Source organism: Harpia harpyja, chromosome 1, assembly GCF_026419915.1.
Source record: "Harpia harpyja isolate bHarHar1 chromosome 1, bHarHar1 primary haplotype, whole genome shotgun sequence".
Taxonomy (NCBI): Eukaryota; Metazoa; Chordata; class Aves; order Accipitriformes; family Accipitridae; genus Harpia; species Harpia harpyja.
This window is the reverse complement of record NC_068940.1, coordinates 75,919,144-76,198,874: the sequence shown is the minus strand read 5'-3', so window position 1 is coordinate 76,198,874 and position 279,731 is coordinate 75,919,144. Positions and strand designations below refer to the sequence as shown.

Here is a 279,731-nt window from a genome sequence, read left to right as displayed (position 1 = left end):
ACTTGATAGAAGAGACCAGTACCCACCTCACTGCAACCTCCTTTCAGGTAGTTGTAGAGAGCGATAAGGTCTCCCCTCAGCCTCCTTTTCTCCAGGTTAAACAACCCCAGTTACCTCAGTTCCCTCCTCATGAGACTTGTGCTCCAGGCCCTTCACCAGCTTTGTTGCCCTTCTCTGGACATGCTCCAATGCCTCAATGTCTTTCCTGTAGTGAGGGGCCCAAAACTGAACACAACTCAAGGTGCAGCCTCAATAGTGCCGAGTACAGGGGGACAATCACTTCCCTAGTCCTGCTGGCCACACTATTTCTGATACAGGCCAGGATGCCATTGGCCTTCTTGGCCACCTGGGCACACTGCTGGCTCATATTCAGCCGGCTGTCAGCCAGCACACCCAGGTCTTTTTCTGGCGGGTGGCTTTCCAGCCACTCTTCCCCAAGCCTGTAGTGTTGCATGGGCTTATTGTGACCCAAGTGCAGGACCCAGCACTTGGCCTTGTTGAACCTCATACAATCAGCCTTGGCCCGTAGATCCAGCCTGTCCAGATCCCTCTGTAGAGCCTTCTTCCCCTACTCCAACAGACTGTTGTGCCTAGTACCTTCTCTCTTACCCAGCCATGTTTCCCCACTTCGTTTCTTTCATGCATATTAATTTCTTCTGTGAAGGATAAAAAGGCAAGAGAGATCACGGAAAGAGGATCACATGCCAAAATTAGTTCTATTCTTGTTCTGAAGCCTGTTTTCCTTATTATGCTAGGTGGACGAGGCTTGATCTGTCCAGAAGAAATTATGTTTCATAATAACTTTGATGGATGCAGACTTCAGTGTCATCAAATATGTTGTATATTTATGGTGAGATTTGATGATCCAGCCAAACAGCACTTTGAAGCTGCTTTTGGCTGCACTGGAATGTCAGATGCTTCAGAAGTTTTCATGCTTTCCACAGTCCCTATGGAGCCAAAAGATTCTTGTCTTGTGTTGATAGCACCTGTTAGTTCTTCAAGAAGCCCTTCAGTATAAGTTATTGGAGTCTTTGTTAGACTGAGCTTGTTACTGATATTTCTCCTTTTATTTTCTGTTTTCTTAGACAATGATGCGGAAGGAAGAGCATTTTTAACATCATTGTCAATTTATGCTGTGTCTTAGCATGAGTTAAGAAAATTAGGATTTTTTTTTTTACATCTTTTTAATATTCATTTGATAGTAACATGCAATAAAACACAGTGGCATTTTGTGAATACATAATTTGCTTCAGTTCCATTCCATTTTGCATTTCTTATTGAATCAATCTAATAATTTGGTTACTGTGCATATACGTCCATGTTCATATATAAACATTTGAAGTAGGGTAGAAAGTAAATTCACACATATTGGGAGAACAATTTTACATGGTTTTTAGTTGGATAAAGAGGGACAGAGGCAACATTTTTGCCTCAAAGCAAATAAAGAGCCAGCTAATCCATCATTTCTATGCAGGGGTATAACATCTGAAACTACAGTAGTAGTTTGCAATTATGCAGTAAATATGCCAATCATATGTTTGAAAAGAAAAGTGGGGGGTTTTCTTTTTTCTTGAAGAAGATATGTACAAATGGTATCAAATTACAGAAGTGAAATTCACCTGAAAATTTATGAGAAAAAAAAAAAATCTCTTTCTATAACTGAAACTCATAATAGTGTTTCCAGGTAACATTAAGTTATTGGAGTGGTAGAAATCATACTGAAAGGTTTCTGTGAAAAATGAGTAAAAGAGTAAAATTTCTTAATTTAAAGTTGCAATAGAGTCTTCTGTAGATGACTGAGAAATTGTCTGTCCCTTTTTCAAAGTAATTTCTAAGCTCTTGAAGCATTTTGTTTTTAATGCAGGCAATATAAGATGAATTTACCTTTTGACTAGCAGCAAGGTTCGCTATTGTGTGTTTTAAAGGCAAATGCATGCAGTCAAGGAACATTTTGCAAATTAAAGTGAATTGTAAAAGCAAAATTACAAAAAAATACAATACTTCCTACTGTGGAAGTGCAAGATCTGTAAAAGACAATATAAAGCTAAAAATATTTAAAATCTGAGAGCCATTCTTGCAGCTAACAAAGTATGTGCAGCATTCTGAGCAGTGAGGCAGGCTTTTAGCCAGAACCTTGTGTTTGCAGGATTGTATTTCACTAATTTTATCCAGATATATAAGTTATTACTTCAGTGGTGGCAAGCCATAAAATGAACACCCAGAGCTGTAAGTAAGCAAGTGGAATATCAGTTCTCTTTAGAGAGCTTTTCTGTTCAAGTAGGATAGCAGACTTGGCTTTCTTTAAGTCACCAATAACTGTCTCTAATTGCTGAAGTCACTGTTTACAGAGACAGATACAGGTTCTTTGCGTATTTAAAGAGATTAGAAAGTCCCCAAAAAGACAGTATTTCAGGTTTTATCTTGGATGTCTGTTGCTATTTATAGCAGTTTACACGAGATCTCAAAGTCTTAGGCTTCATCATAATTTCTACATCTATGAAAAAAAAAAAAGAGAAAGCATAGTCTGGGTAGGCATTTTGTTTCCAGATATTTTATTTCAGTTCTGATTGATCACTAGAGAAAGTAATCGTGTGATAGGGGTTTTTTATGCTCTTCACAATCTTTTACTTGTTGCCTGCAACTGAGACCTAATCGACCCTCCACACGGTTCTTTTGGACTGACTTACATCTTCGCTGTTTCAGTCTTTGTTGCACAGCAGCTGCCGCAGAGTATTTGCTCCGTGGTGACAGTGGTTCCCAAATAAATATCATGTCATAGGGAACATACAGCTTGAGGCAGTATAATAGATAGTGGAATGTTGAAAAAGGCAAAACTATTTTCCCTCCAAATTGTAATTAACACCTTCAGGGAAATCTTATCTTATTTCATATTAGCATATTTTTGTGTTTGTATTTTTACAAATATGATTGCAAAGGGTTATTTCTTGCTCTGAGATTCTTTGATGAAAGATGCTATAGATGTGTGGAATACTTACATAAAGTATTGTGCTATTGATTTGCTCCTATTGCTGTGTGGAACAGAGATCAAAACAACATGCATTCAGCAAAGGAGTTATGCACATGCATAACTTAAATTATGTAAATAGTTGACTATCAAATATCAAAGAGTGCTTACAGGCCTAATATACAGTGTGCATAGAATCACCTATGGAACAGATCCCTAAGGGGAATTCTAAATGCTATTGCCTTCATACGCAGTTCTGCAAAATACTTCTGATGTATGGTTTTGATTTTTGACAAAATGGTGTAAGGAGACACAAATTTTAGTTAATGAGGTGGAAATGTTACATGATTTTTAGTTTGTTAATAGTTGAAGTGTAAATAGAGAGTATGAATGCTACAAATGTAACGGAAATGTGGTCTCTGAACACAGGGGAGTGTTTCCACGCTTGCACATCATTGTAGGCAAGTGTTGAAAAACATATGTTGAGTTTCACCTGTTGCATCAATGTGTTTTATGTCACACCTTTGGTATTGTTTTACATGGTTCTGGTAGATAAATTTTTTCTAGAGTCTGTGAATACTTGATACACAGAGGAATCATCTTGCTTATGTTCTGTGCAAGTGCTAGAGAAAAAATGGACAGAGATTTCATTTGATGTTTGACACACATTTTAAAGCTTCACCCTAAAATGTTATATTCAGCCTAGAGTGTTCATCCGTTCTCTACTCGATAATCCTTTAGGCTATTTCTCTGGGGTATGGAAGGCTAGTTAGCTCAAGAGCTAAGGAGTATTTTGTGTACACAAAGTAAAAGAATTTAAAGATAAGAGAATTACTCCATAGTATCTAATCCAATAATTCATGAGAGTGAGCCCTGACTGCAGGAGTTTTTGTGAAATTCAGAAATGTTAAAGACTTGAAGAAAGTCTTCTGCTACTTTGGGGAGTGCTTTGGCAAGTAGGTGATGAGGTGGAGGCCTCGTAATTTTTCATTAGAAATGATTGATTAGTCTTAAACACTTGGCTCCGACAGGGTCTTCGTAGATTCTAGATAGGTTGGTCAGAAGTTAAGTAATGCCACGGTTGGGTAGGGCTATCTGCTCAGCTTTAACATCACCATTTATTGTGCTGGTTTATAGGAATTGTGTTTTAGGGTGTTCAACTATCAGAGTACATTGTATGGTGACCCTAACAAAGGTTAAGACATGCAAGTTGAGGGATGGAAATCCCAGAGGCTGTTTTCCACTGTCATTGTGACTTAACAGCAGGCACCAGCCATTAGAATAGTGCCCTATCATCTCAGTAAAAAAAGAAATGTTTAATTTATTCTTTTTTGACAGGCGTCCAGTTATTGACTGGAAAAACAGTTACCTCTGAGGAAAGGCTAATTTCCTTTTCCCGATGCTAGTTTCCTTTTCCCAAAATGATTCAAAGCAGAGATAGTCTATGAACTGGTTAAATATGTGGTATTAAGCCACAGATGCCAGTGATACAGAATGATGTAGTGAAACATTAGAGAATACTTAAAAGCTGAAGTTAGATTTGCAATAGAGTTGGGATTTTCACTGCTCTAAATCTTTGTTTGTTTTAATTTTGGTGTGTGCATGTTATCATGTCATGTTTTATTGCTTTACCATGTTCTGTGTTATCTCCATGGAATGTTTATGAAGCAATGTGAAACAGTTCACCAAATTTGAAATGATGGAGAGAATCAAACACAAGCAATGAAAATTTGCAGGCTTGGTATGAATAGGAGTACAAGTTTTACTATTTATTACTACACTGAAAGTATTGCTTCTGCATCTCTTGTCATGTTAATAATGGTCCTTACTCTTAGAATGCCAGGAATGTTATTCATTAGTCCCATGTCTGGAGAACCTAGATGAGCTCAGTCTGGCAGAGTTCATATAGGAGGGATTCCATCCATGTAAGTTTTTACTTAACAAACAAAGACTGGTCCTAGCTATACCAGCAGGGACTGAAACTGGAGCAGGTAAGACAAGATATTATCCAACACAAAAAATTGGACTTTGCCTTCATTGTGGATTTGTATGGTACACATTAGACAAAACAATCATGTGGAGCTAGTTCATTTTTTCTCCTCTTCTTTTGAATTTTTATTGTTACATTCTAACGTTTTTCGCAGTTTGTAAAGGAAGTGCCTTAAAATGCAGCCTGACTTGTGGAAACGTTTGTGAATCTTTTTTTCTCTTTCTACACAGTTGCTTTATAGTGAGCAAAACCTGCAGGATGACAGTCCCTAAAAAGAGTAGTCCTGTCCTAATCCTTTGCCTCATTCTTTGCTGGTTTGTCCAGTTCTAGTATGAAAATGTCAGATTAGAAAGGGTCAGTCCTTTGATCCTGTTCAGTTTTTAGAAAGATTAAGGTTACAGATTTTTCCCAACTGCAGCAATGTGGCTACCTGTCATCCAGCAGTTATAGAGGCTCAGCCTGCTTAACATATACCACTGAGCAACCATCAAAGGTTAACCATTTTCCAACATACTAATCTAGCTGGATGCAAACCAACTACTTAATGAAAAATGTTCTGTATCCTGTTACTGTTTTTCTGAGTAATGCAGTCCAACTCTTCTTACTTTAAAAATTCTTCCTGACACTTACCTGTGCCAGTACACTTGTGTTTCCACATACATTGTTTTCTTCAGTACTGAACACTTCAGAAAATGGATTAAGTAATGCTTCCTTTTTTTCTTTTTTTTTTTTTTTTTTGTGTGTGTGTGTGTGTGTGTTGGAACAGAATTATGGGACAAGTAACCTGACTACTAGAAAGAAAAGAGTTTGGTCATTGAGACACCGTGGGAAAGAGGATTTAGATTTTGCCAGAGCCAGAAGTTTCAAAGTGGAGGGCAGAAGCAGGCAGAGTTGCAAGGAGCTGCAGTATTTGAGTAGATAAAGACTACCACAAAGTACTGCATTCTTAAGTTAAGATTCAGACAGTGGCTTGAATGGTCTGCCTAATGAGGGCTTTTATGGAAGAAGTATGCAAAAAGGTATTTAATTAAGCAAATAAAAATGGAAATCCATCTTAATATTTACTTTATTTGTGGCAAAGGATGTTGCAAACATTTTCTTCTGGCAGAATTGTCAAGATTCAGAACTGATTACAAAAAGTTCAAAAGAAAATACTGGGACAATAGTTGCAGAGAACCTAAAAGAGGTTTTATGGATAACTCACTACCTGTATTCTTAATGGTCTTGTTCACAAAATCAGATTACTGTAATTTTATAAGGGTAACACTGAGAGGGAATCTACTGATAGATTTTATGTAGGTTGTAAGCAAGATTTTGAGCCAAATTCTTCAACAAGGAAGTCCAGGTATGTGGTAGACCGATAGCTTTCTAGGAAACTTGTATGTGAACCTTTTCAGCTTAGGCAGTATTTTTTCTCCTCAGAAAGAGGAGGCTGTGGTTGCCCACCAGAAGATATGACCAATGCAGTGAAATGTGAGTTTCTGTGAAGATGTCAGATTCCAAAGTCTCCCTGACTTGCCCTGGTTCAGTATGGAATGTGTGGATGGTACAGGCGCACAGCGCTGTGCATTCTTCCCTTTGCATGGGAAGAGAGGACACAGTCAGAAATGGTTATCTACCATGTGAATTTAGACTTGGCAGTCTATTAAATCCCAAGGGTAGCATGTGCATTGGCTAATGTTTGGCTTGGCAATCTGCAGGTAGAGCAAGTCTTTTGGAAGTCTCATGAAAAGTTGCAATGATCAGAAGAAAATGAAGGACATGCAGCACATGCTGTCCTCCACATGTCATTTTGTTCCCTTTTTTTTTAATCCATTTTCTCTTCTTTCTCCTCTTCTAGACACACCCAGATTCAGACATTTCAATATCTGAAAACAAAAGATGCAGTGCAGCAATACAACCTGTTCCCTGCTGCTATAAGCTGTTCTGGCTACTGTCCTAAAAATTGCAATAAAGACGTACAAAAGCAAAAGTTTCAGCAGGCTTTTTCAGTGGGAAAAAAGTGCAAGTGATCCTTGCTAAAACCAAAATTTTTGCAGCTTTACATTTTAGAAACACTCAGACCTCTGTTCTCCATCCCAGCTTAATGGCCATAGGGAATCTAAAAGAGCTTTCTTCAACCCATCCCAAAAATAAATGAATAAATAAATAAGTAAATAAATAAAATAATAATCTAACAAGCAACAGATGTTTAAACTTGCTTCAGCTGCAATTAAAACAAAGTCTTTGTGCTACAGAGTCTGTTTTAAAGCTCTGCATAGTCCCTCTGTTTCTCAGTGGCTGTTCTTGTGGTAGGGCTAGACAAGTACTTTTCTCCTTAGGCCCTCTCCCTCATCTCTCCACTGTTTCATATAAAAGAACTTTAATGAATGTGCCTGGCTAGCTCTTCTTTAGCCCACCAAAGCATCGGACTTCAGACTGGTTTATGCTTTTACTAAGTTTCTTTGCAATTTCCTCACTAAGTCACTTCTCACTGGGGCTAACAAAACAAATCAAATGTGGAACTCCTAGACCAAGTCAGAGCATGACTTTTCCTCTCAGTAGTCAAAATTAAAAAATGATGCATCCAGTCATTCTAAAAAGAGATTTAAAATATTTCTGTATCAAAAAGCAAGTGTGCCATAGTAAGTACAGTTCAGAACAGCTAAAGGTTTAAACAATGAGACAATAATATACTATTGTACAACTACTAAAAAGGGGCAGGGGACAAGAAATAGACAAAGTGTTCAACAAAACATTTTTAGGTGATTTAATATTTTGTACTTAAGTAGATGTAACAAATGTCACTTTTTGACAGCAGTGGTTTGGGGGGTTTAGTAAACAGAACTATATTATTGTTGCAGTGTATTCTGATTTAGGCCTCTTTTCCAGGGAGCTGAATTTTTTATTTTCCTTTACATTCATGAAGTACCATATTCCACAAACAGCCCTATTAAAGTGAGTGGTCCTGATTTTCATTTATATTAAGACGTCCTCTGTATTTCTTTGTGGTTGTATAGAGGTGTTAAGAAGGCCTGAACTCCAGCTAGGTAATATAACACTACCTCATTTGCTATAATAGGTTGTCAAACCAAAGTTAAGAAAAAACAAACTCCCAAAATGGAGTTACAGTTCAGTGTTTGTAGAGATTTTTCTCAGCAATTAGTAGAGACTAGTTAGTTTCATGGCATTTAGTTTGATGAGCATTAATTAAGAATGAAGAGTATTTTCTTGTCATGGAAGTACTGAGGAAGGTAGATGTTTGAATATTGACTCGGTGGTAGGCAATATCACTTGTAAATCACATTTTTCTAGTGTGTCACTCCATATAACTCATACAATAAGTGAGCTGAAAGGCTGGATGTCTTTCAGAAAGATGCATGGGCAGGCTTTTTGTTGTGGGGGCGACGTTCAGGCAAAATTAACAAATCCAGTGACAGAATGTCTGCTTAAGTCATAAATCTCTAGAGAATTTTCAGTTTTAGCCTGGAGCGATGTTTATATGTATGTCACTGAACTTAAAATCAAAGCCCCTTGCCTGGCCTACGGGAAAGGAAATGCATCATGAGAATAGGATACCTTCTAACACTAAGGATTCCTTATAATTTTCCACTGAACACCTCCAGGTTAATACTGTAGCAACAAGAGTCTCACAGTGGAATGTACTGAACAGTCCTTTCTTGATTAATGCTGTACTTCGTCAGGAAGGATATAAAGGTCAAGGTTGGGAGGACTACAGTGATTTACTAGCAGGAATCTGTTAGGTATTTTGAAGGGTGTTATTCAAATGTCTGCTTTATTTCCAAACAAATGACTGAACTTGGATTGGGTGGTTTTGACTCCAAGGCTGCTGGAAAGGAGAGAGCAACAGATTTGTTACTGTTACTAAAAAACTGAATAAATAAGCTTCTCAAGGGCTTTTCTACTCCAGACTGAAGTGTCAGGCCCTTCTGACTTCTGCAGTTGATTATGTCTTAATGACACATACTATCTACCACTGCCTCTACGAAGTGTGCCTCTGAGTGCTACGTGCTATCAAAACAATCAGCATCCGGCTAAGTTTGTTTCTAGTGATGTCTAAGGAAAATTGATTTCCATTCATTATAAAACAGTTTACCCCTTAGCTGGGGGCAGTTTTCATCAACTCAAAAGTAATGAAATAATGATGGCAGATTAACAGATTATTTCTAATTTATTCACTTTTAGTTTTATAATGAAGCAAGTCTGAGAATTTATAAAATTATTAGGTTCTTTTTAAGATGTTTGAAACACATTTTAAGAAGCCCCTGGACTTAGTGATCTGCCCATATGGTAGGATATTATTGAGAAAGTCAACTTCTGTATATTCTTAGTGTAATAAATCTGGACTATTTAGTGGCCTAATTTGCATAAACTTACCTGATCTCTACATTGTACTTTTTCAAAACATTTACATGCTTCTTGTGTCTATTTGGCTTAATATTTCAGGTGAAAATGAAGAAAATTCTAGCAAGTTTGTCTTTCCTTTTTAACTCTGAAACAAACATAAGAAGATGTATCATATTTAAAATTATTTCAGTTTAAGCAGTACTATTTTTTTCATTGAATCTTTGAGAAACTTTGGCATGATTCTCCACTGTAGGTACAAGAGAAATGGCCCATATCCCACCCACTGCAACTTTACATGTTGGAAACTCTCCATATAGAAAAAACTAGTTGGATGTACTTGTATAATGCCTTTTGTCTGGATCCTTGGATAGACCCCTGTGAGTTCACATGTAACGGGATGATACAGAAGGCAGATTGTATAAGCTAGATTGAAGCATTCAGAGCTAGGAGATGAGTCACAAAGAGTAATGTTATTCCTTAAGAAAATGCAAGATTATTTCTAACACTGCTTTCCTGCAGATCTCCCCCACAAAAGGCCAAAGTCATGGCCAAAGAAGAGACCATAGCTAACGTGGGTGGCACTTCAAAGTTAAGTCACTGCTGATGGACAAAGCTCCTACTGGCTTCCCTCATGTTCCCTCAAATAAGCCAGACTTAGAGATGGGCTCCATGGTCTTTCTACAGCATATCCAGCAAAATATCATTAAGTCATCTTAATGGAAGTGTGTCAAATTATTCCCCTTCAGGTAGTTCTGCATGAAAAGACAAACTAGGAGTTATTATCTCTATTGCTAAATGCAAACGCCTTTTAAATGTGCATATTGTTCCTACAGTCCAGCTTCACTGACTGTAGAAGAGTCATGAGCAAGATGTGTGGTTTTTTTCACAATCTTATTCCTGGTAGTCAAACACAGAACAGGCAGGGCAACTTTACTGATGTGTGGTGACTATTGGCTTTGAAAATATTTTTGGTTAAATGTTGGTCCATTATCTAATCTTTTGTGCTTTCTCATCTTGAGGAAGTAGCTGGAGAACAGTCTAAAAAGGGATAGGTATTTGGCATTTGGGAATAATCTTTCCCTCATAAAATGGATTGAATGAGATTATAATGTCTGTTAAAATAAAAAACTACGATATCTGTAGGTCCACTGTACTGATGATATGTCTAGGAGCAACATCATGACACCTCTCTCCCTAACTCCTTTATACATCATCTATCCTCTTAGGCTTAAAAGAAGCACCTTTGAGATCAGAGAACTTACGTATAAATGGTCTCTCATCTCATTGTTCTGATATTTTCACGATCACAGAACTAAACTTGAAACAACTATGTCATTAATGCAATGTTTTTTAACTGCCACCATGTAGAACGTTTAAAATTGGGGGGGGGGGGCGTATATATCTTTCTTATATATAGCAGATTTTAAAGAGAATTCTTGAAAGTAGCTTTGAGGAAAAATCATTAAATTTTGTCGATAAAATTTAGGATTCAGTAAGTCAAGAAGTAGCAATGATTTTCAAACAGTTCTACGTTAATGACCAAGGAAGATCTCTGCCAAGAGCTTCATGATGAATCTTTTGGAATTAAAATGCAAAATAGAATGAGATGAAGAGAAGGTCAAAGAGAGCTTGTGTGAGACCTTATCAGGCAAGACTTTTCATTACTCTCTTCTTGTGTAATCTTTTCTTTGGGTGCAAATGGGTTGTAAAAGTTAATGATTTAAGAACAGCAGAATCCCATGATGAAATCTTGCCCATAGTATTTCAGTATAGTTTGAAAGATTAAGAGCAGGTGATTCATGGACTATGTGTTGAAAGATAGATTCCTTACTATATATTTCCTGATACATTCTATAAGAATTTGTGGATGATGTGCAGGGCTCTATTGGCACTATGGGAAAGATGAAACTGCATGTTATTTTTACCATTAGTCTTTGACTTGATCATCACTAATGAAAAGGAAAAAAAAATGGTGGTGTCTTACTAGCTTGTAAAACTTCCCAAATATACACTTCTTTTGCAATGTACAACTTGAGAATTGTTAAATAAGAACCTGGCTTGAACCATTAATAAGCACCATCTGTTAAACGGCCATATAAGATTTTTACATCCAAAAAGACTCCAGAGAAAGATTGTTTTAATGTTAAATATAATGGGTAGATTTTTTTCACCAAATAACGTTCTCCCACTTTTTAAGATTAAATGTTGTAACTGATTAAAATGTGTGCATTTTCATACATAGAGCCAGACAATACAGTTTTTTAGCAGTGTTTATTTTTGTAAAAAAAAAAAAAAAAAAAAAAGAAACCAATGAATTTGAAAGGAAGTCATCATATCTGTCTTTTGATTGCACACTTTTAAACAAAAATAATACAGAGTGGAGAGTGAAAAAAACCAATTTTTATGTTGCTACTTCAAAATAACACCTAAGTCTATGAATGTTCAAAATGAAAATATATATACCTAGAATGCTAAAATGTCTATTTTACATTATCTACAAAATGTATGTTCTAATCCAGCCACAAATCATAGGGAAATACTTTGATATATGAGGAAAGCTATAAACATAAGAACATTTTGGAGGGAAATAACACACATAAAAGCTCATTAAATAATTACAACAACAAATAAATAGTTTGTTCAGCTTTACTTTTTGATTGCTGCCATGCATATTTTAATTTTTGGTATACTGAGATAAGAGAAAGGTCAGCATGCAAGGCATTTTTTTTAGAATGAATCTGAAAGCAGATACTAGGTGTTGTATTTTTAAGCTGTTGTCAGAAGTTCATAAAACATGATATAGAAGGCAATAGACTTGATAACTGTTCTCATGAAAACACACAACAAAGCATCTTTTTACAAAATAGACTTCAGTGAATATTTATGGCAAATTTTCTTTGCCTCCATGGCTGGAGAAAATGTAAAAGTTTATAGTGTAGGTTTGGAAAGTTTGTGTTATTCCCCATCTTGAGCATTTGGAAAATCACCCAAAAGGTCCACATGCTGAGAATGCCCCTTTTGATTTTGGTCAAAGCAATAAGCATGTAGTGTCAGCTGAGAACATAGCAATGGCAGACTTGTCTTTAAGCAGTCAGAATGGTAAAGCAAATGATTACAGGCGAGTTCAGTTTTGGCATGAGGAGAGGGAGATGAGAGAGGAGAGAATGTCTGACTTCTAACTTGTACTATGTTTGCTGGATTTACTGGCTCTTTTCCTCTCTTTGTGGTGCTGGATGGGTTTTGCTTGAGAGGTTCCCTCAAAGTTGTGGCTGGACTCATTGTGCTGTCTGGTGTATCGCTTGCACTTGCAGGCTGTGACCACAGTTATTTTGTAGGTTCTTATACTTCCATCCTGGCACTGAAGCTGGATCCTCTGGGTGCGAGTTTTGTCATTGACACATCTCCACTCTTGCGAGCTCCGCCTGCTCCAGTACTTGGTTCCATAACCTCCTCCAATCCAGTTGGGGAGCAGTGGCAAAGGGAGGCATTCACCAGCACACACCAGCTCCTTCAGTGGATTGATGCTGGTGCACTGGCCGTCTGAAATGTACTTGGTGGATCTCAGTTCCCGACAGCCAACTTGAACACGATCTGCAGAATGCACAGAATAATAAACACTGAGATTCAGAATGAAGAGATTTCCTTAACCAGTCATTTTTGCATTAACAAGCTATGTTTTGCAGAAGTTAAAGTAGGCTGTAATCTTTACAGAACATCTCTTTACTGTTGTGTCCCCCAACACAAGGGCCTCAAGCGCTGATGGTACCTCTGGGTATTACCACAGCATAAAGAAATCATAATGATATGCACTTCAGCAGTTGTGGTAGAAGAGGCAATTTTATTCTCTATCCTTCTTCTCAAGGACATACCTTTTAGAAGAGAAAAAATGCCCCAAGGGAAGAAATGTTTCCTGCTTGTTCTCAGTCTAGGGAATCTGCTCTGTGATGTTTACAACAATTATGTGGGATCATTAGCAAGGGGGAAAATAGTGCTTTGGAAACTGTTTATACGCTTTTAAATGGATTTCAAATAGTGCGTTTCTTCTCATTCCACAGTTACAGTGCACTGAGTCTCCCATGAGCGCTGCTGCTCTGAACACAGATACTGCAGAAGCGATAACAGCTGGAATTACCAGGGAACGGTGTTCTGCATATAAAGTTTGAATGATTAGCAGTAACGATTTCAGAGTGGTCGTTTTGCCCTCAGGATAACACCATCTTTGTATCTGTAGTAGTCTTTATATTATGTGTAACATAGAGGATCCTGCAAATTCTCTCAGGCAACTGACATAGAATCAACATGCAGAGCTTCTCATATAGGCATGTTTGTACCCGTCTGTATGTGCAGCTCTGCACCCTGCAATAAACACAACTGTTTATTTCAGTAATTACACTTTGAAATAAACGCCCACAGTGCGCTTAATTTTAATAAGCAATCTTCACTGGCTGTGCTCTCCCTCTTTCTGAAGGACAATTACGGCACAGATTCTACACACAATGCAATTAACTAACGCCTTTAAAATAGAAGTAATTACTAGAAACATTTTAGAGTGAATCATAAAAGGCTTTGAAGGTACATCTACATATCACTGCTACAGGCTGCTTCTGTTCCTACTTGGATTTTTGGAAGCAAGTCCTGAACAGAGGCACTGGGTTAAGATTACTTCACCCTGTCCCCTGTGTCTAGGACGGGCAGTCAGAGGGACTGTAAATCTGCAGGCTGATCCGAGGGACTGTTTACAGGGCTGTTTTCCTGCCTGCCTTGCAGAACAGCTTCAAGCTTGCCTTCCTGCAGCTGCACTCAGGAATGTACCTGGAAGCAGCTGGTCACAGATTTGTCTCTCCTTCTGTTTTTATGTCTTTCCTGGCTCGTCTTTCCTCCAGTGACAGCTCATTGACAATGAATACCTACCGGGCTGCTCCAGTAATCTCATAATGATGAGATGTTTCCTGTGCACTTAAACCCCTTAGCGTTCATAGAAGCTGACACACCTGGCTTAGCTGAAAGGTATCGGTGTCACTTTTTGCCTTCACTTTCCAGGGATGAGGCTATTTTTATCGAATTGTTGTGGGTGGGTTGGGGGTGCGTTTCGCTATTTGGATTTCTTTCATTTTAAGGAGGCGGGCAGGGGAGGGAACAGATAAAGTCAGCAGAAGGTTTCCAGATCCCCATGTATCTGACATATATACATAAAACTCAGCAGGAAAAGACTAGCTATAAAAAGGCAAGTTAGAGCAGAGATCGTAGGTAAATTATGAGCTGATTTGTTTACTTTTGCTGGAGGTGTTAAGCAGGTAAGTGCTACAGCAGGAAGTAAAACTAAACGGCGGGAACAAAATTCAGCGTTTTTTATTGCATTTGAAAAGTAGCCCAGACACCTCCCCTGCCCGCAGTGGGAGAGTGAGTTCGGAAAGCGAGGGCTTTGGAAATGCCTCTCACTCCCGTTCCTTTATCTTGCTTCCCTGCTGGATAACCCATAAAACCCGGCGTTCCTGGGTGAACCTCCCTCAGGAAGTAACCTGCCCGAGAGAGCCGGTCCTACAGGACTCGCACGGGGGAGGGAGGCTTGCCTGGGGGCCGCCCGGCGAGGCCGATCGCAGCCGGGAACCAGCAGCATCTTCCCTTGCCCCGGCTTCCCCGAGGCGCCGGTTCCCTGTAGCGCCGGACGCGGGGCGGCGGCGGGGGGGCAAAGCGCGCCGCAGCGGGGCGCCGCGGCTGCGGCCGGGGGGGCTCCGCTCCCGGGGCCGGGCCGGGCCGGGAGGGGCTGCCGCCGGGGCGCCCCTCCCGGCGGAGGGCCGAGGGCTGCGGGACGCGGTGGGAGCGCCGCCGGTAGGATACTCACTGTTACGGTCGGATGCAGTGCTGGTGTAGTGCCTGCCTCCGTTCCTGGCTTGGTTCATCGTGCTATTGCTGCTTGGGCTCGCTGCGGCAGGTTTAACGACGTGTGAATAAAGTATCTCTGTGGCATCGTTCTTGAAAGCCAAGTAGCTTTTCATGAAGATGCAAGCTAGGAGAAAGCCATAGAAGTGAATGGCAGGGAGAAGCATGGTCGGTTCAGCCTCTGTCTGACAGAGCTGGATGAAATCTTTTTCTTCTGCTTCTTCTGGGTAACTCTGAAATTGCTCTTGAAGGTTTCCTTTATATATTCAGAGAGGCTTGGCATTCATTCAGGTGTAAAGTTGTGGATAGCTTCAGAATGAAAACCCACAAAAGGGGTGGGATCCCTACATGAGCCTGCGAAGACCTTTTACCAATAGGAGGGAAGACTGCAGTAAAGGAGGAGTTAGATGCACTAATTCCAGGATTCCTATTTGGGGCTTTTGAGGGTATCAGAAAACTCTTAGGCACCACACAGCAGATGTAGAGGCTGCCGGCTCTCCCCTGCCATTCCGTATGGCCCTGCATGCCTGGCATTTTTGTGTGATGTGACTAACAGTGTCAGTATGAGTCTCTCTTGCTCCTGTTAGGCAAAGTTACGTCCCCTCTTCTCGAATGTGACTTTCAGAAAACTTGCCAGCTCTGTAAGGATGCAAAAGTTTATAGAACTTACAGAAGACTGCTAGTTACACAAATACTGTCTGCAATACACCAAGATCACTTACAAAAAAAATACTGTGAATAATTTAAAGCTGCCTCTAGATGCTTTAAATTATGCAGCTTTGATCAACAAGGAGCACTGCTAGAGAAACTACTTGTTTTAGGGGAATATTCTCTCCCTGGTGTGCAGAGTTACAAGTATGTATTTCTGTATCACCACACATAAAAAGTATCTCCTCTAGGCTCCTTAGTACAAACATCCATATTCATAGCCTCTCACTATGCTCATTCACCAAACTAGTCTTTTTTAGTTTTGTACATTGCCTAGAGCATTCTTCTATTTTCAATGTATTATTTCATGTGATAAAGAAAACAAAGAGGAAAGAGTAATCCTTATTTTTTCATACTATTTTACTATGTCACACACTTAATTGATTTTACATAAAATTACATTGCCCAAATCCAAATGCTAGTGTAAATTGAGATGCTTTCGGTAGGGCAATGCTTGGCTGTATCATGGTGAATGCTCTATAGATTTTCATTATAAATAAAACAACAGTGATCAACACTGAAATCTATAGTGTTCTAATTAAAAGGAAACCTTTTTCTTGGGAAAAAGCACAACCATGCAGGAGGCCATATTATGTAAAGGTTAGACTCTAATCTCACTTACACTCCTTGTAACTGAGTTGAAATCTATAGTCATCCTGGATTTTATTTGCTGTAACAACGGAAGCAGAAGTGGAACACAGGTCAGTTACCTCTACTGTCAGGGTCAAAATCTCAGTCATTCAGAGAAGACAACTTTGTTTCATCCTAGTCACAAGCAGTCATTTGTCTGTATCAGCAACACTTTCCTCTTGCATCACTAAGAAAGTTACCCTGGATTTCAGCAGCAGTAAGGACAGATCCACAGTAAGTGCCAAATTGATAGCCTTTGCTTAAAAGACACAGGAAAAACAGGAGTGTTGCAAGGTGACGTGAGTTTTACTGGCAGAGCTGTGCGTGGGGAAGTTGAGTTGATTGCCTGCATCTATTATGACTAGCCCAACCCAGTTCTGGAATAACAAGAATGTTGCAAGGCAGAGTGAGATCTTACAGCAATGTATGGAGGAGTGGGATCACTGCTAACCCCAGACAAGCTCCAAGTTCCACTCTCATAGAACATCTTTAACCACAAAAGCAAAGATGTTCATTTTACCTTCCTTTTAAAAATAAGTAGAAAGTTTCCTTAAGCAAATTATCACAGATGATATGTACATTACAGATCATTAATATTTGAGCATTATTTTTCTTCAACAGCAGCTAACCAAAGGTCTACTTTGTTGATGTTCAAGTCCTACTTCATTTTTTCTCATATTCACAGATCATACAGATCTTCACACATCTCACCTTCCCTGCAGGATAGTCTCTGTGGTGAACTGAGCCAATATAATTAAAAGCATGGAACCCATTTTCCAGTTATCCACAGTACCTGTGGATACCAGTCAGGGGACCTCTTCCCAGTAGAAAGATTTTCCCACATTAGACAAGACTTGTGAAAGTCAGAAGTTTTCTTTGAAATAAGGCATATAATCTTCTCACAGGAAAAGTGAGTGGGACCTTGGAGTAGCTATAGGACTGGGTCTGCAAGGAGCTTGCTAAGCCTCAACCTCTTCAGCTTTCAATGAAAGCTAAAAGTCATCCTTTCAAATTTGGACTATTTGAAACCATTACGTTTGTCACATACTTCTTTTGGTCTTCTCACTTAGAGAAGGAAGACCTCAAGACAAGCCTCTTACAGCCTTTGTAAAGGAAAAGTTTGCCCCTGAATTTGCCACAGGAAAGATAATTTGGATTACCTCATTTTTCTGTGCACTAGACACAGAGTAGACATTATTTTAATTTCATTTGTATTGTGCGCTTGTTACAAATACTGTACAACCATTTCATGATTTCAGTTCCTTGGTCAGTACTGTCAGCCTCCATGCTTTGAAAGGTAAGCAGGCTTTTGAGGAGTTTGTCAGTTAATTTGATTTATACTTTCGTTTGTCAAACCTAGAGCATGCGGACTTTTACCTTTTCTGAGTCTTTCTGAGAGAGATTAGAAGTCGCGTGAGGGGAAGGGTTGCTGGTCAGTCAAATTTGGTTATTCTTCCTGAGCGAACTTCATAATCAAAAAGTGTTTCTTGATGCTTAGCTCAAAACGGGTTCCTAGACTTAAAATATTTTTTGCTATCATTAGTTAGATGATTGTGATAAGTTCTCAAAGATGAAGGCTATAAGTTACTTGCGTAGCCTCCAAAATAGACTTATACAACATACAGTCTGTCCTTATTCTAGTCAGATTCGATGGTTTGTGTAGAACATTGCTCTGTGCTTAATCTGTAATATTGGCCATAAGGAATATATTACACAAGGTCTTTGAAGTCTGTACTGGCTTCCTTTTTGCCTCTGGGCATAACTTGGGATGTTCTGATTGATCTATAAAACCCTATATGCTTTGAGTCCTAGGCAATAAATTCTCTCTCCTTTATCTTCCATTATGATGCTTAAGATCAGCCAGGGCATATTGACTATACCTGAGTGTCTGGAGAGGTTGAATGCTCAGCATGAAAGGCCCAGGAGACTGGATTTCACTGCTCCTACGGATCCACGAGAACTCCTTTCTGTTGCTTGGCATGGTGTAAAGGCCATTGTTTAGTCAGATCCTTGAAAGATGACTGTGAGGAAGGTTCAGGGAAGAAACCCGTTAACCAGATTAATTTAAATGTTTGTACATTTACCCGGGTATAAAAAGTGCTACATTTAACTACACACTTTTTTCAGCTTAACTGCTTCTTGTATCTTAACAGCCTTGCTTCTGAATGAACCTAAACATAGTGGTAAAGCCATCCATCACTCTTCAGAGAGAATGGTATCCAGAGTTATCCACACCTTAAATCTTTCTTTCTTCATTTTCTGTGATGGAAAAACTACATTTCTCTCCATAGACACAGAATAATACAAGGCATATGTTCTGTAAAGATCCCAAAAGAGAACTGCCTTCTTCATGGTCATTTATAAGTCTGTCAGGATCCCATCCTCCATGTTTCTTAGACACTATAATGATGTCCAAAGGGCAAAGTTTTGTGTGGAGTGCACACACCTGTCTAGCAGCACAAAACAGCCACAGGGAATAGAAGAGTATGCACTGACAAGTACAAATGACTGCCAGAGAGCCTTGTCTTTGCAAACCACATGATCACTGAACATGCACAAAATAAGAAGGAATTCCCAATTTTTCATAAAACTTGGCCTGCCCAGTTTTAAAAATGACAGGGAAAGGCCAGAATTAGAATGAAGGCTGCATGGAAAGAAAGGTTCAAAATTCATTTTTATATTTTTATTGTTAGTCCCAAAGAGAAGACCATTAGAGCATTGCACTTCTGACTTGTTTCCAAAGGCAGATACTTTAAGTACAGGCTCAGATAAATGACTGCAAAAAAAGAAACTGACATTTATTACTTTGCACCTTAAAACAGAAATGACTGTCAGGCTATTTTCTGTTAAGCAATAAGCATATTAGTAATGTACTTCAAAGCTGCATGAAATGTGATTTGGAGCATGATAAGAGAACTTGTCTGAAAGTGAGGTAAAATGGTAATAAATGCAACTGTTGAGAACTTGTAAGCTGTTGTGCAACAAGTTAGCATAGTTTTAAAGCTCATACAGATAACATGTTAGAGAACCAAGATACTGTCCCCACCCCCCGCAAATTCTCAAACCAGATTTTTTGAATACTGAGGTTTTTCTGTACTAAGTGGTACTTTTTAATTTTCTCAGTAAATTACATTTGAGAGATTCAATGGAAAACATAACATATATTCTCATTAATAAGAATGACTAATTAGTTCTGATTTATGTCTTCTTCATCTCCCTAAGATTTCTTATTACAATTTTATTTTTTTCTACTTGCTCTTATACATAATGTAGACAGAATAATTTAGGTCAGGCTGTGGCTTCAAAGGAGGCAATTTATCACTTTTATCAAAAAAGATGTTAAATAGACTGAAAAGGGGGAAATATTTACATTTATTTTGAAATTCTAGGAACATTTACAGTAGAGTGAAGAACTGGCTGCACTAATTATAATTGCCACATCTTCTTGAACATTTGCAGTAAGATTTTAAGACCAGATGGAAGACAATGTGGCTTATTATCATCCAAAACTCATTTTATGATTTCTGCGTATATTGAAGAAGAAAGAAAACCAAAACGGGGTTTTACAAATGAAAAAATATGAGAATAACAGCATGTTTATTTGGGGTAACATTTTTGGAAGTTCTTAGGTGACACTGAAATCTAATACTTCTATTTGAAAGAGATTTAGGGCAATAAAGCAGGATTTTTTAATATACATAGACACTGAAGTCAACTGGACTTCGGTATCTACATACTTTCTAAAACGTTGCCCTAAGGAGTGAAAGTCCTATTGATTTTCAGTGAGCCAGTTGCTTAAATGCTTTTGAAAATTTTACCCTCAGGTTAAAATTCTGAAACTCCTACTCAATGTTAAGCAGGCAAAGTCCCATCAACATGCCCCAGTTGCAAATAAAATGGAAACTGAGTAAAGGTTTTGAAGTCTGACTTGTTTCTTTACATGTAATTAACTGAACTCTTAATATATCACTATGTTTCAGTAAACTGCTTTGTGTTTCTAATTATGTGGTCTGAAATGATTACAGTGTATTTAAAAAATGCACACTCTACAACAAACCAGCTAAGAAAATCTGGCATAGTGTCAGGATTTCCTAGGCAAACACTTGCCAAACCTGTTGTTAGATCCAAAGTTGTAATTTAAAAACAAGCCTACAAGGTATCTGGAAGAAGATCCCTCTTTCCTTCCTTCTACCCCGTCTCCCACTCCCTTACAAGGAAATCGTTTTACCTTATCAAAACAAAACAGTTACTGACATTTGTCTTCTGGTAAGAAACCTATCCCTGCTACGTTCAGGTTTTAGATTTGGCTAGTGCATATTCTTGTCAAGGAAAAAAAGTTACCTTCACCAAGAATGTTAGTGTCCAAATTCTTCAATCAGATAAACATGCACAACTCCCTACTGAAATTAAGGAAGTACCTGAGGGCAAAACCTGGCCCCAAATTAGAATTTTAATAATTGTAATACTGTGTAATCTTTTCCCTGCCAAGAGACAGAAATGGCCCATCCTGCACAACAAATTCACAGACTTACCACACACTTGGTATCAGGGTTTCACTTATAACCTGTGAATCAGAATATAATTGAACAAAGTGTATACAGCTTATTTTATTAAAATTAATCGGTCCAATATTATGGTGCATTTGTAAAGTACTGAAAATCTCTTGTTTGCACATGGATATGCTATAATCCAGCAAATGTTTCCACATTATCACCCCAAACAGAGTTTTAAACACTGGGAACCTTAATTAAAATGGAGATCTGTCTCTTTCTCAAAGGATCTATAAGAATATCTTCATGGGTTGCTTTTTACTCAGCTACTGATATTTCCTTCCTACCTGAAGTTAGTTTCAGTTGCCTAGTTCTCTTTTAAGTCCCAAACCATTTCATGCAATCAATGAATGAGTCAGGCTGAATGAAATTAAGACACAGAACCAAGTATCATCTGCCTACGCAGACGCTACAGCCCATTCCAGACTTCCTTTCCAGCAATTGTAATTACCTTGAATTCACATGTAAAAGAAAATGTAACAGAAGGAGCTGATAGATCCCTGCCAATTGAAGATCTCCTCACTGGAATGCTCTAGGATCTCTTTTAAGACAAAAAAATTACTAAACTAAAGCTTAGTAAAACTGACTACAGTACAGCCTTAACTAATAAAGTGGCAAAATGCACACCAAGAGTCAAGTTTCCAAAATCCTAGGGCTAAGGGCTTAACAGTTTTTTAGGCATTTTTACAGTGAGAACATTTTGTTGTTGCTGCTGACTCATGTACACAAATATAATCTATAGAAACACATGCACGCTCAGTTTGGCTAAGAATGTGAAAAATGCTATTGCCATAAAACTGAGAGGTGGGAATAAATATTTTGTACATTCCACCCATTCTCCAGGTTGTATATAAAATTTAGTATCAAAACACTTCAAGGAAGAACAAAGAATGGAAATTCTTTGCCGCAGTAGGTGTCAAGATTTCAAAATCTTTTCTTCGAGTCAGAAAAAATTCCTCACATTCTGAGACTCCTTAAAGAAGAAATTTCAGGGAAAAAAGAAAATCTAACCAGATGTTACATTTTGATTTTTTTCTTTGATTAATCTTGACTTTTAATAATGGAGCTTCAACAGCAGCAGCATAATCCGTGCCTTAAGCATGACATTAGGTTTTAAAGGATTATTTATCTTACCTTATCTTATCTTATCTTATCTAAGCTTGGAAGTCTCTCAGTATACCTTTATGGTAATAAACAAATATTAGCTGTACTTGCTTAATCACAGAGTTTTAAGCAAAACCATCCTCTAGCCTGAAGTGCAGTGGGATTTCAATCTTCAGCTAATGTTCTGTATTTCTATATGATCACAACAGATTAGCATTTAGAATTAAAATGTAGTTAAAGTAATATGGTTACAAAACAACTTAACAATGGGGCCGCTGTTAGCAGAGAAAATCAGCAATGATGAATTTAAAATGACTACTTCTCCAAAGATTAAACTTTGTCCATACTGTTCGTAACTGGCTGTAACAGTAGTTCTTGTCACTATTGCACCTGACATCAGTGTCCAGAAACTGAACAGGCTCCATAATGAACGTGTGTTACCCCATATTCAAAACCTTGTCACTATTTACGTCTGTAATCTTCAGGCAACGAAGACATTCTTTTTCCAATGCAAAACACGGTTGTTGTGAGACACGTTTATTTTGGGACTTCAGTCTTAAGTCTATTTGGAATTACAAACTGGTTTAGATGACATATAAACAATATTCAAGAAAGGAAATTTCAGAACATTCTGTTTGTTCACTTGGCCTTTCTGCAATTCTTCAAAGCTTTTCACAGGCTTGCTTTTCTAAAGTGTATCCTAACATGGAAACATTATACAAACAAAGCTTTCATAACTGTCAACATCTGAATTTGTTTTTCAGGAGGAATATTTCCAATAAATTTTCACTCTGAGGAAAAACAGAATAGTGTCCTCCCTTCTGGTATTTTTCATCTAAAATGTAGCTCTCATCTCACACATTCATGCCTGCCTGATTAGAACAACATAACAATTTTTACTGTAAATGGAAAATCCTGCAGGTGAAAATCCCTGGTGTGGTTCTTCCCTGATGGTAACCAGACTGGCCTCCTGTAAGTCCAGGAGATACATGTTTCCTTTTTAAGGTTGGATGTAGCAAGACACCATTGTATAACCAGCCAGTAAGAGATGGTGTTTTGCATAATTTTAGTTTTTCTCTTGACTTGCTACCTTTGCTACTTCTTAGGAGGGTAGCATCATGAAATCTTGCCTTCCAGCTTCCCTTCAGAGTTTTACATCACAGATGCTCGTTTCCATCCACCTGTTGTGTAGCCAAACGGAATTAGCATCCCATACTGACTCCCTCCTCTACTTTTTCCATTGCAAACTCTGGAAAGCTGTTGGAGTGTAAGAGGTGTGATAATGACTGCCTGGCATTTCCATGTCTGTCCACCTGGTTCCTCTGTGCAGGAAGCAGCTTTAGCAACCAACAGAGGAGACAGAGGATTGGGAGGGTATCTACAGAGATTTTTTTGCACGGTGGAAGCTTCAAGAGAAAAAAAAAATTTGAGATATACTTATTAAGGCTGCATACTTGCAGAAAGAGCCAGTACATCAGGCAGGTCCAAGAGGCAATCTGGGGACAAATTTTATAAAACAGGTATTCTGAGGAGATTCTGTTAACTGGTAGGTGGCAATGCATTTTGCACCCATTTATGCCAAAGGTGAGTGGAAAAGAATCTTGAAAGAAAAAGAAAGTTGTTTCTACGACAGATGAAAGTATCTGTTGCTGTAGAGCTCCTTACAATAGTAAAGAAGCATATCTGTGAGGGTTTTTTTCCTTTAAAGAAATTACTTAAAGGAAAATTACTTAAAAATTACTTCTTCTCTACGTACAAGAAGTTATGCATAATTTCTGTTTTATAGCTGTAGAGAAAGTCAGTAAATGCTGTTATATCACAAATGCCTACATGAACTTTTAGGTTGTCCCCACTCTAGCCTATATCCAGTTTTACATCTGCTGCTTACTTGAACTGTACCACATTTACCTACGTAGCATGTTATAAATTGTGCATAGAATAGATATTTTGTGCTCCTTCTGAAAAATAATATGGAGAACATAAAAGAAGGCTATCTTACTCAGAATAAAATATTTCATTCTGGCCAACCCAATACATAATTCTTGTCAACACTCAGTATCATTATAAGGTCTGTTAAAAAAGCACTAAAACTGAACTACTGGAACTAATTTACTCAGTAAGACTTTAATGACTTTCTCTGTTCTTAAGTGAAGTGCGGAAAGTGGTTATTTTATTACTATTCATTTAGTCAACAAGTATAAACAAAAATGAATGGATATGATGGTTACTAAGGACAGAGGTATATATGGCCATGAAATACTTCATTTTATTTTACCTTCTAGAAAACCCTTACTGTCAAGAAAAAATTGTTTACGATAGATCATTTGTTTTATAAACTGTCAGAAGGAAGAACTATGCATGCTTTTGCTGCAGCATTAACTTTATTTAAGGGTTCAATTCAAACCTTGTTGAAGTCAATAGAAATCCTTCAATTGTCTTAAAGGAAGTTGGGTTTAGAGCCTCCATGCAGTAAACAATCACCAGGAGACTAGCTGGCAGTGTTCCGATAATCTGTGTTCAGTGTGCACATTAAAATAATTTAAAACATCTGTCCAGTAGGTGGCATATGAGATGTCATAGTCAGAAATGTAACTAAAGCAATGGCATGTCATCGTCAACACAGGAAAATGATATTTCACCAGTTAGGTCTGAAAGGCCAATATGAACTATAACTGTCTATATGCAGCAACTAATGTGGTCTTTTTATTAGCTTTTTTTTAATTAGCATTATTAGATTCACATTTCCATGTTAAAAGGAACTCATCGTATTTATGAATAGCATGGTTATAAAGTATTTGATTTATCCAGCTTGTTAAAAATAGTTTACATTTTTCAGTTTTTCCATTACTTAATGTATATTACTAATGTCAGCACACTTCCGCTTATAATGTGATGGCAGTCTTGCCCAAGTCCTCGTTCCAAACCTCTGAGAGAGGACTTTTTCTCATTCTTCCTGACAGGAGTTTAGTCTGCTTAGAGGTCATTAGTGAATGCATCATTTCCCTCCTACATGCATTGCTTCCTATGGACATTCAGCACTGAGACTCCAATTTCAACCTCATGCCACATGCAGTAATGCCACTGTAAGAAATCTGGGATTGTCCTTGGAAGGGAGTCTTGGGAATCCTCCGTTCCCATTTGAGTCCTCTATGTATCACTAACTGTTCTTTATTTTGATGCAATAGGTAATGTAGCAGTGACTTAATACCACATCACCACATAGGACTAAACACCACTTTGTGAAACTACAATACCTGAAAGAACTTCAAAATATCTTAATTATCCCACACACAAAGATTAAAGGAAGGAAGACAGTCCCAGGAATACAGAAACTGCTTAATGTAATCATACTTCAGGATTACTCTTGGTTATTAAGGTCCTTTTTGGCTAGGGATGTTGCAGAGTATTGAAGTCGCTCATTGTTTGCCTTATTACCTTCAGCAAAACATCTGAGGAGCAGGAACACTGAGTTTGCTCTCCAAATCTAGCCTTCAGCTTTGTGGCGCACATAATCTTGGCATGGTAAAAGTTCAGGCTGTATCCCGAACCCTAATTGGTTTGGGCTCCAGCATCAAAAGTTGGCAGTGTACTTGAAAATACCTCATTAATCTAATCTTGTGATTTTGGGGCCATTACAATGTTTTTTATGTCTAGGATTTGCATCTATACTGTCGAGCATGTGTGGATCTCCGAATATTCTCAAGACCTGACTCTCCCACAATTCACACCACAAACCCTTAAACTAATACCAAGACGTTATTCTAGCATGAGTGCCAGGAGGTGGAAAAACTCTCACTATACTCAGAAACACCAATTATACTCAGTGGCTTGTGTGGGCCAAGCTTTTGTTCAGGCAGTCTGCCTGGCCTGCACCCAGGCAAAATCAATCATAGTAATGGTTCATCAGTTAGTACTGGGAGGTGGTTTTTCTTTATAACAGTGTAGATTATTTAAAACCAAGCTGTGAGTGGGCTATGTACAAAAGTATAGATGGAAAATTTGTGGGACAAGTGGCTTAGTGTGCGCATGTGTGCAGTCAAACCCACTTTTCAGTTTGTAGTCTAGACGTGGCCTTATGGCTTGGATTTGGAAATACTGAACCTCACAGAGATGAAAGTAGGGTTTAATACCCTAAGGCAGATGGATTGGAATGTGGAGAAAACCTAATAATGCAGGTTACTTTAAAGTCTGCAGTATGACTGTGGTCAATCCCGCTCTTTTAAATTGGGAGGGGGGAATTTAAACTCATCAAAATTTGGCAGGTACAATTCAAGATAAATAGTTTGAATCTCTAGTGACTGTGGTTTGGAAACAAAATTAAGCTTCTAATAAATTTCTGTAAGTTTTCTTTCCGAATGTTCTGCTAAATACAACTTCTCTCTTGGAGGCAGCTGTAATAATACAATATTTTACATTTATAAAGTGCTTTTTATCCTGAAAATTCCCAACAGACTTTGCAAACTGCATTTGTTCAAAATCACCTAAATGTGACTAAACTGCATGGGGAGCAACAACCAGACATGGAGGCACAATACATACCTTGGACCACTGAAGTTTTGGCCAAAAACACTAGACTAAAATTCTATCGCTATTGAAAGGATAATAATTTTTTTTATCTACATGAAATGACCAGGACCCTGGATTTTTCAAAATACTCAGTTGATTGTAAACTTTACCAGCCCACTAAGTACCTGGGAAGGTAGAAACAGTGAAATGATTTGGTTGGGACTGGAATAGTAATAGCCGGGGTGTCTTAAAACTAATGCTTAGAGTGTTAGGCTTTCCTTGCCAGATGTATCTGGATATTAGTTCCAGCTCCCTATGTTTTGCATGCAGATGAGACAGTTTTGGGGTACAAAGCCTTAATGAGGCTGCAGACAAGCAAAAGCACTTTCCTACAAGAGGGTGATGAACTGAATGTTACTAGTAATCATTTGCCGGACTAGTATGCTCTGTTAAAAATAGAAAATACTAAACATAGCAGTAATTTAGAAAGAAAAGAAGTACTGCGTGCAAACAACTAATGCAAGTAATAGTATTAGGTGAATGTATATGTTAAGATCATGAGCTTTTTCATTACAATGGAAATAAAATGGAGGATATAGTGAGTGCTCATTTTGTTAGCTTACAAAACTGTCATATAGCATTGTATTTTGGCATCAAGCATGTTGAAAGATCCAAAAATGCTCGATACAAGTTAGAACTCAAATGTCTACTTCTTTAGAAGAAAGAACTCTCACGGAGTTCAGCTGAAATTGTGCATAAGTGAGGCAGGATCTAGCTTGCTGAAGAGTAGCTGCACCATTCACTGAAATGCTGTTAGTTAAGACTGGAAGAGTAATGGACTTAGTATGTGGCATTAGAAATATTAAATCAAATTGAAACTACATTTTTGTACATTGAGACAGAAGTCTCAACAAAATAAAAAAGTATTTCACCAGAAGAAACAGATTACACTGATTCTTGGTTTATGTACTCCATGCTATCTCACTCCTGCCAAAGGGCCAGTCCTTATCCAAGCATTTTAAGTAAATTATCAATAGAACACTTATGGACAAAGCACAACTCATATGGTACAGATAATAAACATGTATATAAAACATTTTTAAATGTACATTTTCTTTTTCCCTTTCTAATTGTAAACTATAATCTACATACTTTCCCTTTTTTGGTATGAGTTTTTGGAAGAATTCCTTAAAATTGGACCATTTTAATTTTAAAATAAAGTAATGATAACAATTGATGTTGTTTCTTGGGACCTATTGTTCATTAAAATTGTTTTTTTCTTTTCCACACAAGGTCTACTGGCCAAGTTGTGTGTTGTTCTGTACCACAGTCTGTAAAGTCTTTTATACAGTATTTCTTTGTTTCAAGGACAACTGTTTAGAAAAACAGAAGGAATATATTTATTTTTAAGTGTATGGAATGCAATTTTTTCTTGTTTCTGAGATTGTATTTGCAGAAGAAACATAAAAAAAGGAAAACTGATTTTGGCTGAAGTCTTTAAAAGAGCCAAAGAAAATCAGCTGTCCACTTCAGTTGGTTCATGAGGATGGTTTAGTTTCTATCAATCAGCTTTACATTTGTCTCAAAGAGACAGCCACTAATGCAAGGTGCTATTTTTCATTAGAGCCCAAGAATCTGAGAATATGAAAGCCACAAAAAATTATGCAAATTACTCATTCTAAAGGCTACAGATATGGCAAAATATTTGACACACACATGAAAAGTATTTAAATGTTATTTGTTACTCTTTTTTAAATGGAAGACTAAACAGAGCATGGATCCAGTTTTACTGCATTTCCCAAAGCTTTTTTAATATTGGAAAGCCAGGGGAGATGATTGCTAGATGATTATATACGATACATCCAGGTACTTTTGTACTGAACTTCATAACCTGCATTTGACTAAAGAATGTGTTTCAGAAAGGCACTGAAATGTGAGGGAAGACTACAGCAGATGCAGAATCCATCTCCTCTGGTAATTTGGACATTCACCTTTGCTATTAACAATGTATGCCTTATCTGTAGCCTGAAGGTTTGGGCTTTCATTTTGTGGCTGCAAAAAGATTTGTCATCTATAATACTACCCAGTACTTTCCCTTGTAAAGGTACAGGCACACTAGGTTTCAGTAATCTCTAAGTTGTCTTTTATTTCTCTCTCATTTATCACTGTTCAGTCTGTCAGACAGCTACCAAGCTACTCAGCTGAACACAAAGGAGTTGTTTTTGTCTCTAAGAATATGGTATGAGGCCTACTATACACAGAGTACAAAACATCAAGGCATTCATGACAAAAATCTCATTTAAGAACAGTGCTGTCAAATTCTCAGCAGTATCAAAGTGAAGAATACCTTAATAAGAACAGTTATAGGTGTCCCCACCTTTTACAAGCTTTGTTTCATCATGCAAATAGATAGCTGGAAAATTAATTAGTTGAGGCAGACCCCCCTTGCCCCTGTTTTTTTGACATATAAAGATCATATGACAAGAACTGTGCCTGTTTCGGGCTGATGATTTTTCATCGGATGCTGGCCATTAGTACCTCTGCACAGTCCAATTATGCATTCTCCCTAGAAACCTTACAGTAGAAATTCCAGAATCATTGGACTGATTTCATTGAAATGTACTGGTTTATGAATAAGTAATACAGACATTGTCTTTGATTCTAAAGCTAGACACAAATCAAGACATTGGTGCTTTCATGGACATGAAACTCATGTGTTCCCAGAACTTGTGGGATGAAGGTTGGTGTCATTTGCTGTGAACTGGGGGCAAGGTTACGTGTTCAGGCAAGTACTGTGGTTTCAGACCAGAATTTCCATCCCCTAGAGGTATATTTCTTCTGTATTTCATCAGGGCAAACTCCTGAATCTGCAGAAGGCCTTAGCAATTATACTGATGCCCCACATACCAGCAGAGTGCTACAGTCCAGGTGCATACCAAGGAATAAAGGCAGTGAATGCTGACATTGTAAACCACTTAAGGGTACATATAGTTGTTCCTCACATTTCATAAGTGCTGTAGAAGTCACTGAGAAGTAAAAAAAAATAACTTTTACTAATAAACAAGGATTAAATACAAAGATTGGAAACTAATTAGAAAATTGGAGACAGAATATAGTGAATAAAATGATGGAGCATACTATTAAATAGGGTTCCAAATAGCTGCACATCATTACTGATCACTTTTATATCAAATTATGAGCTCTACCTCAACCATTTCATAGAAATCTCTGACTTAAAGCCAAAAGAAGCCTGAGTTCTTGGGTTTTTTTGCTGTTTGTGTAACTGTTACTTATTTGTCATTCCGGGCCAGTTCTCCACATAGAAGGTCACTCCTCATGAATCACGCTGCTTGAAAAGTGGCTAAAAGATGGATGAGGCCAAGGCACAGAACTGTGCTGAGGGAATGTCTGCTGGGAGAAGGACTGATACGCACAGGGCAGGAGCAGAGGGAGGCCATGGAGCAGTGGAGCCACCTCCTGAACCGTGGTAGCTCCAGAACCTTCCTCCTCATCCAAAGCAGATGCTGGAAAGGACACCAGGAAAAGAAACATTGATACTCTTCAAAGTTAACTGAATCAGTCACAACTGTGAGTGTCAGATCTACATGGTATGGGGTCAACCTTTCTTTACCCATGATTATGTATCTACTTGTCCAACAGAGGAATTGCCTGTTGGCAACAATTCTCATACTGCAGAGGAAAGAGGAAACAGCAGGGGAGAATATCTTGGTGAGAGCAGAGGCAAAGGTGAGGGGAAAAGTTCGCAAACCTATGTAAGTTATATTAAAATGTTAAGCACTGTAGTTCTTACTGACTCAGCAGATATGGTTGGGCACTTGGTACAACTGAGAATCAGACCATTGATTTAAGAACCAGCTTTAGACTGCTAATTTTGAAAAAGTATTGGAAGTGTTGGCTTAAATATCAAGAATTGATGAAGCATTCTGTACAGATAGTAATAGAGCCTATTGCCATGAGCTGTTTCAGTTTAGTTAACAGATACATAATGAATGACACACTACAGGGACCATAGATTCTATTTTTATTTTCCATTTGTTTTTTCCTGTCTTACTGTTCTGCTAGTAGAGAATTTAAACTGATATTGTATACTTTTGTAAATACAGAACCAGATTCCACTCAAATACACACCTGTAGCCCTATTCAGTAAGAAAACTTAAATTCTCCTCTTCTGGCTTTCTGTGAGATTTTTTTTAGTCTGTCATGTTTCCTTTCCCTATTGTTACTACAGACTCCATGGGGTACCATAAGTGAAGATTCACCAGAATTCTCCATTGTAAGATCTTCCTTTTGTGCTGGCTTTTGTCTTGGCAGGAGATAAACCATCTCTTTCACTTTGTCTGGGACACAGATGGGTATGGGCAACATTCTTCCGCTACTAAGTAATTAATCAAAAGGATCTATTTTTCCAAAGTGGTGTCCCTTTTTCAAAATTTTGTCATTGAGTAGACTGTTGAATATTTTCTATTTATACAAGCCCAACCTTTTCCTAAACCAGCTTGAAATGGTTCGTTTAGTGTCAATATTCTCTAAACCATGCAGTTTTTGTACACTTTTAATAAAATATGGACACTTGAGAGCTTCATGCCTTTGTGGCTCCTTAAAAGCCAAAAATGGGCAAAATGTAATGCAGCAATAAAGAGCACGGTTTACCATTATTTTTTCCAGATACAGCATTTTCATAAAATTTGAATTTGTCCTTGAGCATTCAAATATTGAAAAATATTTGTGAGTTTCAAAAATCCAGTGTTGGTATCTGTGAAATAGATGTAGAACCATTCCTCGTTCTTTCAGGCAGCTCCTAAAGGATATGTTGGGGGGCACCATCTGGTGGATAAATGTAGTTAAAGCAAATATTTATATTTGCAAACAAGTTCTTTTTTTTGTTCCATGAAGTTCATATTTGCTCAGATATCTTACAGTTTCCCCAGCCTTATCTATTCTCATACTAAAGGAAGGTTAGAAGTACTATTCTGATGAAAATCCTTCACAAGCATGGCCTCTAAGTAACCCAGACCGTGAAAGACCTTTGTGCTTGAAGTACTGAAATGTAACTAAGTTTGAACGTTGATGATACCCATGGCTGTATTTCACCATTAGCATTTTAGTATGTGCTTCTGTACTATTTATCACGCTTTTATTCACATCATGAAGCAATCTCAAAGCATAGGAACTAGGTTGCTTTTGGATGAGATCAAGCTAGAAGATATTCCACACTAGAAGGTGTTCCAGAAGCACACACCTAATGCCACACTCCAGTCACAGGACCAAGCTAGAAGTACCCCTAAGTAAACCTTCCTGAAATGTGCAGTGTGGATGTTAAGCTCTCGGCACTAACTCTTTCATGTCACAAATCCTTTCCCACTAGCCTGCCCTGCTTACTAATGTAGACATCATTCATATGGCTCACCTGACCCTACCTGCAGAGTAGAGACTACCTAGATGGGCTGGGTGAATCTGACTGGAAACTTCAGTCCATCCAGCAAAGTGAAGTTCAAAATGGAAACACAGATGGGGCAGGCTCCTGTATGCTTGAAGATTTGTCACATGGATCTAAGGTATGTAATGTAGTAGCTAAGTAAAAAGCCCTGGATCTAAACTTTTCTCCTTAGTCAAACAGAGTCCAGAACAATTACTTTTCAGAACATGCTTTTTTTTCCCTTCCCCTTGGTGTGATAGGATGAATGTTTTGTGAGATTTCCTTAAAAGCAGGGTATTCTACCAAATTTCTTAGCATTTTGAAGGCAGCATTACTGATATGTATGTTATACATTTGCTTGAAAAATGCATTTTGTCTGCTACTTTCATATTTCTCACAAAGCATGCAAATAGAGAGATAGGGTGTCTTTTTTTTAAATTAAAAAAAAATGGTGACAGAGAATCACATCTGTGTGTAATTATAGCTAATGTGCTGAAAATTTACAGATCTTTTGTGAGCTCATCCTCCACAAAACCTCACACAATCATCCCCTTTTTATGCCAACAAAATGAGTTTTATAGCCTGGACTTTTCTACATCATAAATGCAAAAATAAAGCAATATGTTCAGAAATATTATTGGCACCACTATATTTCTAATGAGCTATAATACATTGCTGTGTGCTGGTTTCCAGGTTAAGCCTGGCTGTAAATTTGTAAGCACATACAACCATGTAGTACTTTCACCTTATATGATACAATATAGAATCTTAAAATATAGAAGCTGTATATTTAAAACAAAGTAATGACAAATTCTTACAATTCAGAAAGCAGCAGTATTCCTGTAAAAAGAGGACATAATTTACTGAAATTGTTTTTACTAGGCACACCCAATTTTGACTTTTATGAGGCCGAGATAAGTAACACTGATTTCTTAAGTTGTTTTAACAACAAACTAAACTATTCAAACTTTACATTCACTTTTAGGATTAGTAATGCCTATCAGATTGATGCTTGCATTTAAATAGAGCTCTTAATTTTCTTTTAAGAATGTCAGAAAGGCTTTACTGGGTCAGAGCAATGGTCTGTCCAGCCCAGTTTTCTGTCTGCAGCAGTGGCAATCGGAGCGGCTATTCACAGAGAATAACAAGCCCAGCTGTTTTCAGAGGTCCATTCCTCTTTCACTTCCCATGATACACCATTGTTGTGTTAGGCATGCCAGAGGTACTTCCCTACCCTATGACAATACTGTCCACTGATTTTTCTAATCCCTTTTTGAACCTGTTGACACAGTTTGCCTCTACAATCTCATGTGATAGCGAGTGCCAGAAGTCCACTACCTTGTGTTTAAAGAAATGCTTTATCTGTTTCAAGCTGATGTTCCATTGTTTTTATTAAGTTCTCATATTACAGGATAGAGTGAACAGAAGTTCTGCCTTCACCTTATCCGCTATTTTCATTACTTTGTTACCCTTCATCACGTTTCTTCCCAGCCTTCTCCTTTCACTGCTGAAGACTCCCAACCTTTTTAGTCTCTCCTCATAAGGTAGCTGCTCAACCCCTTAATTATTTAAGCTGCCCTTAGAGCTACATGTTGTTACACAGAATGCCAAGATATTTTTAAATTTTTTTGAGAGCTTCTCAGCAAATTCTGGGATCCAGTTGCCATACTGGTGAAAAGAAAACTGAAGGTTTCCGTATTATCAATCTGATAGTTGCTTTTCTAGTAAGACAGGTTACTTTTCCTCATTGCTTATTCCTAAGGGTTCAAAAAAATTAATTCTGAGGCATACAGTCTGATTTTCATCCTCACTGATTTCAACCTACTATTTTATATGTAATGCTATTCATTAACTTCAAATTTAAAATTTTGAGGAGTACCTTATTTTTGCTATATATATTAATATATTTAGCTGTGCTTCAGTAATACTTACACTTTCCTCTAATGTGCTATTTGGTTATTCCTTTAATGCGCTTATCTATCTACAGGTCTTTTAATTATGTTAGGCTCTTTTGGAATGTCTTTAAAGTTTTCCTCAAACACTGTGAATCATATATATTCATTGCCTTCTCTGACATTCAATATTTCTCCTGCTCTAGCAACTTAGACTGAACACTGGTTTTGAAAACTTTCCTTTTTGCTTTCATTTGAGGGGTGTTTTTTCTACCTCATATGTTACAGGTTTAATTTTATATTAGTAACAAGTATTATGTACAAGTACAGAAGTTTATGGCCACAGGTAGCTATCTTCTCTCAGGAGAAAAATACAAGCATTGTGCTGACTGTTACTGATTTATAGAACACAAAGGCCTCATTCATTCTCATTTCAAGGTCATCGCTATGTGATCTTCTTTGAACAACCTGCAGATAAACATCAAGAAGTCCTCATGAATAACAATGACTAAACTGTCAAGACAGTAATAGTATGACTGAAGAGAGCATCCTCTAAACGTGACATATACTAAGGAATGTGGAGAAAACTTCCATGCCTTACAGTTGTGATAAAATGGGATGTGCCATTTTTAATGTAATGGTGAACTGGATTACTGATTGGAATCAAGTCTTAAACGAATGGCTTATTTAGCCAAGAAGAGAGGGATTTTGACATTTTTAATAAAGCAGAGTGGTGTGCAGGAAGCTCAGAGAATATAATATCTTTCTCTGGCTCCTTTGTTCCTCTGTGGGAGGCCACTGTATAGCATTCAAGGAAATTCCTTGATGCTGCTGAGTTTCATATGAGCAGATTGACAGGATGTACAGTTTGTCACAATTGTGTATTTCTGATCAGGATTACAAATAGCAGGGGTGGCAAAGATCCAAACTGACCTATACTGGTGGAATAACTCAAGTAATTATTCAGGGAACCGTACTGCAAACACATTTAGTCCTTTACTTTCATGTGGAGTTCAAAGTGCTGCAAAAATCTCATGGTATGCCACACAATTGTGAGTTCCATGCTGCACACATTGATTAATAACATGGTGAGGTACCACATGAGACTGAGACAAGAAGATACATACGACAAGGTTCTAAAGTGTGATAAACTAGGTTTATTTAATTCCAAGATAAATTTCATAGAAGTAGGACACATATGTGAAAATTGGACGGTAAAGATTCCCATGCCCAGTATGACTAGGAATGTCATGTATACTAATTAAGCAAACAGAAACAAGAAAATAGTTTGTATGTATTTTTGAGGTGCATACAATTCACAATAGAACAGGTTTCCCATCTCAGTGCCAGATAAGCCTAGCCAAAAAGGATAATTGATTGGTTTTATGCACCATTGCACAGTGTCTAAAGGCATTCATAATCTATGGTTGATTGCATTTTGAATATTGCCAAAAGGAATACAATCCCCTCACTGTTGAACAAGATCATAATATTTATATCAACAATTGAGAACTTTGAATAATAATAGTCCCATCACGTCTTTTCTATAAAATTAAGACTCTTTTATGTCCAAAATCAAAAACAGATTGCACAGTCCAAATAGTTAGGATTTTGTCAGCATTTTTTAATTAAAATTGCTTATTTGTATAAGCTGTGTCTTTGTCATATAAATATGAAAATACATTCTCACAGTATGGACTTGGATTCAATTCAACTTCCAGTTTTTCTTGTATGTTCTTATAGTAAGCTATCTGCCCTCTCAAAATGAGATGTAAAGGAAGTTCTTAGTTTGTGAGGCTGAGAGAATAAAACAATGTTCCCATTTAAAAATTCTTTGTCTCAAAAGTTGGTATTAAATATGGAGACATCTTGCAAGAAGAGTGACCAGATTCACTGTGACAAAGCACAGGCTGAGGGCGAGTATGTTTTCTCTCTCTGAAAAACATCCCTCTTTTCAGCCAAAATTTGGAATAAAAAGTTATTTCAAAATTTCTGATGGAACATGGAAACAATCACTATATTCCGTGGGTGACCTAGTCAAGCAAGAATGTAGGTTCACTTTTAACATACCAGTTTTCAGGCACTTCAGAAAATTCTTCTCAGACTAAAACTTCACTGCATGCATTTAAGTATTTTGAAAGTTAAAAACTATTTTATTAAAATATCTTTAAATCCACTTTCTTTTTTTTTTTTTTCTTTCTAATTGCAGGGAGCCCTGCTATTTGGGCATAGATTTGAGAGTCAGTAGATCTTAATTTTATTTCCATCGCTGCCATTCTGAGCTTTTAGAATTCTGTGCTTTTAGAGTTCTCCATGAGTAAAACATGGATAAAAATAATTTCCTTGGTATAAAGCTTCAGGATTTATTGATCAAAGTATCTTTTCACACAGACCAATGAGATTAATTTTGGCTGCTGGGCTTACAAAAAAGATGTAAGTTAGAACAATTTTAAGACCTAAAATGACTCATCTTTCTTTAAGGGAAGAGTTTAACAAGCTTTCACCTGCATGGATGGCAAACAGGCTATCCCAGGCCAAGGCAAAGTCAGCACCAGCCACACTCATCTTTTTTTAAGGGAAGTTTTTGTTGTCAACAAAACTTAAGCAAAAAAAAAAAGTAAGTGGAATAGCCTCACCATTGCAGTGTATCCAGTGGACCAGCAGCTACATTTTGCTCATGGAAGGCTTAGATTGAAATTCCTGCTGCAAATCTGGCAGAGGAGTGATTTGGGGCCCTCTATACTCATTGAATTTGGGGCACAGAAGAACTTCTCAGAAGAAAGTGCACACAGAAGGATTGATGCAACTGGCATGTTGTGCTGGATAGTCTCTGGGACAAGGGGAGTCCCTTTGAGCACAGTGCCCCTGCCCAAAAATTACCTGTGAATGTTCTCTTCATGCTTTACAGGCAGAGGAAAAGGGCACAGGGCTGCTTTGGGCACCTAACTCCCACAGAAACTCCAAATTGCATTTTCTGTTGGCTAGCTTAGTTTACAATCTGCCCTGGAAACTGATTTCAATTAATTCCCTTCTAGACACCTAATTTTTTCCAGGGCATTGAGCATGGCAAGTTCACTCAAAATTCTGAATTTCTGTAAGCGAGAAGGTTTCCAGGAGTCAGGCACAGCAATACTGTTTTATAACTCATATGTCTCCCTTCTAAATCTAGATAAAGGTCTTCTGCTTGTGAGTGTTAGATAAAAAGGAGATAATCTTTCCTGTGTCAGGAATGCCACTGAAGCGAGGCACTGCTTTCCCCTAATTTTCACACAGTTATATTTCATAACCAGATTGTTAAGACAAGGGCACTTATTTCTGTTTTTTTCATCTTACCTTTATGTCTCTATGATTCCACAACTTAAACTTTTTCTTTCATCTTGTCTACTGTTCCTCCACTACCCTTGTGACACAAAATGGCATGGGCTATACAACCTAAGTATACTGGATCGCTGATGTAAATGCATCTGCTGAGAGTCAGAGTATAATGAGAAGCTGCACAATTAAGAACTTTAAAGACCAACAGTGAGGTTCTGAAGGCAATCAGAGCATTGAGGATAGAGGTATTGCACTGTGCTGTTGTTGGGGGCTGCAAAGGCACTTGGCCATGCTGGCTGTTCTGCAAGGGCCATGAGGTCTGACTGCCTTGCTGAGGGGACTGAGGATGCTTTGAGGCTATGGAGCACCATTTTGGAATTTTACTGTGTGATGTCTCAGGTACCAGTTCCAAATACTCATTTGTATAATTTTTGAAGTTCTGTGAGAATTCTGCAGAACTGCTTTCTACCTTTGTTGAACCTATTTCTAAAACATTAATTGGGACTTCTTTGGTTCTTTTAGGCAGTATGGGAGAAGATCAGAGAAAATTGTTCAGGATGTGCTGTTTAATTTTAGCACACACATTGTATGCCAAAGTTGCTTAGGTATGTGGTTAGAACAGTAATAGAAAGGGGGGGAAAAAACAACAAAAAAAAAACAAAAACAGAAAGCCAGTTGCAATGAATGGCAGTTTAGCTCATTCGTATTTGTGGTGGGGGTTTTTTGCTGGTGCTTATTTGGGGAAAAAGAGTATTTAACTATAATCCCATCTACCCTGGAGTTAAATATTCAGCACTGCTTACTAGTGACTAGCATTAGCATTAAAAAAAAGTAAGATTTACTGGCAGTTATTGTTCTAATGTTCTAATAGTACGTGTTTTAGACTGTTCTGGGAGTTAAGATGGTACTGTATAAAAAGCTTGCAGATATACATCCAACTCCAGTAAATTCCCAACAATGCACTGGCAGACACAGGAAATCTTGTAGAAAACTATCCCAGTGCAGACTAGGGAATATTTCATTCCTGGACCTACAGAATTCACCTCAAAATACTGTGTTTCACCTCAAAATACTGTGTTTCACCTCAAATACTGTGTTCAGTTTTGGCCACCTCACTACAAGAAAGATATTGAGGTGCTGGAGTGTGTCCAAAGAAGGGCAACAAAGCGTGCACCATGCAGCCGCTCGCTCACTCCTCCCCCCACCCTCGGTGGAGTGGGGAGGAGAATTGAAAACCAGTAAAACTCGTGGGTTGAGATAAGAACAGTTTAACAGGTAAAGCAAAAGCCACGCGTGCAAGCAAAGCAAAATAAAGAATTCATTCACCACTTCCCATCTGCAGGCAGGTGTTTGGCCATCTCCAGGAAAGCAGGGCTCCATCATGTGTAATGGTTACTTGGGAAGACAAAACGCCATCACTCTGAAGGTCCCCCCAGTTTATACACTGAGCATGATGCCATATGGTCTGGGATATCCCTTTGGTCAGTTGGGGTCAGCTGTCCCGGCTGTGTCCCCTCCCAACTTCTTGTGCCCCCCCAGCCTCCTCGCCGGTGGGGTGGGGTGAGGAGCAGAAAAGGCCTTGGCTCTGTGTAAGCACTGCTCAGCAATAACAAAAACATCCCTGTGTTATCAACACTGTTTTCAGCACAAATCCAAAACATAGCCCTGTACTAGCTACTACCAAGAAAATGAACTTTATTCCAGCCAAAATCAGGACAGTTACTTTCTGAAAATCTGAAAAATTAAAGTACATTAAATTGTGTAAATATAGTAACAGACAGTTTGGCATGAATTTCATGGAATATATGTTCTTTGCTTAGATTTAAAAAATTGGGGAAATCGAGGATTAAGGTTATCCTTCTAGATACACTAATTTCTTCTTGATTATGTGGACTAGTTTAACTGGGGTGTTTTTTATATATCTTACACAGTTAAACTGAATCAATACTAAATACTACAGTATTCCACCTTGAATTTAATCTCTGATTTTTTTTTGTAACCAGGGAAAAGAATTTTGAGATAGAATAATTTGAAGGCAAATAAACCCCAGCTGTATTCTGAACTGTCTGACAAAATGGTGATGGTCCTGGAAAACAGAATTACAATAAGCAAGATCAAACTTATGTCACTACTGAAAGACAGTAAGGAAACAAAGAAATAACTAGAAGGCATCCACTCCATTTTGCAAAAGTATTTAAAAATTCTTAACTATGTCCTTGTTGAACAGAATATTTTAAACATTTATGTGAAATGCTTTGTTTCAAAGTGGTATTTTTTAAATCCAAAAGTTCAGCTCTTACAATTCTCCTTGCCATTCTGAAGTTACTTAAGTTTGCTGGATCACTAGAACTTCCTAAAAATGTTTGGCTTTAACAAAACAGTATATTTGAGTAATATTTTTTAGGTGAAAATCTTATCACCTTGAATGAGCTAAAATAACAAAAGCCAATGCTATGTATATATGTGTGTGTGTGTGTGACTATAAGTTTTTTATCACATCAGACATACACCTTTTAATGGAAAGTTATTCCTACTCATCAATAAGCAGAGACACAAAACAGGGAGCTTCCTTATATCAACAACCTTTAACTAACAGCAGATCTTCTGTTTCCTCAAGGCAAGCAATCAGGTAGCTCTGACACCTGCAACTACTGGAAACATTTGTCTAAGAAGGAATCAAACTAGTGGGAGCCTGGGGAAATATAAATACAGTAAATGGATTGAAAATACTTCAGCTGGTGCTTAGAGATTGTACAATTATGAAGTACTACTCTTTGGTAATAAAAAAACCTCTAGAACTCACCAGAAGTTAGCTTACTGTGGTGTTGGAGCAATTATCAAATATATTTAGAAGGGGAGAAAACTGTATTATGAATTAAGGCACTGTTTATACACAAAACTATATGAAGGTAGAACAGCTCTCTAAGATGACAATTCCTTTTAAGGTCTGCTGGTATACTTTACAGAACACATCTATCACTTTTTTAAAAATACAGATATTTCTGTAGAAGTGGAAGTGGGCTCTACCCATATATGATTTTATAACTGTACACATCTTTTTAAAAAGAAATCACAAACTCAGCCTGACAGGCGTAAAAGCCAAATTCTCAAAGGTACCAGTGTACCTAGAAGTCCAAGTAGGTAGTTGTCTAAAAGCTCTTTATAATTCATGTAGTTTGAGTAATTCCTTTGTGTTTGACCATTCCAAAGAGTCCATATTGGAGTCAAATTATGCTCTGCTACAATGACTGTTACTTGTTTGAGTTCCCTACCACTTTTATGAACATACTCTCAAGTATTTTTCTCCCTGGTACAGTTTTGTGAACTTGAACACATATCTTTATTAGTCATGGGCCTAAATAATGCCAATACATATCAATATACATACCATGCCTCTACATATCATTGCAAGATAATACTATGAAAAATGAGAACATGAGCATAAGAAAACTTTAATCTAAATTTATTAAACTGTTCCTACGTGACAGTGAAATCATCATGCCTACCACCTGTAGAAAAACCTCTAAAGTCAATCACAACTACATAGTTTGTGAGAATCTTGCAGTTCATGAAGGTGCTCTTCAAGCGCCTTCTCCAGCCCTTCATCATTCAATGTTACCTGCTCCCTTTTTCTCAAACATGAAGGCAAGAAAGAATGAACAGAATCAGAAACAGTTGTGAAATGTAATTATGCTATTTTCTTTCTGCTGCTAATTGGCAATAACATAACAAATTTATGAATGTGATTAAATGAACATAAGAGGAAAATAGTGGACTTGATCTAAAAGGTCTGTTGCCTGCCTATTTTCTGTGCAGGACAGTACTGTAATGGTGGGTTTTGCCATGTACATAGATTCAAAAGACAACTGAGGATTAATCCATTAATTGCCTTTGATACACTGCTACAGTGTGCAGATGTCATTTGATCCTAACTCTTTTACTAGCTTTAGCTACTTTTCAGTACTGAGGTTAGGTACAGTACTGAGTATATGGTAATAAGTGGAGAATAAGAATAGTAGTAGTAACGTAGCATGTAATTAATTCATTCACACAGCTTAGATCAGTAGAGCTTTGACAGACTAAAGAGAAGTTACAGGATCCCAAAATATCAAATCAGTGAGACAGATGAGTCAGGGTTTTCTCAGGGCAAAAGGCATGAAGAAACTATTTCAGTGCCAGGTAGCCAATAAACATAATTTATCCCATATTTAGATTAAGATGCATAATCGGTATTATATAAATTAAGACTTTCTGTAGGATTAAGATAATAATTTTAAGAGTTCTGGTATTGTCATCTCACTCCTTTTCCTTTAAATCAATGTACATGCAAGTTCTTACATGTATAAACTCAAACTCTTGTTCAGACTTTAGTTTTATTTCGTATTTGCATATAATCATTTGTATGTATTTCATATTACAGTATGAATTCACCACAGAACATGTATTTGCCATGTTATATCTTCATGGCATTAATTGAACAATTAAGTTATTACACTTTTTGTTGTTGTTGTTGTTGTTGTTGTTACTGGGAATGCCTGTGCTCTCTGAACACATTTCCTGAACCCTCATGGTTCCACAGACAGTGTTTAGGGGCCAGCAATGGATACAGACATTCCAATACCCAAGGCAATTCATTTAGAATTGCTTCTGTGCATCTCTGCCATGTAAACATAGCCTCACTGCCAACATATTAAGAAGACAGAATACCAGAAGTTTACATCTAAAAATTACTTTGGCAGCCATCACAATTAAAAAATTGAAAACAAAAAGTTAAGGGCTTTTTCCAATATCTGCACATTATGAAACCAGCCCAGTGACAAAGAATTCTCTGAATTAATAGGCACGCTGGCATCAGACATCAGTAAGAACAGTATTGACTTTTACATGTAGAGAGCTCAGCAGACATATTATCCTTTTAGAAACAGTTATTACTTACAGGCTAAGGTGGTCAATTTTGTTAGGAAGCAGTATTAAAAGTTTTAAACATGCATAATATGTTTTTATGAAAAATACCAACACCGTTGGTAACTTGATTACAAGTACTGAATACAAAAGTTTTACTTACATGATTAACAGCGACACTTTTATAATAACTTCCCTATTAAAATATCTCCCCATGAAGCCTCAGGCATTCCGAGCTCGCACATTATAGAGGACCAAAAAATTCCAGTTATCATGTTCTGGAAAGCATATGTGATCATAGCAATGGAGATTATTTTTTTTTATATATGTTAGGATAGATACAAACCATTGTGGAAGTGCACACACAACATTTTGAAACATTAGGATGTAAATTTCTGAGACTGGAGTAGTAGGATCATTTGACATAATGTTGTTTACATACCCAGAAAAGAGCTGCAGCAGACAAGAATTTCTTTTCTGACTGTCAATCAGACTTGGAAGCTGAACTGGAGGAACAGTCCAGCATGCAGAATGGGCTGAGAACAAAGTTAAGAGTTGGTTATGTTGAAATGAATAATACATCCAAATTGTGCTGATAGAAAAGTAAGACTGAGCATTTATGTAGCTGTTGGAACTCTTTTCCATCAAGCCTGTCGCATTTGTGGTGGTGGTGGCCTTTATTCTCCAGGGTAGTATTCAGATCTCAAGTCAGGCTGAAGCTGGATGTGAATGAACTTGTTCATCCATATGATGTAGTCTGCTGGGCCAATATTGCCATAGGCTGCATGTGGACTGTTTTGCCTTCTTCCCTTACACTTACCATTCTGTAACATACATTAATTTATATTACACATAATACTAGAAAAAGAAAGAATTCAAATCTCTCATTTCCCAGGCAATAGTCTAACCATTCTAGTTAATCATTAGCTTTAAATTGAAAATAGTCTGAACTGTTTAAATATAGGGTCAAGCTTGCATTATTTATTGGAAAAAAAAACATTCTCCCAAAATTCTGCTCCTGAACTTGTTAGAGTCACTGTGATGTCGTCAGTGCCATCAGCAAGATTAATAGTATAAGTGAGAGAAGTAATTCAAATGCCTGAATGCTTCAGACAGCGTGGAGTATTTGAAACATCTGTACGGGGCTTGCAGCTACTGGACCTACAGGAGACCTGCACTCTTCTGGAGCAATAGCTGGAATGCAGGTGGGATATCCTACTGATCTTTCCTCAGGCTTCTGGGTTTCACCTGATAAACACTGATAAAATATTTCCGGTAAGAAGAAGATAAAAGGAAATATGCATTTATCTACATATTTTGCATTTACTTCACACCTTTCCAAGTGAAATTTATTTACAACCTCAAAAGCAAGTTAATTGTACTAGTTTCTATGTAGCATTAGTGTAACACAGGCAATTTTAAATTTGTCCTAGATAATTCTCTTATTTTTTGATGGATGTTCTGTAAGTATGCAGAACTGTACAGTCATGAGAGATGGAAAGTAATTCTGTAGTAGGATCTGCTTTCTTTGGGGGGTTGGACTGGATGACCTCCAGCAGTCCCCTCCAACATAAATTAGTCGATTTTATAAAATAAAGATGCAGGTTTTAAAAATAGCTTCTGTGAAAAAGCCATGGAGCACAGTACCTATGATGATAAGTATTTAATTATAGAGGATAGTAAAGAACTGTGCAAGCACCATACTCTATTGGTGACTATTGTATCCATTTCTTAAAAAAAGTGGTGAGTGCAATCTTACTATTTTATTTTTCATTATTAAATATTTTTCTTTTTATACTAAATAAATACACTGTAAAAATGCAGGCCTTGTCAGGGAGATGCATTGAAACACACTCAACATTAAATTGGAGTCAGTAAGACTACAAAGGTGAGACTAATATGCAAGTAGTTTCAATTATCTGTATGAAAATGAAAATAGATTTTACCTAAAATATTTGGGACACTGCATGAAACAAAAATCTTACTAGTATAATATATAGAGAAACTGAGACCTTCAAAACCGTAATTTTTAGAAATTATACAGGACTTGAAAAACAGAAATCAAATATAAACCCTGAAAAATAAAGAACAGTTTTAATATCATAGGCAAAGAACAACTGAATTTTGAAGATTATAAACTTTGGTGATTAAAAATATCACATATTAGACATTGGTTTTAGCATGTTGCATCTTTCACACCTATTGAACAATAGGTTAATTTACAAAGAGCTATTGTGCTATAGATTTTTCAGTAAAGCCCTACTGAAATCATTGGGAAGTCAAAAAACCCAAAATAAAACATGGTAAAACTGATTTAGCCCATCACCTAATTATTGTCCAAGTGTCACTTACTGTGATAAAACTCTTCCCACCATATTTTCCCCAGAAAGGATGGAGAAAGTGGGAGACTGGCTAGAGAGCATCCAAGCCCATATACAGGGGCCCAGCAATGTGGACAGACACAGGTTACGTTTTAAACCAGGTTTAATCTGAACTTTATTATCCAGAGCAAATACATGTTTCTATAATGTGGTCTCTAAAGTGATACAATGACAATCCCCTCTACCCATGGTGTGCAGTTGAAGCACAGACATACTCAAATGCACTAGGAGGCCTCTGAAGTACCTTAGAGAATAAAAGGTGTTACTTTGTGCGTCAGATGTACTCCCTTAGGCATCTGCAGTCCTGGTGGTTTACAAAGTGAATAATCCTGTTCGGTCCTACCACCTTTTTCAGTAAAAACAGGAGATGTGTGCTTTCCCCTATTTTTATGTTCATTGTCTTGTTGCAACTGCATATCCATGTATAAGAAAATTAAGTATTTTTAGCACAGAAGTATAATGAGAACTTTCTGGAAAAACATGTATAGCAAGTAAGTCATTATTCTGAGTATCCCAAAGGACAAGTGATCATTTATTCATTTATGCACAGCAGTCCAGGAATAGGATTAAATAGGTGATAGGTTACGTGTTTTGGAAAAGGACAAGACCTAGTCAGTATAAAATATGGTGATGGTTCAGTCTGAATTAAAAAATATTCATTTTCTGCCCAAGTTCCTTTAAACTTAGTGGGGATTTTAATTGTCAACTTGCAGAAGCAGAAAGATTAACTTTACTGAATTTTAAACAGTCTCTATTTAGGCATCCAGACTAAGTCTATAGCTACCAGTTATTAATAAAACACCTCAAAAAACCAAAACATATCGAAACAAACCTCAGCCCATGTATGTCACACCTCTGTGTTGGAATGCAACAAAATATCTTCTAGAGGTTCCCTCTCTCTCCACACTTTAGATTACTGAATTTGTTTGTCATACCATGTTAATTGGACTAATTGATAATTTTATTATTAAAGCTGACTTTTTCTTTAATAACCATCTCGCCTTTCAAAATTCTGAAGTGATAGCTTTATCTTGTTGGTTGAAAACACAGAAGTCGAATGTAAAATGAAAAAAATATGGATTTCTGCACCAGTTTCTTATTCTCCGGTACATTTCCTCTTTTTATGTTTTTTAATACCCTAGAGATATTTTTAGAAGCTAAAATAAGTGATTAAAGACATTTCTGTTGTCAGTTTTATACTTTTAAGATGCCTAGACTTTCTACTTGAGGTTTCTATTTGTTTAAAGCTATCTAGCTGAAATGGAAGCCACCCACACAATTTTTCTGTGAAAATTAGATATTTGCAATATAATACTTGCACTGTAGTTCCATTCCTCCATCATACATACTACATCTAGTTTCAGTGGTCTGAACAAGCAAAGGCATGTACATAATTAATTCCATGAGGGACAGCTTATTCATATATTTGCGTACACACACAACTCTTGCTCTTTGTATATCAGTTGCACATAATTTAAAATGACTCTTTCTGCTAACTTGAGTACTCTGTGTAAATTAAATTCTAAATAAAGCTCCAAGTTTTCAGACATATTTTTTTTGTAGCTTGATCAAACATTTTCTGTTGTCCTACATACACATAAGAGTGCACACACACACACTGGAAATGTTTTTTTCTGTGTTTCAGCTTGTGCTATGCAGTAAAACGGTTATAAAAATAACATGGCAACAGTTGCTTCCACATGTGGATGTCATAAACATTTTGTGTTACTTCACAACCAAACCCAACCAAATGCACTGTCACAGCAGCGGCCCCATTCCAGGAGTGGGCATGGAAGACGTTTTCTCAGGCACCAAGGTGATCTGCAAGTCGCAAATGAGCAATACATACGGTGTAGATTAGTTGTAAATTAAAGTCACAAGTGTTTTCTTTGTAAGTGACATATATACATACATGCATATAGGATTTGTACTTTTAAAAAAAAAACCAAAACTAACAAAACCCCAAATCCACACAGGATTTTTTTTTTTTTTGTAAAAGGCAGCACACTTTTTCAGGATTGTGAGGGAATACGACCCAGAAGAATTCCCCGAGGTAAAGCAGGTCTCCCTCCATTTCCCTCAGCCGTTGCCGTACCGGCATCTCCCGCAGGGACAACCCGCCTCCGACCCCCGGGCCCCCGCTCTCCGGGGAGGGGCCCCTCGCTCGCCACCCACCTTCTTCCCCCGACACGAAGCCCCGTCTGTCTTAACGCCCAGGGTCGGGCGGCCCAGCCCCCATTTCGGTGTTAAAATGGTACCACCGTTTCTAAGGGAGCGCCGAGACAGCGCTGTCTCCGCCACGCCAGGCTACCCTCTGTCACCCCCGCGGGGCGACCCCCTCCCCCGCCTGCCTGCCCCTAGCGGCTCGCGCTCCTTCCCCCCGGCCGCCTAGGAACGGGACTCTAAAATGGCGGCGGCCGCCACCGCCGGCGGGCAGGTGAGCGGAGCGGCGGCCTCTCCCCACACCCCGCCCCGGCGCGCCGCCAGGGCCCGCGCTGCTCTCCCGCCTCCCGCCCGGCGCCCGCCGCCGCTCTGAAAGGCGGCCGCCCCTGGCGCGGCCCCTCGCACCCCGCCCGCCCCCGCAGCGCCCCCGGCCCGCCCCACAGGCGGGCGGCGGCGGCCTCGCCCCCTCGCTCTGCCGGGCGCGAAGGAGAGGGGAAAGCTCGCTACCGCATACCGAAGGAAGGCGTGCTCAGGTCCTCCCGCGGCGGCGGAAGGAGCTAACCTCCCCCGCTCGCCCTGGCAGCGCGGGCCGGCCCCGGCATCCCCCCTCCCCGCGTCCACCCTGGGGCGGCAGCGGGCGGCTCGGCTCCTCCGAGAGAGCCGGCCCCAAGCCCTGCGTGACAGCCTGCCCTGCCTGGGAGGGATTTGGCCGGGAGAAGCCGCGCACCTGAGCTCTGGCGGAGCAGCTGCGGGCCCTGCCGGGGCCGCGGGGTGCTGTGGTGGAGAGCCGGGACTGACTGGGAAGGGGGCTCCTGGCGTGGGGAGAGCGTGAGATCCCAAATAATGGAGTTTGAGGAATGCAAATCTCGGGGCACGGTCTCCTTGACTGTATCTGGCGTAGTATCGGGGATTTCTGTTCTCCGAAGTAGGTGTGCGTTCCCCATTGGTAACGCCCGGCAGCCGTGCGCCTTCTGCCGTCCCAGGCACAGGCGTCAATGCGCTTGGGGTTGTCGCACAGCTGCTTTTCTCCGGATAGCACGTCTTGTTCCATCTGCAGATTTTGCCTGTGTAGAAAGAAAAATACGGCCATTTGTCCCAGATTTTTCCCCTACTTGGCAGCTGCAATCAGGCTGCCGGCCATATCGAGTTCCTGGGCAAATGGCCACTGTCCCAACATCAGCTGTGTGGAGTAAGCGGCTAGTGCGCACTGCAAGTCCCCGAGCTCCGTGCTTCCTCTGTTCAGACAAGTCTGGCACATTTGCAAGTGCGCTTACAGTTATTTTACGTATGTTCAATACACCCAGAACGCGCTGGAGTGATTGTGCAGCCAATAACAGGCCGCTCTAGGCATGCCTGTTGGTTCTTCCAAGCCATTTTGTAGTTGCAAAGTGGCATCAATTTTGTGTTTCAAACAACGGTGATCTTTGTGATGTTGGGCTTAATAACTCATGTGGTAAAACCTTTTTTTTTCTGATATTTTACTTTTTATCAACCACTAGTAACTGAGATCCATAATCCTTATGTTACTAGGATTCATCGATTTTACAAATTATAGCACATCAGTAATATACTCTGAAAATCAAAATTGTGCCTACATTTTTCAACATTAAATGTACAAGCAGAGTTTTCTGGCTGCACTGTTTTGTCACGTGCATGAAGTAAAGTTGCGTAAAATAAAGTTGCAGCTGTATTGCAAGGTAAGCAGTTTTCTTGTTGATCGCTTGTACTGGGTTGGCTGACCTGAGAGAGAAGCCCATTCTCCAGTCAACATACTTTTTCACTTCATGTCTATGAGCTATGACTCTCCACTAGAAAAGAATATTAGTGTGACATAATTGTTGGAGTATTTTTATCAATGTAAAATAGAGACTGCTAATTTAATATCTCTTTGTCTCTCTTAGACTATGTTATAGTTTGCGAGGTGCTGTGATGCATATATTAATTTTGGTGTGCGTATTAATTTAGACACTGAATATGTATATGTTGTAATGAATCTGTAATTATGCAGTATATTATGCTGACAAATGTACTGTATACTGTCAGGCAGTAGAAAAACAGCTGAAGATCTGTGGCTTTAAGAGGAATGTGGATGTCTTAGTATTGTATCTGGCTGGACAGTAAGTAAAATATGTTTCGTGGTTTGGCTTTTACTAAAAGTAGAGCACACAGTAAATGGTAAACTTTCATAGTGCTTTCTCTATCAGATATTCTCTGAGCATCATTTATATGTGAAATATCAGCAAATCATATTTATACCTAGTCCATACATGGTGTGAAGGAAGAAATGGTGAAGATACACCAACACACACAGCAGAGCTATACTCACAGTGAAGTAGTTAGCTGCCTCAGCCCTAGATACACAATCCTTCTCCAGCAACCCAGAATTGCTTGAGGGTCTGTAAGTTCCCAGTGTTGTGCATGAACTTCTACCACAGGGAGCAGAGGAGTGAGGCTTAATGGGCTGATCTCTACCTGTTCTAACTGGCTTGTAAAGCTGGGTGGAAAGAGTATCAAGAAGGCAAATGAAAAAACACAGGACCTGCCCAGTCTAAGAACTGCCAAATTTCTGACCTCCCTGAAGAAATCTGTTATTGCAACAGTAAAACTCCTTGGTAGCACCTTTGAAATTACCTGCATCTCTACTATTAAGAATTGAAGGGAGGGCAGGGCAACATGAAGTGAGTACAAGAACAGTTGTTTGGGGCTGGCAGTACTGATCAGAGAACTGATCTCCTCTGAGAGCTTTATGAAACAGCTTAAGATGTAGGGCAGATGAGGAGAATAAACCATGCTAAGTGAAGGAAGGCAAAGCTTTCATGAACCTGTGGGTGATCTAGGTTGATAGAGGTGTATGTTGTAGGATGAACATGCTGAGAGGCTACCATAGAACGATGGATACGTGACAGGGCATACTTCAAAGTTTTTGGAAAGCATACTTTGAATTTCTGGCCAGGGCATAATTCCAAGTGTTGCATACCTGTCTGCAGCCTCACAACTGCATCTACTCTTTGTATGGCTGATACCATATATAAAGAACTAATGTAGTTTAATAATTCAGGGTCAAGGTTTTCAAGGTCTCTAGGTCCTATGAATGCAAAAAAAAAAAAAAAGTGTTAAGGCATTTCAGTGTTGTCTAGCTAGTTTTAGTGGAAATCAAGTGGTCTTGAAAATTTAAATGTACCCACTAGTATCTTTAAATTCCTTAGCACATCTCTTGATTTACATCAAGAAAGTATTTGACGCTTTGTGAAAAGAAAATGTAAAACATATAGTTACTGTCAAAATTATTAAAATATGTATTTTAGAAAGAAGAAAACATACATAAAATCTAAGGGAGAAGTGTAAATAATGAGAAAATTATAAGATGCACATGTATATTTTCTAAACAATACAAGAAAATTATTATAATGTGTATGTGTAAAAGAATTAAAACTGTGTATACAGTCTTAATAGGCACATTTTCTGATTTTAAATACTTAAATGTGTGCTCTCACTGGCTTTGAAATATTTTTTGGTATGGAATAAAAAGAAATGTTCAGATGGCAGATATAGAAGTGATCTGTCTTCCCATGAAACCATTTTGAGAAAGATGATGCAAGCTGGCTTCTCTGATGATTGGAGAGAAGTGAATTCCTTTTATTCTATACCAATTTATATAAACCTTGAACCTCAGCCAATCTCAGTATCAGATCATGCCTCCTTAACTGTTGGTCTGACATAATTTTCTGCTGGCTGATATAAGAAAATGAAAAAATAATAATTAAAGTCAATCAAATAAGAGGGAACCGAGTTTATATTTTTAAACCATTACTATTAAAGGGACATGAAAAAATGTACTTTTGGACACTGAAAGCTGTCATCCTGATTAACTTAGCAGTAGGTAAGAAAAGAGCGCTGCAGGCCAAAAAGGATCAGTTTGTAAGAGACATGCAAAGTCTGGAAGGCATATAGAAAGGGACAGGCTCTTTTAAAATGTTAGGGGAATTAAGCTCTACCCGGGGCAAATTAAATGCCTTAATACTACAAAAAAACAAAACAGATCAAGGCTTGGAGATAGTCAAGATGAGGCTGTTTCTAGAGAGGGAGTAAAGCCAATTAAAATGTAAACCTGTAAACTAGGTATAGAACAGCAGTGACAAAGAATATGAGGGTAATTTTGGCTTTGCTACCTGAAAAATAGTTCAGGGGTGTACAGGTAGGACTATACAGAAGAATTAGATAGTAGCTCTGTAAGAGCTCTGTATGTCCTCTCAACACACATCTGCTTGTGTTTACTACTTGCAGTAATGTATTTTCTTGTTACTTGTGACAATAGACACATAAATACGTATCTTCAGAGTTTGTTTTTATGGCATATTTGAGGAAGCCAAATAAACAGTTTAACAAAGTAGCAGCATGGGATAATCTGATTTTCAGAAATACAGGAGAATAAAAGTACAGCACCTCAACTTTGTAGGGTTTGCTCTTGACAGATTTTTTTTTCAAATGCAAGATCAGAAAAGGCGTCCACTCCCCCTTTGTCTGTATCTGGAGAGTTTGTTGAAAAAAACCAAACGAACCATGGGAAATTAGAGACTAAAATTCATAGTTGGAAAACAAGCAGATCATTTTAGACTGATGCTGTGAGGTTAATTTTTATCAATCCCGTTAGTTCTTTCTGAAACACGGTCCCTAGTCTTGCAACATGTTAAAATCCACAAGGAAAGTTTTATGTCAATTAAAATTTGTCATCTAAAGGTCATCTATAATTGTTCTAATGTAAATCAAGAACATTTATTTAAAGCAATGAAAAATAAGGAGGAGCAATTAGTGAAGATTACTTGGCAGCTCACTAATATTCCCTAGTTACTAGATAATTTGTTATTTATAGTACACTAGCAAGCTCAAAGTGCTAGATACACAATTAAGCAAAAAACCCTACCAGCACATAGGAGATAGTTCCAGCCTCAGTGGATGTGCAGTTTGATTTAAAAAAGACTGTTAATGAATATGAGTAAATACTAAGTTTATATGAGGACACAAGAGAAGAGGGGTGAAAAAAGGGCAAAAGATTTCACAATATGCACTAATACGAAAAATAGTAGGAAATGTACATTCATGTGCTTGGTGTCTGTCTTCTGTTGGCTTCTCTGGCACTGTAGCTGAACAATCCACACTGCACCTTCAAAGCAATTTTCCTTTTAGGTTTGTGTCCCCAGGGTGCCAAACTACTCCCCCTGTGTTTTGAGTAGGATTTCTACAAACTGCAAAGTACATGGGACTCATAGTCCTTGGGAAAATAAATGCTGTTATGGAAAAAAAAATTAATGTATCAGTTTGTTCCCATTTCTTTGCCACCTGCTGCTTTATTATGTTTTCAGGTGTGTAAAATGCTTACACTGTCTCTGCCATCTTGTTCTTTATGTCTTTCTCTGCTATGGTTTCTACAGAAGTGTGGCTTTTTAGTGCTTGTGTAAAATTATATATAAAAAATTGAATTGTTTATAAAGTGATTAAGCTCCATTAATGCTAAGAAATTTGTTACTCTTTTTTTTTTCTTCCACCAGAGGACTAAGAAGTGTCCCAAGTCTTTCACGGTTTCATAGGTTAAGGTATTTGTGGATTAACAACAATAAGGTAATAAGGTATTCCTTTAAAGAGCAGAACAATGCATCTGGACTCTCTGACTATTATTTCATAATTTCTCTAACATAAAGTATTATATAATTGTCAAGCAAATAAATTCTTTTTAATTTCCAGGCAGATTTAACTGATTTAAATATGACAGATTTGAAGAAACAGTATTTTTTTTACATTACAGAGTATGAACTGATATATTTTCCTTTAGATTCACATCACATTTATAAATTTTGTGTGTTTAAGAAGCTGAGGTTTTGTGATGCTACCTTAGCAATAAAAAGAAAGATTGAGTGTATTTAGAACTGAGTTACTGGCAAAATTGCCTGATAGCGTACTGATACCTGAGGTCTGGGATAGCAGTTTCCAGTGTAGCTCATAGCAAGTATACCCTGCCCACCAGAGTGGGCAGCTCTTGGAACAGACCAAGGGGTGATAATGGCTGTAAGGTATTCTTAGAACAACTTCTGGGCTTCCTAGTTTTTCAGGAAAGGAGTGGACTGCAGGAAATGCGTAGCTCTTTTTTTATGCCCTTGCAGACATGCATAGTTTATTTCCTGGCAGGCTGGTGGTTGAGGTGAGATTCCTTTTTGCCCTCATGAATATGAGTGACACATAACTCTTTCAAATGTGCTTTTCCCTGTGCACAGGGAGTAGCACTGCAATGCTAGGGTTGATGGGGTATCTTCTGCCATTATGCAGGCCATTGTGTCACCTACACTTGTTTGATGTAAGAGAGATTTCCAGGAGAGTGATTAGAGTATGGCATTGGGCCACATTAATTTCTCTTGTTTCCAATGCATTGTGTGGTCCTAAATCAATTACACGAACCACATGCCTTACTTCCTCCATCTGTGCAAATCTAGATTATAGTATTTATTATATCCTATAGGGGTTTTAAGACAATGCTCTGTCAAAATCTCCGGACACTACAGTTTCCAGCCAAATCTAAGCACATTGTATCTTACACAAAATCATCTACTTGACAGCAGAATTACCTGATGTAGAAATCTCCAAATACATAGCCAACCACTATTAAATGTTTGAATTGAATCCAAACCTTCACCATTAGCCACTGGTAATTAAAAAGCAAGAAAAGTGATAAAACCCACAAATTTCTAACCTGCTTTTAAATATCTTGCTGTACAGTAGTTTACCTGACTTTCACAATGGGCTCAAATTCTTAAAACACCAGAATTGTTTGCTCAGGTAAATAAGTAGCTCTGTGAGCAGCAGAAAAAATAAATTTACATTCCATGTCACTTAGGAGTGTATGTGTATCTGCTGCCCCAGGCTAACATCAATTATATAACATCTTATGTTGACTTCACTAAAAGACCTGTGGTTATCCAACTATTTTCAAAAAAAGCAAAAATATGGATACATTGAAAGGTTGAACTAAAATCACAGGTATAATAAGGCTTTCTCTTGTATTTCTAAAGGACACTAAAGAATAAGAAGAAATGGCGTGATGACTAAGCAGAACTGATCTTGCTGACCATAAAAGATAAATAAATCTGATTTTTGCACAGATCTCACTTTCCTACCTAAGCAGTGACAAAGAGCATTCTTCTGTTGTTCTATATAATTTGTATGGAAATGTCATTTTCTGTATAACTTGTGTGGAGAAGCCACTCAGTGGCTTTTCTTAGGAGAAGTCCCAGCTAAATGCTCTAATATGGGGAGCATATTTTTCTGAACTCAGAAGATCTGAGATTTTTTTTTCTGTTCTTAAAAATGCATCACAATAATTTTATCACCAAAAAAAGTAAATTTCAGATGATCCTAAAAAACCCAATCTCATCAAGGAAGGAGGAACACCACTATATACAATAGGTATGTGTGGGCTTTACACTATACAAGATACAGTAATCACTGTGAAGGGTAGGATTTTTTTATTTGTAGAATACTGCTGTTTTCACTGAACCAGGTTTTTCTGAGGTGAAGCAAGACTCAGAGAATGGCATTAATTTGAACTTTGAAGTATCTTTTCTCAGAGGATTTCAGAGAACTTTAGCAATGGAAAAACCTGTCTTACTCTCCTCCTTCCAACTTTCAGATACTGTTAATACACAGAGCAAGCACATTTATTTTAAAATCAGTGGCACAATTCAAGGACTGAAATCATTTCCCCACTAACAAATGGCTTTGCATCACAGAAATCAAAGTAGTGTCAGGAATAAAATTCTGTTTGCTGTTCTTGCATGTGAACTGTAGAATAAATACTTAGGCACCTTTAGTACTCCCAGTTCTCAACTGTTATAATGGTCAGCTTGGTATCCCATTGCATATACTTTACCTTGCGCTGAAGTCAAGACAATATTAGAACTGAGCTTCTCCAAGCAAGGGGATGAGATTTCATAGGGACTGAAGATAACTATTGGGAATATACCACTACATACATTTTTGTTTTTTTAAATTGTAATTGATTCTGTATATCTGAGTAAATGTCATTTTTGGAAGTTTAGGACAAATATGTGCTCTTTGGACCTGCTGATGAAGAAGTAATTTTAAAACTAGATGCGGGGCTTATTCCAAGGATATATTTCAGGAGTATTCTTAAATCAACATAGAATTATTACATCCTACAAGGGTGTTCTCACAATAAAAAATATTTCAAATGTGAATAGAAGTAAAAGAAAATGTGAAGAGAAGTAATTCAATAAAATCTGTTTCCAAATATATATATTAAATTTGTAGTTCAAAAAATTAGGTAAGGCTGTATTTGATGTGTAATTAGTATTTCTAATGAAAGTTCAGCTATCAAGAGAATCCTTAAACCAAGAGTCTTAAACAGAAATATAAGAAACTACCTATATTTAAACAGTTTTCAAGAGGCCATGTTTATACTTCTCCAAAATTAAATTTAGGCTGACATATAACAGTTTTCCTAACTCTAATTTCAGATCCAAGATTTAACTTTCTTGATCAAAAACTATTGCTTGACTGAACTCTATCTCAACAATAATGAACTGACAGATATATCAGGTACCAGTCTTCCCTTTTTATACTGTTGAGCAGAGGCCTATACTTGCTTTTCTGTGTATTGGCATTCAAATTTACAAAAGTGGACAACAGCAAGCAACATGGTTAAAAGCTCCTATGTGTGCATAACAATACATGTTAATTATTAGAGATTTAATTGTTCCAGCATACTAGAGTGGCAATAAGGTGATATGTTTATCCTGGTCTAAGGGATGAAATGTCATTCACTTTAATGTCAGGCAATTGTAAAATATTTTTGAACTTACATGACCATATTTTGTATTGAAAATGAACATGCAAAGCTCTTTTTACGTGATGATTTGTAGTCCTCTTGCTGGCCAGGTACTCTGTAAGCAGACAGAAATACCTTTTGAGAGCCATTTATGTTTATATGATGAAAAACTGATAGCAATGCTGACAGACGTAACATGAAAATAAAAAGGTAATAAATTAATGTTATCCTGCTTGTAAGGTAGTCACTAAGGTTCTGCAGTTTCTTCATGAAATAGTTACATTTATAATCAGAAGTATTTTGCAAAGTTACTGCAAAACTGTTTTATTGTAAAATTGCATCTGTCTTACACTTCTATTTCAGTTTTGCTTGCTCTTGTAGATTAAAGTGGCTGTACAAACTAGTGAATTTGTGAATGAAGAGGCCAAAGCATAATAAATTTGTGTATATTTTAGGCATTTTAAATGTTAATATTTTACTTTTCTCTATCCCTATAAAATGTGGGGATGAGAAATGATCTTGATTAGTTTCTGTGAGATTTTGAGAAAAATGAATGTTTGAAAGAAAGAAAATGAGCACAAGAGACAATACAGAAGATAACAAAATATGGGGAAACAGAAGGGCAAGTATCATTGGTAGAGAAATGTGGATGAGAAATATTGTATAGAATTTGGAAAATGAAATGTCTAAGCCTGATGTCGTGTGAGGATGGGAACACATAGTCTGGGTCAGCCACAACAATATTTTCTAATAACATTTTCATACATTAATAGTTATTTGAAATTGAACTATTTTCTGAGGAATTCACTATTTATTGTTTGTGAGGCAAAGGTAATATTAGGTCAGGGTAAAAGGAAGTGAAGATGAATTAATCAAAGATTACTGGGGTATAGGAGGAAGGAAGGGAGGAAGAAGGGAGGATGCAGTTGATGATTTGTTGAGGCAAGGACAATGGGGACAAATGGAAGGAACTGGAATGAAAAAAGTTAGGCATATGTTCAAAGGAGTGACTAGAAAGATGAAAGTGATACTGAAATCTCAGATAATTTTTTTTTTACTAATTTCATGCAAGGCGATACCAAAAGGCAGGCATAGATGGATAACTAGAGTATCAAATTCAGTGTGCAGCATAACAAAATAATTATTTAATAAAGGCAGCCAGGTATGGTGAGAATAATTAATTCTTTTTCATTTTATTTCAGGTGCTCTGAAACACCTATGTGCATTACAGATTCTGTTGCTTCACAACAACCAGTTAAAAAAACTTGGCAAAACAGTGAAGGAATTGAAAGGAATTATAAGCTTGCAGACCCTAAGTAATACCTTTTTTTTATTTTGCAGAACAGTGAGCAGTAGTTCTTCAGTGTTTCTTATCAGGATGTTTCTTGTCTGTTTCCACATCATTTGCCAATAGCTTTTGAAGCTAATTGTCAATTTCAACCAAATTTGACAGAAGAAAGAGATCTCTAAGACATGAAAATTCCACAGAGAGTACCTCAACTAAGAAAAAACTGCCAAATGAGTTCAGAAGTTAACTCTTTTTGGCTGCTGGCTAGCTAGTCTCCTGGATGAGTAGCTTGGAGGCAGTCAAAGCAGTTTACTGCTGCCTTTTTGTAAGGGAACATGGGAGTACAATGACATCATAGAGATGAAGGGAGCGGAGAAATGGGTGTTCTGCTGTTGAGAGTGTGAGTGATAAGTTATAGAACCCAAATTCCTGCCTTGTGAATTCTGTTGCTCATAGAACTTCCTTTCTGCATCTTTTTGGCAGACTGAATTTCTGGAGTCTAAGAATAAATATACTTTAGATATTAAGTGTAGAGTAGTTTTTGATATACTGGCTGGAAATGAAAGTAGCATAGGCTCTGAAATTTCAAATTAAGTTATACAAGACAGTGTTGGCACCACTAAGTTACAATGTAGGAAGTAGCCTCCAGGGAAGGTAGGATTATATGCTATTAACCTATTGAAAGTAAAAAAGCAAGCAGTCTTTTTCCTTGGTTCCTAAAGGAATGTCATCATAGGTCCTGCCAAACGCTCAGTACTTTGAGAAAACAGGAAACAAGTTTTGCGTCTTAGTGACACAGTTAATGGAGGTGAATATCATCAAACCATACCTCCTTATGCATTCAGAAAACTGAATGTCTGATTGCGGGAAAAGAAAATATGGCTTGAAAAGTACACTTTTAATTGAACTTGACACTGTGCCAGAATTAAAAACCAAATCAAGTGTTTAGGAAGACAACATCCCAGCCAAATTATTGTAATTTTTTTCATTATATGCAAGATTGAAAAAATAGTCCATTTAAGAAAGCAGTTGTTTGAAGTGATTAGGCAAAGTCTGGATAGACATCCTATATATGAATGGTCCAATCACCTGAATTTAGTGTTACAGCCCTACAAATTAATAAGGAGCTTCAACACACGCAGGGATTTTGTTGTACTTGTTGCAACAGTCTGTGGGAAATAAAGAGCAGATACTTAAAGCGCTGCCGAGTTATTATGAATGGCTGTCACAATGACATAGTGAAAATTGGGCACATATTGGACTGGCCACCACCGTAGAAGAGCAAGTGTTTAAGAGAAGTATCAAACAATGTATAGAATATACCAACCTACCCTGATAAAAAAATTGTTCTTTAGTTCAAAGATATGAAAGTAAACGCTAATCAGTGGAAGAAACTTAATAACCTTAATAACCTTACCTTTACAGTTATTCCTTTTCGACCTTTGCAGTCATGAAAAAATTGTCAATGTGTTTGTTTCAAAGAGATTTCATAATAATGAGTTCTCAAATTAACAGGACTTTATTGGTTTAACAAAATGCGCAGCTTCTGAAGATTTACTGTATGGGTTGCTCACGAGTGCAGCCTTTTGAGAGATATGGAGGGTTTCTTTATGGGCTCACCTTGTGCTCACATCTCCCTTTTGGAATCCAAAATTTTTGTTATGTACTCTGTAAATGGCCTCAACTGATTTATTATCTGCAGCTGATAACGTCTTGCTGCTAGACCTCAGAAAACTCTTTTTGTTCTTCACTATGTTTCTACTGCAGTAGTTCCTTTCTGCCCCATGTGGGATAGACACACTGTTTTCCTACATTCCAAATAGAGAAAACAGACAAAACTGTGGAGGAAGAAAGCATTATCCCTAATTTGTAGAAATTGCATGACCTTGACAAGAAAGTAGATAGCAGAGCCAAGAATTGATCCTAGATGTTTTGTAAAATAAGACCATCTTGATCCATACAATGGTTGGATTTATTGTAAGAATGAGCAGTAGAAAAATTCATATACTCTAAAACAAACCTACACATCAGTGTTGATGAGGAGGGATGTGCTCCAAGTAGCATCCAGATTCAGAAATACTTAGTATCAACCCGGGTTTGTGCCTTGGAAAAATCTCTCTTGAATCTTCATTCCATTCCACTACTAAACATACCTGCTTTTAGAGATCTTTCTGAAACATTTTTTCTCTCTGGAACGCTATCACATATTTGCTTGACTCAAGAACAGACTTACCAGATATATACCTAATATTCTTTCTGATGAGCACTTTCTAGAAAAAATAGCTATATACTACTTTGGTAAAATGGAACTTTCTTTTGCTGCCACCTTGTGGGTCTGTTAGCTACTTCGAAGTACAGTGATTTTTTAAAATTTGTTAAAGAATTAAAATATTTTAAGTTCTCCTCTGTATACATGAACAAGTGTTTTCTGTGTAAGAGATACCAAATGCCCATTCTAGCCTTACTGCACCCTCAAAATAACTGCTAAATTGCATCAAGCAGTGAGCCCTTTGGCTGTCATACTTATCCTGAAGAACATGAAATGGCATCTTGTAGTTTACAAATCTGTGTGGAATATTTCCAGACTTTTTTCTTCTTCTAGTATCTCTTACTTGCTTCTGTAATACCATCTTTCCCTCCCTAACTGCTAAAATTACATATAACAGGCTTTTTACTCGAGTGAATATTAGCCACAGCCTTTCTTCAAAAAGAGAAAAACAGACCAGTGTAGACCTTGGTAGAAGTTGTCAAAATTATTAAGATTTTTTTTTTTCTCTACTCTGATCTCAAGGTAGCAGCCTCCTGATTATTTTTACTGTCTCTGAAGAACAGCATTTGTATAAGGATAAAAATAGCATTATTATGTTTTTCATTTAGAAAAAAACCCCCACCCAATAACACTTGTTTGTTTGTTTGTTAGCTGATTTGGGAATGAGCCAGTTTCTATTTTAATCAACCTTAGATATCACTCTCATGAAACAAACTGCTCTGGCTAGGCAAATGTTCCACATCTGGCAAAGCAGCAGCACAGGACTGATACCTGTCTGTGTTGCAAAGGTTTGGTTATTCAGGTAATGTGAACCTGAACGCAAGTATTTTAGTCAAGTTGCTAATGGGCTTTTGGACCTTAGTTCTCAGGAACTTAGGCCCTTTTAAACATTTCACTCTAAGTTTCTTGAGTTTTCAAACTCATCAGAAGACTGGGTATTTACATTTTATATTGTGTCTATGGGATAAAATCTTTATATCAGCTATGATAAAGCCTTAGGTGTCCTGAAGCTCATCTGATTTTAATAACTCTCTCCCCCTACAAATTTTGTGTCTTACCTTTAAGCTGTCACACCTAAAAGACTACTGTTTTTTAAAGTAGGTTTCACCTAACAATACATAAAAATATCAATGGCAAACACTTAGTGGTTTTGTCTGTATATCATAAAAAATAGAAAAAAATCTTCAAAGGTTTGGAGTGCATGATGGAACCTTTACTCAGTTCTTGCCTGTGGTATTTTGCATACCCTGCAGTAAGCCAATTCTTGCAGTCCGTGTTTAGTTGAGTAATTTTGCATGTGTAAGGAGACTATGCTTTGTTTACCCAGCAGAAGAACAATTTGAATTTGATAATATTTTGTACAAAATCTTTGGCTGCTATTGATCTTTAATTTTCCTGCCTTGCTAAGTTAGTTGTTTTTCTTTTGCTGGGTTTGGTTTTTTGTGATGTTGTTTGTTTTTTCTGTATACATTTTGCAGACCTATTCCATAACCCTCTGGCACAAGACCCAGACTACCGGCTTTATGTGATATACTTCCTTCCTTCAGTACAGCTCCTTGACAGGAAGTGTAAGGATTTTGTTCCTCTTCTCAGAAAGCATTGACAGTTGCTTTTGATTTTAATCAGTTTGGAAAAATAGTTGAATTAATCTTGCCTGTTCTTTTATATGCATTTGTTGATATAGCAAAAGATCTAATGAACAGATACCTGTTTTTTGCAAGATTTGTCAAGCAAATAGAGTTTGCATGGCATAAACAGTTAACTTTTTGCCAAATGCTTTTGATTTCTTTTTCTTTTTAAATTGTGTATGTTTATCTTGTATCTTGGTCTATATATTTTTGGGTAAAAGACAGATAAAAGCCTGTGCTTAGAAACATATGCCTACATTTGTACATTCAAACTGGTATATTCACATGGGTGAGCGTGTTTACTTAGATATGGATAATATCCTCAGCTATATACATGTTTCTGTACAGTTTAAATATGTATATGCATATACCTCTTGATGAGGTACATGCTGACCAAGCTTTCAAATATAAATCTTCATAAATCCTCAAGACAGCTTCCACAGCTTGTCTACTGTAAATTCTACAGAAAAAAAAAAAAATTGTCTTAAGATTAGCCAGATAATAAATCAGTCAATCCATAAACATGCCACAGTGGACTCAGAAAATCAACTTTGGTGATTTTTGTCTCTAGTGTTTGGAGAGCTATGTGATTAGCAGGAGGACTGAAAATTACTGGAGAGCACTGAGAAAGGCATTGATTCCTACCCCAGCTCTACCTTACAAGAAAGTAGTAAGGAAGAAACAATGTCACCTTGAAAACCTGGTCCCAGTCTCTAGGAGAATCAGGATGCAGGACTTGAGCAAGGCAGCCACAGGACATCTGCAGGGGCTGGCAGACTGTGTAGCTCTGTCATGAAGGAAGGCTGGTGGTTGGGCCACAGCATGTGTCAGGGGTTGGTGAGGAGCTGCTGGATCCGACCACATGGCCATTTGCTTACACATTCATTTTGCACTGGTACCTCCAGTCTCTTGAATATTTCGTCTTGTGTTACACCTGTGCTTAGCACATCTGTCAGACTGTTTTATTAATGATCATTTTTGACTAAGAAGCAATGACTGAAGCTTAATGTGCTGGAAAATACATGTTGCACTTACAGCTTTAGAAACACTTCCGTAAAAGTTCCTGGACTTAATCTCCTAAATACAGTTATACTGTAATCAGTCCTGGATTAAGACTTTAGGCCCTAATTTGTATCAAGCTGTACCCTGGACTTTCTCTTTAGTGAACTGTTTCTCTAACATTACAAAGCTTCTTCACCATCTGTGGAACATTACCACAGCATAGTCCTGGCTGTCTCCTTTACACAAGACATGTGCTCACACTTCTGTTACCTCCAGGCATGGCTACTGCAGTTCCTTCCTAATTGTTCCTCTAGACACCATGACTTAAAAACTTCCTGAATTCAAAATGCTTCTGCCAGTGTTATTTGTGCTAAACCTTTAGCTCACTTCTGTTCCATAGCTGAAGTACTAGATTAGCATGCAGTTCGTATAATTGAAGTTAACATCCCCTATTTGACTTAACAGTCTCAAACTCTTTGTTTAAAACTTATTTTTTAATTAAAGTGCAAAACAGGAAAATTTGAAGCTTTTCTTTTGATTTGAGAGCACCCCTACAGTTTTCTCTGTAATTGAGCAATGGGAATTGAACTGGCCTTGAACCAGGACTTGGTTTTGCTATTCATAAAAGGAACTTGCCAATCTTTACTGACTTCTGCAGTAGATCTCACTTAAATGGCATGAAAAGTCTTGCTTTCTAGTTTCTTGGTTTAAAACTTCTGATCCTACTGCACTCAAGAGAAAAAAACCTTTATTTTATTGGACAGGGCTTCACCTAAAGCCTTTGGAAGTATCACTCCATGTTCCCATTTTTAATTGTTGTGAAATTATGCAGATTTACACCGCTGTTGTTACAAAACTCTGCACAAAAAAAGTGAATCACCTTCTGCATGCGGATAGATAATACCAGCATTTTCAGTTGATAGAAAAATTAAAATGTTTATATCCCTTTTAACAGCAGTCACACAAAGAGAAAGGGAGTCAGCGCTTCATCTTTATAACCGTGAAAGGTCTTGTGCCGTGCAGTCAATAGCTTTTGGAAGGAGAGTAAATACACCCCTGGGAGCTACAGTGGGATCTAGCAGGTGCAGTCAACCAGCCAGAAGACTGATGATGCCCTCAGGTATTTATAATAATGTACGGAAAAGCGTACATTTTTAGGTGATTTGAATTAAAGAAGTTCTTTTCATTCACCTGATAAAAAGTTACCGATTTTAGTAATAAAGTATAAATGCATCAGGAACTCAACCAAATTGCTTCATGAAGTGAGTAGTAGTAGCAGCAGCAGGCAACAAATTAATACTTCTACTAGGAGTATTGTGGCAAATAAGTTCTAGTTACTCCCTGTAGTTACAGAATTCTCTTTAAAGATAGCTGAACAAACAAAATTTCATTTTTTTTCAGTATGTGTCTTGTGAGTGTTTAGTTTTACTTTTATTTAATTAAAAACATCTCAGTACAGTTCTAGCCTCAGACAGTGATCAGCATCATAGAGTTTTGATGCCCTCTAGTGCTTTTACAAAATAATCTCTTGAAGAAAGTTTTCTTCCAAATGCTGTTTTACATTTTATGTTATGTTGCCTAGTTTTGTAAGCAGATTCCTTTTTATGCTTTCCAAGCTGAGAATATTTTTATGATGTCTTATAATAGCATATAAATAATTTTTAGAGTTCTTAAAACTTTCAGATCTGGAAGACAGCATGAGTCTGGCACAAGAAAGCAGGTGAATACCACCTGGAACCTTGTGACTTGTACCGTATGACAATCCAGAACAAGCCTTGAAATCCCACACAATCTCATCTGCTTTTTTGATGTTTTAAAGATAAGAAAAACAATATTGTGCATAGATGACTGAAATGGTAGCATGTTAAACAGTAGTGTAGATGAAGTTTGGAACAGTAATAAAATACCTGCAATTTTTTTTTAATATATATATCACAACAGTAAACCTGAGAGCAGTGTATTTAACAATAATTTTGAAAAGGCTGGGAAAAAAAGGATAGTTAATCATATTTAATGATTTATTTGTTTTGCTGATAATTATCAAGGTAGGCATATAATTGTCTTTATCACTACCATGCAATCATTCACATATATAGACAGTGGCATCATTTTTCTGTGAAAGAAAAAAAAAACCTGCATGGAAATGTATGTCTACAGGAAATAAAATATAAGAAATACAAGAACTACATAAACTTAAGAAAAACCCCCAACAGGTACTTGTTTTCACAGTAATTTAATAAAAGATGATCTTGAACATTTCAAGTCTTCTGCTAGTTTTCAGTTCATTTGAACAAGTAATTTAGGATCAGGATGGTAATCCTCAGCTAGTCAAAATGCTGTACAGCCATTAATGTCTTAATTTGAACTTTTTGTTATAGGTTGTGAATTTGGAAATCACACAAATAAGTAAGTAATTTTTTGAAATTAGTTTTCTTTTGCATCTCTGAAGCATTTACTTAATTTCCTCTTCTCGTGCCTAAAAAATACCCTAACCAGAAAAAAAGTCCAGTAAAAGTGAGCTTTTGAAAAAATTTCTGGTCTTTGTGTTTAACATAGTTACAACTCTATACTATTCTGATGAGACACCCTACCTGCTGCTGTCTGAAATTTAATAATGAAAGATAGTCCACATTTGGAAATGGGTATATAAAAATGTTATTTATTTATAAGATCCAATACTGATCACTAGAAAAAAGCATGCTTTAAGTCTTAGAGCATCAGAATAGCTGTTCTGTATTATGGCCCAGAAAACTTTCTCCTGACTGGCTGTTCAAAAATACATATTCTCTGGAAAATATTATGACTTGTAGAATGAAACTTTTTTAGTCCGTACTTGAAGTTACTTTTATTCTGTTTGGTTTCAAAATCATAGAAATAAATGTAAAACATCTCTCCTATCTCTGTGTGTGGATTGAGGCAGTATAAAGGTTGCATTTCAATGTGATGACATTTTAGATGCTATCTTTATAAGAGTAAATTTACAAACTTCAGATATCAGCCTTGTTTTTACTTTCTAGCTTTACACACAAAAATATTTGAAAAATTTATTAAAGGAAATAATAAAAGCCTACGTATGATGATATCCTTTAGCAATTTGATTTTATTTAGCTGCTCACTTTGAGTACAGCTCTTTAAGTTAATTTCTGTTTAAAAATTCTTACCTGCTTTCAGTGGAGTTAGCTGTCTTTATTGGTAGAATGGATGTACAGCTTCCTCTCCATCTTATTTATGTAGATGCTTAGGCTTTGTACCTTTTCATGACAGTGTGTTACACTTGGCGGAGATAGTCCCATGGTTTGCATTAGGTGTGTGTTACTGCAGGTACATCTTTAAGAAATAAGTTCTTCTAAGATCAGGTTTTAATATTGTATTTATCATCTGAGTTAAAAAGTTTTGGTCTAAAATGCAGTCCTTGTCAATTCTGCATTGAAGTTGTGTGTCTGCCACTTTTCTTTCCCAGACTGCAGCTGTGGCAGGATACATGAACAACACAAGCTCAGAGTGTTCTAGATTCAGAGCTTGGAGAAGTGATATTTGCATGGTGGTTAGTTAAAAGATCCACAGTGAAATAAATATGCATTTGAATTAATGGGTATCATATCACTATGAAATCATAAAATTAGTTTTATGATTTCCACTGAGTCAGAGCATTAAAAGTGTACAACAATTATAATTTTTGTGGAAAAAAAAGCAGTGAGAACAAAAGAACATCTTTAAGTCTACTATAAATGTATTTTAAATAATTTATAGCATGATTTTTTTCTTAGAATCCTGTGATTCTGACCTTTTCTCATTTTGTTTACCTTGCTTAAATATGGTAAAAAAAGGAAACCACCTGAAAATTTTAAATTTTCAAATCCTCACTGCTAGTGTCATCATGACTTCTAACTTCACTTTCTACAGAGTGTGTGTAGTAAATTAGCTCCAAAGTAGTTTGGAAACATTCAGATAATGCGCATTTGCTTTGTTCTTTTTGCAGAGTACCATTTGAGAACCCCGAAGATGCCGTTTTACTACGGGCAATGACAAGATCTCTAATGGAATTTTCTTCTGTTGACTGGAACAAAGTAGCCACCTGTCAAGAAAGACGGCTTGAAAACAAAGCAGAAGCAGCCCATGAGAAGCTGACAGTCCAATTTAGATGAGTGCTTTCTTCCTTAAGAAAAAAGTTATTCCTCTCTCTAGTGTGGAGATAAGCCCCTTAAGTAAGTTAATACCTCTATAAAACAAGTACACTAAAACATGCATCCAATTAAATGAACTTCCAGCAAAAATGTATTAGTGTACCATCCCTTTTATCATCAGATGTGTAATATGGAGAGTGAAGAAATTAAGAAAACAAATGGTATATAGTGGCAATGTTACAATATAAGTTGCTTGAAAAGCAATTCTTACCATACTTTTCTTATCAGAATTTATTAAAGCTAAACTGCAAGTTAAGTTTTAAGAAACTAAGGAAAAAGAATTTCATTCTTTATAGTTTCTACTGGGGAATTAGACTTACCGTGTTCATTACCAGTAATTTGTCTTCCTCCATCAAAATAAAGATAGGAGAAAGCAACCATTAAGCTTTTTTCATTTCTGAGAGGGATTAAAGTTTCAGTTTGCTAATTTGTGTGCTGCATGAATGCACTGAAAACTCTTAGTTTTATGAGGATACGCATTTGGTCTCAATACAGTGGAACCAAGAGCTCTCAAGCATGCTGATATCTAGCTCTTGTCTGTGGCTGCTAATGTTCTCCCAGGATGCAAGCCTCTGCTTACTGGTCCTTTTGGAGAGACATACACAATGCACTGCCCCAAGACTGCTGACTGGTTTTAACACACTGTCTTTTATAACCACATGGGTCACACAATGCTGTAGCACTACACCTGACACTTTCAGCTTCTAAAGCGTGTTACCACTAAGGAAGCTAGTGGGAGGTGTGCATATAGATGGAAAATAATACATTTCTTCACATCTTTCTCCCTCCGTTCTGCCAAAGGCTTAAAGTCAATGCTATCTGATGTATCAAAGCCCTTCTTCAGCCTGTGGCTTGCCTTCTGAGTTCCTTCTTTCTCTCCTAAGCACAGAGTCACAGGACCATCTAGGTTGGCAGAGATGTCTGGAGCTTATCTAGTCCAGCCTTCCAGTTGAAAGCAGGTCTGAGATCAGGTTATCCAGTGCCCTGTCAAGGTGAGTCAAGTATTTCCCATGAGGGAGGTACCACCACTTGGCAATCTCTTTCAGTGTTTAATTGCACTCCAGAGCATTTTTCTTACAGGCAGATGGAATTTCACCTGCAACAACTTGGGCCTGTTGTCTATTGTCCCATCACGGCGCATCCCTCTTCTTCTCTATAACTACCTCTAGGTATTGTAAGATGGTGATTGGATCTCCCCGAGTCTTCTTTTCTCTGGGCTGAACAAACCAAATTCCTCCAACCCTCTGATCATCACGGTGGCACCCTCACTGGACCTCTCCAGTTTTTTAATGTCTCTCTTGAACTGAGTTGACCAAAACTGGACACAGTATTCCAGATGAGGCTTAGCAACTGCCAAGTCAAGTGGCATAATTACACCTTTGATCTGCTGGCTGTACTATACTTTTGTCTTCACCAATGCGTGGCACCATTTACCTTCGGTGCTGCCAGGGCATACTGCTGGCTCCAGGTGAGCTTCCTGCCCACCAGGACCCCCAGGTCCTTTTCAGCAGACCCAGACAGATCCCAGTTTGTACTGCTGCTTGGGATTACTCCATCCCAGATACAGGACTTTATCTTTGTTAAATCTTATAATTCCTTTCACCTTTTTGATGTTTTGATGTTAGATTCCTTCCTTTTTGATTTCAACTTCCCTATTTTTCTTGCTTAAAGTTCCGTGCATTTTGTAAATGCCCTTGAATTAGCCTCGTCTTTGTAGTTTAAAAGGAAGATCAACACCTTGGTTTCGATTAGGTTTCAAGAATGTTTAATTTCTCAAATTGAATCAGTCTATAGAGAAGCTAGACCAAACTAAGCTTCGGCTAACATGTTTTCTTAAAGAGGTCCTCTCTAAGTAACTGTCCATTAGGATTTAGTAAGTATGCTCATGGACGTAGTCTATGATGTAATCACTTCATAGCAACAATTTCACAATCCCAGCATCTGTAAATTTTACGTGTCATAACAGACAGGGAAAAGGCTGAATTTAAGAGATTTTTCTCTGAAAGCAGACTGTATCTCACTTGGAACTTGGAGCTAGACTAAGGTAGTAAGCAATGTCATTTCAGAGTAAATTTCATTGATTTCAAATTTTTGGATCAAATTAGAGGCACAGTGTGTCTGGCCTGGAATATTTTCTGCCCCTGTCTTCTTTTGATTGAAAAAAAATTAAAGTGAAGAGTTGTTTCAGTTTTCTGCTCAGAGAATGCTGCAATGCAGTGTTTCGACATGAAGAATTTTATTACAGAATCTTTTTTAACAACTACTTTAACATTTTCCCCAAAGAATATAGATTTTGAAAAGAAAATACACATTTTACAGGAGTAACTGTTAAAGGATTTTAATATGACTTCTTCTAATCTTTTTGAGCATATAGATGGGGTCAGACAAGACAATGAGTTAATTTGTACATACATAATCTTTGATGGTGACAAGTCCATCAAAACCTCTTACATTTTTTGGCCCTCTCACTGTTGCACACAAGTGTCCCAGGAATACATAGATTAAACAAAAAAACCCTACCATGGCATCCAGAAGCTCTTTATTATAATGTTTGCTACCTGTTCACATTTGTAGTTTGTAAATGTTGGATGCTGTCCAACAAGCCACAAGTCAGTAGAATCACCAACTGCCAACATGTCCACCTTACTTAAAGGCAATGCTTTCCATATATTCATCCATTTGAGCTTTGTCAAAAGGTTTGAGTCTGTTTTAGAGCCATTAGTGAAAAAGGAATGTTAGCTATTTATATGCAAAGAAATACTCAAATTACAAAGGTAATTTCAAATTTTGCTGAGAATTCCCTTTAGTTAAATGAAGAAAAAAACCTTAAAAATCTGCCTCCATCAAAAATCTTAAGTGATTTGAACATGCAACATTTAGTTCACTAGAAGATACGCTCAGATAGTTTCAGAAGCTTTTGTATATTCTTAATTCAGTAAGATTTCCCAGGGTGAAGAGATAGTCAATATTAAAAATCACAGCCTAAAAGTAAACTAGGGAGCAAGAACTGTGATGAAGCCAGCTAGACAGATTCACAGCCACTATGTTCTTATATCTAGCAAACAGCTAGAGAAGTGAGAATTCCATTTTTCCTAGTGGTGGGGAGAAAAATCTTTTGAACCACGCACCCCTGAAGGAGTGAGAGTGTGTCTGTTGGCTTTGCACTCCACAGCTGTCTTCTCACTTAAAACCTTGCTTAAGGAATCAGTAAACTGCATATGAATTTTCATTCTACTTTAAGTTCCTTAGAAGTAACACATCACAAGATGTTTTCTCCAATTCATGATTATGCAAGAGCTAGTCATTACCCCAAGTCTATGCAGGACCTATCAACCATGATCTTCCAACAGAAGAGCTGTCACCAGCTCAAGCTGAGGAAGGCGGAGGTAGCTCTGGAGCGTCAGTGCGCACCAGGACCCTAACTTGGATTGCAGTTGCTCTCCTCTGAGACTCGCTGCAAGAGAGGGGCATGTGGCAGCCTCTGCTCATAATGACTTTGAAGCCTTTTCAAGTTAGAATGAGAACAACTGCAACTCTATAATCTGCATCAACAATCGCACACTTCACACGTATTTCCAATGTTCACACCTTCTCCTATTGCTTGCACTTTTCTTCTTTATAGAGGAAAAGCGTTGGCTGGCAGAATGAAAGCAGGATTTGTGCTGTGGATTTTACTGTACTTCTGAAATCCTGAATCATTTGTCCTAAATGGTTTGCATTTTCAGAGAAACCTTAAAGAGCAACATGTCCCTGTGAGCCCCAAATGCTACATGTAGAATAGGGAACCAGCAGCACTTCTGCATTCCCAGATCCATGAGAGGATGGTGACTCAGCATATCTAAGTTCCAGGCATATGTCTCTTGCCTGGCAACTGTCATGAAATTAAACTCGTACACCCGAGCTACAGGAGGCACATGCATGTCCAATGAGAATGTCACCCTATGTCCCAACAGACGTTACAGATGCAGTAAACAGAATTGCCACACAGCTCCCTTCTTTTAAAAAACTTCCCTTTATTCTTCACAATTTACTAATCCTTGAAATTAAAACACAGGTACATTCTGCGCACAGGTGCATTTATGTATCCTCACTCTTACAGTTTTCAGAATATTAAACAAAAACTGTCAATATATTAAATAGTAAAAAATTAATAGCATTTTTCCTCTGTTTTGAGGATGGTCCTTATTCCTCTAAGTTGAAGGATATTGCCATGTTCAAAACACCAGTAATTCATCCAACAATTACAGAATCTCAACTTTTGCCATCCTTATGCAGCAAGCGGTATTTTCGGTTGTCACATTCCCATTGATTTCATGAGACACAGTACTAAATCTGAGTGAAAACAGCATAGTTAAGGGAAGCTATTTTCTAGATACAGTATTTAGTTGAAAGCCTAAGTGAAATCCCAGTTGTATCAATGCACACATGAATTTTCCCATCTAATTCACTGTGACCAAGTTCAGCATGAACAATATTAAGCACCTTTTATGTTTATGAAATAATTCATAAGCAACATCCCATTGTGCTCTAAGGCATCTTTACCTGAAAGCTGAGATTTAGAAACCATTATTCTTATCAGTCAAATTATTTTAAGTCATTCTGGTCTTCCCTTCATTAGACTCTGATAAACTTGGAATATTTTTGACCACACCAATAGTGAAATAATTCTGTTGAAACACACATTTCACAGTCAGCTTGAGACATCTGAAACAGCAGTATCATTTAATAAAATTGCCACAAAATAGACACTATTGTTGTGCACTCACTAGTCAAAAATACTTACAGTAATGTCATGAAAAGTTGAGAATTCAGATGAATATCTTCAGAAACTTAACTGCTATTGAATTCCTTCAGATAAAGCTTCATAAAGGGGTGTAAAAAAGCAATTTAGCAGTTGGCTTCCCAATGCTTCTAACTACAGTTCTGCGTACTTGCAGAAAAAAATATTTAAATTACAATTAAAATAAATTTTAGGTTCTGAAAACATGAATAATACAAATAAAATGCTTTTTATTTTTCACTAAGTGGCTGATTAACCACAGATACTCATAGATTTTTACTATGCTTACTGTTGGTATACATACAGATGGATCTATGCCACTCTAGTTTTTATCAGATAGTAAATACCTATTTTGACAATCTACAACAGAACCTGAAGTACTTATAAGACAAATTAGCCAGTATTTCATCTCATGATGAACAGAGACATGCTGTCTTTCAAAGGGAGTCTTGCATAAGCCATGCTATAAGAACTTGGACATGGTCAGCCTAAAAAATTCTTTAGGACCCTTGCGGTACAGGGACATAGCCAGAACTCTTAGTCCCCTCCTACCCTCTTCTTACTCCTCAGAATCTTGAATTTTTTGAAGAGCAATGTCAGCTAAGCCAGTCTCACTTTCCAGTGGACTTTCAGGGTGCAGGGCTAGTGCCTCCATCTCTTTGGTAAACTCAGGTTCTTCTGTTTGGTCAGTAGCATGATTCAGATCCATTTCTTTGGTAGCATCTGGACAAGGATCTGACTGTTCTTCACTTGTAGAACTACCCTCTACTAGTTGCACTTCATCTAAACAAAAGAGAAATTGCATCATCAGTAAACACTGAACTCATCTGCAAGCAAACATTTTTATTATTGAATAAATGCTAGGAAACTTTGCATCAATTACAAGTGATTAATTTAACCAAGTTATGTCAAAAAAGACCTAAGACACTAGAGTTCTGCTTAAATTGGTGTAAGATTACTCTGAACTAACCGTACACAAAGCTCTCGTTAATTTATCTTCAATTTTGCCATACTTCTTTTTAATATGTAAAGGAGCAGAGTAGGACACTACAGTTATTTTAACTTCCAATTCAAGCATGTTTTATTGGCAATATTCTTACAGTTAGCTTTTCAAAGAATGGCTGCAGGCCAGTTAAACATAGAGTACAGGTGGGTTTCTGTTTTTCTTAGAGGCATGTATGTGATTACGTAGGAAGCTTTTTTGCATATAACAGACTGAAGAAATTATTTGCTAATGAGCAGTTGACCACAATGAACTTTGGTTGAAGTGAGTCATCCTAAAATTTATAACCTGACTGCATGGAATGGAATTAGCTATTGCACCTTTACTTTTCAAGCAATGTTTTCAGAGAAAAAAAATGGTTAAATAACTTTTTGCCCTGATTCTGCTAAGTAGGGGTTGTGTACTAGCAATTCTGAAAAGAAAGAGGAGAAAGCCTAATTGGGGGCCCAGGCACCTTCAGAAGTAGTTAATCTTGGTTTCTTATTCTCTGTTATGATTGATAGCCAGCTAAAAACACTGTCACAGCTAGCCACAACACTGCCAAAGACCTGCCAAAGGCCTCATTTGGCTATGGAGCTAACTGCCTTAAGCACAGGCTGAAGCACAGACTTCCTTAACACTCACCCTTGTACAGTGGAAACTCTTAAACTCTTGGTTTTGCTTGTAGTTACAGCGGTGGGATTTTTTTTTTTCCTTTTTTTTTTTTGGTAGCGGGTATTACTAGCTTTTTAAAATAAAACTGCTGTTCATATGAAAAGCTTTGATACCGCACCATTCACAAGGTGACTTGAAGCTACGACAAATTCACTGTTTTGCTAACAATGCATAATCTGATAAGGTCTATAGCATGTTGGCCGTCTATCTGAAGAAGTTAATGAAGATTAACATGTAGATAGTGCAGTAGTAACATGTCAAAAGATGTTAGCTTCCCTTTTTAGGGAGGGAGGGAGGGAGAAGAGCCATCCACCAAGATCCTGTCTCTCCCTCTGAAGAGGACAGCACCTGGTCACTGACTTGTTCAGTTAATATGAACCTGCAAGTGTGTGTATTTGTCACCATTGTGAGGCATCACACTGCTCACAGCTCATTATGTTTTGCTGTATTGGTATGCAATACATTCAGGGATTTCTAGTATCCTTCCCTCCAATTTCCACAGTCATTTTGATCCCACGCAACAGCAGCTCTTGTTGTAACAGGATCATCACATCACAGGAAGCTGTTGAAAACTTCAATAATTACCAATTTATATCCCGCTATAGTTTCTAGAGTCCAGCTGAAGTGAAGAATACTACCATTGTTAAGACAAGCGTGATTTGTCCAGTGCACTTCTACAATCCTTAAAACAAGGGAGGGGGAATCTAGTAAGTTGTAAAAGAGAAAAAGTGATTTCACCCCCAATTTTCCTATTATTTCACTTACAGAAACATTGTAGCAGAGTAAGTTAAAGGGGGGTGATACAGTGTTTTTTCTGTTATTATGCATTAATTATTTGCTTATTGAAGGGAGAAAAACACCGTTAACAGTTTAAAGACTAATGTTTTCTTCACATTCAAAGTACACAACACAATTAACTTAATATTGTGATTATGAAGAAGAAAGTATCACAGGAGAGTTATCATCTACATTAACCTTTGCAACTGGAAGGATTGAACTGCTTGCTTATTATCCAACTTGTCCTAACACCTCCAACGAAAGGTAGAGTAACATGAAACTTCTGCATGATTTTGATTAAAGGTTTGGATTTTGAAACAGTGCAGTGCAATTCAGAATGCTTTAGTTGTAGAAACCTGTGTAACTCTAGCATTAAAAACCAGATTTTAGAAAGTACACAGTATTTGTGAATTGAAAGACTAGAATTCCAACAAATGCAGGTATGCTTTTATGTTACAACAAAGATTTTTCTTCCAACCTCAGCTGTTCCAGATTTCAAGACCTGTTACTGTTGTTCCTTGTGGTGCGGTTAATGCAGCATTTGTTTCAGTAAGCAAACTATAGATCCTAACCTTTCTTCTGCTTTTTTTCTTGTTTCCTTTTTTCTTTGGCAGCTTCTAGTTCTTGTTTCTCATGAATTTCCTTCAGGGTCTTGCAGACTTTTTTGTGGGTAAACCAGTGTATTTTCTGGCAGTTCTGGTCGCAGTACATCACCTGAAAGTTACCAGAGCTATCAATTCATCTTCATGTACTAAAAAAATATACAATATTCTTGCATTCCTTAGTGTACCAAGTTAAATCTCTCTATGTATAGTACTTAATGGTATTTTTAAGCAATTTGTAAGGTCACATGGAGTGATTCTAACCTATATAAAAATCCATAAAGAAGTTTGTTTTGTTAACACTGAACATACAGAAATTTTACTCTTTCTTCACTCTTAAACATACACACTTGGAAATCCAAGTACTTGTGAATTTCAGGCATCTCTCCCAGAAGTAGATGGCTTGCACATTTTCAGTGTAGGCATACATGCCATTCCTCCTAAGTCTACACAGTAAATAGTGAAGCATTCAAAATCCTCAGCACCTCAGTGGCACTACTTCTTGTGATTCATTATAACTATTTACGGATTCTTACCATTTTACATACTGAACATCTTTTGTCTGCTCCCTTTCCCCCACAAGCTGTACAGAATTCAGCATCCACAAAACCCACTTGGCCAGTAATAGCTTGTGTAAGTACAGAAAAAGCTGTAGGATCAGAACCCTGAAAGGCAAGACAAACGGTGGTAATGGGATTAAAAACCAACACTATCATGAAGAGGGACATGCAAGAGAATAACAAAACAAGCAATGCAAGCTTCCAACTGGCCAGCTGCAGTCTCACTGAAGATGCTATAGCAGCAAGAACATAAAACTAAATCATAGAACTTCAACTAATATGCGCAACTTAACATGTATATGGTTAGATAAATTTTTGTATATAAAGTTAACTTAGTCCTTTACCTTCTGTAGAAGGGAGGATAAAAATGATCATTTTTTTACTCTGTAAATTATTAATAATACTATTAATGAACTCAGTGTTCTTTACACACAGTCACCTAGTTGTAGATCATATGCAGCAGGTTTTTGCAGATTAGTCTGTGCTGGCACACAGAAAGATATTTTACTTGTCACTGATATACTACTGTGCTCAGCGTACTCAGATGCTACAGACCAAATGGTCAGAACTTGAAATCTTCAAAACAACTATTTGCATATTATTATTTAGATATTGTTTGCAGTATCTTTCCCATGCAATACAAGCAGTAAGATTTAGTATATTTTACTGGTCACCATAAATTAAGACTATTCTTTTGGGCAATGATGTAAACATTAGAGGAAAAAAATGCCAAGTTGCTCCAGCTCTAAGTAAATCCTTAAACTGTTGGACTACCATGGAATATGCATGATCATAACTACTACAACAATGCTGAGATGCCCAGACTGAAGCCAAGTAATTGTACATGCCAAAGGTCAAAGGCTTCCAGACAAATAAAAATTTATAGCATCTCCTCCTTTCCAGTTCTGCATAATGGACAGAAATCCAATGTAACAAACCATATTTCTTTAAAGGCAGAAAAGACTGCAAGCTCTTCTAAGAAAAAAGGGACAGGAAGGAAAATGTTTACTCTAAAGCAAGTCTTAATGCATCATGATGGCTTATGTTTTCACGCTGTATTTATTTTTCTGGCTTAGACAAACAGTAGGGATTGCACTAAGCCTCAGGACATTTTAGTAGACTTGGAGCCACTTAAGATGGAGGCTATTTTTAATTCACTCAGCATAATCCAAACACGTCACAAAATTGTTCCAGTTCCCCAGTGTTAGCGCATGTAACATCTAGCTCTCAGAGACTAGAAAGAACATTCTTAAAAAAGAATAGTAACTCTTGTGTAAGATTTATTATGAAGTAATTAATACTATTATAATGAGTGTGTTAGCAAAGGCATGTGAGGAAAACTGAAGTTAGATTTTTTACTTGTAATTTTGGTTTCCTAATTTAGATACACATTTTGCTCTACATTGCATCATCTTGCCTCTCTCTGTGATAAAAGGAGCGTCACAGAATGTTTTTTCTTTTTCTCCCATCATATTACCAACCTTTCATGTACACTAGAAATAATGAATGCATTAAATCTAGGAAAGGATCTGATCTTAAACTGAATTTAGACTGTGAAAAAAGAGCACAAAATGAGTTTCACCTGTGTCTGAATCTATAATTTGTAAAAGTGAATTGGCAAAGGAAAACTGACTAGACATCCCAGAGTAGGAAAAGAAAGCTCTGAGACAAGAAACAAATTATTTCAGTTTTCTTTAAAAGCTGAGGTATCTAAGCACTCATTATGGGCACAGGAAAAAACTACTAGTTGAAGTATTTAGAGCATTTTCCTGCAATACGCAAAATAAAATTCCAGTTTGCCAGAGGGTTCAGGGACATCAAAAACCTTTGCTTAATGTAACACATGGCAGAAGCTGAGAAACAGAAGATGGCTTAGTTTAAACTGAATTTACTGTGCAAGTTGCTTAGGAAGTATTTTCTTGATAGGAAAAACTTACTATTTCAACAGGAGCAATACTTCTCACAAGCTGCTGGAGCAATGTAGCTTCACAGTAAGGAAACTTTCGGATACTTTCTCGAATTAGCTTCTCTTGATATACAGGGAAACCATCTTTATCTCTCCCTTTCAAGAGACTAAATTTTTAAAAACCGACATCAAATAAGAAATCACATAGTACATGATCAAGAACAAATACACAGCATGCTGTACTCTGTCCTCTTTCAAATTATAGAGAATTATAAATCAGAATAATTTGGCAACTTCATACATAAATGTGTTTAAATGCAAATGAAATTATTTTTATTCTAATGCACAATCATTATGAAATATAAAATAACTAAACGTACACTCTGAAACCACTACTTACTATTTCAACTACACAGAGAAAAATAATCATCTACAGGTAGACTAGTATCTACATCTGACTAAAGTGGTGAAATGCTTTGTTGTGTTTCAAAATGAGCATTGTAAAAATAAACACTGAAGAATGCACAATACTTTACATACAAATTCTGCTTTACTTACTTTAATAATTTGTTATAACCCTGATGCCTCTATATCTATCTGGTTGGCTCCTACTTTTTTATATGGATCACTGATGAACTATTTGATGTCAGTATGTGAAAGCTGACTTCATTTATTTTCAGTATCATGTAGAAATCCATGGAGGTCCATGGGGAATGCGATCCTTCTAAAAGCCAGGCCACCTACTTTGATACTTAAGATCAGGCAGCTGGTTTTGTAACTCTGAGTGGGTTCTGAAGATCTAAGTGATTTAAGAGTCCCAGTCTCATCCAGAGCCAGTGGGATCTGCAGTTCTCAGTTGCTTTAAGTGTTTTTGGAAAAAAAAAATCTCACCCTGTATGACTGCTGGAGAGCAAAATGGCAAGAGACACATTCCCAGATGATCCATATCGGACATTGAGAAATTCTTTTTTCAAGCCTAGCATTCCCCTTTTTCTCCACCACATGTTGCTCTCTGCTGCTTCATAGTGTATGGGTGATTGCCAAGCTCTAACCAGTTCCAGCAGGGAGCTGAAACTCTAGGAATGCTTCCTTTGTACCCCCGGAAAGGACAATGCCACTTCAGACAGAAAAAAGGGAGTCAATGCCACCCTGAAGTGACTGTACCTGGCATTGTTTTGAAATTTACTTGGCATAGCCTTTATCCAAGACAATCTAATCTATTATTACAGTTGTCTTTTTCTGGTATCTGTAAAGCTGGTTCATACACATACCTTTTGATAAATCCATCTAGTTTATCCTCTCGCTCTTTTAAAAATGTAATACATTTCTGGAAGATGCAACTGATGTAGTGCATTTTCATAGCAAGTACTTCATTCATATCTTTCTGCTTCATACATTTCTCACAAATTAGATCCAGAACCCTGTAACATTTCTGCAGTGCTTCTACTTCAGCCAATAGAGGGTTCTCTTTTACCAGCAACACAATCTATGAGAAAGATTGAAGAAAATGTAATCCAATTAGGCACTAGTGTTTTTAAACTTGTGCATTGGCATTAAAGGTTATATAGCTCATTGTAGCTAAATTTCAGTGGAGTTTCTAATATTCTTCTACTTCCATCTTATGCAGTCTTCCCCTTCTTTTTTCTGTTGTAATTCACAGTTCCCATACAAGAAACATTTAAATTAAGACTGGTATTAAAAATAATAAGGATTTTTTTCAGAATAAGAACCTGAAGAATCAAAACCATTTCAAAAGAAACAGTTACAGAAACTACCATACACTGTCCTAGAATCTCTTTGCTTTTGAACACCTAAAATAAAGTGGACTTGTATGATTTCAGCAATTTCACAGAACACATCAACCTCACTTCAGGTGGACTAGTAAAGCAATGTACTAGCCATTTTAAGAGGAAACTGTATACTCTACTCACTAAATTAGCTGCCACTGGTGCATTACTCTTTGTATGTACTGCAGATACCTGGTTGGCAACTGCTGACAGATTCCTGACTTTGGATGGCAAGCCCAAGGAACTTGACTTTGAATTTAAGTGTATTAATTTCTCTGAACTACACTGGAGGATCAAACCATAAAAGACATTATTTTCAGCAAATATACTGGGAAGTAAAAATAAATCTCTCTTGCACATACTTTCAGAAACAGCAGCAGATGTTACTATGGTGAACCAGTGATGAAGGTAGGAAGATACATGCTGAGACAAGCATTGAGAGAACAATGAGATTTTGTTAAGATAGGAAATTGTTTTATGCTTCCACTTCAAGTGGGGCTAGGAAGAAAAGAAAGCCAAAAAAGAAAGCTATTTATGGTTACTGATGTAAAAAATAAGAATCTCTCCACTTAGGGGTGTTAGTTCAAGATTCTGGTGTATATAAACACTGAAATAGCTTCGTTTTTTAATCACGTCTAAATATTGAGCCTGATTCTTTCTCATTTTCAGAAACATCTGAATTAGTGGATAATGCTTTTGATCTCAGTTGGACTCTCAGAAGAGCTGAATGCTTTCTGACATAAAGAAACAGTTCCCATGCCACAAACACATACAATTTTCATATTACTCCACCTTAACAGGATGCATGTTAGTAGTAGTAATAATTTTATGCAGAGGCCCAGCTAATTTTATTGGCAGTTTTGGTTCTTTATCTAAGCCTTGTGGTTTAGTATAGTAGTCCAGCCTTTCACGTGGAAAGAAGTTGTTGATGACGGTCACACAGTCATGTTGACCTAAAGGCACACAAGAAAAAAAATCACCAATGAAATAATAATAATAATAATAATAATAATAATAATAACAACAACAACAACAACAACAATAATAACAATAATAATACTACCTAAACAACAACAACAACAACAATAATAACAATAATAATACTACCTAAACCCAAATCTAATCTAAGCAATACAGATGAGAATTACTCACAAAGGAGCTTAGCATGATACACTTTGCACTGGTAACAGGCAACTCTTGCTGTTCTTTTGTGTATAACTTTTATGTTCAGTAAGTGTAACTTACTGACTCCCAGCAGGGAATGACTTAATGAAATCTCATTTTGAGAACTCTGTCCCCTTCCTGCATGCTCTTTCCCTGGTAAGCCAAAACTAAGAGAATAGGTATTTCTCCCCAAAGTTATACTACACTAGTAGTCTCATACTAGTGTTAAAATTTTTCAAGGTAAGTTCTCTCCACTTTGTACTTTCAAAAATTAATGACATTTGCATTGAGACTTGTAAGTTTTCAGACCTGAAACAGATAGTAGCGTATTAACCTAAAGTGGGAGAAATTATAAGAACAGAACATGCTTAAAATTTACCAAAAAAAAAGGGACTGTGATTAAAGTAACAAGATGAGAGAAGTTACACCCCCTTCTTGTTTTCTACATCTGACAATATGATGGATTGCTTGGCTAAAGGGAAAGTAAAATTTAGCTTCTCTAGTTCAGGACCACATTCTTTAAATTGATTGATTTATCTTGGCACTAATCCTCTTAATCAGTAGAAGATGACACAGCCAACCAAATTCCAGCATTTAAAACCCTCCACTGTTTTAGAAGAGACTGTTCTAAGCTAATAGACCACAGTGTAAGACAAATGGCAGGGGAAGAAGTATCCTCACTTCCCACACACAGACAGATGAATTAATGTTGATTGGACAGAGAATAAAAAAGAAAACAGGAATGGATTCCAATGTTCAGACTTTTACAGACTAGCATATCTCAGTATGCCTGAAAATATTTATTCTATCTTGGTGACGTGATGAGATTTTAAATAAGAATTCTCCAAAATTACATTGGAGATAATATTCCCCATTCACTAATAATTCAATTCAGCATCACATTGGAAAAGACTCTCCAAATCCAAAGTATAATTAATAGGAGTGGACTTCTCTGACATATTAAGTGAATAGTTAAGGTTTTACTACTTGAACCTGAAGTCAGCTATGTCAATCTTTTCCTCTATAAAAGACCAGAATGAGATATGATTGAAATTGAGACTGCACTAACTCACTATTCAAGGAAGTAAATCTAAATGGCAAGGTAGGCTCTTGAATCCAGAACACCTGATGGACTTGCAAGGGAGTTTTCAGACATTTAAACAATACGAGAAGGTTGTGTTGAAGTGAAAATACAGGTCCTCATTTTTGGTTGTTGGGAAGGTCATCTGGACAGCAATAGCCGAGTCATTAAAATGACTCTACTTTTTCTGGTAATATTTTATCACACATTCTTGCTAGAAATAGAGAAAAAGTGGTATATTTGGGAATGTTAATCCAGGAATCTCCCAGCACTGTCAAGATGGGTAAAGAAGTAAAAAGGGTTTAGAAAACAAAGACAAGAAACATACCAACAGAAAAAAGCCTGGTTTCATGTTTTGCCCAGGATCACACAGAATACTGGAATGACAAATCTTTTCTCTTTTTCTAGTCAAGTTCAGGTCAGTAAGTACTGACTACCTCAGAAAAGGTGCCGAGACTTCTCCCTCTCCCAAATGCGGAGGGAGAAGGGCAGGAGGTGACTCACCACTAGCACACAGCATGCTCACGGCAAAGCTCAGATGAGAGTTCCTGACTCCTAGTGCTATGTTTGTTCCTTCCCACAAAGGAAGCTCCAATTATGCTCTCTGTACTGCAGAAGCACCTACCTGCACTTCAGACACCTCAGATGTTACCAGCTTCCTCTCACAATTTGAAAAGGGATGACATTGCAAAAACTTGCACACTTGGAGAACAGCAGCATCTATTCTTACAGATAAGATCATTTGTGCTTTTATGAAACAAAGCATGGGAATAGAACACAAATTGACTCTGTTACAGGATGAGATGTGGAAAAAAAGCTGAACAACTGTGTCAGTTCAGAACAGGTCATTAAATAATGTTTCTCCAATATAAAGCATCAGAATCTAACTTTTTACTTCTTTAGGAATTTAGGAAATTATAATAGACTTTCACTTTACCCACAAAAGCAGCCATCTGAGCTGCTGTCCTTCCCACAGAGTTGACAACATCAGTCTCTGCTCCAGCCTCTAACATCATCCAGGTGATTTCTTTGTTTCCTGAATTTGGGGAGAAGATATGGGGAATGAGAGAGAACAAACCAGAACTTGTAATTCTTTATGCTGTAGAAAAACAAGGAGCGAATTTCTTAAAGACTAGGAGTAACACTGAGGGAAATGAATGTTTTTAATGTTATTATTTTAAGAATGGATTAAGAGAAAGGCATGGTGCTGCCTCCTTATTTATGGTTCCAGAGGGTCAAATCAAAATAAAAACTAAATTCAGGCAGGGTATAACTCTGCTCTCTGTAATGCCCATTCAGCTCCCCGTGGAGCTTACGGGAGTCATATGCATGTAACTACACTAGAGCTTGGTCCCTCTGGATAGCAGTATCGAAGGAAATTCTACTAATCTAGTTTGACAGTTCAACTATAACATTTGCTATTCTAAGAAGAAAAACAAATCCAGTACTATTATGTAGCAGGAGCATAAAGAAGAGAACAGATTGTTCCTTTCTCCACAGTGGGAACTGGGTGTTCAGACTGGGCTAAATACCAAGTAAAATGAAGCTAAAATTTGATGGGAAGATTAGATGACTTAATTGGTGCCCTTCAGAGACTAATAAGGGCACTTGCCACCACTCATGCTGGTTCTGCTTTCAAAGGTATTCTTACTTTATCAGGTTTTGTGCATATGCTAAATACAGAAAAGTGAATATAAAAAAAGGAGGTGGTGGATGGAAATGAATGTTTCTGATTTAAAACAAAGGCATTGCATCGGTAGTGCTCATGTACCTTTTGCACTCACAGATAACAGACCTTGAAGTCAACATTCAGAAGCATTCAAACCCAGGATGTTAAAAGCTCAGCTGTGAGAAAATGGTAAAAATTCAGCATACTCCATAAAGCTGCAGTCATTTAACAACCTCTAAGAGTTTGTTCCCACCTATCTGCTGCAGCTCTGATATTGCTCAATGCCACAGAATGCTGAAGTTTCCCAAATCTTTTTACCAAAGTTTTAGCTGAAAAGCGATCTGATGATCCAGTTAAAGTTCATATACACGCACATGCCTTTCTTTTCTTATGATGAAAGAAGGCAGAGTTTAAACTCTACCTGCCAAGAAATCTTACTTCCCTAGAATCTACTTTTTGGGAAGATATAAGTGGCCTAGTAAAGAAGATACTTAAAATAACCTAATATTCCCAAATGTAATCTTTTCCCCAGAAGAAACAATGTTTTTTAAGTAGTGTCTCTTTCTCACTCAAGGACATAATTGTTCCTTTCATCAGGGAAAAAGAATAGCAAGAGGAAAGCTGCAAACCACCACTTGAAACAGGAGAAGATATATACAGCTATAAGCACTCTCATGAAAAAAAAATAGTGTAAGAGAGGAGGGAGAATTAATGTGAGAAAACATGTTTTTAAAACTTATTAGATATATTTTTAAGAGCCCACAACATAATTGCAAAAATAATGTAGAAGAAAGGCAAAATTTCAAAAGTACTGGATTGATTTGCCTCAAATACTACTAAAAGTGACTGATTTGTAGTCCTAAAAAAAGCAGTTTGGTGCAGCATCTTTTTCAGTATAACACAGTATAGTTAAACAGAATGTATCCCACTGCACAAGGAAACTGTCACAGGAGGCTGAATTTTGAGATCTGTAACAAACAGGACAACGTACAGATAGACTCTATGCCTCCAAACGCTGAACAAAATCAATTTTTATATGAAAAAAGTTCCCAAGCCTGAACAGTAGCTCTCCTGTTCCAATGTCCTGATGATTCTACTGTCTTGACATATTTGCATGGTTCACATAAGTAACAGTAAACCTGAATAATAAAAACATGTCATCATTTTCCTTTAAATTATTAATTTATGGCAAATTGTACCCATCAATGTCATAAAAATCAGTGATCTAAGTTTAGTAAGTTACCTGAAAGTCCAGCAAACATCAAGGCAGTATATCCATGCTCATGTTCATTGCAGTTAACATCAGCTCCATGTCGCAAGAGCAACCTGCACATGTCTACTTTCCCTTTGTACGCTGCATGCATTAGAGGGGTCATGCCATGCTAACAAAAGAAAGAGGAAGGAAGTGGCATACAAAAAAGAATTAGTTACATCTCTTGATCTTCATACCATTGATAATTTTTACTTGTACATACATATTCAGTATAACTACGAAAGCCTCACGTAATATTTAAGTTAGCAACAACAAAAAAGCTCACAAAATCTTCATGAAAAAATATGGTTACTAACATGCAGTATGGATTTTCCATTTCCATGTCACTTTTCCAATTATGCTGTGCTATATATTTGAAAAGAGACCAGTGTTGAATAAATGAAAGCCATTTACCGCTGATTTGTCATTGGCCTTTTGTATAAGACATTAGCGTTAAACTAATGCTTCTGCTAGCAGGAAAAGTTTGTTTTAGAAAATTTGTTAGGTTCCTAAGTTATTTCTTTTCTCCCCAGCATTATATGATAAGCAACAAGAAAATTAGGAATAGGGTCTTGTTGGTTTTGCCATTACAAAGATTTGCAGTTTCTGAAACCCATCTTGCTCGGTTTTAGTCATGATTACTGGTAATTGTGCTATCCTCCTCTCTCCCATTTATCCATCCTTTTGGTATTATGTCTGTGATCTTACATCAGCCAGAGCTCTGAAAGTCCTTGTAAAGATATACAGCTCTAACTAGACTTTAACAACCACACAGTCTCAAACCTTGCCTTTTGATAAACTGCACCAGTACAAAAAGGATTAGCTTCAGCAAGGAAGGCACTGAGTTTTTATTAGAGTTGCACTGATGTAATTATAGATGCAAACCTGGGCAAACCCTAGGGGAAATTTTCAGAACTAGGGTGAATTGTTAGTGCAGGTTCTCACCCTCTCAAAGGGCAGGGAGAAGCACATTTCTGTTTGAGAAAATTGCATGACATTCCATTTTTAGAATTTGATACGCTTTTTCCAATATGCTGTTTATTTTCACTTAACATAAAGTCAGGATTCATGTTATCAGCCAAAACGTAGTAATTTCCCAGGAACATTCTCCAACACCTAATACAAGGGGGTGTGCTTTAGTTTGTCCCTGAAAGAAATCAAAATGGCATTTTCTTCCCTTTTTTTTTTTTTTCAGGTTAAGGCTGAGTGCACAAATACGCTCATGTACACCATTACTGCAGCTCTGTAAACATATGGCAATGTGATACTCTGAAATAATGTAATTGTCAGTTTGAGCCTCAATATATTTCTTGTTTCAATTTACGATAGAATAAAACCCAACTGAGTTAAATTTATCAGTATCATTTTCAAAAAATTCCTAAAGGTGAGGGAAATTGGGAAAGTCAAAATTATAATAACAATTTTAAAGTATTATATTTTCATTATTTCCCATACTAACTGAAAACAATAAAAAATTATTACTTCATGCATTATATTTTAGTAACCTGAAATATTTTGGTAAACTGCAATATGAACTGCCATTAAAGAAACAAAAGACCTGAAGAGATCACTTCACAGACATGAAACAAATTTGTGATTGTTTTTGCTAGGTTTCATTTGTGGTCCTATAAAGATTAAGTAAAGGCTTTCTATCCTAATACATAAAATATGTTATGTTACGTTACATTACGTTACATTGACAGCAATTTTTATGGGCCAATCCCAGTCTGGAGTCATAATATAGATTTGCCTCCTTTAGCAGCACAGAAAAGCACTGCTGTAAGGGGGTAAGAACACAGTAAGGTTTTTGACTGGAGAAGGAAGTTTAAGAAAACAATGACTTTAAGTTTGGTTATATCATGAATGCCAGCTGTTTCAATTACAAAATCTGTCTGAAGATTATAGGACAAAGGAATGGATTGGGGTTTTTTGGGTTGGGGTTTTTTTTTTTGTCATCTCCTCCTCCTGGGAAACTTTTTTTAAAAGCCTTTGAGTAAATTTTGAAAGTGTCAGGCTGCGGTGTGGATCAAAAAAAAGTTATCAAGCAGAAACCATGTGGACAGTTGTTAGAAAACTGGATTTAAAGTCACACTGATATCAGCCTTTCACATTCACAGCAAACAAAAAACAGACAGGCTAGACACAAGCTTATCTGGAAAAGCTTGGTATCCTATATTATGTCCCTATGCAGAAACTGAAATGACTGCAAATACTCTTCTCAGCCTGAATATCAAAGACAGGTCCAGCAACAGTCTGTTTTCTGACAGATGACATTTGGATTGTCAATACAACATACTTAAAAGACTAAACTAGCAGTCAGTTTATTAAACATACAGATGAAACAAAGTATGGAACATAGGATGAAGAAGCCATTTCCTAGCAGCTACTATGTAACATTGTTCTGACCAAAAATCCAGTCTTTTAACCTCATTTCCTAGGACAAAAATGAATCGTTCCCAGTTTCTTGTTTACTTTGGAGGGATGTTACATGGTTTACAGGGAGCAAAATTAACATCTCCCGTCTTCTGCAGGGCTGTAAGTACTCCCCATATGTCTGACTGTACCAGGGGAATAGAGTTTGCAGTGCCTCTAGAAATAGCGTCGCACCTCCCTTGACCAGGTTCTTCAGCTCATCAACCAACAAGGACTCCCTGGCACAACGGGGCTACGCCTCATGGCACAGCCAGCCCAGCCATTACACACCACCCTTCCCAGTTCCTGATGTTGAAAATATACTAGAAGTGGACTGAGGGATGGGATTCCAAGAGCTAAGGTGACTTAATACTGCCATGGTGGGGGAGCCAACTGAAGAAAAAAGAAAATACTACAGGGTCAGTGGGCTGAATCAGCTAACAAGGGAAGAAAAGGATGCGTGGGGAGGCAGGAGGAGCAGATGACTACCAGATCCAGGATGGGGTTGGACTCCATCGCCAGAAGCGGGGGAAGAAGCAAGCAGGTCAGTCTATCTCTTTTCAGCACCTGGGAGAGGTGTACATCCACAGGATGAATAAAAACAAATTTATAAAGATAATAAACTCAAAAAGCAACCTTCTGCCTTCTAGGAACTAAGGAGGAAGTTTTCAACAACACTGTTTCTCAACCTTTGTTGACCACAGGAACTGGGGAGTGTGGGGTGGCCAGGGAACAAGAGTCAGGACAAACAAACAAACAAACAAAATCACAGACCATCTCACATGCCAGTGACCTGCGCATATTTGGCATATGTTGTGAGCATTTAAACACTCATGCTGACTGTGTAAGAAAACAAACATGATACATGTATATTTTTAACAGCTATTGTTTTGTGGATAACATGCTGACGATTTGCTACTAAGTGGCCACACAGACTTTTGTTACTACGAGAAAAGAGGAATCCAAGTGGTCCCAACATTCCCAGTGTTTTACACTTCTCATGCTCACTTCACCCTTCTTCTCAATCATGGAAACTTGGCCAAGATTGGCACACATAGGCTGGATCACACTGGAGCAGCTCCCTCAGCAGGCATTGGGCCACACCACGACATTGCCTGTGTGAATACTGTGCCATTGTGAATGCTAGCTACCTAGAGAGGGAGAGGGCTGTAAAAACCCCAGCTGAAAAACTGCTGTAGACACTTGTATGCTGACAATGTTGAAGCACCCATCTCTCCTTTTCCCAGCTCATTTTGCAATGAGGAACCCAGCCCCACATACACATGGAAAGAGTGCCTTATTTTATTCTTTAGATTCAGGCAACTATACCAGTTCTATTAATTCAGAAAATTACAAACTAAACACATAGACTGTAGGTTTGGCTTTTATTTGAGACAATATTTGGGAAGTTACTAAAAAAGAAACAAATGATGCAAAAAGAGCAGGTGCCACAAGGAATACAGAAATACTAGTTGATGTATGTCTTCAAAATCAACTCTCCTAAATAAAAAGGAAGAACACCACTGAAATTAGACCAACTCATTAAGACTGGTTCAGGTAGGTATTTGGAATTGGATTGTAAAAATGTCTCCGACTTTTAACAGAAATGGTACTGAATGCTGCTAGTCTAGAAATACATGACTTGAATTTTCATCAGACAAAAGCCTTTAGAAATTTCACCCTTAAAGCTTTTGAATAAGATTGCCTTTACATATCTTAAATTTACTGCAAGCAGGACAGGATTTGGAAGGTAGTCAACAGATACATGCACAAATAATTCTAGCTATAGCTAAGTATGAACTAACTAGAATATGAAATACTGTTCAGCGAGTGTTGATCATAGCTACAGTCCTCCTTTATAGTCATCTTGCTGAGCTGTTGGTTTCACATATGTAACACATTAGACTCCTCTGATGATCTTTCTGTTCATCTGCAGTGATGAAAAGTTAAAGTCTACATCAGTCAGCAACCTGAACTGAAACCAGATAATTCTTAATAGCTGTTGAATTTTCTTTGGTTTGTGTATTTTGAAATACTATGTAAAAAGACAGAACTCTTTCTCCTCAATAAAGGCCAAGGATCTGGGCATTTTCTGCTACCATAGGAAGTTCACACTGGAATAGCATAGATAACTATCCAGATAGCTTAACTGAAGAACCCTCTGCTGAACACAATCAGTATGAGTAAAGCTACACATACCTCATACACTAATAAGCAGGCTGCTGCTGTAATTCCTAGAAAGTATTCAGTGCTGTAATTAGCATATAGAAGTGGACTGTTTCTAAAAGATGTATTTTATTACAGAAGTGAAGAGCTGAATTACGAAACTAGAGGAAAAAAGTAATGCTGCTAATGCCAAATGATAGTTCTGTATATAAGAAGATTATGAATGACCTTAATATTATTTTAAATACAGAAAAACTGTGAAGCCTTTTCAGGTCAAGTCTCTCTGTTTAATCTGCAGAAAATATGGGATTGTAGTACTAGAGTGCTCCTTTGCAACCTTAACTACCAACATGACTGGAAGAAACTTCCACAGCTAGAACATCCATGTGCTTCCTCTAAACCTCCTTGCCGTAATAATCTGAAAGATGTTAGCCACACCCTGCAAATGGATGGAGTTAAAGTCAGCAAACTGCCAACATGAAGTCACAACACTACTTACAAGCTCTGTACTCCCAGGGGAAAGAAAATTCCTGAACACTTTCTTCCATACTACATTTCCAAATTAGCAACCACTCCATCTAAAATAGGACAAAACCTGACTAAGCAGCATGCATTTAAAAGAAATATATTTGTGTTTATTTTGCATCCCTTTCCATAGCCCACCTATTTGTCCTAATATTTTGGGACACCTGAGCTTAAAGGTTCCTGAGTAAAACCTGAAGTGTTAAAGTTGCCAGAGTCAAACTGTTAAAGACAAGTTTTGTGGAAAAGCTATGTATTTCTTTGTTTTCATAAAGACAGTGATTAAGCCTAAACACTTTTCCTTTCTTTGACTACCTAAATCCACAAAGAAACAACAACAAAAAAACTGATCTGGTCAGAAAGGATGCTGGGAAGAAAACAGGACTGTATCTGCTGGATATCTACAACCTTCTGGAAGATGGGCATCTGTGAAACTGATTTGAATAAAGGGGTCTTACTCTGCTTTCAAGTGACCTACTGCTCCCAGTAGAGCACTGCAGATAGGAGGTGGTGAAGGGTGAGCAAGTCTTGGCACATGGGCAGGAAAAGCAAATAGACTTAGAGGAGCAATTTTTTATTTTTTAAATACATGTAACAACAGCAGAAGCAATGCTGAAATACTGTGTCCAGCTCAGGCCCACATTTTTGGAGGAAGAAGCTGAAACAATTGGAAAGGATTCGGAAGAGAGCCACGATTATAGCTCAATTGCTGAAGAAACATAACTTTAGGCAAGATACTTAAAAAGTCAATGCATTTGGAAGATGTTAAAATGTGACTTGGTCCTTGTCTAAAGGTACATAGAGAAAAGATTGCTGACTGTCAGTAGTTTTTAACCTAGAAGAAAGCAGATCTAAGCAGTTAGAATACGTGGTTAAACCAAAAATCAAAGGGACATTTTATGTGTTTATTTTTTTTAAAATGAGCAAGTGCAATATATAACAGCCTGCTTCTGGATGCTGTGGATTCTCCAGCCTGTGGAAATTATTAAATTGTGACTGCATGTTTGCTGTACGATGACTAGAAGAGAGAATTACATAAAACCTGTGCTCATTCTGTGGATTCTCTCATGTAAAAAGGACTTTAAGGAAGGAAATGAGTTCTTGGTTCCCAACTGAATTGTGCTGCCATTTCAATATCTAAGCATTCAATTTTCAGGGCTGTTTCCTCATTTCTTAACATCAATAAAATAAGTAACAGTTGTAATATAAATAATAATGTGAATTTCAGGATAAACAGTTAAGGCAGCAGGGGAAGAAAGTAAGACCTGATGCATTCAAATCAGTCTCCAGTTGTGGTGACGTTGAAAAACAGATGAAGCTAATGTTTAACCGGGGTTTCACATACTCTATTTATGTATAGATATTAGAATAATACATTAGAGGGAAAATGGTTTATAATAGAAAAGTTCTAAAAGTTGAGGTGACTGATGGATTAAGAATCCTAAACAAATCTGAACCTTCTTCTGTTCAATACGCATCATTACACACCACTCTTGGGGATAAAAAGGAGACTGCAAGTAGTCCATTCCATGAACTTCTCTTATGTGCCTTGGCTGTATTTAGTCAGATGTGAGCATCAGGCAAGTATTGTTAATACTATTTCTTCTTTAACAATAGGCTGAGGCATAACTCAGTTATGGTTTCTATTAATAAACCATATTCTCTCAACAGTAGTCCTGCATGTTGCACTAATACTGCATCAAGGGTGCAGTCGTTCAGCGCTAGTTCAGCAATTACACTAAAAGAAAAGCTTTTAAAGCCCATACAATAACGCACACTTGCAAACATACTTACCTTGTATCTTGGGTTCCCAAAGTTTACTGTAAAGCTTAGTTTGACTAGTTTGTCAGAAGCTTGTTGAAATTCATACATTAGAAATTAAGGTTTAAATCACAGAATCATTTGGGTTGGAAGGGACCTTAAAGATCACCTAGTTCCAACCCCCCTGCCATGGGCAGGGAGAACTTCCACTAGACTAGGTTGCTCAAAGCCCCATCCAACCTGGCCTTGAACACTTCCAGGGATGGGGCATCCACAACCTCTCTGGGCAACCCGTTCCAGTGTCTCACCACCCTCATAGTAAAGAACTTCGTCCTTACATCTAATCTAAATCTACCCTCTTTCAGTTTAAAGCCATCACCCCTTGTCCTATCACTACATGTCCTTGTAAAAAGTCCCTAAAAGTCCCTAAATATTTAACTATGTTTAAGAACAATCAGAAAATGGATCTGTTGGCAGCACAAAAAAAGGCTAACAATATTCCATGAAGATAACCAGTAGATGAAGTGATAATTTTCCTCCATTCAGCATTCACAAGACCACATCTGCAATACCCTGTCCAATTTTAGGCCTTCCAGTACAACAAAGACATGGATAAACTGCAGCAAGTTCAGCAGAGTACCACCAAGACACGGTGGGAACTTGAGCACTTGTGCAGTAGAGAGGCTGCAGGAACTGGGCTTGTTCAGCCTGTAGAAGAGATGGCTTTGATGGGACCCAACAGCAGCCTGCCAGTGCCTACAGGAAGATCATTGAGAAGATAGAGCCAAACTCTTCAGTTATGGTGGCAGGAGGGCAAGAGACAATGAGAGTTGAAATAGAGGTTCAGACATAAGGGAAAAACATTTTCACCATAAGCATATTAAGGTAGTGGAGTAAGCTGCCCAGAAACATTGTGCAGTCTCCATCCTTGGAGGTTTACAAGGCCAGACAGTATAAAGCTCAGAGCAACCTCATCTGACCTCGAAGCTGAAGCTGCTTTGAGTAAGAGGCTGAACCTTCTGAGGTCCCTTCTAGCCTGAATTTCCCAGTGATCCTATGAAATGATAAAGTTGAGAAAAACCACAAACTGACATTTAAAGTGATAAATTACACAAGGTTCCTTTAACCTTGTGTGATGTTCCTAAGTGTTTCCTCTTCTTTTTCCTTTTACAATGTTTTTCTGAAGTGTGCAACATTAATACGAAGTGTAACGTGGAAGCAAAACTGTAATTGCCCACCATGCATGTTAGATCAATGTGTAATTTGTCAATTTAAATGTCCACAAACTTCCTCTCATCTTCAGGTACCACTTACAGATTTTATCTTGTACATGTCTGTCACATCTGCCTCTGCAAGACAGTGTGTTTTCCACTTCTAACTGCTCACTCTCCAAGCCTGTTTACTGTTCTGCAAAGATAAGGCTTTGGGTGATGAGATGCAAGCATGAGATGGGGACAGGTATTCTTTATCCACACTGTCTGCTGCTATCTAAGCGGAGGGACTACAGTTTGGTGGAGGTGACAAGAAGTCAGGGAGCACCCCCCATGTGTGTTGCTGCAGTGTTCATCTTACCTTACAGACACCAAAGTTCACGCTGGAACTTGAGAGAAAATATAAACAGTGTAGTACTTTAAGTAACATTACTCTTTAAACTTTCTTCAAAAAAATTAGGAGTTCTTCACTTCAAAGGTTCATTATTCAGCTGCAGGCTGGAAATATGTTCAGAATAACTCTGATTTCCAGGAATCTGTATAGCGATGTTAATTAACAACAAGAAGGCCTTCAAACCTAGTATTTTCCTTGCTAAACCAAGCATAATGCTTGTACAGTTTCACTGTACCTCATCCAAGCAATTGACACGGACATTCTTGCTGCCCAGTAGCCTTCCAGCCTCCTCGGTGTTTCCTTTAATTAAAGAAAAAAAAAAAAAAAAGACACAAAAAGAGAGAAAAGAGGGTGAGAAAGGGAATAAATTGAGAATCAAGAAGAGGAAAAAGATCAGTTCCATTCCTGACTAGAATCAACACCTTTGTAGATTAACCACTTGGGATGGTAGATTAACTACCAATAAATCCATCACACTTAGTAACAAGGCTTAGGAACAAACAGTGTTCTGCTGTAGAAGCTAAAAGCCAAGAAGTCACAACATCAAAGAGTAGTCTGAGAGCGTGCACTAGAAGTAAACTTCCATTTTTTTTTTTAAGTAACTGATCTACACACACACAAGGACAGAACACTAATACATCTCTTCATAAACAGCACCAGTACAATTCTGAATGAGTATAACGATACTGAGCATTTTAACACATTCCGTACTTTGACCTCTTTTGGAGCATCTTATGTCTAAAGGAGCTGTCTAAATTCTCACAAAAGGAAATTATGCCATTTCAAAGACTTTTCTGGTCTGAATTAAACATGCTTTATCATTTACTCCCATCTCCTTTCCTGTTTAAATTCGAAATTTGTAACATTCCACTTCCCACATCCACAAAAGTAGAAGGAACTTGCTTTTGGTAATAGAGAATAGAGGTGGAAAGGACAAGGACCAAGGTAGCTCGATCACTGACATTTCTAAAAATTGCCAAATGCATAAGTAGACTGAAGTCTGAAAGAAATATGTGCAAGGAAAATTAGGCCATAACTTTGTATTTTTCAATTTGCTACAGGAAACCTTTCAGTTAAGCCACAGATCTAAGAACCTGATTTAAAGCCCATTGAGGGACTATTCGGTACTGTCAATACAGCTTCAACAGGCATGCAAACAAATAGAAATAAAACAACATTCAAAGAGTCTAAGTTTGGGGAATTAAATTTTTTGCAAATTAACAGAAACTTCTGATCATGGATTCAATCATAAGCAAAGCTCTTTCAGCAATGATGTGCTGCTTAAAAATAAGCATTACATGCTCATTTTAATGACAGGCTTCATGTTTATCTTCACTATATCACAAGGAGGTGCTCATCCAGCAAATTCTCAGCAAAGCAGCGCTTGAAACTTCAGTTTTGGCTCACTTTCTTTAAAAAAAAAAAAAACCATTGCAAATACTGGAAATAATTTCTTTTCATAAAGCTTTTGGTGTGGTTTAACTATACTAAACAGGTTTCTTTACTTTTTTTTTTTTTTTAATTAATTATTTTAGGGGAAAAAAGCCAGACACCTGAGTCATCTCTCACACTTGATAAAGACTCAGTAAAATACACCAACTGACAGTCAGGGCACTGTCAACTAGCCTACTCCCCCAAATATACATACTTGTATTGGTTTTGGTTTGTTTTTGTTTATTTGTTGCGTTTTTTTGTTTGTTTGTTTTATACATGTGAGAAGTTTCCTAGGACCTGGAGTAGTTTTCAGAAGAACATCCCAGCAAAAGAACAAACATCAGAAAGAGCAAGCCTTCGAGGGGTGATCTTCAAAGTAAATTTTAATGCAAGTAAAGCAAAGCAAAGTTGCATTTACAAGTTCAGAGTTCTGTATGACAAAACATTGAAGGATTTCCAAACAAGACACTAAACTGACTAGTCAGACTTCTAGAACAGGCTAGAGCTTAAAGCTGGAGCCAGGCTGTTCACAGTGGTGCATGGTAGGAGGCCAAGAGAAAACAGGCAGAAGTTGAAAGTAAAAGAAGCTTCAGACTGGATATAAGGAAAAACATTTTCACCACAAGCCCAGTAAGGCAGCAGAACAGGTTGCCCAGAGACACTGTGCAGTCTCCATCCTTGGAGGTTTTCAAGGCCTGATAGGATAAAGCCCTACGCTATCTTGTTTGACCTCACAGCTGACCTGTTTTGAGCAGGGGGTTGGCCTAGAGACCTCCTGAGGTCCCTTCCAAACTGAATTATCCCATACCCTTAATCATAAGCATCAGGTAGGTTAGACAGAAGCATCTGCAAGACAAAGGCCTGAAACTCTGATTAAAGTGAGTTAATGAAACTGATTCTGATCCACAACAAATTCATTGCTGACTGTCCTATGCTTGTGTCTGACACAGAGGAACGTTTTAATACAATTGAGAGTGAAGCCCCAAAACTATAAATAAAATTTCTTATGGGTTCAAATTGCCTCAAAACTACATAGAGAAACACATGGAGCATACCAGGTGTTTTTAGTTTACCTCCAACTAACAAACACCACCCACAATTTTCAAAATACTGTTTGGAGTATAACTATTCAGATAGGGCTGTGAAATTGACATTGCCAGACCATGAAACCCAACTGTTACAGCAAGCAAGACAGAAAGCCCCCCTGAAATAAGCATATGTGCCACATAAAGTGGTGAAACTGCAACACTTGGATGAAATGCAAATTAAAACAGTGTAAGGGACCAGAGGTGCACAATACCCTGGACAAGCTCAAGTTCTGTTAATTTAAGAACATCCTGTCTGCAAGGACGCGCTGGTGTGGCAACAGCACATAGGGAAACCTGTAACAGGCTAAAGAACTGGATTATCCCCAAGAAAACATTTTTTTGCAGCACGCATTGATACAAGTCATTAGATAAATGTCAATGTACATTACTAATATGAATAGACCTAAGAAAGATGTAAGCTTTCCTCGGCAAGAGTTCGACCCTCACAGCTGGGCTTCCCCAGCCCAAAGGGTACAGCAACGCGCACCCCCTCCACGCCTGGCAAGCAGCCGGCTCCCTTGGCACTCCCCGGATGACACAGGCCTGCCCCACGTAACGCCCAGTGCGAGAGAGAACCGTAGGGAGAAGGGGGACGGGGCCCACAGGCGGCGGCTGGAAGGCGGGAGGGCGGGCCGGCCGGCCCCTACCACGGGCCCCCGAGATCGGCGACCCGAGGAGCCCGGCCGGGCCTGCCGCCCGCGGCCCGCGCCAGCGCGGCCGGTAACGGCCGCCGAGGGCCGGCGGTCTGCCCTTCGCCCGCCGCCACTAACGCCGGCAGCGGTGGCAGGTGTGAAAGCAAACCCTCCTGGCGAGCAACCGGCGGGGCCGGTGCGGCAGGGAGCCGCCGGAGCCGCGACGCGGCCCGGCCCGCGGAGGCAGGGGAAGGGCAGAGCGCCGCACAGCACTGCGCCGAGAGGGGCGGCTGCGGCGGCAGCCGGGCCAGCCCGCGGCGAGGAGGTTGAGAGGACGGGAGCGGGGCCGGGCACGCCGCGGCGGCGCTACCGCCCACCGCCGCAGAGGGGCGAGGGCCGGGCCGGGCTCACCTGCGGCGATCACTCCCAGCAGGTCCTTCTCCTCCGGGCTCAGGTCGCCTCTCCTAGGGGGAGCCATCGCGGTCCCCCTGCCTCCCGCAGACGGTAAGGCGGACTCGGGACGGTGCCGCCCGGCGAGGCGAGCTCAGCCCGGCCGCGGCGACAGCCCAGGCCCGGCAGCTCCCCCCAAACACCCCGGCCCCGCGGCCGGCCCGGCGGCGCCCGCGCCCGGCCCCGCCCCGCTCCTCATGGCGGCTTCCTCCCACAGCTCCGCCCTGCCAGGGGCCGGCCGCGGGATAAACCATTCCCTCCCAGGTGTGGGGGGGATTGGGTGCCGGCAGTCCCCCTCCGCCGACCTCCCAGCTCGGCGCTGCCGGAGAGGAAGGCGCTGTTCCTCTCTCGCCCCTCGTTTCGAAGCTGAGAAACGGGTCTCGCTTTTCCTTTGCCCTCCTTTTCTGCCTTCCCTGAGGCTCCTCCTCCGTGTCTCCCCCCCAGGGAGGTGCCGGGAGTGGAGCGGCCGGGCGGAGGGGGCGGCCGCAGAGCCGCCCGTGTGTCAATGTGTCTGTCCTTCACTCCTCCATTGTCTGCCGCCGCCGCTGCTGTGCCTGCCCTCCCCTCCCCGGACCGCGCAACCACCCGACAGGTGCGGCGGGCGGGCGGGCGCCCCTCACGGCCGGGCCGCCCCGCCCCGCGGAGAGCGCGGCCGCCGCCGGGCGCCAGCGGCGCCTCAGCCCCGCGGCAGCTCTGCCCGGGCAGGCGGGCGGCGTCCGCGGGCTGCGGCGGGGCAGCTCCGGGCGGGCGAGGCGCGGGGCCTGTGCGCGGCGGCCATCGCGGGTCCGGGCGGGCGCCGCGGCGGCGTTGCCCGGGTGCCCGCGGAGGAAGCCCGCCGTGCGCGGGTTTGCGCGCCCCGGCCGCCCTCGCCTCCCCGGCCGCTGCCGGGGGCGCAGCGTCCCTGGCGTTCGGCGGGCGCGGGGGTCGGCTGGGCGCCTGCAGCGGGCGCGGGGGAGCCCGCTGGAAGCCCCGAGGCCCCCGGGGCGGGCGGCGGTGGGTCTGCTGGCGGGAGGGCGGCGGTGCGGGCCGGCTCCCGCGGCTGGGCAGCCCTGGTGCCCGGCGGCCCTTCCTTCCGCGGGGCCGCTTTCTTGCCTTTTTATGGCATCGGTCTGTGGGGTGTTTTCTTCCAGGCAGGAAAAGCTGTTTATTCGGCTAAAGCGGCGGAATAAAGCCCTGGTCGTGTCACGGCATCGTGTCTCCGAAAGGAAGCGGGCTTTGATGAATTGGGAAGGGAAACAACGCGTTCGGGGTATTCAGAGCGGTGCCTTTTGTTAGCGCCTTTCTAAAATTAAACCCTCGGTGGAAAAATGATCTTTGTTACGGATCCAACTTTCCGCTCCTCCAGTTGAAGCTCGGTAGGCACAGGGATGATCCTACGGATCCCCGGCAAGGGACAGAGGCAGAGGTTTAACATCCTTGATTTCTGCGTGTGTTTGTAGGAGAGAGAAAAGCGGAACCCTAGTACTTGGTGCTGACTTTTACCCTCCTTTGTCCAACTCTTCAATGTATATTTTTTTTATCCTTTCTTTTAAGGAACCTATTTCCCCCTGTAACTAATTTTTGAAGGCATAGCTTTATCAGCAACCTGATTTTTTTTCTTAGGACATGCAGGTCATCTCATTGCTACTTATATATCGGAATCTCTCAGATACTAATCTCGTTCTCTGTTTTCACATTTGTTAATTGCTTGGCTGACTCTCAGGTATCGTGAAACCCTGTTGTTTCTTTCCTGGCTCATAGAAAAGCACGCTCTCTGAATCTAGTGTATCTTCATAACTATTGGGGTATGAAACAAAAACGTGATGCAGTTTTATTTTAACAAAACAGCCAAGCTCTGTATGTTTTCCTGATTTTAAAAATCATGGAAATACAGGGATGTACCACCATCTAGTTTTACTTGAATCAACAAGTGTAAATAAGAGAGATTGCTTTGGACTTCAGATTATAACAGATTCCCTTGACTTTTTTTGTGGGAAACCAAAAATGCCTTGAAGGAAACGCCCTCAAGACAAAAGTGCTTTTTATATTCTGGTCCAGAAATATATCCCCGTGTAGTGCTACCAGAAGTCTGTCACTGGCTCAACTGTGAAGGCTGAAATTAGGGTTTAAGTGGCCTTTTGTTGGTTCACTGTAGGGTTTGAATTTTACCCGCTGTGAACAAATTTTGTGATATTATAGTACGCTGATAATCTCTGTGGCACTATTAAATAACAAGAGCCTACAAGCTTCCTTTCATATTCCAAAAAAACCCTGTCAGGCATTCAATGTACGAAAGTATGCATATTACGTGCCTTTTTTTTTTTAACGTGAGAATGTCAGTACTGTCATTGCACCCTACTTCACAGAGTAAACAGGCAAACACAATTTTTCCTTGGCAGCCTCACTGGAGCTGACTTGGTGACTAAGGCTGCAGGAGTGCTTCATCTGCAAGGGTAATAAAATACTTTAACACTAGTTAAAAATGTTTCTTACTCTTACCTATGGAAGGCTTCTGTATGACCTTCAATCCCGTAGTATGCGGACATTTCACAATCTTTGGTTTATCCTTGTGAGAACGCAATGAGGTAATGAAGTGGCATTGCCTCCATTTTATGTATGGAATTTGAAGCATGGAGGCAGCAAATGATTTTTCCAAGGCGGCGTAGGGACTCTGTGGTAGGCTGTTGTTCTGTACCTTTGTGTCTTGCCCCTTAATGCATTTTCTTTTATCTGCTGTATCTGTTTCACGTATTTAAGTTGTGGTTATTACTGGGTGGTAATTAGTAATTTAAGTTTTGCGTATTACAGAGGGAGAAGGAAATGTTAGCCTCACTGTGATTCAATATATTGTTTAGATTTCAAATGATAAGTATTACGTAAAAAAAATTCCCTATTTCCTCATCAGGTGATACGTCTGATACTTTTGATTTGTGAAGCAGGTACCAGGGGTGACATTTTTCCCCTGCCATTTGCTGGTTCTTGTGTGTGCAGGTGTGCTCCTGGGAATTTATGATGGCTCTTGTAATCAATGTATAGGTGATCCTAAACACCTGATGTTTTCTGCAGTTGTTGAGAGCAAGATTCAGCAAGAAAATAACAAGTATTTCTTTAATTGAGTAATACTCACTTTTGGTGAATGTACAAAACAATAAGCTTTTTCTTGGGTCAAGCTGGGGGAAAGAGAGTGCCTTATGCCTTGGAGATTGCACCATGAAACTCTCAGTCTTTGGACATGCAAGAGAGGAAAAGGAGACACCGAATTGGTTTCAGGCTGTTTCCTCTCAAATGACTAACCTTCACCTGTGGAGGCTTGCTTGAATTATGGCCACGTACTCTGCTGCTCTGCTAACGGTAGCATGGGTCAAAGATCCTATAGCCTCTTTCTGTGCCTGGGCTTGGCATGATCAGAAACTTGGTCTGACCCACTACATTTTATCTAGGGAAAAATAAAAGAATAGGTCAAACAAGTACTGATATTCCTATGACTTGCTCTCCTAGCTCCCATCTCACTGGTTCACAGCTAAGGACTTCCTCAGCAGAAAGCGGTATCTTTGTGTTTGCCTATGTATTTGATAGCTTGCAGTGGGATTTTCAACTTTAGGTAAACTTTGTGTCTGCAGCATCCTGTGATTATAACTTTCACAGCTGCTTGAAAAAGGACCTCTTTTTATTTGTTTTTGAACCTGCTACTTCATGGTTTCATTTGATTCCCCACCCCCAACCCCCAGTTCCTGTTTTGGGAGACGATGAAGAATTGTTTCCTGTTCACCCTTGATGTGCAGTCATGCCTTGACAGACGTGTGTTATCCCCTGCCACTGTCTTTTTGTCAAGCTGAAGTCTTAGGTCTATTTAGTCATTCCTATATAAAAGCCATTTCATATGGTTCTCAAGTGTGGTTTTGTAAAATGGTTCTTTCTTCTGCATGGCTTGGGCTATGGGAAATCTCCCTTCACGTGGAGCTGGGTCTTTCAGGCAGACCTCCACTGGGTTTTGGTCCTGCTGTCTCCAATCCTTATAGTTATATCCTGGCCAACGTGAGGAGTATCTAATAGGATTATTAATTTAGATCAATTCAAGTTCATGCAAGTTCAAGGGTTTTTTATTGCTAGAAACATCCTCTTTTTTTTCCTCTCATATCTCACAGATGCTCCTCTGTGGATAGGTTACTCCCTCCCTCAGTTAATGGGCATTGCATAACTTTGACTTCCTTAAGTATTTTTATTTTATTGTAAGTGGGTTTTTTTTAGGTTTCATCTGTTTTTGGATCTCGGAACAGCTGCTGGATCTGTGATATGATCTGTCAACAATGCTAAGTCTTGTTTTGTACCAGAAGGTAGATTATAAAAAGACCGCAAAAGAATAACTGAAAGCAGCCAGGGACTGACAACCACGATACATGTTTGAACACAATAGGTATATGTTTGAATGACAAGGTATTCCTATAGCCAAGGTGCTCATCTGAGACATGGATAGAGATCTCGATCTGCTACCAATTCCCTGTTGGGACCTTGCACAAAGTTAGGCTTTCTCTACACTTTGAAATTTAGGAGCAAATCCCAGCACTTGACTCTAGCTGTATCCGAAGTCTGGCAAGATGAGACCTGTGCTCACTTCATCTTCTCTTGAACCCTGACTTGAAGGATTCTTAAGCATATGGGACAGAAGGACACCAAAGTATCCTCCAAAAGATTGTCTAGTCCGGACTATTGGGTAAGCAGGGTTGAGGTGAGCAGTGTCCTCCAGTGGGAAATAACAGGACAGAGCAGTGCGAAAGTACGGGTTTGGGACTTGAAGGTTCATATGGTCCTCCTGACAGGGTTTATTAGTCTGATTTAGCACGAGTGTTGGTGGTTTGCTCCCAGACCTGATCTGACTGAGCAGAACCAGCTTTGGTGTTTTTGCACCCAGAACATAGCCAGCATAGCAGCCCTCTATAGAGAGTTCTTTAGAGAAAACTGCTTGCAGGTTTTTTTGTATAGGCTGTAAAGTGCATTTTTGAGTATATGCTTTTATATTTGTGTATGTCTTTAACTGCTAATTGTGCAAGGGCAACCCGCATAATCTTCCCACAGACAGTGAGGGTTAACGGTGCAAAGAATGAATGTTGAGGCACTTGGGTATTGTGATGATGAGGGCAATGTGAGTGCCTTAGATAAATATGCATTTGTACTACCTCGTTAAAAGCTTCTTTTCAAAAAAACCCCAGCATTACTGTCATAACAAAAGCAGATATGTATACCCCTTGCTCCATTTATATACTCAACATTGGATCTGTAATTTAGGAAAAAAAATTAAATTGGTCCTTTGCAGGTTGATTTCATATTCTTTTAATTGTTTGTTCTAGATGGTCCTAGTATGAACAACTTGCTCAGACAATACATCTTTTTTGCTTTTCATATGAGGCCTTAAGTCATTACTATTCTTTTTGATTAAGAGAAATCCAAGCTTTAAACAAATTGTTTCATGCATATGAATTCCATGTAGGTAGGTACTTTAATTTTTTTGTAAGTGTAACAGAAGAAATGGCATACAAGCAGCTTTTTGCTGATAAAGGACTGAGATGTGTTTAGTGACTGCAGAGCAATATGTTTCAGAGGGCTGGCTGAGCACCTTTGCAAGACTAAGTTCTTTCCCACTTAAGCTTTGCAAGTGTTACTGTAAGAGTTGCTTTGCAATGGCTTTTCGGACAGGTGTTGCTAAAATAAATTTAAAACTTCAGAGATGTAAAGTAAATAAAATTACATAAAGCTGCAAGGGAAATACATCTCTGCATAGAAGGACATTAAAGAACTTTACAGCACGTGTAGACCCTGCACCAACTTTTGGGAATCATGAGTGCGGTACCGGGAAAAATGAAGACCCTGGGAGTATCAGCAGCAGTTAGTCAGTGACAATTAAACCTTTTCTCTGGTGAAGAATGGTGGAGGCAGTTAGGTTAAACGTATCTAATTAGATCTAATTTGTGACGACTTTTTTAACCTAAGGCAATTTTATTTAAGCTCTGCTTACAGTCATCTACAGATATATGTACGTGTTTGCAGGCTTAAGGTGATTGTTTAGGACAGAGGAATGAGATTATGTGTTGAATGGGTATGTGCTGTTAAGTTCAGATTGCTTTAAGAGACATCATCTTTCACTCCTCAGCTTATTTTCTGTCCTCATTCCTCCTGTTCAAATTCAAGCATTCTTACGTCTGTGTTGCACATAAGGCAATAGGCTGTCACCTATATCTGTCTTGCTGCCTGAGCCTACAGGTAAAGTAATTCCATTCTGATACCTCATGTGCAATAAATTTCAGCTGTGAGCTGCTGTGGTTGCCCATTAAACTGTGGATTTGATTTCTGATACTGTATCTTTTTCCATGTGATCTGTTGTTGATTAAATATGAGTCTTCCCCTCAACTGCAGCAGTACTTACTTGTTAATTTAAAATGGTAATTATCTGTTCAAAGATAGCTAAAGTACTCAAGGATCACTCAGAGGTAATGCTGGTGTGTGAGAGGAAAACTGACAAATGGAAAAAATCTATTGCTTCTCCCTAGAGAGAAGTCTGTGGAGTCCAATAATATTCTGCCGTGCCTGAAAACTCTTTTGAACTTGCTGAACCATACTTCTTAAATCTAGCTGTAGATCTTGCAAAATACTGCAAAAGTCAAAATAAAAGCTATTCCAAAATAAAGAGAGAGTCCAGTGACCAAAGGGGTGGGTACAGTGGTGTGGTGGCCATATTTATGGCACTGTAGTGCTCCTCAAGATTCTTACATGCTGTGAAGCTGAGAACAGAACAAAACACTTGAGTTTCAGGGTTTAACAGCTTTGGTCTTCTGTAAAGTGTGGTTGTGTAGTGCAAACACAATAAAGGGAAGTAATTTATTTGTAACGTACTGCTGGTAAACCTTCCGACTTGGATCACAGTGTTGCAATGGGGTTGGAGAGATGCAAGTGGCAGCTCACGTTGATCAGACTGCAAGACTAGGAGGTGCTTGGTGCATACTTCCTAGGCAAAGGGAAAGTAGTTAAGGGGTAATAAGCTGGTCATGAGTCAGTATGGAAGCTGAAACCTGGCTAGTGGCTGATACACATGGTAAGAGCTTTTTTTTCCTTTTGTTCAGTCTTGTTCCCAGTCCATCTTTAGATATGCTTTTATCACTAAGTACATTTTAATATAGTAAAAAAACTTCCTCACTTGCCATAGAAAACAAATAATCTTTTGTTGAGTTATGTATTTTGGTTTTTAACTTCCCAGAAGTCAGGAAAATTTTTCCAGGAAGTAAATCAGTAATAAGTCCTACTGTAATAGGGACTTTGTCTGTAGGACCTGTTAGTTGCTGTGTCTAAGAACTTTTGAAATTAGAAATGTGGTTTTTCCTAGTATGGAAGCTATAGAGTTTTCTGTAGAAATTTTAAAATTCATTGAGTACTTCATACATAGGCATGTTTTTGAGTCCTGTATAAGGATTTGCTCTGCAAAATCTGAGTTATTCTTAGGTCAGGTGGAGAAGTTTTGTATAGAGGTTGCTTGCAGTTACTGCAGACTCATAGTAGCAGACAAAGATTATTGCTTTTAGTCAGTCTCTAAGAAGGATGGATTACCTCTGGTGAGAATTAGAATTAAGGGCAGACAGGTCAGGCAAAGAAAATGCTAGACACAGTCTGGGACAGAGAGGTTGGTCAGAGACACAGGAAGGAAGCATCTCCTGTGATGTCTTGAATGCTGCGTTACACCCTTCTACAACTTGTTCAACTACTGCAGGCGAAACAATTAAATATGGCTTTGGGGTGGTACTTCATTGTAATAACCACTATTTCATGTGTTTTCCTTAAATGTGTTTTCTTTTCATGCAGAAAAAGAAGTCTAAGCAGTTCAAGAGTTTGTAATTTGCAAGCTTAAGTGATCCTTTCATTTTAGGTCTTGTTTCCTAAGTCCTCTACTTCTCTAGAAATGTTTTTAAGAGGGAAAATTCATTCAGTGCGTTCAAGTTATACGTTAGTCATTTTTCTTCTGATAAGGCACAGGGGTGAAATCTTAGGAATGTGTTACTGCGTATTAGCATATACAGGCCTCGTCACTTATTCTCACTACCATTTCATGCCTCGAGCGATAGAAAATTAGAAAAACAAAGTATGTTATTTGTTTTAAATACTCAAGGACTAGTAAGCCCTTTAGAAAGAAGAGGGGATGGTGAGTTTCTTTTCAATCTACAACCTTCTCTATATGCACCAATATTGATAGGAGTTTGGTTAGAGTCTTGTTGCTGGTTTTGTCGCATGTCTCTGCACCTCTCTGAGGTTGCTCCTGAAGCCTGTGCTGTTAAGTCTCTGACTTAGGTGTGCTTTGACTATATTAATCTTAATGCATGGTTTCCTGTGACCAAGACCTAAGGATCCCCAAACCATCAGCCAGTGCTATGGAGAAAGCCCAATGTTGTGCTGTTGAATGCCATATTCTGCCTGAGATGTTTTTTTTCCTACATTTTGTGGCAAAAAGAGGCCCCGGTCAGCCGGTCCCCAGGGCCACCTGAATCCTTGGCTCTGCCCTTGAGATTCATCGATCGTCCTGCGTGTCAATCTCAGCTTCCTTCCCAGCACAGGGAAACACTTGCTCCTCCTGTGCTTAAGTACATGGATGAGGTCTTTTGCCAGGTTTTGAGTTTGGCTCTCTCGTTTTGTGGAACTTTATTAGAAGACTTTTCCTGGAATTAGAGAAAGGAAAAGGTACTCATAATTTACTTTTCCAAAGGAGCCAAGGGAAGGGCTTCATATTTTCAGTTGTTTTATTCCTGTTAAAATGTTGATTTGTGTATGCTGAAAAGTGCCTTCTTCCCAGTGTGCCCTGCTATCAATATGTCAGTTTGTTTGCATTGCTGTTGTGCCTCCAAGATCCTTTGTTATGATAGTGGACTGGTTGTTTAGTGACCTACACTGCTAAATCAGCTAGGCTTCAGACTGTCAGGTCTCTCCTGTGATGAAGTTGTGAGATTCTTGAACCTTCATCTGTAAGCAGTGGTCCACAGCTCCCTGAAGCCAAATGTTTCAAGCCAAAGCATTTCATGGGTAGCCTGTTTGATGCTAGGATTAGTTAGTTAGGTTCCTGGGTACAGGAAGACCTGATTCTTTCCCCATTTTCCTTTGTCTTGTCTTGTTAGTTTTAACAGTTGTTGACCTTTTCAGTCTGACCTGGCAGGTATCAGTGCAGTGTTATGGTATGAGGAGACAACACAAAAAAAATCTTTTGAAGCCAAGGGGGAACAAGATGTCCATGGTAGGGAAAAGGGCACTGTCTTCCCAGTGTAGACCAAGATGTTCCCCACTTATTCAACATCCTTGTTACTTTTTTTTTTTTTTGTAATCCCAGTATAAATTACTTGGTTCCTGTTAATAACTAGGTTATTAGATTACTTGATAGCTACCTTAATTAGTGTTCTCAACAATTGGTTAATAAAGGTGCATATCAACATATTCTTAATCTGAAATATCAACTCTGTTTTTGCAGCGTTGTCAAGAATAGAGGAAAAATACCACCTATTGCAGTGCCCCTGATTGAGAGTCATGTTGAATATCTGCTTTCTTTTATTTTAGATTTTTAAAAAAATAAATTTAGATTGACGCTTCTGGTACCTTTGCATTTTATCTTCCATTAGCAAAGAACATATGCCAGGTTTTCTAGTTCTGCAACTCTACAGAGTGTAGCAAACTAGGCAGAGCAACATTTGAGGTGGGATGGAAATGTGTTGGTCTGTATGGGCTTTAACAGTCAGTTCATTGACTTTGAGAATTTGTCTGTATCCATAACTGAACAGATCTACATTCTGAGATTTAGCATCGCTTCACTTCTTAAAATTAGAAATAATTAATTTTTTTATTTTCCTTGTTGTGTGATAGATGCAGTAGCTGCTCTTTGGCTACTGAAGAGCTTCTGTTTCTTTCAAAAAGACAGGAGGCGTAGCACTGGAAGGTATATGCCTGTTTTCACTGAAAGTTAATGTATTTTGTACAATCCTTTTCTAAATCCACATTAAAGAGCCCTAGGTTAACTGGCATGTCTTTCTGAAGTCCTCAGAGAAGCCTTTCATTGTGTTTTCTCAGTCCAGAAAAAAAAAAATCCTTTAGCTGTCTCATTAGTAAACCTTTTAAATTCTTCATACCTTGCATCCTCATAGGAAGTGAGTTGTAGAAATCTGACATAATTTTATTGGCATTTGTCGTCGTTTAACCCCAGCCAGCAACTAAACACCACGCAGCCGCTCACTCACTCCCCCCCCACCCAGTGGGATGGGGGACAAAATCGGGAAAAGAAGCAAAACCCGTGGGTTGAGATAAGAACGGTTTAATAGAACAGAAAAGAAGAAACTAATAATGATAATGATAACACTAATAAAATGACAACAGTAATAATGAAAGGATTGGAATGTACAAATGATGCGCAGTGCAATTGCTCACCACCCGCCGACCGACACCCAGCCAGTCCCCCGAGGGGCGATTCCCAGCCCCCACTTCCCAGTTCCTATACTAGATGGGATGTCCCATGGTATGGAATACACCGTTGGCCAGTTTGGGTCAGCTGCCCTCGCTGTGTCCTGTGCCAACTTCTTGTGCCCCTCCAGCTTTCTTGCTGGCTGGGCATGAGAAGCTGAAAAATCCTTGACATTAGTCTAAACACTACTGAGCAACAACTGAAGACATCAGTGTTATCAACATTCTTCGCATACTGAACTCAAAACATAGCACTGTACCAGCCACTAGGAAGACAGTTAACTCTATCCCAGCTGAAACCAGGACAGCATTCTTACTCTCTTGTATATACATATGTATGCATACGCCTACAGATATACATCCAGTGGAACCTTTATTAGGTTATCTGCAGAAGTAGGTTGCTGATATTGGTCTTTCCAGTGCATGAACAATGATGCTGTAAACAAGAAAATAGATTTCCCTATTAATAGTGCCAAATATCGTTGTGCCGAGCTGACATTGATACAGCCCAAACAACTGCAAAGCGGGTGTATGCTTCTTCTGCCGGAAGAAGCCAGACTGGCTGGCATAGTGATGTTTTATGCCCATTTGAAAAGTTGTTAAACCTATTCCAGCTAGAAATCCATAACTCCTGCAGTAATGCTTGGCTTCAGAAACTGGGTTGGGTGTGGGTGGGTTGCTGTGGTCTGACGCTGAGCCTATTCTCTTAGCATATTTGTGGTACGCTGGATTTTGAAACATCTCTGCCAACAATGGAAATTCTGTGAATCATTTCAGAAAAGATAAACAAGCAGGTCTACTGAATTAACTATAGAACTGAATAATATGCCATTAGTAATTGTCCTGTACTCTTAACTATGCCTGAGACGTTTTTAGGTGTCACTGAGCTATAGACTTTCACACAGGTTGCCACCCTGCAGGTATGAATTTCTGTTGTAGAAGCTGATGGAGGAGGTTTGATCTAGTTCAAATACCTAAAAAGTGCCTAAAGCTGAAGCTGTGAAGCTGTGCACAAGAGACTCCCTTAAGATCTCACCCTAAAATGAGCAAGCAGAATGTTTTAGATAAGCTGTTTTCTGGAAATGTTTATGTTTCTCCATTGATGGTGAAAAGAGGCAAGGATCGCCGGGTCAGACTTAGGTGTCTGTTGTCATTCATTTTAAAGGTAGGTCAAATGCACCCCATTTTGGGGTTCTGGCAGTTGACTGTTCGGTTAAGGAAAGCGGATATGGGTTTCGGCTTAGCTGATTGCCTCCTAAAATGGTCAACAGTGAAATAGGTAGTAGTCCTCACAACCAATAGCATCAATTAAATTGTCGGGGTTTGCACTGAGCTGAGCTTACCGACAGCTGTCCGTGCTTCCATTTCCAGTGCATGGGCACAAAGCGCTTCAGGAGCTGCTGCAGTGTAAACTGTACTGCCCGCAGGTGGGATTTGCTGTCTCTGTGATGGAGAGGGGTAAAATGTTATATACCTGCTCTGGTCTACATCTGGGTGAAGCGGATGTCTCTCACTCAATAACTTCTTTGAGCTTTTTGTGATGTGATTATGCTGTTAGCACATGACACTAATACAGTAAAATAGATACAAATTAGCAACAGGCTAATTACTCTTTTTTTTATGTTTTTTTTTTTTTTTTCCTAGCTTGGGTGATTTATATTGCTAATTTATTTGACTTCCTTTTGTGGCAATGTTTCTTAATTCTGAGATTCTGGCCACCTGTGTATATAAATGCATTTTTGAGAACTGAGTTTTCATCTGATTGCAATTACGATCAAAATTGCTTGTAAATATATCTTTTTGAGGAGCAAAACTATCGGGATCCATTCATAGCGTTCGTAACAGCCATTGCTTGCAATGCTGTATTTATAGATAGACTGTGAGTTCTTTGGGTTAATTTGATGGACTTCAAAGTCTACTGAATCTGGATTACCAACAAAGACATACTCTTGGGTTTATGCATTTATATTTTCAGATAAATGTTGTGTTTAGTGTCATTTCTGTCCCGATACAGCATGGAAGCAGACTAAGAAAAGGGAAACTGAACTGTTGAAACTGAGAGAAGATGTGGTGTTTTGAGCACTTCTGTGACTGTGTCCGTGTATGGTATATCAAAAAAGAGGAAACTTTGCCATACATGGTTGCTTAGCATTTCAGCTTTTTGGTTACCACACAGAGACTGATTTCCCAGTTTGTTCTGATGTGCGAATAGTGTCAGAGTCCAATACTCTCTGACCAGCTTCTTTTAGATATTCCACACATGGAGGGTGTGATGTTTAATATCTAATTTACTTATGTGAAGATAGTTGATGTTACATGGGATTTCTGATTTAGCAGAGTGATACAAAATATACTGAAAACACAATACAAATGTAAGTTACACCTAACAAAGAAAAGCAATTGCAATGCACAGTTCAATCACAATACAAATGTGATTCCTATTACCAGCCTCTACAATATGCTCATCGTCACGATGCTGGGCATCCCCAATCACTGGGAAGAAATCCGTGGGCTGAATCACAATATTCTGTACAGACTGGCTCAAAGCTTTTTGTTTTCATCGCCGAAGACATCTAGTTTGAATGTTTTCCCTCATCTTAAAAGAAGCAACCTAAAGTCCTCCTACAAAATTAGTAATACAACATGCTGACCCAGGTCAGTCTTCTCCTCACCTGGCCTTACTGAATTGCTGCCCAGCTCTCAGTGCTGTTGTCGTCATACTCCCAAGTGGAGTATGCTGTCAAGGGTGAGTAATGCTTGTCTTGTGTGTTTGTGGATCTGAGACAGCCTTTCCTGAAGTACAGAGTGAGAAGGAGCGACATGGGATACATGATGCCTATAAGTTACCTGACCTCACAGCAAAGCTTGACTTACTGGAGAAATTGGTTTTTGTTCCAGAGCCTGATCTTTGAAAGCGGCCTGTAGAGTTGGGTAGGTGTGGAAAAAAAACAAACATAAAACCAAAAAACAACAAAAAAAAACCCAACCAAAAAAAAAAACCCCAACAACAAAAAAAAGAGGGGGGTTGTTGGAGGTGGGTGGTGGAAAGGACAGGATGTGGTGGTGTAAAAATATAGATAGATGGGAGTGCTACATTTCTTTCTTTCATGCTCTTGTCATACTTACAGCAATTTTAAGCTTAGAAGGTTGTATCATCCCTGTGCTTAATAGCCCCTGATAGACTCTTCTTCCATGAATTCATCTAAGAGCTTTCAGGCTTCCGCACAGTGGTGAAGAAATGCCTTTCTGAAGTAAAGCTGAGAGTGCTGGTATGTGAGCTGCCAAGCAGTGGGTAGGATAGCAAGTGTGTGCCCCCTCTCTGCGTGTTCAGTCTGTAAATGCTATTTTTCTGACTCACCTAGGATAATAGTTGATTGTGTAGGCATCCCATGCTATACACTGTTGGGTGGGTTTTGGGTTTGTTTTTTTTTTCAACACTCAACTTGTGGATGTGAATCAATTTCTATTGCTATAGAATTATCTTGGCTTGGTTTGAGAGGAATTGTATCCATCACTGCCTAGAAAATAACTATTTGCAGGTTGGAGCAATCCGAGTGTTGACAACTTATCCCCCACTCCAGGAATTTGTTCACCAAAACTAGTGTGTTCTGTCAAAATGTTCAACCTGCTCTGAGGAGGAGAAAGCAGCCGTAGGGAACGTGGGACTGGCTTTGGGATGCAGAGTGGTACAAGTCAGTTATGGACTCCTTTTCCATCCAAGTGAATGCTGCTAACAGCATAATCAGTGTTCACTGGTATGTTTGGAATAGTTGACATGGTGCAAAGCGTTGTGCATTTCCACTGCTCGCTTTTTGTGCCACCTCTTTTTAGCCAGAAATGTCACAATTCAGGTATTTAGAAGCTGCTTCACTGTCCTGCACGTAAAAAGCCATGTCTTAGCTTGGTGAACTCCTTTCCCTTGCACATGATTTGAAGAAATAATTAGGGAGTTCTAAGCTAAAACTTGCTTTACTGCTTACAGCAGTTGTCATTTTGTTAAAGCCAAGGCCTTCACCACTTGCAAGTGTGTAGGAGGTGCTGGCTATTAATACATCCCTCCTCCGATTACTGTTTTTAGTTCATGAAATAATAAACTGTTAGCAACTGGGAGGCATTGCTTTCTGGAGAATGCATGCTTTGTATTTATTTTTTTTTAATTTTAAGCTTAGCCCTTGTAATTTTGAAGACAATTTATGGATTTTCAAATGCTGCAGTGCTGTGTCCTGGAGGCACTGGTGATCTCCTGTGCTTTTGCTGCTGCTCAGAGCTTTGAGGTAGCTAGAAAAACGGAAGTGGCACATCTTCTGATTTTATTATTTGAGTTGTATGAGTAGGGTCAACACTGAGCAGAGGAGTGGTACTCTACATGAGAAAGCTGCTCTTTCTGCATTGGCCTTCATTACTGAGCTGTTCTTGTGTTGTCTTGTCTCTGACAGACTTCATTGCTGGGAATGAAGCTTCTGGTAATTTTTTTAGCACATTTTCTTCCAAATACTTGCATTTATTGGTTTATTGGAGACCTGGTTCAGGGGGACCTTATAAAGTAACTCCATTAATGATTTCTTCCAAGTGTACTGTGAACAGTGTCTAGTACAACAGTCTGCCAAACATTAATGAAGGATTGAACTAAATTGCAGCAGTACCTTTATAATCAAGTTTTTGCTGAATTTCGGCTACACCATTTTTCCTTTAGCAACATCATCTCTTACAGCAATTGCTGCGGTGGTTATATTTTTCAGGATAAACAGCGCATCCAGTGTCCCTCCAAATTCAAGAATCCTGTTCTAACATCTGCACAGTCCGTTGAAAGTGGCGTTGTATAAGTAAAAAACCTTGTTAGCTTTGGAAGAGTAGAGTCTTCTGCTTTTTTCTAAGCTTACCCAACCCTGATTTCTACCAATCCTTTTTATCCCCTTCTTTTTCTAAGAGATTTTCCTGCTGGCAAGGCATGCAATCTTGGTGTTGGATGACTTGCCATCACCTTAAAATAAATGTTAATTGGGTATGAACTGATCTGTAGCAATACACTGTCTCCGTTATCTCAGGGTACTCCAGTTAGGGGCACAGCAGCCTAAGAGAGCTTTCAACAGTCTGAGAAAAGCTCCTACTAATACCTTGTCCTTGAAGAATTACATCTAATTCTTCCTCTTAGTTGCTGAAAGAAACCTTGTTACTGAAAGATAACTTTTTGTGTGTGTCAACCCAAGTGTACGATTTCATTTCCTTGACTTGTATTTTCACCTGTTAATGATTAAGAATTTTTTTCTCAGGTTTTTTTTTTTCACTGACTGTGCCATGACTCATGCGTTTTTCATATGGTTGCTGATTATGAGACAGAGAGGTCTGTTGCCTTGGTGGTTCAATTTACAGTTTTCTTGACCTTGTGAAGTGCATCTGGAGTGCTTTGGTCATGGAAGGTTTCTGTCTTTCTTTTACCTTGTTATTCAGCTGAGCTGCTTCTGCAGAAGTTCTTGGTTAGTGACCTAAGAAATACCTGCTCTCCTGAAATATGTGCAGTGATTTAGATCTCTAATTCAGTGTGTGATTGTATATTAATTGGTGGCAGTGGGGGTTTTTTGACTATTTTTCAAGAAATGTCTTCATATTTAGCAGTTAGGTGATGAGATTTATGGTGCAAATTTTGATGAGTTTGTTTTCTCATTTTTTTCTGGGCTTACTTATTTCTCAGCTGGATAACTACTCACAGGTTTTATGCACAATTCTTGGCTGGAGAATCTTGCATGAGCACAATTTTTTATTTTTTTATTTAATATGTGGTAAGTTTCATTCTCTTGTGGTATTTGTTTGTACTTGCTGCAGAATGAAACCAATTCCACTTGTTTTGTCTGTCCCACTAGGCATACTAATAAAGGACAAGTACTTTTATTGGAGTGGACACTTACTCATTACTGTGAAAAAACACTGTCCTGTGATTAAAAAAAAAAAAAAAAAAAAAAGAAGATTAAGTGCCTTAAGAGCTTCTGGAAGGCTCTTTTGGGAAAGACAGGGCATTCAGTGCATGTCGAAAAGCTGCTACAACACTATCTGAAGGTACTACACATGGTAGCCACTGGTGACAAGGGCATGCTTCCAAGTATGAAATCAAAGGTCAGTATCTAGTTGCTTCATGTACTGTAATGCCATAAGCAAAATTAATCCATAACAGAAGATGTATTTTTCAGCAATAAACACGTGGATTAGCAGTATCCTTTTTTCATGTAAATATTAAAACATGCATTTGATTGTATTTACCCTGCGCATCGTTATGTGACTGCTTAGTCCTTGCATGTTGCCATTGAGGTCATTTGTGCGATAAAATCAGTGAGGGGATTTTAACGTGGCAAGAACCTGGCTCTGGCTTTACTGTTTGTAATGAGTGGGACTTTTGGGATAAAGGTTTCATAAACATTGTAACTCTGCTGGTGGCTTCTATGGGCAAAATAGAAGGATAAACCTGGCTGCCAGTGCTGCTCTTCCTGCTGATTTGTACCATGGTTGAAGTTACAGACCTCCAGGTTATTAGTCACTTCTTAAAAAAACCTATGTTTTAGGAACAAAGGGCAAGCGTCGGAAAATGGTGATGAAATAGCACAAGTCAGCCTACATAAACAAAACCTGGCATGTCTCACTAAGTGTAAGGGGCTTGGTCTTGCTGACTCCCCAGATGTGCAATGAAGGAGAAAGGAAAAGCGGCTTCTTAGCACCGCTCTGGTCCCATCCTCAGCACTTGGGACCCTGGGAAGCAGCAAACAGAGCTTATTTCCTTATTTTTCAACAGTACCAAAGTGAGCTTTAGCAGGAGGTAGGGAGTGTTGCTGCTGCTCTTCACGTTGCAGGCTATCCATCATACTGCCTCAGTATAAATATAAGTAAATAAAGCACTTTTCCTTCACACTGACTGAACCTGGGAGATGTTGGCAGCCAAGGTGGGTTTCATAGCCTTATGAAGGTGCGAAAACTGTGTTAAAGCAGAAAACGTTTCACAGCAGTCGCGGCAGTGAACGCTGCAGCAACGGTGCAGGCTGCGTGACCGATGTGCATTGCGGTCACTCGCCTCTTGCAGTGTCCAGGCGTTGGGAAGTGCCTGTGGAAAAGGAGGAGCTGCGAGAGTCCCCACAGGGTGGGGGTGGAAAGTGGGAAGCCTGATGACGTTTTGGTGAGAACCAGCGGCTGCATTGCATCCGCTCTGTCCTGTCGTCCCCTTACATCACTCTGTTCCTCTGTACTGGTAATGATTTATGAGTTTTCCACCTACAGATTTTGTTAGCTCATAATCTAGCTGCCTGCTGCCTTCCTGGGGAGCGGAGACAGCTGCTGTCTGTGTGCTGACATGTTTCCTCTCCAGCAGAAGTGCAGGGGCAGCTCTTCCTCCATGCTGCTCAAGTTTGGTAATTTGCTTTTAACATAACTCCTTGGCTTGCTGCTGAAAGAAGAGGAAAACCCTCTTTAGGTTTTCATCCTAAGCCTAGAACTGTAACAGTGAGAGGATGAAAATGCCTAGTAACATTGCTGGATGAAAAAGACCTAATAAAGCCTTTTTATGTCCTGGATATTCCACTTCTTGTGGGGAAAAAAAGATCGACCTTGATATTTGAGTTGGGGTTTTTTCCTTCATAGAAACTCTCCCTATCTATGCTTTTATTTTAATTGACTTTGTGATGAGTGCTCCTGTCTTGCATGATGTCTGAGCAAAGGAATGGGATGGAAATAATTCCTGCCAAGCATCTGTTTGTGTGAAAGCTGGTGGTGCTGTGTTGGTAGTGGTGCTCTGGCAGCTCTCTCCAGCACCCTGTCAATCAAATGCCACTGGTGCAAGTCCCCGCAGCAGCAGCATCCCGTGGGGCAGTGCCGCTAGAGCCCACTGTTGGGCTGCCCCCATGGGCTCCCTCGCTGTTGTTACAGTGCCCTGCATACATAGAGCCATAAAGTCTTGGTAGGGAGTTTTGTTAAACAGTTGGGTTTTTTTTGATGTTGTCTGGCATTGATTTCCCTCTCTAAGGCATTGACGTTTCGCTGCTGTGAAGCAACTGTTCTTGAATTCATCGTGAGCGTGTTAATGTTTGAAGAATCTCAGATGATTCTGAGATTTCAGTTAAAAGAAGTGTAAAATGATGCTTAGAGAAATAGTATTGGTTTGGATAAAGGTTTTCAGGTTTGGGGTTTTTTTTTTTTTTTTTGAGCAATATGTTTCCAAGAACAAATGTTTTCAGTATTTTAGCTTGGTAGAAACTTCAGCCTTGTCAAGGCTTTAAATAATTTAGGAGTTAATCATTGTAAGAATTTCCCTGTGGTATGGATAAAAGACTACATTTTTCTAACATGTTAAGCAAGTTCAAACTTGCAGAAGCTCTGAAGTAACTTTTACTTCATCTGTTGCTGGTTTTATAAATTAATTTTATTAATTAATGCTGGTTTTATTAATTAAATCTATTACAATTTTCATTTATTGTTTGAGAAGGATTCGTCAATTATAGAAACTGCTATATCATATATGTCTAAATATCTACAACTGTAGATGTATCTCAGCTTTATTTTAACTCTTTAAGGTCTTCAGCATGTAAATGAGAAGCAGGTGTAGAGAAAGCTGAACTTTTGGACTTCAAGCAGTTTTAGGAGACTGTACCAACTCAACAACTTACGTATTTAAGTGTGAATTGGTTTTGTAGAAGCCTATTAACAAGAGTGGGAGTGGAATTTGGGAAACTGGTTTAAGTCATGCATTTTTTAATTTTTCTGATTAATTTTGTAGCTGCAAGTTAGTTATCAGCAGGCTTAGATGTTTTGAGGTTTGTGCAGAAAATGAGCCCCTTCTGGAGTGTGGTGCCTGGTTCCGTACTGCTTTCCGACATCTCCCGCTTGAGTCAGCCCAGCCCAGCTTCTGACTTACCTGCTTATAAAATGAAAAGTATTTGGGTGTGGAATTTGAACACATGAGTTTTCTGCAAGAGGTTTTCTGGATACTAAATGGAGAATCAAGAGTAAAGCATCTGTTGCTGACCTTCTCCCATCTTCTGCAGAATAGTGGAGTCTGTGAAGGGAGTATGCTAAGGAGCTATCATTTTCACATCTCTTTCTTTCCTGCTGGCAATTCATGTGAATCCTGGAGTATGTTGGGCCGCACAATATAAGTTTGACTGGTGGTCTGAGTTTTCTTTTTGAGGCTATTTCCTTCCTACCTATACCCATACCTGTCCTTAAGATCTTTACTCCCCTGAAACCATTATGACTTCTCTAGCTGGCATTTCAAAATTTGCCTTTGGCTTTGACCTACCCAGATCCTGTACCTTTCAAAATGGAGTCTATATGTAATAGTTGAAGGTCTTTTATGATTTCAAGGCTTTAGAGATACATGACACCTGAGAAGCAGGCTGCACTGTGATGCAATCAAATGTACTGTGCAAGTTTATATGCCGCCACCCTGAATATACAACCTTCAGCCATCACTTTTGTGCTGTGGTTGGTGTGTTCTTGATAAAAAAAGGTAGTTTTTGCATTACATTCATTTTTTAAAATTTTAAACTGTCATCTGGGCACCTGTTATGGTGGCAACAGCACATTTGCAGTAGCTAGTGTCATTTGTAGTATAAATACATCCTGGGCTGGCATATAGATCACTGGGTTGGTTTTGCTCAGGGTCATGCTGCAGTTTCGTGAAGAAAGTGCCTGTGTTCTCCCTGGGCCAGTGCTTGAGGGAGTGCCTTATAAAGCCTGACCCTCACTCGAGCACATTAGAGTGCAGAGCATTTAAAGCTAAATATAGAAGAAGGCAGATCCTGTGTTCCTAGTAATTAACTATTCAAGAGTCTCTTCTGTTGCACTGAACTTCTAGTCATTAAATCTGCCACAAGTGGTGAGTCTAACTGCTTTTTTCATCTTGTTCTGAGCTGTCTTAAAGGGCATATTTTATATTCACAGGGAACAGTTTTAAAATCTGAGAGTCAAGCTTCAGGTGCGTGCAACTCTTCTCAGTTTAAAAAGACACTGCATCAAAGGAAAGGAGAAGTCTAGTGCTAGAAACTTAGCATATGCATTTATATCTTTTATAGCAACTGGGGAACTGTACCAGTATGGCTGGGTTGAAGGTCAGGTGTCATTCATTTCATTGCCCCCAAGGCTTCTGTGTGTTCATTAAGGAAGTAGGCAGTGTCGATCACAGCCTGATGGCATGTTTGTGCTCTGAAAGAGCTGTGACAAGAGGATTAATTCTTACCGGCTGCATGGCTTGCTTGACACTTTCTTCCAAACCTCATGGGCTCCTCCTGCAGTCTCCTGAAATGAACATTTTTAGACCCAGAAAAAGGCATAAGGTATCAGGGCCAAGCATAAAACCAATCAAAAATACCTGGGCAAATATTATATATTATAGATCAGTCTCTTACAAATAACTGAAGGTCAGAAAGACAAACCAGATAAATATGTCTAATCTAGCTGGTCACTGGCTAGAGGCTGGGCTGTTGCTTATCCCTGTTGACTGCTAGATTATCTGCCTAATTAACTTGTAAAGCACCTCCTGTTCCTCTGCCATCTACACAGCTAAGTGGGGGAAAGAGACTTTTGAGCTTTGCTGTGAAGGGAAGCTTGGATCCTACAGTGCTTTAAAAGATCCTGTGATATGATGGTTTGCCATTTTTAACTCTCTTTGCAGATGGGCAAATCGTTTTTCCAGAAGTCTATTTAGTGTTGCAGTTGTTTCGAAATGTTCCTTGGTCTGTTAAAACTGTAGCTTTAAATCTCAGTGATGAATGTGAACCTCTCGGTTTAACTGCTTGTTGCATCTTTGTATTTTTTATGACTTGCAGAAACGAAAACCAGTCTTGACTCTGAACTTTACTGGCTATTTCCAGTGCATGTGGGCAGTTTTTGACTGCGGATACGTGGGAGACCTAGACTAGAAAGCAGTGGTTTGCCAAGTTAAACATTTGACATGCCGCAGAAGTGGCCAGCTGGCCATGCTGCAACTAGAAGAGGTAGTCTGGTGAATGGGAATATATTGTATAGCTGGAGCATTGTTAACAGAGTTGTTAAATGAACTTGCAGGGGTAGAGAGAGCATTACTAGGATAGTAATGTGTGATTGATGGCATCTTTCTAGCCATAGAGCTTGAGTTTCTCTTCGCTCGTGGTAGGAAGAAGTGTTGGCAAATGTATGTACTTTTAAACTAGACGTGCAGAGTCCACAATGAAGAAATACAAATAATACAAATTTTTGTAAAACTAAAGTTATTAGAAGAACATCCCCAAAGGACAAAGCTTGCATGGTAAGGCTTAATTCTGGATGAGCAAATCATATGTAACAGTGACCTAATGACCTGCAGGTTATGAAGTAGGTGACCTGTCTTAGCGCTGGCACTTGCTGTTGGCAGGACAGGGAAATGACCTGTGATGATTGCCACATGCTGCAGAGCTTCCTTGTATTTGCTGCTGTTTGCATTCAGCTGTTGGTTCAGCTGAATTAGCTGCTCATTGTGCAAGTTGTGTCTTGTGTGATTAAAATAATTATATCCAAAGCTGAAAAATAGTTTTGTTTTCTTTGGATAAAATAGCATTAATATATGATCGCTTCCCCAGTTTTTTAACATTGCATTGATATTCGCTGTTAAGATTTGAAGTAGTATAAGCCCAATATTTTTTACTGTTGTTTTTACTATATGATGCGCCATGTAGGTCCTTAACTATGTGTTTATGCACAAAGTTGATAGGGGTAGGGATTTGTTTATCTTCTATTATTTTTACAACACCTGCATGTTTTTAGGAACTAAAAGTTATTAAGATATAGTGATGCTTGGAAGAAACATTTGAGTGGGATTTGATGGTTGAAACATTGTCTTTGTGGTTAGACCGCAGTCATGTCTTCAGCAAGATGGTGTGTAGCCCTGGGAGTCCATCTGCATGGTGAACATGCTGGAGGGCAACACCTGTGCCGCGCCGAGCCCCACCAGGATGGTTCCAAGTCCTGTGCCCTACTGGCTTCTGTGCCCCTGAGCATCCCCGTGAGCTGTGTGGGCAGCGCTGCTGTACCCCTGCCCCAGCAGTAAGGGCAGAGGCTTCATCACCTTCCTGCTCGGGTTTGAACCTTCAGGGTTTTTTATAGGGATGCTAAGAGCCAGGTTTTGAGAAGCACATCTTATCAAATTTATTCTTAGATCGTAGTGCTTTTCATCTTTAAGATAATGTGAATTATTCTTTAAGTATACCTCAGGAACTATCTTTCCCTTTCACATGTTGGGATTTTACTACACTGAATGTTTATTTTGCCTTTAGGTTAAACTGTTGCCTGTAAATGCTATAGTAAAAATATATCTTTATCTTTTTTTTCCCTCCAGAAATTTTATGAATAAGAATCAGAAGCCGGTGCTAACAGGCCAGCGGTTCAAAACTAGGAAGAGGGGTAGGTTACATTACGTTTTTTACTTTACTTTCCTCTTTGTTAAAATGACTAGAAACAGGGCAGGTGGAATAGCTGAAAGTTCAATAGGGTTAAGGTTTTTCTCCCCTTCTCTTCAGCCATGTTAAGAGTGCAGATGTTATTTTTAACTAAGCTTTAAAAATTTTATTATTTTCACTGTATATTTTAGGACTTTCTGTAAAATTTGGGTTCTGTAAAATTGGGTTTATTAGCTGTTAAGTCTTGTAGAAGCCTCAGGTAAAAAAATAGATTCTAACTGAGTTTATAGTATTTTTACATACAAGGAGGAGAACTTATGTTTGTTTCAGGTGTTTCTTAAAATGTCCTTTTCAACTAAGAAAGCAAAATATGAGCTTTTATTTAAAGGTCGTGTAAAGAAAATTATCTCACTTTCTTGGTTTTGATTTTTGTTTTTATTTCTTTGACTCAAATCAATGCCATCTCTATAAATTAACCTTTCACATCTAAAAAGGAATTCTCTCATCTTCTTTCTCCATGAGATGGTCACATCATCTCACTGGCCCTGCTTTCTGCAACAATAGAGGTCAGAAAGCTCCTTTTTCACAAATATTTATTTCTGCTGTGTTAGTGTAGTTTGGTTTTTTTATTGTTAAAATAAAACAGTTACCGTTGTGTAAGTCCCATTTTATTCACTGTGATACTGGTTTTCTGTAAACATGACCAACACTCTCTTTCCTTATGTACAATATTCCATCGATTTTTAAAGAAAGCTAAGTGGTGCTAATTATACTGATCATCCAGGTATTCTGTACAGCGAGTGTCATCCTAACATGCTTGCTCATACTATACTCAGAGCTCATTTGTCATGGTTTAGGTGTCTGAAATGAATGCCCAACACTTTGAAGCAGAGAACAAAAATACATGTAATAAATGACTTTTTTATTATTATTATTTTTTCAGAAAAAAAAGGTCTTGTTTGTGAAAAGAAGGCTTAGATTTTTTGCTGTTGCAATAGCAGATTATTATAGCACACACAGGTGGGGTTCCTGTCTGTCATGTAACAGACTTTTTCCATCTTGACTTTCCTGTTTCTGATCAATAGCTAACACCTGGTCTTAAAGTCTTGTGACAGAAAATGTACATAAGAACATTTTCTCAGTGTGGATGAGAGAAACAAAAAGAGTTGATGACCTTTCTCAGAAAGTTACAAGTTCTATCATGAGTCTGAAGAGCTGAGTGAGTGTCTTAAGATCTAGGATGATCGTGAAGCTTGGATGAGAATTGCAAAATAGTTTGTTTTCAGTCATGTTAAAAAGCAGTGCCAGCTTTCTCTCGTCTTTCTTCCCTTGCACACATCACTTCCTCAGATCGTTTGACTGCTGTGGTCTCTTAAATGGAAAACGTCCTTTCTATGATGCACATACAACATTTGTAGGTATAACTAATTAAAAAAAGAAACCTATATTGTTTGTAATTAAATGTCACAATGCTCCAGTAATTAGTGGGATTAACTTTCTATCAGCATGGTCCAGAACATTATGCAGTAGGAGCTGTACACTGCATTAACTACCAACAGTATAGATATAGCTAGAGGAGTGGAATTAACAATACTTAAAGAAATACCTCTGTCAGATCAACCAATAAAAGCAATCAGGTATGCATACTGCTGGGTTGATCCAAAGTATTATTCAGTCTAGGTCAGTTAGTTATGGTACATATGTTGTTTGATTAAATTGTCTTAGAAAACATTCTCTCTCTCATAAAGACTTTCTTTTCTGTCCATGTTTTGCACTGTATTTGGCATAATGGGTCCTAATACAGATTTGGTCTTTGACTCCTATTCAACAGAAGTAATAATTAGAATAAATAAAGAGGTTGTATTCGTAATTCTGTGCCTATCTCTTGAATTTCTGTTACAGTGATTGGAAGTGGCACTAGATAACTCGACTACATGGAAGAAGGAAAAGGCTTGGGGGCAGTCTGGAAGATTAGGGGGGTGGGGTTTTTGAGAGATTACTTAAATGGGATTGGGGATATTAAATGGCTTTAATATAGAAATTTTAACATGCAAACACTTCTTTATGTGCTTAAAGCATAAAATCTCTTCTTCAAATATGGTGGGATCCTGGTTGCCTTACAGATACCTGTTTTCTTTCTAGAGGCAGAGGGCCTGAGGAAGAGAAATAGCTTCCTAGCATGTTTATTCCCTTCTGTTTGTATATACTTTTTGTATCATAGCAGTGTCACAGACTGTTGTCTTGGACTTAAACTAGAAGATACTATTAGGTTTTTTTATGCAGCCTTTCAGTGTATCAGGGAGTCATGAAATTTCACCCAGGTAAGACAGAATGTAGTGGCTGTGGTTTGACCATGGCATTTCAGTGGTTGAGACTATTCTGTGTGTAAAAGGCAGGCAGGTAGGGGGTCTGAAACATGCAACTGCTGAGGGGAGTGAGCTGGTTGAGAGATGTCTGCTTGTTCTTACCAGTTGATTTGTGTCCCACAATAGTCTTTTTCCCCTTCTGCAGCTCCCAGGAGCACTGCCATCCGAGGAGACAGCAAGGTGTGACATGGCAGTCAGGCATCTAATAAAAATAATTGTCCATGTGAACTCTTATCACTGGTCAGCTAGCTGCAGCTAATCTCTGAAGGTCAACAATTTCTGAGCTTTCAGAGAGCAAAAAAGGAGGAAGACAATGGGGTGTTTTTCTTTAAAGTTTGAAAGTGTGCTTAGTGTCTAAAATATTTTTGAGAGGACTATGAAAGAGGAGCTTGTAAATCCCACTCCTTCCAGTTCTATTAGTTGACCTAATAAAAGGTATAAACCTTGCCTCCAGCATATGTAGCGGCAGGCATTAAAATCAATTTTAAAATATTTGAAGGAAGAAAAATGATGTTGTAAAGGGAAGAACCTTCTGAGAGAAGGGGGCATCTCACAGTTCTATATCAAGTTTTTAGCAATCTGGGCAAAGAAAATGGTTTGGTTAGTTCTTTGTATAATCTCTGTACCTGTTGAATACAGCTTTTTTGGTCAGGGTCAGCACCCTGGTCACAACTGGCCAGTTGGCATCTGGCCAGTATTTGTGCTTATGGTGCAGATACACAGGATGTGGATTGTATTGACTCCATGCATGCAAATTGATGTCTTTGTGTGTTCTGAAATGGAAGAGGAAGAAATAGGAGTAGCAAAAATGCTATTAGGTAGTAAGGAAAATTTATGTATCCAGACAGTTGACAAATACCTACAGGACAAAAAGCTTCCTGAAGCATTAACAGGAACAAACACTGTGTATTGTTTAAAGTAAGCTGACAGGCAATACCTGAGACCCAAGTTTGTTCCCATGGTATAGATAACATAGAGTTAATATCTGCTAAAAAACTGGTGCAAAAAGGTAAATGGCAGCATAAAAAGAAGCTAAGCAAAACGATGCATATTACTTTCAGGAAGAAAATTATCTAGTAAAATGTCAGTTTTAACACCTTTACATTAACATGAAGTCAGAAGAGGGGCCAAACAGGGCACCTCATTTTTGTTCCACAGAAATACAGTTGTGGGCCTTCTGTTGAGGAGTTATGATTAATTCTTAAGGAGAGGGGTACAAATGTACTTCGTGATTTCCTTAGAAGCAAAAGAAAGGAAGTAAGGATCTGGGAACATGATGAAAATTAAAAGCTCTGTATAGCACTGCTGCATTGGATATTGTGTGCATCACATCTGCAAGCTACACCTGCCTCCACTAGCCTGTGATTGAAACTGTGCTTGTTTAGTAATAGTGTACTTGACAGCTCAACATACTGTCACCACTTCTTGATGATGGCTTCTTACTCACCCTGTTGTACTACATCAGCATATTCCTCTTCAGTACATTAGCTTGGTAGGAAAATGTTTCAATACAATTATAAATAATTTTTCATGCAATGAGTTCACTTCCTGTTCCTGTGTAAATTTTTAGTTTGTGATAGACAAGAAAATAGTAGGGTACTGCAGATGAGAGGAGGACTTCTGGGGCAGGAGAAGAATCTCTTTAAAATAGCTAAGAAATACTAATCATGGTGTTTGTGTTTGTACTGAGCACTGCGTACCCATGATACCAAGCATATAACACCTTTCAGTTTAGACATAAACATCTTAAATTTTTAGACAAAATACATTTGAAAAGGTAAAATAAGATTGTTTTTTTTAACTCCTCTCTTAAGACAGAACTCTGTCTTCTTACTGGTTAATGAGTCATCAACCATTTTTTTTACCCTGCAAATAATACATACTTATCTAGTAACCCAAAAGAGAATAATTATACTCAGATACTTGTTTATGGGTGGAGCTGGGTTTCTTGTGCGCAAATAAAACTGCCTGAAGTACACATACTGAAGTACTTACGCTTTCTTCAGTAAAAAGCTTGTTTGTCTGTCGGTCGGTTGGTTTGGTTTTTTGTTTCGGGTTGTTTTAGTACTTCAAATTGGAAGAGAGCTGAAACTGGGTATTTGGTAACCAGTCTGATAGCTCAGATGGGATTTCAGTAGTATGCTTCTCTGTAGGCCTTTTCCCAAAGGCATGTTCTTCAGTTTTCCCACTTGACCCTGTCGGGCATGCCCTGCAGATAGGAGAGATGGTTACTCAAACAGCAGACTCCAGACCTTCATCACAGCTGAAAGTTGAGGTAACACAGGTGAGACCCTGAATATCTCCAAGGTCTGGGGTGAAGTAAAAGCCTGGGAAGAAGATGCCTGCAGTCCAGAGAAGGGGCATATTGAGTAGTTTATTGGATTACAGGAGCACAGTAGGGGAGAAGCTAGGTTGGCACTATGGGGTTGTGTGCATTGCTTCAGGACGAGCTGGGGTTGGGAGCAGGTGGTTTCATGAGCATATATATGGGTATCCATGGAGTTGAGTAATCCTCAGCTTTGGTCTGAGGTCAGTTTTGGGGGATGGGGCAGCAAGCCATGTGGAGATGGGTCATAACGTCAACAAGCCACTAAAAGCTAGGTGTGGTAGGGGATTTCTGGAAAATAAGATGATGCTTCATTTTTCCAGTGCTTCTGAGTGCTTGACAGGCAGCCCTGGAGCTGCTGTTGGCTGCGTGCTGCCAGGCTCTTTGGAAGGACCAGTTGACTAGTCCCCTGAGCTTCCCAGTGGCCTGGGACACTGAGTGGAAGGGACTGCTTTGTGCCTTTCAGATGCGATTGTTATGGGGGAAGGGGATGCATTGGAAGAGGAGGAGAATGTGCAAGTGATGCACTGAAGATGGTAGAATGAGTGCACCCCAGGTACATGCAGGGGAGCAAGAAGAGAAACTTTTCTATATGAGAAATAATAAAGCCAATAAAAGTAGGCATTGTGTGTAAAATAGTTATTTAATTGCCATAAGACTATTGTGGCAGGAGGAAAGAGATTGGAGGAAGAAAGGCTGTCAGAAACCAAGGTCCTCTGGTTAATGACTGGGATAAAAAGCTGCACTATGAGTTGCAGGGAAAGAAAACTTGCAGCTAGAGGATGTGTAAAGTCCAGAACCTCTTCTCCCCAAAAGTCTGCAAGAGTTGCGGCTGGCATGTTTCAGACTGCGTTAGCACATGTTTAGACAGGAATTTTACCAGTCCTCATTCATGTTGGTAACTAAAAATCTCCAGATTTATCCTCTTGATATAATATGTGCAGGTTTTTAAGAACTTGTATCAACATTTGTGTCAGCAGGTGATAACAAACTAGCTTTGCTTTTTGAGTGCCACAGAACAGCTCACAGTTCTGTTTCTGAAGTTCAGAGTTATTTTGACGCTAACAAGCATTTTGTATTTGCCCTTATACAAAGCCAGGACTTGTTTTGTTAAGAAGCTTCAAGTGTCTGTGGTAAGCTGTTAACAGCCTGCAAGAAGAAGCAGCAGGAGGTATGGGTAAATCTACCTAGCTTTATATGGAGGTTGCAGTTACATCTGTTGTGGCTAATGGCCTTGACATAGATAGGGATGTTGTCTGGGGGTCAGACTGTACCTTAATTGAGTTCAACCAGGGACAGCTGTAGAAAATGCAATGTGAGCACTGCTTTTCCGTGTTCCTAGTGCTGCTTAGGTCTGTGAATATGAAAGATAAAATTCTTGGTTACACGATGTTGCCTGGTCCTAAATGTTTATGCAAAAACTATTTTTATTAATACCGTGATCTTATCCTTTCCTGAAGACTTGTCTTTTTGAAAACATTTTAGATATGTGACCATAGTTCTTTAAAGAAAAATATCAAGAAATGAAAAATTGAGTGTTCCTACAGTGAGATTACGTACACATAACTGACATTCCCTTTACTCTGCTATCAGATTTAACAATGTATAATGATACACAGATTCAATAATATCTTCAACAAGAGAAGTAAGAGTATGAAATTTGAAAACAATTTCAACAGTTGCTTTTCCTCCTCTTTATTTATTCCCATATGTTTCTGTGTCTTTTGGTGTTTGGGGGATGAGGAGGAGAGGGAAGTGAGGGTAAACACTGCAAAATTTCCAGGGGTAATAAAAGCCAAACAAATAAACTTTCAGTGTGTTGACCACAATGGGAAGAATATGTTTAGGTGCCATGGTTGTTTCAATTGCTGGCTGATACAGGATTTTAACAGAAAGTTTAAAAACTGACTCTCTCTCCTTTTCCTTATTTATCTCCGTTCTAGATGAAAAGGAGAAATTTGAACCCACAGTCTTCAGGGATACAATTGTCCAAGGCCTCAATGAAGCTGGGAGTGACCTGGAGGCTATAGCCAAGTTTCTGGATGCAACAGGCTCACGTCTTGATTATCGCCGCTATGCCGACACACTCTTTGATATTTTGGTAGCTGGCAGCATGCTAGGTAACCTGCAGTGTACCTGATCCAGAATTTTGATGATCAGCCTTGCTTCTTTTAAGATGCTATTTTTTCCTTTGCAAAATGGAAATTATAAACTGTATTACAATTTTCCTTATCTAGATACTTGTTGCATCTCATATCATAGCACTGTTTATTGTTTGTAGTGTAGTAATATCTAGGCACTTGATTGTGTGAGGCATTCTGCAAATATTACAAAAAACGGATGCTGCTCTAAGAAGCCTTCAGTCTGAGCTGAAACAGCATATAAATGCAACCGCAAAGAAAATGAGAGATGCTAACTAGGGGAAACAGAGGAATTTATTAGCATAAAAAAGTGTAATACAGCACTCCAGGTCATTAGCTGTTGCAAAGCTTGCTTTGTAGACATTGCAACAAAGGCTAGCAAAGAGGAGAAGTGAAGGATAATGAGGAATGCTTTGTGGATGTTCATGGGGCATTTCCTCCAGGTATCAGTGGCAGCTTGGGCAAAAACACGCCTTTCACCTTCCTCTGTGTTTTGAATAAGTTGACCCTTTTTACTGGTCACATTGGTTTGATTTCTGCTTCCTGCTCTTTGGCATGTAGGAAGAAAAGATGTTTCTCTAAGACTTGAGGTAATGCAGGAAACAAAAGCCAGTGGAAATATCTAGGAAAAAAGTTCTCAACAAAATAAGCCAGGAGAAAGCTTTTGCAGCAGTGTTTTGAACATTTATGTGGGCCTGGTAAGCATTAGAAGGGGTTAGGAGGATGTTCCAAGTCCTCAAATTAGTAACAGAGTGCTAATACTTTTCTCTTTGGAAAGGATTTATGTTATTGTGGTGTTTAAAGTAGTAGTTAAAATATGCGCAAGGGTTATGCTCCTACCCATATTTATTTGATCACACTCAGTGCTCTCAAAACCAGTTAAGATTCCTTAGTGTGAACTGAATCTCTCAGTCCTGTGAGGTCTGTGTGATCTAAGGTGCAGCATATCAGCCAGCTGTCCCTTCTGACAGTTGCCACCACAGCCTCGCAAAGCTCCGTCTTTCTCTGTTACCCCTTCTCCCCTGCTAGCTAACCCTTGCCTTTTGCCTCAGTGATACTAAAATAAGACTTATTAGACTTAATAAATCTTATAATTATAGAACATTCTCTAAAGTGAGAAATTGTTTCTTCCTTTTTTTTTTTCTTTTTTTTTTTTTCCTCTTTCTTTTAGCTCCTGGAGGCACACGCATAGATGACAATGACAAGACCAAGATGACCAACCACTGTGTATTTTTTGCAGATGAAGATCATGATGCCATTCGAAATTACGCTCAGGTCAGTAAAGGCGTGGTTGATTACTGTTTTCCATTTGTGTATCAAAAGGGATTACAGTGGAACATGTGCAGACTGTCTAGGCTGCAATAGGCTAGTTAAGGACAGTTGAAATTCCAGTTAACCAGTAATCTGCCCTAACCTATAAATTTCAGGTAAGAAAATAGGATATCTAAGATAATCTGATCACAGCTGGCAATGCTTTCTTTTACAGAAAGCAGTCTTACTTATTTCAGTCTGCTGTTGGTTCAGCATATTTTTAGACACCATCCTTATTTTTTGTTGACCTTTTCTCTATGCAGCCTGAAAGATTTGTATGAACATGTTTTTAGAAACACATGAAGTATATGAATGACAAAAAATATAAAGCTCATGCCTCTAACCTTTAGTTGTGTAACTAGCTAGGAATTGGGCATATAGTCCAAGAGGTTTAATTTCTCCTACATATGTGATATATAATTTCTTTTTTCAGGAATAAGGCTTGCACAAATAGGCCTATGTGAAATTAACAGAAAAAAGCAATGAAGCCTAAAACATTATTGAAGAGAAGCTAACATTGTGTAACTCCTTAATGGAAGATAATAATTATATGAGAAAATACAATAAGAATTCTATTGAAAGTTCAAAGCCACCATGCAATTCTGGATACAAGTAGGATTGCATAAAAATGCAATACCATTGAAACTCCCATATGTCAAAAGTCTGTTGTTAATTAAGTAACATATTTATCTTTTTAAATAACTACTTATTATTGGGATGCTGGAGACAGTAAGCGAAAGCACAGAAGTCACTGTCCCTGCTAAGGTGTTGAGGGTGGTCAGTTGCTGACAAGGTGCATGGTTGATTTAAAGGGTGCTGGGATCAGAGTCTGCATCAGTAACAAATGTTTGCTAAATAGCAGAAAGCTCCTTTAAAAACACATCTTTGATAATCTGAAGAAGTGAAATATACTTATTTCTGGAAAGGAAGTCAATATATCTTGTGTATCAGCTTTATTATCTCTTAAAAACAGGGTATTCTACTTAAGGAAAATCTCTGTTATTGGTAAAAGCATTGATTCTGTCATCTTGAATTTTAATATTTTACTGGTTTGATAATAAGAATTGGCAGTACCAGTCCTCCAAGGAGAAATTTAACTTTAAAGTAAAGGTTGCATGTTGGAAAATGGAAATGAAAGCTTCAGGATTTGAAGCAGTAGAATTTTCAATGTATTCTCTGTATTTCAAACCAAAAGCCACGAAAATAAGTCAAGATTTTGTAGTTAATGCCTGAAGAGATGTATCCTTTTATAGACCTCGCCAGTTTCTTTCATGCATAATGGGAAATAGAGCACTTACTGTATTATGAAAAAGTGGAGTTAGGCTAAAATAGTGTTTAGAGCTTCCTTATCTTCTAGGTAATCTTTTAACTTTGACTCCCAAATGAACCAGTAGTGTGGCTATTTTTGTGGTTTTAGTCATGGAAACAATTGAAAGAGTGAAAAGTCTTCAAGAAAAAAGGCTAAAGCTAGTGTTGATATTTTAGCAGATTATTTGCTTATGAAGTGTACTTCTGTCATTTACAGGGACTTACAAAAATATACAAAATTTTGTTTGGAAATATGAACAAGATGCTAGCTTACATTTTCATCTTAGACCTTATTTTACACCTTATTTTATTAGAATTCTGTGTGTGTCTGCCTCTCAGCGTGGCCACAATTTGTTTTTTCACTTGTTCTAAGTCAAAATACTACCATTTAGGGTGTTTGGGTGTAGTTTATGTTCTCTGAAAAGTGAATTGAAACTTTCTAAACTTAATTTCTCTCCCCACCACCATCCAGCCTGACAATAATGTCATTTGTTCCCCATATAAACCTTTTTACCTGTGACAGTGCCCTTTGTACAGTAGTGAGAGCAGTGACTTGTTTATTTAATTTCTTATCTCTTCCTTCTTCCATCTGAATGCACCCTGCACCTGTGCTGCTTCTGCTTTCATAATCTGTGGTCACATGATGGGAAACAAATGGTGAAAACTGGAGAACAAGTGTTTCCAAGAACATAACTTGTTGTAAAAGCTTGTCAAATGTTCTTTCTCTTTCCCTGGCAGTAGTGTGTTTTGTAAGCATTCCTGTTAGTGGATTTGACAAAGATCCTGCATCTACTGAAGATGCCCAGCAGTGCTACCTGACTGCCTCACTCCATCGGCTTACACCTGACAACGTCCCCAGAGAGCTGCATTACCAGGGGAAGGGTGCGGAGTCAACCTCCTTCTTCTCCTCCTTTCCCCTGCTTTTATCTATGGATAGGGTGAAAAGTAGAGTAGGAATAAAATTTTGAGAAATATGAAAAAGACGACTCAAACTGCAGTAAATTCTCTGATTCAAACATTGCACTATGAAGCAAGAATTGCAAAACTTGTATTTTTCCACTTGTGAACAGACTAATAGAGAAGGGTGTTTCATGGTCTGCCATGAGGCAGAAAACACAACAGATAACTGCAGAAATATCATTCTGCTGGCTGCTTATTTTCTGGAAACAATGTCTAAAGGAAAACTGTGCAGTGGAATATTAGAGTGTGAGAAGCCATCAGTGCTTCCTACTTTTTATTTCCTGCTGTGGAGATAATAAAAAGAAAAAATTGTCTTATCATGGATTAGTCAAAGATATTTTTTATGGATTCAGTAGTAGCAGTCTTGTTTCCCTTTGCCTTTTTTGTAAAGAAGGATGGCTGCAATTGTTACATTTTTTAAGTTAATCTGTGTTTATCTTTAGGTCTTCAATAAACTTATCAGGAGATACAAATATCTGGAGAAGGCATTTGAAGACGAAATCAAAAAGGTAACGTTGGTGGCAGTCTCCTCTTGAGCATTAATATTTTTTAGCCTATGTCTAATATAATTGTATATGTATAAATGTGGTGCTGTTACGTATTTTATTTAGCTCTACTGGAAAAGAGGATGGAACCTACAGGTGGCAGCTTTAGTCTGCAAATCTAGCTCTTTGGGAATACTGCTGGCAGCACTTGATGTAGCATAATTCTGAATTAATGCTTCCTTTGGTTTCTTTGGCCAAACTTGCCTTCTGTCCCAGGCTTTTTTGTGCAGAACTTTGATATGCTTTGGGGAGTAGTTCTTAATGAGAGGTGGTGTTACTACCCTGCTAATAGAACAGCTCTCTGTGTTTTTTCCATAGAATAAATGCAAATCTGCTGTGCAGAATGTCACTTGATGTATGAGTATTAAACTACTCTTGCATTGTGGAATGAATCCTAACCACAAGTTTTTGTATTTGAGGCCATAGATACGTGCAAGAGAAAGTCATCACCACTGGCGGAGTGCTCAGGATTTGCCTGTTAGACTGTAGTGGATATTTGTGGATACTATTTTGCTTTGTGATACTGAATTCTAAGGACACAGGAGAAAACTGGGTAGAAATTTTTGAAAAACAAAATACTGATTTATTTTGTCTATTTTGAGTTCCTAGTAACAGATGTAAATATCTTTTTCTAATGGCCTGAATAAGTAATAAACACTGTGCTGTGCTGTAAGTTAACAGGCATGCTGATAATGGCAAAACCTGTCCTGTGACTAAAATACCATGTTTGTTAAAAGTAAAAGTGTGTTTCCATATTATTTAAACATTAGAAAGATTGCTCCAAGGGTCAAATGAGGGTAAGTCTGGAGTATGATGCTTCACCACCACCTCTTGTGGCTGAATAAATTTGGCTCTGATTTATACATTCTTGCTCATATAGGAAATTATTTTTGCACTTGTGGCCAGCATGCCTATTAACTGATGCTGATTGCTCAATACCTCATTGTAAAGACCTAAATTTACCTCTATCCCCACACAAATCTAATGTTCTCGCTGTTAATTACTATAATCATTGACATGAGAAGCGCTGACTCATAGCATTCAAGTTTCAAAGAGTGTTCAGCATATTGAGCAAATGCCATGTCAATTCAAGCCGCCTCCTCTCTCTTCTGTAACTTGCTTTATTTTGAATCCTCTAAGTCTCTAAGAATTCACTTTGCACACTTAGTGACAAAATGAGACTATGGTTAATATATAGTAATTTAACCCTTCAGCTGAGGAACAAGTGCCTCTGATGTGAAGTTTAGCCATACATTAGCTTGATAGAAAGCAGTAATTTGAGGTACAGTGTGACTGGAGTCATGCTACTCATTTAAAGTCATTGGAAGCATCCTAGCCATGGCAGTGTGGGGTGAGAGTGGGCTTGTTCACCTTGCAGACTGCAAATCTCAGTTGTTTATGTACATGCTTTTTGTATAGTTTTCAGTGTCAGATTGCATCTTTTATGACAAATCACGAGATTAGTTTTGCATAGTGGTCCTAGGTTGAGGGGAGATTTTTCCAACTACCCTTCTATTGCCACCCTTAGCGCTGGTGCAAATCTTGGTGTGGCTCCTGGGGACCTGGCCTTTTGGTATGGGTGCCAGGTGCGCTCTCTTCCTCATTTAATGCAGTTTTTCTGAGAATTAGAAACTAGGAAGGTGGTTGTGAAGGTGTTTGGGCCTGTGTATTGCACCTGCACTGTCATTGCCTTAAAACCCTTGAGGACTATTCATAGATGCCTTTTGCTTACCTTCTCCCTCCCCTTGCTTGTGTGAACCCACCAAGTGACTGTCTTCTAGCTGATGAGGCTGCTGGGTTTTTAACTATTTAATGCTTTTATCCCTGTGTGCAGTAACTTGTATGAGAGTAGCTGCTGATAGAGGGTCAGACGATAGATGCATTAGTATTTCTAGGTTTTTATGAAAGATTTAGTAGTTCAAAGACTACTGCAGTTAGTCGGTGGTTAGAAAAGCAAGAGAGCGACTCCTTGATGTTGTTTCACGTGTCACTGTCCCAGCAATGGAAGTGATTTTTCTGGCAGATTCATTAGGCAGCTAGAGCACTTGGGGAAAATTAGCTCTTCTCACAGAAAAAGTCGTGCTAAGAAAACCAAGGCAATACCAGCAGTTTCACTCTAAAGAACCAGATGGTGTCAGTGGGACTTCTCTTTCAAGAGGGATTGTCTTAAATGGCAGTATTTGTACAAGTACTTGCTTTATGTCTTCTAGTTCATAACTTTGTCATTAGGACTTCATTATTTCCCAACACCTTTCCCTTTTTCGTCTGCTTCTAGCTTTCAAATGTTTTATTTCTTAACTCTCCCACCAAAATTGCCAGTTATTCTTTCTTCTAGTGACATAAGCAAACCATACATCTAAAGTTTTACATCTACATTATTTTGTGCAAGCAATTTAACAGAAGACAAAGATGTTTAAGTGCATTGTTCACCTGCTGTTTTTTGATATAAGCAGTTTAAGTTCATATGAGCACTGCCCACTATACTGGCATAGACCTATGACAACATTTTGCAATAATTTCAGCAAAATTCTCAGTTCCAACTTTGTGTTCATCTTTCTTACATATGTATTTCTGTTCAGGTCAGTGGATGAAGAATGCAATATTAGCTGTCTATATAGTGTGTTTGCATGTTTAAGTAGCATTCTATGTAGGTTTTTTTAATTATCAAAATTGGGATAAAGTAAGTGTATTTTTGGTCTTAACAGTGGTAAATATTACTGAGTCGTATGAGGATGTCTGAAGTACTGGGATATGTTATGAGGTCCTTTGTTCGTGTTCCAATTTTCCTGATGAAAGAACCCCAAATCAAGCTGGGAATTATGAAATAAGAGGAGACTAACATTCTGAGATCAAATGGGGAGTAAACAGAGATGCTTTAAGTCAACTAAATAAAAGGCAAGAATCAGTCAGCGGGTATCTGTTGTTAATGTTAGCTGCCTGTTCCATTGCTGATAATTCAGTGCTGTCTACAGATGTGACAAACTGTCAGATGCTAAAGCAACAGACCATTTCAGATAATGAAGATATAAAAAGACACCACACTCCCTGTGTGGATAAAATTCCCTAATTTTTGCTGTTAAGGTTTCCAGATCTCAAGAGGAGAGCAGAAGCACTTGTTTTTCTTGTATGCTTTTTAATGTTGCATTCCTGTCTTTACTTGTGAGTATCTTTTCCACCCAGAATTTGTGCCTAAAAGACTTTTTCTTTAAAGACAAAAATAGCATGGAACAGCACATTAGGTCTGGTCTTGTGCTTATTAGGCATTCTGAACTCCCACTTAAATAGGTGGGAGTTCTTATAGCTGTGATAGAAATACAAAATTGTGAGCCAGAACTGTGCATTTTATGCCTGGAATTGGTCTGTATCTGTAACAAAAGCAGTAATGCCAGTGCTTGGCTAACAGCAGGGAAGCATCAGCTTGGAGAACTTTCTGTGGGTGGTTTGGTACTATTCTGAAGTGACTTGGACATTTTGTGACTTCCCTGCTGAGGTTTGTAATCATGATGGTAAAAGAAGAGCAAATAATCAGCAATAAAAATCTGAAACAACAGCTTTGAACTGAATGTTTGTTCTTTTTGATTTGTTTTTAAGAGGGTTTATTAAAGGTTTTAATTCTTCCTATCACCCAGTCTCCCCCTAAATTAGACTATGTTTCACAATTGCTTGAAAGTATAGAATAATATCCTTGAACAGCAGAAAATGACATGTATAAGTTTATTTGAGCTGCTTTTCAAAAATATGAGTAAAATAAAAATTATGCTAGTAGCATCAACAGTACTTTAAGTAGTGAGACGTGTAGAAGATGAGGTTCCTGCTCAAAACATACTGCAGTGGGGTACAGTTCAAGAACACCATAATTCAGATTCAAGCTGAGAGACTTGCAAGAAGCATGTTTCAAGGGAAAGGGAAGAGGATGAGTCTGTGAACTTCATAGATACATGATTTCAGACCTTCCAAAACATTTGAACAAATACAGATTTCTCAAAACTAGAGTTGATAAATATTTGGATGTCCTTGTTTTAGAATCCTTCTCTACCTTGGACTGCATAACTCTGGCTTTGCAGCTGGATTTCCTGCTGTTGTTGCTTTCATGACTCAAATCTGACGTGAATGATTATAACTGCTCACGATCTACTCATTACTGACAAAACCCAATGGAAGTTACAGCTCAGAAGTATGTCAAAACCTGGTTGACCATGTTACAGTAGTCAGTGTGACCACTTTCTAATCAAACTCCTCATCTGTTGCTTGTATGGGAGCAGAAGGAAAAAGAATTAAGTAGGCCACACAGAAATCTAAAGCTGTTTCGTCTTTGTTAACAGTCTCAGTCTCGGTACTTGCAGTGAAGAGCAAAAGGTCTAATTTCAAATTTTTTCTTGTGCAAATCTCATTTTGGTACAGTATTGTTGATAAAGCTTGTATAAAGAAAGGTTTAAATCCCCAGGCCTCCGTTTTACACTAGGCTTATATTGAAATTCTGTAAAAATGTTTTCAGTTTTCCCATTAAATGTGGCCCCGGAGTTCCTTTACCTGCACCATTATATATACACCAGTTAATTGCTGCATTTGGAAATACAGCACGCCATTTGTTTCTCATCCGTATGTTTAGAAATAATAATTCCATTCATCTGCATCCCAAATTTTCATACATTTTTTGGTTGTGAGTCACAGTTTGTTGAAACAAAATTACACCTTGAGACTTTATAGTTTCATAATTTTTCTTTTAAGCTAGAACTGCATGTTGCAATCATTTGGCTGAAGCCCACTAAAAAAATCCCAAATGGTTTGTTTGTGGTTGAATCATTCAGGCCTGTGTAAGCTGTAATTTAAAGCTGATGTTATGTAAGTACTACTGTATAAATGAGTTTTTTTCAGTTCTATTCACTGATACAGAGCAGAGTTATTCATAAAATACTGCATGAATTTTAATGACTTAGTTATCTGGATTTTTAAAATATTACTACATCTGGAAAGCTTTACAGTTAATGATGAGCTGTTTAGATATCTTGGAGAAGAGCTCTCACTGTCCATGGTAACAAACAACCACAGGGACATGTGTGATATTCTGTCCCTTTGTATGGGTAAGATTTGGTAATTAAGAAATACCCTTAATTTGGAAATGGGGTGGGAATTTTCCATCAGAATGAGCTGTTCTGCTTTAATTGCATCTATTGCTCATTCAGAGAAGGAAAAAGGGAGTCATGACAGCAGAAGGTAGCTGAGTAAAGTGCTGGTAGCTGAAGAAGTAAATGAGAATTCCTTTTTAACTCCAGCATTGGATGTCTGCAGTCTTTTTTTTCTCTCTCTTTTTTTTCTTCTTTTTTTCTTTTTCTTTTTTTTTTTTTTTCAGTGATGGTAAATTTGTAAGCTAGCTTCTGATGGAATCACCAGCTTTTTGCAATGAATGAAGCTGCCCTTTGCTGTTTAGCCTCCTTTTTCCCATCACCCCTATTGTGATTGCTAACGTTAAAAAAACATTATTAACAGTAATGCTATTGACAAAATCTCATTTTGCACTTTTTTCCTGGTGTAAAGAGGTGTAATGTACTACTTCAATATGCTTTCAAGTCATTCATTTTAACATACGAAATTAAGATATTTAAAATAGACTTAATTGCCATTTTTAGACTTCTAAGAGGTAAATATGTAGTTCAGATCAACTAGTACTTAAGATGGTGAGATCTGTAATTTTTTCTTAAGCTGTTTGTTTCCTCTTGTAGTTAGTAGTGGGAATGGTGAGGTCTTAAAGCAGCTTCTGTTCCTGTCTGTCCTTTGTCAGCTTTATCAAAAATGTCTGAACTTGAAATATATTATTTTAGCCAACAGAAAATCTGTTGTAATTGTGCTGTGTTCCCTTCCGCAAAAGGAAAACAGGAAGCTTTCTCATCCTTTTATTGTTTGCATGAGTGATAGTTTTTGTAAGCTAGAAAATGAACAGCAACTGCGTGGGGCTTAGTCTGAACTCAGAAGATGTGAATGAGCAGGCTCCTGTCAGCCTGTTGAAATCAGCAAGTCTGTGATCCTAAAATTTCTGTGGGTCTCAAGCCTTTAACAAGCACTTTTATTTTCACACATATATACATATATTTGGAGAAGACAAGCCCTGTCTCCCTGAGTAAGGCCATACTCCACACGCTTGTGTCCTTATGGAAAGTGAAATTATAAGCAATCAGTGAAATGTCACTGCCATGCTTCAGGACAGATTTTGACGTATTTGCTATTAATTAGAATAGGACTTCTTCAGAAATAAGAAATTAAAAATGTCTTCTAATATTCGTCTCTACCTGTTACCATTGTCTGGCTCAAATATATCTTTTTTTTTTTTTTTTTTTTCCTTTCTTGTCTGACCCACAGCTTCTGCTGTTTCTTAAAGCCTTTACTGAGACAGAACAGACAAAGCTGGCAATGCTTTCTGGCATCCTGTTAGCCAACGGGACTCTTCCTGCTACAATTTTAACAAGCCTCTTCACTGACAATATAGTCAAAGAAGGTAAGTTTCTATGTGATCTTTTTTCTTACATTAGTTTTAATAGGAGATGTATTTTATTGCAATATATTTTATATGCTGAAAGCCTGTAACTGTACAACAGAAATCAGTATTTTAAAGCAGAAGCATATACAGACAGCAATGGCCAACATACTTCATGAAATCTAATAAAAGGGCAGTCAAACATAGGAAAAAAGCAACAAAAAGCAAAAACAAATTCCAAAGGATTTATGGTTTTTTTGGAAGTTATACATGTGTGCAAATTGTAGCGTTGCGATACTATAAAAGTGTGAAGTATAGCATCTATTCCTGAGACATGTCTACTAGCATTTTTTCAAGTGTTGCCAGTATCTCGTGCATGTGAGTGTAAAGTAAGACAGAGAGCACATGCAGGCCAACTGGATATTGCAGAAGAAAAAAAAAATTCAAACCCTCATTCTGCCTTCATACCAGTAGTGATCAGTGATTGTTACACTTTCCCATGGACTTGTATTTACCATATGGTGAGTAACTGTTCTTTCAGTCTTAGGGTAGAATGCCTTTTTGAGATTACTTTTTTTCTCTTTTTTTAAGGGTATTTATTTATTTATTTATAGCCATCTACTTGGAGTCCTGATTTTCCAAATGCTTGCTCAACAATGTCTTTCTCTGCCAGTTACTGACTACCTGGAATAATTGCAAATGCACTGTCAGTGTTGAACAGTTTTCATGAAATCTTTTTGGTTTTGTTAAAGACTTATATTTTAGCTAAAAAGTATTCTAACTTTCATTAAAAAAAAAAAAGTATTCTAACTTCATGTTCTCATTTGCAGCATGCTAAACATTAGATTTGTTTTCTAAATGCTGCAGAAAGAAAAGCCACAGCTGCAGCTTTGCTCTGTTATCACCCACAGCTTTCGGAATCAGAATTAAACTAGGAGAAAATTCAAACAAAAGCACTAATCCATGTCTTAGGGTGATTGCCTGAAATGTGTTTAAATCAAAGTCTGTTTCTAGTTATGGGAAGACAAAAGGCATCTGAAAACTCAAATTTTTAAAACTCAAGTAATTTGTTATATTTTAAGTTTAACACTTTAGGAATACAATTGTTATGTACAAATTCTAGAACAAGTTCCACTTGCATTATGAACTTTTGTTTCTAGGAGCCCTAAGCTTTTGTCAGGAGCTTACATATACTTTTGGTTCTTGGTTTATATATATTAAAAGTGTACCTGTATCAACATTTGGGGAAATGGTTGTTCAATCAGTGTTCTGGAATAGATCTTTTATGGAAGAATAATTAAAGATGTGAAGGTAATTGCAAAACAGGAAAAAGAGCAAGGCTTAAAACAGGTAGATCATATAAGAATAAGCTTGATACTTTCTTTGATTTACAAAAAACAATGCTGCAGGCAGGTGAGGTTAAAATACCTGAGGAAACAATTAGGTGGCCTGAGGGAGTTGTTGATCCGCATGTTTGTATTGAATTGTAGCATTGGCAAAGAATTGGCTGAAAGTGAGATAAGGGTAGATTGTGCGGACAGGAGATCTGTCAAGTTAGAGGGCAAATACCTTACTTTAAGATTACCCTTTTTCAGTGTTGTCATTACTTTTACGGTGATGTATAGATGGAAAAAAAATGTCTTTTGGGGATGGCTGATGTATTTCTAGCAGAGACAGAGAAAGGTCTAGGCAGTGGTGGAACCTCATCAGGGTTAAGTGTACCCTTCTTGTCACCCATGCTGAAAAACCAGTGCAAATGCAAAGAGCAGCTAACAGGTTAATCAGTAAAATGAATGGCTGAAGTTACTTTCTGCAAATAGGGGGGAAAAAACCCAGAAAAATAGAAGAACTATTTAAAGGAAAAGACAGCGCTAGCACATGAATAGAGTATAGGAACTGGCCAATGATAAACTTGGGCTGTAAATTAGAAGTAAGTTTGAAAACGTATGTGGTTAGTGAAGCCCTAGAACAACCTCCCTCTAATATTTGTACTGGCATAAAACTTGTTTCATTTTAAGCTAAAACTTGAAAAAGGGTTTAGGACATGGGTATTGGGACAGTGCTTGGTGACGACAAAGACCACTCCATTCAATTTTGGTATTGAACACATAAGCACGTGTTGGATATGCTGAACTTTGTTTGCAGGTTCAGAAATGACAGGTGGAAGTTATGCCTAGCTTCCCTGTTGGTTGACCAGGCTTTGTCAGCCTTGACTAGTCAACCTACAGTACTTAAGACTGCTGCGTCATGCTGGTTTCACTTGGAACCTGCTGTACAACATGTAAAACAAGCCCAACGTAGTATTTGTAGGCCTGTCTTGGTGTGGCATTGCGCATCCATGGTTCCACGTAGTACTTCACTAAGGATCGTGCCTTATGACTAAGCTCTTGAAATAAGGTTGCCAAAACTGTCATAACAGTCAAGATCTGTAATGAATGTTAATGAAGTTTACACTGCTCTGGGAATAATCTCTTCTGTTCTTGTTTGATGACTCATTTAGTCAATGTATCCTAGAAATAAAAAGAATGGATATCTATCTATAAAGTGGCTAAGAATGACGAAGCTACTTCCTCCCAGTCGGTCCCATCTAGCTCTCAGAGCTTCAGGACTGTTTGGAGGTGAAACAGAAAATTATAACGACTGGCTGTAGCATAGTATACCATTATCATTGTCACCACCCTCAACAGCACTGTAAATGTTGATATGAGAGTAGCATGGAGAAGCATAACTGGCCTGCTGGCCTCAGGGATGAGCTGGGTCTCCATCTCTGAGACCTTTCAGCTTCCTTCAGCTCCCTGCACTTGCCACTCGCAGCCGAGAAGCTGGAGCAGAGCTGTGGTGGTGCTGCTCTAGGAAATAAGAGGTGTGGGGCTAATGGTTTCTTAGCTCCCCTGGGAAAGCTACAGCTAGCAGAGGTAGAGTTCGTTTGATTTAATGCACAAAATACTAAGTTGTGCCTTGAGGAAGGAATTTTTCCCCTTAAAATAGTATTTGTGCCTGGTCCTACCAGCTACTAAATGCCTCCTAGGAGGATGGGGTACCATCAGTTACCTTGAAGTTGAAAAGTTATTTCACCCTATTCCAGGACTTGCTAAAAAGCCCTCTGAAGATACACTTTTTCAGCTCTTATTCCTGACTATCCTTTATTATTTTGTGCCTTCATCTCCTAACTGATTTAACGCATAATTTTTTCCTTTTGCATTGGACTTGCTCTATAAATTGGGGAGGTAGGAAAAATAATTGGAAAGAAAATCTTTGAACAATTGAATGGAGATGGTTGACACAGAATGAAAAGATTTTCAAACAATCTAGCATACTTCAGAAAATTAATACTGCATTAATGAAAAAAATGAGCATTTCAGCTCTACGTGTTTGGTCCTGTTGTCATAAATGTGTTTTCATTCCATATTCTTGTAACCATTTTGTAACCTTGAAATTCTTATAGCTATCTCTAATTCATGTTGAAAATTGCTGAAGCATGTTTTGTGTTTTTTCTCAAACAGGGATTGCAGCCTCTTTCGCTGTAAAGCTTTTTAAAGCATGGATGGCAGAGAAAGATGCCAATTCTGTTACCTCTGCTTTAAGAAAAGCCAACCTTGATAAGAGATTGCTAGTAAGTACAATATATTTTCAATAATCCTTTTCTCTCCTTGGGAAAGAGAAGGAAATAAAATGTAGATGGTAGTTTGTTGTAAGCGTGTTACTCCCCCTCAGACTGTCTTAGCATTTTTTAAATATTTTGAATCACAGCAATAGTTATTGCCGTAGCATTGATACGGGTTCAGGAGTATTAAATATCACATGTTTTCACATTCTGTCTCTATTTTTCCTGTAGTTAAATGCCTTCTGAAAGACTGTATATAGGGGGCTTGGGAATTACTTAAATGTTTGGTTTTTTTCTAACCACTGCTAACAAAACACACACCACCAGCAACTGTGCGTGAGGACTTTTATTTTTTTGAAATCTGTTTTACTTTTGTAAATAATAAATAAAGTATAAAGAGTTATGATTAGAATGTAAGTTTCCAAAGCAACAGTGTTTAAATAGTATAGCGAAAGCACAGTAAGCTAATTTTCTTTAGCAATAGCCATCTGGGTAGCATAAATGGTCCTGCAGTGGTGACAGCAGACCTGGTAGGAGCAATGCAGGAAGGCTTTCAGCCTTTGGACTCAAAACCTGTGTTCTGAGTTTGTAGCAATGGCCTGAGGGAATTACGGTATATATGAAAGTGCAGCAATGTCATGTGCCTTTCTTTCCCAGTGTCTTTCTGAAGATCAATAGGTGTTTTTTTAATCCTCAAAAAGATTGCTGCTGTGATAATCCAATCAAATGCACTACATCATGTGTAGCACTGTCTGGAGAATTTCGGCAGTATTTCCTGTTTCTACCTCAATAATTTATCATTAGGCAAGAATCTTTCCAAAGTGAAGCAACCTACCACACCCCTTCATCTCTTCAATTTGTATTTGATTTTAAGAGTCCAAGTCATAAATAATTTGCCATAAAGCTGGGAAATGGGCTAATAACACTTTTTATTAGAGGGGAAAAAAGCAAACTGCATCTTACTTCTATTTCAAACTTGACTGACTTAAGCTTTCAGCTGTTGGCTCTCATGATGCTGCTGTATTAAAGAACTATAAAGTATCAGATAATGTTGCCTAGCTTAGATGCCTTCATGATAGTTTCCTCTTAATCTCATTTTCGGTAAGTAAACAGATTGAGGGTCTCTAGCTGCTTTGTAAAAAAAAAAGAAAAAAAAAAAAAGTGCTATCCATCCCACAAATCATTGTTAGATACCAAGAACTGGATGGTAAGCAAATGCCATTCAATCCTTGCCAAGACAGGGCATTTGCTTTAGCGATTTTTAAGAATTATTTTGACTTTTCTAAATAGCTGGACTTTTCATAAATCATAGATTGACTGTGTCTTTGAATTAGAAATGCCTACAGGAGCTAATGTTAACAGTGCATAGTGGATTTTGTGATTTTTGTTAAATGATGCTTTGGTGGTAATCATTGCTCAGCAGAGTAGCAACATCAGGCCAGGGTGCCTGGGCCGTATATGTATTGCTAAGTGTATTTTTCTTAAGACGTAAATGTGTGGATGCACTGTGATGGCATGGTGAATGTGCTTTGCATATAATGGCTTTACCATCTATTCCTTTGTACTTTACCTACAAGACTCTTGGAATCTGGAAAAGGTATAGTTTCTCTGAGGACTATTTTGAGCGACATGTTAAGCTCACAGCTGTTCATAAGTACATGCACTTCATGTGGAGAGGGTGTTAGGATTTTTGCGTAACTGGCCATGATTTTCCCCTCCACTATAATGAAACACAACATTGTGAATGAAGTGTTGACTTTCCCAGTGTTAATACAAGCATTGACTTTTTTTTTAAGTGCAGTACTAGGTAATTCCCACTGTTCATTCTTAAAAAAAAGTTCTTTCCATTCTGTCAAGAGTCATAGCTGATTATTTATTTAATGGAGAGCATTCCTGTCTTTTTAGGAACTATTTCCAGCCAACCGGCAGAATGTGGACCATTTTGCCAAATATTTTACTGAAGCAGGTCTAAAAGAGCTCTCAGATTTCCTTAGAGTTCAGCAGTCACTAGGGACTCGTAAAGAACTTCAAAAAGAGCTCCAAGAACGTCTCTCTCAGGAATGCCCAATTAAAGAGGTAAAGAGTGCAGTATTTACAACTTCTGTTTATATAATAATAGTCAAAGACTTAAATCAACAGTAGGTACAAAGAAACACATAAGCACCTCAAAGATTTCCTCTGTTTTTCTTTAAATTATATTAATTTATTCATCAGTTCACTCTGTGCTTAAGACTAAAGCAACAAAACATCCTCTGGATTTGCAATTGCAGCTGACTATGGGGTTTGGGGGTTTTTTTTCAGTTATACTTGATGAGAATGTATTTCATTTAACTGCATTAACTGCTAGGTTGGAGGGGAAGGACAAAATTTGTGATCAAGTAATACTAATGTCACTAAATAAAAACATGCTATATAATTCCTTTTTATTATTCTTGTTCTGATTTTGTTTCTTATTACTTCCATACCATGGTGTTATTTGTAAATGACTGCAAGTATTTGGTAAGTCAGCATCATTTCTGTTTGGTTGGAAATGTTGCTTAAGACAGCAGTTTATTTCCTGCTCCAGGTAGTGCTTTATGTAAAAGAGGAAATGAAAAGAAATGAGCTACCAGAGCCAGCAGTGATCGGTCTCCTGTGGACCTGTGTCATGAATGCTGTGGAATGGAACAAGAAAGAAGAGCTGGTTGCAGAGCAAGCCCTCAAACATCTAAAGGTGCGTGCATGGGTGAAGAGGGGAAGGGCTGCTGTGAATTGACAGAATACATTCTACAGCTGTCAAGTTTTTGCCTGTTTAAATCCAAGAGATTTAGAGTTTTGAGGGCTGACACTGAGCACACCAAGCATTGTGCATAGTCCCTTCTACTTTAGGCAAATGAATGCAAAATTGAGGTAGTTCAGATTATTGAATGCCCTGAGGCATACAGTGCAGAGAGCCAGAGCAAACTGAGGCGATCATAGCCCGAGCACCTCTGTGTTGTGCTTTCTCAGTGCACCGGATCCTGAGAGACTCCTTGCATTGGGGACAATGGTAAGCAAATGCTTAGACTCAGCTCTGCTCATACCTGACTAGTAAGCCTGCAGGAAGTGCCTTTGCAATGTCTTTGCCAGAAGCAAAGAAATTTTGGGAGCATGGTGAGGCAGCACCTGTGCTGGCTTTACACAGAGCTGATTAGATCCAGGTGGGACTGCTGAGCTCAGAATCTGTGAAATGGTTGTTGCCGATGTTGACTGTGGGAGCTGGATACTCAGCAACTTGTCAACTAATAAGCCAGGAGCTGGCTTGAGAGCATGTGCACTGTATAGTGTGGTTACTCTCTGATCCAGGTACTGTCCTTGTGGATGAGAGAACTGAATGCATAGAAAGACAGGCTGTAGTTTGCGAAGTGATGACAGATTGCAGTATAACAGTTGCATGTTGGTACAAAAACTCTTATGACTTTGAAGTGGGAAGAAAACCCCAAACCTAAAAACAATGCAGAGGCATCGGAGCCATTACTGTGGTTGGTATTCCTCATCTAAGTCTAAAGGAATTGTGCAGTGCAGGACACTTGAACTGAGAACAGAGGCAGAGAGGCTTTCCAGCGGAATTAGTCCTTTTAAGCTGGTAAACCATGAGCAAGAGAATACTCCCTCATAGCCAGGGCTGCAAAGATTTGCCCTAAGACAGAAGAATATCTTTATGGTAAATTGAATCTTAAGCTTCATCGAATACCTTTCTTCTTCATATTGGATGCCTCTCCATACTTGGAGTTCCCATGTTGGTTTAGCTCCTTCTTCTGCTGTCCTTTCATCTGAATTTGGTTTCCCAATCAGTCATCCTAGAAATGTAGCCGCTTGGGATCTTGTGTAGTCTTTGATGGTAAAACTGAATGCCTTGAAGTCTTCTCAAGCGACCCAAATAGCAGTAGAAAGATGAGATAGTTTCCAGAAGGAGGAGAGAAATTGTTTTTCTTGTTCTTTTGATGGAAAAATTGATCATATCTCTTTGAGTTGTAACAGAGTATCCATTGACATTTATTGCCTAGTACTGCAGGGCAAGTTAACAAACACTTTTTGGAATATTTGAACATTGGGAAAAGAGAAACATAGCTGGCTTTGTGCAAATATTGTTGACTGGATGCTCAGGTCCATGCATCTCACTGACCAAAGCCATCAGTTACGTATGTAGCCCCACTAAATTAGGTAAGGTATCTTGCCTATGTAAGATGGGCATCTTTCTAGCTACATCCGCTGTCTAAAAACAGGGCAAATTTGTATGGGGTATTTACTATTTGCCCTTACAGGTAAGATTTTAACAGAAGCAGTAGGAATAGAAATTTAGACTTTGCTAGCTGCTGCTTTACATTTCAGTGTTAAAAAATGAACAGCATTTGTTTCACAACCTTCCTCTATGGATAGGTGGAGACAGATCTTGGATTCCTCTCTTTGGTCTCTCAGCTGACCCAATGTGTGAGCCAACTCCAGAAATCAGATTAATGCTGTTAGCATGACACAGAGTGTAGTTCCTGTGCCCTCCTGTGTGTCGACATGCCCTGAAACAATCATGGATTTGTTTCACCCTAGTGGCGTGAGTCAGGATGCGTATGAATACATACGTGACATGGGACATGCCAGGTGGTGGTATTTATTCTTGTATGGCTGTACCTGACGGGTAACTTTCACAAAGCACACTTCCCAAAGCTTTGACATCTGGGTACCAGTCTCTTGAATTTATTAGATTTCTTTCAGTAAGCTGTATACAAGAGACCCCTGAAAAGACATGTCAAGGCACAGAATATTGACCTAGTTTACAGTTCTTAATGAGCTTTACTGGATGAGTGGCTTCCTAATGGATGTGGTCGGCAGGCATGAACCAGTAAATGCCACATGTGCCATCCGTGCGGCAGGACTGGCAGGAGCTGAACTCTGGAGGAGACAGGGCAAGCTGTTAAACGCTGAATCTTACAAGATAAGCTCTTCATTGTCCCAGTGACCTCACTGTGACACGGGGGCTTAGCCCCTGGGCCACCTCCAGTGCAGAGACAAGAGGTTCCCGTGGGAGGGAAGGATCCTCCAGACAATTTGCACCACAGGCAAGGCTGTGGTGTGAGCTTTATGACACTGCGGCTGCTGACCTGCTGCTACCAAACCTGAGGCAAATGGAAAATAATGCCACTTAGCTCAGCCAGCAGTGAGAGGAAGCTAATTTTATGGTTCCTTAGTCAGACACTTGTGAAACTTATAATTGTAAGACTGTACCAGTTGAGGAGTGAGTGAGAGGGGAATGCGAAGGGAGTCAGTCAGATGTGGCAAGATGAAGGTATCTTACTTCTAAACTGAACAGATAGGGGTTTTATTATAAATTACTTAACGCTTATAGACCACAGCACTTGACAAACCTGTGGATGGGAGTGGGTTCTGCTGAGGCTATTAAATAAACGAGCTGCAATGTATATTCCCCTGCCTCCCTGCAACTTGCCTAGATACCAGCAGCATGCCTTTAAGGGCCAAAAGGGGAAAAAGAGGGAGCCTTGCGACCCAAAGCCTGCACAAGTTTTGCAGTGTTTTTACCAAAACAGTAACGTTGTTTCTAAAGATGTGGCTATACTTGCCAGAACTGGAAAACCTCAACCTCTGGTGTTAGCTACATCTGGTAATTTCTCATAGTTACTTTGTAAGGGAGTTTCTTCCAAAAGTAACAATACTGTCTGCCTGCCTAGCTGCTCTTGTTACAGTTGCTGTGTGGTTTCTTGCTCTTTCTTTGAATTAATAGCTGATAATTATTTTGGAAAAGAGATTCTGGACCAACCTTTCAAATTTCAGTTGATTTTCATGCTTTTTAATGGGTTTTTTTCCTTGGATCATGTTGAATAAAAACCTCAGGATTTAGCCTCTTGTAGAGAAGTCCCGAAGTGTATGTGCTTTTGAACGTGTCCATCAGTGCTGCTGGTGATGGATGGCTTGTTACCTGGCCGCGTCCATTGGCAGCCCTGGTCGCACAGACCAGAACTCTGCAATATGAGGCCATTGCAAATCCATCTGAAAAATGCCAAACTGAGAGCGTTGCTGAAAATGATGAAGAAAGGCCGAGCTGATCAGTGCAAGAACAATTTAAATAGTAACCTTAATGTACATTTGGCTGGGGGCTCTGAAGATCAAGGGTAATTTGTCTTCCCTTCAGCTCTGAAAAATGCTCTTAATATTACCTTAAATTTAAGATTTCAGTCTTAGCTGAACTTGTCACAGGCTAAGAAGAAAGGAAGTTGGAGAGCTATGGATATAAACACTGTAGTTTTTAAGGAGAGAGTGAACAGGATATGGTTCCATAATGTAATTTTTAATTTGAAGATCTGAAATAAGAGGAAAAAAATTGCATAACAAAAAAGTTTTTGCTTTATCTTTTATTATATTAATAAACTCCAGGAAAAGACAATGAAATGTACTGCTACTGTCTTGTCAGAATAACATTAGTAGTTAATGCTGTGCTTTGAAAACATTGCTGTTTACCAAAGCAAAGGTTGTCATGATACTCTGATGGTGATAATGAGAAAAAATAATGATGATTGATCACAGTTAACCTGAAATAATTAAATTTAATTCAATTTCCTGGGACTTCTGAAACCTCTGTGAAACTAGAGATTTGTATTTTCATGCACTTCATCCTTGGGTGTCTTATGTTATGAACATCAATAAAGCATCACTCATGAATCAGCAGCATACTACCTTGTGAAATGTACAAACAGCAGTATTCTAAGATATGGACTTTATAAATTGATTTTACAAAATCCAGTATCTATAAGTGGTACTGAATTTTAGCTCACAGCATGCAGCACATCTTACAAAAGCACACAGACATTTATGTATGTGCATTGTATGTGTTTAAATACAAGTAGCAAGTAAATCTAAGGTTTCAGTGAAACAGATTTTCAGGGATGAAATTCATGATGCATACATTAAAAAATTTTATTTGTTTATTTTCAGTATACTGACATGCATTTTGTTTTTTACCCTCTCTTCCCTTCAGCAATATGCCCCCCTGCTTGCTGTGTTCAGCACTCAAGGCCAGTCAGAGTTGATTCTTCTCCAGAAGGTGCAGGAGTACTGTTATGACAACATCCACTTCATGAAAGCCTTTCAGAAGATAGTGGTACTCTTTTATAAAGGTAAAAGTGTCTACCCACTGTTGTATATTGTGCATGGATTCTCTATGCCAACCACTCAACTATGATGTAATAGGAAACAGACATTCTCTGGGTATTGCATATGAGAAAGTTGTGTTGGAATTGAACTCTGAAATACCTTATGCTTTGATAGTTCAAAGGAGCAAGTGGCAGCAGGAAAAGCCGAAACAAGCCCTTCTTTATCTGTTGCATTTATCCTGTAGTCAAGAAGCATGAGCAGGATCCAAGCACCATCCACAGTCTGTTCAAGTGCAGTTTAGTCCTTGCATAAAACCAGTTCTAGGAAGACATTTCTATAAATTGCTGGCAGATTTAAAAAGTAGAGGAGAGCTTGGTTTTAAGAAACCTTGAAAGTGCAAACCCTCTTGGCAGGAAGATTTTTCAGGGTTGGTTTGGTTTTGGGTTTTTTTGTTACTCCCTCCCTGCCAGAAGGAGCTTTCCTTATTCTTCTTTCCCTTTTCCTTTCCCTGCCAATTTCTTGCAGGTGCCATAGTTTGAGGGATTTAATTTTTATTGTGAAGTTGACTCCTTTGCAAGTTTATTCTGATTGGGTTGTCATAGAGACTAATGGTCTTGCACTGCGTGTGATGGGTGGGTGCCAAACAGTTTGTTCTGACATTCTTGCTATAAATAGTTGAAGGAGAAAAATCAGCAGGAGTAGAAACCCAATAGTGATCTCTGTTCACCCTGTTGTGCCCAGATACATGTTCAAGGCAAACAAGTTCAGTCTGTTAAAATCATTTCATGGCTTCAGAAGGCAGAAGTAAGTGAATCATGTGGATTTGCTTCCATCCTTGTGTCAATGTAGTGTGGCCTCAGTGATCAAATGAAAAAGCAATACACCTTGTCCCTCTGTCCTCAAATTCTGCAATTTGTAAATGCTATTAATAACTGAGGACAAACTTGAAACTTCAACCTGCAGCAAGCACTTCATTCACTTTTCTTTGGAAAAGAAAATTCACTTTGGACATGGTGAATGAGTGCCGTAACTGCTGTGCACTCAGACCATAAGTGATGGTTAAACCGGAAATAGTCTCGTGTAGGATTCCCTTCAAAATTTTTGTAAATTCATTACTGCGTTAGCCTGCAAGAGCAACCCTGACATTCCAAATTATTACAAAAAAGAAAATAAATTACTAAATTGTACGTTAAACTTAACATGCTGCAAGAACCCAGTTCCCATCTACTCTGCTCGCCCCACATGCTCTTGTTCTGACTCTGGAGATGTACTTGGGCAGGCTTGTTAGGAAGGATGAGAAGCCTCAGCACTACAGGTGCTGCAATATTGTTTAGGGTTTGCGTGATGTCTAGAAGAGTGTTTGGAGCTACCATATGGCCTGTTGGTGGAAGCCGTGAGTTCAGCATGTCCAGCATGTGCAATACTCACCATGCCCGTCTTCCTGCCTGGAATATCTTGGGCAGGCGTGCTGGAGCACCTGCCTCTGCCATCTGATGCAGTCACGCGGTGGCACAGCTGCCAGCCCTTCCTTGACCCTGTTTAGGCTGAAGCTGGATCTGCCCTGTTTGGCAGGCTTACTGCTGCCTACTAGCAACTGCTCGCCTAACTTTACAGCTGCTAGCCATAGGGCCCTTCTGAGCGCTGGATGCAGTAAGGAAGTCATCAGCTCCATCTATTTAAGGCAGCTTTGGAGTTGAACAGTGTCTGTTAGGTAAGGACATGCTACTGTGTCAACCACCGAAGATTCTGGGAGTGCTAGTCCTCCAATTCCTGTTTCTCCCACATGAAGGGGGTAAGGGATAAAACTAGGTGCACCAGAGATGAGCCTGGGGGCAGCGTGCCAATGTTAGGGTGGATTCAATGACCCAGCTCAAATGCATCTATGCCAACGCACGCAGCATGGGCAATAAACAGCAGGAGCTGGAAGCCATTGTGCAGCAGGATAGATATGACTTAGCTGCCATCACGGAAACATGGTGGGATGACTCCCATGACTGGAGTGCTGCAATGGATGGCTACAAGCTATTCAGAAGGGATAGGCAAGGTAGAAGAGGTGGTGGGGTGGCTCTTTATGTTAGGGAACGTTTTGACTGTTCAGAGCTACACGGTTCTGATGACAAGGTGGAGTGCTTATGGGTGAGGATGAGAGGGAAAGCCAATAAGACAGATATTGTGCTGGGAGTCTGTTATAGACCGCCTGACCAGGTTGAAGAGACGGATGAATCGTTCTACAAGCGGCTGGCAGTAGTCTCAGAATCGTGTGCCCTTGTCCTTGTGGGGGACTTTAACTTTCCAGACATCCGCTGGAAATACAACACAGCAGTGAGTAAACAATCTAGGAGGTTCCTGGAGTGTGTGGAAGATAACTTCTTGACACAGCTGGTGGGTGAGCCAACCAGGGGAGGAGCCTTGCTAGATCTGTTGTTTACGAACAAGGAAGGACTGGTGGGAGGTGTGATGGTTGGAGGCCGACTTGGCCTTAGTGACCATGAAATGATAGAATTTTCAATTCTTGGTGAGGCAAAGAAGGTGGTCAGCAAAACCACCACTATGGACTTCCGGAGGTCTAACTTTGGCCTCTTCAAGGCACTGGTTGAGAGAGTCCCTTGGGAGACGGTCCTGAAGGGCAAAGGGGTCCAGGAGGGATGGACATTCTTTAAAAGGGAAATCTTAATGGCTCAGGACCAGGCTATTCCCATGTGCCGCAAGTCAAACCGCCGAGGAAAACGACCGGCCTGGCTGAATGGGGAGCTTTTGCTAGGACTTAAGAAAAAAAGGAGAGTTTATCATCTCTGGAGGAAAGGGCGGGCAACTTGGGAGGAGTACAGGTATCTTGTTAGATCATACAGAGAGAAAATTAGAAAGGCGAAAGCTCAGCTAGAACTAAATCTGGCCACTATCGTAAGGGACAACAAAAAATGTTTTTACAAATATGTTAACAGTAAAAAGAATCCCAAGGAGAATATCTATCCTTTAATGGATACAGAAGGGAACGTAGCAACCAGTGATGAGGAAAAGGCCGAGGTACTTAATGCCTTCTTTGCCTCAGTCTTTAATAGTGAGTCCAGTCATCCTCAGGGTACTCCACCCCATGAGCTGGAAGGTAAGGATGAAGAGCATAACATACCACCCTTAATCCAGGAGGAATTAGTTAGGGACCTGCTACGCCATCTGGACACTCACAAATCTATGGGACCTGATGGGATCCATCCAAGAGTACTGAGGGAACTGGCAGAGGTCCTTGCCAAGCCACTTTCTATCATCTATCAGCGTTCCTGGTCAACAGGGGAGGTCCCAGAGGACTGGAGGCTTGCCAATGTGACTCCCATTTATAAGAAGGGTCGGAGGGAGGATCCGGGGAACTACAGGCCTGTCAGCCTGACCTCGGTACCGGGAAAGATTATGGAACGGTTTGTCTTGAGAGCACTCACACGGCAGCTCCAGGATAAGAGGGGGATCAGGCCCAGTCAGCATGGGTTTACGAAAGGCAGGTCCTGCTTGACCAACCTGATCTCCTTCTATGACCAGGTGACCTGCCTAGTGGATGAGGGAAAGGCTGTCGATGTTATTTTCCTAGACTTCAGCAAGGCCTTTGATACTGTCTCTCATGGCATACTCCTTGAGAAGCTGGCGTCTTGTGGCCTGGATAAGTGCACTATTCACTGGGTGAAAAACTGGCTGGATGGCCGAGCCCAGAGGGTAGTGGTGAATGGGGTGAAATCCAGTTGGCGGCGGGTCACAAGTGGTGTTCCCCAGGGCTCGGTGTTGGGCCCTGTTCTGTTTAATATCTTTATTGATGATTTGGATGAGGGGATCGAGTGCACCCTCAGCAAGTTTGCAGACAACACCAAGTTGGGAGGCAGGGTCGATCTGCTTGAGGGTAGGGAGGCTCTACAAAGAGATCTGGACAGGCTGGATCGATGGGCTGAGGCCAATTGTATGAAGTTTAACAAGGCCAAGTGCTGGGTCCTGCACTTCGGTCATGGCAACCCCATGCAGCGCTACAGGCTTGGGGAAGAGTGGCTGGAAAGCTGCCCGGCAGAGAAAGACCTGGGCGTGCTGGTTGACAGGCGGCTGAATATGAGCCAGCAGTGTGCCCAGGTGGCCAAGAAGGCCAATCGCATCCTAGCCTGTATCAGGAACAGCGTGGCCAGCAGGAACAGGGAGGTGGTTGTTCCCCTGTACTCGGCACTGGTGAGGCCGCACCTCGAGTCCTGTGTTCAGTTTTGGGCCCCTCACTACAGGAAAGACATTGAGCTGCTGGAGCGTGTCCAGAGAAGGGCAACCAAGTTGGTGAGGGGCCTGGACACAAGTCTTATGAGGAGCGGCTGAGGGATCTGGGGTTGTTCAGTCTGGAAAAGAGGAGGCTGAGGGGAGACCTTATCGCTCTCTACAACTACCTGAAAGGGGGTTGTAGTGAGGTGGGTGTTGGTCTCTTCTGTCAGGTGTCTGGAGATAGCACGAGAGGAAATGGCCTCAAGTTGAGGCAAGGGAGATTTAGGTTAGATATTAGGAAAAATTTTTTTACTGAGAGGGTTGTCAAACATTGGAATGGGCTGCCCAGGGAAGTGGTTGAGTCACCATCCCTGGAGGTATTCAAAAAGCGAGTGGACAGGGTACTCCAGGGCATGGTTTAGGGGGCATGGTTAATGGTTGGACTCAATGATCTTGAAGGTCTTTTCCAACCGAAATGATTCTATGATTCTATGATTCTATGTTAACGAGCTTTAACAGCTCATGGCTTTGGCTTGTCCAGAGCCATGCTGCCTGCCTCTGCTTTGTTTCAGTGCTGGTAGATCCCACCCTCTCCTCCCCAGTTCATACCTATCCACTAGAAACAAACCATCAAGGCTTTTTAGAGACATACACTTTATTGTAGATAAGTTGCAGGTGACAGCATTATCTTCTGCTTCCTAATAGTCAAGGAAAACAGCCCCCAAAAGCTATTAATGACTGTGTCGGTAGTGAAGGAACAGCAGATGCCCACGTTCCCCTTTCTGTTGTGCTTCAAGTGTAACCTGCACAGGATCTGGAGAGGTTTCAGGGTACCTAATGAACTTTTTCTAGTGACAAATAAAGGCATGTGAATTATCTGTGGATGGGCAGACAGAAATGCAGCTAGCTACCAGCATGAATGTGGACAGTTTATTGCTTATTACTCATTATGAGGGAGTGCTTCCCGGGCATGAAGATAGTCATCAGTGATGATAGGCACCAAATGCCACTCATGCTTTGGCAAATTTAGTTCTATGACTACTCTCATCAGCATGTCCAACATCTTGTATTTAAATCCTTCCCATATTTCCACCATAAAATAGTTCTTGGATTACTTTCCTGGGAATTACCTAGAAATACCTAAACTTATTAACAGGAACGGTGGGGCTTATTAGCACCTAGAAGGTCTTGAAAGCCTGTGTTCTTTTTTAAATTTTTTTCTTATTCTGTCTCTAAACAAGGAGGAATATCCACTTTTTCCCCCATGAAAGCCCAAGCCCTGTTTTCCCTTACACGGTAGCAGCTTCTTACCGGCTTGTAGGTATAATCTGCAAAAGCAGTTCTGTAGTCAGTTAAAGCTTGTTGACATTATTATTATTATTACTATTATTATTATTACTATTATTATATCATCTTTGTGTTCCTGGTACAGTATAGAGAAAAGTAAGCTGTACAGTTCTTTTCTGATCCCTGGCTATGATGTTGCTTCTCTGGTTATCACTTAAAGCCAGTGCAATTGTAAATCTGCCAGCTGCATTTTGACCACCAATCTAAAAGCCAATTGCAGAATAAGAATTACTGAATTCTTCTGAGTGACACGTAATAAGTTTGCCAGCCTACTTGCTAGTTATGCTTGCACTCTAAGATGTATGTTGGTTTTTAGTCCATTACATGTTGCAGTGTGTCCCTTAACTGTGGGTAAAATAAGCGTTGTTATTAGATTACATGCTGTATATCATATTCACTTGCAGAATCTCCTTTCTTTTAGTTTGGGTCCAACCTGGAAATTTCAAATGTGGAAACTTGATGCTATTGAAATTAATAACCATTCCTTTCATAAGGATCAGAATTTCACCCTTTGAACAGCAAACACCCTTAGCAGGCACAAAGCTTCTGTGTACTTTTGCATTAGAATTCAAGACAACATTTACAAAATACTAAAAAAAAAAAAAAAATCACAAGTACATGTGTAGTAGTACTCTGGTTTGCAGCAGCATAATTAGGCCTCAGAGATACTCTTCTGCAGTACGGAGATGTTGTAACCAAACGATGCAGACTGTCTTCTCAAACACTGCAGGAATCCTGTGCTTACGAGAACTGAATCTTCAAGTTCCACTTGACACACAGGTTTTGTTTTTTGATGGAACACAATTGTCTTTAAATATCTTCATTATTCAAGTACTTTCTTTTGGTACTGGATGCAAAATTTTCCCAGAAATACAAACAAACAAACAAAAAAAACCAAACCATAAAGACCGTAACTGTACTGTGGGTGACATTCCTTGCATTGAAAGAACCCTTGCCTTAAGGCTCTTTCCTCCCAACAGTTAGCTGCAATAGAGTTGAATTTTGCAGATTGATTGACTGTGATGGCAGCTGACAGGGTGTACTTTTTTTCCCTTTACTGCTGATGGCTATGCAGTTTGAGTTGAAAGCAGAAATGCGTTCGAACTGGGTGATTTGGTACAAAGCTGAGACCAGAACTTCAAGTAACTTTCTAGTTAACCCTGCAGTAAAGGCACTGGGTTCTTCAGTCTCTCTGCTCTGCAGCTTCTCCCTTTCATGAGGGACGTCCCTGGAGGCTCTTACTGTGGGTGGTTTGAGTGGCAGTTGGCTGCACCTGCAGGAAAACCAGCTCTCTCGGGCTGACATCACCTGGGACTGCAGTGAAAATGATGTGCACATGCCCACAAACTACAGTGTTCAGCTTCAGCTGTTAAAATATATCTATAATCCACTTTAATGAGGAATAACTATATATATATACAAAATGAATCATTCCCTACCTCCTGCCGTCCCCCCCAGTGTTCCCATTGCTTCAAAGCAACCTAGAGGTATGATTAACTACACCCTGTCCTGCATGATTGTTTAATTGAGCATGTCTGTGCTGACAGGAGAATATCATCTCTTATGAGCACTGGAGGCATGAATGTATTACAAATAATATTGCTTATAAATGAAAGGAGAGTTGCAGTTGTCCTTTTTGTAACTGAATGCATTTTGTTCTTCTCTGTTAGTGTAGGAGGCTTATTGCTATGGAGTTATATACAGGCAAATTTTTCATCCACCTAACTTGAGAATGTTTTAATCTTCAAGGCATACAGTGAGATTACATGCTGCTATTACCAGGTTTGGGGTTTTGGGGAGGGATTGAGAAGTTCCCCCTTCCTCTTTGGCAATAAACCCACTGAGTTTACAGTCTGCAAATCAAAAAAAGAAACTTAAATCCTATTACTCTTGGACTGAGATATGCACCTACCTGGAGGCACTTCCTTGTACAGTGGACTGCAATGCAGCAACAGGCAGCTTCTTCTATACAGCAACTTCATATTTTTAAATGCCCACAATGCCCAAGAGCTAGCTTGAGTTCTGGGAGGGGGTTGCTCTACTCTTTCCCCCATGCCCCTGAAATCTCTCCTGATTTTCTTTGCCTGTCCCTAAGGATCATAATACATGTCACACCCTGAGTAATTCTGCAGATGTAGTTGTGTGAACTTCAGGACTCTGTGGTGAATGTAAGCTTTTTACATGCAAGGATTAAACTGCAGTTTTGTGACAGTCCGTGTGAAGTATTTTCATGTTTGCTAAATGAAAATCCTGATTTGTTAAATGCTGTAATGCGTTTGAGCTGCTGCTAAAGACTACTGGCAAGTATTTAATAACATGTTTGAAACCTCTTCATAAGCTCCAGTGTTTCTGTTACATTGGAGAAAAAGTTCATTGTGGTGGGTTGTGATTTCAGGAAGATATGGCTTTATGTGCCACTTGTAGGGTTCACTAAGTGCAATTTTAGGTGTACTGAAAAAAGCCCAGAGCCAGTGCAGTCCTGTTTTCCCTGCGTTTTCAGCTTACCAGCAGTTGCAGAAAACTGCAGAAGAGGTTTTATTTTGGAAAAGTGTCTGAGACAAGGTAACTTCCAGTCACATGCACTCACTAAATTCCAAATTTTCAGGGAGACTTCATATTCAGTTACTGTTCAAATGTATCCCTGATTGCTTCCATCTGTTTATTATTCAACAGCATATGTGAAATGTGTCTACTCTGTCTCATTTGATCAGATGCTTTGGGGTTTTGGTGTCATTTATTTCAGTTTGCCTTCTTCCCTGCCACATCTGCTATAAACTTTAGGCTGAAGTGAAGGTGGTGGTCAGGGTTGGCGCTTCAGCCAGCCAGTCAATACCCAATGGGTGGGAAGGCACTGAGGAGCTCAAGGAAGCAGTGAAAAACTCAACATAAATGTGTTGATTTTGCAGAACAAGGGAGAGTGGTTTGTTCAAAGACAAAAAGAATGGAAATTTTAATGGGATGTAGGAAGCTGTCTTTAGTCTTTTTATAGAACAAATATAGAAGATTTTATTTTTTTTGTTCTTGCCTCTTGCATTACGTAACTGCCAAAATGCCATTGTGGATCCCAGATTTTGCCTCCACAGCCATCAATTACTGAGATACTTGGCTTGGCTGGATCGCAGGAGCTTTGTTCCTGGGGCTAGAGGTCTGTTGCTAGACCTCAATTTGCATCTGTTGGAAACAATAGGTGTCCTTGCTGTTTATTAGGATTTCTTTATTCTGAATCATACTCAGCCTTACGTTCCCTCACTGACAGTTATTTTGTTCTTGATGCTTGACATAATGTCAGCTGTGCTGTCCATCTGAGCCGGTCCCTTAAAATGGGTGGTTGGAATAGTGACCTTAAAACTTATTAGCTAAAAACAATATAAAACTTTAGGGACAACTGATTGCAAAAAAATCCCTACTGGCTGTCTTTTAACTGTTCAATCAGGAGGTGTCTGTCACTTCAGATTTCTAGAACCATGCACAGTTCTGTGATCCAACAGCAAGAAAAAACATGGTATTTCTTATTGTGGTAATTTCTAAGATGTGCAGACCAATTTTTTTATCCAGCCATCTTATGTGGTGTATTTAAAGCAGATGAATAGAGAACTGTCCTTTACAGAAGCACAATATTTGGTACTTTATTTTAAGTCTAATGCATTACACATTTTATTGCATCTGGAATCCTTTATATGCATCAGATATTCTGTAGTTATAGCCTAATACAGTTCATGCAAAGCTTGTTCCACTGCGATCATATTAACTTACTTCATGCTGCCTTTAAAAAAAATCTTTCTTCTCTCATGTTTAAAATTTGCTAACCTCTAAAAAATACATTGATTTTTTACAAACACTGATCTGTATTTCAGCTGATGTTCTGAGTGAAGAAGCTATCCTCAAGTGGTATAAAGAAGCGCATGTTGCTAAAGGCAAAAGTGTTTTTCTTGACCAGATGAAGAAATTTGTGGAGTGGCTGCAAAATGCTGAAGAAGGTAAAGGTTCATTTAAAGAACTATGGTAGTCTCTTTGCAAATCAAATTTATTTTTTTCAGATTTTAGTTGTAATAGGTATATGAAGTGTACAGACTTAGAATGGAAAACAGCAGGCGTGACTGCTCCAAATTGTTTCCATCCATGCCCAAGCCTAACAACACTTGCTGCTTTTTAATGTTTGTGGTGTCCTTATGAAGTCCTTAAGCCATCAGGTACCACTTGTCTGTAGATAAATTCTTTAAGCTTCTGCAGGGAGGAATGCTGCGCTGATGACAGCGTGAAGTACCTTGGTGCTAGCATATGCAACCTAACAGTTTTCTGTATCAGTGCCTTTTCTGCTATTATCATCTGTACCAGTGACATGAACATAGCATAAGCCTGCCTGTGCTACTGCGGTTGAAATTGCTTTTAGCTGAATGATCAGGCTAAGATATCTGGTCTGTATTTGCTGCTTTAAGACCATTACTGGGGATGGGAACTAGTTTCTTTATTCCCTAACTTTTGTTTTTTCTTACATTCTGCATAGAAAATTACTTTGGTTTGTACTGAATATATAAGTTATCTTTTTTGGCTTGAAAAGGAGTTCTAAATCAGTTGGAAAGATCAATCCATGTGTAATGGATAGGGATATAATTATTACCGTTCATTTGCATCCATTTAATGTAATTGATTTTAGAAATTTGGGTGGAACACATAGTAACGCCAAGGAGCAGATAAGACTTTGCAGCAATTCGCATGTGCAGGTAGCAGCATAAAAATGGTAGCTAATTTCATACTTGAGACTGGACTAGCAATCTTGGTCTAATTAAGCATTTTTTCCCCTTTTAATCTTCTGCTTGTATGCCTTTCTGTTGCTCTTTATTTTTATCCTTTCCTGCATGTCCCCTCTGCCAGATGTCCTTAATTACAAAGTCCAGTACAAATGGAGACAAAATGTTGCTGTAAGAACACGCAGATCATGTTTGCTCTGAGAAATCTGATCTAATGTGTAATATTTGTTGGCAGCAAGCCCTTTCCTGTCAGGTGAACACAGACAGAAATACAACATGATGCAAAGTAGCTTTAGGTGACAAAAACACCATGTATGTTCCTATTTCTAAATTGCTTCTACTTCTCCTGCTTCTACTTCTAAATTACTTTTATTATATGCTGTACAAATCATAAAAAAATTTGTACGGACTTCATACCTGCTGTAGGGTAACACCACATATGCCTTTCTAGATAGGCTGTATGATGCTGATGATTGGTATTTGCAGAGGAAATAGTTTAAAGGGTGCTTCCTGGATGATAGCAGCACAGCCTATTCATAGAGATTAGAAGAGAGAGCAAATAATGCTGATCCTCAGCTCAGATATGCATTGCATGCCTGTGCAGATGAGGACCAGAATAATTCATAGTGATCTGGTTAAAATTCTAGTGACAGACCTGTAAATGAAGACCTCCACCAAGGAGGGTAGCAGAGTAGATCTTCGTCTTCTGAAGCCATGTGTTTCTTTCTGGCTAACTATTTAATCTGCCAACCTTTCCTAGGAAATACTAGGTGTGATGAAAATTTTCATTTGAATTTTGGAAGGATATCTTGTTATTTTTATAGAATTGCTTGCATCACTGTCCTTGTGCAACCTACATGAAGTGTTTTACTTTCTTTTTCTTCTAGAGTCGGAGTCTGAAGGAGAGGAGAACTGAGACGGTTTAACAAAGCACAGTCTCAATCTAGGTTAATGCCAAATGCGCTTGGGAATGCTGTACTGTTCAAGCAAAGAGGCTTTACTTCAGTGTCAGAAAACTATAGGCTAGGCTTTCCTTTTGTTTAGAAGAATAAAGGTTTTTAATGGAGCCCTGAGGCATTAGATGCTTTACTTGGGACTCTACCTCTGGCTCACTGTACACTAACTTAGACAAAGACATTCAGCAAGGAGCCATATAGAAAAAGTGAAATGAAATACTTATGGACTCCTTTTTATTAACGGTCTTTTTCAGGTACTATGGTATATGAACACTCCAATTTCTGTTTATAGAACCGTTTGGTCTGTGTTTGTAGCTCAATATTGGCTTGTGTATGTGATTTGACACCACCACATTTTTTTGAATAAATGGCTTTTATATCTTAGTTTCATGGTGTTAGTGCGTATCTTTTCTAAATTTGGTCTGCCAAAGTTTTTATGATTCTTCAAGTGAGAATTACACAAGAATGTCAAGAGACTGTTTTCATACTAAATCACAAAATCGGCATCCATAGTTAATTGGGATCACTGTCTAATCTTTATTCCCATATTTCTGTGTAACTTTGGACAGATTAACCAGATTCCATAGCAAATGTTGATTCATTCAATTTATTAAGTCAAAGAAAATGTACAGCAACAAATCTGTAGAGTCCCAGTTTTGAATGTACAAAATTGATGCAAACGGTAAGTAGAATAATATGCTGTTCTTAGTTCAGACTACACTCAGTTATTGGTGATGGCTAAATTTTGCAAGAAAAAAATCTCATTTTAGAAGCATTAGCTTCAAAACACGCATGACTAGAAGTCATTACATGTGAAATCTGAAATTTACTTACATCAGCATGATGTTACAATTAGATATTTGACTGAAATACATAAATGAATATATAAACTTCTCAAGACTCATCCTACTTTCTTTAGTATTCCCCTTGTGCCTTGATGTGATGCCATTTACAATTCCAGTGCCTGGGACCTGGTTAGGATGTTGCATAAATAGAGCCAATGTGCAGGTTTGTACATGCATGCAAGTCTCAAAACCCAAGCCCAGAGCTAGAGGTCTGATGTTGTGGGAATACTCAGCCAGCACTCGGGATCAGAGTTCCTGGAATCCTGTGTTGTGCCTCACGGATGTGAACTCAACAGCAAAGGTCCAGTGCAGCACCATCTCCCAGCTTGCACTTTTTTTCACACAGCAGTTGATCAGGTAACAACTGCTGCCATTTTATTTCTCATAGGTCTGGTTACTTTGGAAGTAGTCTTCTCCTGCCCCACTCTCCTCTTTGCTGTCCATGCCTCTGACCATGCTGGTGGCCCTGAATGACTAGGGCAGTGAGTCAGCTTGCTGATACATCGCACTGCTCCAGTTCATCTTCTCTTTAAGAATATGTTACTTAAAACACTCTGCATCCTTCCCTTAGAGTTAAATCCACATGAAATATGAGTGATTGGATTAGTAAGGTTTAGAAAAGACAGGCTTGTATTCTTACAGGGGGAAAAGCATGAAACAGCATAATTAACTAAAGAAGTGGTATATTTTGTCATTAGAAACCAGTAAGTTAACAGACAGTACAGATTTTTCTATGGAAAAGTCAACACTTCAGGCAAGCCACAGATCATATGGTTGTAAATGTCTTGTCTCAATATGTATCTAGCTTTACTGGAAACAGCACATAGCAAGTGGAAATCAAGTGCTGTTGAATGCCAGCTTTCCATCTAGAACAGCATTTATTTTTGTAACAGGTATTGATCTTTGGAAGGGGAAATATGTCATGTGGGTACTTCCAGTAACTTAGAGGAGACAGTAAGATAGTCATAGTATAAAGCAGAATTGATGCATTAGCTGCATGCTTTCCATTTCAGTCTTTGTTACTACAGAAAATAAATTCGCCAGGCACTACTGACCTGGGACCTCTCTGTTCACAAACTCTGCAGCTGTGAAGTGGTAGTATTGAGTCATCATTGATATAGAGCCACTATTGCTGGAAACATTTCAAATTCAAAATAACGGTTTTCTAAGGTACTAATGAATATTCAGTTGGGTGTACGTAAAACTACTTTTCTGTATAATCTAAAACTCGGGCTGATTTCAAAGGTGCTGATCTAGAATAACATGCAGAGGACACCATGAACTGCACCTGCGGTGAGACTGCCAGGGCAGCCGGACAAGGCTGGCTGCAGGCTGGCCGGGCCATCTGCTGGAGAGAGAAATCATCGTCAGCAGCAGGCACTTTGTGGCAAAAGGCAGCAAGTCTTGGATGCTGGATGCGTCTGTGTCCTCAGCATACAGCGCATATAAGCAAAGCGCTCTCATCCTCAGTGGGATCCGCTTCACTGAAGTTCAGGTACCTACAAGCCAGGCACCCCTCGAGTTGGGCTCAATGATTCTTATGGGTCCCTTCCAACCTGAGATATTCTATGATTGCTGATGGCATTGTCCCAGGCTCCATTTTATAGATGATGTGTTGGAGAGAAATAGGTGTTTTTAGGACAGGGCTGTTGGCCAAGTTGGGACCTGTGGTTTAGAGCAGGGTGAGCATTTGCACTTTGGACTGATGGTAGTTGTCCAATTTTCAGTCACAGAACTCCCAAAACCTGATGTCTTCTGTGTTCGTAAATATATTCTTCAAATATAGAATCAGTTATCTTATAAAAATAAAAAGATACTTCATAGAAAATGTGCTTCACATAATATATTACATTTAATTTTGAAACATCAGTGGAATCTAAATGTCAGGCCTGTACGTATCTCTTTCACTCAACAATAAATTGCAATAGGATGCACTTTAAAATGGGGATTATTGAATTTGAAGGTGATTCTTCCCTTCTGGCCTCTCCCTTCTGAAATCATGCTGTGGTTTTAACTAAGAGAACCATTTATATTGCTTTAAAACATTCTTCTAGCATGCAGGTGCTCTCCAGGAGAGGTACAGCATCTTCCTTGGGATGCAACAGCAAGTTTTACAGTCTCCTTGGTTATAGCACTGGTTAGAAATCTGAAAGGTGTTGATAATAGTTCCTATTTCTTACTGCTTCTGTTACCTAATTGTGTTGCAGGCTTGTCTAACAGGGTCAGGCCCTATACAAAGGGGGTTCCTACCCTGCAGCAGTTAGTAATTCTACAGATAACAAACCATCATCAAGCTGACACTCCTTTCAAGTGTTTTCAACAGCAATCCTGCTTTCACCCTTACCATGTTTTGGCCAATAGAGATTCACCCCCAGGACATGTGGTGATGACCTTCCACGCCAGCATCCCTCTTACCTGCTCCGCCGGCACATCCCAAACCCAGTGGCCAGACCTGTGCCAAAAGTCCCCGAACTCGTCCCTGGGGCAACTCCAGGCTGGCTGAGCGAGGAGGGCACTTACTTACTACCTGGAGAAACCAGCTTCTACCAGGTGAGACCCTCTGCTGGGTCCCAGGGTCTGGTCCATGACCATGCTTGGGAGAGGGAGGGATACATCAGTGGTTTTGTGTGTGTGTGTGTGCGCGCGCGCACGCACAATTAAGATTTTTAACACAGAAGTGGCTCTCGCTAATTTTAGCAACCAGTTGGGACACTAAGGATATAGCTCTTCTCTTTGTTCAGTCTTATTAGAAAACTACTTAAAATCTGTAAACTATCCACATCTTGCAAGTGAGTTCATCCAGTGGCTGCACATATTAAATTAGTGTCCAGTTACTCTTCTAGTGTTTAAAAATTTCAGAATGTGGGAGATGCTGGTGACCTGAGGCATATTTTCATTCCACAAAGAACCTTGAGCTGTAGTAATGACTTCTTTCTGATTAATTGTCCATTGTCAAAACAGATTTAAAAATGAAAAACTATTTTTGAACATTCTTTTTGAATTATAAATAAAATTATTAAAATGCTTACTATAGTATATTCAATATAAATAACATTTATAAATATGTAATATTGGTAAACGTCATACATATTTAGAATTATTACATTATTCAGGCATTATATTTAAACATTAAAATATCTTTAATATCCAAATAAATACAATTTTATAAAATGTTAGACTATTTTTTAAGAAAACTATTGAAAATGTACATGTGCGAGAAAGTCAGTGCACTAGTACAAGATATGTGTGTAATCCTAAAGGAAAGATAATTTGACTACAACTCAGTTTCAGTCCATGAGAGAAGTTATTTGTAAATGAATAAACTACTTTGTAACTTAGAACTTTTAGAATATATTTTAGTTTTGTTGAAAGTATTATTGGCTTTACTCAAAAAGTTTGTTTTTAATAAAAATGTTCAGAAAATTCAGAACACCAGGATTTTGAAGCATTGTTTATACATAGTGCTTTTAGCCTGAATGCAATCCCTTGCTGCTTGGAATTTACCCTAATCTGTACCAGTAACTGAAGTGACAACTGGACAAACAAGTGATTCGGCCTTCTCCCTTCCTGTGCTGTGAGAAACAGCCGGGCAACTACTTTAAGAAAACACACACAATTGATCATCTAGCTGTTAAAATTGCTTTTAGATTCCTTTTAATACCTCTAAGGTATGCATTATTCTACCCCTGCAGCTTTCTTAATTAAAAGATTCAAAGGCTATTCAAAATCCCTTAAAAGATCAATTCTTACCTCAGGCATAATTCAGGACATGCTATTTATTAACAACTTTCTTTGTAATGTAGGAATGCCTTGAAACCCTAGTCATGGCCCAGAACAAACTGTGCCATATGGATGCACATATGTGCAGGAGAAGCATCTCCTCTTATCACATCTTTTGAGGGCTTGAGAAACACCTTCCAGAAGGTCTCCTATTCTTCATTAAGAGATATGAGGTAGTGGGTTCTCTTACGACTTACCTAGCCAAGCTCCTGGGTAGGACTTTTAAGTATCAAACACTTCATGCCTGTTGCTTGGCATATAACGGAGAGCTGGGCACATAAACAGAAAAAAGTGAGCAACTTGCATCATCGTTTTCCAACTCTTGAGAGCAGGCCAAAAGGGGTTAGCAAGCTTAAGTATAAATACAGGGAAGTGGTTTAATGTGAAAAGCATAAACTACGCTAAACAGTGCTACAACATAAGCTCTCAGCACTACCCGCACCCGCGCTCACTATCCATCTTTAAGCCACACACACTCCTTGGCAATAGTGGAGTTCAGCTTTTCCCACTCTCCCTGAGTTCCTATTAGCCAGCTGCCACGATTGTCATAATATTCACAAAAGCTACGTTTTGGTTTTTCTTGAGTCCCATGCAGTTATGAAATTTTTTTGCTGAAAATGCTGAAACCCTTTTGCTTCTCAAATCATCACTTGGCACGCAAATCAAGGGTTCAAGTGACAAGGAGCCATTTTCTCAAATCTTTAAAAGCCCCCCCAGGGTCCATTTAGAGGCATAAAGTAGTGTTAAACAAGGTCTCATAAATGGGTGGGTGGTGGAGTCATTTCATGTTTACCTGCCATGCAGCCATAATTCACAGTTTAAGATGCAGAACTTCTTTGTTCAAACACCCATGCACCGACCTGGGTGGGACTGGAGAGGGATGGAGGCCCTTCCTCCCCTCCCTGGTACAGCCCCGTCGTGGGGCTCCAGCTCCCAGCACAGCTCCCGAATGGTGGTGCCTGGGGCAGGGCACTGACAAGCAACTGTGGTACTACATCAGCAGCAAGAAGCAAGCTTCTTAGCATCTTATATTTGAGCGGCACAATTTTATTTCAGGACAGCTTGTGCACTTACGCAATGACAGACCAGCACTTCAAGGCAAGCAAAGAGAGCAAGAAAATGCGGCCCAATCCCTTGCTTTCAGTGTTGTAAGGGTGCAGGGTTGCTGAACTCTGGTTTCTGTTTTGAACACCTTCCTCAAAATGTGCACTTTCAGAACTGGCGGGTTCAGCCCTACCACAGTGGTGGCTGTAGGGCATGTGATGATTCAGCCTCGCTGGGTTTGTCTGAACAGTGCGTGGAAAAGAACAAAACCTGTCACTCTCAAACATGCCGCCCTTACTGAGGCACTGGTAAACTGCCTGGTAATTGTAACAGGTCTCCTCTGGCATCTCAAAGGCTTTGCTTTAAGTTCCCATCATGTTCATGGACAAGAATAACTACCTTTAAAAATCACATTTGCACTTAAAAATTGGGCTTTTTACTATCTAAAATAAGGCTTGTGGGCTAAGACAAACCAGTCCTTTCTCAAAAAGAGTCACAAATAATATTACATGGGTTAATTGCAGCCAACCATTCAGTGCTGGCTGAGCTGTGCTGGTTATTAAGGACCAAAACAAGGACAAATTACATAAATAGATCTTTTCCAAAAAGAGCCACATCTTTCAATTTTGGAAGGGAAAAAAGGCAAACCTTCAGGGCTGGCTTCTTACACTTCTCCACCAGGCTTTTGGTTTTGTGCTATGATATTTAAGGAAAAGTTAATTCCTGCTCCTTACCAGCCACATGGGCCTTTATAGCTTCATGTAAACAGAAACAAACCCGGGGAGGGGAAGTTATGCCAACACCTGCAGAAGACAGGATTCAGGCCGGCAAGCACTCCCAGGCTGTGCATGTAACCTATATTTGGCCCTTGGCACAGAGCTGCTGCGCTGGCACCCCAGATGACCTGCTATCACTTGCTATTTTTTCCTGGCAGGAATCCAATTCCCAGCATGACTGTGGCCGCGGTTTCCTCCCACAGAGGCCTGGCAGCTCACGTCACCCCACGCACCAGCCGGGGTTTCAGCTTGGCCCCTTCTGGGTTTCTCCTTTCCAGTTTACCCACGTTATTCTGCGACAAGAAAGAAGTCCCGAGTTTACAAGGGACCTCAGGAGCTTTGGTGGGAGCTGTGTAGGTTGGAGTCTCACCTCGTCACTGCTCCCTGCCCCCTGGGGCACCAGGGGCCATGTTGGGAGAGCAGTGTCTTTAGTAGCCACCTGAGGCGGTCCAGACAAGGAGGAGAGTGAAGAGTATGTGCTTGCTTTCCCGCTGCCTCTCCCACAAGGGACGCAAGAGAGAAATGCCCTTGTCAGTCTCAGCCATCACTGAGCAGGACCACATGGATGGCTCTGTTTTGCAGACATACAGGACGTCCCCTACCCACTGGAGAGGTGTTGCTGGGCTGTATATGCCAAGGTTCACCATCTTCTCCCAGTCAGCAATAGGAAAGAGGCCAGTGCTGGAACTGCTATACGACACAGCTGCAGACTGACAGGTAACATTTTGGGACTTGGATCTGTCACTCTCATGGGTGCTGGCTGCCAGAAACCCAATTACCTCAGTCCAAGTGTCTCATTTAACAGTTCAACGTTAACGACTGCCACAGCGTCCTACACTCATCACTAGCACTTCTACTGATAGCGTTACAAGACTCAAGTGTCTGCTTCCATACTGTCCCACACCTCTCACCCTACAGGTCTGCAGGGAAAGTGCAAACTGCTCTGGAACTCCACTCGCAGCGAGAAACACACCCGTGAACACCAAATTTCTCCGATTTAGGAATGCACAGGAATAAAAAAAAAATACAGATTCGACCCAGAATGAACAAATGACTGTATCATGGCAACTTCATAATAAGAAGATGCATTTGCGTTGCAGTCTCTTCCAGTCCACCAGCTGCCTGAGATTTTTCTGTTTATTTTTCCCTGATGAAGTTTAGGAACATTGCTGACAGGCCAACATAACTCTCTCCGTATCACTACTAGTTATTGCTGGGATATTTGCATAACACTGACAGCCATAAATTACGCCAGAAGAAATAACAAAATAGTATTGTTGAAGTATCCAAGGATATGACCAAAATAAGGTTTGTAGGCAGACCTATATTATTAGGCCCACTAGTCTAGCTGGGAAAAATCAATAAGCTTTCAAGTACATCAGTCCTTCTCCAGGTTCAAAATAGAAGCAGCAGCCTCGAAAAAAATAAAAACCAATTGAGAACAACTGCTCTAAAATTTAGTTAGATTTATATCAATAAGACCACCCAAGAGAAAATAGATAGCATGTGTGCTACTGAAGGATATTCTAAAGGGAAGTGGGCAGGCAGATAATTTATAGTTTGTGGAATAAGTAGGACATGTCAGTGGAAGAAAAGGTTAAAAGATGTCACAGAATCTCTCTCTTTTACTGTGTTGATGACCTAAAGAAGTTCAAATACAGGAGATTCAGACTTTTCCACCTTTATTCAAGGGTCACAGACAGCACTATACTAGCTGGGAAAAAATGGTATTTACCACGTGGCTGGGTGCCTACCCCTGCATCAAGTCTGTCCTTTTCTGTCCCTATGATCCAGGCCCTTGGGATAATGCCAATGCAAAGACATCTTAAAGGGCCTGGAGATGAGACTATACTTCCAGAACCAGAAATTTCTCTTCTGTCAAGAGATGGAAGCAGTGTATAGACAGACAGACCTGGAAGATCACACTTTTCCCACTGTCCTGGTTTCAGCTGGGATAGAGTTAATTGTCTTTTTGAAGAGTAAAACATTCTTCTGTGGTTTTATCGAGACAATGGGATTTTGGGGTTAACAGAAACAACATTATATTTCTTCTTGCTATCACAAACTTCTTATCTCCTGCATTTTGCTTTGAGCTTAAGACATTAGTGAATCCAGAAACCTCTGAAACTGTAAAGCTGTTTCAGACGAAACCATTAAGGCTGATTTCTACTTGAAGGGTATTTCATCCTGTACCCAGCTGAAGGTGTCCTGAATGCTCTCTCACCTCAGAAAACACACATAATTCAATAAATCCAGTATGGAAACACCTTCTGCTCCCAGACAGATCACCTCTCACTTACCGCGGTATCTCACCTTCTCCCTCACAGGTTGCCCCAGGTTTCCAAAAAGACTGGGAAAACATTTTGTCACCCTCGGCTCAACTTCTGGACCTGCAATCAGAGCCATCCGTCCTCCCGTGCTGCTGGCTGCTGAAGTGCCCCTCACCTCGGGGAAAGAAGGGGGATCCCCCCTTCCCCAGGGGCTGGGGCAGGAACCAAGCACCATTGCTTCAGACCCCCCCTTGGTGCCCCTCCAACCTGTGCACAGCCTTGCTGCTGGGCCCTGGGGAAGCAGAGTGCATGAACCACATCTGCTGGCACAATTCCTCTGCTCCTTGGGGAAAACTGCATCGAGTGCCAAAATAATGACAGCAGTCAGATTCATAGGGATGCAGTCTCCAGAGATCCCAAATAGGCCAGTAGCTTGTCAGGGGAAATGCCAGCACCTGGAAACACTGCAAAGACAGAGAGAGAGAGAAGTACTAGTCCTGAGAGAAGTACAGGATACAAAAAACAGGACAGAAAGACAATTCAGAATAACTGCATAAATCAAGGTCATGTGCTGTCACTTCTGCACCAAATAGCATCTATGTACTGCTCTCTCATGTGCTGCTCCTCTTAGTCACACCCAGGTCCCTGTTACCAATGAGCAGAGATTGCTTTATCTCAATTTTTTTCCTTTTACTTCAGCTTTTAACTGCATTTTGTGCATAACCACATTCAGTTTCCTTTACATGTTTTCTTAGGGTTTTTTTGTGGGGGTGAGTTTTAATATTTTTATAACAACTGATTATAGTTTAGTGATTTATATAGCATAGTCATTATATTTATGTTATAATTTAGTGGCTGTTAGAGCAACTGAAATGATTTTTTTTTTTTTTTTTAAAGAAACCTTCCTGAAACAGCAGCTGATGGTGCTCCTTTAACTGAACAGTTCTCAGGGCAAAATGCAGCTCAAATGATACAGGCACACATCTGGATAATTTATTTAAACTTGAATAACACCATCCTCCCTTCAAGGACTAGAAAAGCAAATAGCCACTTGTTTATCTGCCTGTGTGCAAACTCACCTTTATACATTACTAAACCTGAGTAGGATAGATGAAATGCAAGAATCAGATGCAGGCAAGGAGAACCAGCACGGATAAATCAAAGATACATGAATATATCTACTAAAGAAGTCCTAAAGCAAATGGTTCTTATGACCCTCACCTCCAAATGGTTTCCACAGGGTCTGGGAGAGGTCTGAAAGCTGTAACTGGATATATGGATAACTGACTGAAGAGGAACACATGGTGGTGCTAATGTTGCAAAGCAACCCTGAATTTTTAACATGAAAAAGGCAGAGGAAAAGCGTGGTGGTCTTGGGAATACTAATCCTCAGAGAAGAAGAAAAAGGACAAGTTCTTCCCGTATCAAGGGAAGAATCCACTAGGGACAACTTTAATAGCATAGATGGGAACCTAAAAGTAAACTAGAGGAAAAGCACAAAAGTGCTGCCTTCTACAAACATAAATGAGAGAGTGACAGCAGAGCAACAACCTGCCAGTTGAAGTCCTGCAACAGTGGGAGGGTCTGAACCATGCTGTAGATAACATTTAAGCTGGAATTTTGTTTCCATGATGAAATTCCTGCTAACTGTTCTCACAAGAAGTCACTTAAAATATCAGGAACCCAGAGATATTCTGGAATTCCCAAGGGTTCTTACTCCACCCCATAAAATGAAAACATTGGAAATCCAGATATTCCCCAAAGATGCAGGCATCAGAACCAGAAACTCCTCCCCATTTTGGAGAAGGTTTTTGGAGAAAGTATAATTATGTTACTGACCCACCTCTCACCAGCCATCTTCCACTGCTGTGGTAACCTGTAATGTGCAGAAACATATTCTTCTTCAGAGGCAAACAAAAAAACAGAAATCACCCAGCTCAGTAAAATAATATTAAACAGATCTGATAAAGCCCTGTGAAAAAAAACCAACTATAGAATAAAAATATCAAATGTGTGTCCTGGTTTCAGCAATGTGCTCTGCTGCCTAAATGGAAAGGTACCTACAGCATTTGGTTAGTGCAGGGCACATGCCTTTGACACAGGAATGTCAAATAAAAGGAGCATACAATTTAAAAAAAGAACTGTCTTAGCAGCTTCTGCAGTTAAGGACTTACCAGTGTTTGCAGTAAACCCTGTACTTTTGAGGGATCTTCTACTTAGTTCTGCCAGACCTGTGACCTTCCTGTCCTTTGGCTCAGAGACGGAGATGATACTCAAGGCAGACATCAAGATACCGGGAAACACTGCATGAATTCTGACAGCAGAGACTTACGGGGATGAAGTGGTGGAGTGCCAGCCCCAACACAGATACAGCAATGAGAAGCAGATGAGAGAGACCTGGAGTCCACTCCTGCTGGTCATCTCAGAGAGAAACTTCTTAGCGCCAATACTCAGAATTGTGACTGGACACAAACACTGGCCTGCTGTTGACAAGGAGAGGGCCCTAAAGTCTACCTGACTTTTGTTGGCCTGCTTCTATTGTAATAGCACTTGGAATAGCTGATAGCACTCGTAATATCTATTATTACTCACGCCAGCAATCCCACTGAATGGCTGCAAAGTACCACAATGCATTCACAAGTGGTCAGTGCTCCAGATCTGTCTGTTCCCAATACGACTAATTGCTTGCTCTACCTAAATTACATGAAGAAATATTTCCTGGGGAAAAGCAGCCTTCAAGAGCACTTTACTTTGAGTACATCATATTCATTTAAGGCTAGATCCTTTAAAAGATAGGTTCATGTTTGAAATGGTTTGCTACTGCTGAAGCAGCCTTGTTTTTCAGCAACATCCCAGTTATTGCTTTGTCAGCTGCTGTGTCTCTCTCAGTGGCATCAACAAGGCAAGCAGCACCAAGTATACTGCGAGCTGCCATGACTTGGGCTGCTCTAGGGAAGCTGTGCCATCAAGTTTCAATACACTTCCAGAAGAAAAGCCACTCCTGTGGTGACAGGCTGGCAGCTTCCAGAGCTGACATCTCTCACTTATACATAGAAGATGGAAACAAAACACAAGATGGTGTCAAAAACACTTTCCAGCTCATACTGTGAAGTAAACTAATTATGTTTAACTTGAAAATCCACCATCATTTAAAATTCTCTGCAGAATTAAGCATAGATTTACCTTTACATTTGCTTGGAATTCAGTGTACTTTCTGTAAAGCACAGTCACTGCAAATTTTCTCTCATTTGGGGATTCTTCACTCATTCAGTTTCTAAAAAAAAGAAAAGAAAATAGAACAGCATAAAACCCGCTGTGTCCTTCCTTCACCCCTTACTGTTTGCTTCTCTTACACTCTTGCACAAGGATTCTTGACCCATGTGAAAGTATATAATTAAATGGAAACTGTATTAGCACACTGGCAGAACACTCTTTGACTGCGTACACTGGACAGAAAAAAGCAACTGCATAGGAAAAAAAAAGGAACAAACCAAAGTTAATACCTGGCCAATTCATATCAAGCCAGTTTTGACTGATGGCTGTCTTGACCAGCACCAACTAGAAACATGAAAAAACACAGCTTCAATAGGGCGAACCCTAAATTGGGAATGCAGGCTGGCAAGCCAGACAACAGAAAGAGGCAAGTCTCAGGACTCCGAGAAGAAACTTTGGTGAAAGATAAGCCATGCCCTAACACCTTTATCTTTCTTTCAGGGAACTTGTACCAAGCAAATTCAACTGACAGAAAATTCCTGTGTGCTTAAGGGATTAATCACTTATTGCAGATACCAGTATCTGACTGTCAGCTTGTGTAATGTCCCTAATGCAGATATTTTGGCACTAATAGCAGAAAGCATTGACAGTAGACTTGATAAGCAGCTAACCTGTAGGATAAAATATGAAGCTAAGTTTAAATGTGTAAGCCTGTATATTGCTTATCTTGCAAAAAGTCAGAAATGCACTCCACACCAAGACAAACAGGCTGATTTTCACAGTGGTATGTCTGCTACTGTACTGGAGCTGGATGTATAGCTCAAGAGCAAAGCAGTAAATTCAGAATAAGCATGAGACTTTAGGGTTTCACTGTCAAACTCTGGATATCACCTGACGCTCCAAGTAACAAACAAGGTTTGTTTCTTCTATTTCATCATTACTACATACCTATTCCACTGTTAGTGTCATCTGCTTACAAGAAGACTACTAGAAAATAGAAAGCTGTGATCATAGGTGAACATACTCCTGAGCACTCATGTTGCTTTACATTTTTATGTGAGGGCCTGATACTCTTTCAGCGCTTCCAAGGGAAAAGACAAAATGATGAAACTGCTTCCCAGCTTGTCCCCATCTTGCGCACAGATGATGGTGGTGATGCAGCAGAACTGGCTGGCAGCAGCAGGTTGTTTTCCTTAACTAGAGGAGAGAGTCATAGCTTTTTGTATATGCTCCTCATGCAGGCTCAACAGTACTGCATTCACATTACTAGCAGCTCATGGGTGTAGGTCTTCTCTTTGCAAGAAAAGAAGCTAGGCTGTTCTAATAATGAGATATTTTAAAGAAAGATGAATTGCTAGGGGCACATAGCATTATTACTGAACCAACTGCTTCAAAATGTATGTCAGGTGTCTAAATTAGTTATGACGCTGGCTTCACATCAGGAAAGAAATTGGGTTCTTTAAATTTACCTTCTGAATTTTGAGCCATTTACTGCTCATGTTTTCAAGGTTTTGCACACAAAGTGGTCCATTTCCAAAAGATTCTCACATCACCACAGGACAACAGCAGCTAACTTTACTACAGATAAGCCATGCCAATGGAGCAGGGTGAGCATACTGACTGTGCTTTACAGAAACCACAGAAAGAAACAACAGGTACACCAAAATTTGGCATTCTGTCTTTCTCTTCTTCTTCCTGTGAATTTCCTTCACCCGGGGATTGCTGGTTTGGACCAAATGTCTCTATTCTCTTGCAAGTGATCTATCCTGCTTTAGCAAGAAGTCAAGGGAAAATAGCAGCACATGACATCGCAGGGAAAAAAAGGACTGCTCTGGCTCCTGCACGAATGATGTAAGAATGACAATGGAACTGTGTTTATTTAACCTAGATAAAAGAAGGCTGGGGGCAGATCTGACTGCAGTCTTCTACTCTCTAAAAGGAGTTAGAGCGAGACAGAGTCAAACTCTTCTCAGAGGGACACAACAAAAGAACAAGGCAAGGGCCACAAGTTGCAACAAGGTTAATTCTGACAAAGGAAAAAAGTTTTCACAGTAAGAGTACTCAAGCACTGGAACAAGTTGCCTGACAGCTTGTAGCCTTCCATCCTCAGAAATGTTAAAAACTTGACTGGACGTCTCCCAGAGCAAACTGCTTTGTCTCAGGAGGTAGCCCTACTTAGAGCGGAAGGCTGGATCTGACGACCTCCAAGGGTCCCTTCCAACCGGTGTTCTCCATGGTTCTGTCACAGGCACAACACAGCTTGTCACACAGCTCACATGCACAGCATGAACAGCCACACAGTCAGCAGACAGACCTGGTGACGAGCACTTAGCTAAGCAGCTTACATCAGAACCTTGGTGCTTGAACTTCCTTTGTGATGCACAGCTTTTGTCTCCACCCCTCTGCTCCCACAGCACAAGGTCTTACTCAGACCATCCTCTACTGTTCTTCTATGTACTTGTAAACACTTTGGATTTCTGCTTCTTTACATATGATGCCTGATTACTTCAGGGTTACTTGGAACTATCCCAGGGAATCACCTGGGAGGTCATTCAGCAGATGGTATCCATTTTCCCTTCAAATCAAAACCAAGTGGTGATGGTTTCCACCTGAACCTGATAAAGAGGAAATCTCTGAAATGTGATGGTAATGAGAACCTGCGGCAGACATAGCATAACACCAATAAAAACTGCAACTAATCTGGAAACTATTTACTCTCCCACTGCTTACACCCCACTGTTGGTCCACAGGCATTAACATGTCCTGTAAATCACAGAGTTATTGTCTTAACTTATATTTACTGTTGAAGTTTGCTGGGTTTATTTCAGACCTGAAGAACAGATGTGACAGTGGATCAGGTGCCAGCACACTGCACTGATGTACTTCCCACCAGAACAGGGTACGATAAACACCGTCTCTGAGAGGCTACCTTCCCAGCAGTTACCCACCTCTCCAGAAAGACACATAAATGCCTTCTACACAACAGCACAACTAAGTTTGGATTTGGCTGCAGGAAGCATTAGACAATTTTGTTGCCTGCATCTAGAATTCTGCCTTTTTCTCTTCCAGACTTAAGTAAAACCAGCCCAGTTGCAGCACGTTCCCAAATCCTGGTTTGAACAGAATAATTGGGCTTTGCATCAAGTCTTTCATGTGCTACCATTCAAAATATCATTACACTGCTATTTTCAGCCTCCAGTTTTTTCTTTAATACATTAGATGCAACAAACTCTCCTTATCCTAATCCTCTATCAGCTTAATTCAAAATGGATTTTAAATGTGCTGAAAGCCAATTCTTACAATTAAGATCTTCAGAAAATCCCAAGAACTAGCTTCTGAACCTATAAAATGAGTATTTGTCTCTTTTACTATTTTTAGAAGGCTGACCTCTGAAATACACTTTCCCTTTAAAGTCGGTGTCCTAGCACTATTTTAGTTTTTTGTTGTGGGGTTTTTTTTTCCCTGTCTATAAACATTAGAGGGACAAACTTCACCAAGTCTATCTTTTGTCTGGCAAGCATTATTCATGGGACGATTCAACAGACATGGCCATAGACTGAATTAACAATTAAGCCACTGCATACTAGATCCAGTGGGAACTATAAAGAATGGCTTAAAAAGCAAGGCTGGACATCCAGCCGCCCCATCCAGAACAATGCCTTCATGCTTGCCTGTAGTTGCTTTTGCTTGAAAAGAGTCTCTCTTCTAGGTAGTTTTCTAACAGCTATTTAACTTCCCAGGCTTAATACAAGAACTTTATGCCATTTTGGTTTTGGTCAGAAAGTTTCTCAAAGAATACAGTCAGCATCTGTTTTTCCAAGAGCAAAGATGAACAAACCATTATTTCATCAGTAGTCATTGGTAACCACTTGTTAGGTTTATTAAACAATATTTGCTCTTTCTTTGTGCTTTTAGAGGAGCTAATTTCTGACCTAGTTGGGGGTTGCTCCAGCCACTGTACTTAAATGGCCTATTTTCCTGTCCTAATTTCCCTTTCTCAATCTACAGTGCTCCACTTCACTAAAAAACAAATAAATAAAAATGCCAAACAGTTTTGTACATTTTTTTCTTCTCTGCAGAGAAGAACCTCTGATCCAAACAACACAGGCAAGTTTATTCTGTATGCCAGAATCATCTCTCCCTCATGTCTGGCTCATAAAGATCATCAACATGAAACGCCACCACAACATCTTGTGTGTCTACCCAGCAAAGATCCATGCAACAGCTATGCCTACCCATGCTATTCCTCACTGCCTGGTGCCAGAAAGGGCTTCTTTAAGGTTGGGGGTGGAATGGCACGAGCGCAATAGCACTGCCGGGGAACTGATTTTGTTCCAGGAAGTGGAGAGAAATTCATGACTGCATGCAAACACCACGGCACAGCCAACTCATTACTAAACAAGTCAGTCAGTAAATAAGTGGGGTATGTCCATAGGACATTTGCACTGAGTTCGGCTTTTAAAAAAAAAAATCCTGATTGTTACTGCAGATAACATTTTAAGTGTATGTTTTATTGACTCTATATATTCTACCTGCTGCGTTACTGATAACTAAGGTGACTCATTGACATGACTGAATAACTGAGGCAGTTCAGGTGACCGAGATGACTCAGATTTCCCTTTTCAGTGACACAAGAAATGGCTGGACACTGGAACCTACTTTCCATGGAGAGACACAGTTGATCATACACAGATTATAAACAGCATTTTACTTCACAGACTTTGTTGACCGTAACACAGATCCTACAGCCATCATCAAACTTCAGACACACTTACAGTCCCAGCACAGGAACACGCTTTAATGGTCAACTACCAAGGTACGATAAGCCCTTTATTCATTCCAAGTCAAGCTAGCTGAAACCCTGTCCCTTTGTGCATGTACACTACTCACCTCAATGCTAACATCTAAAAATGTCAACTGTATACAACAAATACTTTGAAAACAATTTAGACAGCTTGTTTTTTAGGGCTGATGCAGTAAGCTTTAAAAACAATCCTATGGGACCTTTTTGCATATATAAAAGGAAAATGAGAAATTCCCTAGATGCTACATCATCATAGCAACAAGTACGAAATTACTAATTTTAACACTGTCATTCGCAGTTTTCCTATAGTGTCTCAAATGAAGCAAAAAGACTGATGTTAGACTTTAAAAAAAAACAACAACAAACCAAACAGAAATACCAAGACAAATGTAGCCAGAAAAGAAAATTGTGCAAGGTGCATTCCAAGTTTCTTTAAAATTCTGATAGAATTAGCACTGGTTTTAACACGCCTGATTGTCTTACAATGGAGTCCATACAATTTAGACTCATGTTTATTTTTCCTACTATCACAAGTATTTTGCTTATACATTTAAGAAGAGAAAGTAAAATTAAAGTCTAACTTTATTAATTACAAGTACAGAGATTGCATGTGGCATTCCTACTACTGGAAACACCTGACTTTTTTTAACCCTGTTTCTCCCCTCCACGATTTTGATGCACATGAGAGACTTTATACAAACAACAGGGGAAGAAAAACTACTTTACAAGACAAAGAGTGAAATGAAATACTCAAAGTGCTGTCAAGGGCTCATTGTAAACCTGGGAAAAACAAAGCGACAAAAATCAATTTCTGCAAACAATGTTTCATTTACAATGCTATAGACACTCTACAATAGTAGAGAATAAGAAAAAAGGTCGCACTGTCTTAATTTTAAGACAATAGTATATACTTTAAGAGGCCTTTGTGTATACTTGAGCCTTCACATTTCAAATTTGTGCCTCAGAAGTGACACAGACCTTTAGATTTCAGGCACATAATAAATAACATAAACCAGCAGCAATAATGTGGGATCACAGCCTACAAGCTGAGTTTGCATTCAGAGCGTCTCAGCAGAAGGCCCCATGCAGAAAACCTCCTGAAAATGACCCAGCTGATGTGATCTTTACAGGGAAATGAAGAGTAAGCTACCCAAACGGCTCCATTTCAAGCTCTTCTGACCCGTAAGAAGCGTGCCAGCATCGAGCCCGAGTAACTCTGTTTTCACTCCCCTCTCTCCTTGCAGGAGTGTTTCCTTGCATGCTTTTGTACCGCCTGTTAAGTGCGCGTCAGCAGCATTACAAGTGCCCAGTGTACTCTCCCCCCATCGCAGTTTCCCATGAAAGAACGACTAATTCAAGCTGTTCATAGCTCCTCCTGTTGCCAGCAGTGCCATTGAAAGACACCAAAGAAGGGCAGAAGAACAAAGACTGTGCAAGGAAGCAGAGAATAAGCATCAGAAAAAAGTGAGGGAAGAAAAGGAAAAGGCATATTCTGCTCTTGGTTATGTCTGGCAGCTCTGGATTCATGTAACAGATGGGAGTGCGGAATTTGTCCCCTATAGAGACAAATACTTAGGATCCTTGCTTGGACCAGCTATTTAAATCATCTTAAAAAAAAAAAAAAATCAAATAAACACTGTCTATGCTTTCCCTACAGAGAAGGAAAAATTTCCCTCCAACTGCAAGAGAGCCTTTTTATAACTTAACAATTTGTAATCATCCATTTAAAAGAATTAAGCCAATTTAGTTGTAGCCAGAATACAAGCTAAGTTCTGCAGCCTGATGTGGAATAGCACAGGCTACTCCTGACCACTACCAGAAATTACAGCAGTCAGCACAGCTGACTGCTCTAACAGCAAAAGTATTATTCTAAATCCAAACCATATTATTGCAACTTTGTACTATAACTTGTGAACAGAACTGGGGAAGGATTTAGACCCCAGCTACGTTCAGTTGTCATAGCTCTATTTACTGAATTGGAACCTTTGATTATTTATACCAGCTGAACTGTGCCCGAGAGTTTATGGTCACAGGTGGGTACAAACCAAATTGCATTAGACACAGTTAGATGCCTACCTGAACCTGAAGAAGTAAACCTGTGATAGGTACTTCCCACCCACAAAGGGCTATAGGAGCTGCGTCCCTTAAAAAGAAACACCAGCATTATTTAAGAAAGTGGAGGTACACCTTTTAATAATTAATAGTGAAAGAGATCTTCTAAGAAAAAGGGCAGTGGATGATGATATTGAATAATTCAGCACTATAACCAAAGGAACAGTGGCACAGTAACTTTAGATGTGAGCATTTGCAACAAAATCCAGCAAAAACATTTGATATGCTAACGACTTCTTGTGTTCAGGAAAGGGTATACGTTCAAGATACTCTTTTCTATATAGTAGGCATCAAACAATTTCTGAAACAGGTCACAACAAAATTAAAAGCAGCTGGTAAAATTTCACTGAAGCAAGTGACTTTATACTGGGCTTACGCTCTGCCAGACTTGGGCCCAAAAGATCAGAAGCGTGGCCCAGTAAAGGCAGTAGCCCCAGTCAGTAAATCTGCACTCCCAATAGGTCAAATTAGCCACAACATCATCAGTTTAATTAGCAAGGTGAAAAAAAACACAGCAGATTTTTACTCTTCCTGTCACTTCACAAAGCTCCAACAGCTGGCATAGTCTGTGTCTGTCAAGTTTAGAAACAAACAGAAAGCTTCAGCAGCTGTTGAGCATTCAGATTTAATTTGTGGTCACAAATATTGGAGAATTTTAATTTGTTGCCTGGCTAGCAGCTGAGAGGTAGATATACATCAGTAAAAAAGCAACGAGTCTTTGTTATTGCATGAGAAAAAAATGTGTATTATATTTAATTGCAGAAGTCTGGCAAAATATCAAAGAGCATGGAGAAAAGATGTTAACAAAAAAAAAAAAGATCTGAGTGACAGACCAGGAAAGACAAAGCCTGCTGCTGTTCAGCCTCTTTCTGTCTCACTGCTGGCAAGGATTATTAGCCTGCTGCGGCTTCCCTTGGCAGACAAAGGCCAGCCAAATTACATAAACCAAAATGCTTTTGGAATTTCCTCCTTAAATTGTTCTGATGACAAGTTCCTATTAAGAATTGTTGTGAATTCATCAGAAAGTAGATGCAGCTTCCTCTGCTTACTAGGAACTGACCATCACAACTTCTTCTGTGGCACCAAATGCTAACGAAGTAAAACTACAGCGCTATGTACCCTTACAGACATCCCAAGGGAGGAACGTATGACTCCTTGTCTCTTTGTGAAGCCCAGCAAAAAGATAAAGTATCTTGGACGCTAATCCTGCAGCACCTGTACACACTGAAGCAACTGGCAGTTACTAGATTTGTCGTATTTATTATAAAGCATCATGCAGCAGAGTCCAGCCCATGGCGGCTGTGGACACAGGATTCTGGAAGGCACTAGCGAACAGGGACACCATTCAAGACAACAAAAACAGTAACAAAAAGCTGGTACCGACTAGTAGAAAGGATTTTGTTTGCCTGTAAACAAAAATATTTAACCCTCAAACTAAGGAAATACACAGAAGTAAATGCATAACAAGAGGCACAGTGGAAACACAGCTCTTAATAAAAATTTAAGAAGAGCAATAAATATGCAAATGAATAGCTAGTACAACTCCTCACAGCACCCCAAATACTTCAGTGGCCTGGAAAAGTAAATCCCTGGACGCTTCCTTCGACTACCCAGGGGATCAGGTCACCGATTACAGGTACGTACCATCATGGAAAGGGTAGGGAGGAACCTCTCGTTCCCTAAACAAAATGGCCGAGGAGATGCCAAGCCTCCTCTAGCCGCCCCCGGGTAAGGCGGCAGCAAGCTTCCCTCTCTCCAGCTCACCCCACGGGTAGAGCACGCCGCCAGGGACCACCCACCGCCCGCGGGCTCTGCCAGCCCCGGCAGCCGCGGACCCGGGCCCGCCGGGGGCAACGGGCAGCTCCCAGCAGGCTGGCCGCGTTCCGCCGCCCCGGGGCGGGTGAGGCGGAGGGGGACGAGGCTCCAGCGGCCCTCCGCACGATGGAGGGGGAGAAATGGGCGCGGGACCGACGCCGCCCCCGGTCGAAAGCTGCCTGGGAGGCCGGGCGGGGTCCCTGCGGCGAGGCCGGGGGAAAGCCCAGCCCTCCGGTGCCCGCAGATAACGGGTGACGGGGCCGGCGGGCAGCGGCAGCAACAACAGCAGCACCGCCAGCAACCCTCCCAGCCCCCTCCGCGCCTCCTCGTTTGCATATCTTTACCTTTGCGTCCGGGAGCGGCCAATCAGCGGGCTCGGTGGCGGACGGCGAGCGCCGCTCACCTGCTGCGGCCGCGCCCGCTTGCTGGTGGCCGGCGGGGCGGTGGCCTCCTGCTGCGCGGTTCCCCGGCGGCGGCGGCACCGGCACCACCGGCGGCGCGATGGTGTGTGGGGGCTTCGCCTGCTCCAAGAACTGCCTCTGCGCCCTCAACCTGCTCTACACGGTGCGTGGCCGCCGCGCTGAGGCGAGGCGGCGGGAGGGGCGCGGGCTGCCCCGGCGGGGTCTCCCTCGCCCGGCGTGTGGGGAGGGGAAGCGGTGGGGCTCGCTCCGGCCTGAGGCGGCCTCCGCTCAGTGGGCTGCTGCTACGGCGCCGGGAGGGTGGGGAGCTCCGAGCTGGGGCCGCCGTTCGGCCGCGGCCTCCGGCTGGGTGGGGAAGGGGGCACCGGTCAGGCCGGGCTTTGTCACCGCAGGGACGTGGCTCCCCGGGATCAAAATCCAGGGCGGTCCGGGAGCGGGTGGCACGGCGAGCGCTGCCCGCCCCGGGGAGGGGGGATGTCTCATCTCCTGCGCCCCCCCCCTCCGGCCGCGCCGGGCCGGGCCGGGCTGGTGTGGGGAGGTGGCGGCTGCTTGGCGAGGGGAGGCCCGGCCCGGCCCGCCGGTGCCTTTTTTCGCTTTCTAGAAAGGTCGCTGCGCCAACCCAGGCGTGAACGAGGAATGGTGTATTTTGTTATTCCTCAGCCAAGGAGCGGCACTGAAATAAGTGCAGTTCGGTGAGTGACAAGTGCTGTGTTGGTGTATCGGGCCCGAGGAGACCCATACAGACCAACGCACGTTCGAGAGGAAGGGGGTGTGCTGGAGAGGGCCCCAGCCCCCTGGTAAGCTGGCTTCCCTGCACTCCCCTGGGACGGACCAGCAAGTTACAAAGTCTGGCTGCTTTGGGGTGGTGGGAACGTGCGTGAGGGGGGGGGAAAAGTAGTATGCTAAACTAAACTAACTGACTTGCTGGATGGGGAACTCCAGGCAGGTGCCTGCTTTTGTCTGGGCAAGTTGGAGGACCTATTTCCAACAGAGAACGATAAAATCTCCAATTGTGCTATAGCTTTGGGTTTTTCTCCTCATTATCTACTTTAAAATGATACAGAAATAGCAAGAAACAGGACTACATATAATGGCTTCCTCTCACAGCACTTCTGGAGAGGTAGTGTGTCCTCTAATGTTTTATGTTAACAACAGTGCTTGGGGATGACTTTCGGCCAACTGAAATTGGGGTCAGCCAGTGCTTGCGGGCAGTTGTATCGGTGCTTTTCTGAAAGCACTGCCTGCTCTCAACTGAAGGCGAGACAGGAGAACAAACAGGTCTAACGCTGTTCATCAGAACAAACAGTTCTCGTAACTGGCAGTTACTGGACCTGATGGTAATCATCAGGACGGAGCATGAATGGATGTAGAAGTGCCTGTGCTGAAGCCAGAGTTATTTGTCATTATGTTCTTTGGTGTATGAGATGACCCTCATTCCCTCAGAAAAGAGCAGAACGAAAGCGTTATTATAGGAGAAGCTGTGCTATTGCGCGTGCTTCCTTGGGGGAGCTTGCGGAGTGGAGTATGTCCCTGAAAAAGTCTCTGGAGCATGCTTAGGGAGCCCAGCCTACCTGCTGTGAGTCACCCAGTATCCTTGTGATGCTATGGGCTGCCCATGCCACCCCCAGCCAGAATAGAGGGGGGCAGGTAGGCATTGTCTCATTTGACATCTGTAGTTGGAGGTAAGTTTAGTGTATGGAGACTGTTGTGATGAAGGTAAGTTAGAATCATAGAATAGCCCGGGGTGGAAGGCGCCTCAACAGATCATCTTGGCCAGCTTTTCATGGGATTGCCCCGACCCAGTGGATGGGTTATAGGTGAATTGTCCTGTCCTGATTTCTCTTTTCAGTAAACCAGAGGTTAATGCAAGACTTACTTTTGTTATTGTTGTTACTATTATTATTTCTTGAGTGACAGAAGAGTGAGAGAAATCTGGATCTTTCTAACATAATACACGCACAAATCTCATTTTGATGTCATGTGGACAGCAGCTGTTTTTTTCTGAAGACATCACTTATTCCTACAGCCATATATTAACCAGGTGTAAGGGGTCTGGTAGGTCTTTTGGGTGTATTTGGCCTCAGCAAGGGTGGGTTGATCTTTGGGACTGCTGTAGTTCTGTTTGTGATACTTGTACAATGCACATATGACCTTAATCTTGCTCTGATGTCTCCTTGAGTAGAATTTACTTTGTGGGTGTCACTTGGTATTCTTTCATCTGACCTATGCAGCGCATACGTTTTTGCTGAAGGGAAGGAATGACTTCTTTGAATTATAGTAACTGGAATATCTGATTGTTACTGCTTGTGTTGCTTATTAATTATAGGCAAGTTACAAGACTAATGCTTTTAAATTCTGAGTTGCAGGAATAACATTTAAGGTGTTTAGTTGGCCTGATGGAGTTGATCTAGCAAAACGTGTAGGCTTCTCTGTTCCTTTGGTTAGACAAAAAACTGAGAATACAAGACTTGGGTTGCAACAGCACAATGAATGATGGGCTTATTTTTTCCCAGCTGCAAAAATATACAGAGGACAACCAGAATAAGAACTTCACTATCATCTTTTTAAGCAATGTTAATTCACAGTAGTAATTGTTGGGAAGGGAGTAGTGGGGGTAAGAAGGGACATAAGGTCAAATAGATAACACTTGAATGTTTTTCTAGCTAGGGTTGATGTGTGTATCACATGCTTGGAATGAATTAACCCTCAGAACTGTATATTGGGAGTTACAGTTTATATTCTGCTTTTCTTTAAAACACTCCTAGGATAGGATATTGGAGATTGTTTTTTGTTTTTGTTTGTTGGTGGTTTTTTTTTTAAATGCTGTCTTGTTTTACTTTTCACAGTAGTACACCAAGAAAAATATATGTCCTGTCAGTAATAAATCAGTTACTGGTTTAAGGCAAGAAACCAGAAACACACTAAGCTAACTGCTTGCTTAACATTCTTTTCAGATGGTACTTTGCTGATGACCTTTGGTTCTTCTCTGGACTAAGTTAATGTCCTTAGGCCCTGATTCTATTTTTAAATTTATTTTATATGAGTAATTCTGGCATCTATGCTGAGTCTTGCAGACTTCAGTATAGTTCCTTATGGGTATTGGAAGAGTAGAGAAAAATAATTGAGACTCTTTGTTGACTCATTGTGTATATAATGATGTGTATTGCTGGAATAAAGTCTTACATGGAAGAACTGTCTGCATACAAGGACGTTTAAAATACTAGTTTGGGGTATCTGACCAATTTTGTCTTTATTTATTCAATCATATTTACATTTCCCATCGAATGGCAAACCCATACAAACTGTTTGAAATGCCTGTCCACAGAGTTCAGCCAAATTCAGGGATGTGTACATAACTCAAGACTTCTAACCTTCCAGGTATGAGAACCCTAGATGCTGGCTCCACCAATATTTGCTCACTTCAACCAGACAAGGATTTCCTTAGGTAGACAGTGTTCCTTCCAAGGAAGTCTTAAGTAATTGTGTTGAAGTGTGAACAGTTGATATCTTACTTCAAATCAGATTCTCAGAAAGGAAGGGGAAATTCCTAAGTCCTAGCTAGTGATGAGAGATTAAAGTGCTAGCTGGGCCACAAGATTAAATATTCAAATTAAAAAAAAAAAAAAAATTACTGGCAGTCAGTTCATTTGGATGGTGTGTGCTGTTTTTGTCACCCGAGCAGCTACTTAATTATGCTGCAGCAGCACACATGAGCTGTTTGTTGTCAGTGTGTAAACATCTTGCTTTTGTTTTGATAAGCAGGCTTTCAGTTTTTCTTACACCTAGAGTTACCATTTGATTTAAAGTAAAACATACAGTACCTTTACCATTAAGAGTATGTATTTTTTAGTAGCACAGAGTTCATTCCACAAGAGCATCCCTGTTTCCTCTTAACACTGGAAAGTACTTTTATCAAAATCATTTACTTTTTATAATACCTTGCTCTCTGAATTTTTCTAGACTGTCCTGGGTTTTGCATCCATTTCCAAAGCATTGTCTTTGAAAGCGTTTTTTTTCTATTGCTGCCTGTTGTTCTGTGGGTGCAGTATTTATTGAAAGTGTAATTAGTGCATTTCTGCCCTCTTTATCAAAATTGCTTTTCCTGTATTATGGAAGTATACAAAGATGAGTACAGAAGTTCTCAGATTCGGACAGCGCGTGTTTGGCACAGTAGGGTTTTTAATAGTGTTTGTTTTAGTTGCAGCATTTCCAATGCAAAGGGCTGAGCATGTTGCATCTTCCATGTGGATCTGCTAGCTCCATTTCCGTTCTCTCTGCGTAGGGGAAACTTGGTGTTTGAGGCAGGGTGAACATCTGGATTTTCCTAGGGAAAGGGAATGTGACTCTTTTCCATGTTTTCTGGTAATTTCTGACTGCTGTAGTGGCTATGCAGAGCCAGGTACTAGCAGACAGGAATTGGAGAAACACAGTTCTTCTGTCATGTGCCAGTTTCTCTCACAGTGGTAAATGAACCTGTGAGCTGGGAGTTCAATTCCATTTTGGTTTGTATAAGCTTGTTTTCAGCTGTGAGAAGTCAGCAGTAAACAGCCTGCTGTTTGCTGCGTCTGACAGTCTGTGGTCAGCATTCAGGAGTACGGTGTCAAGAGTTTGCCCCAGCAGCAGCCTGTGCTGGCTGGTCTAGCTCATCATCCTAACTGGATGCTCAGCAGATGGGGCACGTTGACGTGGAGCCATTCCTGTCATTCTCAAAGATATTTTGAAGGCGGCAGTATAAACTGTTTTATCTAGTCTTGATGTGTAAATAAAATAGTGGTAGAGAAGCTCCCAGGTATGCAGCAGGGAATTGGTCATGTCAGTTTAGTCTTTTTTTTTTTTTCTTTTTTTTCTTTTTTTTCCTCCATTGGCTTTTTGGGAAGGTTTCTGTGTTCACACTTGAGAACACAGAAGAGTGACTACCACAAAAATATAGATACATATTTTCAGACTTTTTGTCAGTGCTTGGGAATGCCCTCAGCTATACTGTGTATCAGTTTATAGTCAAAGTGACAGCGGTTTGTGGTAGCAGGTCAGAATTCAGACATGTGCTGAGTCTGTAGACCAGATATGGCTGGGTTTTGTTTTTTCACTTGCGCAGAGTGCATAGTGGCATTTAGAGCTAAGAAGGCAGACTGTGTTTAGTGAAAGAACTGGAGAATGACAGGGCACAGAAGGAGGCGGCTGTATGGAGCGTGGTATGTTTTGATACCACTGATGTTTTCAGCCATCCTAGAGGTGCAGATTGACACTTCAAAACCAGCACAATTATAGAGAAGCCCTTTGAATGCCCTGTAGTAGCCTTGTAGCTTAAACCATTGTGTTCTTTCTACTGTTCTTTTCATGTTGAGGGAGATACGTATGTGGAAGAAGGATCTGTGGGATCACTGGACTTCCTGAAAACGTTTTGCAACTTCTTAAAAAACTATGAACAAACAAGCAAGCAAAAGCAAACATTTCAGAAGATAGTTGTTTCTGCTACACAGCAGAAAGCTTTCATTTCCAAAGACCAGGGAGTATAAAACAGGAGTTAAGTCTCTCTGCCATTTTAACGTGAAAGAAGCTTGTCACATGGTCAGAAACATTGGATCCTAATTATTGGCCAGTAACATGAAGAGCTCTGAACTGGGCCTGAACCTGAAAGAACTGGCTTTGGTGATAAGAGACAGGAATGCTGCCTTTCACGTGAATTGCTTGTTCCACATCATGTGTCTCAAGGCTGTTCAGTAACCAGACTACTGATCGCTCTTCATTTAAATAAATCATCTAAAGGTGGAAGATTTTGCTTTCTGTTAGAAATCCTTTGGAGATACCCAGAGCTTTCCTTACTGCTTAGCCTTGCCTTTGCTTTCAGTAAAGCTGAAGAAGGACTGTAAGGAGATAAAGTTGCCTACAGGTTGGCTAGCTTACAGCTGTGATAGAAGTCAATTTAGCTTAGTCTTAATTTGCACCACTATATACTGGCCATTGTTTTAACATGATGTTTTTAGATGAAGTGCAGGGAACCAGAAGAATTGTCTTCTAGATTCTCCATGGCTGTGCAGAAACCGTTGGCCAACTTGAAGGGGAGAGCGGTAGTAATCTCTACCTTCAGAATATATACCATTTGGGGTTTAAAATTTAAAGCCCCCTTAAAAGAAGTGGAATATGAACTTAGATGTGGCGAGAGTTTAGGGAGGATGTGTTTCATCATGTGTGTAATGTCTCTGGTTTTAGTTCCTGTTCCATATCCAGCCTGACAGCTATTCTGTAAATATTTCCTTTGCTGATACTAGTGTAAATGCTATATAATCTCTTTACTTGGGAATGGTGAGGCTGAATTTCTTGACATTTAAGTGCTGAAATGCAGTTTTTACTAACTCCTTTTTGGGCTGAGGCTACAAGAAAACAGTGGGAACATTAACTTCTGCATACGACTTCCTTCCTGGCAAGCAGTCTAAGGTATTTCTAGTTGAAATACTGAAAAGTTGCTAGTTAGTCTAAACAGCAGATTTGTTTGTGGCTTGCTGTTGATGGAAGGAGGAACTGTTTTTGGCATTTGAATTGTTTCCCACTGGCATTGTCTGGAGAAATAATTTGTCAGTATCTTGGTTTCTTTTTTGTAATGTAGACTATAAGCTTGTGGATAAGTACACAGTGGGTAAGTGTGAAGAGAAATACATTTTTCCAGTACAGGAGTGAGGGAAACGAGCAGCTGTGTGCACAGGAGAACTTGGATTTAAAGAACAGAGCAAATTAAGAGCTTTATTTTTTTTTTTTGTAGGGGAAGTAGTAATTTATGCAGCAGTAAGGGGAAAGAAAACCCCAACAAGTACCATAAAGGCTAATGCTTTAGTTGTGTTAATAAGAAGTTAACTGGAGAACAGGACAATCAAACTTGTGATGACTTTACCTCTGTGACAAAGAAGTTCTTTGTCTAGAAATTGTTATTTTTGAAACATCTATGAAGCTCAAATGTGTGTGTATATATATGTTTAAAAAAAATATAATGGAAGTCACTTAAAGTGGAGTCTGATCCATTCCACTGATCCTTGAACTTAAGTCCCTAAAAGCTTTCTTATATTGATGCTGACACTGGAGTAACGTTTTGGCAATATGCTTGATTTTCTTGGTTTTCTTTTTTTTTTTTTTCTGACTCTGTAGATAAAAGTACTTGATCTCATAGTGAAAACTACTGATCTTCACTTAGGATTTGTGCTACCTATAGGTTTGTTCCGGTAAAGCATTTACTTAATTTCAAATTTATGAGTTTATGTATTGGATTATACTAAACCTGTGTTTGCATGTGTGGTTTTTAAATAAGGGTGCTAGGGTTTGTATTGATGGAGAAGATATAGAGTAAATGAGGATGTTAAATTTAAAATACTAGCTGTCACCACCCTGCTCCCCCCAGCACACACACTTCCCATGGCTCTGTGTTGCTTTTCTGGTTTGTGGACAGTATGTGCTTGTAGCATCTTTCTGTGAGACAAATTGCTCCAGCTTGAGACTGTAATAAATTCTTTTGCTCTTAATGCCTGTTGGCTTTCCATGTAAACATGCCTTAAGTGAATGGGACCTTTTAAAATCACTTCTGAGAACAAGACTTGTATTTTTGAAGCTGTGTAAGTACTTCTGAAGAATCATTCATTGCTCTTTTATTGAGAGACCTTACTGCTTGTAAGAAGGTGTTATGTTGATATGGGGTTTAGGAGCTATTTAATGAGCTAGGTGGTACAGAAGAGTACTCGGTCAGTGCTAAATCTGTCTCTTCTGTGCCTGTTAAAATTTTTATTTTTGGTGTGGGGAGCAGCAAAGTTTCTGTGGTGGAAGAGCTGGCTGTGGCAGGTGGGAATGTTGGTTGGAAGGGACTTCTGGGGCTTATCTATCCAGGTTCCTGCTCAAAGCAGGATTTCAAGTAACACTTGTTTGCCAGCTGTGGCTTTGTTTACTGAGTCTTGAAAACCTCACCTGAGTACAGCACCAAACCACCTTGCAGATGCTTTTTCTAATGTCCAATTTGAACGTCCCAAGCTGTTACTTGTGATACTGGGAAGAGTTTGCCTCCTTTGTTTTTTGTAATGTGCCTTCAGCTTCAGTTGCTAGTAGATTATCCCTAGGCTGCCTCGTTGTCAGACTAAGCGAACTCAGCTCCATCACCTGCTTCTCAAACATCATCCTCAAGGCTCCAGGCCATTTTGGTGACTCCATCCAGGTTCTCAAATTCCTCTTCAGCCTGGGGGGTGTGAAATAGGACACAGTACTTGAGCTACAGTCTCACCAGCATTGAGTTCCCTTTGATTGCAGTCCTCTTGGCTTTCCCTATTTGCAAGCAGACTCTTGGCTCATATTCAAGTTGGCAACCAGTTTGATCTCCAGATCTATCTCAGTAAGGCTGTTCAACTAGTCTGTTCCTAGGCTCCACTGAAGCACCCCAGGACCAGAACTTTGCACTTCACGAGGTTCCTGTTGGCTTATTCCTCGAGTTTATCAAGGTTCATCTGAGTTGAACCTCTATTTGGAGAGTCAATTACTCTTCCTTGTTTAGTATCATCCACAAATTTTCTGAGGATTCATTCTGTCTTATCACCCAGGTTGTTGATGAAGGTACTGTATATTGGCCCCAGTATCAGCCTTTGTGGTGCTTCTTACCCACTACCAGTTGGATGCTGGGCTGTTGATTACTACCCTTTAAGCTCAGCAGTCCAGCCTGTTGTCATTCAGTCAAACAGGCCATTTCTCCAACCCATGCCTTTTCAGCTTACTAATGAGTCTCCTGTGGGAAACTGGATCAGTCCTAATCGCTAAAAGCTGGACTGTGATTTCATATATTTCTGGTAGATATATCAAGCAAATATTGGAAGTGTTAGTAACCAAAGCTAGCTTTATGTCAGTAAACTCATACAGGTAAAATGGAGTTTCACATGTACTTCAATCTTCCAAGGATGACGCAGTTTTCATTGGGGGAGTTCCGGTGTTGTGAAATGTGGTTTCAGTAAGATAAAATGTGATGTTCAGAACCTCCGTAGAGAGTCCTTTTTCCTTTATTTAACAGAAAAAGGTGAATTTTTAATAGATAGATAAAGCTTATATGCCTAGAATGTACATATTAATCATTTAAAAGTAATTGGGGTCGCTAAGTAATTTTGTTTCAAGTACATTTTACTGCAAAGTCTTAGCAGCTTCACTTTTAGAATATTACATCTAAATCCTTTTGTTTCAAAACACTGGAATAAGCACTGTTGAGTAGTCATTTCTAGTGGCTAAACAGTGCCTAATGCTATGAGCCTTGCATTGTTTTACAGACTTGTAAAACCTTTTCCCAAAACAGCTTAAGTTATTTTTCTGGTTTTTAGTAGTGTGCGTTTACTTTAGTTTTTCATGTTATGGCACTATAAAACTATATATATACACACATATATATCTATACTTTTATTGCATATATACACATATATATATATAGTTTTATTGCTCAACATTCAGTTAGTCCAATCCAAACCTGAAAATGAAAGAATAACCATAATTTCCTCTTTCAGTCAACATGCAGAGGAGTCAGGAACTTAATGCTAAATCTGTTTCTGGAATGGTTTGTAAACCTGCAGTCTCCATTTCAGTTTTGAAACACAAAGTCAGTTTTCCACCATTTTAAGTGGCCAAAATTGGAGGAGCCAATAGTTATTTTGATCCAAATCATGCATCTGCCTGACTGGATACAGCATTTTCACATAGCTTGCAAGCCAGAGCTCAGTAGCAAGGATCTGTGATCATACTGAATTTCCAGATGTTTTAAGGAATTAGACATTGGACAACTTTGTCATGTGAAAGAAAACACTGCCTTGGTATTATGGAGGTGAAGCTTGAAAGTGAGACTTATGGCTACAAAGCTAGAATGTGATCAAAAGAGAAACTGAACTATTTTATGTTATTTTCTTTTTCAAAGTCAAGTCACCTGATTCCTGAACATCTGGGGTTCAATAATGGGTTTAAAAGCCAGAGAGGCTTTTTTTTTCCACTTGAAAACCATGGCAGTTCTAGATCAGTATGTGGCCATTTCTACTAGAAAAGCTTTTTGGGCCAGGGGGCATGGTAATAACTTTTCATGTCATACACACTAATTTCATGTACTTATCTTCAGAATAACAGAAGCTGAGATGAGTAACAGCAGCAAGAAGTAACCAGTACCCTGCAGCTCACGCACTGGGTTTATCCAGTAGGTGTTTTAGGCACAGGTTTTGTTTAGGTCTCTTCTTTTGATTGTGATACTTTAAGAATAAAACTCGTTTCATCTAATTGTTTTAGACCTCTTATGAATGAGCAAAGAGCTGAACAAATACACATTTTGTATCCCGGAGGCAGATTGGTGAAAATAAAGATTTGCAGTCATAGCTCAGGCAGAAGTAGGAAGTATTGGTGCAAATCATTAGGAACAAAGTTTCTTCTGCTTTTGTTTGTGAAATAAATTGAAATTTGACATTGCCTTTGAGATTTTTTTTATGAGATAACACTTTGAAAAGCTGTGTAGTGACAGTGTGAGTTCAGTGCTTAGAAGTTGATACAGAGCATGGGATGTCAGCCAGCACTCTCTGATTGGAAATTGCATTATGGGATTTCTTTCGTTGTTAATTTCTGATGCTTACATGGAAAAATAAATCTTCCCGGTGGTATGAGACAATGAAATAAAGTGAATGGGCATAGATCACAACAGGTAGGTCTTGCACTTAACTGTCTGATTAGCAAGGCTAATTTTTAATGTAATAACATCAGAAAGTTTATAGCCTTGTGCAGCATGCATTCAGAAAATCTGTCTGTGGCAGAGCCAAGGCTTTTTGTTTTGTTTTATTTTTTTCTTCCCTCCCCTCTGTAATTTAGATTCACAACATCTTGGCCCAGTGTTGGTTTTAAATAAACATGGTGATTAAGGCTTTTTGTTTAAGAGAAACAAAGGCAAATGTGAATTAATCCTGGAACTCTACTGGTACTGAACAATCCCTTTGAATTTTATATCATTCTTTTGTCTCTTCATGTGGTAAGAGAGAGGTGTAGGTATGACATATCCTCCTTTTCTTCTTGCAGACTGTCTTACATTTCTCATGTGGATTACTGGCTTTTGTTAAAAATGTTTTTTGAGATGTGTTCCTGTGTGAACACATGAAAAGAACACCCACTATGTTTTGGTTATGATGAGCATCACTACTTGTTTCACTAACTTTGATGTTATCTTAGATTTCCATGTTTCAAAAGCAGCATTACATAGGTCAGTCTTCTAAAAGGTACTTACGTAGAAAAAATATACAGACATAAACCCAACAAAAACGCCCTGCTGTAGCGTAAGTATACTGAAATGATAACGTTAGAAATTTCCTCTTTTTTCCCCACCCCTCTGGATAAGCAGTAAAACATCATGAGATAGGTCTTGTTTGAACGGAAACTGGTGGGCAAGTGTAAGGGCTTGCTCTGTATTTGTTGTCAAATAAAGCCAAGTAGTTGGACCAGACAAAGCGCTTACTATTTTGTTTTGTAGGGTTTTTTTTTAATAATCATACAACTTCTGGGTATTTTTTGGTGACGTCAGGGTTTTGGAAACTTGGTTAAAACTTGCATGTTGAATTGGTGTTATTTAACAGACAACGTAATGGGTGATACGTTAGACATACATCTAACTGTTTCAAACAAGAGTGTTAGACATCTTGTGTATTGGACATCTGGGTTGGCTTTGTCTGCTGCTTCCTGCCTGCTGTACCTCATTACAGATTTGTCTGTAGCTTTTCATGTTGGAATTTTTTTTTTTGTTCTGTGTTTTTGGCATGGAAACAGGAAAGGCTGGAGCTTCCTGCCCATATAAAGAATAAAACCCAGTAAACTAGCTGGGACAGATTCTGCCTGCCTTCCCTGAATACCATCTTTAAAAGGAAGGAAACAGCATAAGAGTGTTTTGGGTATTGAAATAGGATTGACTTCATAGTAGAGCTATTTTCTGGAAGAAATATGTAGCAGAGACAGGGCACCTTTATTGTTTTACTACATGAAGTCCTTGAGATACAGATCCGAAAAGTACTTTCGTGTGACCTCGTTAACTGTTGTGTTCCATCATCAACTATGTAGAAGCTTCTCTAATGAATTAATACAGCTGTATTCCTGATTACACTAAGCTTTGGCAAACTGCATTTTTTTACACGTTCAGGGCTGTGGAGCTGTATATTGTATTTTCTTTAAATACACTACCTCTGTTTCAGAAAACACCCGGAATTTTCATTCTTCTTCCATTCTGTGAATTCGAGTCTGATTTTTAGCTTATTTGTCAATTCTGTTATAATCTGCACTTCAGTTCAGTGTCTCTAGTTAGTCACAGATGACGTGGCTTGACTTGTAGGTAGATTGAGTTGTAACAGCTCCACATTAACAGTATTGAAGAATATGTGTGCCTTAAAACATGTAGAACTGAAGTTACCTCTACGATGAAGTGGAGAATTGGATTGTTTAGGGTTGTTCTTCTTTGCTTCTCTTTGCACTGGAAAGAAAAATTGTACCTTTCTAATAACAACTTCAATGTAAAGAATGTAGCTGTGTGTAGGTTGAGCCTCTTTTAATATGCAGACTAACTTTTTGTTTTCTCTTCCCTCCAGCTGGTAAGCCTGCTGCTGATTGGAATTGCAGCATGGGGAATCGGCTTCGGCCTCATCTCTAGTTTCAGAGTTGTTGGAGTGGCAATTGCAGTAGGAATTTTCCTCTTCCTTATTGCCTTGGTCGGATTGATTGGTGCGGTGAAACATCATCAAGTATTGCTATTCTTTGTATCCTTCTGATGCATTACATGGATTGCAGCTTGGTTCAAGCCATGTAAACAACCTGCTCTGTCTGCTGAGACTAATGTGGAAGGTGCTTCAGAAAGAGAACAGAAATTCACAATCTTATTTTGGTCAAGTGCAGTCTAAATTAAACTTCCTTCCTGTTCAACTTTATTCCAGCTTCCTTTTTTTGTCCCTTGTTTGTGTTCTGAAGACAGAAGTATTCACATCTCCCCTTTCCAAAATTAAAATGTTTTCATTTCAAAAATTAAAATATTTTAATTTTTTGAGAGCTTTTTATGGTAGGTCACTGTGTCACAGATACCTCTTTCTGTGTGCTCAACGCTACACCAAGCTAGAGTATGTGAACTATTAGTGTTTAAAGGTAGAGAAAGGTGATGCTTCCAGGTAGCGAGCTGGTTGTAGCTGGCAGAGGAATGCATCGTGGGTAATGCAGGCTGTCAAGAAGCACTTTCTTTTCATACCTAGTCTTTTAATTATGAACCCAGACTAGAAATGAGTACAGGCCTTCTCAGTGTGCTTTGCTGCCCCTTTATGCTTACTGATGCTGTGTAAGCAGTTTGTGGTGCTGCCTTGCATAACAAAATTGGTAAGTTTGGTGAGAAAAGAGATTCATGAGCGGAAATTCTTATTTTTCTGGTTCTGGTCTGTGAGTAAGTAGTGACCTCCACTTTACCAACAGTTTAACTGCCTGAGGTAAGTATCTGCATCAGAACAAAGGAGCCAAATTGTGAAGACAGTGGCCGACTTTCAAAATGTGATCTTTGGTATCAAAGTTTGTTCTTGATGTTTTATACTGTTTTCTGATGCATTAGTCCAAAAGTGTGTGAGGCTCTGTTCCAAAAGCAACTCTCACTTTTTTTTTTTAATCTAGACTGAAGTTACCTTTTGTAATTAATGACAAGACTGTGTTATTGAAGAAAAAAAATTCTGAATATGCAATACCCAGAAAAGTATTTTCTTTAGTACTTTATGTAAGTGAAGTATCTTGGAATGAGAACATGAGTCCCTAAAGCTGGAGAAATTGGCTATAGATTTTTCTCTCTCAAAGCTCCTTTTATTAACTTCTCTGCTCACGTTGTCATGCTAGGCAAGAAACACCTAACGCAGAAATACTAGCTATGTACAGTAGTAGCCAAAAAGTGATAATATATGGTGATTGAGTTCTGGGAACATTATTTGGGTCATCTTTTCCGCATCCACAGTCAGAATTTACTTCTATAGTTACTTTGTTTTAAAGGACCTATTGTTATCCAATGAAATAAGGAATACCGTTACGCATATGTGTTATAGAAGTAAAATTAGCTTGAGAGTGTATCCTTAACTACTATTTCCAGTACATGATTATTCTTTTGCTAGTCTTTATTGTCCAGTTTTCTGTCTCCTGTGCCTGTTTGGCACTAAACAAGGAACAGCAGGTAAGAAAAGTTTCTTGACTTCTCAGTTAATTTATAGCATACTACTATAAATATGTATGTACACATGTTTATATATGTATACACACATATAGTCTGCCACAAAATGGGAAGAGTATATTTTAAGAAAATCAGCATTATCCTTTTAAATAAGGACTAGCCCTTGGGCAGTGCTTGGCTGTGGTAGCTAGTAAGGCATACATCTGGGTTCTAAAACTACTTTCAGCTGTCTTTTTTTTAATTGTTTTGTTTTTAAGCTTCCTATGTAGATTTATGGTCACAAGTTTAGCAGCAGGATATCTTGACTATATCATGTGTTCAGCAACTCCAGATAAGCTGATGAAATCTACAATAATCATAATGTAAACATGATAAAGCCACTGAATTGTTCGTGTGTAACTGAAAAGGTCATGACTACATTAGGAACAGAGGTGACCCTTAAGTGTGAAACTAAAACCAGCTTCTGTGGAGTATGGAGACTAATTCTTACTGTGTAAGAAGCAGGCAAGGGTACAGTGACTAAATAATCAGCTTCCTACATGTAAGCACACTTGTTGTTTAAAGTCTGAGTGGTCACTGTTAGATTAGCTGCATGTCCCATTACTAGTGCTGTTACTGGGTTTAGGAAAAAGAAAGGAAGAAAATTATAACCACGAATGTGCTGCTGCTAGGTGCTGCCATTTCATTAGCTACACATGTTGTTTGAACATTCAAGTCATTCTTTAATACATTATCCTGCTAGACTTCAGGATCTGAAGGTTTTACTTGGCTTGGTATATTGGTTTCCAATGAAACACAAAACAGTTCAGTTAATATAATATTTATTTGCTTATGCCTTCTAGAGTCAACTTCTAGAGGTGGGATGGAATAACACTAACAGTGCGAGAACAGATATTGAGAGAAATCTGAATTGTTGTGGATTCAGAGTTTTTGATCTGAATGAAACCTGCTCCTCTGTAAGTTCTTCAAGCATGAAAAAACTTAAAACTTCATTGTGTTTGTTCAAATATGTACAATTGTTTTCATAGTTGCAGAAAGCAGAGTTTTTTGAGAAATGTGTAAGGTAGTTGTTACAATGATACTAAGCTCTTTAGTTAACTTGTTGGAAACATAATCACAGAGCACCCTGCAAAGGTTGTACACCATTGTCATTTATATACTTGCTTTTTTGGTGTCTTTTAAAACTGCTAGAGTTTTGTCCGTGGCTGACAATCTTTTATAGAGCTAACTAGATGCTTTCAATCAATGAAGTATCATCAGAAAATGGAGTGCAATTCACTGTTTGTATCTGCTACAGGATTGTTTTAGAAGTCGCCAGTGTCAACCATGTGCACCCATAATAGAAGAATATTCTGGAATGGTGCTGAGATTTGTTGGAGGCATAGGACTCTTCTTCAGTTTCACAGAGGTGAGTAAGGAGGAGGTTAGAAAATTGACTGCTTTTTTCCCATTTTTAAGACTTAAAAGTTTTGTGAAACAATTTATTTTAGGGCGTTTATTACAGGAACTCTCAGTACTATCTCAGGAGTCAAATAATTACTTGGGTCAAATTTTTCCAGGCTATCAGCTTGCTTAAATCTACCAAAAGGAGGGCTTGTCTTTATTCAACACTGGGAGTTCTTGCAGCTTTATGTTATTTGGACTACAAACTGCAACTAGATACCACATTAAAATGTGGTGATGTAAAGTTTAAGTTTTGCAGAAAATTAGCTATTTAGGTTTACCCTTCTCCAAAAGTAATAAAGACAGTGCTGTTGCTTTACTTTGTTCCCCTGTTCTTCCCGCCTCTCCCCACCTGCGCACGCACACACAGTCTTTGGGGTTATTTGGTTTGGGGAATTTTTTTCATGATGAGTGAACTGTATTTTAAATATCAGGTTAAAAAGGTCTTTGACTCTTAGCTTTAGTATCCAGATGATACATACACTTGCTTTATTGATCGGTGAATAAAAATCCTCAGAGCAGGTCTTTCATAACCCCACAGTAAAGCATGTGAAAATACTCCTCCTGCTGCTTAGTGCAGTTTTCAGAAGGTTTGTAGATAGTGCAGCAACAAGAGAGATACAGCAACTTAAACAGAATCGCTCTGACATCTGCCCTCAGTTTCTCTACTAAAAATGTGAAGCTGCTAGGAGAGGGAGGAAGGTGGTTGGGGGGAGCGACAGGATTTGAAAATGTACCAGAAAAATAGCCTTATAGTTAAGTGGTAACTGTAAAGTGAAACAATTTAGAGGATTTGTTTATCATTACACTAAAACCAGGTTTATGAGTGTTTATCATTTGGGGAGGGGGAGGAATGATTTAATGCTAGACATGCCTATGAAGAATATTTTGCATTGCATTGTGGACACAATTTTGGCTTTTTTGTTTTGTTGTTCTTTCTGTTGCTAGGTATGAATTCTTTCTGAGAAGGTGCATTCTTTTTTCTGATTAGGAAAGCTGGTGCGTGGTTGTGCATTTTTAGCAGTAGTAAAATATCCTAAACTTGTGTACTGGAAATTCATTGTCAGGATTTTATGTTTAAAACACATTTTGTAAAACTGATGGAAGATAGGGTGGAGACCCTCTGCTAAATAATATCTTTGGGTTTTGTTTTCAGATCCTGGGAGTCTGGCTGACGTATAGATACAGGAACCAAAAGGATCCCCGTGCAAACCCTAGTGCATTTCTTTGATAAGTTTATAAAGGACTGAATCTTCTCTCTGCACCCTCTACTTCAAAATACTGATTCTCCATAGTTTGGTATTTCTCCAATAATAGGGATTCTACATGTACCCAAAAGAAAACTTTAATTTCCATAAGAAATTTGTAGTTTTCATATTTAATTTCCCACTATTTTTCTTCTAAGAATCTCTACGTTGAAGTAGACTGGTGCATTGAGTAGCTGGGCAAAGACAGACTGCTGCTCTGAGCTAGACTTCGGTAGTTGATGTGGTGAACTCTATACAGTGAGTTTTATAGCTCTACTGGCTTCTCCAAAAAAACCCAAAAGTATTTTCTACTGTATTCATTGATTACAAAAATTCACATGATTTCGCATTAAAATGATAAAAATATATGGTGGGTGGTTGGACCGTATGATTTGATTAGGCTTTAGGATGAACTCTAGTCAACTTTTTTGTCTTAATAATGGTCTCCCACTTTCGTGTTAAGGTAAAAATAGAAGCTAAAGATGTTATTTTCTGTAGTGCACATAAGTGTATGTTAATGACTACTGTAGTCTTCACCCCTCCCTTTCCCTGTTTGTTTTGGCTTTCTGGTAGCTTTAGAATTTTGTTGAGAATAAAAATTATTCTTTACTTTTTAATGGGTATCTTCACTATGAGAACAATGAATGAAGAAAACCAGGAGAATGTAATCTGCAGCTGATTAACTTGAAACTTTTTTTTTCTTTGACAAGTGAATGAAGTTTGGTATTTGCACAATATCAGAATCAATAGTGGTCTGTCATCTTTAATGTAAGAAACTCGATGTCTGGAAAGTTGTTGTACAGCTATTTTTTCAGATGATGTAAAATTATTGTAATAACTCAGCAGTGTATATTCCTCTGTCATCCAGCTAACAGTCTTGATTTCATGAGAGATTGAATGGTGTGTAAAAAAGGAAGAAAGAAAAGTAAAAAACAACAAAAAAAAGATGGTTTCCCGTAGTTTGTTTTTTAAAAAAAAAAAAAAATTAAAAGTTAGAACAGTACATTATCCACGTAGTAGGTGTTGTCTGAGCTGAAGGAAAGCATCGTCCCTCTTCCAGCCTGTAATAAGTGATGCATCAGCTGGAACATCAGACATTTAAGTACCTGAGGTGCGTAATGTTCCATTTGTTTCTAGTCACACTGAATTGCAGACCTGCACTGCACCTTTCCTTCATTCAGTTGCTGCTTCTGGTGTGGTAGGCAGCTGCTGTAGCCTGAAAGATGGCTCTGCAGGAAGAAAAGGGGAAGAGTATTAAGGCCATCTGTTAAGGAATACGGCATCTGAGTGAGATGGAAAGGAAGACAGACAGATACTCTGTGAGGGCAGACAGAAGTGGGTTTTCATATGGTCTCCCTAGTCTCCCTCTACTAGGGACATGCCTCCTTGCTCCTGTGGAGGAGAGGCAAAAAGAAGCTGAAATACATGCCCATCAGAACACTTTGAGGCTTTCATGTGCCCAGTGCTCGTAAAGAAGGAATTGTCTCGAGGGAAGAGTTGAGCCTGAACTCAGAGGGATGTCAAGAACTTGCTGAAGACTGCATCTCTTCAGGTGTAGCCGATTCTTCGACGTCTGCTGTCAGCGCCATCTCCTGGTGTTTGGCCTGTGAATTACTGCTTCGTATGTCAAGAAGTATTGGTGTCTGTTTCAAGCATGTACTTGTACATTCAGTGTAAGAGACCACTCATGTACTGAAAGACCTTAAGAGCCTTCAGACTACTACTGAAGTATAATGTAAATGTATGCAGCTTTTTTTTTTTCTTTCCCAAGTTCTGTCCTGTTTAAGCAGCTAACCAGCCATTCTCAATACGTGTCAAGAGGACAGTGATTATCTTGCAGCTGGCTGTCTTTAGCAACAGTTAATTTTCCTAGTCTAGACAGGCTCCGTATTTTGTACATTACTGTAATAAATTAAAGGAGGTGTCTTATGGAGAGGGTGTATGAAGCTTAAAATAATACCAGACTGCTGCTTCAATTTTTACTTTATTCCTAATTGGTTTTAATACTTAGTTTTGGGTGGGTCTGGTTTCATAAATATGGTAGGTGATATTGGAGTGTAAATGTGCATCACTGAGAAAATACTGAAAATGTTACCACTTCAGAAACTCTTATGTCTCATAACGTGAATTTGTTTTAGTAGTCAAAAGACAGATCAGTGGCTCGTATGGTTTGATTAAAGTTTTTCTATCATGTTAATAATACTTTGTCTTTTTAAGATGGTGATTTAAAAGATTGCGATTTAAAAAATCCCAACCAACACAAACCTTGAAATTCACATTGGAGGTGTGGATTCACTTTCAGAATCTAATTCTTAAAGGGAGGCAGTAAAACACATGAGTCTGGCTTTGGTTTTGGGGGGAAGAGACTAGCCTTCCTCAGGAGAGGTCTGACTCGCGTGTCAGTGTACAAGAAACGTACTGTTCTGACGTTTTGAAATGGAGCATTTTTTAAAAGTATTTATACCTATTCTTGGTGGGTTTTGTCTTTAAAGTTTTGTTTGTTCATTGCATTGTTTTTCCTCTTGAGAAAATAGTTTTGGTCGTATAAAGATTTTTTTTTTTTTTTGGTTGGTTTTTAGGGAGGCATTTTAACTTTCATCTGACTGCTCGAGGCTTAATTGTAGCCAGATTTTCTAGAAGCTATTTACAGCAGCAGAGTATCAAAATAACAGGGTTTAACTTGGAGCATTCTTAATGTTTACATTACCTGTCTTTTGACCTTAGCCATGTCGAAATGCTTTCTTAAAGTTTCTTATTCTGGAAAGTGTAGAAACCTGTCTTGACTTCTTTCAAGGCATCTACACATTTTTATCACATAAAAATAACTGGCTGTAAAATAATAAAATATAATTCTTTTGCATCTGTGTAAGAAAATTAATCCAGGTCTTAACTAACATACTGATATCACTGTACAGCATCTGCCTCCTTTCACATGAAAATAACTATCTATTACAAAAAGAAAAAGCTTGCATAACTTGAATTGATACCTGTAAAAATGTACCTTAAAACCTATAGCTGATAAGGGAATAGGAGTCTGCTGGTATTATTAGCTTGCATTATTATTTTTAGGCCTAATTATTTAAAGATTGTCCAATGCTAGTGGGGTTCTGGAGAACCCATCCATCCCATGCACTTCCAGTTACTGAGCATATATACTTCAGAAATTATTTCCCAGGTTTTCCAAAGAAATGGGAAAAGGGCTTTTTTAGGTACCTCAGCTTGGCTTGATGCCTCTGTAAACCTAAATAATCTGTATTTAGAGGAGGGGATGAAAAGAACAGAATTAAATTGATCATTTATGTGTTAAGACTCTTGCAAATTTGGCTAAGGTCAAAAGCAAACTACAAAAGCACAGCCTTAAGTGCAAAAAATTAATTTATTTTAAAAATTAATTTCTTCATACTTGCAGGCTGAACTAGCTTGTATATTTGCACCTATAGCACATAGACTAGTAGACTTTTGTAGAATATGCCTTAAATCCATTTGCTGGATATTATCCATAGCATCACTAAGTCAATGTAAGAACATTATGCTACTTCAGTAGAGTTATAAAAACAGACTTTTAAAATGTGATGGCGTGGGCAGCTTTTGTTTTATGTCAGATACACAGCTCTAGCAAGTGTACTTTGGGTCAAGTAGGTAAGATGATTCTGATAACCAATTGCTCCAGCCTCCCTCTGTGCTGTCCCTCTGCTCAGTGCTGTAATCACCTCTTTTGCTTTTTGTGGGTGATAGCTGCTTCTGGAGAATACTTCTGCCCCTATTGCATCCTTTTTTTCCCCCATCTTTTGCTTCGGAAGGAAGAAGGGAAGGACCTTCTGCAGCAAAGAATTTCTTCCTCGCAGTTAAAGGATGCTGCAATAGAAAGGAACATCTTAACTGAACTCCTGAAGCAATACTGAACTGCATGGCTGGAGCCCTTTCTAGGTACCACTTGAGATTTTCTGGTTGGTAGGGTTCACATAGCTTGCCAAAGACATATTAGCAGGTGCCTTGCTTCTAATTTTGCTGAGAAATTCCCCTGAGCTGAAACCCTTGCTTCTCTTGCCTGCCCTACCTTCTGAGGTGTATTCCTCTCATGGTTGTGATCGTGACTGGGTAGTGGTAGTAATGGTAATAGTAGTGGTAGTAATGGCTGACATTGCCAAAAAGCTGAGAAGATAATGGAGGTATAGTCCTGAGCAAAGTGTTTTCACTGGTGCTGCTGCTGGCTTCTTAGATATTTGAGGTTGCAAAGTCTCCTTTTGGTCTAAGTCTTAAGGTGGTGTGTGCTCCCGTGGTGTTCAGCTGCAGGGTTTCTCTTAGTTCTGACTCCTCTTGTCCCTTTTGGGCTTGTAAATAAGCAATCACAAGCTGTAACGCAATCGTGAAACTAACCATATACTCAATACAGTATCACTTCTATTAATCATCTCAAGGCTTTACTGAATTCTGAGGTAAGCAGGAATCTTTGAAGGGAAGCAGTTTTTGTCTTTAAAAAAAAAAAATTCTTCCAAGTAGGTAAGGTGATCCTCAGACAACTTCAGAATGCAGCCAGTTTAAAAAAAGAAACAAAAAAGCCCCACACGTGTAAGCAATCCCATCCTCTAGTCTTAAGTACTCTTTACACTTCTTGTTATCTGACTGTAAAGAAAGGGATGATAATGAGAGCTTGACATAGGTTGGTGCTACAGGAAAATAAATGGAGATAAAGCAGGCTGAGAAGTGCAGAGCTTAGCTAGCTGCTGAAACTGGAGATAAAAAGCTGCTTTCCTGGGCTCGGTTGGGCTGGGTAGAGTTAATTTTCTTCATAGTAGCTTGTATGGTGCTATGCTTTGGATTTGTGACCAAAACAGTGTTGATAACAGAAGGATATTTTAGTTATTGCTGATGCTTACACAGAGCCAAGGCCTTTTCTGCTTCTCACCCCACCCCACCAGCAAGGAGGCTGGGGGTGCACAAGGAGTTGGGAGGGGACACAGCCGGGACAGCTGACACCAGCTGACCAAAGGCATATCCCCCAGCCATATGGCGTCACGCACAGTGTATAAAGCTGGAGGAAGAAGAAGGAAAGGAGGGACATTCAGAGTGATGGCGTTTGTCTTCCCAAGCAACTGTTACGTGTGATGGAGCCTAGATTTCCTGGAGATGGCTGAACACCTGCCTGTCGATGAGGAGTAGTGAATGAATTCTTTATTTTTCTTTACTTGCATGTGCAGCTTTTGCTTTACCTATTAAACTGTCTTCATCTCAACCCACAACTTTTCTCACCCTTACCCTTCTGATTCTCTCCCCCATCCCTCTGGAGCAGAGTGAGCCAGCGGCTGTGTGGGGCTGAGCTGGGGTTAAACCACAACAGCCCTTTTCCTTCCCAAGTGCCTAGATGTAAAACTGCAAGCTGTGGTTTCAAGTAACAGTGTGATTTTACTCCTTCTAATAATGGTAGATGATAATAAGGAAAAAATACGTAACACTGCAACACTTTGTATGTAAACACTTGAAATGGATTTATTTTTTAAAAAATCATTTTTACAGTTGGATCATACAGTATTCTTCTGTATGCCTTAAATTAAAAGCCTCCAGCTTTTAAAAATGCTGCCCAGTACAAAAATGCTAATGTAAAACTGTAGTGTTTATATATATATAAACCAGCACTACACATCACTAAATATCGCTCTAAATGGTCCCTTCACCAGTTTCAATGAGTGGAGAAGAGATGGAAGATCAGACTTTATAGTATTTAGGGGCTTCCTTCTTCCCCTTACAGTTCAGTCTTCAGGAGCTTCAGCGCTTTCTGCATATTTGAATACACTAGAAATGAAATATTCATATATGTTATTTTTGTTGCAACTTCCTCTTCCAGCAACTACAAATACTGTAGAGAAAATGTCATTATTATTATTAAAGCTTTTGCTCATGTGCCTATTGCTATACAGATTCTGTGCTCTTCCAAGCATTTTGTGAACGTCATCTGTTTAATTTTGACTGGTGAGAACGTCCATCTCTTAATGCAAACACATAGGTGTTCGCAGGGCAGAGGGGGGAGCTGTGGCAAACAGCTCTTCCCTGCTCCCAGAAGGTTTCCTGACCTGGTACAGCAGGGCTTGTGCGCAGGAGTTCTCACCGTTGCTTACACTGAATACTGTTGAATTATGCAAGTTCCTACTGATGTATGCTTTCTTTTAAAACAGATGGATGTTTAAGGCTCCAGGGCTCTGCCATCATTCTCTTCACCTCACTGAGTTTAAGTCCAGCATCCTGTTTAATTCTAAACCTAGTTAACTGTCTTTCAGCAAGTACTGACTGCAAGAGTCCGTAATGCCTGGTGTTATTCCTTGTCATGTGAAAAATGTGACTGCTTTCAGAGTATTTCAGAATATTTCAGGATACGCTACTTACACAATGAAATGTCAGAAGGCTCGTATGTATAGAGACGGTTTGAGTATCTTCCAGTAATATCTGCTCTCACAGTCAGGGAAGGATCTGGAAAAAAAAGGATGAGAGAAGTTGTAGAGGACAGGACTAACCTTCAAGCAGAAGGAAATAAACCTTTCTGCACTTCTTTAGCTTCCCAAATGTTTCTGCAAGACGCATCTGCTTCCACTAACAACCAATAGATCATTCTTCTTGCAGTCACTGACATTTCAATTTTAAGTGTTGTATTTGCAGGTTTATTAAAAAGGGGATAGGTTTAATTCTGATCAGTGTTGATCAGCCTTGCACCCTGTGCCACTGCATAGTACCTGAATTAACTCTACGAGCTGAGGCTGCTTTCAGGCTACAAATGTTATTAAAAAAGAAATAATAAAGGCAGAGATAATACGGCAGTTGCTTTGGTCTGTTGAAAATGGTCATTGTGACCTAGATTTATAAAGGTATGTGTTAATCATGCATGTGTGTGGTATGCGAGGCTACATATCTGTTCTGGGAGAGGGAATACCTGCATGCGTGCGTGGCCACTAATACGTCTCCAAAACACAAATGCTTCACAGGGGTTTGTGCAGGTTAGGGGAGCACAGAACTGAGTACTGAGCTTTGAAAATCAGCCCTGAAGCGTCCAGGGTCACTGCTGTTCCTGCCATCTCTGAGACTGCGTTACAAACTGAAACCTGATGGGTTTACAGTATTTCTAGAGATAGGAGGATGAGCAAGGCTGAGCCGGTGCCTACCCATTCCAGTAACTGGCATCATGTCATTTTGATGACACGATGGACAGAATTACATCATTCATGGAATCCATGAGGGAGGAATGCTGGACCTGTGAAGCTAATGACCCGGCTGGGGTTGCTTTGAATTGCGTCCAACAAAACCAACTAGAAATTTTATATTTCACATGGAATAAATTCCTGTTAATAAGCCCAAGGATTTGAGATTCATGGTGCACCAGGGGCTTTGATCCGAGATCAGCTTTGACACTTGAGGTACTCACCTATGAACAAAATCCGAGGGACGTACTGGCCATCAGGTGAAAGATTCTTGTCTGTGGTTTCATACTTAAAGAGAACAGAGAAGGTTCCCAGTCAAGGAGGGCATGTTACATAAATATGGGGGTTTTTTCCTTCATTGTACTTTGTGTTATGAAACAGAGCTTAAAAAATACGTTGTGCAGTTTAAGAAATTCACTGTCTAGGATGCAATCTTTTAACAGCTGGAGTTGCAAATTTATAACAACAGTTAACGTTATTATTAAACTTTAAATTCCCTCATATTTTGAGGTTATGATAGGTACAGATGAAAGACACTTATTACTAAATCTATTATGCTTCAGCACTGGCCATTTTCCTAGCCAACCATAGCTATTAAACTGACTAATTATAGCTGGAGAAGCCATAATTAAAAATAGAACTTCACTGCTTTCACTTAATGAAGTGTAAGTGGGAAACTTACCACAAGGTTCAGGAGAATGAATTTTTCAGCCAATTTCTGTATATCTTTATGTTCAGCAAAGACCTTCTTGAGTGCTAGAGTGGAAATAAATGGGAATGAAAGTAAAATCAAATTGAGAATTCCCAGTTTACGATTGCAGCAAATGAGGATTTTAAGTTCATTCCTCTGGAAGATGATCAAATAATTTATACGCTGTGGTAAAGAGTAAGTATAATGGTAAAAAATGTCCGTCCTTCCTTCAGATACTACAGGTCTCAAATTTGTCTGCCAGAGCTTGAATTTGAGCATTTGACCCTTTAAACCTCCTAGTCTGCTATTGCAATTTCTGGCTCCAGTTCTTAAGGCACAGAAAATTCCATATGGAGGTGCAGGACTTCAGCCTGAAATGTCTGAGAGGATTTTAATGCTTCTACAAAATTATTCTGGAGTTACTGGAGCTATGGATGGACACAAAGGTCTTGCTTTGTGGATCAGCTTGCAGGAGGAAGAGCCCTTGGGTAAATTCAGAAATACTGGGAAAAGAGCAGTCCCAGTTACCAGAAATCCCACAAAAGCTCAGTTTCAGCCTGGCTTGGTTCAGTCCCTGGCCAGACTCAGTCCCAATCATCAGCGATACTGAAAGCTGAATATGTCCTTTCCAGTGAATTACTGTTTTTCACTACTCCTGGACTTGCTGTTGGTTTTGGCTGATTGTGATGCGAACCAAAACCAGATTTGCCGCAGGTCAAAACCTGCTGACCTCTGCTCATTTCCATATCCATTTTGTCTCATGTCATACTGAATTACCATTTTTATTTTATTGCTGCACATTGGAAAATGCCTACATAGGACAGCGACTTGAAGAACACTCTGCATGCTTGTGCAAGTCACTATTTCACTAAGCCATAGGCGGCAAGCAGAATGGCGCTGATTTTTGTTTTAAGCAGCATTTGTCCAGAAACCCCAAACCAGGTGATTTCTTTGGGTTTTGGGGTTTTTTGTTTGTTTGTTCGGATGGGGTTTTTTCGGTGCAAAGGGATTACCTTGGCTGTGCGGGCAGTCGTCCAAGTGGTGGATAATCATCAGGGGCTTGTTGCTGGAAAAACAGGAGTCCTGGTTAGGGGACGGGGAGGTGCTAGGGGGTGGGGTGAGGGGTGGGGCAAGGGGCGGGGCGGGGGCGGTACCCGTGCTTGGCGCGGAAGAGGGCTTCCTCGTACGTCTGCGTCCAGATGAGGTGGTCTCCCCAGCCTGCGGGGGGAGGACAGGCGGCGCGTTATGAGCGGGCCCGGGGGCCGCGGGTTCGCGTCCCACCCCCTGCCCGCGTCTGCCGGGAAGAGCTTTGAACAGGCACACTGCCAGAGGGCTTTAAATCAGGAATAAAGGGGGAGCGGGTGCTAGGAAATACTGGAAAATGTATTTGCAGAATGAGTTGCAAGAAAATTAATTTATTAGAGCAGCATAGGAGTCAAAACTTTAGCAGATTGCACTTTTTTAATTTAGGCTTGGGGTTTTTTGTTGGTTTTTTTTACCTCTGGAGAGTGTCTGAGGCAGTTTTGGTTTAGCAGTGGTCTCCTTTGTCTCCTTCTTGCCCATATCCTTCGCCAGAGCACAGGAGATGGCAACGAGCAGCAGGAACATGGACATGTAACGCTTCTCCATGGCCGCTCCTGGAACAGAGGAGAGAAACTTCACGTTGCCGTGCCTCCCAGGCTGGTGCTTGCTTTGAGGCATACAGCAGAGCAGGTCAAGTCACAGGTATGCAGCAGGGTGAGTCAGGGCTGAAAGGAATTGCTCCAGGCAGGGGCCTGGGCTTGGGGACTGTCAAGGAAGCGTGAGGTTTACTTAGCAAATTGCCATGAAGGACCCGGCTGCTTTCTACTGCTCGGTTCATGCCGTTGGGCTGCGGTCCTTTTAAGATGCGTATGTACATGTTAGTTTCTCTCTCTTTTCCTGTATATTGAATTTGCTCAGTAAAACAACTCAGTTTTGGTAATTCCAAAAGTACTTGCCAGTCCTAATAAGTTCACAGTTTTACCTCAATCGCCCAGTCTTACAGTAACCTAGCAGCAGGTGCTGAAAAACTAACTTGTCTGGGCTCTTCCTCCATTTTGCAGCAGGAGCAACTCAAATGAGAAGTCAGAATGTTAAGCTAGGCTTTACAGTGAGACATTAGCATTGGCACAGCTTAATGCTGTTGTTGAAACTTCCGATCCTGTCTTCCCCCTTAGAAGTATCATCTAATCCACAAAACCAGTGGAATCTATAGTGAAAAGAGTGGGGAGGAGCTGCTGTGTAGAACAGTAAGAACTGAAATGCAGTTTGCAGGTTTAAGCGACACAAAGCAGAGGGCTTTTCCTGAGCCGGACTTTGGGGCATGGAGATGGAGCTGAGGCACTTCTGATGGGAAGCTCCTCAGTGTTTCAGCTGGGATGCTTCTTTGAAGGGGTAAAACACTTTAGCAACATGACCCTATGTTTTCTCATTAAATTTCCTCCTAGAAACTAGAACAGCAATGTAACGGGTACAGTAAGAAAATCTATGATATTCCAAAAGCAATACAGAAAATTCAGAAGATTCATGCAAAATTACAACAGGCTGACAGTTTTTAAAATTCAGACAATGAAAATTAAACTCCAGAAGCATTTTTCTGGGTAGGAACTGCAAGAGGAGACATCAGCTGAATTTGCATCAGTGGTACAGTGCTCTTTGCTACTGGGATGTCCAGTAGACCTCAAACATCCAAAAAGTCACTGTTTCAAGGGCATGAAATAAAACTTTTGCAGCAGACTGCCTTTCTGCCCTATGAAAATTCTCCTTGGCAAAGAAGAAAATTGCATAAAGTTAAATTAAGCCCAGTGGATTTTCAGGATTGCTCCAAGAGTTGTTTTGGCTAGAGCTGTATAGCAGAAGTAATGCTTCTTTAAAAGAAAAAAAACAAAACAAAAGGTATGGGACAACCAGGAAGTTAAAGACCAGGCAAATTTTATGCTGTTGCTGATGCAGAATGCAGAAAGCAAAGACAGAGGAACGTTAAACCTGCTCTTTCAAAACTTCACCTCTGGAAGGCTATGTGCACTTTTGCTATGTTTTCCACCCCCCCAAAAAACCCTGCTCTCCTGGCTCTTTTAACCTGCAAAACCAACATTTCTCTACACATTTTTTTCTTCATAGCAAGCCGTGCTGAACTGTGCCTACTTTGCTGCAGTCTTTTCTTTCCATTGATCAGCTGCCCCAGCCCCAGGTAACCTGGGGTTCACAGCTCCCCCGGGTACTTTCTAAAGCAGCAAGTGTGCCATGCCTTACCTTGTTTACTCTCTCAGATGCCTGCCAGGGCGCGAAGGTGATCCCAGTTACAGTGTGAACACTGCTGTTCCTACTGCCTATTTATGCACCTTCACACACCCAACTCCACCCACAAGCTTTGAATTTGAATACTACTTTGAAAGAGCTAAACTTTCCAGTTTTTTTCCCCACCAAAACATTCAGGGTTAAATTTGTAATTAAATAACATTACAGTTTCCTGTCAGGTGCTACATTTAAAGTTCAGAGATGTTTCTGTAGACTTTTGGGACATTTTTTGAAAGGTGATTTTAAAAGGTTGGCAAAGATCCAAGTCCAGGTAAGCTTAAGTCAAGACTCCTGATTTGCCTGAAGAGTGATTTGTCTTTTTTTGATTGGCTGGAAAATCAATACGGGTTGCTGTTCTTTTAGTCCTCTGAAAAAGTTAAATTGATGACTCAGAACTTTAGACATTAATTAGATAATTAGCTATGCACATTATACAGATATGTGTGTATGCATGCATGTATGATACCACATAAGAAAACTGTAATAAAACCTAAAAGAAAGTTTGTAAAGATAGCCACAAACATGTATTTGGAAGCTATAACAATAAACTGTGTTCATAAGCGGAGGTCTGAATAAACATTTAATTCAAATTCCATGTTTAATTAGTTGTATAGGCAATTATTTTTAACTACGACATGAAAATCAACCATTTTAGGTTTCAGATACATGTATAATACAGTACGCTGCTTAGGAAAACAAAACCTTTTCAGGTGGCTGGAAGGCCATCCCTAGTGTTGCACTGACTGCAGATGGTCCTTCCTCAGAGGTCAATGTGATTCTGTCCTCAGCAATGTATGTTGAAACTACAGTATGTTCTCCTTGGTGCATGCCTCATATATTTCAGTGAGATTAAAATCACATGTTCACGGGCAGTGAACACTTAACTACTCAGTCAGGTAGATGAAATCCATCAGATATCTATTTTCCTGTTTGAAATTCACAGTGCTTTCTGATGGCTGCAAACAGCACCCATTTTTTTCTGAACATGCTTAAGAGAACGTAATGCTTTGGATCACAGTTTGGTTTTTGTTTTGTTTTAATCTTTTGTGACAGTAATTAGAAAAATGAGGTGCAGAAGCAAGATGGAGAACTCAAGGAAAAAAAAATATTGATGTTCCTTACAAATGTACAGTAGTACCGTGCTTTGCTTAGATATTTGACTTATTAGAAGGGTGAAACCAAACCTCCCAGGGAGGCCAGTCATTTTAACTCCCCTTTCTGTATGTTTCATGTCATCTATAGCCTGATTAAGAAATGAAATGAGAGAAAGAGATTGCGTATCAATCTCTGTTCTTCCTCCAGCACTTCTCCTCGAAGATTCAGAGATGTATTTTGTTAGCTTCAAATCACATCCACTCGGATTTTCTTATAAAACATACACCAAAATAAGTTTCCAAGATGCGTATTTCGACATGTAAGCGCTCACTTTGGACAATCAAGTTACATCCTTAATCCACTTCAATGCAGATGTACAAGTCAAAAATTAGGTACCTGTTTCTGAAATCTTGGTCTCAGCTCAGGCAATTCATAATTGTAATTTAATACGCTGTTGCTGATTATTTTCTCAGGTCACACCTAACAGCATTTGGTAGTTTTAAAGCCCGTAACAGAAGTTCTAGCTGCTCTCTGGTTATGTGAAGAGATAATGAGCAGATAGGCTCCCACTCCCACATATGTTTTTTAAATTGGGTTTTGTCTAAAAATGCATTTTCAAAACTAAGCCCCCACTCACTCCTTGGCTCCTGCCTTAGATGTATTCCCATTTAATATGCACCTTTGCTTTCTCCTGTTTTCAGGAGATGCACTTACCTTAACCTATTTCCACATAGCTTTGTGCTGCTCTGTAAGAAACTCAATAATTGCAATACAGCTACTCACAGGGACTTCCCTATCAGCTCAAAGCCAGTGATCTCAATGGAGCTAGCTGAACATGTCTCTAAACCATCCTTGTGCCTTGTTAACAAAGAGAGAGGTGAGCTCAGCCTTTCCCACAGCTCCCTGCTTAGGTCCTGAGACTGTACCCAGCCACTGAGTTAGCTTCTGGCCACTTACCAGGGACTACTTTCTCTGCCTCAGTGACTAAATCCTGCAGGAATTGCCCCAGGAGAGCTTGGAACAAAATAGGACTATCCCAGAAGATTTTTCTTTTGCTCTGCTAGACCCAATTACCGTTAATACTTAACATCTTTACAAAACTAATAATTGGACTTTTCCTTTGTTTTTCATTTTTCCGGTCTGAAGGTACCCTTGTTCATTATGTTACACAGAAATCAGCACAGTTTTGGTGACTGATGTTATGGCCGTTTTAAAGATGTTTTCTGAAGCGCTTAATTTTTGCTTGTGTTTTGTAATATATAAGTTTTAGAATTCCAAGAAGCACGGGAAATTCAGCCACTCCTCCTAATTTCATAACAAACACATGCTTCCAGGTCTTGTGATCTGCTGCTCAGAATAAATAGCAAAATGTTACGTTGGAAGAATAAAAGTAATGGATGAAATGTATAGTCAGTACCACACTAGAAATGCTTTGAGTCAAAGCCAGAGACAGCCATATCTGGGAGTCAGTGAGCTTCTAGGGCTGTTAAAGTAGTAGTATATTGTAAGACAAAGTGCTTGAAAGTAGAATAAATTCATTTGAGAACTGGTCAAGCTTTTTTTGTCAATGCGTTAACCACATGAGCTGAATAGTCATTTTTTATCACCTGAAAGCTGCTTGGATGAAATTTGCCTGATAAATTTTCTGGAAAGCCTTTCACCCCAAAGTTTAGGAGCTGAGACACCTCTGATACGTATGGCAGATGCAGTTCCCATTCTATTCACCCCCCCCCCCCCCCAAAAAAAAAAAAATTAAAATCCTTATCTTGAGGATTATAGGTAAGTGCTCTTTGGATTGGGATATGGTCTGATGATTGATGTTCCCAGTCACTCATGTCAAGACTGTTTCTTTTTGTATAATAATCATTTATGCTGGAGCAGGAACCAGACCCCAGATACCCCACTTCCCAGCATAGTTGTTGGGCTGTTAGGCAAGAAAGCAATTTTTCTCACATTTTCTCAGGAAACTTTTGCTAATACATGCAAATGGATAGCATTACTAAAGGAGAGACTAGGAAGGACTTTGTGTCTTATAGGTGGTCCAGACATTCTCCTGAGAGTTCGAAGACCATGATTCAACCATTCTCCTGTCTACTTTATAGTCAGTACAAAGCCACATTTCAATACAGAGCTGCAAAGTCGAAAGTTCAGCAGTTTTCTACTGCTGAACACTTAAAGCTGGTAACTGGAGTTCAGGTAAATATCTGCTAAGAATCTGATGGTTTGTCTTGAAGGATGATAATTTCCCAAAATATGTCAGTCTGATGCTTTCCTTTTTTTTGTTGAATGAATTACTCAATAAACTTGCAGTACCTACAGTTTATTGGTAATATTTTTCAAGTTGGATACCAGAAGAGATGGTTAAGATTTAAAATATGACATTCTGACCTTCGATTACTGCTTTCAAAACAAAAGACCCACCCATCAGGATTTTTATCTCTCCGAAGACATTCTTTCCCACTTGCATGTGCACGTCTGTAATACGAATCACCACCACTTGATATAAATTGGCAAGTTGGAATGCAAGCATGGAGCATCCTTTACATAGCTTCAGATAAAGGTGGGGATTTATCATGTAACCAGTTCTTGTATATACTCTGTTTTGCGCTGTGAAGTACTGGGATGTCTGGAAGGCATTGCTGAATGACATGTTTTAAAATCAGTAAGTCATTTGAACACCCATAGTAAATACACTTGCTCTTGTATGGTTTAATGCCCTTTTCCACAACAGTAAGGAAACTATCATGATCTGTTACACCACGGAGTCTCAAGGTTTTCAGCTTATGTAGGACTTAATTGCTCAGCTTGTATTTGGTAAGACAAAGCCTGATCTTGACAACATTTAGATTTAACTCTGAAATGTTTTATTCAGTCCCACAGGGAGGCAGTGAATGAGTGAAAAGGGACTCTGATGAGAGGGATTGGGTAGCTGGGGGTGTACCACAGCCTCCAGAGAAGACTGTTTATCTAGTCTTCTCAACGGGGCAAGTTTGTTATGATTGGCAAGGCTTCATGCCTGAAAGTCTTGTATTTAGGTTTAAGTAAATACATTCTAACTGAAATAACTATCTGTGTTTAAAACCAGAAAATTTGCTGTACTGCAGGGTTAAAGCCAATGACTCCTCCCCTGAGCAACTGATATTCAATTTTCAGTATTCCTCGAAACCTGTAAGCTAGCAGTTTCCTATTTTTATTATACTGTAATATATGAGGATGGTGGGAAGACCTTTGTGTTTTGGACAGCTTAGTTTTGTACTTAGTATCACATGGAGAGCTTTTAATTAACCCCTTTCTGTTAATCTAATTTGTTTATAAAACCTGCCTCCCCTGTTTTTTGGATGATAAGCTCTATTACAGGCAAGTAGCTGAGCCACGATGTCCATAATTCAGCAAGTCTCCCAGAGCTGCCACCTTATTGTGATCTGTCTGTGTGCCTCCTTGTATTCATTGTTCTTATTTTGAATTTATGTTTGATTATCTGTGGCCCAGACCCTCTCAGTTTTCCTAATGCTTTACCTCAATGATCAGAAGACTTTGGCTTCTAGTGAGTATCGGTGACATGATGTCAGCTCTGACTCCCAGAATTGGTCCCTAAGTAGTAAGGGACAGGATTGTCTTCATTCTCTTTATTCTTACTAACTTACCTGAAGGTTCACAAAAATAAAGGATTCCATCCTGCTCATTTTTTGTTGGGTTTTTTTTTTTTCCAATTTTTTATCATTGAGCAGTAAATACATCTGCTCAGTGAAATTCCAGCTGAACCTACTGACACAATTGCTTTCTTTGCCCCACTGCTGCTTGTGTGCTAATCTCGTGTTATTAAACATTGCTTTTGCTTTCCAGCCAATACCCTAATCAGCATCACCTCTGCAATGAAGCTTATTTGTTCTGCAGAGTTTGTCTCTGTTACTGGTAGTGTTGGTCTTTTTCTCCAAGCTGTGCAAACTCTAGTGGTGTTGGCACCTTCTGGCTGGCATGATGTGCTCCACAGCACCCTCAGTCTCCCAAATTCTTGATATTGCCTTGGCTTGTGTATTTGTCACAGAATGTGCAGTTCCAGTCAATCACACAGACTGCATAGTTTTAAGGGACTCCAGCTTTGAGGTTCAGCTGCCTTTCTGCAGCCAAGTCTCGCAGTTGTCATGTCTTAGATATTCCACCATGTCCCCACCATGTCCACATCACAGTACTGTTTTTTCTCCCTTGTCCTGGTTTCAGCTGGGATAGAGTTAATTATCTTCCTAGTAGCTGGTATAGTGCTATGTTTTTGAGTTTGGTATGAGAAGAACGTTGATAACACTGATGTTTTCAGTTGTTGCTAAGTAATGTTTAGTCTAAAGTAAAGGATTTTTCAGCTTCTCATGCGCAGCCAGCAAGAAGGCTGGAGGGGCACAAGAAGTTGGGAGGGGACACAGCCAGGGCAGCTGACCCAAAGTGGCCAGCAGGGTATTCCATACCATGTGACGTCACATCTAGTGTATAAACTGGGGGGGAGTGGGGGCAGGGGGATTGCCACTCGAGAACTAACTGGGCATCAGTTGGCGGGTGGTGAGCAATTGCATTGTGCATCACTTGTATATTCCAATCCTTTTATTATTACTATTGTCATTTTATTAGTGTTACCATTATCATTATTAGTTTCTTCTTTTCTGTTCTATTAAACTGTTCTTATCTCAATCCATGAGTTCTACTGTTTTTCTGATTCTCTCCCCCATCCCACTGGGCAGGGGGGCAGTGAGTGAGTGACTGTGTGGTGCTTAGTTGCTGACTTGGGCTAAACCACGACACTCCCTCTACTTCAGACTGAACTGGTTGAGGGTCTTTGCTTAGACAACTCCAGTTGCCTTGTCAAGGTTAAATCTGGGATTTAGCAGTCTCATCTTCTGAGTTGGATTTCCCAGATCCTGAATACAATCTGGTTTTTTATCCAGGCCTCAGCCGGAAAATTGTAAAACTGACTCTCCAGATTTAGATCAGTGATAAACTCCTCTGTTTTCACCTTCTTATCTTCTTTTTTTTTTTTTTTTTTTTGGAGGGGGTGTTCTCCTGCCCCCCCCTCCACTGGAGTGCAGTATTTCTCTAAATTTCTGTCTAATTTCACAACTGACCTCCTCTACTAAAATTCAAGAAGATGGCTGGGCTTGTCTAATCTGTCAAAGCGGAGGATAAAAGACTATCTAACAGCAGCCTGCAACTACTTGAACAGTGCTACAAAGATGAAGGTTCCAAATTATTCCATCAGTTTGAGGACCTTGAGCTGTGTCTTGGGAGGTTCACAGTGGACATCAGGAAAATCATCTTTATGAGGAGGATAGTGTAGCACTGGCACAAGTTACCCAGAGAGGTGGACAGACAACTCTGCTGTCAGGTTTCTAAGAGATCGTTCAGCAAAGTTTGAATCTTAATGTCATTACTCAGTGATCATGCAGGAGGACGGGATTGGAAAGAGTACCTTCATCCTGTGCCTGACCAACTGTTTAACAGTTTATAACATGAACTTTGAAGTAATACAGCACCTTGTTCCAGCTGGTTCATGCTATGAGGTAGTTCCTAATGCAGATCACTGAATGTGCTTCTGAAGGCTTCTCACTACAATTCTTGTCTGCAAATATTGACATAATATAGTTCCTTTTCTGACACAGTATCTTAATGATGTATTACAGACCACTAGTTTCTCTTCCCATTGAATAAAGCCATTCTGTTGTAGAATGCCTCCAACTTCTCTTTTTCCTTATTTTTTTACTTTTAGGTTGCCTGTATTCTATGCTACGCTGATATTCTGGCTCCTAAAACAATCTCTCATTTGCCAATATAACAGAAACATTAGGGACGTACACCTTTAAAAGGTCTTAACCAAGGTCACCTTTAAAAATCTCTGTAGAGCTACAAATGCCAAAATAGTCCCAGGACAGATTTCTTCCTCTTTTTGCATTCCCTGGTTGTGTGAGTATAAAGGTTTGCTGAATTTTCAATGTTCCTCCTGCCTAAACCCTGCTTACTGCAAAAATAGCCCATCTCACCGTGATGAGAGTCTTTCCCTCTATTTCTTTGAAGAATAACATTTTACTGCTAATAATCTCTTAGCACACCTTACCAGTACACTACCCTGAGTTTCTTGCTAAAGAGTGTGCTTGTGCAGAAAGCTGGCACAGGAGCAGGATCAATGATGGTGCCTTCTCAAAGATCATCTATCGTGAAGGAACTGAGCTGTTTTCTTGGTGGGGAAACATATCATGATGCAGTGATCTTGGATGACAGAAGATACGTCTCCCATAACATCCCCACAGAAAAACTGATAACGTATGGACTAAGTAAGAGGAGAGTGAAAGGGACTGAAAACTGGCTGAACTGCCAGGCTCAAAGGGTTGCAACTGGCGACACACAAGCTGGAGGCCAGTCACTAGTGGTATAGCCCAGGGATCAATACAGGGACCAATATTATTTAACAACATCTTCATTAATGGATGGAAAGAGTGCACCCTAAACAAGTCTGCAGGTGACACAAAGCTGGGAGGAGTGGTTGATAGCCCAGGTTTTTGTGATACTGTCCTGGTTTCAGCTGGGATAGAGTTAACTGTCTTCCTAGTAGCTGGTACAGTGCTATGTTTTGAGTTCAGAGCGAAGAATGTTGATAACACTGATGTTTTCAGTTGTTGCTCAGTAGTGTTTAGACTAATGTCAAGGATTTTTCAGCTTCTCATGCCCAGCCAGTGAGAAAGCTGGAGGGGCACAAGAAGTTGGCACAGGACACAGCCAGGGCACCTGACCCAAACTGGCCAACGGTGTATTCCATACCATGTGACGTCCCATCCAGTACAGAAACGGGGAAGTGGGGGGCAGGGATTCGCCGCTCGGGGGACTGGCTGGGTGTCGGTCGGCGGGTGGTGAGCAATTGCACTGCGTATCATTTGTACATTCCAATCCTTTCATTATTGCTGTTGTCATTTTATTAGTGTTATCATTATCATTATTAGTTTCTTCTTTTCTGTTCTATTAAACCGTTCTTATCTCAACCCACGGGTTTTGCTTCTTCTCCCGATTTTCTCCCCCATCCCACTGGGTGGGGGGGAGTGAGTGAGCGGCTGCGTGGTGTTTAGTTGCTGGCTGGGGTTAAACCACGACAGATACCATGCAGGGGGACCTTGACAGATTGGAGAAATGAGCCGACAGGAACTTCATGAACTTCAACAAAGGGCAATGCAAAGTTCTGCACCTGCGGAGGCACCAGTACATGTTGGGGTTCAAGCAGCTGGAAAGCAGCTTTGCAGAAAATGACCTAGGATTCCTGGTGGACAGCAAGTTGGACATGAGCTAGCAGCATGCCCTGCGACCAATAGCCCCCTAAGGCTGCATTAGGCAAAGCATCGCCTGCAGGGCAGAGAAAGTGAGGCCACATCTGGAGTGCTGGGTTGAGTTCTGAGCCCCCCAGTACAGGAGAGACATGGGCATACTGGAACAAGTCCAGCAAAGGGCTTTAAAGATGGTGAAGGGATGGAGCATCTGCCATTCAAGGAGAGACTGACAGAACTGGAACCATTCAGCCTGAAGAAGAGATGGCTTGGGGGGATCTCATCAATTCGTATAAATAGATGATGAGAGGGGAGTAAAGAAGACAGAGCCAGACTCTTCTCTGTGACATCAAGTGACAGGATAAGAGGCAATGGGCCCAAACTGAAATTCAGGAAATTCTATGCAAATGTAAGATAAAACTATTTTTTTTTGTAATGAGAGGATGACTGAAGACTGGAACAGGCTGCCCAGGAAAATTGTGGAATCTGCATCCTTGGGCATATTCAAAACCCAACTGGATATGGCCCAGAGCAACCTGCTGTAAGTGACCCTGCTTTGAGCAGCAGTCTTGGACTAGACAATCTGCAGACATGCCTTCCAAATCCAACAATTCTGTTATTTTGTGATTCTACATATGTAGCATATACAAAAGAAAGGTTAAATAATACAAAGGTAAACTTATAATTGAACGCAGACATATCCCACTCTCAGCTACAGCTGACCTGTTGCCACATAAAAGCTAAATTAATGGAAAGATGCCACAGTAGTGGTCACAGATTAGGTTATTATTGCTGGAACAGTAATGAATGGTTATTAACTTTTACCCATGAGGTGCTCATGTCTCACCACCTTGTGGGTCATACACTGTACAAATATAGTTGTAATATCCCTGTTAGAAGAGTTAGCTGGCTATTTAAGCCAATTAGAGTGACTTAAGGCAACGTGTACTTTAAGGCTTGTTTAAACGTTATGGCCTGGAAATGGCAAGCACACTCCCGCAGGTGGTGACACTAAATAAGCAGTATCAGTCACAGGTTGCTGATAGGAGGATGGGTGTTCCTGCTCTCCTGCTGGCCCAGTTCCAGCCAGTGGTGTGACGATAACGTGGCTTTATCTTGGCATTCAAACGCACAATGCTCCTTTAAAACTACATTTTCTGTAGCTGGCATAAGCAACACTATCCCAAATCTTGTGAAATACTTAATTTATAGTGATCCAAGGGCTGAGATATGTTTCAGCTATGCTTAGCATAGAGACTCAGTAGCTGGGACAGAGCAGCCAGCTCTCGTTTCCCCTCCCTCCCTATAAGGTCATTCTGGCTGCTGAGAATGGCTGAAATAGAAGTGAGCTTAGGCAATGTGGTCTTTCTGCATCCAGCTGTTCCCTGTATCCAGCTGTATCACTTGGAGATTCCCTGTGAGGCAGGGAATTCCCACATAGTCAAGTCACAAGTGGTCTAATCTCTACATGCCAATGAAATTGGGTGGGAAATATGGAGATAGGAGCGTGATGTGAAAGCAGAGCACTTAAAACTTTGTGAGGAGTCATATATATGTAAAATTGCATATCCTAGAGTTACAGAGTCAATGGTCTGTCAGGAGCCACTTATGCTTTTAACATGTCTGAAAAGAAAAGATGAAATGAGGTGTCATTTCTTGTTTTCTGTTGGAAGACCTGTTGCTATGCAGCTTTGATTAGCTAGCTTTTCAGAGTTGAATGCATTGAGTCATTACAAACACCAGCAGGCTGGGGCTTCAGTTCCTGTACTCCTATTTTATATTGTGCAGCTGCTGGAGCTGCAGAGCAAACAGGCAGCTGACAGAGAGCTGCCTACAACCAGCAACCTGCTGCTTTCTGCAGGTGTTGCTGGGCTGAAATGACCTGGGGCCAGTTCATAGCACTCACCTGCTTTCTGGCATGGGGGGGGGAGCAGAGGGATATAAATCAACAGCATGGTAGGAATGGGAGAAATGCCCATCTATGTTTGGTCTTTGCCTGGTTAGTGTGAGGCTCTGGTGCATTGGGTAGTAATGCTGAGGTCCAAGTTTCTAATTCATTATACGGTGCTGCTCCCTCCACTGACTGTAAGTTTTAAATATCAAGTATCTTGTTAACAAGCAAAAAAGCTAAACAAACTGAAGGTAATGAATAGCAGAGTCAGGTAAATTATGTCAGTTACCTGGAGAGAAGTAAATAGTCTATGCTATACTCTTCAGTAATGTGCAACTGTGTCGGTTCCACGTGCCAACAGACTGTAGGCACGGAAGTCCATAAGTACTACTATTATTTTCATTAAAAGTTTATATGATAGAGGTTACTTTCAGTTGTCTCATATGGTGATCAAATAATAACCTGCAAACAACTGGTAACCATCTCTTCTAGATCCCTATACTTTCTACTTTAAAATCCTGAAAGGAATAGGCAAAGCTGTTTATGGTTAGGACTCAGGACTTTGACCGTGGTCTCCTATAAAATCTTTCTCTTCTCTCCTCTTTTAGAACAAAATGACAGTCTATCAGACAGTGGATCCAACTAAGGATGTTTTCATCATTTTATGAGCGGTGTTCATTATACTCAGGTTTCTTCTTTCTATTGACCAATAAGATTGTCGCACCTGTATTTCCTTGCAAACTTCCTGGTTGGTGTGTGCAATATATCAGCATCTAGTTTGCTTGACTTTGTTTCTCATGTAGGTGTTATGCAGAACCAGTCCCACTTTCTGCTCTGACTGTCCTGGCTCAGCCTAAAAAATAACTAACATTCTTATAACTGTTTAATTGAAGTAGACTCATCATAAAGGCCTAAGAATTGATGTAAGCAGTGGCAAGCTGCATCTTGAACTATGAGACCATCCTTTTGGTGATTGACACTGCTATCTCAATGAAACTTAAGCATGAGTGCACCATAATAATAGGATTTTTCCAACTGTCTCTCTGAGGCAGTCAGATTGGTTTTGAAATAAAACCACCCCATTTCTTCTGTTAAATACAGGAAATGTAGGAATATAAAACTCCTAATGGAGGTAGCTCTACCTTTTAACTATTTCAGTGCAGTTTGTAAGAATTTCTGGGACTGCCATATTGTTTGAATTTAGCTGTATGAGCTTGGACTGCTAGAGCCTGTGCTGTGAACATGTGTTGTACTACATACGCTGTGAGGTGCTCCAGTGAAGTCAATGGGACCATTTGCTGCATGTGCATTTGGCTAGCAGAGCTAGGGGCTGAATCACTCACAGGCTTTAGTTCCTTCTGATTTGGGAAATGAGGAAGAAAAAAGAGTTTAATTTAACAAGTATTTTCCAGATAACTGACATGTGCCTTGGAAGACTAAAGATACTTGAAGATGTTCATGTTAAAAGATTAAAGAAGTTAATTTAAGGGAAGAAACATTAAATTCACCAAAGTGTGGGGAAAATGAATCTGGTGCTTTATGTTTACAGATAATTTAAATTGAAGAGAAAAAATATTCCAGGGATATTATTTTTACTGCATGATCATAAGGCTTTCTGCCTGTCACTAATACTGCTCCTGTAAAGCAGAATGATTCCTTTTGCTCTGGAGCACCATGAGGTGAATCTATTAGCAAGGACCTCTCCAGGAAAGTCACATATGTTGCCATGTTTTTTTCCTGTTGCCTGTTTGGTAAGCAAACAAACCATTTGTGAGTTCGTTCAGGGATCCGGTTCATACTAAGCAGAGAGGCTTAAGCTTTCAACTTCTCTATGCGACTCTCTTAAATCTATCTTAACACAATTTCTAACAATTGTTAGGTTAAAGCCAAGCTCCATTCTTGACCACTTGTCAAGAGATCATTTTTCTAAACCAATGCTACTGTGATGGTCTGTTAGAGAACTTGAGCCTGAAAATGTCTCCATTTTTACAGGTCAGCCCTTGTCAAGTGAACCTCAAACTGAAGACCCCTTGCTTTTTCTGACTGCAGCTGGTCTAATGAAATAGTTGACCTCTCCTTACAAACTCGTTTATATAGAAATCTTTCTTGATAAAATGTTTTGGTTGGAAGTGGAAGATACATCATGGCAGGAGCTGAATTCCGTAAAACCTTCTAGCCAGTTGCCTGAAAACGCTGCTCTCCAATTTTCTTTGTTTCACTGAATTCTGCCTGGTAAGCGAGTCTCACCCAGGACAACTCACAGAGCTGGCGAGCAGGAATCTCTAATAGCAGCAGCCCTGGGCGTTGGCTCTCTGCTCTGTGGCACCATAGCAATTTGGGAGTGGCTTTGTTTAATTAATAATCAAAATACTCTACTTGCTGCCTTTAGTTTTACTAGGGAAGGGGGGGGAGAGAGTGTGCACCTGTGGCTTATCACAGTAACGAGTTTTAAATATTATGGTAGGTAAATAGCAAAGACTTTTTTCTATCCATGAAGGATGATACCCTTTTCCTTTCTCTTTGGGTGTTTTATGCAGGATGGTATACTGGAGAGGGCATCCTAATGCAGGAATGCAGTTCTCGGTCAGCAAATCTGAGATGGCTAAAAGTTAATGCTGGGTTTATTGTGCTGGTTAAACAATAGCTTGCAGCTAAGTTGTACAAAGAATGTTACTGCAATTTTACTAACAGGAAGTGAATTGGATCTAAAATTAAATGCAAATAAAAGCTCCACCCTACAATTTTGGTTTTTTGTTATATCATTCTCCATTTTTAAGATTGCATTATTCTCCATTTCATGCTAAGTCTATGTTAAAGATATTAATGAAAGAGCCAGCAACATTTCTTTCCCCATTAGCTGCAGGTGCCAGTGTTGATATTTTGGAAAATAAATGCACATTTGGAGGCTGTAAGAATAGCACTAGTTCTTTGTTTTAGTGTAGATACCCCCGCCCCATGGCCTATTCACAGGTTTCTGTGCCACATACAACCTCAAAATATCAGTGGAGTCAGATTCAGGGCACTTTCTTTCATTCATTTTTCATTTTGTTCAAACTTTTGCAGAGAGGTCAAAACTGTGACTTAGGCAAACTTCTTGAAAGGGCAGATGGGAGATCCAGAGAGTTACTTGCTGTCAACCAAACACCTTTAAAAAAACTACTTGTAAAAAAATCCCAGTGAAGCTTTCCACTACTTTTACTTCACACTGTAGAGCTCCAGTCTGAAGCACAACAGCTTTACAGTGGTATCACTAAAGTGTTTTGGGAAATACTAATGTTTTTTGTGCCTAATATTTGAGTGCCTGATCAAAGAATATGTTTTTTGTTGTGTCAAATTGTCATTTTGGAAAAAAATAATAATCTGTTTGGGAATGAAAAGTAAGACTTTTTCAAAATTTCTCATGCAAAAGAAATAAAAATTGTTTAGAAAAAGTAACTATTTTGGCTTCACTTCCCAAAATGAAATTGTGTTGCAGAGAATTGCCTGTGCTGCCTCTAACTCCTGGAGATCCAATAAGAACTGGCAGTGTGAAGAATTCTTTAAGTGAAAGCATTTATCAGTTACAGAGTCGGCGTTTTAGAAAGGATTTGACCAGGTGGACCGTCTGGTGGGAGATTGGTTAGATGAAATAGGTTAAGTCATAAGAAGATGGTGGGAAAAAATGTGTCATGACAGATGAAATAAGTAGTTCTTCACAGGAGTCTTCCACTTTGGTAGAAAATTGGATAGTGAAATTTTGCCTTGCAGAGTAAAACAGAGAATTTAAATGCTTCTTGAAGTACAGTGAGCACAGAATGCCTGCGAGGTTGATGGTGTCACCTATGTCAGAGCTACTGGAGCAAGGTGATGTTGTAAATGCACACAGCAGTGAAGGAATCAGCAGGTCACAGCATAACTACATGAATGTTTGGAAAATCTGCTTTTGAGTGGGAAATCTTAGCTTATGTGATATGATACTGTGTGATATTTTAATCCCTGAAGGAATAAAATTGGCCTATGCAGCACTGTGGTTATTTGGGAGACAGCAGTGATGGTACTGTCATTTTGACAGATGGAGTGCATTGAGTTCATAATTATGGGCAATCAGTTAACTGCTTAGCCACGTGCCTTCATTCCTACACCATCCCTTTCTCTCAATCACTGGAGAACTTCCCCTTTCTTCTTGGGTGAGCTTTGCTGTATTACTGAATATCCCTTCCTTCACCAGGACTGTATGAAGAGTTTCAATTCTGCCAGGCACGGTTTTAAGGTAAAGCTAGCTGAGATATGCCTGTGTGTCATGTGTAAATGCTCAGTTACATCCTGGTTCCCATCCAGTTTCTGGGGACTGGCTTTGAACTGGGGCACGAGCTTAGGGTGAGATCTCAGCCCACACCCTGAATGACCGGGGCGCATGATGATGTGTATATGTGTGATTATAACTCTTGGTTTTAAAATAATGTGGGAAGGCAACTTTTTTGTTACCTGCCTCAAATTTTTTAATTCATTCCTTCATTGTTCATCTTTCCCAATTATGGAAATGTCAAGGTTTAATAATCTTTGAAACACTCTCCCTGTGGCACAAAATGTGGAAATATAAATCATGCATACGATGGAGTGTGCTTGTGTTCAGGCATCTTGAACCGGACATGCTGGCAGAAGTGTCCTGGAACTACCTTCCTCTTAATTCCTGCTTTTAGCTCACTTGCAAAGCTAATTGGATATAGTTTCTCTGTGTAAGCTGTAGCTTGGCTTGTAGTTCTACTTGGTTTAATGACTAATGTCCTTCTAATCTATATATGTTTAATCAGGAGATGACCTAGGTCAGATAATATGTCCGCTGCAAATGTTGTTCTACTTGCAGCATGTTTCACTAAGTGATAGCAAATCTGTTGAGAATTCCTGCCATGCAAATCCCTTTCAAAACACTTTTACTGAAGGAGAGAATATGTGTCAGATTGTGAATCGCTGCCTCCCTATTCCTTACTGCCTTGATGTTTTCAAGAACAGTTTCAGGGATACAATATACCAATGCTATATTTACCCGTGAAGGTTTCCGCTTCTCAAGCTGCTGCTAATTTAAGTTTCAAAGAACTTCCTTTGGTATTACGCAATTATTTATAGGTTGGTTAGATTTAAATAACTTGTCCTAAATCTCAGACCTGTCCTAAATCTTGTTTACTTTCATTCTTGTTGTCTTTCCTGTTTCTAATAAATGCAAATCTCCATAGATCATTAAAATCTGCTCTACAAATTTCAAATTGCTATGTCTGTCTGTCAAATCTAGATTTTTTAAAATATCTGTCTATGTATGACTATACACCTGCAGACTCCAGAAAGGACAAGGGGTCTTGCTGAAGCAGTGACACAGTAGACCTCTTTTTCAGTTAATATTTGGGAACAGGAAACGAACTTCTTTCATAACCATTTCAAACATTTGATATCCATTAAAACCACTGCTTGCTGTTGCAAAATTGAAAAGCCTTATGGGCTTTTCTGCTTGTTTTGTGAAGAATGACATCAAGACAATCTATCTGAGGGTCTTTTCATCATGGTCAACAGCCAACATTTAGCACTAACAACATTGCCACCAGTGGCACTACCTTGGAGAAGATATGCCAAAGCAGAGCCAATGCCTGCTCCCTTACGGGTGAATCTATGCCAAACCAGAAAGTCATGCCTGGGAAGGGGGACTGTCAAGTTGAATGAATCTGCCCATTGACAAAGGACGTGCTGTCTTCAGCGGATGGTCGGGCCTCCCGTTACAGTGCCTCGTGTGATGTCCATGGCACGGTTGGTGATATCACTGCCTCTCTGGTGAGGGAGAGGGCAGGGGATCAGGTCTGCCAGCCCAGGCTGAGGAGTGCCTCAGTGCTGGCTCTAATTGTATTCCTGCTGCTGAGGACCCTAGAAATGAGAGAGTAAACAACTGCACTAAGTTGCTGCACTGGGGGAAATATAGGAAGGTTTTTCACATGGTAGCCTGTTCAACAAAGCCCTTAAATATACCCACATGGGGGAATAGCTGTCATCCTGACCCTGGCTATTTCTTTCCTTCTTGCCTGATTATTGCAGATTAATATGCTGCCTTTTCCCCCCTGCAATATTCTGGGCTTGAGGGAGCATAGGAAACAGCATATCCTATCAAACAAAATGGTAGGGAATGGTTCTTAAAAGCTTGATCATTCTTGTCATACTGTTTGCCTACTCTTTTTGCATTGTAAATGCCTAGTAAGACCTTTGATCCCTAAGCTGGTCATATTAAATTCATTGTTCAGGGTGAGGCCCTGCTGTGCATTCAGTGAAGTTATTGTATCTGTGGAAAAGAATTAAGGGACACAGGCTGCTTTGTGCAAACCAACCTGGGAGGATAGATATCTTCTGGAAATGAAGCTTCTGCGTCTGTGCCTCAGCTGCGCCTCTGCAGAGGGAGCGGCATCGCTGTGCAGGCTGGCTGCTGCAGCTGAACTCACAGCTTTGCCTTGCTGGGTTTGCCTAGCTGGGCAGATGCTAGGAGAGAAGGGGAAAACAGATAGGAGTTCGGACTGGTTTGCCTATCATGCATCAGATCCTTGATGAAACACAGGAGCAGTCATGCAGCGAAAAGGGAAGAAACCTGCCCTGCACTTTCTGTGCTGAAAAGGGAGGGTTTGACGGTCGCTGACAGCCCTTCCTGGCTGTTTCCTCGCTGGATGCAGCTCTGTGCTGGAGGAGGAAGTGAAGAATCAGGGCGGTGATACACACGCTTATGGTGGGAACTTCCTGTAGCATAGGAAATGATGCTGTTATCTCCCACAAAGCCTCCCACAAACCCTGTAGGAGCAATTGCAACCACTCTTGACATGAGTAACCTTGAATGACTGCTTAGCGGAGTCCACAGTGAATAGCTACATTGTGAAGGGTTTGGCTTGCTTCTGTTCTCACTGGTGTTTCAGAAAGAAGGATCTCAAGGTAAATGAAGATAAATAGAATCAGTAATATAATAAACCAGACAATGACAAAGAAGTGTTGAGCAACATTCCATGATTTATCAGCATACCGCCACAAACATATTGAGTCTACATGACTGAAATATACGCATTGAGTAATGTCAAAGTATTTACTGGCACTGGCAATACTTGCTATTGTCAGACTTGGAACCACAGTTTTTTCTTTAAATTAATTTTAACTTTACCTGGAGACATGGTAGCTACTATAAGACCTGTAGCACTGTAGCTGAGACTGTGGAATTATCTGTTTACCACAAATATTTCTGGAATTTACTCTTTCTCAAAAACGTTGTTACTTCTGGGTTTGTTTATGGCTCAGTAGAGCATGTTACGAAACTATAGCACAGGAAGTATTTTCTTTAGCTTTCTTGGTGAGTCATCCTTTCTCTAGAAGGACACGTATCCTTTGATTTGTTTCAGTGCAGGTAGGAAAGGCTTTATGCTTTAAGGTTTATGCATTAGTTACAAAATTGTGGATGCTCTCTTTCATTTATCTTAGCACAATGCCTTTTCCCCCTTAATTTCAAGAATTCAGATGACTAATAGAACACATTTCACAGTTAGAAAGAGGCAGGACTAATTAGTTTGTGCTTATTTTCATTCATATCAGCTGGATAAATGCACCTTCAGTTCCTTGTCCTGCCACATGCTTTTTGTGTGATCTTAACCTGCCTATGTTTTAGTTCCTTCTATATAAAAATATGGAAAGCTAAACATCCTTAGCTCCTGCGACTCTCTTCAGGGTAAATAACCAAAGGTTCTGTCAGTCTCTTTAATGCTACTCCCATATCATAGGCGACCTTCAGGCAGCATACCTGCCTGTGGATAACAGAGTTGCCTAATGCTTAAGCTGTCCTGTCCTCTGTGCTCCAGAGATGCCCTATAGCTGGACCTGGGGCTGTACAAGTTCAGCTCACCATCTGTGCAGTCAACACATTTGGTCAGGAAAGGCAGCCTCGACGTATCCCCAGTAGTCATGCTTGATAGTCTTCATATAGGGGATACCACATAGACATTAAGTTAGGTTCATGTTTGCACTGTTGCCTTCTAGAAATATCATATGAAAGAATATTTATTCATTTAAAAATCTCCATGAGACATCAACAAAGTTGTTTCTTGGCTTTTATAAACAACAAACAAACCCCAAAGCTTTCTTTCTCTTTAAAGGAGTTGTTCCACATCCCATTTCTTTAGTCCAAGAATGCAGAACAACCCATAATACATTTTCACCGGACTGTGGCTCCCTGTACATTCATTTGTTTGCTTAGTAAATAAGAAAAGGCATTTTTCCAAGGAAGGAAAGAATGAGTTTCCAGGCCCAGGGTAACTGCTGCTCTGAATCCCCTTTCAGGGACTCATTATGAGATTTAGGAATTTTTGTCTTTTTTTTGTCAAGATAGAGAGTATATGAATTAATGAGAACAAAAGCCACTGAGGCCATGAGGGAATATTTCTTTCAATTAGGGTCAGAGTGCTCCTCAGTGGGCATGTATATGTGAAAATATTGATAACAGTAACATATATTGAATGTGGAGTTTTCTTCCAAGCAAAGCAGAGCAGGTCTGGGAGATGCGGGCTCTTGTCCCACTCTTACGGTGCTCTGATACAAATGTTTGAGAGCTGTGTAAAATCCCAGCCCCACCTGCTTGTAGGCTTGAAGCAAAAAATACCTTAGCAGATCAAGGCTCCTTTTCTCCCCATCCTGTACAGTACACCTCACCTTAGGGGGTAGCTTCTTCTCCAGGCAGTCACTGTCCTCTTCCCTGTATGTGAACGTAAGCAATGAAGCCAGTGGTTTGTATGTATCTGCGAACTCAGCTCTCCCCAGCTGGCTGAGTGCTAAATAGCAGGCTGGGTTTGTGTGTGCCAACCTTTTACAATCACTTCGGGACATGCAGCCAGGGTGTGCAAAGCAGTAACAAGTGATCCTCAGTGCGCACAGAAAGGTAACAGAAGACACAGTAGATCTTTCTGAAGTGTTTTTAGGTTCTTTCCGGAAGCAATAACCAAGTCTAAGCACCAAAAAAAACCCCCTGAGGAGTGTTGTCTCATGAGCGTTATAACCTTGAAAAATTATTGCATATGGTATCTTTTCTCTTTCTCACAGGTCACACTTAGACATGTACAAAGGGTGACTTGATGAACATCTACTTAAGAACAGTTGGAATTATAGGGAAATTTTGAAATGCAGTACTTGATATGGCAGTGTGAACTAAAGGATGACTGCTGTATTTGGGTTCTTTCTTACTATGCAAAGATAGGGGTGGCTGTTGTTTTTGTGTGTCTTCTCTTATTCTAAAATGATCAGCAAATATCTGATACCTCTTAAAAGAAAACAGTCTGCTGAAATAGATCCACTTTTAGTGACTAGTAGGTCAGTTACTTTACAATACACAGTAGCAACACAAGATGGTAAGTGATGAGTAGCATAAGCACCTTGAACAGCAAGGAAAAGGTATGAATATATAGATTGCAAATTCTGGAGATTTTTCTGGTTGAAGAATAAATATTCCTCCCCTTCTGACTGCTGTTTTTGGACTTCTTGCTTCCACATGACTCGTACTGTGGATCTGTGCATTGATTTGGACAAAGGAATAAACAAAAGGAAGCAGACCAGTGACTTGGCCGATCATGCGGAGGACACCTCAGCATTTGGAAATCTCTCTGTGTTGGCCTTTGGCAAGAACACGTGTAGCACATGAAACAATCCAAAGTATATCAGCCTTGTTCTGCAAGATCAAGTTACTTTTGCATTTTAAGTGCTGAGGTGTCCCACAGTCTCTCGCCTCCATGGTACACAAAGGTATGGTGGCTGTTCTTTTGTTCTGGTCAAGCACAAATATTTGCACATGGGAAAATGTTTTAGCTCTGCAGACCAATACATCAACCATCTGCCTAGAAAAGCCAACGCCTTTCTGCACTGAGACGGATACATAGAGGAGGATCCTGTTCCGTCAGTTCTCAGATTCCTGTGCCTCACCTCACTGACGTTAAGTCCACATTTGTTTGACTACCCTTGGTCTGATTACAACAGATAAGTCCAGACAGTAAAGCAGGCATGGATATGCGAATAAGTGGCAATAAAGTTTGCTTCCCAGAATGTGTGCTGTTAGTAGCAAAGGCAGAACTCAGAGAAGTCTTTTATACAAAATATAGGCTTCCACAGGTGATGCTGTATTATGCTCATGTTAATACTATCATTCATACATATAGTATACAGGTTATGAATTCTGTAAAAGCACACAGTCTACACAGGTAGGCTTTCTCAACTATTGGTCCTTATATTGTGACTGAATTTATTCTGTGTAAATCAACTTCTGCTCTCGCATTCACGTTTTCAGTCTTCTATTCTCTTCCTTCAGCTATAACCCAAACAGCGGAGGTCAAATAAACCTGGTTGGTTTAGTTCCAGTTAAACAAGGAACAAAAGGAACAGCTTCCCACTCTTTCTTAAGAGAGGTAAGTAAAGAGTAGGAATAATAATCTGCCCTCTAATATTGTGAATAAAGCTGTGTGGCGTGCAATGGGAAACAAACAGGAGGAGCTGGAAGCCATTGTGCAGCAGGAAAACTGTGATATAGTTGCCACCCTGGAAACATGGTAGGATGACTCACACAACTGGAGTGCTGCAATTGATGGCTATAAACTCTTCAGAAGGTATAGGCGAGGAAGGAGAGGTTGTGGGGTAGCCCTGTATGTTACAGAGTTTTTTGATTTTCTAGAGCTTAATGATGGTGACAATAGGGTTGAGTGTTTATGAGTAAGAACCAGGGGAAGGCCAACAAGGCAGATATTGTGGTGGGAGTCTTACAGACCACCCAACCAGGATGAAGAGGCAGATGAAGTATTCTATAAGCAGCTAGGAGAAGTCTCACAATTGCTAGCCCTTGTTCTCGTGGGGGATTTCAACTTACCAGACCTCTGCTGGAAATACAATACAGCAGAGAGGAAACAATCTAGGAGGTTCCTGGAGTGTGTGGAAGATGATAACTTCCTGACACAGTTGCTGAGGGAGCCAACTAGGGAAGTGGCCCCACTGTACCTGTTGTTTGCAAACAGAGAAGGATTTGTGGGTGATGTGATGGTTGGAGACCATCTTGGGCATAGCGATCATGAAATGATAGAGTTTTTGATTCTTGGAGAAGTAAGGAGGGAGGTCAGCAGAACTACCACCTTGGACTTCCAGAGGGCAGACTTTGGCCTGTTTAGGGGCCTGGTTGACAGAGTCCCTTGGGAGGCAGTGCTGAAGGGCAAAGGAGTCCAGGAAGGCTGGACATTCTTCAAGAAAGAAATCTTAAAGTTGCAGGAGCAGGCTGTCCCCATGTGCCAAAAGACCACCTGGCAGGGAAGAAGACTAGCCTGGCTGAACAGAGAGCTTTGGTTGGAACTCAGGGAAAAAAAGGAGAGTTTATGACCTTTGGAAGAAGGGGAAAGCAACTCAGAAGGACTACAAAGATGTTGTGAGGTTATGCAGGGAGAAAATTAGAAGGGCCAAAGCCCAGCTAGTTCTTAATCTGGCTACTGCTGTAAAAGACAATAAAAAATGTTTCTATAAATACATTAGCAACAAAAGGAGGGCTAAGGAGACTCTCCATCCTTTATTGGATTCAGGGGGAAACATATTGACAGAGGATGAGCAAAAGGCTGAGGTACTGAATACCTTCCTTGCCTCAGTCTTTAATGGTAAGACATGTTGTTCTTGGGGTACCCAGCCTCCTGAGCTGGAAGACAAGGATGGGGAGCAGAGTGAAGCCCCCACAATCCAAGGGGAAATGATTAGTGACCTGCTACACCACTTAGACACACACAAGTCTGTGGGGCAGGATGGTAACCACCCAAGAGTACTGAGGGAGCTGGTGGAAGTGCTCACCAAGCTACTTTCCATCATTTACCAGCAGTCCTGGCTAACCAGGGAGGTCCCAGTTGACTGGAGGTTAGCAAATGTGACATCCATCTACAAGAAGGGCCAGAAGGAAGATCTGGGGAACTACAGGCCTGTCAGTCTGACCTTGGTGCTGGGGAAGGTTATGGAACAGATCATCTTGAGTGCCATCATGTGGCACATACAGGACAACCAGGTGAGGAGGCCCAGTCAGCATGGACTTAGGAAAGGCAGGTCCTGCTTGCCTAACCTGATCTCCTTCTGTGACAAGGTGACCCATGTAGTGGATGAGGGAAAGGCTGTGGATGTTGTTTACCTGCACTTCAGTAAAGCTTTTGACACCGTTTCCCACAGCATTCTCCTGGAGAAACTGGCTGCTTGGATGTGCGTATGCTTTGCTGGGTAAAACACTGGCTGGATGGCCGGGCCCAAAGAGTTGTGGTGAATGGAGTTAAATTCAGTTGGCAGCCAGTCACAAGTGGTGTTCCCCAGGGCTCAGTGTTGGGGCCAGTTCTGTTTAATATCTTTATCAATGATTTGGAAGAGGGATTTGAGTGCACCCTCAGTAAGTTTGCAGATGACACCAAGTTGGGCAGAAGTGTTGATCTTCTTGAGGGTAGGAAGGCTCTACAGAGGGATCTGGACAGGCTGGATCGATGGGCCAAGGCCAATTGTATGAGGTTCAACAAGGCCGAGTGCTGGGTCCTGCACTTCGGTCACAACAACCCCATGCAACATTATAGGGGGAAGAGTGGCTGGAAAGCTGTCTGGTGGAAAAGGGCCTGGGGGTGTTGGTTGACAGCCGGCTGAGTATGAGTCGGCAGCGTGCCCAGGTAGCCAAGAAGGCTGTACCAGAAATAGTGTGGCCAGCAGGACTAGGGAAGGGATTGTCCCCCTGTACTCAGTACTGGTGAGGCTGCACCTCGAATCCTGTGTTCAGTTTTGGGTCCCTCACTACAAGAAAGATATTGAGGTGCTAGAGCGTGTCCAAAGAAGAGCAAGGAAGCTGGTGAAGGGTCTAGAGAGCAAGTCCTATGAGGAGTGGCTGAGGGAACTGGGGTTGTTTAGCCTGGAGAAAAGGGAGACCTTATTGCTCTCTACAACTACCTGAAAGGAGGTTGTAGAGAGGTGGGTGTCAGTCTCTTCTCCCAAGTAACAAGCAATAGGACAAGATGAAATGGCCTCAAGTTGTGCCAGGGCAGGTTTAGATTGGATATTAGGAAAAATTTCTTCACTAAAGGGGTTATCAAGCATTGGAACAGGCTGCCCAGGGAAGTGGTTGAGTCAACATCCTTAGAGGTATTTAAAAGATGTGTAGATGTGGCACTTAAGGACATAGTTTACTGGTGGACTTGGTAGTGCTAAGTTTATGGTTGGACATGATGATCTTAAAGGTCTTTTCCAACCTAATGATTCTATGATTCTATGTGACCCAAATATAATCCCTAAGTATGCAAATGTTTGTGTAAAATAATAGTCAACATCATACAACTTTCAGATCAGGTTGACACCCTTCTCCTCATAGTTGAGTAGAGTGTAGGATATATCCAGGATTCCCGTGTTTGTTAGGAATTATTAGGAATTGCTATCAGCAGTGAAGAATGAATAAACTTGATTTTGACTGAGTGGAGGTAGCCAATATGTGCTATCTCCAGAGGAACTAAAGCAAAGTCTGCACATCAGGATTTCTCAGTACAGTAAATTCACTGAGGGCAACCACAGGCATGAGCTGTGGGTTGAGTTTGGTAAGCTTATCTCAGAGTGACTACAGTGTGTCCTTGTATCTAGAAATAGCTCTTGGACATTAGCTATTCACTCACTATGAGGGCCACCCCTCATATCTATAACCCTGACAGTTTAAATTGTAAGAGTAAAGTAAGTCCCTGTTGCTGTGAATCATGTTGCTTTTGCAATTTTGCTCCCGTCAGTTAAACAAGCAGGTCTTGTTTTCTATTGACTGAAAGTAGTGACTTATATTTTTAGCTGATAATTCTCTAAAAGCATCTAAGTCCAGCTAAATAACCTCACTGAGTTCAGACTGCTGACTTCACAAAATGATTGGGGTTGGAAGGTACATCTGGAGGTCATCTGGTCCAATGCCCTGCTCAAGCAGGGCCACCTACAGCCAGTTGCCCAGAACCATGTCCAAACAGCTTTTGAATATCTCCAAGGTCAGAGAGTCCACAACCTCCCTAGGCAACCTGGGCCAGTGCTTAGTCACCCTCACCGTAAAAAAGTGTTTCCGGATGTTCAGACAGAAGCTCCTGTGTTTCAGGTTGTGCCCATTGTCTCTGGTCCTGTTACTGGGCACCACTGAAAAGGGGCTGGCTCTGTCCTCTTTGCACCCTCCCTTCAGGTATTTATGTACATTAATGCGACCCCCCCCCTCGAGCTTTCTTTTACGGAATTACAATGCTGTGACCTCAGACTGTCTGTGGCTTCCCTCTGGTATAGAAATGTATTAACATTTCAGCGTGAGCAGTGGCAATCAGCACAAAAAGGACATCATCCCTGGGTTTGGGCTGTATAGATGTGCATGTATCAACTTAACAGGAAAGAAGAGGTAAAGTGCTCATCCACTGTATAATCCCAAAGGATCCCTCAGCATATTTATGGTCTTCAGCATTTATATGCTGAAGGAAGGGTGCCCTTTCTTTACTGAAAGGCTGATGGAATATCTGGACTGACTGGGGTAGTCTATGAGAGTAGCCTTTTATGGCAGACACTGTCACCTTTGCAATTAATGGAATAGTAGTAGCAGGCAAGGAAACAAGAATACCATGGACAAAGATGTAGTTACTAGAGTTGAAGGGAAGACAACAGGTTTGTTTTGCATCTGCTTTCCAGATCTGAAATGGAAAGTTTTTGTTTCACACTGCAATGAAAGCATAGCCATGCAAATACTTCCACAAGTGCAGCCTTCCCTCAAATATCCATCCAGAGCTTGCAGCCTCAGTCTTCTGAATCTTAAGTAGGTGAAGCAGGCTTTGGCTGATATTGTAACTATCCCACATTTGATTTCCTGCCTGAGTTAGAGCAGGGGTTCTTTCAAGCCAATGTCTCCTGTGATCTCAGCTGATGTTGAAAGTGAATGTAGGGAGGGAAAAAATTTCCCTGCAGTATGACAGCAAAGACCCACCACTTTCCACCTACTCTTTTTGGTAATGTTTTGAATCTACCGTACTTAAGCATTTCCAAAGTTATTTTGTGCTGTGCTTCTCTCCGAAATAAATCTCTTGACTTTGTTTTGAAAGTGCTGCCATGGCTATCATCTCCTGTGTCATCTCTGGCAGCGATCTCATATCCCTTTCTCCTGAACATCTCTGGCGTGCTCAAAAGAGGGTATCCCCACAGACTGGGAAATGTTGCCAAATCTGGAACAGATACAGACATAAATGAGCAAAGCTAAACACAACTCAAAGGAATGTGATTACCAGTTTAATTTGGTTTCTAGCATTTTCCCATAGGTTAAAAAATCATTTAACTGATTATGAAGACAATATATTGTTCATGACTAATACAAGAATTTTTTTCTCTTAGTGTATAGGTCATTTATCACCACTCTGTTGGAATTTATGCTTATATCCAAATTTTACATAATTATGAAGACATAGATAGGTGCAATATAACTCATTCATGACAAATTAATACTAGGTATTGTGAATTAGCAAAGGTGTCCCTCAAAGATCCTTCCTTCATCTTTTATACGTGTATACAGACAGCATCATAGGAAGTGGCAGGTAGCACAAACAAGTGACACCAGTGCTTTGCACGTAACATAACATACATGCTCTTACTGCAGATGAATCTCTTAATATCTTGCTCTAATGAAAAAGCGCATTGCTAGGATAACAAACTTTCAACTGACTCAGCTTTTTACTCAAAATAGGTGTCTGCCTTTGCATATGGTGATCCTGGGGAAATTTTGTGAAGACTTTGGATGTACAGATCCCCTCACTAAGCTGCCACTGTGATGTCTGGGTTGGGATGCTACAGAAAAAGAGGGAATGACCTGGGATGAGCTTCACATGACTCAAGTGCCATTTAAATGAAAAGAGCTAGGACAAGCCTGCTCATTTTTCCCATACCAGACTTTACAAGCATCACTTAGCCTCAGGAGGGGAGTTCTGGGACTATCTCCTTCCATCTCTCTTGCTTCACTGTATCTTTATCATAGCAAAACCTGTAGCTGCTATTTGATGATTATCACCTCACTGAGGCCACATGCTCAGCGTGAAATGTCTGTTCTGTTTTCAGCTATCAGAATTATAGTTAAAGGATTGTACAGAAGAAAGCTAAGCCCAGATCACTGTTTTTTTCTATATAAGCTATTCCAAAATCTATAGGAAGAGCCTTCCTGTCTGATTTGCCAGTAAAGTTTCTTTTCCTTTAATGAGAAATAAGTGCATAAAGCAGAGGTACACTAACGACTTAAAAGCTTCTTGCAATAAAAATAAAAATTAGGAGCTGAGATGCAGCTATTAACTTATATAATAAATTGCAAATAGACATAAAAAAGAATGGTTATAACTCTTGGTCAGAAGTCATAGCTGACTTAAAGTCACAGTTGGACTGATAAAATACAGCTCAAAGTTGCTGCACCTTAAACCATCACTTTCAGTTATTCAGATAACTAATTTCAAAGTGATTAATAGATTTCTCCTCTTATTTTCCAAAAGGACGCAATAGTCTTTCTATGTTTGTTCTTCAAGTTGAACATATAAATTCCTTATGAAATCTGACATACCAAAGCTCCGTGGTAAGAGTTCAAAATGCTAGTAGAGACAGAGAGGTTAACTAAAATATTTTAAAAAGTTATGTTTCCTAGTGCAGCTTCACCTCGTAGAGGCTATGGTCATTTCACCGTTGCTGGTTACAGTTCTGTCTGAATGAGGCGTAATGCTTTCTTCATGTTCTCTATTACTGAAAGAAAAATGAATAAGAACTGTAAAAACATACTTAAAGTGCATTTGTACAATTAAAAAACCCACCTAGTTTGATTAGTAAACTGTTTACACTGAAATTAATTTATGGTCACACATTATATTTTAGAGCTTTCTATTGTGAAAATTCTGCCATTGATACTAAAGCAGAAGGTAAAAAGTTTCATGAATCAAAATGTTTAACTTAAAGGGACTTGACAAGACTCCTTTCAACTCTCTCATTTCTCAATAGCAAGCCTGGTAATCAGACGATGTGCATATTTGTGGTGAGATACCGCACTGGTGTCAGATAGATGGTATAGAGTAAGGACTAGCTCAACCTGAAAAATCACATTCTTTTCTGAAATATGGGTGTAAGGTGGTACTCAGGTAATCACCAGCATTTCTCTACCAATTCCCTCCCACCACTGGCTGTTTACATTGCGCAGCTGGATACCTTTCGGCATAGTGACGTTCACTGTTTCCCAGCAAACTGCTCAGATCTTGATCCTGAAAGTTCTCACCCATGATCTTTCAATTTGTCTTACCTGAATAGTCCCAATAAATTCAATGGGACAATAGTTGTGCTTAAGTCTTTTGCTAAAACAGGTTAGACTATTATAATTTATTGCAAATGGTCACTCACAGTCTTTATTCATTACTTTGAGATCTCAACAGATTCTCAAGCACAAATGATTGGGATGGGATGTAGCTGGCTGCTTACAATGTGAAATGCAAAGTAACACAACAAAGAGGGCACTTACAGAATGGTATGTCTTGTGGTTCATAAGTGTAAAGCCGGTTGGAGTATCTTCCTGTGATATCAGCTCTTACTGTGAGAGATGGATCTGGAAGAATAATTGTATTCAACACTGCTTTCCATTCCCACAACAGCTGAGGGCGATGTCCGTGGCACTACTTTGACAGCCCTGTTTCTGAGGTGTTCTGATTTCATCAATGAGGCAATTGCTAGGCCATTACGCTCTGTTCCAACCAACTGCTCTTTAATTGGAGAAATCCTGAACAAAAGCTAATGCTTATTTTTATATTATGCAGCTATTTTTAAGTGATAGATTACACATGTATTTCATCCCTATTTAAACAAAACCATCCTGTTTTACAAGTTCTGGGGTTACATCAGGAGAGGACAGTTTGACTGGATGCACACATAGTGAGGGTCATGTATATCTAATGCAATATTAGCATGACCTACCTAGAGCCTTCAGAATGAAAATCTTGTGATTGTTAATGTTCCCATCATGGGAGCAAGTTGTCTTGGACATCTCATCTCCCAGTTCCCCTTCAAAGTTTTTCATTAATTAACTGACTCCTGTTACTACATTGCTCTCTGTCTGAGTGTGGGCTTCATCTCACCTAACTTTGGATGCCACCACAGAGCTAGTTACTCTAGGCTCCCTGTACAGTCAGTGAAAAGGAACAGGCACTCTGGGGCATGATTCATTTGATCTATTCCAGAAGTCAACTTTACGATGGGATAAATCATTCCTCAGATGCCACTGACTATTGACTTGCTCTGTGGCAATGTCCACACTGTAGACATCTACATTCAGTCAGATATTTGACTGCTTTCAGTAAACTTTGTCTGAAAACAGCACTAGCAAGAAGCATGGAGAGCAAATGCTCAGATGCTAACAGATATTTAAGCATCTTGCCCCCAAGCACAAATTATGTACCCTCCAGAACATATCTGTAACCTGGGGAAGTTTATGAGGGTGAAAGCCTGCGACAGAGGGAGAACTGAACTCAGATCTGCCAAGTTCCAGACTAATGCCATGGTAATGATAAATTTTGAGCTATTTTCTTTTTGCAAAATGAATCATTTTGATGTCCGCAAAGGAGGACACTGGTGTAGATTCAGATATCACATCTTTGAAGATACATAAATATTGTACATACCTACAAACATGATTCGAGGCACATATTGTCCATCAGGAGACAGGTTTTTATCTGTGGTTTCATGCTGGCAGAGAAATTAAAGCTAGTTATCAAAATATTTCTGTAAATTTTGCTGACGTAGTACCACCTATGAATAGTCTTGTACCAGAGGACAACACCAGAAAAGGTACTACTTGTATGTGGATACACATGCACATGCCTGTACTTACATGTAACTGAAATGCCAGAGGTATTTAGCTAATATGACATGAAAAAGCAAGACAAAGAAAGAGAAAACACAGGCCAAAAAAAAGATACCAGTCAAATCGCCCCAAACCCTTCATACCATGAGATTCAGCATAACGAAGTTATTTTGGGCCATTTCCTGTATCTCTTCATTTTCTGCAAAAGCTTTCTTCAGGGCTAGAAAAGACATGATCATTTGGAAGTCCATCTCAAACTCTGCCTTTCCATCTGTGTTTAGGCACCACATTGGCCAGAGACTGGCCACATTGTTCCCATCTCTGCTGATGCACATTCCTGAGGAGACACTTAAGGGCTCTATCACTGCTTTTTGTTTTTTTGACCCATGTCAGTACAACCTCCCGGCTATGAAAATGGAAGCTCTTTTTTGTTATTTATGAAGCCTGTCGTCTCAATGGACACCATGTCTCATCTTGACAAAAGTGCATTATTCTCAGAAAATTCTTATTAGATCGATTTCAGCAGCCCTGTCCTCATCTCCTTCTTTAGTTACCGGTTCAGGAGAGCCAAACAATATTAAATCTGTTCAATGAGTCAGTAGCAAATCTGTGTCTCTTAATTTAAACTGACGAGCGCTGCATTAGGGATAGCAGGACAACAGCACTGAGTATTTTTCATGTTCTTTGTGGGGTAGTTTTATAGTGGAGTTTTTGTAAATAACAGTAATAAATCCTTAGCTTTTCAAATACATTTTCATTTACCTATTTCTTTAAATGATTGTCAGTAAGTGCAAGGTAAATATATAGATAGGTGCAGTTTCTTATAAAAATATTCACAAAATTTTAACACTCCAAAAAAAATCAAAATTACCTTGGCAGTATTGACAGTCTTCCAAATGATGAATTACCATCAGTGGCTTGTTACTTTATTAGTAATAATAAAACATGTAGTTAGATCATTTGACAAGTATGCAAATGGGTGATTTTACTAGCAGATCAGAAAAGGCAAATTACATTTAATATTATATTAACTCACAGTAAAAACATACAGGCATTCTGTAAAGAATTACAAACATTTCTGAGCAAGGGAAAAGAAAATAATTCCTTCGTAAAAGAAAGAAATAGAGAAATAGAGTTTCTGTATCTAAATATGTTTTCTAAAGTAAGAGATTCTAGAAGAAAGAAACAACGGAGCCATCATCACTTCATTCCCAGTTAGTATATAATCAAACTGAAGAGGTATTTAATAGTGCTTAGGTGTGAAGTTCTCCATGACTAAGAAAATAAAAATAATCTGTATGAACTGGAATAAAATAATTTTTATAAAATTGGGTTTATCATCAAATACTTCCCATGAATAGATTCATGTCTTTTAAGCTTTCTTGAACAGATATACAGTAAATTATTTTTTTCTGTAAATAGTCTGGTAAAGTATCAAAATTTTATATATTTGGATGTCAAAACATAAAACAATTCTGTGCATTTTGTCCTTTTTTTTTTTTTTAAACTACTGTTACTACTCAGTAAATCAGTTACTAATGCTTGATCTGTTATCACTCTCAAGAATTGTTCAATTCTACCCATTTTCACATAGGGCACATGAAATTAATTGCCTTTTATTTTAAAAATAATTTGCCTTCAATTTAACAATAACTCATGCTACATACACTATTATGTTCTAAAATGAACTCCAGAAAAGAATTGTGATGAATTCTCAGATATATTTTCAGCTGAATCCCAGAGAAGATTCAGATTGGTACTTTCATTTCTACCAAGATAGTAAGAAACTGCAAGTACATCATGCACATATGCCAACTAATGAAGTGTGTTGGGGAAAACCTCAGAAGCAGTAGATCACCATGCAAGAGAAAATATAACTGATTTCCAGGTGTTGATTAAGGAAGTAATCAGAGGTACATGACATCAAAAAAACCCCACAACAGATGTATTTTAAAAATTTTAATATCTATTTATCATTGCTTATTCAAATGACAACAATGCTGTTGTGATGAAGAAAGGACAGTGTTAAACTATCAGCAAACGATGTTGCTTCAGAGTCATAAGACCCTTAGAACAGCTTTTATTTATAGACACAAAATCTGTTTTATTTAACGGGGTGGTCTGCAGATCATCTGTCATAGTGTTTCTTTGTTTTGTTTCATTATAGTATATTCAGGCATTACTAACAACTTTGTTTTACAAACTATTTTTTAATCTCTTTCTTACCTTTTTTTTGCTTGATAAAGCCCTTCTTCATAAGTTTGTACCCAGGTAATTTCATCTCCCCACCCTAGAAATATAACAAAAGGATTAACTGGTAGCCAGGCAAGTAACTCATAACAAATTCTTTTTTTTTTTATATTTATCAATAGTTGTACACAAATAGAATTTGGATTTTTTAGTCAAAGGTTCCCAAATGCTGTGGATATGCTAATTCTACATCTCCTGATAGGTGCACCGGAAGATTTAAAAAAACCCCAACAACCAAACCCCCCCAAACCCCTCAGATGGTTGTGTATACAGTTCAATTCCTTTGGCAAACCTGTTAGATATCTTTCTAAATACTCAGAGGTCCCTAAATCAGCACTCAAATCCTTTATATCTCTACCTTGTCTGCTCCGTATTTCATGTAGACCCTGGGGCTTAAAGAGAAAGTTGGCTTATAAAAGAGAGAAAAATAAAATATGACAGCTCAAATAAGATCAACTTTAATATGAATGTCGTTAGAACAGTCTTGGGTTGTAAACTTAACTCCCGAGTAATGAATTTCAATCCTCTGGAGTTGCAAGTGCTTCATTTAATTGAATAATTTAATAAAACAATGGCTGTTAAATAAAAATCTCCACTGAAACAAAATGCTAATGAATCATCAGCTTCATAGCTCATCCACAGCTGGGGGCACACGGATCTCAAAAAGCAAATTGCCCAGTTGGTTTCATGCCTTCAGATCCCAAGATGCCAGCCCCTGTGTAGTAGATCCCTGCCTCCCAGGCAGTGTTGCTCCATTCATGACAACCCTCATGGGAATTGTAGAACAACTTCTGGATCTGGACCAGGTTAAGGCTCTGTTTCTTCTGTGCTGTCTGGACAGCGCTTGGACCAGCCCCGGTTATGTAGAGATTTGCTGTTAGCTTTCTCACAGAACAATTGCTTGTGACGCTACTTGGTCATCTCTTCTTTCAGGAGAGTGATTTTGATTACAGATCAGTCTGGTTGATGGTGGGATTCTGGCGTGTTGACCAGTGTGTTCCCAGCCCTGGCTGAAGTCAACTGCTGACGTAGGTAACTGCACAGAGGAGTCAGCAAGGGTCATTTTGCAGCAGGTTTAAGTATTCCCCTCTGATCTGTGAAAATTACAGGTAAAGCACTCAAGGCATCCCAAAAGGCCTGAAATCAGAATTAGAAAACTGACACTTGTTTTCTGTGACTATTTTTTTCAAAATTGCCAGAATTTAAGGATTTTGTTATCTTTTTATGCATTTAGGCTTACCGAGAAAAATAAATCCTGATCTAGGCAAGATAGGCAATAGATACCACATTGATTATAACCTTTCTCCAGGGATACCACTTACGAGAAGCGATTTGTAATTTCTCTTTGGTTAGTCCGGGTGTCGCATGATTTTGTCAAGTGCTCCCTGAGCAATTAGGCTCAGATGGGATCTCTGTGACAGGTGCGGCTTTGCCAGTGCCTTGTATGGGACGATCTCAGAGGTGAGTTGTGGGGTCTGCAGGCTTTGCACAGCTTGCAGAAGAGGTCAGAAAGGGAGCTGGAGATTTTTGGGGGTGAATAGGCCCAAAAGGATAGGAAGGATGGAGAAGAGGAAAGACCTTGGTAAGTTATTTCTCTGCTTGTATTTCTAAGGATTCATCAGACATAAATAACTTGAAATAGGGTCTTCAGTTAACATCCAATTTGGAAATTATGTACCACAAGGAAGTGAATTATTCACTGCAAAGCATGACTGTGCTAGCAAAAGAAAAAAAATATCACGCAGAAAAATCCACCAGTGGCTCAAACTAAAGCAACAGCTTTAGTTGCATGTGTTCGTCACCTGGTGCAGTGTAAATCAATGTGTTAGTGGTATCCTAACAATCTATACTACAGTTTGTTCTGTGTATAAAAATGGGTATGTAGAAAAATAGTTCCATAGTAACTGAAGTTATGAAACTGTAATAAAATATCTTTTAAATAGTATATGAAGGAATATTTTTTCACTGATAGTCCTACAGGTGCATCCTCATTTGAGAGACTCAGTTTAGGTTACTCGCTTCTGCTAGGTCACCGTGAGTTATATAAATTATGCAGGTTATATGAGGCCCTCAGCCATATCCTTAAGAACAAACTGACGGAGTGAAACGACATGGAATGAGAAGATGCACTACTTGGAGTGTCACTTTACACTAGCGAAACACACCTCAGTAAGTATATATGTGCTTCTATGTACATTCAAAATAAAAACATTTGCTGACCTATACGGTAAGATAAAGAGGTAACTACATACAGTAAATATACAGTACCTCTTGACAGTGTCTGAGGTGCTCGTTTTTCCTTTTTGATTGCCATCGCAAGGTTGGAAGAGACTGCAATTAGCAGGAGGGACAAGGCCAATGTTGAATGGACCATTATTTCCCTTTCAATGCAGTAAGGAAACTGGAAAACAAAGCAAGAGCTTTAGTCGCATGGATTTGTCACCTGGCGCAGTGTAAATCAATGTGTTAGTGGTATCCTAACAATCTATACTACAGAGACGGTTTTGGTTATTTCTAGAAATGCCTTTCTTTGTGAGAAAAGTGCAAAATGGAGGTGCTTAATTTTATCACGGAACACTGCTTTCAGCTGTCAAACTTAGGCTGCAGGGGACAGTTCTCACTACAGTGTGATCAGGGGAACAAAGTTCATTTCAGTTCATTTCTGGTCACCCAGCATTTGATTTTTATGAACTAATACAATGTTGTAATACTGAATTATGACAATTTCATGACAGTGCTACTATTTGTTTGTTCTGTTAGTTTTTTAATTTCAGTGAAACGTAACAGCATGGGATTTTTTTTTGTGGATAGTAGGTTTTTTGGTCAAAAGATGTCTCATGATATCCTCCTTAATAAAGTAAGAAAATTGACAAATATTTGCCTCCAGGTATAATACATTTTAAATGGGCAAATCCCTCCAGAATGTTGAAATTGCCATAATTTTTTTTAGCTTGCACTCTGTGAACCAGGATGTTAAAGATTGTGAGATAAATGTCAAAGAAATTTCCAGCTGTTTCTCACAATGAAAACTCGAAAAATTTCCCCATTCTTTCCCTCAGCTCAACTCCTGCTGAATAAAACAATCCATCTGTGCTCCTGACTGTTTCAGTATTCTGAAGAAGTTTGCTTTTCTTCCTGACAAAGATCATTATAAGAAATTCAGTAGCTTCTGGTCTTGATAGAAATCAGAGAATGAAAGCAATGGTTGAGGAAAAGCATTACAAAGCCAATTTTTTTTAATTGATAAGTCGTCTTTCTTCCTGGTACAATCATCTTTAGGCATTAAAGCTCTGATATTCAGGTGGATACCTGGTGGTGTGAACTAAGTTAAAAAATATAATGCATGTAGCCCATGATGCCACCCAGTGAGCTTATCAGTTCTTGCTGGAGATTCCACTTTTTAGAGGTTGAGCTTTAGGAGTTACCAGGATCACCCATTGAGAAAGTGCTTTGACTTGAATACAAAAAAAATAATCCCCCCAAACACTTGTGCCTGTATTGATAAAGCAAATTTCAAACTTGAGTTTAAAAGTGATATCTAGTATGGAAACACAGCCCTGAGCACTGCCAAAGAAGATGCTTCATGCTCCTTAGGACAGAGAGGCATAAGAAGTGCAGCAGCTTCCTTACTTCAATGAATCTCTCAACATAACTAATATCACTGTTAACAGTTCAATTTCTAGTGAACAAATTCAAACTCCACTTCCAGTAACTGGCAATCTCAATACAAGTAAAGAATTCTATACAATTGACTGGAGAAAAATTTGCACATTAAAATGTGCAAAATTCTAGAAAAAATGAAGTATCATCGTGTGGAAAGAATCTTATATTTCTGAAGAAATTTTCCTAGGTTGCTAAAGTAATTAATACATTCATTATAACATTTTTCTCCTCAGACTTGTCCACAACAGTTCCCTTCCCCCCACATGGCATCACAGCTCTAGAGTTGTTCTTTGTTTCACATCCTTCCTTAGGCTTGTTCATGTTAGCTAGTGTTGACTGAGTTTTAGAAGAGAGTCTCCTTTGGATCTTACTAATTATGCACATTAATTAGATGATTGGAGATTATCAATGTTTAATAAGAAAATGTGAAGTTTTCCAGTGTTTCCTAAGGAGAGACTATAACTTTTAGTTAAATCTGGGGGATGAGGATTTCTTAGTAATAAAAATTCCATTCAGATTTTCTCCCATGTTTGTGCAGACCACTAACTTCAGTCAGCAAAAGCAGATCAGTACACCGTACTGCTATACTCTTGACGAATGAGTATTTGTAGCAACTCTATGTGAAAGTTAATAACTACCCTTACAATCAGTTTACCTATTAGATGTTAACAATAAAATCTAGCCTTTATATTAACATGTTAAAATGCTATTTAAACAAATAGTTATGGCTTTGAAATCACACCGGATAACGTCTCTATAAAGCAGGTATGGAATGCATGGATCAGTTCTTTTTTCGTGATGTACTCATAAAAAAATCAAAGTGTACATCTCTTGAAGTCACAAGATTAATTATCTGAAGCTTAAATAATTGATTATCGTCCTACTGAAAACCAATAGGGTTTTGGAAGGATAATTTAGGGAGCTGTAGCTGGAGGCAGTTTAAATTCAATATTCTGAATTTTTGATGTTACATGATCCGATGCTAGTTAATTGATTAAGAGAAAAAAATGACAGCCAACACCATATAGATTGCCTTCATCTCTCTGTCAGAACAAATGTTTTGCCAGCTAATCTCTAAGCATCTGTCAATTGTCTTTTTTTGTATAACTAGGCTTGTAATGCATTTGTCAACCAAACCTCATTGCTGTAATAAAGGAAAGTTAAGAATGAGAAATACTTGCTCACCAGCAGCGATCAATTCTCCTGATGGAAGGTCCTTTTTCTGGAACTGGTTAGTTAAAAATCAGTGTGATTTAAGCACAGAACACCTGAGCTGCCCAGGTGCAACAACAGCACATTCACCTGGGAAAAAATGAGAGGAACCTTTTAGCTGAAAACCAAATTCACGTGTTTCCACCCTCCCCCTTCCTTTTCTGCCATCCCTCCAACTTTTGCTCTTGTGAGTTCCCATGCTTATACACTGAATCCTTGGATTTCTCTTTGTCTCGGCTTGTATCGGGTGTCTTGTATGAGGATTGGAAATAAATAGTGGCTTATGTGTGTCTGCTACTTCCCCCCTCAAACAGTTTGAGTCTGGCTTATGTCCAGTGAAAAAAGAAACCACCAATGAAAGCTGGAACTGTAGGTGCTTTTGTTCCCAGTGAATGCCTGGGTTCACTGGTGCTTGAAGATAGGTATGAACCTAATAGGAAGACACAAGGGTTACTTTGTGTAGAGGACTGTAATTAACAAATAAAATGAACTTTTTTTTTTTGAGGGGGAAATAAAATTATTTATTTAAAGAATATGGTTTCAAGTATCTGATTATTGCTTCTGTGAGTTGTAGTTTAAAAATGGTCTGATTCTTTGGCCATGATGCTTCATATAATTTTGACCTAACTTGACTAATACAGGAAAAGTCCTTTATTCACTGTCTTTGCACAAAGAAGGAATTAGCTGGATTACCATTTCCCTCCTCCTTGGATAGCTTTTGCAAGAGAATCACAAGCAATCTTCTTTTGGTTCTTCCTCTCCCATGTATTTGTTTACATGGACTGTATGTTTACAGTTTTTCCTTCTCCTTTTCACGTAAAGTCTGAATTCTTATTTGTCTTTGATGCTTTGATCTCCTGATGGTTGTTGTCACTGACACATATATCATGAATGACATATTGTTCTTGTATTATGTTTTATCAACTATTTTTGTACCAAAAAGTGCAAAATGTGACTTTCTGTATTTTTAGTACTGACTTTTCTTTAATATTTGTAATGAAGCATTCAAACTTGCATTTCCAGTTAAAAAAGTATAGTAACTGTATCTAAATCTATAATATGCTTAGGTCCTGCAATGGCTGAAAAAGAAAGGAATGTAGTTTAGTTACAAAAGAAATGCAAGCAGATAATGAAATCAAAGTGCTATATTGCATTTATACATTTAAATTTTAAGCAAATAAAAAAAAGACTATCTGAAGTCAAACCAAGGTTGATTTAGAGAACCTTTCTCCATCCAAACTTTGGGTTTTCACATAGAAATTCCAGGCACTGAAGCTTCAATTCTTCTTACTCTTCAACTAATTCCAGATCATTAAGTAGTTAGAAATATAGAAATTTTCCAAGTGTACTGAAGTGTATTGTTGCTCAACCCTGAGATATTGTGTTCTTCACTGCACAGGTTTCTTATTGTAAGGAGTAAAGGGATAGACATTCAATCAAATAGATTAAATTAGTGCTGAGCTACCTATGAATGCCATTTGGCAGGACAATGTTCAGCAATTCGTCTTCTGTGCTCTATATCTGAAGATCAGAATTTCAGCCTTTGTCAATCTTGCCATGGAGAGGTTGCCAGTCCTGGACAAATAGAGCTCGTCAGGGTTTAATACTGGAAGAAAATTACTATAATACTTTATAAATCCAAGCTGGATGCCTGCACTATACCTATACAGTCACTGCTTGTAGGTGGGACCTTATTAGCTCTTTGTCCCTGCTTTCTTCTGCCTGTGTTCAGCATCCACACCTGAACCGAGTGTGAAGCTAGAGCTCATGCTAGCAGAGGTGCCTTTCATCCCAGCCATCAGCTATACTGCCTGACATTCAAATCACCGACCTGTGCAGCAGCAGTTACCAGCCAAATATGGAATCTCTGCACTGAGCACATGTTTCTGCACTATTCATTGAACCAGAGTGTTCTTGTTCATTGAACTTGGCCAATTTAGTCTCCAGGGTAATGTGGGCAGAAGGTGTTACCATGTTTCTCCTCCATTCTAAAAGATTCATTTTGGAGGTACGAGTAACTATGGGTTAACAGTATATATACAGTTGTATCCAGGTCAAAATTAGGAAATGTAAGAATTAGCTAAATATAGGGCAGAGCAAGGCAACAATAAAGCACATGAAGAGGACAGACTTCTAGAAAGTGAAAGATTTTGCAGAATGACTGACACTTGGAATCACATGCCACTGCTTCTGTGTGAGTCATGCAGCAGCGGTTTTAGGTACGTATCTATACATATAGCCCATTTATGAAATGTCAAACTGACTTTTAAATTTTGCTTTACGTAGTGCTGCACAAATGCTAATTCACAAAAAACCCCAACCCCACTCTATTGATCAATTCCCTGATCTCACCCTTTCTGTAGCCTCATGAGTGTTTGTTCTGGCACAAGGCAGGGGCTACCCTGATGTAAGGAACAACAAGCTTATCAGGGTGTAACAGGGCAACCCCATGTGACATTTGGTCTCACTTATGCATAAGTTTAAAGTGATCATGGGCTGACTGCATAACAGAAATACAATTCATTCATATAAAATTTTATTAAGTCAAAGCCTAGACAAAATACTTACCTAGGTAAGGTGCACAAAATCTTCAGTGCCAAAAGTAATGCCATAGCGATGTTTCTGCAGACAGAAAAGTCAGTCTTCAAACTGAAGTAGCTTGCTGCAGTCTGCAGCACAAGTCAGTGACAGAGGATGAGCATCGCTACTGGTCTAAACAGTCTTTCCTGTCCCCAGGCTGCAGAGATCCCTAGGGCTAGGTAGTTCAACTTACCACATCTTTTCCAGTAGTGTTTGCACAGGTACGGATTGCTTACATCATCCAGTTACAACTGTGTAATGAGCTACTCTGCATCCGCTGAGCTGCAAGAACTCTGTGGGCCACGAGCACAAATGCAGTCAATGCTGGACTTCGTTAACATGATAACCATATCAGATTTGTTAACCTGTTGAAACTTATTTATCTGAGCCCTTAAGCTGAGTACAAATCTGAATTTGCTGAGCACACAGTACGAAAATCATAGTATGAGAACAGAAGATAAAAAGTCCACATCTGAGAGAATTTCTAGTAAAAAAGGTCCTGCAGTGACACATCTTTATGCTGTGTGGTTGGTCATGGGTTACAGCTGCTCCTCATGAGGGTAAGTGTGAAATCCCCTGAATTACAGCAATCTCAGTAGAAGAAACCCTTATTATAAGGAAAATGAAGTATATTCAATTCAAATGAAAATGAAAATTTTTGCTTTTGCTTTTGACTATTAAAAATTTCCTCCTTCTGTACTTGCAGAACTGAAAACTCCTGTCTGGTACCTCCTCTCTGCTGCTCCTGTCTCTTTGCGTCCCATGGGGACTGGCCTCTTTCTGTGCCAGTACCTGTATCTGTGAAGAAGGTATGAAGAGGGTGATAACATGAAACACATCTCCACCACAGTAATAAAAGGGAATATTAAGACCCTAAAGAGCTGTTTTCTGTTTTACCATCTCTGATGTAGACACTTTGTTGGGTCTATCAGTCAAACTATCCTAATTGTTTAAGCATTATAGCTTAAGAAGAAAGGGTGGAGCAGGCCTGGTGCAATGTGCTGGAAGGAGCCTGCTGGCCACACTGTCTGCTGCTGCAGGCGAGCTGGTTTCGCTGCGGGAAGGCAGGGAAGGTTTCCAGCTCAATCGCATTAAGCCCTGACCGCATTTCTTCACCAGATGAAAACAAATGGCTTCACCCTTTGTTTTGTAAGCCTAGCTCCCTCCTTTATGACAGTAAGATAAAAGGCTCTGGGTTTAAAAAGAGAAGCAAAAACGCACTAGCATCACTGATGGAGGAAAGAAGAGGGAATGAAGGATTCAGGTTTCGGTGATGAGTTACTCCAAAATAAAAGATTTCCTTCTTTTTCCTTGTGAGTTGTTCTACAAAGGTCCTAGCATCAAGACAAGTGTGAATTTTTGGTAGTGCTGCTGCTTGTCTTTACTTGGACCACACTGTGCTGAAGGCTGGGAGTGGAATTCCCTGCTCCATAGAAGTCAGTTGGCTTTTGCTTGGATGGCACCAAAATTTTCCCCTGGAGTTTTAAAGGTTACTACTTGTGCTAAGCATTGACTTTCAGGAGGCATTTGAGCAACCTGGGAACCTGCTAGTAAACCGAGACACTCAGCTCTAACCTTAGTCGCGTTAATCCCATCACTATGGAAGTCTATGCTCAGTGTACAGGATGTGTCCAGTCACTCTTTGGTCCATTGGTACCCTGGAGTGGTGTGGTGGGGCAGAAACAAACATTACACCCTGCTGAAACAGTATGTGCTGTGCAAGTCATAAAGCTCCTCAAAGCCTGACCACCCCTCTTGCATCCACCTTTGGGCAGGCAGAAACTGAGGTCCGTTGGCTGAACTTCCCATGGCAGCAGCTCATTCGCCCATGTGGAGCTCAGCTGTGGTCCTGCCTGGTGGAGCCTATCTGCCTTGGTAAAGTAGCAATTACAAAAGCTGTCCTTGTTCTTGACCCTACCCAGTGAACCATGCTGTGGGGAACACCTCTCCTGCCTTGGAGAGGCATGATACCAGCAAAGATCAGGCAAGATATCAGGCTGATAAGATGAATTCTCAAGCTCAACTACCTTCACAAAAATCAAACCAAAAAACACCAGGGCAAAGACTTGCAGAGGGTAATACAGTTGCTTGTTTCACTGCATCAGTAACTAAGATGGCATGAAAATTAGTTTGTAATATATATCTTCTACATTATGTGTACAATTTTAATTGCACAGATATATGTGTGAAAAGACTTATGATGAGTTACGTGATGATGGACAAAATTGCAATGTTTGACTATTAGGTTTTTTTACTTTGGAAAGTGGCTATCACAGATAGTTCCTAGTTCTGCTCTTAAAAACTGCTGCTATTCATTCATAAGCATATTAACTGGGGCACAATGGTAAATAGATTTTCCATCTTTGTTTTTGAGCCTGATAAAGATAACTGTCTTAAGAATGTGTGTAACTCAAGTGCATGGTGGAGTAAGCAGAGATTTTCAGTAGCGCCAGTTTTTAAAGCCTTATGAAAAGAAAATCTTCAAAACACCAGAAGGCCTTTTGTTTGTAAATATTACAAAGGAAAATTCAATTGACAGAGTGGTCGGTTTTCTCTGGCACAATATAGGTATAAATATAAGCAGTTTTATTTCATCCTGGCATCCTGAAACCTTTTTTTGCCCTGTTATAATTCTTCTGTTAAAAGTCTGATTTACTTCTGACCCATTATGTCATAACGTGGAGGTGAGCTGTGTTATTTGAGATAAAAGCTAGTGACTACAATGAATTTTAAAAGCTTTACCACACTAGGCTGCTTCAGTACAGGTAGGCACATCAGCAGCCCTTGGTGGCAGTGGGAATATGGCTGTGGCCCCCAAAGAGCTGCTGTGGGAGGCAGTGAACGGGGACTGCCATGTATTTTAACTGTTGAAATAGAATAAAATAAAATAAAATAAAAATTAAAAGGGAAAGGAAGGGAAAAAGTTGATCATGGACACCAATCCACAGAGCAGCAGACCTGAGGACTGGAAAACCCAGATTCACAAGAGGATGTAGGCACTGTAGTTAATTGCCTTTGCTTTGGCAGTGAAGCTCGTCAGGCAGCCAAGGTGTTGCCACCAGCAGTGGTCCTGGCAGGGCTGAGCAGTTTTGTGCTGATTTCTGGGTGAGCTCAGCAAGGGTCCCACAGCATGTGTGCCTGTGCCCAGGTCTGGGAAAGGGCTTCATCAAGCAGGTGGGCTCTCATAACAGTTGTGCCCCCGCAGCTTGGTCCCCAGGTACGTACGTGCCAGTATGACACTGAAGGATATGCTTTCTGCCTGCATGTATGGGTTTCCTTGAGCAGACAACTTTTAAATACCAATTCCTTTTGTGCATTTAATCCTATGTCACTGATACTATCTTTAGGAAGCTTTTTGTACCTATATGATCATAAATTAATTCTCAGGTATACAGACAGTTTTTTCAGTTCAGCATGGAAAATAGGAGATGGCAGATACAGAGTGACATAACTGGCTGCAAGAATTCTGGAGCACTTGCTCAGTTATTATACTGCCTTTCTAGGATGTGATATAATATTTTGTGTCCACATACTTCCTTTCAACCTACTTGACCCCTTCAAATGATATACAAACCTGACCACTGTCTAGCAAATGATGTACAAGGTTTGGCTGTGAAATCCAGCTGTATCTGCAGGAGGACTAAATCCTGAGCAGAAAGCTGTCTTGTAACTCCACAATCTGGAACAGCATGTACGTGAATATAAATATGGTTCTCAAATGAAATGTCCATTCAGGAGAATATAAATAGGCAGTTTATAATAATCCTTGAAACAGGACATTGGGATTAAAAAGTGTTGACAACAAGAAGCTGGGGAGTCCTTGGGTCTGTCTTACCTAAAGATGGTACCTCCAGCTAGTGCTCACTAGTGACAAGAGTGATCATCATGGGCTGATGTGGAGGGTTAAACACTCACTGTTGATCTGCTTCCCCAGGGAGGGACATTGCTGACAAAGTTCTCACTCTCATGCATGCGCAAGGGATGAGGTCACAGCTCCTGTGACCGCTGCAATTCAGCGTCATCCCTGCAACATCTATTGATAACTCTGCAAAAGACTTTTACTCATGTCCAATGTGCCTTTGCAAATCAATACAAATTTAATTAGGAAATTACACAGACACAATGCCCAAATAAATTTTACACTAAACAACATGAGAAAGCTTCACATTGCACATATTTACATGGGTGAGAAGTACTTCTGGCTCCTAATACAAGTAATTGGTGTGCAGTGGGTCTACACCTCAGGGTGCAATCAAACAGCACATAGTACCAGAGCTGAGAACTACGCTTCGGGCTCAGAATGCTGAGCATTAGCTTTCACTGCCAAACAGAAAAACAAATAAATGGAAAAATGCTGCAAGTGTCCATTGGGCTTAGGTTTTGACTGACAGCCAAAAATCATTATTAGAAAATTTCTGGTTTATTTCAATAAAGCCATTTCAAGAAATCTAGATATGGCATGCTGCTTTGTTTCTGTGTGTGTCTTTCAAAATAGTCACCGTTGTGGAAATGTCGCTTCTGGTATTACAAGCTGATTCACAACAGATGCTTTTTTTTTTTTTTCTTTCCTAAAAGCAGAGCTCTAGGTAATGCTCAAGTGAACAAAATACTCCAGTGTTGCCTGAGACCCAGTGGTTTGCTTCTACTGGACCATTGTAATTTTTTAGCTTTGTATTCCTGTAAAGACATTGTTATGGAACATAAGCATAATAATATAATTGGAAAAACATTTATTGAATTAGTTTTTACAGTGGTTTATACTGGCTGCAAACCATATTCTCTGCTTCCCAGGCCAATGTCTATGCTTTCACTTCTAAGCCTTCATCTTATTCCAGTACTGTCACCTCCAACCCCCTCCAGGGTTTTCTCTGCATTTTTGGGAAACTGGCTCCTCCATCCTTAAACTGCCCTGTTGTACAGCCCCTGGAAAACTTGGTTCCAGACTTAACTGGCACCTCGCTGTCAGCTGCTCTGCAGCAATGTGCCTCCATGAATCACTACTGTCTATTGGCTTCCACTTCACAACGAGATTATTTTCCTGCCCTCTAGGCTTCTTGGATTTCCCAGACACTTTTATAGATATAAAGCTTTGAAGACTGTCAGGGGAAAAATGTAATTTATTATTTTTTCATGAATTTTGCTGAGATTTACAGAGTAAATGTGTTCTGGTAAATAAAAGGAAACCAACACTGGATGTTGTTGGCTCCTCCCTTCAGTCAAAAAGTACAAACTGTTCTGGACAGTATGTTTATTTAATGCTGTGTGAACTCTGACAGGCGGAGCTTGCCCTTCTACCAGCAGATCTTCCTGTCACATGGTGGTTCTAGCCATGCATTTTTCAAACAATCCTCTAGGTTTCCGCTAAAGAAAAGCCATGTTTATTTAGATCCAGGCATCTCTCTCTGTCTGAGTGTCAGTGCAGAGCAATAGCAAGGGGAAGCCCTGGAAGCCATTCTGACCTTCCAAGCTCCTGGTGCACCCCTGGGCATGCACTGCCAGCCAGGAGGAGGGGTACAGCGCACTCCCTGCCCATGGCTGGGCAGATCCTGACTGCTGTGAAGAAGCACAAAGGTTTGCCACCTGCCTGCTTGTATTCTGCCATCTCAGAAGTATCCCTTGGAAACATCTTTCTAAAGGGACCTGGTACAGGTACAGCTCCCCGAGCTGTTTTCTGTTTACAGTCCTTTGTTAGAAAAGGCAAGAGTTGTGTGTCCTGCACCCTGTAAGTCTGGAGCACAGTGGATAAACCTGGAAATATAGTGCACCCTTGGGCCTCACAGTTTTTTCCCTACCAGCAGACTCTGCCTACGCACAGGGTTGTGTTTGATTTGGTCATATAGCAGAGGAGGGACAGGGGGTGGCTGGAATGAGCCTTTCCCCAAGGCTGCCTTGGGTCTTGGTTGGCACGAGGACTTGCAGAAGGTCCTTGTCCTCCTCCAGATACCAGGCAGCTGCACACTGCTGTGCCCTTCCATCATGAGCATGGCAGGGAAGAGGGCAGGGGCCACAAAACGGCGCCAGGAGGCTCCGGTCTGTGCATTGTGCGTCAACATTGACAGCTTCGTGTTGAGTCTCTTCTCATGTGGTGATCTAGGAACCATGTACACATCAGGGAATCACATGCAGCAGGCAATAACTAAGCCTTTCTGGTCAAGTGCATGTTTTCTCTAGTTTCAGTCTTACTGCTTCAGCTGTGAACAAATACCTTCCTCCTCGAAGTGTATGCCATCTTACAGAGCTGAAAACTTACAGAAAGCAGTTTTTAGCCCATCTGAATAGACTATGATTTCTTTATGCCAATAGATTATGAAGTCCTACTTAAATTGTGGGTTGAGAAAATGGCATCTAGGATTTATTTTGCCCTCAAAGTTATAAATTTTTTAAATTTTTAATACTTGCAATGTCTTGTGGAGGTATATTTCCAAAAGCTGTTAGAATGGCTCAGCAATTCTTTGAGGAACCTGAAGTAATTTGAGACCTGACTTGATCACATTTGAGTTTCTGGATGATGCGATATGGTGGATTCAATAAATGACTTAGTGAAGCATCAAAATCTAAAGAAAATTAAATGCAAACACCACTGTAGTTGGAGGATTTGGGTGAGATTTCTGTATAGCAAATACCATCTTTCAGTATTTATAGTTATACAACCCTTTAAGTTTATTGATGTGGTCCCTAAGACAAGAATTTGATCATTCCCAATGCCTGTAGTTGGCAGTGTTGCATTACTAATAGCAAAAGGACAAATGTTTTTATTTTAACTTTGCCGGATTCCAGTGATAAGTTCAGAATACCAATCATTTAAACATAAAAGTGATTGCATGTAAAAATCCACAAAGTTTGGGAAAACAGTTAAAAAACAATTTTGAAAAATCAGAATGCTTTTTTAATTTTTTTTTTTTTTTTGAATTTATGTGCACATAAAGTAATTTGAGAGGGGACGGGGGTAGAAACCCAGACCAGATTTTAAGGAAGACAGCCAGGAAATTCAGCATGTGTTTTGGAAGAGATTGAGAGCTCAGAAATATTCAATGAAACTTTCTGACTGCCACAAGAAATGAAAAGCGGCTGCATTTCCCTACAGTCAGAGTGTCCCAATAAAGACTTCACAAGTAAGAACGCTCTCCAGAAACACATTGGACTACTTTGCTGCAGCTGTGAGAGTGAGTCAACCAGGCCTCTGTTGAAAGGGATGCCTGTTGCTGCAATGTTTTTGTGATGTTTTCCTGCAAGTGACATCACTGTATCTGCTTTAAAATGTAATGCCATCTAAAAATCAAAAGACATTGTGTGGTGTAAAATGAGTGTTTACAGTATCTTTTAGTGTTTAAGATTTCTATACAGGTATTTATTTAACTTTTACTATAATAAGGGGTTTATCCCAAGGCTTGCTTCCATGAAGGACTGACGCAAGAGGGCATGAGAGCAACTCAGTATCTCTCAGCTTTTGTCTCCCTTTTTACTCTCTGTTCTTTAGCCAAACCTTGATCCTGCAAGTTTTTGAGTCCTTGGCCCCATTCCAGCACAGCACTTGATATATATTTAACTTTAGGCACATTAGCAACCCCACTGATGTCCATAGGACCACTCATATGCTTAAAGTTAAGCATGTTCTCGAGTGTCTGTACTGGATCAGAGAATATGGCATTGAGGTCTCTGGCAAGTCTCCAGGAAGGCTTCTCCTAAAGAAGCCAGACAAGATTCTCTTCTGATGTGAACCTGTCCTGGTGCAGCCATGTTTATCCCCAACAGCCAGTTGCTAGAACAGTGTTCTATCTGATCATTCCTCACCGACTAGGCAGACCATGCTGCTTTACCAACATTCAGCTTTGGCCATTGCAATGTAGAATGGTTCACCTGAGCACCTTGTAGAGCTGCAACCTGAGGTCCCTGCACTAACCCCTTCGGTGGTGCTCACCCGTTACCCTAAGTCTGAGGTCATTCACTGGGGTCAACCCATGGAGCTGTCATCCCTTCATCTGCAACCTGTTGTCACATGGAGCACTTTTCTTTCAGTCTGAAAAGGTAAGTGACAACAGACTTCCATATTCCTAAAATAGAAAGCTGCTTTCACATATATTATCCTCCATAGTATATGTGAATATTTAGTATATTCAGAAAACTTGAATCAGAAGTTAAAAAAACCCCAACAAACAAAACTTTTATGGCTTGCTATGGCCTCCTGTTGTTACAATTCACATCTGAGAAGCAGGACAGAGTTAGAATTACCTAATTGAAAGCAATTTCACTTTGAGTAGAGTGGCAGAGATGGAGACAGGGGGTATCTAAAAGTATATGGGAGTATCTTGAAATGTTGACAGGTATCCCGGGTATTGCTTTCCTTTATCTCCATGGCCATTAAAAACTGTTAAATATCACAGTCTGGCTTCAACTGAGTAACAGTTTGCTTTTAGTGTTGGAATATATTTTTAGCCTGGACAAACATAACCTTTTGCTATTTTGTTGTTACATTTATAGTCCACATAGCTGATGCAGAAAAATCTTTAGCTTCAGATTAGCTTCTAGCTACAGTATTTTCTTGTTGTTGCTTTTTTAAAGCCAAGGATTAATAGGAGACAGACAGAAACACAGGACTGAGTCATCAAGTGCTGTCCTCCACTCCTGGAGGCAGCCACACCATAATATCCTGCTTATATATGCATTAAAGCTACTTAGGAATTTTGCCAATTCTTCTTTCTCAAGCCTGCCTTTGAAACTCACTCCTTTGAGAGAAACTCTGATTTAACTAGCTTAAACTTACACTTGGCAACTTCTGATCAAGTGTTCTTTCACCAGCATTGCCTTAAATGATTCTTCTCTCTCTCTCTCTCTTAAGTATTTCTGCAGGGAAATCATATCTCTGCTTGGTCTTCTTTCTTCTGGACTGAACAAAGAAGGGATTTTGAGTTTCTTATTGCAAGAAAACTTCTTAATTCACTACATCTAGTTGCCCTTTCCTGCATCTGTTTTAGCATTTCAGCATTCCTGAACAGAAATGTACCACTATGTTACGGATATGGTCCTATGTGGGCCTGTACAACTACTCTGCCTCTCTGGAAATACCTCTGGTTGTCTGATACCTCATAGTGTCACATTTGCCTCTCTTACAGCTTTTTTTTAATACTAGTTACTAATGATCAATCACAATATGATCCATCCTATGGCTGACCATGATTACCACCACATCTTTATCTTCCAGGATCTTTTCCCATTGACAGGCCTCAAACTTTGAGCAGAAATATCTGCCAGTAGTCTCTGTGAAAAGAATTTTTTACAGGAGTACCTTTTCCGTCTTTAACAATCTTTATAAGATGTGGATGAGCTGGCCTCTACAGTGAGGAAAACTAGAACAACTTGCATTTTTCCCCGCAGGAGTATTCACTTAGGCTATACCTAGCCTAAAGCAGTTAGTCTCCCTAAAGCCACTACTTTAGGCAATGGAGATGAACAGAGATGACTGCAAACATATAGGTTAATCTGAATCACCATCCGGAGAAGCCAGATGGGACCCAGATGGGAGGCACCACATAAAGAGACCTTAGGAGATTGGCTCCCATCAGCTGATGTTAATCCCTTTAGATAGATATCTTTCCAGTCACATCTTTGGAAGACCTTGTTATATCTGCATTCTTCCTTAGCATGTACATCAAAATAGATGACGTTAGATCTCAAAAAAAAGCCTTAACAGATTTCAAGCCCAAAGAACTAGATATTTGAAACACTAAAATCTGTGTTACTGATACTGAAGCTAATCTTAATGAGTCTATTATGTGCCCTAGCCATCACCATACACCTGTTTAACTGATATTCTGCTGACAAACATTTCCAAGGCCTGCATAATAGCTTCCAGCTGTGGCACATTCCTGTAGATGTTTTTTCAGACTAAAGGATGATCTTCTGTTTGAATTAGTGAGGTGTCTCAGTAGACAGGTATAACCAGGCAGTTCTTTGTTACCTATGATGGTGATGTTGCACAAAAGACTTCGTAAGAGATTCCAGTGACTTTATCTTTTCCCCTTTCTTGAATAAGAAACATGTTGTTGTTGCATATACATGTAAAGCGTGGCAACTGGTATTTGGCTGAAAGATTTTGGTGCAGTGTTTCAGGAAGCGTGGTTTGTGGTGAGGTGTGGGTTGCAACTACCCTGGGGTTCTGCTCAGCTTCTGCCACATTGCATTTCCATGATGAAGAGGAAATTAATGAACTTTCTCTCTCAGCCTACACCACTGCAAATTGGAGACAGCCCACACAGAGACCAACATGATCAGATTAAAGGTTGTGAAGTGGTATTCACATTTCTTAACTTTATGTGGCTAGTGAGAAAGATACTTTGTCTAGGCTAAGCTAGGCTAAGATAGACTAAGCTATCTATCTCCTGTTCTCCTGTTCTCAGTCACCCTCTTGGGAGATCCCTTCTTTCTCAGTTGACCAAAGGCAGATACCGAGATTGGCCTCTTCTGCAAAGTGAGGTGCCTTGGACTGTCTAACTGTAAATTCCTCCCTATTCTTCAAGGACTGTCGCCTAAACAGAAACAAGTATGTTTGGGAAAAATACATGAACCCCAAATATATGGGGAAACATAGATCATTGGAAAGCATGTAGGTCTTGTGTTTATCTAAGATATTAACTTTACCCAAGATTTTGGGACTATTTTCCATACTTTTCTTTCATTTCAACAAAAAGAGCAAAACCTGGATCTCACTGCAATAAAAGGCAACTTTCTCCTTTATGTTAATGGAGCTGTGCTGTCACTCCAGAAGTCTTTTTCTTTTGGAAATGTAATGGTGCGTCTTCCGAAACATAAGCCCATCCATTGACAGCATATGATTTTATCCAGAAAGTTTCCTAGTAGTTTTGATAGTTAAAAAAAAAAAAAAAAGCTTTAAAATTCCTTTTCTGTCATGGTTTTCCTAAGTGATGAAAAATCCTTATTTTAACCATAGTTATTCAGAATAATATATAAGAACAATTCTAATTCTGGTCCAAAAGCATTACTGACACTCTGTAAAACAGCAGAACTGGTTTTTTAATTTTTTTTTTTTTTTTAAGGGAAGAACATACCTGAGGGAGAAGAGAGAAAAATCTTCAGAAAAAGTTTAAAGGGTGGACCATTGGAGAAACGTGGATGGACATTTTTACTTTTACACTGGGAAAATTTTCCATAGTTTGTCATTTGAGAGGTGCATACAAGTTACACAGTGGTCTGTGACATTCCTTGAGGGGTGAGGACAGAAGGAAAATTACCTAGTTTCACCACTACTTGTAAGATTTCAGTGGTGAGAATGGAATGAAGAAGAATATCTGCCAATGGCTGAGTTAATTTGCTCCTATTGCAAGAAAGACAAATTCAAATAAATTAATAAAAAAAGGAAAAAAAATATTTAATTATGATATTTAATTATGGCAGGAAAATCCAACACAAATGACATAGTGAAGATCAGTGGAAACTTGCTGAAAAGAACGTCTGTTGTTTGTCATAAGAGCATGAACTAGACTGAATACTGAGCTAGGTCCGCAATGTAGCGTTACTGCAGAGGTAACTGGCACAGCATCTCATTGGTGGGAACCGGACTGCGTGGGAGAATGCTAGTGGCTTACAAATACTTTCCCCTTCTCTTGCACATTGATTTAATTCTAGCTTGGCTTGCCAGTAGCCATAAGTTGCATGAGAGTGCTTTATGGATGCCATAGTACAATTTACCATGCTTTTGTAGTCTAGCTGAGATGAAAGACCCAGTTGCAATATGAGCACAATGCAAATACCATGGGGGTTTTCCCTCTGGCAAATGCAGACACCTGCACTGTGATTAGTCTCATTCTGATGTAGAAGTCTAAAATAGGTTGGTGGAGATCTCTAAATTTTGTGTTACCACTGATCACAAGGCACTTTCATGGAAGGTACATTGACTAGCTCAGATATGGAAGTCTGCACTGTGGACATCTGTAGTAAAGTTCTGTGCGGGGAAATCTACCCCATATGTTTCAGTTGGGGATGACAGAGGGAGGGCACAGTGGTGGAGCCTCTGGAAGAACCAACTGTCAAAACTAACCTATCCTCACAGACAGAAAGCTGACCCTGGGTTCTTACTGAAGGGAGGTCTCTTAGATTGACAAAGTCCGCCAAACTAAAAAGCAAGCATAGGCAAAAGATAGGTCATGACAGGAACAGGAAAAATCAGCTATTGCTTGTACTACACTGAACATATTTCAGAGGGACACTTCAGAGGGGCATCAGGAGGGCCAAATTAGCTACAGTGCTGAGATGGCATTTGGGTAACAGAATGATGCTATAAAACCTGGTAATTTCTTGCCTGTTTATTTACCTTCCTCTCATCTTCATAAAACTCTTTCTTGGCCGGCAGGTCATGCTATTTTGACTTCTTCCAAAGCATGCTTTTAAAAATGGAGAAATCAATGTTTTATTCAATTATTTTAAGATAAATCTATTTCTTGTTTCCTAACTGACTCCAAATTCATTGGTGGTGTTTAAATACAGAAACATTCAAGTTGGAAATGACGTTGGGAGGTCTCTAGTCCAATCTTCTCCACAGGGCAGATTTGACACTGAATTCAGACCACATTGTTCAGGGCTTTGTCCAGTCAGGTCTTGAAAACCTGTCAGGAAAGGGATTCCATGACTTCTCTGGGTAACCTAATTAAATGCTTAATTACCTTCACAGAATTTTTTTTTTTTTTTTTTGTCCTTGAGTCCACTTGGAACCTTCTGTGTTCCAGGTTACAACCACTATCCCCCCAGTGAAAAGCTTGGCTCCTTCTTCTAACCTGCCAGTAGACACTGGCAGGCGTCTGTTAGGTCCTCCCTAAAACACCTCTTCCCCAGTCTGATAAGCCCAAATCCTCCAGATTTTCCTTACAGAACATTTGCTCCAGCTCCTGACCATCTTGGTGGCATCTTGCTAAATACACTTGCTAAGGTCTGTCTTCATCTTTCATGTATTTGGGGATACAAAACTGGATGCAGGTTTACATATGCAGTCCAGTAAGTGCCAAGTAAAGGGGAATAATCAGTAGCAGGACTCTTATTCATTCAGTCCAGGATGCTGTTGTCCTTTCTTGCTTCCAGGGCACACTGCTGGCTGATGTTGAGCATATTGTCAAGCAAGACCCCAGTCCTTTTCAGCAGAGCTGCTATTAAAGCTGGTCAGTCTCCACACTACACCACTGCAGTGGGCTAGCTCATCTCAGGTTCAGGACTTTGCATTTTTAATTTTTGAGTTTCATGACACTCCGGAAATAGAATCATATTAAATTAGGCTTAGGACAAAGCACATCTAGTTCCTCACCCCACTCAAACAACCAACAGAAATGCTTGGAGCGGAAAAGCAGAAATGTTTAGAATAGGACAACCACAGAATAAGACTATGCGATTAAAACCAGGCAGAGACCTAAAGGCAATCTCTCGGTTTGATTTAGCAGCTCACAATTAAAGATGTAAAGCTCAAGCCTGCAACTTTACATCCATAAACATTCTGTTTTCACAGCCATGCCCTAAAGGAAGGAAAAGTTCTTGGGTATGAGAAGAACCAAACTGGTTTTCTGTTTTGTCCATGGCACAATCTGTAAGCAACTCTTAAAACTACCTTTGATATGCTCATACGTCTCTGATATTCATAGAAGCATATGGAAAATGAGATTTGGAAATAGATATGTATCAGAATTTATCCCAGAGGTGAATCTCAAAAGCATTTTTAACCTGCCAAAGAACAGAAAAATCTGGAAAAAATAATCTCAGCAGGCGTAATTGAAACTAGTGAACTGACTGCTCTGAGACAAATGCCATTGCAAATGTATAAATGTAGGTATTGGATGGAAAAAAATAGGAAATTTGGTGTAGAACTGGTCATCTCAGACTATCCTAAATACCCAGTCTACATGTTTTTGCAGCTATACTAGTCTTCCTTGGCATCTTTTAATCCATTCCACTATTCTTTGATTCTGACTTTTGCTTTTTATCAAAATACTGTACACAATGTCTTCGGGGAGTGGTGTGTCTGAATTTTCTTCATTTGTGCAATAGTGACAATAATGCAACTTGATCTCCTATTTCTTAATCATTACACACAGCAAATAATGAATATTTGCAAAATCACTGAGAAATTATATCAATTAAACAGTGGAACATTTGGACAAAGCTATTGCGTGAGGAAAACAGCAGAAGAAATAGGGGAAGGTCTTGAAAGTAGAGAAGGAGAACAAAAATGTCAAATTCCCTAGCCAAATTTCAGATTGCATGGTGCTTCACTGCCAGGGTGCAAGTACACTGCTGGTAAGTTGTGATTATCACAGGCACTCCTAAATAATGCAGAAAATAAACTCACAGTGTCTAAATAACAGAACTGTTCTATTTCGTCCCAAAGTGCAGTAATTCATTCTAAAAATGATGGTCTAGGTTAACCTGACTCACATTATCCAAGCCAGCTCTCTGGGTCTATCCAAACCACACATAAAAGAAGTCTGGAGTTCAAAAAGGTTCAAAGCTTTCTTTATGCTCTCCTAGCTGTCACATTATTTTATGCACAATGCTCCTAATTCACGGGTGCCTGTAATACATAAGACCAAAACACAGCACAAGGTTAGTGTTCCCCAGCCTCTAGCCATGTCCTGTTTCTTTCAGTATGAGTTTCATCCTACAGCAAAGTCAACTGTGATGTGGAGGAGGCCTTAAGCTGGTGATTAATGAAGTACATATAGTACTTGCATGTCTGTTCTACATCACGTGACCACCATAGGTATAACCCACTGCAGAACGAGCTGGTGGGTTGAGGAGAGAACAGGGGATGCAGTCAATTGCACAAGAAGCGAAGATCAGGCTCTGCATTTCCTTTGTCTCTGGGCAGGACTAGGAGGGAGAGTATTTTATTCTCAATCCTAAAGGATTGCTACATAACCCTGTACAAGATGAAAAAATAAAAAATATAATTTGTAGCTGTGAACATAGGTATGTGGACTTCTTCCATGATAATTGCCACTGAAGAAATGTATCTACCTCCTTTGATTATCGTTATTACTTAAAGGTAATTTACATCAGTGAAGAAATGATTGAGAAAGTCACTCTCATCTCATGAGAAAGTCACTGCATCTTCTCTATGAACGTCTTATTCATGCTTGAACATCTTGGTAATGCTTCACCTTTTCTACCTTAAAAGTGAAGATCTAAGGTAGGTTACTATGATCAACTTCTATGAATAAAAAAAAAAAAGTTATGTAAATTTCTTGTAACCCCTTATTTAATTTACTTGCATAATTGATTTCACGATATTTTATCAGATTTACCATTCGCTTCAAACACTTCTTATGCCTGACATCTGGAAAATACTTCTTGATGTCTGCCTTTATGACTTTGATATTTTGCTTTCCAAAGTATTAATTAAATCTGTCAATTTTTATGTCACATTTTAACAACTAATCAATATTTTGACTATTATAGTCATTCCTACCGATTTCCCTGGGTATATTTTCTGTTGTGTAACATTAGCTTGAATAATTTCCCCCATGTTTGCCTGAGCTATACTTTCTGTGACTCTGTGGCAATGCTTGTTGGTCATACTCATGATGAGTCTCAGGAGCTGCATTTCCTACTGCGTATGAACTATCATTTTCATAAATTATTTTGGAAATACCCATTTCTATGTTATGGTGTCACAGTATTTGTGGTATGTTTGCGCCCCTGGGAAATACATTAGAATACATTCATAATATGTGTGTTATGATGATACTGTCTACCAGTTCTAGTTGTAATTATTTCATGCTCGTAATGTTATGTCCATCAGAGCTTTCACTGAACAGTTCTGACACAGAGATGTAAAGTCCATGTGAGTTTTTATAGCACATTTTATTGTAGTTCAGTTTCAGGTTGGGCAAAGAGATGACTCCTGGAAAGTTGAAAAAAGCAGCAGTAATATTTTCATTATTACTGTTTATTATAACAGATGAACAGTAATAGTAGTTTTTCATGTAAAATGTTTAATTACTTTAATTTGTTCCTCATCGTGTGAAAACTTCATCCTGAATATATTGCTTTGTGTTTTCATGAGAAATGGCTGTGATAAAAACAGTTACCTAAATACGAACTGTATAAAAAGATGAACTTCTAGAAGACAACGCAGGTGAAGAACAGTGTTAGAAGACAAAGAGGAATGCAATCTCTTGCATTAGCGAGATGGAGATTAGCAAAGTATTTTTAAGAAATCTCTGAAAAACGGTGTTACCTGGAAGTTCCATGTGCAGTCAGTTGTGCCTCTCCCCAGCTAGAAGTACACTTCCTACCACAAAAAACTAACTTGTTTGAAGCTTTTGTAACTAGCTTTGCTTCATTCTTCTTTGGTTCAGAGAACAGGATGTGCAAGAGAAGTCTTACAAACCACTACCTGTGTCAACCAAACTACATTTACCACAATGGGACCTAAATCTTTTTTCAGAGATGAATCAAGTATAGATACGTCTAAAAATGTCTAGACAGGACTTCCTTTTCAGAACTTTGCCAGTATTGTGATGTGAAAGTAACATTTTTGATAGTTTTTTAAAAATTTCATATTACAAAAAAAAGGAAGGACCATTTTAATTTTTAATAAAAGAGTTTAAAGTTTGAGCTGATTTGTTAAAGCCATCAGTTACTGGCAGTTCTCCCACAGCCTTTCACAGCTGGAGGAGATCCCTGGTGTTGTCGTTGGTTTAGGTCATTGCGTGCAAGAATAAGCAAGTTTAAGGAACCTACATAAGGAGGTCTGTACCTGCTCCTGTGGGACAGACTTCAGCTTCATGGAAACACCTTACATTAAGACAGGGTGGGAAAGAGATTTTGGAAATAGGCAATGAGGAGTGCTGCTTATAGGATTATTCAACTAATGTGAACTCCATGGTGGGGCTACAGAGATTATTCTTTTATGTAAGCAGAAGAGTCTTTATTCGTGGACTCCCTCAGTTGTGTTAGACGCTATAGATAGGGAAATGAGTTTTCCTCCTTTTGTAACTACCTCACCACTAAGCTTTGCAGCTGAACTGAATTATCTCAGTTTTGCAGAAGGTATTTAAATTAATGAATTAACACAGGTTAAGTAATCCAAATCCATGCCTGCCTGGCAGGCTGTGTACCACAGCAAGATTTCCTAGCCCTACAACACTGCTGTTTCAGGTTTCTAATGGGATGCATGTCTTCCAGACCCTTCTCACTCCCAGAATGAGTTTTTCTAGATTGAAGCCTAGGGAAGAAACTGATAAAGTAACAAAAAAAGTGTTAGTGTTTTGTACATAGCCATCTAGAAGGCCTCCCACTTACATTAAGTTCTTAGCAAAATCACAGAAAACAACCACCTCATCCAAATTCTTCATTGTCCTTGAGAGCCTTTCCACTGAAATTATAACGTGCTGCCTTTGGCCATGATGAAACCACATCTACTGATACTCACCTGTCTTTGCTGGGAACATTGGCATGATATAATTGTAGATCTTGTGCAGCTCTGGCCAGTGACGCACATCAAATGAAACTAAACTATCCAGTACAGGCATATTCCTCTCAAGATTTCCATCCTTTCAGTGGTAGCCTATGTGCCTGAAGTAATTCTCGCTATAAAATGCTCTTTTATGTAGGCAGTCTGTTCTTCCTTGCCTTCTGACACTTACACATACAGAAAATTTCAATAATCACAAAGTCTGACTCTTGACGTGTAGTGTGACCCAAGCGGCTGACCTTTAAGTAAAAAGTTGTGATTGAAAAGGCGTCTTCTTGAAACAAGTAATTGAAACTATCTGGCCTTATTCTTGACATTTATGGTAGCATACTGGATTTTTATAGGAAACATGAAGGGATGACAGGAAACATTTTCAGATGTGGTCATAGACCTCTGAATGTATTTAGAGAAAAACAGAGTTCATAGAGTTCCTGCATAGAGAAAACAAACATATTTTTTCACATACTTCTGTATGCACAGAAAGTATAACACATTTTTCATCTTTTTCAAGCCATATGGCAGTATTCAGGAAACATAATGCTACAGTGTTGGATAAATGTGGAAAATTCTAGTATACACTGGGTTGTTACCCGTAAGACCCATTCAGGCTCAAGATCTCTGTGTCCTAAGCTTAGAAACTTACCTCGAGAAGTGACAGAGACCTTGTGCAAGCCAGTAAGTCCATGTCAGTTTGGACAGAGCGTTATTTCCCCCCACATGAAAGAAAGGATTGTTGGAGAAAGAGTGCAAAAGAGGAGAAAGATGGAAGGAGTGAGAGATGGAACAGATGAAGAATAGAATAGACAGGACTTAACTGGGTATTTGTCCTGACAATTCATTATTAAAAGGATGAATGCAAACGTGTAATTTGTGTGTGGTGTATAACAACGCTGGGTAGAAAGACAAAAATCAAAGTAAGATTTCTTTCGTGCCAGACAGTTATCTGAGCTTCTGCCTACACCTTGTGTCTACATAATCCTATGGGCGAGTGCAGTTGGAATAGAGTAGTTTATGCAGGCCGTAGCTCATAAACAGGTGCTGCAGCTGGCATTAAGTACAATCACTTCTGACTTTCTAACCTGATAGCCAGGTAACCATTTCTAACCTGGCTGACTGTGGTCAAGGTGTGAGGCTTTAACTCATGCTCTTAGTTCTTGCAGCGAGACCTACTCTAAGTGGATTTATAAGCACTGCAAATCAGAAGATCAACTTTTTGAGTGTCATAAGAAAGTTGAGAATCTGCCTCTCCTGGTTTCTGTGGGTATAAAGTCTTCACATGCTGCAGACCACCAGAGCTTCCCAACTCTCAGCTCTGTTCAGGAGCCCTGTTATTAAGCAGAGATCTCAGCAAATGTGTTTGGCCAATACACATCAGTAGTTAGCAAAACAAATAGGATGCTTGAATGCAGTGAATTATGGCTATGAAATAACACAGAAAGTGTTATGGACTCAAGTAACATCAGTTCTTGTGTTGACATGTAGTAAATCTCTTTTCAAGGCTCAAAGATTTTGCTAATTAAAATATATTTGCAGGGGAAAAAAAGGAGAGACACTATTACTCCAGATTTTAGTAATGCTAAACACAAGGCTGGAGACTGTTCTTGAGGGGATGGCAGGATAGCACAAAATACTTACAACAATTCAAAAGGGTTGAAAAGAAAGAAGGGAAAACTGATGTCATTAATGCATTTATTTAGATGGCCGCTTAGTGTTTTAGCTTACACATTTATTAGCCTTTAGTGGCTGGCAGTGACTGAGAAGAGATCTGTATGTTTGAAACACCTTGTGTAAAAGGAACTCATGTTTTAGCTGGAGCTTTGAGACAGTAGTGCAATGCAATTGATAGCCAGCAGCAACAGAAAGGTATACAGCTATGGTGGGTTGACCATGACCAGCAGCCAGACACCCCCCTGCAGCTGCCCACTCACTTCCCTTCCTCAGCAGTACAGGGAGGGAAAATAGGATTAAAAATCTTTTTGGTTGAGATAAAGACAGGGAGATCACTTCCAGTTATCATCTCAAGCAAACCAGACTTGACTTGGGGAAAATTAATTTAATTTATTGCCAATTAAAATATATTTAGATAGTGAAAATCAAAAGCAAAAATGAAAGCAACACTTTCCCCCCACTCACCCATTTTTTCCCAGGCTTAACTTCACTCCTTCATTCCTGACTCCTATACCTCCTCTCCAGCCCAAGCAGCACAGGGAGGATGGGCAACGGGGGGTTGTGGTCAGTCCATAACAGTTCCTCTCTGCCGCTCCTTCCTCCTCACAATTTTCCCCTTGCTCCAGCATGGGTCCTTTCCACAGGCTGCAGTCCTTCAGATAAAGCAGGTCCTGCGTGGTGTCTCCACTGGCTGCTGTTCCTTCAGAAAATATCCACTAACTTTGGAATGGGGTCCTCTGTGGGCTGCAGTGTGGATATCTGCTCCAGCATGGTCTTCTCGACAGGCTGCAGGGAAATATCTTCTCTAGCACCTGGAGCTCCTCCTCTCCCTCCTTCTTCATCCTGGGTGCTCACTGGGCTCTTTCTCACTTTTTCACTTACTCCTCTGCCTGTCTGGTGTCTCTGCCGTCTCTTAAAAACATTTTCCCAGGGGTGCCACCAGCTTGGCTGCTGGGCTCAGCTGTGTCCTGCAGCAGATCTGCTGGAGCTGGCTGGAACCAGCTGTGTCCCTGGCCTCTTCTCACAGGGGCCACACCTGCAGCCCCCCACTACCAACACCTTGACACCTACACCAACTACAACAACCCAACTGATAACCCTCTCCTTCTAAATAAGACCATGTCTAAATGCACACAGATAATTCTAGCCACTGTACCTGCCTGGACACCTTCAGGAAAACAGATGTTTAATGTTACTGCAGGTGTGTTTCACTTGTTGAGGGCAGATCAGTCTCATGGGTGTGGTGCCTTCAACTGAAGGGGAAAATTACACAGAAGCTCAGCAAGGTGGTCTTCCAGGTATTACAGTGGAAGATGGAGACTTGCTGTGAGTATTTTAATGTTTTTCAGAAAACTGAATGGACAGACAAGGGAAGAATCATGAAGGAGAACTCTGCAGGCTGTCGTGGGTGACCATAGTCCCCATATACCTGCAGCTGACCAAGAAACGGCTGATGTTTTCTGTTTCTGCTCAAATGTAGGATTTGTTTGAAATCTATCAATTCTGCTGACATATTTTAAGACTTTCTGCAAGTTTTCTTAGACTCCATGCAGTATCATTTCTGCATTTCTTTAATCAATTTGTGAGCAACATCAAAAAAGACAAAGGAGAAAGGAGTCACTTGCTGGGACAACAAAGAAAGTAAGAGAACTGGCTAAGCTGCCCAACTCTGGGATCATTTGTCCCCTGCTTCTAGCAGGCATCCTGCTTTCCAGGTGGGCCAGCTCTCTGATCTGACCACTGTGTTGCCTTCTTGAACCCTTCCCTGCTTCATGCTGTTTCTCATATTCGTTTTCCAGTAAAAAAGAAAGAAATGAAATTAAAAGTTTGGGGGATGGGTGAGATGGAAAATACTTTATTTATTTATTTCCAGCCTGCTCCACCAAAGAGAGAAAAGTACGTAAATGAAAACAAATGGTCCCAAGAGAATTTCACTGTTGTTAAAAAGCTATTTTTCATTTTAAAAGTCACTTCACTGAAAAAAATTTTAAGCATCTGTAATTGCACTTTTGTTGATTCAGAGCCTGCTGAAGCCAGCTGGGAGCTTTCCCACTGATTTCACTGATTTTGGATGGGGTCTCTTATGAGCTAACGATGTGTTGTTGATTTGGTGTTTGTTAAAAGAGAAGCCAGAACTTTCTGAAAATTTTCCTCAGACTCATTATCCTCCATTCAATTTGTTTCTGCATTTCTCTGATGAATTTATGTATGACATCAAAAGGGACAAGGGACAGATGAGTACGAGTTTGCATTTCCCTTTCCCAGAACTTCTTGCGTGGAAACTTCATTTGTTGTCTGTTGTTTTAATGTATAGCAGGCTCATGTTGCTTTCAAGATGGAAGCAGAGATTTTCATTATTCTATAGGAAGCATTTTCACGGCAAGATCCTTTGAACATTTTCCATTCCAGACTAATGGAGAATAGGAAAAAGCCATGGGATACCATTAGAAAATCTGATTTCATAACATTTTAAAAAGAAGCCTGTCTTCTTTTTAATCAATTTCCTGGGATCCTGCTGAGGACCCCTCCTGACATTTTGTCATCTTGTCAAAAATAAATTTTCTTTTGCCTTTGCTCTGATGGAGGTGGGGCCATTTTTACAGATGGCTTTGTAAAGTGAGTAGGAGCCCAGAAAAAGGGATAATTATTCATAAATGACATTTTCCATTTCTGTGGGTTTTCTTGAACAGGACAGATACTCTAATGTTTGATTCTAATGACAGGGAAGGATTTATGGTCTCTCTGTCTTATCTCCTGGGAGTGTAAATGCTTTACTTTCAAGTCTTCAAGATGTTGTGTTGGTTTTTTTTTTAATTTTTTTTTTTTTAAATCCCAAATGCATCTTACTTTATTTTGGCATTTAACTCAAGTCAGTATCCAGAATCCTGACCATGCAAAGACAAACTGGACAGCTGCTTAGCTGTCTAACATATGCCTTTCACAACAACCTCCAGGAGCAGAGCATTTTAATGATATCATTTCTTAAGGTTAATTTGTACTGGATTTGAAGCATTCGGTCACGCTGAATGTTTGTTTTCAAGCCCAGGAGGTGTGTGATGGGCAACGTTCCCTTCTGGGGCTGTGCAAAGCAGATACATGGTCATGGCAAGACAGACAGATGAGTCACAGGTGGGAAACCATCATGACACTGAAGAATTTGACTGTAGCCACTTTCAGCATTACCTCAGTTTGAGGAGTCTTCCTCTGCCCACACGGTACTGTTCACTTCTGACTCACCCGCACTCAGACAGATAAACCTGTGAGTTGCCATATGGAGTCTGTCGAGCTAGAGCAAAGAATACTTCACGTTTCTAGGTACATGCAGCTCACAGGACTTAGCGCAGCTGTTTTCTCCTTCAAGATGTGTGGATTTAACAGCCAAATTAGATCAGAGGGAATCAGATGAATTAAGTTAAGGTTTAAACATTTGTGTCTTGATTGTGTAGCACATTGACTAGAGCCATGTTGCATTTCAGGAAGCCTGGAAGGCCCTTGCAGGCTGAACATCTTCTCTGTAGGCTGTCAGTCAGGTCTCATCTTTTGCTCCAATGAAAAGCCTAGCTTTCTTCTTATGGAACATTATCCACTAATGGGTTGAGAATGGTCTAAGTTTCAATGATGATGAATAAGGGATAGGAACTAGGTTGCTGTATAAACTTGTTATTGAAAGGTGAATTTAATAGAATAACACTCTCCCCCTCTCTTTCCTTTAAAGGAAATGGTGTATCCAGCATTAAATGGCCTAATGACAGCTACACAGAGGGGACTTTCCTTACTGTCTTGTGCAGAAGGAACTCAGAGATCTTGTGTGAAAATCCTATCTTATCTAGCAGACCTGGCAGAGTCTCAAGAGTTTCCAGTAACTATCCTGAAGGTTATAGACAGCATTGGTAAAGTCCACTGATGAACCGTGGGAAAATGGATGCAGTCCTGTGTGTCTTAAAACCCTTTCAGAGAAAACCACAGGGCATTATCACTGCTGATTTCAAAGGGGAACTCAGGCAGAATGAGAGAAATACCCACTTCTCCATTCCATGACCATGACTCATTTAACTTTTTCTGTCTCGTCTTTATATAATATTTTTTTTTCTTTAAGGTAATTCTTTCTTCTTCAAAGACAGCTCCACTCTACAGTTTGCTATGTCCACTACATTGTGATTTTATTTTGATCTAATTGCTGAAAACTCAAGGTGCCCAGAATGTCCTGTTCCCCTCATTTTAAATCTTTTTCCTACATAAAGTACCTGTAGGGTTCAACTTCTGTAACACAATCCTCCTACTAGGTAAAAAAAATGCCTACATGGTGCTCTGCCAAATATGCCATCTTATATTTGGCAAAAACTTCTTCTCAGAATTATTTTCAAGGAAAAGGATATGGCTGAAAAAATAAGAGAGCCAGAGAGTCGTGAGCTACATTATCTCTGTGAGAAAGGGGATTTTCATCACTTTCAAAGCCAGCTTCCTACAGCAAGTGTGATCAGCACCTGCAAAGCACATGGAGAATGTATGAAAGCAGAGTTTTTTCAGTGTTCAGTGAATTAGCTGCTCATGAAAGGAGGCACAACAGCATTGTACTTACTCAAGAAATAGGTGTAGTAAAGACAACCACAATGCAAAGGCCCCTACTCCTCCAGTGCACTTAACCTGCGATGTATGCTTTTCACTGCTAAGCCACAGAGACGAGCTCTGATTCAATGCTTGCTTCAGCTCTGGGCCCTCAGCTGCCCCTGCCAACCAAATAACCAACTATCAAATTCCCTGGTTGCATGGAAATGCATCTGTGAGAGGCTGGATTGTGCCCATAACCACATTTCACATAAATCACCATATTACCAACAAACACCATTCACTGTTGACATGAGACAAATTACATATTGGTAACCAAGGGTCGGCTATCGTTCTGCAGTGTTTCCTGACCAGTTCCTTTGAAACACCAACAAACAAGTTATGATACTATAGAAAGTGATTATTTTTACACTGACCCTGAAATAAAATTGTTTTAAATACAGGCATTAAAAAGGGCATTTAAGATATATTGGTAAAGTACAATGACTGCCTTTTTGCTGGATCATCAGAGCAGGCTCTAATGTACAGGTTTGAACTAATATGATTATTTTAAAAACATATTTTTGTTGTAGGAAGATTCACTCTGTTCCTAAGATGATGTCTCTGCCCTAAGTGGCTGTGCGCTTGCTGTAATGTAGCTATAGGTACCTGTGCATGAAGCTCATTGACATGGATGCAGTAGACAGCAAAACTAGACCACAGCTTTGCTGCTGACAGTCCCTGAGACAGCTCCTACCCCTATCAGCCTTCTTAGGGTGTCCCATAACTTGTCCAGCTAACATCCTAGTTTGTGCGCGGTGAGTTATGCTGTGCAATGAGTAAATGATGTAGCCAGCAGAGGGCAATGAAGGTCAGTTTTTGAAGAGGTTACATAAAACAAAGTGGTCCAAAATGTAAGGCAGAAAGGTCAAACAAAAGCATGTAGTGAACTGCTGCTATACATCCATTTCTATTAATTACTGTGAGACCCAAGTGAACCCTTGTGATCATGTGATCTATAAACCTCCTTTTTAACAGCCATATTAAACAACGTAGTTCCTTATTTATGACAATGTAATTAATAGTCTTTTCAACAGGGGGAAAAACCTAATAAAAATGATACTCTCCCAAAATAGGACAAACAGCTTAAACCAATAGCCAATAAACCTGTAGCTCCTCATATAAATCCTGTTTTATTGGTCTGTTCTGGAGAGCAGTTGTTTTGTTTAACTTGATAAACAGGTCATTTTTCCCAAGACAATTAGGTGCCTGGATGAAAATAAGAGAGGGCCAGAGAAGTCAGCTGTTGTTCAGTTCAGAGAAAAAAAGCCACTTCTTTCAGACAGATGCAAAGCTCTTTATCACAGACACTAATCCAACATGCTGGAAATAATGTGAATTTATAGTAAAAAACAACCTTTTTTAACTTGGGTGACATCTGCTAGGGACGTAACTTACATCTAGGCACTTGGGCAAGCAGTTGGTGCCAAAAGAGTGCAAGCTCCAAGTGTTATTTGCCTCTGACAATCTGGGCAACATCTTTTTGAACCTCATTGTGGCTCTAGGTGCCAAATATTTTAAAACTGATCTCTTGACATTGCTATGTTAACCAACAAACAGCTTAATAGCAGGAAATGCCTGGAGTGTTAGTGGGAAATTGTATTTATTTATTCTGTGGAAGATCCTAAAGGAGCCCTTCAGGACTGGGACCCTGTTGCAGCTCTGCTATGCTGCACAGAAAAGCTCCTGTGTGCAGCAGACCTGGGTTTCACTACTATATGTGTCATGCCTGCTCAGCTACCTGGGGTATATCATTTGGCGTTTCTGTACTGAGCTTCCTATCTCAAAACAGTGTTAGTAATTCCTCCTATTTAAAATGTTATGACTAAAATGACTATATAAAAGCTAGGTTGTATTTTGATAAGCGATAGAAGAGAGAAAGTAATACCTGTTTTATGAATGTGCTGAGTCCAAGAGAAAGGTCCTGGACTATTTGCCTGACCTGGATAGATATTCGCTTCCCAAAATTTCAGCAGAAAGCTGGGAGCTGTAACTGTCCTGGTGAAATTCCTGTCTGACCATTCAGCATAACAGAGCCTGGCAAGAATGCCACAGGACCCCATGCAAGAAAGAAAATACTCCTTTTAAAAAGGAAAAAAATGGAAACTAAAACCTTGTAATGATGTTGTGGACTTGAAATACTTAGGAGAAGGAAGAGCAAAGTCCCAGAGGAAGAGGAGGGGTGAGTCACCCGCCTTGTACTCCCTGCAGAGGTTCCCAGGCGGGGAGCAATCGGCTGGTGGTAAGTGTCCTAATGTCCCTGGCTATTAGCGGTAACAATAATTATAACTAAAGCTCTCACTGCCTGTGTGTACTTATTTCAGCAAGAATACAGGACATGTTACGCTGTGTCAGACCCACTAAGGAGATGTTAATAAGTATCTGTTTGAGTATGAGGTAACTGTTGCTTCTGAGTTTTTATGATGTCTCGTCAGCTAACAGCCAGGAGTCTGGCTGGCGCCAGCTCGGACGTCAAGTGGGATCTACCTGGAGAGATGGCAAATATTTGACTTGGTGCTGATGAGCTAGATTTCAGTCATGGCTCTCTGCTTCTCATCAAGCGAATCATGGCAAAGGTAGTGGGTGTGTTGGAACCCTGATGAGTCTTCTCTTAATGTGGGGCTGCTGATTTTTACCTTTTCACTGGTCTGACCATTATAATGCAACCAAGACATTATGTTCATATGAGCACAAATGAAGCGCAATCACAGAGTGGCTCTGCTCGGGGCTCTACGACTGCTCCCTCAGGAGCAAAGAGATGCTGTTCCCAGGGGCGCAACGTCCCCGGGAGGGTAAGAGTCAGTCCCCTGATGGGGGGCTCGCTGGGGCTTCTTTTTGGCAAATGCAGGCTTCCAGGTGTGCAGCGGAGGGCAGCCTGCCTACACTTCCCCTCTGCTAGGGCTCACTTCTCTCCTGAGTCATCAGGGCCAGCCGAGGATTTGATAAACGTAGGGTTGCCCCAGTTTAGCTGCTGCGCAGTGTTTTAATGGAGTCAGTGCACTGTAACGTAGCAGCACTTCTGCCAGGCTGACGTACTCCGCCAGTGTGGATTAAGTGAAATCAGTGAGCACAATAGTTGTAGGCAAGTCACAAATAAATTATATTCATAGGCTTTAAATATTTTATTATTTTTTTTCTGAGGCTAAGAGGGTAATTCAGTCTCCTATGTCTCTCCCACAACACAGACTTTCACCTAGCTACTCCTACCCCTTTGAGGACAGATTTCAGACCTTAAAGAAAAATGCCAGCATTTATTGTTATCTACTTAGGTGTGTAAAATGAAAATCCCTATCTCCTCACCCATTAAATTAATCATTAGGGGATTTTCTTTCACGTTCCTGTCTTGAACTGTAGGAGGAAGAGGAAAATGCTGAAATTTTTGTTTGTTTGTTTTCTTTTTTTTTTTTCCTTCTTTGGAGGCATTCACACATTAGAGCAAAATAAAAGCACTAATCAAGGCAACCTTCCTTACTGTTCCTCCACTCACACCCATTTCTTCCACAGCCAGACCAGCATCAGCTGTTTGGAGAATGAAGGGGACAGGTAGCTCCAAGAAAGGTGGTTTGTAGCCAAGGGAGTGTGGCAGTGGCCTCCTGGGGCCCCTCCAGCAGGACGTGGGTGAGGTGGAGGACAGCTCAGCCCTGTGTGGACTCATTGTGTGGGCATTTAAGCATGGCAGTGCCCCAGCAGGGCTTTGTGGCTGGTCATCTGGCGTCACCTTTGAGTTGCATACAGATCAGATATCATGGCTGGGCAGTTCCTGTGCCATTTCATAAGAGACCCTGTTCTAGTAAAGTAATAAAGAAAATTTGGAAGTCCTATGAATTTACGATAAAAGTGCGAGCGTTGAAAGCATTGGGAAGCATGCTCAGAAGAAAGTGAAAGTCTGACACTTTCAAAAAAGCAAGATTTAAAGTTTTAAAACTTGTGACAGAATCACAAATTCTTGAGGTCTACTTCTTTGTCTACCATTCTTGCTTTGACCTTGGTGAATCACAGCCTGTCTTTTTTTTAGATGTGGAGAGTAATTTCTGGAGCCCTTTTATATCCAATCAAAAAAGTCTTATGCTTAGCACTTGCTTTCCCTCTGAAACATCTAATATTAGGATTGTTTGCTCATAAGATCAAGGTTATGCCTTTTGAAGAGAGGAACAGAAAACAACAGAATAAATAATAGATATCACAAATGAAATGAATTGTTGATTCTTTTTGTATTCAAAGACCTGAGAGTGAAAGCTTAATTTCTTTTGTAAGCCATTTTCTGCCACTGCAGCTACAGTCAATGGCATTTAATTGAATAAGGTAGAATAATGAAAAAACCAGAAGAACAGTTGATCAGAGAGGTGAATGAAGTTTTCTGTTTTCTACATTAGGGAAACATGAAGTTGACAGTGGTGAAGAAAAACGTCTTAAGGGAACAGATTTGTTAACATTAAAAGTTTAACTTCTAGAATATTTTTCATCTTTAAAGACCAAATGCTTGCTGCTGTACAAGAATCAGCTGCAACATTTTTACAGATTTCAACAAGGAAGTTGTAGGGTTTATGAGTGGAGAAAGCAAGTATAGAGGGGTAAAAATATTTTGTAACCACACAACAATAGGGAGCTAAGAAGGGAATCAGAGTTTTCTAAACCTGGAAATATTCATAATCAAACATAACCAGTTTATTTGTGGGTAATTGGTATTTGTTTGTGTAAAGAATTCCCTGTAATCTGATAGAGGTACTAGCAATGCATGCTAGCTTTAAAATGAAACTGCGTGCTCTTGGTTTAGGCTTATTATGGTTTACGATGCACCTTTACATTGAGGATGTTCTGTGTTTCTTAATAGTGAATTATAACACGTCTCCTCAGCTGAGAGCAATTGCCCACTCTCTGGTCAAAAGGTCAAAAATGAACTGGAAATTTCCATGTTGATAAGAAAGCCTTAAACCAAAAAACGGCATAGGTGTGGTAATGCAAAATGTATGTTGTTGTCACAGGCTCTTAGCCAGACCTATTCTGAGTAGATCCTACCTTTTTTCTTCCCTGTTCTCTCCTTGCCCATCTTTTTCTTATTTCCCATTCTTCATTGCTCCAAACCTAAAGATGGCCAGATATGAAATGCTGCCAGTCAGGATTCCCAGGCATCAAAGGGATCTCTCATCAGCAGAGACAGAGGCTCTTTTGTGTAGCTGTTGGAGAGTGGCTCTGGCTGCTTCTGCGCAGGCAGGGAACTCCAGAGCTTTTCTTCACTCCAGCCTCTCAAAGCACCATCTGGACGTCGCAGGGATTTTTTTTGTGTGTTTTCCCCAAGGCTGCAGATGAAGTAAGACTGCAGTCAGCGCAATGGTCTGCAGGGAGACGTCATTCTACATGAATGAATGCAAAGAAACAGGTCTCTGCATTTCGGTGTATTGGGCAAGGAAGCCTCTCCCCAAAAGGTGCTCTTGGCCTTGTGTTTTGCCAGCTCAGAGCAGTCTTAAAACTACAGGAAACAAATGCTAAACTTTTGCTGGGTACTTATCACCAAATGGAGTCCATGGGTACAGTAACAGAAAAACTGTGAAAAAGAAATTAAATAGAAGTGATACTAAAATCTTCAGTTTAATACCATTGTCATGAGGTTCTGAGGGTCAGGAAATACTGCAGTGCTTTCTGAGAGGTGTCTAGAATTTTACAGGAACTGTCAGCTTGATTTCACAAGGCTTTGCTCTAATTTTCTGTGTCCTGCTCTGTGAAAATGCGAGTGCAAAGTTCTGCTATACTGACAGATCAGGCTAATACCCACTTACCAAGGTGCAAACAATGTGCCAAGTGCAAAAGCCGAGGAGAGGTGACCCTTCCCTTTTGAGCAAGTGATATGAAATGGGTGAGAAGGCAACATAAGAACAGCCACAGTGAGTCAAACCTCTGATCTGTTTAACTCAGTGTTTTATCAGCTAAGATAGCTAGCAGGGAACACTTAGCAAGAATATAAAAAAATAGTGTAAATACAGAAAGTGTCTTTTTGTAATACAATCCATGAGCTGGGAGAGAGGGAAGAGGGTCCCTGAATGAGGCTGTGGAAGTCTTCTTGCATCTCTTGCAGTGCAGAATTTTATATTGCCTGTGATTTACTCTCGTGCAGAAAGATGATGTTTATCAATGGCTTTGCAAAAGGCAAAACTTGCATTTACTTTCTCTTTGCTTTCTGTCAGCTGAAGGTTAGCATCACTGCTGCCTGGGGCCAGAGGCTCCTCAAGGCAGGCGCAGCATCTTTCTGTGTGTCAGCAGCAGAGTGCCAGTTCTCCCTGGGGCTTTCACACACTTGCATTCACTGCTGTTTCTTCCACTTCACAGATCCAAAAGATCTTACCTCTGGTCAGTGGTTCATGGTATCCATGCCTCTCTAGGTTATGTGGCTGGGCTTTTTGTTTTTGCTGGGAGCCTATGGGACTGGGACTGTAGGATTGAAGTTGATGGGTGAGACAGAAACAGCCTTCTGTGCTGACTTAGAAGATTTCTGATCATTAATAAAGCTGAGCATTCATTTTTGAGAAAGAAGCAACAATCTGGAAATAGACTTTTAGATGCTCTAAGAAAATGCTCCTGAAACATTTGACCATTAAAAAATATCATACTGAGCCTAAATCAACATAGCCTTTTTACACTTTGTGGCTAAAAGATTTTAAGGGCATCCAAAGGCACAACCAAAGGCAGAGCTGGGTGTTACAGCAAAGAGAAGGTTTTGCTGACGCTGCATTGTACAGTGGGTACAAGGTGGTGCAGTTCTTTGCCCTTCACCGGGCAGCACTCTAGCATATTAACGTCTTTTATTCAGCATTTAATGAGATCATTGCTGCATCATGGCTGCATTTCTGGGTGATGCCAGTCTGACACTACCTCAGGGTAGAAATACTCTAAGTATAACACAAATGTACCTTACAATAATGGAAAATCCTTTTGTGAGCTGGAGAGTAATGCACTCCGAACAGAAGAGCTGCTCTGGTGGCCCCAAGGTGATATCTCCCAGAGCAGCCAGAAAGGTGAATGCACAACAGCAGCAGTATTTTACAATAATTTACATGAAAAGAAACAGAATGACAGAACTGGAGGCTACCATAAAAATAGATGAGATTTTTTTCCCTAGCACTAGTGATAGTGAAATATCCTGTGTAAGAATTTTATCGAAACTGTATGTTTTGGGGAGAAAAAAAAAAATCTGTTTTATCCTTTCCTTCTCTTTCCTTTTTTCTCCATTGTCACTTGGAGGAATCTCATCTTCTTTAAGAGGCTTTACACAAATAGTAAAGTTGATTCATAGAGGATACAGAAGGCATATTAATTTTCCTTATTATATATCTTACTGTCCAAAGTAACTGAGAGCATTTCCCCATTGCTTTCACTGTGACAGATTTGTAGTTGGATGGATGGCAAAACCAGCTGAAGTGTGTTACCTTTATAGTGTAAAAGGGCTGAGGACCATTTAGAAAGGTGGCTAAGGTCACAACATTTAATGTGTTGTTCAGCAGCACCTTGGAGCCAAGGAGTCTCTCACTTTGTGACTCAGCTCCTCCCAGGTATGTGCCTCGGCTGTCTCCCAGCTCTGCAGCAAGACCTGGGCATGCACCAGCTCCAGCAAGCTGTGCCTGCTTCTCCACGGGGTGCAACCATAGGGGCAGAGGCTGTGAGGGTGCCAAGGCATGTCACATGCTGTCTGGGCAACTGGAGAGCCTGTTGGAGGGTGGGGATAGGGGGAAGAGAGGTACTGCAGAACACAAGTTAGATACAGCCTCACATTGCCTACAGTCTAAGCATTACTGTATAACAAAGGCTGAGACGTATCATACAAGTGTCTCCAAGCAACTGGTATCAGAGCCTCCTAAAGGTACTCTTACCTCCACCTTTTTTTCTCTCAAAAAATATAAAAGGATTATTAACCAACAGTGGACATTGCCAGGCAAGGGAATTTCAAACACTGACAAGATCTCTATTACACAGACCAGTATGGCCTAGCAGAGCTGGCTGGGAGCACCCCTCCATGGGTGCCATTGCAAGGAGATGTGGAAGAGCTGTTGGGTGCCAGCAGCCAGTAACTTCCTCTGCATTTGCAGGTAGCCTGGGAAAAAGCAACCAAAACCACTTGCTGCTTTTGCCTTCACATTAAGGGGATGGAGTGGGGGGCTGGAGGCATGTAATATCTGATGCATGTGGTGCTCGCTGCAGAGGATCCAAGAATTATTACTGTTCCAGTGGCCTAGGGCAGCAGAGGGATATTCTGGGAACCAGCTGCAATGGCTACTGTGGTTGAGCTGTTTGGACTTTAGAGTAGTGAGGTTTCCTTGATGCCCAGTGTTTTAATCCAGATTTGCAGGTCTTTCCTACACTGACCTACAGATCTCTATCAAAACTAATGCAATCCCTTCTGCTTTCAGTACAAAACAGTAGTTTGATAATCTCCTACCGCAGTGTTGCTGTTTATTACAGGACCTGACCTAACAATTCTGATGCCTTTTGTATTTACCCAGGTTTTGCACACTTGAATGGTAATGCAAACTCAGGCAAAGGGATATAAACCACTGAGCCTCTTGTATTTTTTCCAAACATCACATGTCATCTTGCTGTCTGCTTTTGCTCTAATTTGTGGGACTCCTTGTGCTGTGAACATGGCCCTGGAGATTTTTGCCTCAGGTCTCTTGTGGTATTTTTGATTCCTCGTTGTGTTCACAATGACAGAGCTCCTTTCAAGATTCAGTCTGAACTGGTGACTTTTTCTGCTTGTAATATTCCAGTTGCTTTGTAAAGGCTGACTTCAGGGGCTTGCGATGGTCTAGCTAGGTGAGTGCTTGTCCTCAGTTCCTAGGCATGATTAACAGGGTCCCCTCGTTATCTCAGCCACAAAACTGCATGATCAGATCCAAGTCTGACAGAAATATTTTGCTGGCTTATGTGATAAAAAGCTCATCTCCACAGACTCGAAGGAGCTCAGGGGCATGATGGCAGGCAGGAGAACCTCATAACCCAGTCAGGGAAAGGGACATGGTCCCTCCCAGGGCTATCCCAGCAGTGCCACCAGCCCCATGTGCCAGGAGCGACACCCAGCACCAGTGGCGGCTGCTCTCCAGAGCACCTTTTGGACTGAGGGGGGCACTGCCTGGAGGTATGGGACACATCACAGGCTGCAGGGGAAGAGTATTTTGGGATTGCACAAGATTTATTATGGGACGTTTAGGGGAGGAACCGAAGACAGGGAAAGAGAGGGATCAAGGCAGTTTGGGGAGGAAAAGGTGTGGGAAAACAGAGTCAGGGCTGGTTGTAAGTAAACAGGCTGATGGTCAGTAGGCTTATCTGGCCTGCCCTGCACCTGACCAGTGCAGTCTGTCCTACCTTCTTATTAACTTCATGTTAAACTATTTTCCTGTGTGAGGGGACTGCCTTCTGTGTGCATGCGTGTTTGGAGGTCTATGTGCCAGCAGCTGGAGCTGGGCCATGGTCAAGGGGACTACATGGCTGTGGGGCCAGCAACCACACTGAGTGAGAGTACATACGCTAATGTGCAATAGCTAGCAAATATCAAACTCGACTGGCCAGCAAGTAGGATAACTGTCTTGGGAGCCAGATTTCAAAGCATCCATAAGATATGTGTGTTGCTGTGTGTGAGACCACCAGAAGAGTTGGTTACCATGGGGACCAGGAGGTCCAGGGCAACTGCTCGAGAGACCGTGGTGTCTGGGGCTGACTGAGAGGTGTGTGTTGGTGTGTGCAAGAGGGCTCTGTGCTGGGGCTGTGACCTCCTGGGCTTGTATGCCCCGGTGCCAGCAACTGGGTAGACTGGGATCCATGGACAGCTTACTGGGCAGACTGAGTGTCTGGGCTGGACAGCTGCTGCAGGGATCCATGGTGTACATATGCACATATATTTTCCTATTAACAGACCTTCATTCTGGTCAGCCAGAGAGGCGAACAGGATGAGGCTGCTGTTTACACTCGTGTGCATGCTGAGTGTGCCTATCTGTGTGGCTGGCTACGTATGTATGTGTAGAAGCAGTGTTTGTGTGCGTGCATAATGGCCTCACTGGACCTGGGGATGTGCAAGGGGCAGCCTTGCCTTTCTTTGGCTGCTGGATTCAGCAGCTCCCTAACAGCCTCTTTTTTTTTTCCACCTTCTTTTAAAAGTCTTTCTCACGTGGAGTACAGTACTCAACTTGCTGCAATATGGTTTCATAACTAACCTCTTGTTAAGCAAAATCTGTTAAAAACTTGGTTTGACAGACAGAGCTGTAATCAAAAAGCTGCTTTCTGAGTCTTTCTGACTCTTCCCCATTTTGCAGGCACCTGCTGCTAGCAGATAAAACATGAAGCCTTCCTTTGAGACTTATTCCAATGTCCACACCGCTTCAGTGTTTCAACTGGCTTCCCAACATTTTCATAGCCCATTTGGTCCTAGCAAGAGGTGTTGATCAGCCGTCAGTTAGGCGATAAGAGTGAGAGG

General features: G+C 39.8%; 7 protein-coding genes and 1 long non-coding RNA gene across 18 annotated transcripts; 3 read left to right on the top strand and 5 right to left on the bottom strand.

The window, feature by feature from the left end:
* Positions 1-11,621: 11,621 nt before the first annotated feature.
* Positions 11,622-47,897, bottom strand: SOSTDC1 (sclerostin domain containing 1). Of its 3 annotated transcripts, none has more exons than XM_052801003.1 (4): positions 47,285-47,897; positions 42,669-42,762; positions 15,145-15,309; positions 11,622-12,893 (listed from the first exon to the last, which is right to left on the bottom strand). In XM_052801003.1, exons 3-4 carry the CDS (start codon positions 15,296-15,298, stop codon positions 12,478-12,480), a joined length of 570 nt encoding a protein of 189 aa, XP_052656963.1. In that variant the 5' UTR covers positions 15,299-15,309; positions 42,669-42,762; positions 47,285-47,897; the 3' UTR covers positions 11,622-12,477. The 3 variants fall into 3 exon arrangements, with proteins under 3 accessions (XP_052656963.1, XP_052656971.1, XP_052656953.1); XM_052801011.1 differs by lacking the exon at positions 47,285-47,897 and adding an exon at positions 46,783-46,849; XM_052800993.1 differs by lacking the exons at positions 42,669-42,762; positions 47,285-47,897 and having other exon boundaries at positions 11,625-12,893; positions 15,145-15,619.
* LRRC72 (leucine rich repeat containing 72) lies at positions 46,901-66,230 on the top strand. Of its 3 annotated transcripts, none has more exons than XM_052800970.1 (9): positions 46,901-47,044; positions 48,814-48,887; positions 52,317-52,386; positions 55,293-55,374; positions 56,806-56,919; positions 60,639-60,728; positions 62,749-62,910; positions 64,169-64,196; positions 65,770-66,230. In XM_052800970.1, the coding sequence occupies exons 1-9, from the start codon at positions 47,015-47,017 to the stop codon at positions 65,933-65,935; spliced, it is 816 nt and encodes a 271-aa protein (XP_052656930.1). In that variant the 5' UTR covers positions 46,901-47,014; the 3' UTR covers positions 65,936-66,230. The 3 variants fall into 3 exon arrangements, with proteins under 3 accessions (XP_052656930.1, XP_052656919.1, XP_052656939.1); XM_052800959.1 differs by having other exon boundaries at positions 62,746-62,910; XM_052800979.1 differs by lacking the exon at positions 56,806-56,919 and having other exon boundaries at positions 62,746-62,910.
* A 3,737-nt stretch (positions 66,231-69,967) lies between these two features.
* Positions 69,968-95,380, bottom strand: ANKMY2 (ankyrin repeat and MYND domain containing 2). The gene is made up of 10 exons (XM_052800892.1): positions 95,241-95,380; positions 91,911-91,975; positions 83,201-83,339; positions 81,226-81,324; positions 78,836-78,996; positions 77,528-77,742; positions 76,288-76,423; positions 74,327-74,455; positions 73,761-73,902; positions 69,968-71,537 (listed from the first exon to the last, which is right to left on the bottom strand). Exons 1-10 carry the CDS (start codon positions 95,305-95,307, stop codon positions 71,314-71,316), a joined length of 1,377 nt encoding a protein of 458 aa, XP_052656852.1. The 5' UTR covers positions 95,308-95,380; the 3' UTR covers positions 69,968-71,313.
* On the top strand, positions 95,264-157,913 carry BZW2 (basic leucine zipper and W2 domains 2). Of its 3 annotated transcripts, none has more exons than XM_052800836.1 (12): positions 95,264-95,333; positions 118,054-118,118; positions 124,750-124,926; positions 126,119-126,222; positions 128,970-129,035; positions 135,426-135,561; positions 139,044-139,153; positions 141,050-141,220; positions 141,711-141,857; positions 146,148-146,286; positions 155,680-155,802; positions 157,461-157,913. In XM_052800836.1, exons 2-12 carry the CDS (start codon positions 118,061-118,063, stop codon positions 157,487-157,489), a joined length of 1,260 nt encoding a protein of 419 aa, XP_052656796.1. In that variant the 5' UTR covers positions 95,264-95,333; positions 118,054-118,060; the 3' UTR covers positions 157,490-157,913. The 3 variants fall into 3 exon arrangements, with proteins under 3 accessions (XP_052656796.1, XP_052656774.1, XP_052656785.1); XM_052800814.1 differs by lacking the exon at positions 95,264-95,333 and adding an exon at positions 95,737-95,871; XM_052800825.1 differs by lacking the exon at positions 95,264-95,333 and adding an exon at positions 115,563-115,581.
* A 3,243-nt stretch (positions 157,914-161,156) lies between these two features.
* On the bottom strand, positions 161,157-178,635 carry LOC128147871 (uncharacterized). 4 transcript variants are annotated; one of them, XR_008237121.1, is made up of 7 exons: positions 178,018-178,195; positions 177,493-177,597; positions 176,344-176,404; positions 171,916-172,072; positions 169,428-169,518; positions 166,512-166,708; positions 161,157-166,364 (listed from the first exon to the last, which is right to left on the bottom strand). It is a non-coding gene; the product is annotated as an uncharacterized LOC128147871 (long non-coding RNA). The 4 variants fall into 4 exon arrangements; XR_008237122.1 differs by lacking the exon at positions 171,916-172,072; XR_008237123.1 differs by lacking the exons at positions 171,916-172,072; positions 177,493-177,597; positions 178,018-178,195 and adding an exon at positions 178,533-178,624 and having other exon boundaries at positions 176,338-176,404.
* On the top strand, positions 178,553-197,691 carry TSPAN13 (tetraspanin 13). The gene is made up of 6 exons (XM_052801024.1): positions 178,553-178,752; positions 191,204-191,371; positions 192,724-192,804; positions 193,644-193,757; positions 194,099-194,209; positions 195,401-197,691. The coding sequence occupies exons 1-6, from the start codon at positions 178,690-178,692 to the stop codon at positions 195,473-195,475; spliced, it is 612 nt and encodes a 203-aa protein (XP_052656984.1). The 5' UTR covers positions 178,553-178,689; the 3' UTR covers positions 195,476-197,691.
* A 3,288-nt stretch (positions 197,692-200,979) lies between these two features.
* AGR2 (anterior gradient 2, protein disulphide isomerase family member) lies at positions 200,980-206,729 on the bottom strand. Its single transcript, XM_052801038.1, has 8 exons — positions 206,640-206,729; positions 204,866-205,003; positions 204,521-204,584; positions 204,380-204,432; positions 203,358-203,431; positions 202,900-202,963; positions 201,870-201,953; positions 200,980-201,281 (listed from the first exon to the last, which is right to left on the bottom strand). Exons 2-8 carry the CDS (start codon positions 204,993-204,995, stop codon positions 201,232-201,234), a joined length of 519 nt encoding a protein of 172 aa, XP_052656998.1. The 5' UTR covers positions 204,996-205,003; positions 206,640-206,729; the 3' UTR covers positions 200,980-201,231.
* Positions 206,730-232,230: 25,501 nt separating this feature from the next.
* AGR3 (anterior gradient 3, protein disulphide isomerase family member) lies at positions 232,231-243,182 on the bottom strand. 2 transcript variants are annotated; one of them, XM_052800799.1, is made up of 9 exons: positions 243,165-243,182; positions 242,929-243,045; positions 240,349-240,481; positions 238,057-238,120; positions 236,702-236,754; positions 235,974-236,050; positions 235,649-235,712; positions 234,496-234,579; positions 232,231-233,732 (listed from the first exon to the last, which is right to left on the bottom strand). In XM_052800799.1, the coding sequence occupies exons 3-9, from the start codon at positions 240,452-240,454 to the stop codon at positions 233,683-233,685; spliced, it is 498 nt and encodes a 165-aa protein (XP_052656759.1). In that variant the 5' UTR covers positions 240,455-240,481; positions 242,929-243,045; positions 243,165-243,182; the 3' UTR covers positions 232,231-233,682. The 2 variants fall into 2 exon arrangements, with proteins under 2 accessions (XP_052656759.1, XP_052656749.1); XM_052800789.1 differs by lacking the exon at positions 243,165-243,182 and having other exon boundaries at positions 242,929-243,148.
* Positions 243,183-279,731: the final 36,549 nt, after the last annotated feature.

Bases quoted from the DNA above. Each gene is read 5' to 3' on its own strand.
- SOSTDC1 (XM_052800993.1), bottom strand. From the start codon at position 15,349: ATGCTTCTCCCTGCCATTCACTTCTATGGCTTTCTCCTAGCTTGCATC. The intron at 12,894-15,144 runs GTGAGTATCCTA...TGCATTCTGCAG, and splicing joins CACTGCATCCGACCGTAACA to ATCGTGTTCAAGTTGGCTGT.
- LRRC72 (XM_052800959.1), top strand. From the start codon at position 47,015: ATGGCGGCGGCCGCCACCGCCGGCGGGCAG. The intron at 47,045-48,813 runs GTGAGCGGAGCG...GTATACTGTCAG, and splicing joins CCGCCACCGCCGGCGGGCAG to GCAGTAGAAAAACAGCTGAA. The intron at 60,729-62,745 runs GTAAGGATTTTG...CCCTTTTAACAG, and splicing joins ACAGCTCCTTGACAGGAAGT to CAGTCACACAAAGAGAAAGG.
- ANKMY2 (XM_052800892.1), bottom strand. From the start codon at position 95,307: ATGGCTCCCCCTAGGAGAGGCGACCTGAGCCCGGAGGAGAAGGACCTG. The intron at 91,976-95,240 runs GTGAGCCCGGCC...CTTTAATTAAAG, and splicing joins GCTGGGAGTGATCGCCGCAG to GAAACACCGAGGAGGCTGGA. The intron at 81,325-83,200 runs GTAACTTACTAA...CCCCAAATTCAG, and splicing joins GATGTTTGCTGGACTTTCAG to GAAACAAAGAAATCACCTGG.
- BZW2 (XM_052800836.1), top strand. From the start codon at position 118,061: ATGAATAAGAATCAGAAGCCGGTGCTAACAGGCCAGCGGTTCAAAACT. The intron at 124,927-126,118 runs GTAACCTGCAGT...TCTTTCTTTTAG, and splicing joins GGTAGCTGGCAGCATGCTAG to CTCCTGGAGGCACACGCATA. The intron at 155,803-157,460 runs GTAAAGGTTCAT...TTTTTCTTCTAG, and splicing joins GCTGCAAAATGCTGAAGAAG to AGTCGGAGTCTGAAGGAGAG.
- TSPAN13 (XM_052801024.1), top strand. From the start codon at position 178,690: ATGGTGTGTGGGGGCTTCGCCTGCTCCAAGAACTGCCTCTGCGCCCTC. The intron at 193,758-194,098 runs GTAAGTTCTTCA...TATCTGCTACAG, and splicing joins TGAATGAAACCTGCTCCTCT to GATTGTTTTAGAAGTCGCCA. The intron at 194,210-195,400 runs GTGAGTAAGGAG...TTTTGTTTTCAG, and splicing joins TCTTCTTCAGTTTCACAGAG to ATCCTGGGAGTCTGGCTGAC.
- AGR2 (XM_052801038.1), bottom strand. From the start codon at position 204,995: ATGGAGAAGCGTTACATGTCCATGTTCCTGCTGCTCGTTGCCATCTCC. The intron at 202,964-203,357 runs GTAAGTTTCCCA...GTTCTCTTTAAG, and splicing joins TCATTCTCCTGAACCTTGTG to TATGAAACCACAGACAAGAA. The intron at 201,282-201,869 runs GTAAGTAGCGTA...TTTCATTTCTAG, and splicing joins GCCTTCTGACATTTCATTGT to TGTATTCAAATATGCAGAAA.
- AGR3 (XM_052800799.1), bottom strand. From the start codon at position 240,454: ATGGTCCATTCAACATTGGCCTTGTCCCTCCTGCTAATTGCAGTCTCT. The intron at 238,121-240,348 runs GTACTGTATATT...TTATATTTCTAG, and splicing joins ACCTCAGACACTGTCAAGAG to GGTGGGGAGATGAAATTACC. The intron at 236,051-236,701 runs GTAATTTTGATT...TGTCTTTTCTAG, and splicing joins AGACTGTCAATACTGCCAAG to CCCTGAAGAAAGCTTTTGCA.